The following is a 237,728-nucleotide window of genomic DNA, read 5'->3' on the forward strand; positions in this document are numbered from 1 at the left end:
AGATTTCTTATTATCTCTGAAACGCACAAGTAAATGACACATCAGGCTTTTATTTAATTTTGATGTGAAACAAAAAAAATTATGTGGTTCAGTGAAATGAGTGCTTCCTTGCAATAAATTTATGGCATTTTTAATAGCAATTTCTGTTCCCAATAGCCCATTATGGCAGTAAGTAAACATTTCGGGTAAGCGTTTAGGTAGGTTTAATTTTACAGACTTTTAATAACAGGTTTAACAAGGTTTCAGTGGATGTTTTTTCTTTCATGTCTTTCCTGGTACTTCTGTTTTTATTGCCATCCTTGTTTCGTCATTGGTCAAGGTTCTGATTGTGAGCTTTCAGGTTTGAATGCGTTTCTGAATGTTTCATGTTATTGTTAAGGCAAGCTCAAGGCTTGAATGGGTGCAACAAGTAAAAAGTCATTGGTGAATAGAGCCAGTCAGTCTTTTAGTTACTATTAGTAGCTATTTTATTGATGACATCTCAACACTGTTTCTCTAAATAGATCTTATCTCGACTCTCTGACACTTGATCATAATCAATATATGTTATCCTGTTTTTACCATTGGAACTGACCAAGAATCGACTCAAAGACCTGGTATTGCTTTGATACATAGGTGCCGTTCACATGGCCGCTGTAGTGCTGATTGACCACTGATGGCTGTAAATCACTGAACTCATTACATGCTGAAGATCCTGTGATTGTGATACATATGTTATATGGTTCTTACTTGAAAATAGGCACTGCCATATGGATGGCGTATATTGCCATTTTTAGGCGTTGAGAAAGGTGGATGAAATGTGTTCCATGTATTCTGGGTTTCTCAGATCTGGGCTTCAGACCAGAGCAGCCCAGGCATCTTTGCTCAGTAATGAAAAGCTATTTTTGATGAGATTAACAACCTAAGGCGATCCAGTGTCCACAGCAGAAAAGAAAACAAACAAATTCAAATTTGATTTGATTTAAGCTTATGCTTATAAAATTGGGACACAGATATAGAGTGTGGCTTGCTAAATTTAGAGAAATAATATATCAGTTATGAGCCATGTGAATTTCATCTAGGGCTGAATTTGTAACACGCTAGAATAGTATGTAACTGGTGATTTAGTTATAAATTAATGTGTCAGTTAAATCAGTGGTTTGACATATGTAAAACAGATCTAATCTCTTGTGAGATCAGCACCCAGATCCTGTCTGCATGTTGAATATCAAACTAACGCAAGTATCTGGTTTTCTTCTCTTCAGAGCATTTTACAAAAAAATTGCAAAATGTGGAGAAATACATGCACAAAAACTGAATGGATTGTTGATTGCATCAAGTATATCACCTGTTGATGGAAACAGGAGATATCTAGAGTCAGATATTACCATAAAGAAGTTGGAAGTGCAATCTGAAAAAGGAGGGAAAAGATAATTTTCCAGTTGATTTGTATAAAAGGTTTATATATAAAACTTGAAGTTTTATGTTTTCAAAAAGATGCTGTCTTTCTACTGGAATATGCAACATTTGTTTCTTAGACAAATTCTGTAACACATTACACACATACATTATGTATGCATTTGTCTTTGGTCTATATACTGTTAATCATCTGATCTACCATTTCTCTTATGCCAGTGATGACTTGGACATCACATACACTGCCATACAATATATAACTGTAAAAGTCTTAAAGGCTTATGCTTTGCAGCAGGGGAAAACACAAAATATTTTACTGTCTTACCATCTTGATTTTAATCCTGTCATTAAATATACTTGAAGGAGTAGTAAGACAATTTATTTAACTTGCACAATCTTTTGTATGAGATAAGTCAAGCAGGAACAAGATGTGACTTAAAAGTCTCTGCTTGCGAAAAAAGAGGCGGGAAAAAGCCTTCATCTTTTTGAGATAGTACTTCCCTGCCATGAATTGCATTCTAAATCCTCATCACATCTTCCTGGTGGCCCATCTCCATCCTCATTACTCATAGCTCCAAAGGCTCCAAGCTTGATTAATTCCCCCGGCTGACAAATAATCTGTGTGCTTTAAACACTCACACTCCGGCTTTCTGATTGTTCCCTGTGTACTCCGTCAGTAAAGCTACATTTGAATCGATGTACTTAGGATCCGACCAATCACAACAAAGCTGTTCAAAACTGAGAGCTTATACTTGGCCTGAATGGCATTCAGGGCAGTTTCCCTCTGCAAAAATATTAAGATTTTTAAACATGTGTCTAAGAGGTGGCCTTAGTCTTCATCCATCTAGGATCAACACCATACCACAGTGATATTAAAGAGCCTGGGACTGACATAAATATGGCACAGTCTTCAACAGCAGACAATACTGAGCTTGTGGTCTCACCACACTGTTCAGTTGAGATTGTTGGAATATCACTGGGCAGTTTTGGTAATGATTGACTCCAGCTGCTTTTATGCAAATTTTATTTAGAAGTACTAAAATGAAACTGGTTTCACCTACTTTTAAGTCCAAATTGTGATATGAGCATTCTAATTACAATACAGGTCTAACTCTAGCCTTCACTCTACATAATAAGGTAAATTCAGACGGAGCAAACAAGAGTAAAGTACAGTCAAACGTATTGTTTTAACTATTAGAAAGTTTGTTCTAATGCCAAACAAGGTTGCTGCTATCTCTTTTTGTCACTTGTGATTAAATGAAACTCCTACAAGCATCTTCTTATGTTTTTAGAGTGATATGTATCCCACAGGGTTAATTATTTGACCAGTACTTCAGATTATTAGACTCCCTTGCCATTTGGGATGTCTTTTTCACTATTGATTCCACAAGATGGCAGTAAATTTCCTTGGTTTATAGTCAGTCTTTTGGAAGAATCAAAGTGAATCCTTTTTTACAGCAAGAATTTCTGACAAAGCTGTGACAAAACATTTGTATAGTTATTAGGCACTCAAGGACAATTCCATGTTTTTCTGGCATTTGACCTCTTGACATTGTGTTGTGACAAAGCCCATTTTCCTACATGTTCAGGTTATGTCTCTTACTTCACTAGTTAAAAATATAGAGTTATTATTAGTTATTTTCTGTTTTACCAAGGGAAACTGTAAAATAAAAATATAAATAAGTACTGTGTGTGTGTGTGTGTGTGTGTGTGTGTGTGTGTGTGTGTGTGTGTGTGTGTGTGTGGAGATTTAAACTGTAATTTTCTTCCCTGAATTTCCCATCCACTGAATAGATTCATTTTACTGGATATGAAAATCACTATATGATGATATGCCCAGGCTATCTTGGTGGGATAAATGAAAAGGGTTCTCAGGAGACTGTAGCTGAGCAATAATCATGCCCACCCTCTGACATGCAATATTAAAAAAGTATTACTGCGCTTAATGAATTTATATTACTTATTGGTCAATTTTATTAGCACTTGCATAGGTTTTATCTAACTGTATTACAATACCGATGATAAATACATGTATGGAAGGGATTGGGATTGCATCTTTCAGGGAGCTTTTGGTCTTTGAAACATACATTAATATGCAGTGACACTCCTTGACAAATGGCCCTCAAAATGTTGCTTGTATGGGAAAGCATCAAACTACTGCAGCATCGTGTATCATCACCTCCTTAACTATTTCTTTCTGAACTAACTCAAAACTTCAAATTCAAAATTAAATGAACCATTGTCCCCTAACCCTAGGAGTCTGCAGTATGCATTCATGCAAGGCTGCTTGCCTCTATGCATGGCTCCTCCTAATTTTAAAGCACCGTCTACCTTCTGTTCTTGATGTTGTATGACATCTGCACAGCATTTATGACCATGAGATTAGACCCACATTGGCAGTTAACGTAATGCATAATACACCCAATGTTGATATTCTATCAGTATAAACAGCTTGTGACCAAAGCATAGACAAAAGAAAAAGAAAGTGAACAAAGAAGAACAAACTTTTTCTTTTCATGCACTATAAAATTATATAATCCAGATAATTTCTTTTGGATATATGCCAGTTAGCTTGTTGCTAAGCTTTCTTTTTTTTTTTTTGGTTGTATATTAAACTCTTGAACTGCTGACCAGACAAATCAAAACATAGAAGTGTCTGAAAAATTGTTGTGGACACTTATATTAGTTTCCAGCATTCTATTCACCATAAAAATAACTCACCAAAAATAATACAGTAATTAGTTGCTTCCTCATTGTCCACATCTCTTAGGATTCCAGAATCAAAGACTTTTTGAATACAGAGTAAAAAAAAGTGACTCAGATATTGGCTGCATGGAAAAAAAGTTATAAATGTCATTACATTTGGGTCATTAAATGTGAATACACACTATGAGGTCTGCAGTTTTCTGTGTTGACTAATGAGTAAACCATCTCCAGTGGCAAAACCAGCGTACACACGAAGGATATATACACTGATACTAACCAGGACCAGGATATTACTAAAATCCACCCAAGAAGCAGTTACAGCAGAATTTTGTTCAAGAGAAAAGACAGTCTTGTAATCCTGCTAGAATTTTATTATGTTGTGCCAATCACCATATAATAAAGTGGAAAATAGGTTCCTTAACCTCCTAAGACCTGAACTCTTTCATGGCATGCATTTGTAATTTCTCTTTGCTATTTGGGCTGATTGGGACCTGATTGATGTAAAAACAAAGAATTATCTTTTTACCTGATTTTACCCTACAAGAGCCTCATATCCACGTATGAGGACATTCGTTTTAAATTTTGTTAGAACAATGGCAGTATAATGTCCTCCTTAGTGGATATCAGGCCCTTGTAGAGCAACATTTAGTATTGTGGTCTAGACAACCCAAAATGTGATGTCCACATATGTGAATGCCAGGTCCTAGGAGGTTAACAACATAAATTCAATAGAACATTTTCTCTTTATTATTTATATTGCTGGATTATACCAATATGCCTTAATACAGTCCAGTTCGAAACTTTAAGACCACTTGAAAAACGGCAAAAAAATCATATTTTGCATGGTTGGATCTTAACAGGGTTCCAAGTAGAGCTTCAACATGCACAAAGTAGAAATGGGAGGGAGACAAAACACTTTTTTGAGCATGCAATTTATTGAAAACAACCCTTAAAGTGAAACGGGCTGTTTTACAGCTGATCAAAAGTTTAGGACCACATGCTTTTATAAGGCCAAATCTGTTCAAAAATTTAGATTAAGTTCATTTTCTGTCAGGTAGTAACACTGTCATGATGGCCAAGTCAAAAAACCTTCCCTTCTTGAATGTGGTTGTTGAACTGCATAAGCAGGGTCTCTTGCAACGTGCCAATGTGCTGTGTTGGGATGCAGTAAGTCAGTCATTTGGAATTTCTTAAATGATCCTGAGGGTTATGGAACAAAAAGTCAAGTGGAAGACCCAAAAAAAATTCACCAGCACTGAGCTAGTGGATTTAATTGGCTGTCCGTCAAGACACTGGATGATCTTCGACCCAAATTAAGGCTGTTACTGGTGCCGACTGCTGCACCATCAGACGGCAACTGAGACTGAAGGGCTTCAAAAAGAAATGTCTTCAAAGGCCTTGTCTCCTTGAACGCCACAGAACTGACTGTTTGGACTTTGCAAGAGAACACCAAACATCGGACACTGAAAGGTGGAAGAAGGTTTCCAATGTTTCCAATGTTACTGGCATGACAATCAGATCCCACCTAAGATATTTCTACGCGCAACAGTGGAGGGGTGCCATAATGCTCTGGGGTGCATTTTCCTTCAGTGGAACAATGGAGCTTCAGGAGGTGCAGGGGTGTCAAATGGCCACTGGCTGTGTCCAGATGTTGCAGAGAGCATCCCTCGTGACTGAGGGCTCTCGTCTGTGTGGTAATGACTGGGTGTTTCAACAGGACAATGCTACAGTACACATTGGCCAAGTCAAGGGACTTCTTCCAGGAGAATAACATCACTCTTTTGGACCATCCTGCGTGTTCCCCTGATCTAAATCCAACGGAGAACCTTTTGAGTTCATGTTTGGGACTTTGATTTCTGTTTTGGGGGGTTTACAGGGTTTTTTGGAGACTTGGTCCTAAACTTTTGATCAGCTTTAAAACAGTCTGTTTCAGTTTAAGTGTTGTTGCCAATATATGGCATGCTCAAAAAAATGTTTTGTCTCACTCGAATTTCTTCCTGTTACATGTTGAAGCTATATTTGGAAACTTGTTAAGATCCAACAATGCAAAATGATTTTTGCCATCTTTCAAGTGGTCTTAAACTTTTGATTGGGACTGTAGTTTAGGTGATCAATAAATCACAGAGAACAGAAGCTATAAGCTTAAAACTATAGAATGCACCCATTTTAATAGCTTATTATTTAGAAAGGACTTTATTGGCAACAGGAAAATAATTTAATTGTGGATACTGATTGTGCTCGTACTATCTTTTCCTAAGCCTGTGCACAGACAGACATTGGCAGCCAAATTGCTTTTTCGCTTGAAAAATGTCCTTTGAATGGATTTGAAGATTTGCAAGGTTTTCCAAAACCAAAATAAAGAAACAACAGCAGAGTATATATGTTTGTTGTTTGTTTTTGTTTTTTATTATTTATTTATTTTTTACCATAGTTACAACTTATGTAGCAATTTAAGCTATGATCAAATTGTTGAGACTGTTGCTGGTAATGCCTGGTGTCGTTGACTCCCTATCTCAGCAAATCCTAGTCCATCAACCAACAGAACATGCTTCAGCGAGACCATGATACTTAACCATCCACTTAACAAGATGGCACAGCAGCAGCAATTTAGGGAAAAAAAGGGCCATGAGTGCCTATCAGTCTTTGAACTGCTTCTTAACTGCACTGCAGCAGAGACCCACTAAATACAGAAGATGGTAGATAAGCCATCTGAAGATGTGAGGTCATAAGCTGACCATGTAAAAACTTTAAAAGTATAGCTGAGTTGTTGAAGTTGTGGGTATAGCAGTGGCCATTGTATTTATTTTTCAATTTTGAATTACTTACAGAGTTATTTTAACTGTCCCATCATATATATTCTTCCATTTTAATATGGACAATAAAGTGTGAGAAAACTATGAAATATAAAATCCAGAACTGTATGCTTAGCCTTTTAGTCATTACTAAATGTTTCTTTCTTTTTTTTAAAAAAATAATGGATTTTAATAAAAAAAGAAAATGAATGGGCAAGGGTGCACTACCCCCACCCTTTCCAACTATATGCTTGAAAGACTACGTTTGAAATGTCCAAGTAAAGGTCATCACTTAGTAATGAAGGTGATTGCAAATAGATTTTTTCTTTTTTTTTCCCCAAATCAATTTCTTCCCCTATCACCCAGGGAACCATCAACCCTCCCATTACGGTCCATCTTCTGTTTCATGTTGTAATTTATGTTTTTTTACCATCTTCCATAGCTTGACAATGACTGTATGGCAGATCCTCAGATCTTTTTATGTCGGTCATTTCAAATGTAGGTTATATTGAAGAAGATGGACCCGACATAGGCACCCTCTCAAGACGTGTCATTCTCATCCTTTTCCATCATCCTTTTCTCATCTGCCAAAATCCAAAACCGCTGAACCTGCCAAGAAAAAAACTGTTTCAACAGTGCTATCACATCTTCCCCTTGCTCATCTGTCCCTGTTGCAGGTCACAAGGACTGGACCATTCTAACACTTTCTAATCAAGTGGTCACCCTTTATCATCTCCACCTGACAGCTTTAAGTAGCCATAAATAAGCGTGGGCCAAGCTCCTCATTTGTCATGTGAAGCTCTGCTTGCTGTATATCTCTCCCTTTAGTGACCATAGCTCTTCTTTACAGCTCCTTCCTTAAGTAGGCAATGCTGAGGAATGATGGCAAGAAATAATTCCATGATCATAATAGGCCTTTGCTCCTCAATGATGATGAAAGAAACCCCCTCATAAAGGTGCATTTTTAAGCTTTCATTTTATTAAACAACAGAGCCTCCATTAATTTTGGAGAATTTATTTTGTGGTAGGCTACAGTGGGAAATTTACATCCTGCAGGCATAATTATATTTAATATCACCTTCTACCTTACTGGAGAAATTTCTTCAGTAAAAATTCAATCTTTATATTCTCTGGTTTCAATTTCTCAGGTGAAGTAAAACCTGCTGTAGTATTAACATCACACAAAACACTTTTTACATCATTTTTGTTTCTTAACCATAATATATAACACACTACGTGATAATAGAGAAAATAAAGTTAATTAATTTGATGTTTCAACATCCATGCGTCAAAGTTTGTACTATAATGAATTATTACTGTCTGTAGAGCATAATTTGGGTATTCTATAAAAATATCACTTAGCACTTGAGGTTTTTTTAAGCTCCAGCACAACAATTTTTAACTTATAAATTCAGCAGACTAAATTTCACTAGAGTTTTACAGCCAATTTGATTGCTAGTCAAACACACTTGATGCCAGTGACGTCTTTGACTCTTATGGTAAATGGCCTGTAAATGGCCTGTATTTATATAGCGCTTTACTAGTCCCTAAGGACCCCAAAGCGCTTTACATATCCAGTCACCCACCCATTCACACACACATTCACACACGTTATGTCTTTTTTGGCATTATGGTTCAAATACTGAATATTAGGTTTGTGAAAATTCTCCAAAAGTAATGACCTCTAATGTGGGGCTGTTTTTCTTTTATGCCTCAGTTATTCTTTTGAGGGAAGGGGGGGGGGAAAGGGGAAACGTATCTTTACTGCAGATCATGATTGTACCATGGGCAAAAAAATTTCATTCATTCAAAAACTTCATTATTCAGATTTATTCAAATCCAGTTCACTTATTACTTGGGTAATGATTGTTATTAATTGTTGTTAAAATGTAACAATACAATTTTAATTAACTTTCTAAAGCTTTCAGATGTGTCCTCTTTTCTATTTAACTTTTCTTAAATACAGTTATAACCACATAAATAGCCTTAATTTGTAAAGGCAAACTTTCTGTGGTGTAATGATTAGACTGTTTGCTTCCATTGGAAGGTTGCTAGTTTCCAACACAAACTCGGTCTCAGGGAAGGTAGAAATACTAGAAGTTAAAATTTTAGTCTTAAGTCAATAAGAATATTGTAATTGTGTGAACATAGGGTTAGGGTTTGGAAACAACTGTACAACAACTGTCAAAAGTTGACAACATTCAAAAAAGGTATTAATTATATTTTGAACTTTCTTAACTTTTATTCTTCTTTAAATTTTAATGCTAGATCACCAGGAAGCCCAAGTTAATGGTGCCCTGAAGTAAATGCCATTTATCCATCCTGAGTCACAAAAAACATGAAACACAGTATAAGGGTCTTTTCCAAAAAGAGGGTTTTGTAAAAGAGCTCTTTAAATCAAAATCCTAGGTAATTATTTTGCTACCCAAGGTCCATCTTTAATATGACTGATTTTATAATCAGTCTTATACATCTGTCAGAATAGATAAACTGATCTTTCAACTAGGGCTGGGCGATATGACCCAAAATTCATATCTCAATATTTTTTAGCTGGATGGCGATATAAGATATATATCTCGATATTTATTTATTAATTTTTTTAAAAAGCCAGAAGGTAAGAACAAAAAGAGAGTTCTTAGTCAAAGCTGTGTCCCCGATGTCACACGGGCATTTTTATTAACATACAGCATAGATGTACATGAAAAAAAAACTACTCAAAAATAAATTATGAGCATTTATTAAATAATAATGCTCCATAAATAAAAGAAAACTGTTGTTTTTGTGCATAACAAAGAGCTCACAATTGTGCAGTCAAAATGTAAACGAAAAGACGCTGAGCATAATAACAAGGGCAGATTTCACAGCTGCTCTGTTCCCAAGTTCGTGACTGACAGCCTGGAGTTTGAAATCCGCTTCATAACCGTGTCTCTTAACAGGTGCCATTTATGGTCCTTATACACACACAATAATATTACGTTGAAGCACAGTATGTATCATTCCGCGAGGCTCCTCGGTAGTCGTAATGCTCCGACAATCCATCAAGCCGTTGCAGCTCCGTAGCTTAGCAAAGTCGTACTAAAACATTTTTTGACAGATTGCTGAGCGCCGTGTTCCACATAAAATCTGTTTGCGGTCATCAAGCACAACCAGATTCATACATAAGGCGCGCTGTCGATTTTTGAGAAAATGAAAGGATTTCAGGCCGTGCATGGCGTTAGCGTGGTTAGCTCGTTAACACGTTGACGCCGTCCAGCCCCACGCACGGGGCGATGCGCAGTAACTCGTTAACGGAGATTTGCCGTGTCCATCTTGTTGCTGCCTGCAGGTGAAGCAATGGGGGAGGAGGGGGAGCTGTGTTCAGTGAAGGAGAGGCGCGGCCGAGTAACGTTGCGTAAAGACAAAAGCGGATGAAAGAGAGGCAAACTTGTGGCTCCACAACTATAATTATAACGTAACATAGACTATATCGATCTAAAAGATATTGTCACATCTTATATCTCGTATAAAAATATATCGATATTTTTTAAAAAACTCGATATATCGCCCAGCCCTACTTTCAACATTATAGATTTGTTCTCAAATTAAATGAAGTGGGGAAACCCCCCAAAACAAACACCCAAAACAAAATGGTTTGACTCTAAAAATTGTTGCAAATCACCAAAAGTAATTATTCCATAGTTTAGTCAATAATAATACAATATTACAAAATATTGACATATTAAATGTAAACAGACCATGTTGCTGATCAGTGTGTTTGTGTAATGCCAGTGCTGTGTATGATAGTATGTGACTGTATGAGGATTATTGTTTTCCAGAGGCCAAGTTGAAGTGGCTGAAATAAGGATTATGGAGGAAAATGGTAATCATCCAAGACTACAAGACTAGACTGCACCTTGTGTTCTTTTTATGAAGTGGATGGGCCTTAGCCCCATGAAACACCTCTTTAGCATGTACTGCTAATCCGTATTGTAAATTAAAAAGGCAAAAGATGAATCTAAACTTACTTTTACTCTGGCTGTTTCAAAAATCCACAGTACCTTTTACTGAAATAGTTATTTGAAGCTGAATGGCAATACAAAATAAATCTGTTGTTAAATTAAACACGTTATGCATAAACCTATACCTTGGTCGTAACTGGATTTTAATGGAGGTGTCATATTTATGCATCTACACACAATGTGTCTGGAAATGTTTTGTAGAAAATACTTGGCTTTTATATTTCTAGATGCTACAGATAACTCAAAACAACAATATATCTCCAAGCTGTGTTCCCTTGGGGATTAATTTTTTTATTTTTTCATCTAACCAGTGTGAGATATCTTTTTAACCCAATCAACAGCAGAGGAATATTGAAGTAAATGAGACTTGATAAGTTCAGTAGTGTACTGTGATCTTCGATATCTTGGTAAAAGGGGATTCTAATATGACTGAAAGTTTTCCAGGAATCCATGAGAAAGTATTTCACACCTAATATGAAAAATTTCAGGACAACAAACAAAATAAAAAAATAAATATGCACGGGCTTAACAAAACACACATAATACATTACTTATGGTTATAGTTTGTCATTTCAAAACATCATCAGATAAGTTTTAACCAGTCCATAGTCTAGTTATAATAACATTCATTATGGTTTCCTAACCTTAACTTAGTGTTGAAACCGCAATTTAATCAACAATATTTACCTAAATTGAAGTTGTTGTTGTTGTGGTTTTTTTTTTTTTTTTTTGTTTTGTTTTTTGCAGGTAAACTTTAGCTAAAAAGAACTTGTAAAGAAATTGTTTATCTAATGCCCTTTTCATGCATATTCCCTGGCAACCTTTGGTCACTAGGAAAGAACGTGTGTTCCCAATTTATTGAAGAGTGGTTGCTTGCAGTTGCTGGTTAAAATAGTCACAAAGTAGATGCCGCACCAAAAACCTCCTTGTGAATGCTTTGGTCACTATTAGATTACACACTTGCCATACAGTTAACCATTCACAAAGTGGAGGGGAACACAAACTTTTCCATAGTGACCACAGGTTACCAGGGGTTTTCTCTATTCCCACTTGACCAGAGCTTTAGCAAATGTCATAGCAACTGCTGCCTCCGAAAACCACTCACCAACAGAACAGGGAATGTACATTTGAATGAAATCCATCTGGAAACCAGTGATTGCCAATTGGTCTCTAGGCCAATGTGACTGGGCCTAATGCTGCACCTAATAAGCAAAAAGCCTATTATTGGGAAGTAGCTTCTCATAGAAATCTGCTTTGTTTTCAGATTGAAATTGAAATTTTGACTATAACAATGTAATTCATTTGTAATGTGTGATACCAAAGATTCCAAAAGTTCTCATTTCAAATCTGTGTTTTATGGAAGTCACCATGAGCACCACGTCTAGCTTTTAAACATCCACAAAATGCAAAGGTGTGGTGCACAGTCTAATGTTTAACTGTGAATGTGTTTGTTAGTGGTTTGTGACAGGGCCAAAAGGATGAGTGCGACTCAGTTGTTCATAGTAAAGTTCACAAGTAAGTTCCCTCACTGGAGTTTTTGAGTGGAGGTTAAATGAATTGTGATGGCACTCTACTGACCGGCAGACAAATGCCCCCATCTGTAGGTCAGGTGAAGACATCCTTCAGAATAAATCGACAGAAATTACATGCTGCTGTCAGTCAGTGAGAGCACTTCAGAAACACCAGGGGAATGTGTTTTGTGGCCTCCCTGTCACTTGGAGTGGATGCTTCCTCTACAGCCCATTTACCCCTCATCTTGGTGTGATGAGTTTGAATGCAGACCTAGTTTCAGCAACATCAGTTTCTTAGGTTACTTGTGTTGAAGCTTAATGCTGATTCATATTTGTGCTGTCAAACATAATGTAGTTTATACTCGAAGTGACAGTCATGAAAAACATGTACCACGGATGGAAATTATTGGTCTGTTTTGTGTATATTTAAAGGGGTTTCAGATTACGTACAAAATAATTATACCCATCTTAGGCTGTGACAGGTGGAACTTGTCTGATATAAACCTCATCATCACAACCCATCATCATGTTAGATCTAAAGAAGTCTTAAACTTCAGAGAAAAGGTCTCCAAATTATTTGAAAAAATAGAATAGATTTTAAATTATTTGACTGGATTCAACAGCATATTCAGCTCAAGAACTTCCAAAAGCAAGATCTGTAAGATAAGTGACTGCAAATAGAATGCAAATCACATTATTACACATTTAATTTGCATGGTATGCCAGGAGTAAACCTCTCCAGTAAGAACATTACAGCAGAACTATACATAAAATAGCCAATAAACACTTAACAAAAGATCAAGCCTTTCAGAAAATGTATGGTAAATGGTAACCATATTTGGTGCAAACCGAGGACAGCTTTTAGGACATGCACTCCGTACTAACGATGAAGTACTATGGTGAAAATATTATGGTTTACAAAGAAAAGCGTCTGGACTTCTTTAAGTTGCTTGAAGACGTTTCACCTCTCTTCCGAGAAGCTTCTTTAGTTCTAAGGTATGAGAGGTGAAACGTCTTCAAGCAACTTAAAGAAGTCCAGACGCTTTTCTTTTCAAGCTCCTTTGACTACAATGACCTGGATGACTGAGAACCTTCACAGGCATTATGGTTTACGTTTTCTTTGCTGCTTCAAGGTCTGGACAGCTTGCAGACATTTATTCAAGTATAAATTCTACATCATATCAAAGAGTGTTTAACGATAGTGTGGCCATCTGTTTGAAAGTGTAGGTTTAAGTGAAAGTGGACTTTTCAGGATCATATTGATCCTGTGCACACTAGCAAGTCAACCAAGAGTTTCACATGAAATATCTTTACTACCAGTGTATGCTGTCATGACAGTTATATTCCATCTTAATAACATACCATAAAATTGATTTAACATGATTAAAAGGGCAATTGTGATAATCGTCTTAGATAACTCATTAATACTCTGAGACAATAATGTCCGTAAACCAATTCATTGTTTATAGTTATTGTTGTTTGAGGGTTGTAGTTAATTAACTGTCCTCACCTAAAGCATCCCCTGTGGCTTCACTGACAATTAGTGAAACCCCTCTAAGTAAGCACAAAAAATATAGAGTGAAAGATCAATAATGATGATGGTATGTGATTCCTCCTGCCTTTTCTGTCCAAACAATTTCTAACAAAATCTGTTCTTCAGCCAGATGTAAATTCTGTTTTAGTCAGAAAAGTAAGGCATCTTTCTGTGTGATTTCCCTTCATCTTTGTCTTTTTGTCTGTGTGAAATGTTTAAATACAGATATCTGTATATATGTGTATAAATATTACATTTGTATAAGTAGAGATAAGTGGCATTATGTAAGTCTGTGTGTCCACTTTTGTTAAAGATTCAGAAGCTCAAAAACCCTGATGTGACCAAAAATCTATAATAAAGAAAGACCACAATGAAGTAAGCCTGAATTTAACGACAGATGCACTGGAAAGGACAAAAGATTAGAAAAGTGGTATCCCCTGCCTACCAGTTTTAAGACCAGGGCCCAACTTTGCTTTTCTAAAAAGAGTTTCTTAATCTGTTCTGACAATGCAATTTACACACTTGACAGCGTAATCCTGACTTCAGTTGTCAACATTGCAAATCTGGTTGTTCCAGAGCAATTTCATTAATAAGCTGACTTAGCCCTTTTGATGTTATCCAGCTTGTCTGATTCTTCTCATAACCATATAAACTATTGTTCATCTCAACCAGTTTCTGGCAGCATCTGTGCCTGTTTTAATTAAACACATGGGTCACTTCAGTTGTTGGTCTGCCAAGCGGGAGAACTTAAGGCCAAAAGGGATAAAAGTAAACTTCTTGTGATTAATGTGGCCTTTTGTAACCTGAGGCAGTGGCATATAGTGGTGTATATTCCCTTGTGTAGTGCTAAATCCATGAATGTGTGAGTTTATCAATGTAAATGAGTGTACTGAAAAATCTTTCTTGTTACAGTATGTTACTGTGTCCCTCATGGTGTCCAGTGCTGGATCTACCAAGGAGATGCTCTGCCCCCACTGCTGTTCTGCATAGGCCTCACTCGGAATATAGAGTATATAGTCACTTATTAAAGACTGTTTTTAGTATTTGTAGCAAAAGCATTGTTTGCATTGCTAGCAGTAAGTCATACTCCTTGGTGGGAGTTGGACTTCCTTCACTGATTCTGTTCATAACTTTTATGGACAGAATTTGCAGGCATAGGTAACTGCTGGGTTTTTGATTTGCTTGTCACAGCATTATGTCTCTGCTTTTTGCAGATGATAGGGTTCTTTTTCTTCAATAGGCTAAGACTTCCAGCTCGCACTGGGCTGATTTGAAGACTACTGTAAATTGATGGGAATGAGAATTAGCACTGCCAGTGGTTCACAGATAGAAAAGGGTCTCGTGCCTACTACAAATCAGTGAAGAGTGGCTGTCTCAAATGAGTTCAAGTATTTCAGTGTCTTGTGCATGAGTGATGGGAGAGTGCCACAACAGACCGATCAACGAATTGATGCGGATTCTCACTGTCTGTTGTTGTAAAGAGAGGGCTGAGCGTGAAAGGGAAGCTGTCAATTTGTTGGTTGATCCATGTCCTTACTGTGACCTGAGGCTATGGCTAGTAATTGAAAGAATAAACTTGTGGATACAAGTAGCGGATGGAGTTTTCTTAGTAGCTTGTTTGTGCTCAGCGTCATTGATAGAGTGAGGAACTCAGAGATTTTGGGGGGGGGGGTTGTTGAGGTAGTTTAGGTGTTTTGGACACGTCCTACTGTAAGGAACCCAGGACAGTTTGGAGATATTATATCTCTAGGATGGATGCCTGGTTCTGCCGGAGGTTTCTTTCTGTTAAAAGGAAAGTTTTTCCTTCCCACTGTCGCCAAAGTACTTGCTCATAGGGGGTCATATGATCGTTGGGGTTTTTTTCTCAGTTTGTACTATTGTAGGGTGTACCTTACAATATATAGTGCCTATATAGGCAGCAGTTGTTGTGATATGGCGCAGTATAAATAAAATTGAATTGAATTGAAAGTTCTGATTGTCACACCTGAAGTATTAGGTTAAAGACTATAGTCTTAAAACTTACATACTGGAGAGGCAACATTGCGTATCACACTGTTTTACTCTTTGAATTGAACACTAATTTTTTATTGATTTTGCACAGATTGATGCATTTTCTCACTTCTTAAGGTAGTTTGAAAAAGTCATCAGGTAAAGATTCAGGTATACATATAATGGTGTGTAAGCAACAGTAAAAACACTGCTTGTTATAATGAGCTTGGTTGGCTTATACTACATTAAAAAAATGTCTGAGTATTAAAAGTGTGTTCCATCACAACTGGAAAAAGTCTGTAAAAAGGGAGAATATGTATGTTTTAATACATGCCTGCTGTGAAACCTCACAGCTACTGTTACATGGTAAGAGTGAGGTGTAAATCTTGTAAAATCAAGTTTACTCATGTGGGAAGAACATTCAGGAGATTCCTCACAGGCTGACACATGTAAAGCCTCAGGCCATTTTGAAAGCCATTTTGACAACAGAGTCGATTTATATAGAAAGCCATTCATGTGTATAGGACATTCATGTCCATTCTTCACTCAGTGTTGGCAAGACATTACATATTTGGCAGGTGTGCAAAACTTTCTCCTAAATGTGTAAAACAAAAGTCCTGTCTTTGTTGTCTCAAGATGCACATTGACATAGTTACTTGTAAGGCCTTGTGTATCTTTGAAAAATAGCCTCTGCATAACTCTTCAAGGTGACTCCTTTTGAGCCAACCAAAAGAAAATATCTCAGTTGTCACTTCAGTTGTGTCTTGTTAAAATAAATAAGAAAAGCAATATGCTATTAACTTTTGCTAAAAGAACACAAAGAGATATATTTGAGCTGGTGCATCAGGAAGCCTTTTCAAGCTAGATGCTGAATGAAAAGAAACTGCTCCAGAAATCCCTGGTAGCAGCTGACAAGCTGACACGCAGACTTGTGTCACTGCAGCTGCATATGAGTTTGCTTAAGTCAACATTGCTGTTATCTTCAAAGCAAAGAAGCACACCGATGGCCAAAAACCTGTTATTTACTTTCTGGTTTCCTTCTATGGACATGAGATAAATTAAAACATTCTTTATTGCTATGACCACGTCTGTTAGTTGGAAAACAGAATATTTGCACATTTGGCTTCTTCATTCATGAAAAACATTTAAAATATAGCTCAGACATTGCTCTCTGTTCATGGAATCCTCCTGTAAGGTGAGGATTTTGTCCGTCCACCTAGTGATTGGAAAAAGTTATGTTGTTACTCTCCTGTTTGTGGTTTATGTTCATTACTACCAAACCACTGACTTTCTGACTAGATATCACTGCTCGTTTTTGTAAGGTAAATGTAAAAGAAATGGTTATTTATAAATTGTACTGCAAGGAAAGTGACACATATAGACAGATACTGGGGGGACAAAGGGACCTGTCAAAGCATAGTAATGTAAAGAATGAGGAGCACAGAGTACTTTTCATGATGCAGTCTGTGATTTATTGCTGTGAAATCTTTTAGGGCCTTGTAATGCAAAAATACCTGAGAGAAAGTAACCATCTGTCTAACATCTGTAACCCTACAGGCAAGATAATACGGCCAGAAATGAAGGGAAGCCTTTTAAGCTCTTGTCATAGGGGACCTAGAGATGTCATTGCAAGAGGCAACAGTTATCTTTTTTATGCTTTAATCATATTAACCGCTGTGATCTTGCGTACCTGAGGCTGTTTTGGTTTGTTAGTACTGATTCATGAAAGCGTTATGTAATGGTTTCTCATGGGTTCATACTGTAGCTTATTTGTTTTTGTTTCCAATCACTTAAAAGCAACAGTATGCAACAATAACATTTGTATTAATGTGGGATCTACTGTGCATCATTGATGGCCTGAAATATTTATTACAGGGAAGTTTTGTGCTCAGCATTTATTTAGTGCTGTACAAAAATAGCAGCGTCTTCACCGCTTAGATGGGATCATTGGGAGGACTTGTGAGAACCAAATGTTTTGTGCTCCCTAACTATTGTTTTACTATTTCTAGTTTCACATCATATTAACATTTGTTATAGAATTATTTATTTCTCAATAGTGATTTTCTTTGCATAGGTTTTATTAATCATATGTTTATGATCCTTGCATAAAATTAGCTTTTGCTTCAGAGGATTTTGTTTTATATTCTTTAATAGGGGGGGGGGATTTGCTCTTTTCAGTTTTGATGTATATTCCACCAATATCCATATCAAATCCAATCACTTCTTGCATATTTTATGTATTATGCATGACATTCTTTCATTCATTAGGAGAAATGTAATATAATAAGGTATATATTATTTTTTTCCTGTTTGTTTCCATTGAAATGTGATATTGAATTTCAAATCTATTGAAGGAGGTCCTCAAATGTGTTTTTCTAAATGGGTAAATTTATGGGGACCCAGAGCAGATGGTTTATAGCTAAACAGAAATGTCACAGCATGAATATACAGCCATTTTATTGGGGCTGCTGAAATTATATCAAGGGAGGGGAGAGCTGCATTGTTCACTCAGACCAGAGGAGTGAACGTCCAGTGAGCCAGTTTTTCATTCTGTCCTGTGGCACTGTGCACCAGCAGGTTCATAATAGCCCTGCTTAATGAGGGCTATGATATACCTCTGCCACTTTATTGGCAGAAGTTGGATTCTTTCCCTGTGCAGAAACCCGTTATTCACTATAAAAGAAGCCTGACTCCAAACAAGCCTAATGCACTGCATCTGTGAGGCCAAAGGACCTGACCACATGTATGAAAATAGAAACACAAAATTTAATTTACTCTGTCCTGTTTGTATTGTGCCTAATGGGGAAAAAAATAAATAAATTAAAAAAAATCAGTACTTTTGCTATGAGATGATGGGTTAGGTGCTGAGTGAGTCACTTGGCTCAGGGGAAGCACAAAGGGTGAATTTTGGAATAAAAACACACCACCTTGGACAAATACTAATGTGTTTAGAGTAATTCTCACTGCTAAAGCCCCATTTAATTTTCAGCTGAACATACATAGAATAAATTCTTGTGTATAAAAGACCCCCTATGTGCATTAGAGAGACACTTCATAGTCACAGCAAGTCATTCTGGAAACTGTTTGACTTGGAGCCTGTTCACCTAGACCAGGGGTGCTCAATACGTCGATCGCGATCGACCAGTCGATCGCAAAGGTAGTATTGGTAGATCGCATGGCATTTAAAAAATAGATGCCAGCCTATCATCCATCCCGTCACTTGATTGATACAGGGAAGCCAGTCAGATGACAGCAGATTTTTTCTGACGCTTAGGTCGCTGCGCATGCGCAAACAGCGGCGCGAAGTGTAGTAAAACTGACAAGCTAGTCAGTGAGTTAACTCCAATTTTTAGCTCTCGGTTTTTTCTCTTAAACCTGGCCGTCAGCAGCTACTGTCCGGACTATGCATCCCTGGCTGATTCAATTCAGTGCAAGTCATCAGAGTAAACTCAGGTAATGACAAAAAATTTACATAGTTAATTGTGTTATGAAATATTGGATATTGCGGTTATGCATGTATATACATTGTAGATATAAAGAATCCTCAATATATTTATAAATAAGTATATGTTTTGGATTTTTGTAGTGGGTAGATCATTTTGACTTGGTCATTTTATAAGTAGCTCACATGCGGAAAAAGTGTGAGCACCCCTGACCTAGACCCTGGGGGCTGTTTTCTAGGAATTGCATAAAATGTAACTGGTGAATGAATTCCTATTATCTCAGTTGGTTGCTATTTATGCAAGAAGATAAATTTAAATAAATTAATTAAATGCTAAATAATTGTGAGGCATTAACTTTAGGACTGCATTTCAAAAAATGCAATAACCATTTTCCTCTCAATTTTTAACATGAGTGCAATGACATCATGTGACTGAAAAGTGATTTTTCATCCCAGCAAGACTAGAAGCAGAAACCAAAAAACTTCTGATACCCCAAATCTTGTCTAATGCCTATATATTTTGAATATATTTCATGCTGATGTGCGCTTAGAGATTATTACGAAGATTATTATATTAATTGATGCCACAAAATATGAGTAGTTGATGTGTAACATTTTGATCTCCCTTAGCTAGGTTTAGCCAGGTACATGTCTAATTTCTTCTGATGTTGCTGTAGATGTCTTTGCTCCTGTATGCTACTGAGTGCCTTAGGTGCCATATGTGTCTTCATTTGCTGCTGTGCTGTCTTAAGCCTCAGGTAGGTATCCTCTTGCGTGGCATTGTGGGTAGTGTTTGATTTGGCAACATGTGGTAAGACATTTCATCTTCTCATCTTTCCTGGGGTTCAGGGCCAAGACAGGCTTTGCAAACACACACTAATCCACCTCCAGATACACAATGCAGTCCAAGGCTTCCTGATCCCTCATATATCCTTTTGAACAACAATAAATACCAGTTTTTTTCCTCTGAGATTAGACAAAGATTTGTGGAAAAGACTGTAAACCACGTTGTTTCTTTTTCAAGTTCTTTATCTTTTAAAGTAGTTTAGTGCTTATATTTTTATTGTGTAGGTAAAAGTAAGACAGAATTACAAAAGGTTAGTTTCATATGTTGAACCAGTGAATTTAATAATGGCTCGTCCTTCCTTTAGTTGTTTGTTGTAACTAATCAAATAATCATTATTCTAATGAAGTCTGACTATAATGTTTAGATTCCATTATCCGTGTTTTTACTGAAACTGTTACACAAGCCCAAACTGAGTTGGAATAGAAATAGTATAAAATCTGTAACAGGAATCACATTATGTCTGTTATATATATGATATATGTATTATATAATTCCCATCTTGTTCTTCAAGCTCGTCTACACAGCAAATTCAAAAGTGTTAAATTTTTTGGTGTTAATAGTCTCCTTGCAAAAGTAGAGTTAATTTTACTCTAAGTAGAGTCACATTCTTTTAATGTAACTCTGAGGTGTAAAATGATAGTAGTTAAAATCGAGTGTTAAAAATGAGTGTTTCTCTGTCAAATCTGGAGGTGTTACAATAGAAACATTAACTCTTGACCTCTTAACTCTGAACTCCTACAGGGGCTATGACACCAACAGAGTAAATTCACAGACTCCGCCCCCAGCACGGCTCCAATCGAAGCTGAAGTGAAGCCGTTTCAGAACATTTTGCTCTACATATTTGAGTTGTTTGCCATGCTTGGTAAGTCATTTTTTCAAAGATTGTTTCAATTATTATTATGAGCTTTTACTTCTGTGGCTCTTTGGAGTTGAGACAAAGCTGTGTGGAAGGCATTAGCCATGTTGCTCGCTGATAGCATAATATTCTGTTTTAGCTAGCTGAAAGGTATTGTTTGCGGGCAAATACCACAGCCTTGAAAAAAAGCTTGCATGTGAATTTTCAGTCAAACTTTTGGTCAAATACACCTAAAACAATGTCTAGAATGTAAATGTTGGTATAATGGTGCTACTTGAAGCCTGAAAACGATCGCCCATAAAAAAAACGAGCAAACAGCAGTAGCTGACGTCCTGACTGGATTCTACGTTAGCATAGATCCCTCCAGAGTTTTGTGCACACGGTTTAGGTAAAAATGAAAAAGGTTGAGGTTTTACATTTAGTTCAGTATTACCTGTTGCCTGTGTCCTTGGCTTTTGGGAAAATACTTTACACAAGTAATGGCTCAAAGAGGATTCCTTTTTTTTTTTTTTTTTTTTTTTTTTTTTTTTTTACTGTGCTGCAATTGTTTACTGGATTATTTGTGCCATTAATTAATGTCAACAAATTTTTATTCAATCTCCGCACAGGATATGCTTGTGAAGATGGAATATGGGGGAGAGCAGAAGTGCGTTGAAGTTCCACAAAGGGATGAATGAAGGACATGCATATTGTATTGAAGAAATAAGTGATGAGAACGCTGTTATTTGCATTTACCATGTCAGACCTTTTGATAAACAAAATTCTAATGAAATTGAGAACATGTACACTGTTACATCTTTCAGAAAATGTTTTGAAATTGTGGTGCACAGTTCAGAATAAATGTTTTTCAAAAACCATTGCGTCTTTTTAGTAAATGTTTATTTCCAAAAGAAATTTCTAGAAGTTCAGAACAGTAAAATTCCCGCTTTTTAGAATGAATTAGAAGATAACTCTTACGTAGTTAAACTAAAATACTCTTTGAGAGTTAATATATAAACTCTTAACACCAAGTGTTAAATTATCAACTCCAGACAGATTTGGTGTTTAACACTAAATCAGAGTTAACGTACCAACTCTCCAAAAATAGTTAAATTAACACTCTCTGGTGTGGACCCATATAGACACTTTAATAGTGTTGAAATCAAATCCGACAGTGTTAATTTGGACATGCTGGATTTGCTGTGTACCAGGCCTGGGACCTTGAGAGTCCTGCGCAGTATCTTTGCTGTTCCTAGGATTGCGTCTTCAGTTCTCTGGTGTTGTTCCTGGAATCTGCTGGACCCACTTGCCTAGCTTGGGGGTCATCGCACCAAGTGCTCTGATTACCACTGGGACCACTGTTACCTTCACCCTCCACATCTTCTCGAGCTCTTTTCTGAGCCCTTGGTACTTCTTGTGTTCCTTCTTCCTGATGTTGCTGTCATTCAGTATCACTACGTCTATCGCTATGGCCGTCTTCCTCTGTTTGTCCACCACTTAGCTTGGTCATTCTCGACCACCCTAGGGGGCGTCTCCCATGGACTTCCAGGCCATACTCAGCACAGATGTTCCTGTATTCTATGCGGCCACTTGTTTATGGCCTTCAATGTATGCACTGCCTGCTAGCATCTTCCACCCTGCTGTTATGTGCTGGATTGCCTCAGGGGCATCTTTACACAGCCTCCACCTGGGGTCTTGCCTCGTGTGGTAGACCCCAGGCTCTTTGGATCTTATGCTCAGAGCTTGTTCCTGTGCTGCCATGATTAGTGCCTCTGTGCTGTCTTTCAGTCCAACCACTGCTAAGACTTCTGTATGTATTACAACTTCCTAAAGTCACAACAGTTGGACTTTGTTTCTGACAGAAACATGGCTCCACCCTGGTGAGTCTATAGCTTTCTCGGGACAGGTTCCTCCTAATTTCTCATTCTTCAGCCTCCCTCGGTCCTCTGGTAGGGGGGGGGAGGCTTAGCCACCGTGTTCAACGCTCAATTTCATTGCCATCAAACATTACAGCACGACTCATTTTCTAGTTTTGAACTCCAGCTGTTTGAGTTACACCTAAACTCTGCTGCGCCTTTGCTGTGTGCCCTCATATATCGTCCTCCCAAGTTTAATAAGGATTTTATCAGAGTTTTCAGGTTTTGTGGCTGGAATTGTTCTTAAATTCGACAATTTTTTAATCCTTGGTGATTTTAACATCCATGTCTGCTGTGACTCTAAACTTTTGGTCAAGGACTTTTAAAATATTATTGACTCTTTTAACTTGACCCAGTGGGTTACTGGTCCCACGCATGAAAAAGGTCACACACTGGACTTGGTGCTCTCCCATGGGCTGGATGTGTGCATCACGGAAATATCCGAGTTGCGCATCTCCGATCATCTTCCTGCGCAGCGTTAGAGTTGTTCACTCTAACGCTGTGCTGCTCGGTAGATAAGCCTTACGTCCCAGCGTGCAAAAAGCGAGCGCTTAATGTTCTAACAGTGCCTGCTTTTTCTGCTGCCTTTATGGATTCTAGAATAATAAACTCCAAATGTAAAAGTGTTGAGGACCTTTTGGACATTCTTCATTCTACCTGCACTGATATTTTGGACTCTATTGCGCTGCTCAGGACTGTGCGCGCTAAGCATTTATCAGAGCCATGGCTGAATGAACATACGCGCTCCCTCAGACGTGAGGGAAAGGAGATGGAAAAAGGACAGATTGCATGTTTACCTACAGATTTTAAGGACTTGTCTTTCTGCTTACCAAGAAGCTGTAAAAACTGCAAAGACAAAATTTGTCTCAAACTTAGTGTCAGTAAACAGTCACAGGCCTCAGGTACTTTTTAATGTCCTTAATCGCTTTCTTAGTTGACGTGATAACGCTGGAGACATTTCTTCACCAAGTATGTGCGATGATTTTTTTTTAGCATTTTTTAATGACAAGATTCTATCAATTAGGGCTCTTGTCTCGTCGTCTGCTGGGATACAGCACGCAGTTTCTCACACTCTTCATTTTGCAGTTTATGGCGCTGTTGTAAATGGTGAAAATACTAGTAGTGTTATGAGGGATATATATCCCTCATAGGAATCGGATATACACGCATATAGGATCATTATCAAACATATAAATTCTAAGTCAAGTTACTAATAAACCAAGAATATTTATATTATATTAATATTAATATATTTTTGAATTGAAGGTCCCATTTACATGATGCCACATTGCAAATATAATGATTTGGTTGCAATTATCAGCATCCAATTGCAGCAGTCACATCTGTTTCTTATGGTTTGCTTTCTTTCCTGTGTAATTTCAGTATACAGTGTTACCACACAGTATTCTTTGGCAGATTGTGTCATGCTGAGAAGCATCAGACAGTTGTCACTTCCTCCCTCCTGCTGGTAAAGCATATGGAGAAGGTTTACTATTTTCAAATGCTTGTAACAGATGCACTAAAAATAGATGGATACACATACTGTAAGTTTCTTTATTAGTACACAGAATACTAGTTTGATTTCAAAGAAAATGAAATCTTAATTTATTTTCTAAAAAATACAACCCCCCTCCTTTTATAACTATCCTAAAAAACTGGAATTGTTTAATATCCTCCAGTTTCAGAGACAAAGGTTTGAACTAAGTTGCTCTTGGCAGAATGACTGTGTGATTTGTGTAGCACAGTTTCTCTTGTTTTCTTTGTTCCTTTGTAATTGTGTTTGGCATTTCTTTCCGGAAGGCACAATGATGCTTAACATGTGAAAATTATTTCCATTTATTGAAAGTGAAGATTCCCTTGTCATTTTTCTGCAAGCGTATTGCAAACCCATTGGCTTTCAGGCCTGTCCTGCTTATCCCAGCTGTCATATGGCAAGAGGCAGGGTACACCCTTAACAGGTTGCCCATCAGTTGCTGGGCTAACATAGAGAGACAGGCAGTTATTCATACTCATATTCACACCTACGTCCACTCTATACTACAAAATAGCACTAGGCAAATGCCTATAATACTATTATACCCAATCACTTATAAGCCAGATTTTTTTTTTTTTTTTTTTTTTTGCAAGTACTTGAGGTTAAGCCTTTTGTCAGCAGAACAAAGGTTAGTCATTGCATTCTTTCTGTTGACGCAGCACCATGATTGCTACAGTTTCACACTGACTACAGGTGCCAAAATATATTGAGAAATAATCTTCAGGATAAACTCATTTTGCTTTAATATAGATATGTCAGCATAGCAGTGATGGGACAGGTGGCAAACTGTTTCACTGGATCGCAGCCACACAACTTACATGCAAGCTGTTGCATGCTGACATGAGTAACTGTGGCATACACCAGCACTCCAACAGGATTTTTCTTTTGTTTTTTGTGGTTGGCCATAATTTTCTTTTTGATCCTTTTTGGCTCATTTATTTCCCTTTTTTATTTCAATTATTATCAGATGAAAATAGCACTTCTGCTAATAACTAGTTTGGACCACAGAATCCCACTGTTAAGAGAATTACTAAACATAAAGATAGTGGCTAGCTATCAAGCTAGCAAGCCCATTATCATCAATGGAGCTCCAGTGGAGAGGGTGCAGTCCTTCAAGTATCTTGGTGTCCACATCTCCTCAGACCTGACATGGGCTGCCCACATTCAGGTCCAGACCAAAAAGGCTAGGCAGCGCCTGTATCACCTACGACAACTGAGGAAGTTCAGGGTCTCTCCAAAGATCCTCAGGATTTTCTATACAGGCGCTGTGGAGAGCATCCTCACACAGAACATGACATCGTGGTTCGGGAACAGCTGTGTGAAGGACCAAAAAGCTCTCCAGAGTAGGGATGGGTATTGATAAGATTTTAACGATTCCGATTCCATTTTCGATTCTGTTTAACGATTCGATTCCTTATCGATTCTCTTATCGATTCTTTTTTTTTTAAAAAGGAGAACACTAAAGTCGATTAGCTTAGAACTGTGTTTTATATCTTCTCTTTGAACAAGATAGAAATTTAGGAGTAACATGGCCTTACAAACCCAACAGTGAGATCTTAAGAGATTCACAGCCTACGGCTCTTCAATGGGGTGTCACAGGGTCCCCAGGAAAAAAAATGTATATGTAAAATAATAAAATAAATATTCTCCTGTAGCAATAACAAAGTTTAACATAAATTATTCTGTAGCAATTACACAAGAATATCCAGTAATGTCCCTGCCTACAATTAAACACATTCACTTACCAAAGTGAAATCGGGGGCATCTGCTGTGGCAAATGGGTGCAAGCCTTTGACCACAAACTTAGACACTGCGCGGTGACATTCGTCTATCCTGGCCTGAAAGGAGACGCTACCGGTAGACTGCAGCGAGAACTGCCAGCATCTGAGCCAGCCAGACTCTGTCTCTCTCATCATGGTTATCTAAATGCAACGCACAGTAATAGCAGGTTTTGTAATAAGGTAAATCGCGCTAACATAATGTGCAATGCTAATTGATTAGTTACCTGCAGTATTAACGGGAGAGGACGTGGAAACGCTACCGCTGCTGCTGGGTTGAGCTTCGCTAGTCCGGAGCGGATCAAAAACACGACATTCGTTGAACGCAATCGCGTGTTTTTTGAGCAAATGCTTTTGCATGTTCGTAGTGTTTCCTCCCTTTGATGAAATCTCTACTTTGCAAGTATTGCACGTTGCCCTGTTGTCATCCTTTCTCATAAAGTGTAACCAAACTTTTGAGCGTTTGTGCCGCTCAGGCGCCGTGTTTCCTACTGGGTAAAAGACGCTACTCAACGTGATGACGTCATTCGGGGCGACTGGAATCGATAAGGGAATCGTTTATAAAAGTGGCAAACGATTCCAAGGAATTGAAACAGTGGGAACCGGTTCTCAACAAGAACCGGTTTTCGATACCCATCCCTACTCCAGAGAGTGATCCGTACAGCAGAACGCTGCTGCAGGATTGCTCTCCCCCCGCTTCAGGACACCTACACCAGGAGATGCCGGACTAGAGCAGCGCAGATACTGAAGGACCCGTCCCATCCAGGCAACAAACTGTTCCAACTTCTGCAATCTGGTAGAAGGTTCCGCATCTTCCGGGCAAGGACAGAGAGACTCAAGAGGAGCTTCTATCCCCAAGCCATCCGTGCCCTAAACACACACACCCGCCCTCTCACATCATCTATAATTGACTGAGACAGGACTCTCTTCCAGACACTCTAAACCAAGGCACAATGTACATTTCAATTCCTTTAATTTTAAATATGTTTATATTGTCTATCCTGTAAAATAGTCAGATGTCTATTTATATTAATGTACAGAATTCACCTGCTTGCTGCTACTACTGCACATTCACCCAGTGTATAGTGTGTGTGTGTGTGTGTGTGTGTGTGTGTGTGTGCGCGTGCGCCTGCGTGTGTGCGTGCACGTGTGTATGTATATAATGTTCCTCCTCTACACCCCCCCCCAATTTTTGCACATGTTGAGGAGCGTGTCAGGCTACATTTCACTGTGTGTTATACTTGTATAACTATGCATGTGACAAATAAAGAACCTTGAACCTATTAAACCTCACTCTGTCATGAAACACGGGCAGAAAAGATCCAAGTGAAGGCTCATGGGAAGACTGAAGTAAGCCCAAGGCAAGTAAGTATTATAGCTTGTGTAGATCCAGAATAAATAAATATAAAATTTCAGGGAAACACACCTGGCACAAATGAAGCTGGGACACAGTGTGACTCAATAAGGCACTAAGCCAAACTGGAGGCTTTATATAATAAGATTCAAAGGACTACCAAAATCAAACAGGAAGTGTTTAACAGAGAATGACTAATGGAAACAGACACTTGGCAAGATACAAACAGATTCTGCAAAGGATAGAATAAAGACAAAGGATCAAAACATAAATAACTATACAGAAAACCAGATTACAAGGTAGCAAGAACAAAAAAATCAAGACAAGAGGTACCTGAAGGTTATATCCAAAAACTGGAACTGGTAACTAAAACTCAAAATACAAAAAAATATACAAGAAGAAGAAAGGGTAATCAATGAATAAACTAGGAACCAAACAGAAAATACTAGACCATCATAAATTTAACCGTTCAAAACTCAAAACTCTGGATCTAGGATCATGACATCATAATCCCGCAAGGTTTAATTTCCAGGCTGTCCAAAAAATTAGACGCAGCCAAAGTTTAATACAAGTCTAGATATTGTGTACCAGTTAATGGATTGGGCTGTCGGTGACATAAAGTGAGAGGAAAGGTTTGATAAAAAGAATATGATGATGAAGAAACTAGCTTTTCCACACTGATGGGTAACAATATTTAAACCACCTGCCTAATACTGAGATGGTGTCCCTCTTCCCGCCAAAGCTTTGCTCTATTGGGGGAAGGTGAGATGCACTGTTTTCCACTTGGAGTCCAATGAAATTAGAAAGTGTTGTTGCAACAAAGGTGTTGTCTTTGCTCTGCACTAATGTTTACTTGGGTGGTGCATGTCGCCTAAACATGAATCCTAGAACCTAAGGATTCCCACTAGGACACTGGCATTGTAACACAGGTATAAATATTATACACATCACCTGTCAGTGGTTTTAATTTGGTGGCTGATAAGTTTATCTTTCACATACACTGAGATTCTTTGGTGAAGGTAAGTCCTTTACGTGGTTGTGGCAGGACCACAGCCTTCATCCACTGATCCAAATGGTTGGAGGCTGCTCATTAATATAGATGGGGTTTTTATAGGAATGGCTGTTATGTTAAATTATTTAGCGGGTTCAGGGAGACATATGGGCTAGCCCCTTCAGTAGCACAGCCAACTGAACACGTAAATACCTACTGTGGGGCAGGTGAATAAGAGGAACGAGCAAAGAATCTGGTGTATATGAGAAGAGGAATGGCATAGAGCCTTGACAGTCCTAAATCAAAAGCTGTAATAGTGTCACCGGGATAGCAGCAACCACATAAACAAACACGCACACAAGTGTTGTTACAGTTGCAAATTGAAGAAGACTTATTTATGTAAATGCACATGTGATGCTTGCATATTATTGCATGATTCAGTGTGTGTCTGTTGCCAAATAAAATTGTATGTACACCATCATTTCTGCATTGTTTTTTTTTTAACTTTAGCATTGGTAATATTTTGTCCATTCAAAAATAAAGTAAAGTGGGAAACAAGATATCGTTAAAAGTTGTGCGCTATGATTTCAAAACAAGGTTTCAGGTTTGTTAATGTAGGAGATACAATAGTTGAGCAATAATGCAAACATGCTACAGTGCGTCAGAGTGCCAGCTGTTGACAATGTTAATTATAAATAAGAAAGTAAAAAAAAAAAAAAAAAAAAGAGACTCAGATAAAGTATTTAACAGTTAGCTTCATTAAGGAAATGCCCAAACTTAACAGTGTAAATGTCCTTCCTCTTTTATGTTGCTTTATTTTAACTAATGGCTTAAAGTGGTTAGGGGAAACTGAAACAGTATTACGATGAGACTTACAAAGAATGTGGGGCAGGTGTAAAGGAGGATGACAGTGAAGTTTATTTCACCTATTAGCAAGCCTGGAACTTTGGAGAAATGTATCATAGGGTTTATTTTTGTGATATTTCGGATAGTAAATGATTATTAAAACCTCTTATACATTTTCCACTTATACATTTTCCATGTATTTTTAGTTCCACTCTTGATATATTTTCAACTGTGACAGACAGAGGAGATTTTTAATGGCTGCATAAACTTGCACACGTTTTTCTCTGCAGTTTTAAAGGGGAAGCCAAGTGTGTTGCTGATTGCATATTTATCTTTTCTCAACTGGGTTCCATTATGCTGTCATGCAGTTTATGATTATTTGAGGTCCAAGAAAATGCTGCTATGATGCATAATGAGTTTCTTCCCAGGTGGTTTAAATGTTTGCAGTAGATATGAGCTTGTTTGAATTTCAATGATCAGATATCAGAGTAGAGACTTCCTCAACCTGATTGTTTGATGGAGCATGACCATAAACTCAACTTCTCAGGAATAAACACAGTAAAGTTGCTCTACACAAATAATGTATTCTAAAATCCTACGTGTCATCTTAAGATGTACAAGCCCTTTAAACATTCATAAAGCCACACACCAATGCTCATGTTCAAACTTTTCAACCAGTTCTTCATGACAGGGGGCTTTTAGGATATGCATGAACCGTACAACGAATTTCCTGAAGCTGAATCCCTAATCTATGTGAATGTTATTGAGGTGTTACTGCTGTTGAGCAAAAACATTCATGTTGGGCTACAGTAACTGTCTTATCAACACACATTGCATAATTGTTGAGCTTCTCCACTTTATGTTACACGGTGGTTAGAAGTATAGCATGGTATTTTTAAATTGGAGGTTGCTGATCTAGCTGTTTATTGTCACACACATATATGTCCCTCGGGATGAATAAAGTATTCTGATTCTGATATGTGCCTGCTGGTGCATGTGAGAATTTAACAGTGATTGCCTGTTATTCTTATCCTCAGCAGATAAATTTGTTATTGCATAAAGTAATTATTACTGATACTGATCTAACTTATTTGCACAAGAATTAGGCACTGGAAAAATATATTTGGTTGTTTGATGGAATTTTTCAGTAATGAATCATGAGTTAATAAGAAATGTGCCAGGAACAGATCACAATTTTAATTTGTGCCTTGAATAGAATTCTGCTGGAAATCTGTCTGGAACTGGAGCCTTTTCATTGGGTGTGCTTTTCAGGGCTTTCTGGAGTTCCCTTGACGTCAGCAGTAAATCCAGGGCCACTGGTTGACATTCTTATATTTTTGGAAGGGTTATGTTATCAAGAAACGGATCAATTTTGTCTTTTATATGGGTTTATCTGTGGTGAATATTAAGTGTTGTAAAAGTCCCTGAAAGTGGTGTTTTTTTTCTTTAAGGATCATATTTTGTATTTTGTATGTCTTTAACAGCACATATAGTAGTTTTTTCTTTATTAATTTTAACTGGTTAGCTACAAATCAATCTGATTTGTTATCATGTTCAAAATTTTGCACGCAAAGTCTTTGTACTAAGAATTACATTTAATTCTAGTTGTGCTTGATGTATTTTGCTCAGCATTTTCTGTTCCTCAGAGGACGCATAGGGTTCTCCTAAGGATGTAATGGATTTCCTCTAATTTCTGAATAGGTTTGTTGTTATGTGATGAAAATGAAATTATTTTACCTCCCATCACAGTTTTACCTTTCCTCCCAGATTCTGATGTTCCAGGCAGGTCATTACAGTCTAAATATAAAACCCATTATTTTTTTAACAAATATTTAATAAAAATCTTCATCTTTAAGCTATGATGTATTAAATTTCCAGTTTTTACTTAGGAAATGACCTTCTTATTTATTAGAATTAAAGACACAGGAGCATGATCGCTAACAGCTATAGGTTGTATCTCAGTGTATGAAATGTCACTCAGCAGGGAGCTGCTGACAAGGAAATAATCCAGACAGAGTAAGAGTGATGGACATGTGAGAAGTAAGTATGTTTCCTGCATTTGGGGTGAAGAGATCGCCATGTGTTGCAAAATCTGCCAATTGTGCTGAGTTCCAGCTGCACTGAGCCTGTCCATTTCTTCATTTAGTCCAAAGTTGAGGTCGCCCCCAAGAACAAGTGAGCAATCTAGGTGTTCCTACAGTGCGGTAAAAAAAAAAGCGTATAAGAATGAGGTGTCAACAACATTTGGGCCATATACACTCACAACTTTGTTACGTATATATAGTTTAATTATTAGAAATCTACCCTCTAACATTTTTATATATTAAAATTGCTACTCCCAGAGTTATAGCAGGCTGAGAACACATTAAGAAACTCAGGTGTTTTAAGTTCATCTATAACTGTGGGGGCCCTTTGAGACTCTTGTAGTAAGACGTCTGCCTGTAGATTTTTAAGCTGGTTAAAAGTCTTTAACCTCTTCTCTCTGGAGCCAGCTCCACTCACATTCCTTGGGATAAACTTTAGTGTGTCCATAGTTGTGTCTGTCAAGCGTAGAAAGTGTGGTGAGATATGCCATAAAAGTGCAATACATAGACCCGAGTGGTGCTTGGTGTCTGATTATATGTGTGCACATTAACTTAAATGAGCAAATGGATGTGCTGACAGTGAGAGTATCACATCTGTGAATGATCATGCTGTGCAGGTGAAATAATCATTATGTAAAGATTGAAAGGAAAACTCATTGAGAACAAAAGAGTAACCCATAATCTTAGAGAAAAGTTGCCTGTGACGACCCACTGCGCAAAGTCATGGCAGAGTGACGCTCTTTAGGAGTCATTTTTGGACGTACAGTTTTGGTCTACTGATGGGTTGTTTTGTAACACCTACTGAACTTCTACAGTTGACGTCCATAGGACCTCCGTGTAAGGGCTATTTATAGTCCAAATGTAGTTGTTGTGGATGTCTTTTCAATGTCAAACTTTTTAGACATTGTTTTTATAACGCTTCTAGTCGCATCTTTCTAGAGGGTGGAGGAATGCTGAGTGATCAGCGGACCTTTCCAAATGGTGCAAGCTCTTGAGCTAAAACAAAAGTGAGCAGCCGCGTGATGGATTTCGGAGCAGCAGTGTCCTCAGCTTCTCACAGTCAGTTTGCAAAATGTGTGCATCGACAAAGACTGTTGAGCAGATAGTCCAGTTCATGCATACTGACTTACACAAACTTGTACTTTCCATCCAAACTTCTCTCAGAGCAGGCTAACGATCACAACCACATTCACTTCCTCCTACAAAGACACCAACCTCACTAAAATAAAATTGAACTATATATAATTGAAATGTTCTTTTAAACTTGTTATACACATTGTACTCTTTTCTAAATACTTTAACCATTTTACATTTTAACATTGATTTCAACTTTTTTAATATTTCAAACAATTTAATAAATGACAGTTTTAACCTGGTTACAAACAAATAAGTTAATTAAAATAAATAAACTAGGAAAATCTAAAATAAAATTAAAAAAACAACGTGCTGAATAAATCATTAGGTTAACACATAATAAAAAGTGTTTGTTTATAAATAATCTGTATTCATATGTATCATGTTGATAATAACAATGCTAATATTGTTAAATTAAAAAAGGCATTTATTAATCTAGTGAATTCCCTGCAGCTGTAATGGACGTCCACAAAATTACTATTGAAGGTTTGAAAGTGAGGTAATTTGCCAGGAAGATCAAACAATTCAAGAGCTTGATAGTTATCATTCATAGTCATTTGGAAGCAGAACTCTATCACAGGTCCCTAAGGAAAAAATAGTATTCTCCAACTGGTGATGTGTGGTCGCTGTAGCTTGCTGGCAGTCGCTGTGAAATTGATTGCTAAAGCCGCAGTGACACATGCCTATAGACTGATCAGTGATAGGCTGGTTGGCCGTGGCATCTGTTGTGACGCTTACACCTTTAATGAAGACTCACAAGTGGTAGCTTTATTTTGATACCAAGATGGTTAATACAGAATTTTTAATTGGAGTGAAATACTAAATTTATTTTTGGAATGCAATTTCCACGCAGGAATCTCAAAAAGAACCCTGGGGGTTTAGATGCCGAGGTAGCTATGTCACTAGTTTCTTCTAGATATTGTGTTAATTATGAATTGGTGCTAATGGTAGAATAATATTTCTTCAGGAGGCTGCCATTTGCAGTTTTAAATAAAAATGATCAGCTAAAGTCAATCATTGTCAACCTAAGGTCTTTTAAATTTTGTTAAAACTTACACTGCTTTCATATTGTTCAGGCAACAATCACTCAGAAGAAATTAGAATCAAACAAATTCATAATTTCATAGTAATTACTACTACTTTCTCTGAGTCAGGTCACGGGAGGTCCAAATTAAATTGCTGCCACAGGCTTTCAGTAATGGGGCACACATGTGTATAGGCTGTCATCATGATTTATTGTACTACACAAGAAATTTCTCCCCTTCCAGTCTTCTGTCTTATTTTTTTCCTTTTTAAAGAGCTTTGCTAAATAATTGTGTATGTGGCATAAACATTTCAGTGATTTGATAAAAGAAATATAATGAAAGAAATAAAAATAACACCATTTTTTTCTTAACATTCAATGCAGAGTTGCAACATTATTTTTATGGATCAAAATATGTTATATATTATTCATGTCATGAAAGAATGCAGGCTTGATCCCCTTTGTCATTTAAAACTTGCTGCCTTCCATCTTCATCATTTACACTAAACCCTTGTGCAGTGATGGGAAGTAAAAAAGTACAAATACTTGTACTTTTACTCCCTGCATTTTTACACTAATATCTATTCCTTTGTTTGTTTTGTTTGTTTTTAAGTGCAGGTGTTCCAATTTGTGGTCATGGTACTCCACCCTCAGTGAGCATATAGGGAGTAAAGACTTTTAGGTGGCATTTAATTTCAAATGCAAGGTTTCTTATAGCTCAACAACTATCATCAAACATTCAGAGTGTTTGTCTGCAGCTTTCCCACACATTGTCTGCTAGCTAAACATTCAGCTGCTGTATTTCCCAGGGAGAGAAATGAGTGAGAGTTAACTTTACTCAGAGATAGAGAAAGATTAAAAAAAAAAAAAAAAAAAAAGACAGTTCAGGAGAGGAAGAAGAGAGGTTTCATTTAAAGGTAAGGACTGCTTAGTAGTATTTGATGAACTGAGATTTAAAGTTTACATGTAAGTTCTCATTTTTTTTTAATTGAATATTGGATCTTTTTCTACGTTCATGTTCCACACAATTAATTCAAGTACATTTAATAGAATCAGAATTTAGACTGACTGAAATAAGGTTTTATCCCCATGTACTAATGTAGTTTTATTGCACTAATATAGGACAATGTTCACTTAGCTTCTTCCAAAAATAGCTGGTCAAGACATCCTCAAAAGAGGTCCTTACTTTGAGCACATTTCAGAGACTGTATCTTTTCATTTACCACAGTATTTCTTTAACATAAGTACATCTACTTAAGTACAGAATATTTGTACTTTTGCCACCTCTGTCCTTGTGTAATGCCTGCATTAGCTCACAGAAACTGCATCAGTCACACAGAGTCCAACACATAGGCAACACCACATATAGCTATTTGGACACCCTGAAAATATTTGAGCAAAAATAAGCTACTATCAACTTTCTGACCACAAATGTAAACAAATAACAATAAAAAAAAAAGTTGATGTCATTCCTCCAGCACTGCACCACAGGGTCTACACTTACTGCATCTTATACATTTGTGTCTCCAGCACATTTAGAAAGAAACAAGCACCTCAGCAATATTTAACGCTTTTCTCTTGGGTACAAAATGAAATACCCACTCACTGGTTAGAGCAGCCAAGTGGAAATATTAACGTGATATTTCAAATGAGAAACACCTTTTTATTTTCAGCATGTATTCCCCCAGTGGTCTCATGAGCAGTAGCCTATTCATTAATTTGAATACTGGAAATGTTAAAGCAGTTATAATATTGTTAATGGGGAAATATTCAAATGACTTGGCTTTTCTTAATTATTTGGATGAAATAAGCATTAGAAATGGGGGAGAAAAAAAAAACCCCAATTACAAATCTCTGCATCCTCTGTGAGTAGCATAAATGGTTGATAGCTAGGGATAACAGAGGTATAGAAATTATGCAGCAGTGCCGGATAATTTGAAAGCCATCATCTTACTTACAACAAACAAACGGGTAACACTTAAAATTAACTTAAAATTATATCTTTAAAATACTTTCTTCTTGCCTACGGTATACACTACTCTACAGAAGTCTCAAAACACTGCTTACTTCTTTATGTTTTGCTTCCAAGGACTCAGACTTTCTGTTAATGTTTAAAGTAGTCTTGAACAATAGTTCCCCAGCCTGTAGTTATTTGAACATTTTTCACAAGCTTTCAGTCTTGGCCTTTCTCAGTTCAGTTCAGTTCTCAGGGAGTTTTTCCTTCCCACTGTCGCCAAAGTGCTTGCACATAGGGGGTTATATGATTGTTGGGTTTTTTTCTGTATGTATTATTGTAGTCAGACTTTGATCGCTTGGAGAAAGGTTCCGTCAATTAACAGTTTGTGCAACTGCCTTGTGATTAGAAAGTGATTATCCACAGGTTGTTAGTGTTGGATTTACAACCTCTGTCCTATTTTTTACTATATTGTGACTGAACCATAAGTAGGCATTCATTTAATCTACAAGACAACAGAATACTCATAAAAATAATTTTAAATGTTGCTTTCTTTGCTAAGGAAATGCTCACTAAGAAGACACACCAACAACGTGTTAACAAAACAATCTTTTTATTAGAAATATCTTGTATAAAAATGAACATGCTCTACACAGCTTTTTTTTATTTTTATAGATAGTTCATAAATATCCAGGCACTGTAACTGTTTTTTTCTCTTTTTTTTAAATAATTTGGTACATAAAGCAGACATGATCAATCAATTTTAATAACATACATTAACTTGCCATTTAATTTCAGTCAGCAATTACATATTCTATTTTGTAACACAGACAGTGTTTTAGAAAAATAAAAGTAGGTGGGGAGGGGGGTCGTGGCAAAAAAGCAGTAAAATGATCATATTCACAAACACAAACAATCCCACAAACAATACTTTATCAAATGAGAAAACAACATTTGCGCAACACCTTAGACTCGTTGAAGCTGAGAGCTGAGAGAATCATTGATCAAAAAGCAAAATATTTGTAAGTTATAATCCTCTGCAGTAGTCTGGACTTTATGCCTTTCTCTCCAATTTTACCACACGACTTTCTTATGGGTTTTGACATGCAACATACAATTTTTGCATTACTGAGGATAACATTTAATGAGACAAAAAATCCAGAAAATACTGTTATTAGTAATATTTTAGAGAATGGAAACAGTAATGGTGTTTACACATTTTAAATTGTACACTGAATTCATCCGTAATAATGTTTAAACTGAACAACTGAAAGGTAATACTGGCAACACAAACATGATGAAAGAACCATGGAACATTTAGCAGAAGTAGTTTAATGGATATGAGGCACAGAATGAAGGCAGTGGCCCTTATTTATCAAGCAAGTATTCATACCTTTGATTTTTTTTTTTTTTTATGTTCAGTACTGTGAAAACCAATTAATTAGTAGGCATGGAGCAGTGATGTATCACTGTAGAGATTTAAAGCGGTACTTAGAAACTCTTGATCACTAGGGGGCAGAAATACTTCAAAGTAAACCTGAGAAACTACCGGCTGGTTAACATTTAAACAAACAATTCTTTTTGCACATCCTTTATACACAAACAAAGAAGTGTATCCTGCTGGTGTCATGTTTATGGCCTTTTGTCTATATTTGGGTTTCCAGCAATTTCTGTGGAAAGAAAAATAGGTGGGTCTTGTTAAACACAAAGTCAAATTGTTTGCTGGAAGCAAGAAATAATTAAGATAGCTGCCAAGTGGAAGGTGAACTTGCTACTACTTAGTACAGCATGGCTGTATCTTTTATTGATATATATAAAAATCAGACAATGGATTGAATGTTAATTTAAATTGTTACAGTATATGTTGAAACAATATATCATATTGCTAATTATGTTTGAACTTTTTGACCAGTTGTCTGAACTAAGTCAATACCTTTTCAAAATTGGTATTAACGCCGGCTAGCTACTTGAGCCTTGTTTTAAATCAAAAAAATTATTTTAAAAATATATTTTATCATTTCCACTTCAGGCATAAAATCCAAGACCCAGAAGAGGAATGCATTTTTTTTTTCCATAAAAATCTTTTGCAAGCACACAGATTAGTCTTGTAGTGCATTTCTTCTGTCCCATTTATCATATGTTGTCAGGCTTTAATAACAATATGTCTGGCATGACAACAGCTTGTTGTTGTCTTTTTTTTCTTTAAAAATCTACTATATCACAATACCCTGCATTAAGGTACAGAGTATACAGTCTTTATTACAAGTCTTACAATCTTATTGAATTTTAATCAAAACTCTTTTAGGCTAAATTTGTCAATTACTTTCAACGCTACAAGTGAAATTTTGACAGTCTTTCAAAAGGCTTCAATAGGTGCATGATAAATAAGAGCCCCTCAATCTCAGATGTTTACAGTCAAGTGTCCAAGTCCTGACTGACATTTATGGAATGTGATGTCAACCATAGAGCTATTGCATGGCAATTTGTGTTTGGTTTGTTTGACTTATTTTCGTTCAGCAGAGGGATACCCCAAAAATGACATCTCCACTGTGAATGACAACGATGACAAATGTTGCATTCCATAGACGTTGACAACACAGCACAGTACACGTGATGCTCCCATAAGCATGCTCTGGGACTGTACACTAGGATTGCCAAAACGGTGGTGTCCTCATTATTATGAAACAGTAAAAAAAAAAACTACTGGGGAGACCCACTGCCTTATTTTCATGTGTTTCAGATATATTTAGTTCATGTAGGAATACTGAGTGTACTGTCGTAAGGCATGTACAGTCTGAAGAGTACTGCAGCTTTCAACTCCAAATACACCTGTAACCAAAAATAACTACTACATTTTTTTTACACCACTTCATTTCGTCAGCTGCATTTGATAAAAACAGAATGCTTTCCCCTGTTTTTACTGAAATGAGACAAACAATTCAGTATCAGAGAGAACTGAACTTGTGCTCTATACACTTCAGAAAAAATAAATAAAAATCTGTAGGCTCCAGGTGGTTCATTCAGCCTGCATCTGGAAACGTCACTGATCAATGCTCAGGGTGGGAAGAGGAAAATTAACTGCCCAAGCTCCCTTACATCTCTTCTCTCCCTCCTACAAGCTACTAATTTATCATAAAATTTGCATCCAAGCCTTTACATGATTCCATAAAAAAAATATGACATCCTTTGGAGTGACAAATTCCCATCTTTCCACCCCAATCCTCTGATGTAGCAGCTTGAAAGTTCTCCAGTGTATCCCCAATATGCCCCCACAATCAGGTGATTTCTCCTCAGGCAGGCCTTTTCTCCTCTTCCACGGCTCATCTCGGTCTTAGATGGCATGGTTACTGTAGCTTATGTATGTCTGCTTTGAGGCCAACACTGTAGTAATAGGGAAGAAGAAAAAAGGGTTAAAAATGCAATGGGTGAGATTCAAATAGGCAATCATAGTGTTGGAATTCTGATTTTTGTAAAGTTCTCCTTATAAACGACTCAAGTAAACAAGCACAAGTGAAACTAATTTTAATAGCTTGATGCTAATGTTAAATTATCTTAATGTCTCGCATGCTCACGTCTAAGATACAAAATAAACTGTTAGTGATGTGTAAAATGCACAAATTCAACAACATCTGTAATCACAGCCCATCTAATAAAAGCTGCAACCAACATAAATATATATCATAAAAGTATGATAAAAGAGGAACAGCTTGTTTTTATCTAAAGAGCTGTCCGTTTCTTCTTTTTTGGATGGTAATAAATGTTCCCTTGTTTATGGAGGATGTGCTGGTTTCTAAAGAAGAGGTTCTGTTCATTTTCTTATGGCGTATATAACGTTTGGGCTCATTTATCCAAATGATTAGTTACTGTTAATCTTTTGATTTCTTTTTTTATTAAAATAATAATAGTTTGAAAATATTTAGTAAAATTACTTTTATATTAAAAAGTAATATCTGTTAAATGTAAAAGGAATCCTCATCTAAAATCCTTTAAACCTCCAAATGACATTATTAGATCTAGTCTAAAAATCCAAAAAATATATAATGTACATATGACGTGAAATGGAATTATCCTCACATTTTACAGGTATATTATTTATGTTTGGTAACAGTATTCATTTAATGTATTAATTTGTATTATCATTTCTTTTCACCACAAATACTGATCTTGGTTTAGGCAGGAAAACTGCTTTGTTAGAATTTGGGTTAAAATACTACAGCAGCTCTTTTTTTTTTTTCTTCAATGCTTTGTTGTTAGTTTGGCATGGGTGCCTTGAGGAGTCACGAAAACATCTGTGGTGCCAGTATAAAACCATCTTCCAACGCTGACAGTAAATAAAAATGTAACAATTCCTGCCTGTGTATACATACAGATGCATCATATTTACATGTTTTCCTCTTGTTTTCCCTTGAGATAAGTCTGTCTGGTAATATTGCAGACATTTTAAAAACATAGTATCATAAGATTTGACAGCAATGCAAAATTATTCAGAGTCACTTGAGTTTTGCACTCATATGTACCTGGTTCTACAGCATAGTAAAATCAGGAAAACTCTCTATTTTTTTAGATTATACTATTAAATTGCAATTCCAAAATACAAACTACTAAACTACCAAGCAGTTCACAGCAGTAGCATAAAATACGGGAGTAACCATTCAAATGCAAGTATTTTAGTGCATGCAACGACCTGTGGTTTCTATGTGCATCAAGCAAAGCATGCAGCAGTCAATGTATTACCATTCTTAACTGTGGTGTTTTACATGTAAAATACAATTAAGGCGATATGTGATCTGTCCCGGCCGTATAGCTTTTGCTATCAACGTTTGGTAATGGTTCTAATTATTCTTTTCATTGTTTGTGGAAATTTGTGAGCTGTGAATGAAGTACATAAGTCAGATGACCAGAGGGCAGACCACAGCAATCATAACAAACCCAAACCACTGGTCAAATGTGACTGTCATACATACAGTACCTATGAGTATGTGTGCAGTCATGCTTGTCTGTGCAAATGTGAGTGTATGTGTAATTTTTAAAAGTAAAACTGTCCTCAGCGAGCATGCTCTGTGGTGGTAATCACACTACCAATCTGCCAATCTGCCTACAGCAGCCTTGGCTGATTGAATATGTCAGAAGGGATGAATCCAATCAGAAGACGGCTGAAAGCCAGAGTAGGGGCAAAAGTGCTGCAGAGGAGAGATGTGCAATGGTAAACGCTTCTGGTATATTTGTCAGGGCCATACTGGGTGGGTGAATGGGGGCGGTATTCTTGCCATTTCATCCAAAGCATATCTTCCAAGAAAAGCATTGATAAATGAACCTTATTTGAATATTTATATGCTGCGAGGCCAAGATAAAGAATAGATGGTCCAGAAAGAATTGGAGCTGGCAGACCCATCTGTCTTTTCCTGTTCACTCTTATTGTTGTTGTTGTCCCATTACCACAAATTCCTTCTTTTGTCAACAGGGAAACAAATTACAGGGGACACATGGCTATCGCTTGTCTCCTCTCCGGCAGAGGGTTGTCATCTTCTCACATTAACAGGCTTTACCATGCTGATTGGCCATTTTACAGCACCACACACCAATCTTGTTTATCCAAGTTAATATCCCTTGGTCCAGGGTGGATTTGTGACTGTGTGATTAATGCTTTATGTCATTCAGGGTGCTGAATTTTAGCAGGGATGCTTTTTTGCATTGTGTAGGCAGGCACAGGTGTTGTGGTGAACATTAGCAGAAATTAACAGGAAAAAGTGCTCACGGATGACAGAAGAGCAAAGTTATTTTCTAATCAGGTTACCTGAGAGTCTAAAGTCCCTCACAAGGCTCCCCTCCCTCAACACAATCTGACACATAAGCACAAAGAGCAGTTGTTAGATTCACAGTTTAAACCAGAGGTTAAGTCTCAGCACCTATAAATGGGTTCTGTAATTGGATAAGATACTGTAACAATTCCCTTTCAAGATAGGAAGAAAACATACACATAAGTGTAAGTTGTCTTTTTTTTTAGTCCGGATATATATCATGGTATATTGTTCAGCTTGTCAGAGTAAAAAATCAGTACCTTAAGTAATCACAACATGTGGGGGTGCTTGACTGGATTTATTCCTGCCCCCACACAGGCACTGCCTGTTCATACCATTTGTCTTGGTGATTGAAATATCCTCATCTCCAACACTGAGTTATCCTTGCTTTTATCCCTTTCAGAATAGTATGGGCCCCCTGCAATAGCAAAATTTAACTATTTTGCTATTGCATACAGTAAAATTAAAAAATAATCCTTCAAATAGAGAAAATTAACTTCCAGTCTTTTTTGAAGGGAACACTTAACTACTACGTCACTTATGTGCAAGTGAGAAGCTAATGTGACACAACCCCTATCACTTCTAATTATTCCCATCGTTCTTTTTGTCATCTGTTAAAGAAAAATGTAATCTTCACTTAAAAGGAGTTCATTATTTTCTGCATACAGAGTGCATTAACAGATGCTGGTTGACCTGTCTTTCCTTTGTTGCATGGATGGATGTCATTGTGTGATACCAACCTTGTGTTTCAAGACTTTCACAAAGTTCAGATTTGGCCTCTCCGTTGGGCCTCAGGCCACCTTTAGGGTTGAACTTGTTGGACATGGTGGCTGCAGTGACCACAGCCTTTAGACTGCGTTTGCGCTTGGGTACGTTCTGCTCTGGATGGAAAAGAACCACGTAGACTTTGGGCATGTAGAGCATACCCAGAGAGACCGATGCACTGAGGCTTATGGAGATGGTTAGGGTTGTAGTCTGGATGTACATCTGTATTATAAAAGAGATAATAGAGACAAAATAATAATATTTTTTGGAAGCACTGTGTCATGGAAAGAAATGCGATAGTCTCAAATTAAACTGCGTACATAACAAGACCGAGTGTTGCTCAGAGCCTTCCCAGTTCAAGCTACAGAATGAAGTCACTCTCCTTTAGCTAAAAGGAAGTTTAGTGGACGATATTTCTATGTTTCACATCTTATATAGCAAATTGTGATGGAACACAGGAACATTTATGTAAACTGGTGACTCCTGACTTCTACCGTCATTTCAGGGTTTGTTTATTTTATGATATGCATATAAAAAAAAAGCCCCCCTGATGCATAGATGTTTTTACCCTGAGGTTTTAGACAACATCATTGTGTGTTTTCTGAAGCCAGTGACAGCTGCTACTCACAGCTGGGTAGCAGATACATAGCTATAGGCAACAACTGGGGAGTGGAAAGAAACAGCCTACAGCATAATAAAAAGGCCTATATCATAAATTTTTCATTTATGATAATCACCCTAGAACTCATACACAGTACATCTCTAATTTGTTACTGTAGAGAATGCGACGAGTCAGGGCAGATGTTAGTAGGTAGACAACATTTGGCATCGATTAATTTTTATGACATGCTTTAAATTTCTGTTTAAGGTGCAAAACCAGTGCAAAATATGAAAATACAGTGTCCTGGATTTAAATGTTAGTTTCATGAATTTAACAAAGAAACTGTGATCCAACTTCATCTTTTTCCCAATATCATTGCGTGAAAACCTTAATTGAATAAAGGGGAAGTAGAGAACAGCTTACTTTGCCTCTCTAAAGTTGATGAACACAAGGCAGTAAGTGTACAGTGAAACACAGCTGAGAAACATCCTTCAAAGAGATTTGCCCAAGGTTTTGTTTGACATTACATTTGCAGACATCACAAATGACTGAGCTGTTTGACATGGGAATAGCCAAAAGGGCTCTTGTCAACAGTTATAGATGATGTTTCCCAACATACAGTTGTGACATTCTCCAATCAGCCATAACATTAAAACCTCTGGCCTTATATCCACTAGATCCCTCTCATGCTGCCAAAATAACTGAACAATTGAGGCATAGTCCACAAGACCCCTGAAAATGTCCCGTGGTATCTGGCACTAAGACATTAGTAGCAGTCTTTAAGCTCTGTAAGTTTGTGATGTGGGGCCTGAATGAATCACACTTTTTTTTTATTGTAGGGGTTTTGGTGTTATTCTTTTTTTTTAGTTATTCTTATGTTATTTGTTCTGTACTTGTATTAGATTATATTAATATATTGTGTAAATGTTATTAATATCAATTTAATAATGTAGTAAACCAAGAAAAGAGGTGGCTCAGAGATTTTAGGGTGTTTTCCTATGGGCTACAGCCACCCCTGTGTAGTGGGCGCATTGCTTAATGTCGCTCTCTTTGTATGGTTTCTTTAGGAAAAGAAAATTACTCTGAAAATCTGGACTGCCCTTGCAATTTATTTCATCTCCATAAACCTCAAAACATATGGTTGCTAAAAAAAATGGTTTTCACACCTTGAAAACCCTTGAGAGACCCAGTTGTCCAGTCATCAGAGTTGTGTCAAAGGGCTTTACACTCATCCAGTTCTTCTGCTCACAACCTTTCTCTTACAGAATTTTAACTAGTCCAATGGCCATCAGTACAACTAGATGTCAGTGTTGTAGCACAAGACAAAAATAACATTGGAAGTTACAAGGTGGTTTGTGTAGCATCAATGAGTGTTTTGTTTGGATTCTATAGGTATTATATTGTAGAGTGTTCAGTTAGTTCAAGTGGAAAGGCAATGCCATGTCATGTTGATGTAAAAAAAAAAATGTAGAGAAGCTCTGTTGAAATTAAGCTGCCTAAAGCCGTGTCAGAAAAAAAGATGTCAGTGGAAGATGGAGGTGACAGAGCTTTGTGCTCCATCATTACTGCAAACAGCACACGAGCATTCCCTGGTGATAGAGGGGGATTGTTGTAATCTCCTGAGAAGATTACACATGGCCTAGGGTGAGTTTGGAACCCTAGCCCTCTAGAGTACAGAGTGGAGTTACTCTGTGAGGGCAGCCAAGACCCTTGTCCACTTCTATCAGCCTTTATGACATAAATTTTCCCTGACGTGCCGAAATGGTTACCAATCTTCACCATTGGCACAGTGAAAGAACAGGACCAGACATAGAAAGTATTATGAACTTTCATCGAAGTCAGATTGCTCCTTTTTGTTTTTATGCATTCCTTGTCCAGAGGTAACCCTACCTATTTGTGACCCATGTGAACACAATCACTGGATCACACTCCCACAAAGTTGCCAAGCCTTGGTAAAGTGTTCAGGCTTTTTGGTTTAGTTATATATTTATTTTTCTAGACTTTTGTGAAATCAACTAAAATGATTTTTAACAAAAAACTCTCCAGACTCCAAATACACAGACAATACCCACTGCTACTACTTCAGATAGGCCATCCATCTGCTGTGGTGACTCCTTGTGAATAAGGGAGCAGCCTAAAGAAGCTTTTACCTTCTTGAAAAATGCTCTTAATCAGTAGACTTCCAGAATTCTGGCTGAGAAACTGTGTCATTTGAAACATGCAGCTCTATGGCCTTTTCATCCCAAACCATATTCTAACTTAGGTTGTTTCCCACCAGCCTTTGTGTTTAAGACTTTAGGCTTTGACTGTGAATATATCAAATTTAATGTTTTAATATGTCTGGTCTAATACTTATTCTTTTATGACAGGCCCATCCAGCGACAGCTTTGAGGGCTCCATTGTCTGCCGGTAGTAGCAGCTATACCAGGACAAAGCTGGATGGCAAGCCTCTTCTCTCATGAATAGGGAAAATACATACTGACACATAATGAAAGGAACAGACTTGTTTCATGGCAGACATTTTGACGTTATTTTGAATCTCAGTAGGGAAAGCATAGGTGTGATAAAGATGGCTTAGTTCAGTGTAAAGAGCCAGCATAAGCACTTTCAGTGGAATTATACCACCTAAGTCCAATGCAGCGATCATTAACGGATCTAAACTGTGACAAGTTAAGATTTCAGCTGCAAAAAATTGTTAAATCTCTTCCTTAGAGATAACTGTGCTGTTACTAAGGCACTTTTTGTTGCTCTCTCCTTGTGTTCATTTAAAAATAATGAAATTAAGAGCAGCATTATTCAACAAATCTTCCTATTACATAATATAAAAAATTGTAGGGTGAAGCTACAGCTGATAATGTATTTATGCAAAGTGAGAATCAGTTATAAATTTATATATAATGGGTGTAATTAGAATAATATTTGCTGAATAAATAAAACATAGTTCATCTGTTGATCACTGTTAAAGTGAATGGCTGGCAAATACAACAATGTATGTGAAGGGCCTTTTTCATCAGTCGTCATAGTTTGTGATGCTTTTTTTGTTTTGTTTTTTTACTGTTAGACTGTCCAAAGATTTAGCTTGCAGTGTAAATCATATATGACCTTCAGTCGTTCAACATGCCTTTGATTTGTATATGTGCCAGTTCAATTTAATTAAAACCCCTAATACAGAGAATAATTTCTCCTATCGTTTCATCCACCTGCTTTTCACTGTTGGACATACAAATGAAGGCCAGAAGTGATTTTCACCTTCGCTGCCTCATCAGTGGCTGTGTTTACGTTCATGAATTACCATAGCAAATGGCAGCAAGCATGTTCACAAAAAAACTGCTATCCATTGTAAGACAACCTTATATTTCTTTTTTTCAAACTAAGGAGCTTTGTTTCCAAAAAACTCCAGATGTTACTATCAGAATATTGGTAGCCAATGTTCATGCAAATTTATCCCCACCTTTTTATGATATTAACAACCCAAAGGCTGCTATTATGGCTATAGTACTCCAATATTGAAGCTTCTGTTGCAGTTGGTGGTTTGACTTTTTCACTCTCTGCTTTTTAGATGTACATCTGCGCTGTGCAACCTCAAAATTAGCACTTGTAAGAGCTAATTTGCAATTCACTTTCAACTGACAAGCAACATCAACAGCCACAGTAATTTTATGCTACTTCTCAAACATGCGTTCTCTATTTCTGTGTGCATGAATGTGCAGTGATTGATTCAGCTTCACTGGGTGCAAATACTGAGTAGTCAAACACACATAGAAAGACAATTAAAGAAAACATATCCAAGCAAACTTGAGGTGAATGAATTATTCTCACAAGCCCACTTTAAAAGTCTTGTAATCCCACAGTGGAGCACAAAGCCCATCAGCTCATGATGAATAGCTCCACATATACAGACACAAGGAGCTGATGCTTTACAACAAACAGTTTGAGTGGCCATTTTCTTCATAATAAAAAGCACAGGAAATATAAAAGAACTACAAATGGAAAACTGACATGTGAACATGCACAAGTGAATTCACTAGACTATTGTAGCCTTAAATAGAGAACTGCTGTTGAAAGCATACAGACTACACTGGCATCATACCATTCTAAACCAGTTACACAACTGGGACTAATTCAATTTGTGACCTTACTCTTCTAGCAAATTTTAAATTTGATATTTACCTTTTCCGCTGATTGTGAGGTCCCAAAGAAGATGGGGATAAAGGCAAGCCACACAATGCAGGTGGTGTACATTGTGAAGCCGATAGGCTTGGCCTCGTTGAATGTCTCTGGAACCCCTCTAGTCTTGATGGCGTAAACTGTGCAGGTGACCATCAGAAGCATGCTATAACCCAGCAGACAGATGAGAGACAGGTCTGATATATCACATTTCAAGACGCCACGGGCCATGTCGGGATTTGCTGTGCGCTGGTCTACATAGTCTATGATGGCTTGTGATGGGTCAACACCAAACCAGATGCACACTCCAAGGAGCTGCACTGATATCAGACTAAATGTGATAACTAACTGCGAGGCTGGGGAGATAAATCGAGGGGCACTGACCGACATCTTGCCCTGCTCAAAAATCCTGTAGATCCTATTTGTCTTGGTAAGCAGTGCTGCATAGCTTATACTCATACCCAGACCAAGGAAAATCCTTCGCAGTGAGCATACGAACACATCAGGAGCAGAGATCATAAGGAATGTTGTAGCATAGCACAGAAAGATACCTGTCAGCAACACATAGCTAAGCTCTCGACCAGATGCCTTAACAATTGGTGTATCATTGTAACGCACAAAGGTTACAACCACTAACAGAGTGGCCATAATCCCAAAGACTGCAATGAGGACTGGTATCACGGCCCATGGTGAGCTCCACTCTAGCTTGATAATGGGAATGGGAACGCAGCCAGTGTGGTTGTCATTGGGACGCAAATCAAAGCGGCACATCTTGCAGGTGTAATTGTCTGCCTGATACTGATAACCATCACAATTCTCGCAGTGCCAACAACAAGGAATTCCCTTCACTGTCTTCTTGCGCTGCCCAGGACGACAGGGTTGACTGCATATAGAGGAAGGGACTTCTTGTGTTTCACCAGGCCACTGCATGTCATTAGTCTAGATGGAAAGGTAAAAGAAAAAAAGAGCTTTAGTAACTCTGTCTACACAAAACATTTTTTCACATTTGTGTGTGTTTTTTAATCTATTTCCTATCGATATACTTGGCTTTTTCAAATGTAGTAGACGCAGAATATGCATAAGTATTGTGTATTTTATTGACATAATTTACTATATCTTCCTATATTTTAATCATATAATTGTAAATATTTTCAGTTATTCATTATAGTACAATTGAAAGTACATTAAAAAGGTTATTATTGAAAGAATATCGACAATATTTATTAATAAAATAATTAAGATATTAAGACACTTACTACATGATATGAGTTACATTGAGACTATTATTTATAGTTATTAGCATGGTTTCATTGGATCGAAGTTAAGTTTTATTAACTTAAATGGGTGTGGAAATGGACAGGAAAGTTTAATTCAAACACCCAAATAGTTAAATGATTGTTCTGACATTTCAAAAATTATGGTATTTCTTATTCTTCTTAGAGCTCTCAGCTACTGATGTTGGTGAGCTGGTGTTGTGTGTACTGCCATAACTCAGCTTCTTGATGTCTATGATAATCCAAAATCCTATCTACAGTATGCATGTAAACAAAATAAGAACACACAGAGGGAGACTTAAGAATCATTAATAGCAAAACATGATGGAAACATGTTTTTCCTCAGAGGATTTGGCATTTAAAATATAGTAGTTTTGATGCTTAAATATTCAGACACTGCAGATTCTGTGCACTATGTATACATTAAAAAGGAAATTGGTATTAGTGTGTAAAGAATGACAGCAAATGTCAAAAAAAAGGTTGATGCAAATAGTTGTGTAAAAATGTTGTTTCCTCCATTACACACCTACTGCTATCGCCATGATTTTGAGTGTAAATGTGGTCACGCTGCATAATACTGTCTTTTGACCCAAAGCATCTCTGTTTCTATAAATTCTTGAGATTTGAGTCACTATTGTGTTGAATGATTCCCTATAAAGCTGCATATAAGCAAGATGTATTTAGCATAGTTTTGGATATTAGGGATAAGTTATGAGGAAGTGCATAAATTAAGCTTTACTACATATGGGTTTTCTGTTGCTGTAAATGTCACATGTAATGACCACAAGTTTAGAGACTGGTTTAGCATTGTTGGGATGGGTTTAATCCAAATGACACTATAAATTTTACAGTTAGTTTAGTTTTTAGTTATTTATGTTAAGGCCCCAGTCACATAGGCCTAGAAACCAGTCACTACAGAAACTTTCCATCAGTAGGTATTCGCTGTTGATGGGAAGTGATTGCTGGCTATTGCCAGATGAAATTTTTCACATAGAGGACACCAAAAAAACCTTGTGATTGCTTCTGGAAGTCGCCTATAGTTTGCATGGAAGAGATTCACTAACTACTGAAGAGACCCAGATCACTGAATAGTAGTGAAAATTAAAAAGTATGATGCAATAAAAAAAAAAGGGAGACTTTGAAAAAAACAAAACAAAAAAAAAACAGTGCCTTTTTCCTTTCCTTCAAAATAAAATTCACAACTTTTACTCTGAAGGTGCCGAAAGCAACACATTTCAAAAGGTGCAACTTTTACTTTGAAAGCTAATGGGTTCTGGTTTGAATTAAAGCACCAGTATTCCATCCATTTTGTGGTCGGTTCATGTGAAACTGCTATATGGTGACACATTTAAGGTGCAGGTATCCACCGCAGTATTCTTCTGAAAGATAGATGTTGCCATTCAGGCAATACCGCCACATCAGCGCTGATACAGGGAAACCAGAAGCAAAGATTTGGAAAAACAGAGTGGAGATTTTTTTTTTTTTTTTTAAACTTTCCACAAAGACACATGATTTCAAACTGTTGCAGCAAGATCTTCCAATGTATAACCTCTATAATCTTTAAGGTTATGTGCTAATATATTATTAAAATGACGGTAAAAAAAAGAAAGAAAAAGACGTGATTGCACACTTATGTTTTCAACCCAGCTGCTGTGGCACCGGTCCAACGCACCAGGTTACAAAAATAGAGAAATGAACGATTGTTCAAAGCTAAAAATTATGTCACATCTGTTGGTGTGCACTGCCATTGTGGTGTCGCTTGGACTGGCAGTGTGACTTGGTATACGGTTAGCATAAAAGTGTCTTATACACCACAGTTTCAGTACAGTTTAGCAAGTAGTGGGTGGGTGTTTGTGGACAAATTAACATCTTCCATGAACACTACAGGTGACCAAGGCAATTTTCTATCAACCAAACCAATCATATGGAGGTTTTTAGCATATCACATATAACTTTGAAGTCAACTGCCAGCAAGCACTTGCAAACAGTGTTCACAATGTGGAATTTTTTTTCAGTTTCTCAGTCTGTCCAGTAGTTGAAACAAGTGATTATAGTTTCAAAGCCAGGTGTTTTTTTTTTTTAACTTCAACTTTAAAAATTTAATTTTAATGTTAACTCATACTTTGTGGAACTTTTTAAAAGTTCAATTATTAATGAACATTAGAAGAAAGCATACGATATTTCAGACATACCTAACAGTTTAAAAATACATACGTCTAGGTGGAGTTGATCTGTCCAGTGACCAATGATTTTGTATTCTGTGGTGTTTTTTGTTATCTGGTATTGGTAGATTTCATAACGACCAGGAGCATCTCCATTCTCATTGAAGACCACAGGGGTGCCAGCAATTCCTAAAGAACATAAAGGCAAAAAAAGCAGTGTAGTTATTTTGTTTTAAAGAGGATACTGTTAAAGCTGAAATCCAGTGTTGAACATTGCCATAAAAATTCAAGGTTTGATTTTCAAATTAAATGAGGTTGCAAGGGGAACTTCAACTTTGTGCTGCTATAGTGTTAATGACTGCAGCAAAATAGATGTTGACAGGCATGTTCTCCAGGTCCTCTGAGAAGGGCCAGGGCTGCTGTCTGTTCATGTTCCCGTATCATTTCACACTCTTTCATTCTGCTTATTGCCCCATTGAGTGTTATCCACTAGGTCCCCACTCAGAGTGCTAACGAATGACAGCACTGATTTTGATTACCACTTTGAGGTCTCTCTCGTGTCCCTGCTTTTCTTTCCGAGCCAACCTACAATCCCCTCTTGCGCTTCAACTTGTTATAAAATTGTGTTTTAAGGAGTTGAAGATTTACAGAATTAGTGATGAGAGCCCGCCACCTCACTTATAAAAGAACCAATAATGGTATCTCAGTTTGGCTGTTTGGTATACCATATTTGTTTTTTCTCATTTAATGAAATCTGACACTAGTCAGAAATTCTTTAACATATAACATAAAAATCATGCAGACGCTTGACAGTGTTTTCCAGCACTAGCGGGAGTTTATCATGTTCCACAAGTATTGACTGTACTGTCCTCTGTGATAACCAAAAAGGGAATTGTTTGTTTGAGTGTTTTGTTCTTTTTTTAATAGGTCACACTATTGATTGTTGATTGTTGTTTGAACCTGTTAGCCAGATTTGGAAACCTGTGAGTCAAGCCATTAGACCAGATGTATTCTCTCCACCAGTGCAGATTTGTGTTTGTCAGAGGTCTCATCAAAATCCATAGAACGTAATTGCATTAGTGTCATCCTGGTGTATCAACCAGAGAGCATGTCTGAGACAACAGCAGGCAGTAATTGCAATTATGAAGATTTTCTTGCTCACCTCAGCAATAGAAGAAATTTGAGTAGGATGTGTATTTCCACTAATTTGATTGCCTTAATCAATTAGTTTCACATCTTGGGAGAGCTACATTTTGAGGAAACTGAAGACTGAGTCTAAGTGTTTCTTACTAACATGGAAATCAAATGGATAATACATTAATGCATGGGCATGATTAACAAGTACTCACATTGCAGGTCATTTGAAACGTGGGCAGTATCCAATATTCTTTTGTTGCGTCACTATGACGTTTGCATTTTTGGCATTAAATGCTTGGCGTCGTTGATTTTAATCTCGTTGGTTGGATCTTAGACTTCTTAACTGATAGATCTCAGTGTGTGAGAGTAAACGGCTGTTTTTCCAAACAGCTGAACTCTTCCACTGGCTCACCACAAGGTTGTTGTCTCTCTCCTCTTTTGTATATTTTGTACACTAATGACTGTCGCAGCACACAGGCCAATAGGCATTTCATCAAATACGCAGATGACACAGTCATTGTAAGCCTCCTTCATGGTGAAGAGGATTCCCATGGGCCTGTTGTGGAGGAGTTTGTTTCATGGTGTGATCAGTCCTTCTTAATGATTAACACCTTGAAAACCAAGGACATGGTTATAGATTTCAGGAAGTCATCCCCTCATCCTGCGCTTACAGTGGTAAATGGTGCAGCCATTGAAATGGTGGATAGTTACAAGTACTTGGGGGTTGTTCTTGATAAGACCCTGTCCTTTGAGTCACATCTTGCTGCTACAGTGAAAAAGGCCCAACAAAGACTGTACTTTTTAAGGAGGTTGAGAGGTTTTAATGTTTCATCTGAAATGATGACTCTCTTTTATAAAAGTTTTATTGAATCTGTTTTAACTTTCTGTATCATTGCTTGGTACGGTAGTATGTCCATGGATAATAAGACCAGACTTAACAATCTGGTTAAAGTGGCGGGCAAGATTTTAGGGAGGTCTCAGGTCCTGCTTGTGGACTTTTATAACAGGCAGGTGCTGAGGAAGGCAACTTCTGTCCTGTTGTGTTCAGATCATCCTCTCTTTAACGATTTTCAACTGCTTTCATCAGGTCGTCGTTATAAAATGACTGCAGTGAAGACAAAGCGACACAAATTGTCATTTGTACCTAGTGCTATTATCTTAATTAACAACACTAAATTGTAAGTGTTGTTGCCATTGCACATTGCACTTTTTTCGATGGAATATCTAGGTTGTTTTATCAGGCTTATATTATATTATAGTATTTTTTTAATGAGTGTACGTGATGTGTTGGTTGTATGTTTGTTGTTTGTTTTGACATACTGCGAATCAATTTCCCATCAGGGACAATAAAGTTACCATTGACCATTGACCATTGATGCCATCTTAGTGAACTTTATTTCTTGCTTCATCTTTTTTTAAATCACATTACAAAAAATCTAAGGACAGTACTGCTTTCCAGTTGCATGGCTTTCTGTACTGCAAGAACTGACGCTACAGTTCCCAGACCACCTTTCGATGGTTATTATCGAATCAATTTGCCAGATTAAGGGCCCCAAGGTGTTGCTGATTATCTTTTCAGTATTTACTCTTCGGACTTTCGGACTGCCTCGAAGAGATTCTGGCAAACCGTCAGACGTCTCAGGAGGGGAAAGCGGTGCTCTACCTGCACTGTGTATAGTGCTGGCGGAGCGCTGCTGACGTCGACTGAGAAAATTGTCAGGCGGTGGAAGGAATACTTCGAGGACCTCCTTAATCCCACTGACACGTCTTCCGAGGAGGAAGCAGAGTCTGGGGATGAGGGGAATGACCCGCCAATTTCCGGGGGCGAGGTCACTGAGGCAGTTAAACAACTCCTTGGTGGCAGAGCCCCTGGTGTTGATGAGGTCCGCCCCGAGTTCCTGAAGGCTCTGGACGTTGTAGGGCTGTCCTGGTTGACACGCCTCTGCAATGTTGCGTGGAGATCAGGGGCAGTACCTGTGGACTGGCAGACCGGGGTGGTGGTCCCCATCTTTAAGAAAGGGGACCGGAGGGTGTGTTCCCACTACAGGGGGATCACACTCCTCAGCCTCCCTGGGAAAGTCTATGCCAGGGTGCTGGAAAGGAGAGTTCGTCCGTTAGTCGAACCTCGGATACAGGAGGAACAATGTGGTTTCCGTCCTGGTCGCGGAACACTGGACCAGCTCTTTATCCTCTCCAGGATACTTGAGGGTGCATGGGAGTTTGCCCAACCAGTCTACATGTGTTTTGTGGACTTGGAGAAGGCATTTGACCGTGTCCCTCGGGGTGTCCTGTGGGAGGTGTTGCGGGAATATGGGGTGTCTGGCCCATTGCTACGGGCCATTCGATCCCTATACAACCGTTGCAAGAGCTTGGTTCGCATTGCCGGCAATAAGTCGGACTCGTTCCCGGTGGGTGATGGGCTCCGCCAGGGCTGCCCTTTGTCACCGGTTCTGTTCATAATTTTTATGGACAGGATTTCTAGGCGCAGCCAAGTGGCGGAGGGCTTTCGCTTTGGTGGCCTCAGAATCTCATCTCTGATTTTTGCAGATGATGTGGTTCTGTTGGCTTCATCGGGTGAGGGCCTCCAGCTCGCACTGGAACGGTTCGCAGCCGAGTGTGAAGCAGCGGGAATGAGGATCAGCACCTCCAAATCTGAGGCCATGGTTCTCAGCCGGAAAAGGGTGGAGTGCCCACTCCGGGTCGGGGATGAGTTCCTGCCCCAAGTGGAGGAGTTCAAGTATCTCGGGGTCTTGTTCGCGAGTGATGGGAGAAGGGAGCCGGAGATCGACAGACGGATTGGGGCTGCAGCTGCAGTAATGCGGACGCTGCACCGGTCCGTCGTGGTGAAGAGGGAGCTGAGTGTAAAAGCGAAGCTCTCAATTTACCGGTCGATCTACGTCCCTACCCTCACCTATGGCCACGAGCTGTGGGTAGTGACCGAAAGAACGAGATCGCGGATACAAGCGGCAGAAATGAGCTTCCTCCGAAGGGTGGCTGGCCTCTCCCTTAGAGATAGGGTGAGAAGTTCGGCCATCCGGGAGGGGCTCAGAGTAGAGCAGCTGCTGCTCCACATCGAAAGGAGCCAGCTGAGGTGGTTCGGGCATCTGACAAGGATGCCCCCTGGGCGCCTCCTGGGTGAGGTGTTCCAGGCATGTCCCACCGGGAGGAGGCCCGGGGCAGACCCAGGACACGCTGGAGAGATTATATCTCTCGGCTGGCCTGGGAACGCCTTGGTATTCCCCCGGATAAGCTGGAGGAGGTGGCTGGGGAGAGGGAGGTCTGGGCCTCTTTGCTTAGGCTGCTGCCCCCGCGACCCGGCCCCGGACAAAGCGGATGAGGATGGATGGATGGATGGTATTTACTCTTCAGCTTTTATTGTCTTTTATGACACTGGGCTCAAGAATAATGTAGTCTTTCAAATAGTATCAGACCATCACAGTTTGGTGTTTTGCTTAAGATCTGTTATTATGGTATATACACACACTGCAAGCTTAAATTTGTTATACTTGAACATTTTTAAGAATACGATCCAGATCAACACTACATATGATTTGCTCCACATCTACAGTATGTTTTGTGAAATTTGTCATGCTAGTGTTGGTGTATTCTGGCTAATAAACAAACAGAAAAATGAGCAGTCTAAGCATACATCAGTGAAGTTTAAAATTCCCTCCATACCACGCATGAACGTCAGTCCTGGATTGAGAGTAATATATTACTGTTTGTGATATTTTCTGGAATATATAAAGATATAAAATTTCCCAAGTTTTCGTATTTTAACTTGATATGTCGCTCTGAAGATATGAGACATGCTTTATCTGACAAGTGATAAAAAAATCCTCCCAAAAACTCATAAACTTCTGCATAACCCTATTTGCACCGACTAAACCTCCTAACAAATAGCATTTTGGTCAGGAATATCGACAGAGAGTCACTTCTCTTAATCTTTTGCTTTTAACATTCTGTTGTTCCTGGTTGCAATATTGTAACCAGAAGGTAGCTGTTCGGCCCTAGTGTATATGAAAATTTGACCTTTTCACCTTTGTGTTATTTGTTTATTTATTTGATTTTGTTACTCCACTGTTGACTTCCAGACCCTTGATACCATTGTCTCTGTTTAACACCGACATGTAAATAATACCCTCCACTGACTGTTGTGCCCTCCCATCCTCTTATGTGTCAGTGTAAATGCAATGCCTGTTGACTGCTTTTGGGTTATCTTTTCTTCCCAGACCCACTCTCTGGGCTGTTAATAGACACACCACCACAGGAGACCGTAAGAAACAGAACTTGGAGTAATTCCTTTGACAATTTGAAACATACTGTATAAATAGCTATGTTGAAACCCCAGACTAAAAGACAAATATTTAATTATGACATGTTTAATATTACTTACCTACTATCAGATTTATGGTCTGCGAGGTTTACTTTATAACGCTAAACGGAAAAATAGTATTAAACAGAATTAAGTTTGGACTTTTTCTTAAATCTAACCAATATCAATTTATTTCACTTTATAATAGATAATAATCATGGATCAAAAAGTATCAATTTCATGTACAATATTTGTAAAGTTTTGGGTATCCTTTAGTCAGCGTGTATGTCTATAGAAAATTCCCATAATACACAGGGATCATATGGATGCTGACATTGTTCAGAGCTTTTAGGCTCCGATTCTGTGAACTGAAAGACTTAAAAGCAAAGCGAGCTAGGCAGGATTCCGGTAATGTGAAGCATTGATTTTCTAGCCATCGCTGTTGAAAATCCGATGGCTTCAGTGCTGACAAACCTTCCAGTAACATAAAACCATGAATAAAATAATGCATAAAGATTTGAAGAACACTAATTTTGTACTGCACATCTATACATATAGCATTGCTGATTAAAGTTTTATGGTGCTATGAGGATTGATCTTTTAGAACTAACCAAAGATGACTCCTGGATACAAATCTAAACAATGTCTTTACCTATTCCATTTGTTTAATTTTGCACAAATATGGATTGACCTCCTTGCACAGTTATAAGCACACTCACAAACACTTTTGACATAGACAAATTTCCTGAGTTCTGCAGTGTTTCCTTTCAGTATCCATCAGGGGTGAAAACTGGAAGCTGCAAACACAAGAGTCAAGTTAAACTTTACTATCCTTGACAAGAACGAATGAGTTCATGTTTGCTTAAGTCAAACAGACACAAAATTTAGGCCCTGACTAATCACTGGGCAGTTGGATGCCTGTCTGGTATATCATATAATTTTGTCATCTGTTTTACAGATGGAGCAGATTGTTGGTCTTTAATAACTGCTGTTTGCTACTGTATTTACAGTAGGAGGCTAAGGGGGTGTTTTGTGTTTAAAATCCTTACTTTGTACTTGGTTGAGTCAAGAAAAGGTTGTTAAAAGCAAATAATGGTTGTCTGTAGGAAATGAAAAAACAAACCAAGGACTTACATTTTTAATTCCTTTCTTTGGGGAATTTGGAGGCCAGGTTAACACCTTGAACTCTTTTTCATTTTTCTGAAACAATTCCTGAACAATTTTGCAGTATGGCAAATTCCATTACAAACAGACAACTACCATCAGAGAACACCTATGTAGTTATTAGGTAAAAATCACATAATGCATGGAAGGGAATCTGGCAAATCAGGAGACAGGTACAGCGAAAGGTCATGCACTTGAAATTAAGGCTGGAATGCTGTACCATTTAGAGCACAAAAACAATTGAGCAGCTACGACAAAAATACACTTGCCGGCCACTTTATTAAGTACGCCCACCCAACTGCTTGTCAATGCGAATATCTAATAACCCAATTGCATAGCAGCAACTCATTGCATTTAGACATGCTCAAAATGAACTGCTGAAGTTAAAACTCATCATAAGAATGGGAAAGAACGATTATTTTGACTGGAGCTTGGACTCACAGCCTGGGTATTTCAGGAAATGCTCATCTACTGTGATCTTTCTGCACAACAAATTCTACAATAAAGATTATGGTCTGAAAATCATCTAGTAAAGAGAATTGTTCTGCTGTCGACAGATGTGAACAGAATGAGAAGAAGAGAATGCCTTTAAACTTAGATTCTTCTTTACTTTGATTTGCATCATCAGTTTACAGTGGTACATTATTTTTAGTTTACTATACATGGCATCCTTTATCTATTTTCCATTATCTAGGAATTCTCTGTGCGAAATACCTCACTGATATCTGCTTTGATAGGATAGGAAGACAAAATGAACTTAAATAACTACTTGTTACAATCAATGTAGGTGGAAGAGCATCTCTGAGAACACAACACATCAAAGCTTGAAGGATTAAAGCCGCAGAAGACCACACTAGATGTTACTTGTGTCAGCTGTGAACAGGAAACAGAGCTCAGCAACAGGAGATTGGAAAAATGTTGCGTTGACTGATGAGTTTCAGTTTTTGCTGCAACATTTGAATGGTAGGGTGTAAACAATGTGAAAGCATGGATCCATCATACTTTGTATCAACTGTATGTTTTGGTTGTTCTGGTAGAATGTTGTGTGTTATATTTTCGTAATACATTTTAGTACTAAAATAGTAGTAGTAAAGATTAAAGAAAGCCCTGAGTAGTGTTTCTGACAATGTTTATGACCACAGTGTACCTATCTTCTGACTGGCTTTTCCAGCGAGATAATGTGCATGTCACAAAGCTCAAATAATCTTAAACGGGTTTCTTGAACATGACAGTGAAGTCTCTAGTTTCCAAATCGCCTTTGGGGTGAGGTGGAATGGTAAATTCATGTCATAAATGTGAAAAATATTGTGTCAAAATAGAACAAAATCTCACACTATTTTGACTCTATGCCATGAACAATTAAAGCAGTTCTGAAGGTAAAAGAAGTCAAATTCTCTAGTAAGTGATTTTGCTGATGTGACACAGGTGCTCTTGACAATTGGTGAGAAAATAAATAATGGGTTGAGGTAAAAATGATTTGGTATATGTGGTCGGCAACAATATTTATATAATCCACATGCCTCATGCCACATGCCAGGACCCAGAGTTTACCAGAAGGAGATTATCCAGAATATCACACTGCCACAGTCAGCTTACCTTTTTTGCAGTGCATCCTACAGCTATCTCTTGCCCAAGGTTTTCATTAAAAGTTTATGGTGTGCAATAGTCCCAGCCTTTCCAGCCTTTATCATTTATTGAATCTTGGGTGCTCATGACCCTGTAGCCAGTTGGACTTATTTTTAAAGGTAGTTGCCAAACTTGGTACTTCCAAGATAAGGAAAACCTAAGAATATCTTTATCTAGCTTTTAGAATCAGGTCCTTGTCAGTGCTGTTCAGATATTTATGCTTGCTCATTTTTTTCTTCTTCCAACACATTAACTTAAAAAATGCGTATTTATTCCCCACCCCTTGAGAGGAATTATTTATAAGACGCGGCAGTGTTGTTTACTTCATTTGTAAGTGATTGAAATGTGTAACTGAACTGTGTAATTCCTACAGCCACTAGAGGTCTATGTGAATTGAATGTAAGCATTTTATGTGTGAAAGCATCCCGCTTATAAACACTAAGAGTAGGATTCATCGAAGCTACTGGCCAAGCTCCAGACAGATACGTTAGCAACTGATGTCTGGATTCCAAAGAAGTGGAGCAGATGTCTTTTGCTTCATCGACAACTTTCTTAATTGTGTAATTTACTGTATATTATTCTTGTCACATACTTAGCTGTAGAATGATTATCCCTGACCAAAAGATCCCACTCTATAATTGTCATAGAAATAAATGTGTCCATTACTATATAATTATCTGTGAGGGTGGAGCAGGTGGAGACTGTGTCAGACCACTCATGTTGCATTCTGCTTGATTGCATGGCCCTCTTCTCTTGTCATATAATTAACTCAAGCTGTTATAACTACTTACACTGACCTAAGGTAGACCTCAAATTTTCATATATTGTTTATTCAATCTTTGCAAACTACAAGATTATCTTCATGCCCATGCTGTGTATATATGTACCTTTTTTTAATACGGTAAGGTCGGATCTACTTCATAGTGTCATTATACAGGCTTTTGTGAAATTATGCAAATAACAGTGGCAGTTTTAATCACATGCTGAAACCAGATGAAATCCATTTTTTTGTCTTGGGTCAGCTAGTGGTAAACAGTATTTCTCTACGTTTAAGTATTACAGTTTTATAAAGAGACAGAGAGAAGCTGAACTTCTGAGTTTGAGAAAAAGCTACTTTATTAGCTGCTCCCTTCCTGACGAAAGGATTTGTTTTCCTGGCTAGAACTGCTTCAGCAACCTTTCACTTGTTAAATGAATATGTTAACCACTACACTATGGAGGCAGCAGGTTGAGAAGTAAGAACAACTCGACGAAATATGTATTGACATTTGCTTACTAAAGTCTGAAAAATTCCAGTTTTTGTGACCTTTATAAAGTTTTATAAGCACAACAGGATTTCCCTCAAATCATACACCGTCACAGTTCAGGGATAGTCATGAAGCTACGTTAAATGTAATCAACTCATATCTCTTTCTGTCTCAGAGACAACTGCATCCTGTTTTTGCCAGTGACACTTTACATTGGACAACTACTGGAAAACTACCGATGCCTATTTCTGTTGTGCCTTATGTTAACGTGCTTCCCACTCTCATTTACATATAATTTTAAGCAGCAAGTGTACTTAAAGCAGCAGATCTCCTGTGTGGGCAATTCAATGCTTACATGATAAGGCAGGAAATCTCACAAAGCGCAGTTCCTGCACATCATCAACCATGATAAAACATGCTGTTCTGCTGGTGATTGTCAATCCTCCTACGGATCTCAGCCTCAGTACTTCCTGGAAATAATTTACTTTCAGACGCCTGATAATTTGAGACCACTGCATAGTATATAACTAAAGGCTCTGCACAAATATGCTAGTGAACCCAAAAATGCACCAAAAAGTTGTGTACTACTCACATCTATAAGGTATTCTGGTCCTGTTTTGATGGTTGACTGATATATTGACACATCCCTATGATAAATATTGTTTATAAGGAAAGACATTTCATTTTATTTGATACTTTAGCTGAAAATACTTCCCAGACTTTCATGTCCATCTTGTTTTCACACGGCAAAATGGGTTAGGGTTATGTGCTTTATCAGAATTAGGAATACATACCTGTAAAGTTGACACTGCGGATATATTTGAGAAGCAGTGTGCCATTGATAGTGTCCATCTTGGAGCAAAGGCCAACTTTTCCAGGACAGAGGTCTTTGTGCATATTATGTAGAGCGTGAGCCATTGCGTACACTGCATCTATAACAAACTGAACCTTCCCCTCCTGTTCATATGATGAATCTTTTCCGATCCGCTCATGGTCTGAAAGAAAACAATAACAAGATAAAAAAAATAAAAAATAAGAATTTGTTAAATCCAAACCTAAAACTAACTCCATAAATGAATTTTTTTTTTAAACAAAAAACAAAAAAACAAGTTGATTATGCTCACTGCTTACTTTAATTTATATGTTTTACTTAGGTTTCCATGCTGTGTTTTACTGGCTGAGTTGCTGCAATCTTGAAAGACAGTCATGACTAGAATCTTTGATATGAAAAACCATCATATTTAGAACAAAAGAGCTGCTTGGTAATCAGTGGAAAAAATAAAATAAGAATGATTGCTAATGTTTAAATCAAGCAAATTATAACCTTTCAAGAAGCCGGAATGCTCAATTGTGAAAGAGTCTTTTTTCCATTAGATGGATTTTGAAAGAGATTGGCACTGAATTGTGCGTGTTAACCCTTAATTGTATAACATCTCTTATAAACATCAATCACAGAATCTCTTTCCACAGAATCCAAAATGCTCTCTTGTGAAGCCTTTCTCTTTACGGCCTGTTGATCACTGATTAGACCAACTCAGGAATATTCGACAAGACTCGTATAACCTCATTTGCCTTTTGCACTGCTTTAGATAGACTTTGCATCATGCAAAGATGTTAATTGAAATGAGTTTTTATCTTTTAAACTAAGGAAAAGTTTATGTTGCTTGATAAGGCAAGGTATGTTGCAGTTGTTTATCCATATGTTTTCTTAGTGTTTATCCCCACAACATTATATGTTACCTATTGCACATTAATCATGCGTTCAGAGTGGTTGAGTGACAGGGAAGGAAAGGTAGAGATGGTAAGAGAGTTCTAATCATTCTTTAGTTTTAATGCAATTAGTTATGACAGGTGTATATCAATCTTAACTAAGGTTGTCTTCTCTGTAAGTAAGATTTCAGTTAGCAGCTTAATCCTTTTTATCATCCAGTGTACTACAAAGTAGGTCAAGCATAAAAAAATAGCAGTTAGACACTGTTGCTGTTTTAAGTGAAGTGTGCAACAATCAGAATGTACAGGGGTTTAATTGCAAGGTTTAGAGTTTGAACCTTTAAAGGTATCGTGAGAGAAAAAAGTGAGTTTACAGCACATTAGCTTGTTTATCATTAAAGTTTTAGGCAAATATCATGGAAGAAGCCTGTTGATAACTGTTATATTGCCTTGAGGTATGTGTCTTTGTTATGGGGTAACAGGGGAGCCAAATGTCTTACATTCACCTGCAAATCTAAAACTAACCCTCTAAACTTCTGTCTGTTAGTCTCACATTTTGTTCCAATAGATTTTAGTGCTGCTCCGAAGAAGAGAGTTGATAGACATACCTCGTGTGCACTAATTTAACCAGCCGTTTATTTGAAACACATTTGAGCACATCTTTTCTCTTTGTGATGGTTGGTAATTTTCTGCTGCCTACAATTGAAGGAGGATTACTGTCTGAATTTTAACACTACCTGAAATTAATTGTGTGCAGTGTAATTGTCCTCACCTGCACAGAATGTGACAAATATCTTTTAGGAGATGCTCAGCTTTTAAAAGAACATGAATTAGAGCGTATTGCAAAACAATCTCAGAAAATATGACAGGAAAGAAAAGTGACTGTTGAAAGTACGTATAACGTGACACTTTATTTTTCTTTGTGGTGACAGCTTGTTCAAATCACACTGAAACCTGACAACCTTTAGTTGAGGTTCATTTTCATTAGCTCAGTAGATGGTTTGTGTCACCCCGTCTCTTTATGTTTTGAAAGGTTAATGCATTTTTACAACAATTAGATCGTCTGGTTTTGAATTCTGCTCAGCATGAGAAGAAAATGTTTTTCAATCTCTTCTCGAAAAAGACTTCAAAGTATAATTCCCACTAATGGCTAATGACAACAACACAATGTGGAAAATTAGCAAAAAAGTAATAATCAATTAGAGTTGCAAATGTGTGTGCTGCGCATTTGCAAGCTGTTTCACAATAACAGAAGAGTTGTTTTTGCTCTGACATTTGATAATAATTACATCAAAAATCGAATTTAAATTATCCGCTCGCAATCATTAAGGGAGAGGACTTTGTATACTTTGTGACATTTCTTTCAATTGTGGTTAAAGCACATCCAAGGAGGAGTGTCAAAGAAGTCACAGTTCTCTTATTTTAAGATATTAATAATTATTATGCCTTATATTTTAAGAACCAATTAAGTAATCTAAAGATTATGATTATGGATCCAAGTAGCCATATTGTAGGAACACTATAGTAATTGTTTCTAATACTAGGTGCTTGTGCAAAAAAAAAAAAGTTTTTAAATTCCCAGACTCTAAAAGTTGTACCCATAGGTAATGCTGTAATAAGTAAGTTCCAAAACCTTTCTAACTTGTAATCAACAGTCTTTATGATTTGCTCCACTGTCTCCTAACTGCAGTACTTGCTAAAATATTTTCTCTTTGAAGGAGGTAAATGTTAATAGTTCAGTCTTGGTCGACCCTGACCATTGCTACTTGCAGCTATGTTTTACATGTTGATTCTGTGCTTTCATACTTTGTTCATACATTTCTAGAGGAGATTTGCAAATAATGAAAAAGGGATTGGAAAATGTATCTCTTCAAATGTGTGGGCATGGTATGTGTGCCTTATGTGATTTATGCAGTTTGAGTGGTGTTTTTTTGTGTGCACTCAGTGCAAAATATACACATAGTAATGTGTGATATGACAGTGATAATTAACCTCCTGTAGAGGACTGACTATAATATTTCTATAATATGTTACAGTTTTTTGTGATTTTTTTTTTTTTTTTTTGGGGGGGGGGGGGGAATCACATTAAAAATAGAGATTAATGGAGAATGTAGAGTTTTAAACAAAACAAAGACTTCTAAGTATTTTTTTACTGAAGTGAGAGGTAAAGCCATATGCTTAGTTTGTGGAGAGCAGATGGTTGTGTTTAAGGATTTGATTCAACATTATGAGACTGAACACACAGAGAAAAACAAGAACTTTATTGATGCAGAGCAGGAACGGACATCTAAACCTTTTCCTGCAAAGCTGCAGAAGCAACAAGGACAACACGTTTTACACATCCAGGGATGGAGTGCTCAAGACCAACTATGTGATTTCCAACAAAATTACACAAAATACTGAGCTATTGTTAATGGGGAGCTGATCAGACAATGTTTAGCAAACTGTGAAAAGTGTGCTGAGGAAAAAAAACAAGCATTTATGAATGTGCCCCTCCAGGTGAAAAATAGCTAGATGTAAAGACACTGAAGGGAATCTGGAACTTCAGCTGAAAAACTAAGTGGACAGTTTAAACTTTTCCTTCCTGGCTCTGTGATAATGTGTGCAATAAAAGAAAATTCTGCATGCAAGTTCAAGAAAGTAGTTGCATGCTTGGATAAGCTAAGGCTGAAAATGGTAGGTGTTACTACAAATGGTTTTTAAAGCAGAAATGACTAAAATGAGAAGTTTAATTGATATGTTTGTACTGTATTATACACCAGGTTTTCTGCTAGTGCTAAAATTTAACCATGTGATTGATGTAACTAAAATAGCTAACTTCGTCAGTGTAATAGCACTGTGTCACAGACAGTTTGTTCCATGTAATTATGAAACAGCTTGCATGGAGACATAGGCTACCATACAGCTGTCAGGTAATAAAATGCTAAAAAACCAAAAACAAATATATGCAACCTGAGAGCAGGAATTTAAGAGCTTTGTGAGAAGAAAGCCATTGACATTTCTCAGCTCTCAGATTGAAGGTAAATCACTGATTTGTTACTGATGTGCACTCATGAAGCAGTTAAATACCAAACTGATAGGCAAGGGCTGCACATCAAACGTATAGCTTAGGCAAGGTTTTCATGAGAAAGTTGCTGTTTCTGTCAAGCCTGTTGGGCAGCAACATTCTTACTTGCATATCAACAGTGAAAGAAGCCATACCATTGACTGATCACCACGGCTGGTACTGTTTTACGTTAGGAGCCCTTCTTGATGAGATTTCATGGGGATTTGAAGACTTCAAAACAGTTCAGAGTGAAATGCACATGATTTCCTCTCCCTTCACTTGCAGTGTGGATAATGCATCCAGTAATGTTCTGCAAGATCTCATCGACCTGTAGTCAGAGTCACTGCTGGCAGAGCATTTTGAGCCAGGATCGCTGTTGGATTTTCATTCTTCTTTCATAGAGGAAAACTTTCCTTATGTAAGGACAAATGCACAGAATATGTTTTTTTGTTTTCTCTTTGGAAATAAACAAACATTCTGAGGAATGAAACAAATACAAATGCAGATACAGAGTCTCTAACAGTGACAATCATCTGTCCGCTGTCCTTCACTGAACCTGAGTTTAAACAGACTCTCACTGAACAGGGAAAAAAAGAACTGAAGTAATTAACCTACAAACAAAACAGCAACAGCACTTTGTATAAAGTTAAGTCTTGCAATGATTTTTGTAAATGTTGATTTTTACTATGCCTATTTTACATTTTCATTGCCTTACCAATAGTTTATAAAGAGATAAAGTTAACATTGAGCAAATTTGAGGTCAGTTTATTGGTGCTGCCAAAACAGTCAGTTTCTCATGTGGCAACTTTGGAAAATCAATTGCCCATTCCTGATTTAAATGGTTAATATAATGTATATTATATAATGTCTGTTGGGGAAATTGCTTCCAAGTTCACTATCAGATCAATGAGTGGCTCACTGACATCTTTCTTTGTAATTTGGAAAGCGCAAATACTCACACATTAATTATTATCACAAAAAAACTAAGTAATGTTATTGTTATCCATATTGCTATTGGTTAAAACTGTTTGAACTGTCTGGGTAAAAATATATGGGGAACTCATGTCTCATTAGTTCCATCTATATAGAAATCCTTAACAAGGTAGCATATTTGATCTTACTTTAACAGATACCATTCCTTCACAAATATTATGATGTTTACTTTTAAGGTTTAGGCAGCTTTTCTGACTAAAAAATTGAGGGGAAAACAGTAACTGCATGTTGAGTTGTGCAGCAGTAAGGTCACCAGTGCAAAACAAGCATTAATGCGAGTGAAGATGAAACCTTGCAACTGTATCCTTTAATCAGTGCTTGAGGAGTTTCTATAAAGGCAAACCCTGAAATTCTGAAAGAATATTACTCAAGAAAGCTCCAGATCATCCTGTATGCTCTTGCTCACAATGTTCTTTTGATTAAAGGTAAATTTTCTTTGTTTGTCCTCTTTCATTCCAGGTGAAGGCTAAAGCAAAAATCTGATTTTATGATCTGCTTTCTTTCATTATCATGCTAGTCATTAGCTGGGATATCTGCCCAACTAATGTACTTATTGTGCTTTCTTGTAAGGATACAGTGCTGCCCGCTATATATTGTAAATATAAACCTTTACAATTCAAGCAGCTTTAGTGCTACATTACTGTCTATATAGGATACATTTGTTTTTACTCTTTTAGCTACATTAGAGTACAAGTTATTAATTATGTCGCTTTTGTTTACATCTGGTTTAAAATGTATCTAAAATGTTCACACTGGCTGTTTGTATTCTCCATCATTTTGTTTCTTGCAGATTTCTGCCCACAACACACAAAACAGCTGAAAAATGAAAGAATGAGAATGTATACAAATTTTGATGGCTTAATATAAACCATATGCTCCCACTCTAAAGTTTGACACAACACAGAACGCTTGGATTTCTTGCTTTTTTTCTTATATAGTTACTAACTATATAGGTGTTGGGTGACTGAGGCATGTATTCCCTTGGAACTTATGGTCACTGTATAGGCTGCTGAGATCATTCGGTACTATTACGTTGTGTAAATGCAGTGTTTCACAGACTAAGAGTATTTGTAGTGGCAGTGAGGCATAGGCACACAAACATACTTGAACATGTGTGCAAAACAAGACACACACACTCTTTTAAATGATCTAGCTCCAACTCCAATGCCACCATATTGGACTGCAGCTGGCGACAGTAGTTATTGTTCTGCTCTGTAGCCTTGATGAGGTACAGCATAGCAGCACCATATTTCCATCAGGGGAGCACAAAAAAACTGAGATGTAACTCATACCTGGATGAACTAAAAACTAAAACATTGCTACCATGACAGTTTGAGGGTTTTCAGATTTGTTAATGTACCAAAGACAGACAGTAAACCTAAATATTAGTTGGTTTTCAGTCATTTTTGTTTTTTCATGTCGCAGATACCCAGTTTTTAGTATCTTGGATATAACAAAAAAGTATCATAACAGTAGCTATCACATTTCTTTTCTAATCTAGTGTATTGCCACCCTCCTTATCTTAAAATATAGACTATATCTCGAAAAATGGCAATGTCCATGAAGGATTACAAACCTCTGCCAATTTCCTGTTGTAATTAAAAAGCATTGTCGTAATCACCAAATCACTGCCGCAGCTGCAATCAATGGATATTGTAGTTCTCCCTCCCTATCATTCTTTTAAACAATAATTCAATATAACAGATTTGTATAAAAATGTGGATAAATTAAATGATTTATAAAATGGGATATCCCCTTTGGTTGTTTCCGAGCTAGTCAATATTTTCTCGACAGAGAGAAAAAAATTAATTTTGTTCCTGTACTTGATCTTTAATCCAAAGCTTGACATTTGCCTATGATCCCAAGACAATCAAAGAGCTGTCACACACTGTTTAGTTGTATTGTGTGTTCTTGATGTTTTCATCGAGCAATGGAATTCAGACAATTGAGCAGGCAGGCAGGCAGGCAGACATGTATTTGTGGCTGCTAGCCTTGATGACTCATGTCTGCAGGGATACAAAGCAATAGAATGACTCAAGCCAGTTTGCCTCACTCCAACTGTGACCCTCAACATGTGCTGAAATGACGTCAAGAAGAAGCAGTGCACCTGCAGAAGCTGTTATCTTTGCCAAAAGCCCACTAAGAAAACATTAATTAGTGGAAATGCTGAATAAAATGTCTTAACTGTTTAAACACACACACACACACACACACACACACACACACACACATAAAGTGTATATATTCACATACACTCTATTTCAGGTCTTGTGCAACTGCTACAGTTGTTCCTTTAGCTCCTAGGACTTGGAAGTGCATTAGGATTGCCACATCTATCACAACTGCGGTTTTCTGCTCCTTGACAACTGCTGCTAGATATCAGGTAGAGACATCCATGCACTGTGAGGAGTTTTCATGCCTTCACATCAGTGGCCTCCATCTCCTCTTGTAGCCAGTTTATTCTTCCACTGGGGTATCTGATTACTGGTAGAGTGTATGTATTGATGGCTTGGATCTTATTCGTACCAAAGACTTTCGGGAAGTATTTGGCTGTGACTGACCTTTGTACATCTTTATCATAGTTCCCACTGGCCTGTGGGATACTCAAATATGTTTAGATGTCCTGTCTATCTGCTCTTCTGCATTCTAGTAGCTTCGTCCCTTCAGTCCAGATCACCTCCACTTTCTTTGCAACCATTCAGCCACACATATCCTGTCCAAATGACATCCTGATGTCCTTGCTGTAGATCCTTGTGAGCTGAGTCAATATCTCACTTCTGGAATGCAGCTTGATGTCATCCATGTGCAGGATGTGGCTGATGGTGACTCCACTCCTAATTCTATATCAGTATCCACTCTTAGCGATGACCTGACTTACGGGGTTAACGTCTATGCAGAACAGCAATGGGGGCAGTGCATCACCTTGGTATATTCAACTCTTGATGGTAACTTGTACCTTGGAGTTGTACAAGACAACAACTGTGTTTTATTTCACAGTTCCTGTTGAATGGATTGAAGCACTCTAATATACATGTGTGGGACATTGAATCATAGGCTTTCTTGTAGCAAATCCAGGCAGTGCTCTGGTTAGTTTGTCTGGTTGGACCTGGAGGGAGGTTGCTGTGGTCTGCTTGAACATCTGCTTTATTCCAGATGTTCAACCAATATTGCTCAGTTTCAGCTCTGCCCTTGTATTAGTGTTCCCTTGTAGTTGAGAGTGCTTTTTGGAGGACAGGTCATTTATTCTGTTGACCTCAGCTTCTCTGGCATATCTCTTCAGCCTTGTGCCCAAAGCTGTGAGCCTTGCTTTGGCAGTTTCTTGAGTCTGAGTTTTGGACATCTTGTACCTCTTTTTCATCCTGGACCAATCTCTGGGCTTCCCTGACTTTAGCTTCCAGCGTTCTGATTTAGCACCTTTCTACTCAATTTGAGCTTTTCACTCTTCAAGTCTTCTTCACACTGATGGATGCATCAGGTTCAACTTAGGTTTCAGTATCTTGCCCAGGGACTTAGCAAATAGACAAGTAAAGAAACAGTGCTGTGTCATGGCTTTGTAACAGTATTTGTGGCAGATTTGAGGACTAGAGTGTCTGTTCACCCTAAAGAAATTATGATTCATATTTCCCTGCTCATTACTGGTAAGTATAATTGTATCATACTGTGCAGTGTCTCTCTGCTATGACTGACTTGTCTCCTTTCACAAGTCTATGCTTTTTCACAGCCATTTCTTGTTCATCCTGCTCTGCAAAACAGGATCATGTTTTACGGTTCACTAGCATGAAATACTGTTAAGTACAGTGAAGTGTGAATAGCTCAGAAGGCAAAGTTGAATTCTGCAAATTCAGCATTTCACATGTGAACCTTTCAGATTTCCTATGGGGTCTAATTAGTTTCTGTAACTGGGAGTATTATGGTGCTTTTTATGGTTGTGTGCAAAACAACCCCCCCCCCCCCCCCTCAAAACCCCCCCCCCAAAAAAACTGTCCAAAGTTTTAGTAAGATTTTTTTTTTTTTTTAAACTGGTGATTATAAAAATACGGGACCCTATGAAAGAGGATAAATGTGACCTAAAACGTATTCAAGTTTTGTGGAGAGTGTAAAAAAAAACAAAACTAAAATGCAGCAAAATGTGTGTGCTGCTTTTCCTCTTTCTGCGATATTGTTTTGAAGATTTTCAAGAATTGTGGCTGGTTAAATTTTCTATTGTCTGCCAACATCATTTTAAACTGCATTCTGTCAGCACAGATTGTTTTTCTATCTGCTGTAATTTATATTTGGTGGTATGGCTCTGTTCTGGGACCTCCAAGTATCAGTGACACCAAACATGGAACTGATAATGGCAGAAACAGTGGGGAAACTGGAGGACAGTATAGTCTCAGTTTATCGGCTGTTTACAGGTAGCTTTCTATAAGGCTTTGTTGTTGAATGTAACAGTAAAATGACCTGTGGCTCGGAGGTGACAATGTGGATCTGAAGCTGCAAAATAAACCTTGTCCTTTGTGGCAACAGATACAAGAACACTGGGAATGAGGACAGCAGTAGAATGTGAATCATACCTACACTCTCCGTTGTTTCCCCTGCACACTAACTCAAATATCCTTTAATGCTTTGGTTGTGGAAGATGACCTACTACTACCCTGCTGTTATGGTACATAAATCACTTGTCAGTAACTTGCATTGTGTGATTAAATGCTTTGATATCATACAAATGGGATAATTACATGCTCAACTAATCATATTGATGGTTGGTTGGTTATTTTTTCACAGATCTTTTTTGAGTGATATCACATAGCTCCAATTTATAAAAAGCAGTCACAGGAACAACAGGGTTTTAAGGGTTAAATTATTTCCTTTTGTTTGTTGTAAGATGTTTCTTGATAACTCACACATGTTGATATGTTACAGTTGAGTGTTCCAGTGACTAAGAAACTCTTGAAGTGGGAACAGGAAATGATTGTTCTTGCAAAAGTAACAATGGGTAGTAGTGACAGTACTTACAAAAGAATCTGAGTGAAATTACTGCAACTCTTGCCCGTAAAATTTGCTGTACCTTGGAGGCTACTCAGAGGAAGAAAGGGGCAGCAGCAATTTAGCTCAAGAGCAGCCACCATGACAACAGATAAATACAGAAATCTCATGAAAGTGTGGATTGTTTGAAGCATCTCTCTGTTTTACCAAGAACACAGTGTTGTTAAGAGACTATAAATAAGTCACCGTGGTACTGTTTAACTTGCATGTTCAAGCTCATGTTCTGTTTTACTAATTTAATGTGTTCCTTTGTTATTTGGTGGCATTTTGAGGTTGCTGCGTTCTACATCACCTGGAATTAAGACAAAAGCCGTCATCGCCTGGTGGGAGGGAAAATCCTGAAATTATATTGTTGAACTTTACTGTTACCACACACTTTAGAAATAGGTAGTTATGCATTATACTGCTAATGAAATACAATGATGAAATAACGAAATACAAAAATGCAGCTGTAACAAAGTTACATACTTTACAAAAACGCATAAACTGTCTTTATCTTTCCAAATGAAAGAATTGTGTTTAGCTTGCAAAACGCAAGATGACAGTCACTTTTTTCTGCAGAAAGCAGTCACAGAATGCATAATTGTGACCACGCAGGCATCTCGTCCAGAACAATTTACTGTATATGACATGTTTAGCATACTTCTAAATGAGGTGACCAATGTTTTAGACATTAATCTGAATTGTTATTGTTAAACTGATGCAATGAAAATAGGATAAGACGTGTCTACGTAATACATGAGTCTAATTCTGAATCTTGGTGCCATAACAGACACTTTTCAGTTCGTCATTTATAAAGAACCATCATTAATGTCCTGAAATTTGGTGGCTCTGAATTTGATTTTTCTCATGCACATTAGAGTATTGAGATTACCCAGCTTTCTGCTTTTTCCTGGTAATGGCACCTGACATGAATACAACCATTAAACTGACATTAGCATGAGACTGTTTCTATGTCAGATCTTGAGTCATTGATTCCACTGAGAATCTGATTGTGCTAGAATGAATTTTCCTCCTTCTTTTTTTAGCATCCAGTTTTATATCAAATTACCTTCTCATTTTCCCTCACTCATACAAGTTTTTGGTTGCACTGCACTGATTAGTTGCTAGAAGTTAAGGCAGTGTTTTTGCTGATTTTTTTTTTTTACCTTGTTGTAGTCAAAGTCCTATATATCCTATGTTCTATACCATTCTATAACCTATAACCAATTCTACTGAATAAATTCTGATTCTTCATAACTTGTTTCTAAGGAAACAAGTCACATTTAATTAGGTAGTGACCATGCCTAGGACATATTTGATCAGTCCACTACCTCAAATACAGACACCAGCTTTCCCCTGGCCACGGTCAACTTGTCAAACCAAAGACCTGTCTGAATATAGTAAGGTATGTCGAGCACAATCAATGGTCTTAGAATTGTCTCCTGGAATGTGAGAGGGGTGGGGAATGCAACCAAAGTTAACAAAGTTATGGCGCATTTACAGCAGCTTAAAGGAGATGTGTTTTTTCTTCAAGAGACACATCTCTGCAACAGAGAAGTGAGGCGACTCAAGAGAAACTGGATCGGCAATATATATCATTCCAAATTTAACGCCAAGGCCAGAGGGACAGCCATACTTATTCGTAATAATATTCTGTTTGAGCAACATAAAGTTATTGCTGATCCAGATGGCCGTTTCACATTTGTGTCAGGAAACTTGCAGGGCTCACTTGTGATACTGGCTAGCGTGTACGGGCCAAACTGGGATGACGACTCTTTTATAGCTAAACTTTTCTCTTCACTTCCAAATCTGGAAAACTATCATCTTATTATTGGAGGTGATTTTAACTTGGTTCAGGACACTCTGCTGGATAGATCGTCAACTAAGGCCTGTTCCCTGAATAAATCTGCTAAAACCCTAGAATTTTTCAAAACTCAGCTGGGGATTGTGGATCCATGGCGACATGCGAATCCCACTACTAAGGCATTTTCCTTTTTCTCTCATCCCCACCGTACATATACACGTATAGACTTTTTCCTTGTTGATATTAGGTTTCTCTGTAAAATTACCCATTGTCAGTATCATGCTATCGCCATTTCAGATCATTCACCAGTTTCTTTTGATGTGGTATTAGCGACCCCGTCTCGACCCATTAAACATTGGAGATTTAACTCTAGCCTGTTGATAAGGGATGACTACACACATTTTTTGAGATCACAGTTCTCACTTTTCCTTGAGTTGAACGATTCTACTGAAGTGTCAAGAGGTGTATTATGGGAAACGTCGAAAGCCTACATGAGAGGCCAGCTTATAGGATTTGTGTCAAATTTAAAGAAGAAAGAGTTAACTTACACGTCCAGTTTATTGAATAAGATCAAAGATCTAGATGGCAGATATGCATCAAACCCAGATCCTAACCTTTATACAGAACGTGTGAAAGTTCAAGCCAGTCTCAATTTAACCACCACCGCAACAGCTATGGTTCAATTAATTAAGACTAAGCAACGCTTTTTTGAATCTGGCGACAAGGCAGGGAAACTTCTGGCTTATCAAGCCCGTGCCGAAGCAACCTCTAAGCTAATCCCAAAGGTCAAGTCTGCTGCTGGTGACATAATATCGGACCCAGAGGGAATTAATGAAGTATTTGTAAGTTTCTATTCCAATCTGTACACCTCAAGTTCTCCCCCTCTATCAGAAGAAACTCTCCAAAATATACATTTTCCAAGAATAGATAGAGATCTGACGAAAGGATTAGGGGGACCTATCACTGTAGTAGAGGTACAAGACGCCATTAAATCCTTAAACACAGGTAAATCGCCGGGCCCTGACGGTTACTCTGCAGAATACTATAAAGTCAATTCTGATCTTATGGCACCGTTGTTGAAAGATATGTATAATGAAGCCTTTTCAAAATGTCAATTACCCAAGACTTTGTCCGAAGCTACTATTTGTTTAATTTTGAAAAAGGATAAGGATCCTTTGTTGTGCAGTAGTTACAGACCAATTTCTCTTTTAAATATTGATTTTAAAATACTATCTAAAATCCTCGCACTTAGGCTACAACGTGCTCTGTCACAAATTATCGCCTTTGACCAGACGGGGTTTATGGCCGGCAGGCACTCATATGACAATTCAAGACGCCTCTTGAATATTATCCATACATCGTGCAACTCAATTCCAGAGGTTGTGGTATCTCTTGACGCGGAGAAAGCTTTCGACCGCGTCGAGTGGAGCTTCCTCTATAAGGTGATGGATAGGTTTGGCTTGGGGGCTGACTTTATTCTCTGGGTTAAGCTACTATATTCCTCGCCATCCGCCTGTATTCGTACTAACAACAACTTGTCTTTGCCTTTTCCACTTGAGAGGGGCACTAGGCAAGGGTGCCCTCTCTCACCCCTCCTATTCGCCATTGCTATCGAGCCTCTTGCAATATGGCTGCGTTCAGAGGATAGATTTAAAGGCATTACAAGGTTCGGTGTGACTCACAAACTCTCCCTTTATGCAGATGACTTGCTCCTGTACATTTCTGACCCTCTAAACTCATTCCCGGTGCTTTTTGACATACTGGACCAATATGGTACACTGTCAGGATATAAGGTCAATTATCAAAAAAGTGAGTTGCAACCCCTTAATTCCCTGGCCAGAGCTCTTCCCCACTCAATAGTGCCTTTCAAGTGGACAGAAACCGGATTTAGATATTTGGGGTTTTTTATTTCCTCTTCTATACATAAAATGATGAGGGAGAATTTTCTATCCCTACTAGAAAATGTTGGGAAAGATTGTGACCGTTGGACTTCTCTACCATTGTCAGTGGCAGGGAGACTTAACCTGATAAGGATGAGTGTCCTCCCAAAATTCTTGTATCTTTTTCAACATGTCCCGATTTTTCTTACCAAGGCATTTTTTGACAAGTTAGAAAAGATTCTGTTACATTTCATATGGGGAGGGAAACAAGCTAGAATTTGCAAGTCTATTCTTCAGTCCTCTAAAAGTGATGGTGGTCTTGGTTTGCCCAATTTTAGATACTACTATTGGGCAGCTAACATACAAAAACTTTTACAATGGGTTCATAACGACCCCCCTGTAACAGCCTGGGTACAAATGGAAACTGCATCTAGCTGTTACTCATTATCATCAATACTCAGCTCACCACTCCCTTTTTCTCCAACCCTTGTTGGGGATAATCTAATAGCTAAGGAAACAGTAACTATTTGGCGACAGTTCAGAAAATACTTCGGGCTACTTGGACCGTCTTTGCTAACACCTTTATCAAAAAATTTTAATTTTGCACCTTCAAACACTGATGCGGCCTTTAGTAGTTGGAAAGATAACGGACTTAGGACTGTTAAGGACTTGTATAGTCAGGACACCTTTCTATCTTTTGCTGACCTATCGTCCAAATACGACTTGCCTAACTCCAACTTTTTTCGCTATCTTCAGGCTAGAAATTTTGTAAAAACGCAGTTTCCTCACTTTCCCAATCGGCCTCCAGAAACAAATCTGGATATCATCCTGCAGACGAACCCTCATCAAAACAGACTGATATCAGCCTTGTATAAAATACTAGATGCTTTGGTCCCCAAATCCATTTCTCATATTAAGTTGAGATGGGAGGAGGAGCTTCAGACAACCCTGCCAGAACAGCAGTGGGATCGTGCTTTGAAATTGATTCACTCGTCTTCAATTTGTGCTCGTCATGCTTTGATTCAGTGTAAGGTGGTCTATAAAGTACACTATACAAACGCAAAATTATCTAAAATCTATCCAACCATCAGTGATGCCTGTAGCAGATGTGGACTATCGCCTGCCAACCATGTCCACATGTTTTGGTCATGTTCGAAACTAAGTGCATTTTGGAGGAATATATTCGACACACTTAGCCAAGCATATGGCCAGACTGTCCTTCCTAACCCACTCTCTGCAATTTTTGGCATTCCTCCTGACTTGAACTTATCTGGTCCCCTCAAACAGGCCCTAGCCTTTACCACTTTACTGGCCCGGAGGCTTATTCTGTTGAAGTGGAAGCTTCCCCACCCCCCAACTCATGACCATTGGGTGAGAGATGTACTCTTTAACTTAAAGCTGGAAAAACTTAGATTCTCTCTAAAAGGTTCTATTAGGGAATTTAATAAAATCTGGAAATCATTTCTCTTGCTGGTCGACACTATTACTTTACTTCCTGAGTCTGCAGTGAACTGAGCGAAGCTACATTATAATGTTTTTGGGTTTTTTTTGTTTTTTTTATACCTTATCTATTTGTTTTTCCTTTTGTTTTGCTTGGTCCTTTCTCTGTTATTTGTTTTTTCTGTTTTTGTTTTGTTTGTTTTTGTTTGTCTGTTTGGTTACGGGGAGGGGGGAGGAGTTGTGGTTGTTGTTGTTTTTTGGGGGGTTATGCCTGTTATGTATATGGGTCCTGAGGTGTTGGTTTTTTTTTTTTTTGTTTGTTTTTTGTTTTTTGTTTTTGGTTTTTTTTTCTCTTTTTCTTTTCTAAATTTATTTTTTGGGTTTTTGTGTGTGTGTGTGTGTGTGTGTGTGTGGGTGTGTGTGTGTGTGTGTGTGTGGGCAGAAACTGGTTTTCTGCAGTGTTTTGTCTATTGTAGACCTGGTAGGGGGAGAATTTGGGTTGGGGGGTTAGAGGGTATAATGGACATACCACTGTTCTGAAATCAAGATGGACTTAACTGTTGCTAACTTTGTATGTCATTGTTGAAATTAATAAAACAAAGTTGAAATAACTAATTTAGGTTACAGACAAATGATTAAATGTGAACAGCTCTAACACGGGTTCTTTTCCTGACACAGGTAGGATGGCCAGTCCCCCTGTCTCTTCACCTTTAACGAGTCACTTAAATAACAACCCAAAAAGCCTAATAAAGAATCACAATCAAAAAAAAAAAAAAAAAAAAAAAAAAAAAAAGAAGTGTATTATGCTTACAGTTATTTTGTATGATGTATTGATCTATCAAAAGGGGACAGTGTTGTTCCAAGCAGGTACATCTTAAGAAGATTTGTAGGTTAAATGACAATAACATTTTTTGGTTTTGCAATTTCTTGGAGGTCATTTAGAGTGTTGCTGTAAATAAGAAACACGACAATTTTTTTCTGTAATGAGAGAAAGAAAATGATCTTGTAAGAGACACTGAAACCATGATAATTTCACGCCGTCACACAGCTGGCCAATCACTGTGTAAAGGGGAGTTAATGTAATATTGCCTGTTTTAAAAGGAAATGACAAGACACAACCCTCATTTTCTATCCCCAGCTGCAATTATCACTCACAGAGTGTCTTTAGTCATCAAGGCTCAATAGATGGGCATTGAACATATCTCAGTTGTATAGAACAGTCAGCCTTTTTAGTAATGGCTTTTTGTGTTTGATTATGTAAGATCCTTTAATATATATATAGGCAGCTATTTCAGAAACTGATTGCCTACAAGTATTAAAGGTGCCAGATTTAAACTACTTCTTTTCTGTGGCAAACAGGCCTGGATAACCTACTGATTTTAATGACCTGAAAGCTTGTTTCTAATGGGACAACTGGATTTAGTATTGATTATATTTTCAGCACATCTGGTGGTATAGCTTTGTGATTGCCATTGTCACTCACTGCAGATTGAACTAGCCAGCCACATTAATTTCTGTTGGAAAATTAGAGATTCCCATTCACTTATCCACACCCATTACGTTTAGCCTAAATTAGAAGAGTCTGATTGCATTCTCCCTGATGACAAATAAATTTAGCAGTGCATGCTACTTACGCACACGCACGCGCGCGCACACACACACACACACACACACACAATGTATTCACAGCAGAACCAGTCAATAAACTTGGCCATTGATCAAGAGCTGTACATTGACAGAGTGCCCTCTCTGTCAATAAATGTTGACTCACTTGTACATTTTTTGATACCAGATCCTTTCTTCATAGCATGACGACTGAGCTTGCATTGGAAGTTATTCTCCCAAAACTCTGCAAACCAGATATTTCTTCTGTTATTCTCTAGCGTTCGGCTGATGAAGTAGCGATCAAAACCTGAAATCAAATCCAACAGCAACAGCACAAATTCAGTTAATGGTAATCCAAAATTTTTCAAAAGTGAACATTAAGAGTTAACCTTTTACTGAGGTGACAAAGGCAATTATCAACACTGTAAAGCCCTGATTTTAAAAATTGTTTTTGTCAAATCTGGTATCTTCAAGGTAGAATGGAGATTACTAAAGGAGGCAAACATACACCAACAATATGCAGTAAAGTGCAAGTATTAATACAGAATTTGCTTCAAACTAAGATTTTCTTCAAAGAAAATTTAATATTTTGAGCATTGAGGTAGAGTTTGGCAGTGCAGATACCTTTGATGGACTGTCGTTTGGGTAGAATGGTGACAGCACCCTCTGCCATCTCTTCTTGGTGCAGTATTGGTGAAATTTTGGATCCCCAGCTGTCTGAACCTACCCAGATGAAATGGCCTGTCTGATTGGCCTTCTTAGCTGCTTGAAGGAGACGCCTTTGAAACAAACAAAAAAATAATGTTTACTTGTTCCATAGAAATAATGCTGTTCTCTGATATATTTCCTACACATATGTTCATACTGTGTTTAATCAGGCTGTTTCATGACTAGAGTATTCTAAGACAAAGTTTTATACTCAGGCAGTTTAGCAAAATTGAAAAGCCATCATAGAATCACTATTCCTTCCCAGTGCAGTGGAATTCTTCTTGGCTGTGGCAGAATGATACCCCTGCCACATTTGTCCAGGCTTGTTGCCAATGGATGTAAGTTTGGGGAGTCATAAAAAACTGCCAATAAGCTCTGCTGCAGCAGCAGAGTTGCATCGAGAAAGCATAGTGACATAAAATTTAAGCACAGCCACCTGGCATGTGAAAAGCTACCAACTCTTACAACAGCCCTTATATAGCACAAAAAGTGTCCACCAGCTTACTCAGATTTTCACAGTGCATGTTGTTTTCGCATGAATTCGAGTTGAAGTAAAACTAGGGTATAATGTTAGCATTTTTTTACCTTTGTAAAAAAAAATGACTTGGCAAGCAGTGACTCATCCAGCTAACTTTGTTTCTTTACTTTAGTTTTATGACTGCGAGGTTTTATATTTGACTGGTAATGATTTTTTCTGAGTCTGGTCTCCCAACATTTAGTGAAATGAGCATGTCTTAAAATGCAATTATGCCCACCATGTAGAAAAAAAGAGAAATCGTTTTTTTTTTTCACTGTCAGGAGATTACAGTAATGGTGATATGAATACACAGACTGAGAAGTATAATATAAAATAATGCAGTATGAAGTAAAGAGGCACTGATTCGCGATCATGAATGAGCACCTACACTTCCTATTTATTTTCACAGTCCAGGTTCAGTTCCAAACTCAATTTAAATGGTATTTACAAGGTCTAAAATCTGAATTATGTTGAAGTAAAAATCTTTATATAGCTAGTTTGCCAACAAATCTGATATTTTGGTTGTTTTTTCTTTGTTACTTGCATTTCTTGCTTTTTGATCACTTGGTCACATTTTACATTAAACACTGCCGTTTAATTTAGTGCTGATGTAAACATATTTATTATAGAAGCACTGCAATTTTATTTACCTGTGGTAAAGTCAAACATAAATTTCAGGTGTTGAAAATGACAAAATGATGCACAAACTAACCAATTAATAAAATTCAATGTTACATTTTTACATCCCATCCATCCATTTGCTTCCGCTTATCCTTTTCAGGGTCGCGGGGGGCGCTGGAGCCTATCCCAGCTGTCATAGGGCGAAAGGCGGGGTACACCCTGGACAGGTCGCCAGTCTGTCGCAGGGCTAACACAGTGACAATTAATTTTATTAGTTTTATATGTATGTATTTACTACATAGGTCATGTTATTTCCACACAGAGTAATCTCTATATTGTGCAAGCATACCTACCTATCTAGACTGTGAAAGGCTACCCAGCAAATATTATTTCTTATACTTCTATGACCTTGAAATAGCAGTGTAATATAATTATTGTATCATATTAAAGGGCTTCATCAAAACCGCACAGTCTCCTATACCTTCTTTGTAGGCAATTTTGGGTTCCTATTAGTCTTCTGAAGGCTCACACTGCCTGAGTTCAAGGATAGAGAAGGCATGCCGTACTGTGATCCCTCTGGCTTTCTGTAATTACTATATATCCAGACTATTACCCGTTATCAGGACCGGATTAAGTCAATGAGCACTGGGACGTCTGCCCCGGTCATTATCAAGAGACTGCCCCAAATCACTGCCCTTTTCCACTGTGAATACACTGGCCTACTGAATGGTTGCAGGGAAACATTTCCCCTTACAAGGCCACAAGTTTTTTTTTCTTTCTTAATTCAGCCTACAGCAATTTATTTAATTTAATTCATCTTGATAGTAGATAATACATTGTAATTGATACATTTGTTTCCCTGCAAATAAAAGCGGGGACACTTTTAACATTACTGTTGTATACTGTAATAGTTGGGGACAGCAGAACAGATGCCAAATTGGATTAAAGTGCTTTACCAGGATAGAAGGGATATGGGTGAATGGACGAAATATTCAAAATTATTTTGAAAATATTATCATAAAATGAAGCAAAGTAGTCAATCCCTCCCTGACACACTAAGTATATAAGTACTTGTGATACAGAATCACCATTCATTGCTGCATTAACAAACCTGACTGGTTTTGTTGGGTATGCTGTATGTTGTTATACCCTTTATATAGAAACTCTGGGCTTGCAAAGTAACCTGTACCTGAAAGGGATAAATAAACGTAGCTGGATAAAAAACATTTTGCTGTGAAAGGTTTATATCTTTTTTAGTAAACATATATAATATTTAGATGTACAGACTTATTCTTGATAAAAAACTTTGGTGATTCAATACATTTTTACAGTTTACAATTTTACAATTTTCTCCTTCTATGTTTTTTTTCAGTCAAAACAATTCTCTGAAAAAAAGTGCTCCAAGTTACTTTACCGAGCCATTTGTTCAAATACGATTTAATTAAAAATGAATTTCACTTTATCTAACAAATTTTACATGTTACGGCTTGCTCTATAATTACATCTCCAACATGGTTTTTGATGTTGGTGTTAGTACCCACCGTGTGCAGCTTTTTTGTGTATCTCAAACAGCGCTGTGTGAGCTCAGTACATCATGTATGAGTTGGAGCTAATAAATGTTGAACACCAATTACTTTAAATTAAACTATTACAACACAATAAAGAGTGAGGATTGACTGAGTTTATACATAGATTGGCAGAGAGTTGAAAATGAGGAAACAGCAGAGGCTACTCTAAGCAATTATCGGCTACTGCATTAGCATTTTACAGCCGCCAGATACAATTACAGCCCTTTGCATGTTACATTTGTAATATCTTGTTTATATTTAATCACGAGCTTACACAGCATTTTGCTGCTGAGTGGAACAGTTAAGTTGATGTGGTCTGAATGGAGGCAATGCAGTAGTAATGTTTCTGGCCAGGTGCATGCTAGCTACGGCAGATCAATAGTCAATTGACTATACACTCAGCTGAATGGGCTGTAACTGGTCATGGCTGATCAGCTAAAAAACATCTGATTCCGGTAACTAGCAAGTTATTTCATGTATTTCTATTTTAAAATCAGCCATCAGCCATTATATTTTACCAAAATTCTCGAATAAATGTAGATACTCATGATTAGATTTTGTTTTAACTATTTCATTTGTCTCTTGTAGCTATGACAGCATTGGTATAAGACCAAGGGTACTGAGGGACCTCTGATGTTGCACTCAACACCTCTCTGATCCTGTCCTCTATTTCACTTCCTGTGCATTTGAAAATCAGTAATGCATGTCATTAACTTTGCCTTCTTTTTGTGCTTTGCCCTGTTTGCTGATTCTCTATGCTGTTTATTTTTTTCTCTTAGCTATTCCCTCATTCTGACCAGACACAGAGGAAGTTTGTGCTCCCTCACCCACAGTCTGTGAGATTTTTCCTGCTAAAAGTGTGTGGGGGTGGGGGGTTTCCATTCCTCACTATCGCCAAATGTTTTCTAATAGGCTCTCAGTCTGGTGAGCTATACAAAAAAAAATAGAATTTTGTTGAACTGAGCATATTCAAGTATAACCAGATTTCAGATTTGTAACTCATAAATATCAGCATCTGAGTAGGACATTATATTTAGAAAGGTAATATAATCAATAAATCTATAACACACATTCTAATACAGTCTGCAGTATTTAACACAGTGGTTCCCAAACTTTTTATGCTGGGCCGCCTTTGTTTCACCAGAAAAATCCCCCCCAGCACAAACCCTCCAACCACACACACCCATATTTTGTTTTCAAACTCCATTGCGGTTTATTTCACAACCCAAACATTTAGTAAACAATTAAACAAAAGTAAACTGCAATAAATTACAGGTAGCAATATAATAAACTACTAACTCTTTTACACTACGTCCACACCTACACAGGTATTTTTGAAAGTGCAGCTGTTTTTATGCGTTTGGGCCTTTTGTCCACACGTAAACGACATTTCGAATCAATTTCGAATCAAATTGAGATTTTTTAAAAGTCAGGTTTTGCGTTTACGTGTGGACGAGGAATACAGAGTTTGTCACGCAACGTCAAAGGTATGTGCCTTTTTTCATGTCACGCTGTGCGCCACGTTATTGTTTACATGAGATGAATTGCAGAATGGCAGAGACAAAATACTGTTACTGTTAACCTTACTATCTTCCGTTTTTACACGCTTACATATACACACACAGTTAATGTCCCTCTATTTTAAAAGGCAGTGTAATTATTTTACGTGTAGCTGGTTTTTTTTTGTTTTTTTTCCTGTGTAATAATATTCAACATTGCTATCAATACATTTTTCAAAAAATGCCTCTGTGCAAAATGGGTTCAAAAACATAAACAACTGTGGGATGCTGTTTGTCCGTGATATGAAGCGGGGAACAAATTACAGCAGGATCAGCCTGATATCATTTGTATCCCACTGTAACTTTACTGTATAAAGAGTAGGGGTGCAACAATACTCGTATCGATATTGAACCGTTCGATACAGTGCTTTCGGTTCGGTATGCATATGCATCGAACAATACAAAATGTTTTATTTATTTTATCAACTTGTCTTCTGAGGATGCTGTCTGTGTTGAGCGCTCAGTGGATCTGCGTTCGACTACTCCGCCTAGGCTGCACTGTTGAGCGCAGATCCACTGAGCGCAGTGCAAGCTAGCAAGACAGAAGCTAAGCTCGTTGCAACATGGCAACTGCCTCAACGCTACCCGAAATTGAACCTCCCCCACCCTCTTTCAGATCTGGCGATTGGAACTATCTTGGTTTTCATGTGACGTATGACCCTGATGGTAAGCGCGTCATGGACAAAAGTAAAACAGTATGTCAGATGTGCCACGCAATGCTCAATTGGTGGGAACTAGTGCGTTAGCGCAGTTAGCTTGTTAACGTGTTGACGCCGTCCAGCCCCAAGCACGGGGCGATCCGTGGTAACTCGTTAACGGAGATTTGCCGCATTATGGCGTTAATGTCATTTTAACGAGATTAATGCTGACAGCACTAGTGGGAACACAACGAATATGACTGCACATTTACGCCGACGACATCGTAGTGCAAAGACACGTGGAAGCAGACAAAAACAACAAGCACTCATGCTACAAACTTTACCCGAGTCATTTAGACAGCCGTTAGCACGTGATTCTCCTTATGGGGACATGATATGTTTAATATGCTGCTGAGAATATAGCCCAGAAGAAGCGTATAGTATAGCTTTTATTTTGGAAAGAGCCATTTCTCTGTTATAAACTCTTTTCCAAAGATGAGTGATTTCTCGATCAGATAGATTTATTTATTTATTTTTATTATTTTGTTGTTTCAGCAACATTGAATTTAAAAACTGTACTTTTGAATTAAAATATAAATATTTATAATTTTAATAAATGACAAATTAAAAAGACATGAACATTTTTTGTGTCGAAAAAATATCGAACCGTAACACCAAAGTATCAAACCGAACCGTGAATTTTGTGTATCGTTGCACCCCTAATAAAGAGCTAACATCTCCAAAATGTCAGGAGTAGTTAGTAATTACAAGAAGTGTTTGTGAACTAAAAATCAAGAATGTGGGATTCTGTAGGTCCGTGATTTGGAGAGCCCAGTGCGTGCTCCCAACGGGCCCCATACTTTGGGAACCTCCGATTTAATAATAATAATAATAATAATAATAAGAATAATAATAATGATATATACTTTATTGATCCCCGTGGGGAAATTACTTGTTTTTCTCTGCATTTCACCCATTCACTCAGTGAAGCAGTGGGCAGCCACTAAGCAGGCGCCCGGGGAGCAGTGTGTAGGGACGGTACCTTGCTCAGGGGTACCTCAGGGTAGCCATTCAGTGGATTCAAACCCCCGACCTTCCAATCATGGGGCGGCCACTGTACCTACTGAGCTACCTGCTAATTAGCCCGCTGATTTAACACATGCCTGCTCGTCGTGCAGCTTTGAATTTCTTGAAGAACTATATCTTTTTTAAATTTATTTCCCATGACATAAAAATAGGTATGTGGTGTTAAGCAAGTGTTAAAAACAGTAGTTGAGATAAGTCTGGATAAACATTATGTTACTTGACAGTACTCAGGATTCTGCTGTACTCACCTGATGTCATCCTCATTGGCAAAGATAATGACTACTCGAGCATTGGGGTTCTCACTCAGCCTCCGGATAATCTTGTCAAACTCTCCAGATCTTGGTTCACGTGGTATTTTCACTGACTGGGAAATGCACAAACCACCTGATTGGGGGGGGGGGGGGGAACAAACAAACAAAACAAAAACAATGTTTCCAAATGTTTCATTAGGAGAACATGTTTACGATGCAATTTAACTCAAATTATGCCTTTGTCTTCTTTTAACCCATATCTTTTTTTCAATCTTCTGGACTTTTTTTTATGATAAATGCACTATTAAATGTGCACTGGTGCAATATTTCACGGAATGAGGGATGCAAGGCATTAAAAAAAAGGTTTTCCTTGGACAAAAAGAAGGCATTTTGGAGACGGGACTAACCATCAATTCCGGTTATGATTCTGACAGTGAGACCAGGGGGCAGTAGCATTCGCTACTACATACATTTTCTAACTGGGAACTGTTTCCTTTTGTTCTTGCATTTTTTTTCTATTACATGGATTGTTTCAATTAAAAAAAAAATCTGGTACTTGTCCCAGGATTGTACCACGTTTGAAAGGGAAGTAGAAAAAAAGAAACAGAAATGAAATACGTTACTTCAATTTCCAATTCAGTTAGTCAGATAATTGTTTCGGGGTAATATACAAGATTGTCCTGTGATATTGATTAGTTATCTATTTAGATAATGACCAGCAGCAAAAGCAACTAGCAAATTCCGGCTGTTATATTTTAGGCATAGTGAAGCGGAAAACTGAAACGCTGTTTCAAAATTGGATGCAGTATTGAAATTTGCATCGCTGACTCTTTGAAGCTAATAATTTGAAAAATCCCATTAGCTTATTGAAGTTTTGGCCAATTTGGCCTTTATTTCATCCTAGAAAACAACAGTTTTAATAAAAAAGTTTTAACCACTGAATACATTTCAAGGGTAGAAATTTTGCAGTAAATTTCAAACTCTTTTTACTCCTCATTTATTTACTTTTATTTAAAAAATGTGGACTGTCTTGGTTCTACGGAAAACAAGATGACTGTAATGACACAGTACATGATGCTCTAACGGTTGAATGACAGTGCAGCTGCTTAGTGCTGTGCAGGTGGAAGGATTATTCTTTTACCACTTGGACACATACAAATAGTTTAATGAAATTTCCCCTTGTGGGACTAATAAAGGTATCTCATCTTATCTTATTTTAACATTCAACTGGTGACAATTTGTTCCTGTCTAATTTGGTGATTTTCATGTGTTCAATGCACAAAGATTTTTTTCTATCCTTGGCTCAACTCTCTCATGCTGGTGTACACCCTGTCATCAATTTTTTTTAATGTAATTTTTTGAGAGGTTACCAGAGTGACAGATAACCACTTATTGTCACACCAACATTTTTTTTAGAATCACTAATCAACCTAATAAAGAGGCCTTTCTCAGATTCAGACCTTCTTGCTATGAGACGTTCAGTCTCACAGCAGATTTAAACCATGTAACTAGACTATCACATTAGTTTGGTTTGTTAGTTAGTAACAGCTTTCCCTTTCCTAGTTTATTCCATGGTAAATGGACTATAATATAATGTTTTTTTACTCCGACAGCACTTGAAACGCTTTCTGCACTACAAGCTGCAATCACAGACACATGCACACATGCAAACCCAAATGGATGAATAAAGCGCTACTTGTGTTTCTTTAGCTTGCCCGAAGACACTTTAACATAAATTATAGATGTAGAAACTGTAGATCAAACCACTAACCTTCTTAACAGCAAACAACACACTCTAACTTCTGAGCCACCAAAAAAAAAGAAACGCAAAGAAAAGAGATTTATGAGATTAGAATTGTGTATTAACTGAGGACTGTAAAGGGTGAATCCATTTCATCAGCAGCCATGATGAAATTGCAACAATGTGGGAATGGCTGATGGGTTTTGCCAAGGAAATTATCATGAAAGAATATATGTACCAATTTATAGCTACAGCAATTCTCCATGGATCAATTTAAAGAGCATCCACACCTTCTTACATTCTATTGAACACAAATCTAAAGGCAAGAGGGGATGTCCCCTGGTTACCAACAAGCTAAGGCTGTTTAACTCCCAATGCAACATTTCAGGATAACTGTTTTGTCACCCTGCCAAAATGCCACGGAGAATATGCACATGCTAATGAATTTCCCTTTCGGGACCCAGTACAAAGCCCGCCCAATGAGCAATCAATGCAGAAATAATACCCCCCTAGTCCAGTTCATGGCAGTCATACACACACCATAAAACAAAACCTGCCCCTGCTCAGTTACTAATAGGTTGTGAAAGTGGAAATATCAGTAAAAAATAGAGGATGCCACGAAATGAATGACGTTGGGCTACTTGACTCATGGTTACAAAAAGTCACATTTGGTTAAGTCAAACGGGAGATCAGTCATTGGCTTGCACTATTGTTTTATTTTATCCTGGAGAAAATATAACAATGCTGTTCTACTGAAACCTTTTCTTGTTTTTCATGTATAGATTTCTGCTGGTCATGCATGTCATGAGTGCAACACAGCAGTTCCGGCTTACATTTAAATTCCCTTTTCAGTAAATGGATTAGAAGTTCTTTTACTGGAGAAACAGATTCATCCTGTTGTGTGCACTGGTTGATGTCTTGTTGTTAAGTAATGTTTCCTTCTGCACTCAAGCAATAGTTCAATCAAATCTGAACATCTAATTTACTTGTTTTTACATGCCAAAAAAGCACAACTTGAATATCACAATTAACCGAGTCATCATTTAGTAATCTGGAATTTCAAAGCTTCCAAAGCAGATGGCATTATACTCCACATCATCATAACACTCCTAATTTATATTTTAGGCAGGTGAAGTTAAGTTTATTTATTTTACGCTTTGGCTTTTGAGCACGTTGTAAGGTAGGTTTCTCTGTGAAGAGTAATGATTACTCAGGCAAGGTGGCATAGGCATGTTTTCAAAGCCATCTGTTTGCTGTCTGGTGTTGCAAGATTACACAACAAACTACTTTATCAAGCCAATAAAACTTTGTGAGCAGTTAGAGCACACTGCTCACAAAGTGATCTGGAAGACTTTCTTTAAACACGTTTCACATAGTTGTTCAATATTGATTATAGTAGCGAGCAATACTGGCTGTTCTGTTGTTGCCAAAATCTGATGTGAAGTTATGATATTGTAATATTTCTGAAAATGTCTTCTCAGTAAGCCTTGTTAACCAAACTGTCATCAGTCTGTTTAGTCAGTATAACTGCAGTCCTAGAAGTAAATCTTGTAGATAACCACTGGGCAAGGTTAGTGTACTAGCCTGAATAAAAGGGCGAGTTCATTATGTAATAGTGGAGTGACAGATCTGTGTTTAGATGTGTTTAAGGAGAGGATTTGGAGTTTGTAGTAATGTTGACAGGTTGTCAGTCCATTTTGGTCCATTTATAGTTTGTCTTTAAGAGTAGAGGTTTTCACTAAAAGTAGTTAGTGTTCTGAATCTGCAGGAGATTCAGATGGCTCCTGCTATGTGTTTTACTGTCATGGAGGAAATGCATTCTTTATGAGCATGAAGAAACCTGACTGTTGCCGATGATGAGCTCTGTCCTCAGTTTTAACAAAAAGACAGAGAGTCAGAGTTACACTATGCAATTTTAAAAACTGAAATGGCATTGCTGGCTTCAATCAGTACTGAAAGTAGTGAACCATGAACCTCTAATGGTTATTCACAGTCTCTCTTTGTGCTTCCCATCCTGTAGTTTTAATCATGGATCTACAAAGGTTAATGCGTGTAAATCTAGGGTTGTTTTAGTGAACGGTAAGTGGAATCAAATATTTAGAAGTATGTAGGAAAGGTTGTACAGTATGTTATAAGTCATGATATTTACGTATCTTTTTACAAAATAAAAGCTCCTGACGGTTCAGTCTTTGATTAAAGTGAAACAGAGGTTTATCTGCGTAACTCGCTGTCGTTACACTCACATCACATGGGAAATTTTGCAGCAGCTCGGCTCTCAGAGACTCTATCAATCATTAGACTCTATGTCTTTGCCTCACTGGTACTTCAGTCCCCCATTCCCACAACATCTGCTATATCGAAGCAGAGCACTCATCCCTTCCTTTTCTTCTCTTCTCACATCACAGCGGCAGGCTGCAGCATTGTTTAACTTGCACAGAGAATACCAGAAGGACCGGACGTGCACAAAACTGGGTCCTCCACGGGGCCACTGGTGTAACTCTGTTAGCGCTAGGGTACACATGGCAGTTTATTTCACCACTGATTTATCTATGCATTTGATTTTTTTCCTCTTTATTTTTCTTTTTACTACTGTTATATAACATGACTAAAGATATGGTTATTTGACTAATATCTTTAGTCATGGCTCAAATCCTAAGACGGAAGCAGCCACTGAGCAAGATACTTTTTTTTATTTTCCAAAAAGACTATAGACTAATGCAGAGAAATATATTTATATATAAATATATGATTCAGCTATGCCAGGCAGTTCATGAATGGTATTTTTACACAACCTAAGTGGCTTTTAATTGGCCTAATTATAGGTCTTGCTTATTGCAAATTTTATATTAATATTATTAAATTAGACCAGTCTCTACAAGAATCAGATTTTTCAATAAACTACTCGCCTGATTCCATCTTGCTATCAGACAGGATGTAGTTAGAGGGATGCCTTGAAGGACTGGCCCCTTCTTATCTGTACACCACTTTTCAACACTTTCCTTAAACTCAGCAAGCTGACCAACAACATGCAGAGACAGTTATGAAATAACTAAATGCAACTGTAGAGTAATCCTATGAAAACGATGAAATGTACTTCTCCAGGTACATATTGAATTATAGTTACATTTTATTGTTGGCTACATTAAAACTACCTGTACAATAACAATCAGTGAAAGAGCAAAAGAGACTGAACTGCTGGGTTTCAACACCAAACACTGACCTTCAGTGTTGTAACTGTCCTGATGAATCTTTCAAATGTTCAAATACACGCCAGATGCAATGCTCCTACTTCTGATGCAGCTACTGTGAAAACCTTCAAGAGCTGTATGTGTTTCCTAACACTTATCCTATACAATTCTCAACTTCTGAGCCAAATTGAAAAATCACCTCTAAAAATATCCGTTGCTCAGGAGACTGCTGATCTCCTCTTGTGTCTTCCACTGTCAGCTCTGGTCTCTGTTCCCTTAATAGTTCGGAACACTAATATTCCCTCTCATTTGACACCCGTGGGAAAAACGTTGCTCCCATGAACATTAAATATTCCCCACCATCATAGCTGATTGCAGCTCAGCTCATGTGGCTGGTGAAGAGTAGCACAGAAGCGCACAAAATAGCCCCAGGCTGGCAGCGTGACAAAGATGCAGGTACATAAACACTAAGTTTATTGGGATGCCCTAACCAAACAGACATCATTTTCATATGGAGGATAGAAATACACAAGGAAAATAGAGAGAAATATCACCAAACTAATTTTTCCTCTATAGTTTTAACGTTGAGCCGATTTCTATCAATGGATACTTGACAGTTTTTTCAGTGTTAAATGAATACATCAACACCCTGGGTGCTTTGTTGCATGGCAGCAAATTATTTATTAGGCTACATACACAATCAGTTAATAATTACAAAACCAGCTTGAGTTTCTCAGAGCTTTGAAATCCCATCTGCTTTGAACAGCAGTGTTGTTCCATTATTAGTTCTCTGTACAGCCATGGTGCTGACCAGTAGTCTCTAAAGATCAGCAATGCTCTGCCTCCGTAGTGTGATCACGGTGGTTTACGTCAACCAGATAATGGCACATGAGATCAAAGAATTAAGAAACTTAAAAAAAACAAAACCAGCCCATGGTGATACCTGTACACAGAGATAAAAAAAAAAATACCCCATTGATTTAGTAAATTGTAAACAACATGATTTATGCAAATCAGTTCACCAGAAGCCTGCTATAAACTGGCAAAGTGTCCTGCTTTTAAACCGGCGCAGTGAGAGAAAATGGATGGATGGAATTGGTTCTAAGCTAGAAAAAGAAGAGTACAGGTAGAATCGTGACCATTCAGTGGTGTAAAATGTTACTATAAATGAGCTGCAGCGCTTTGTTATTGGTACATTATCTCTTTTTACAGATAATGTTTCTCCTGTCTTATCAGAATGCAGTGAGTGAGTGTGAGGGAGAGAAGCACTGGGAAGAGAAAGAGGGAAACCTCGCACTGAAATCATTAAGGGGACTGACCCTGCTTGAAAAGGCTCACATTCAGTCCCATGTTAGAGCAACCACCATGCTAAAGTGTCCTGGAGCAAGACTCTAAATCTCCCACCCCAAAGTCCCTGAGGTGCTTTTCTGTCACTGATGCTGTGCACTCACCTCAGTGTGCAGGTCTGACGGGATGAAAGGAAATGAATTTCTCTTCAGGGGTTCAATTACAGTATAATATCCCATTATAATTATTATATACTGCAGAGCTGCAGAGATGGCCCAGACTAACAGATTTCTTCCATTTTTGCTATTTTCAGTAGATTGGGTGAATTAAAGACAACTCCTGCCTGTACCAGGTGTAAAACATTACAAAGGAACAACATGTTGACTAAGTGTATACGCGGTACATGACAGAGACTGCACATGAACATGAATGGCTTTTTTATTTGGGGGAAGAAGATGAATGGCCCCTATTCCCTATCTATCAATGCAATTTGTCTTGATTATGGCAAGCATCTGTGCCATTTTTCATATCTAAAGCTTTTATCTGCCCCATTTCATAAAAGCAGTCTTAGTTATTATACCTATATGTGGTTGTACTGTATGTGTGTGCATATACACATTGTTTCTTCTTTTAAAATTCATTTCAGACGCAATGATGTCTTTTTGCTCCGTCTGGATAACTCATCAGGTTATTATCGGGGAGCAGCTTTGGGCTAGATTTTGTGACGAGTCCTGGCTTCACTATTGTGTACTGCTGGGAAAATTAGGCTGAACTGTTTTTTGTGTGAAGCTCGTGCGAATCAAGTTCCCCCTCTCAGATTTCAGTGAACACATGCTCTCTGTCTGACTTTTCTGTCAGAGTAGATAAATATCTATACTGGAGAACAGTAGATATGTACTAAGAGACCATAAAAATAGACAGTCCTGTACTGTAGATATTTTATACAAATATGTCCCAGAGTGCCCTGGGCCAGGACTCTCCAGGAACAGTGCCAGGACACCTGGCCCAGGGCACTGTTCACATAGAGCAAAATGAATACATTAGTCAAACAAACTGAACTTTGGGGGTCAAATGTGCTTGGACGCTGCACACATACCCTAGTGTGAGTACACCCACAGTTTCTTTAAACCAGCTGTAACAACTGGCAAATATGATTAAAAGGTTTACACACAGTACAGAGTTTGCTATGTCTGTGCCATAGGACAGTTTTCCATTACCTAGCTTTTCAAAACACTTTAAAACACTATCTTTTAGTTCAGGTATAACTTGGATAGATGAAACAATGTCGTGTACTCCCTGGCCAAAGTCTTCCAGATAAAACATGTCATTTGAGACATGATGGATATGTCAGCTTGGACTTATGTTAAAATATCAGTCCAAACCCTGAAGCATCATGTTGATTCAATTAAGTAGCAGAAGCCACAGCAATGTGCCAGGTCTTTTTAACATTTTGAGTTCTTGATTTTTCAACAACCCAGTAGCAATAGAGTTGCTAATCTATGCCATGTTACTAAAATGGTACTGTTGGATATTTGGGTATCAAAGAAGCATAAGATGAAACAAAATGATAGAAAGCAATTTCCCAGATTGCTGTGTAGTCTTATAATGGGTTTCAAACATACTCAAGGGGATATGCTCTGATGTTAATTAGAAAGACATCTGCATGGTGGTGTGTGAAATTAGATTGGATTAAAGAAGACTGTGGTGTATCTTCCTGTGTTATGTACTTTCTATAATGATAGTATACCACAAGACACCCCAAATAAAATATGTTGTAATCTAAATGGGATTTATCAAAAAGCTATATTCACATGCCACATATAGATACTGAAACATGTTTTTAAAAAAGCCTATATGAATTTATTCATGTAATGTTGGCCAGTACATTCTACTTTCGCATGACAGATCTGGCAGCATTTGTACTGGACATCAGTTTTGTTTTTTTACAGAAACTATTTGATGTATTTGATGGCTGTAGTTATGTTTGATGTTGCATGCTTTTCCTTTTTGTAACAACGCGAAATCTAACCCTGCCACACATTTATTGTTAGAATTGTAGTCAGCAATGAAATGTGTCCTGCTTTTCTTTTAATGGTTACTTAGGCACGTTATAAAGTATTATATGCTGTTAAAAAAGAAATAAGAAATTGTAACATAAACTAGTTTTTATGTTATAATATCCATTAGAATATTTTTTGGGGGGTGAATTCAATTTGGTGAAACAGCAGAGGGATGTTCGGAAACAACTTTGACCAACTGCATGACAAAAATTAGAATTAAAACGTTTTGCACACCATGTCGAATCAACACATTGCCCCTTTGATTCACTTAATTCATGATATTCCATTTAACTGGTGCTGTACATCATATTGATTATCAAAATTCATACACTAAATAGTCTAAACTAAGATGATTAACCTGGTACAGGTACAGATATATATTTTATTTCCTAAATATCAAAAAGAAGGTATAGAAAGAACCAATTTGCAGGGGCTGTACTCTCAACTAGTGGCTAAATTGACTGCAAGGCTCTAATCTTTGGCCTCTATTACAACGACAACAACAAAAAAGGTCCACTCAAACTTGTATTGATGAATCTGCTAACAATCTGTGAAAGTAGTATTATATAAGGCCACAGCATGGTGGAACTTTTGTTACACTCCGGCCTCTAAGCTGATGGATCAACTGAAAGTATTTGTTGACATGGCTATTTTCTTAAGCCAAATGGCAACCAGTACTGGTCCAACATCTGTCAGCAACTTTGCTCTGATATCAGCACACTGTAAGTCCCGGAGGGAAGTGGACACACTCTATATTTATCTCCACAGTGCAGGGGAAGCTCATGGAGGGCAAGAGGGCAGCAGTGACAGAACATGCTATTTTGTACATATTATTCATCCCACACTGTTTCTTCAAGTTAGTGCATGCTGTAAACATGCAGTGCCTCCACTGCAGTGTACTTTTTAAAGAAAGCACAAGATGTTATAAAGGGTGGGAGGTATAAACATGGACGAAAAACACTTTGACCTTGTTCAATAAAAGCATCATTGAAATAACTTATTAATGCCTTTATTCATTATTTATAAGTAGGTTATTCAGTGTTTAGGGTCAATGTTAGTGGTGTACCCACTGAATCAGAAAGATGTGCAACAAAAGGAAGATGTACTGCTAAGAATATTTATTTTTATTTTCCTCTGCATTCGTTTTACATTATTTATGAAATCATGTAATCACGGCACTTGCAATGTCAAGTCAATTTAGTAACAATTATCAGATATCAAATATTTTGTGGTAGGGCTTTTGATCTATTTGAAATTTAAAATATATTCATAAGAACCCTAGTTTTACGTTTCAGCACATCCATTTTTTTTAGAAATATGTTTTGAAATGTTATTGCTACTGGAACAAGAGAGAGCACTGTTTATTGACTACCATGACATACATTAAAATGATTATTTCAACTCGGTGGTGTAAGCACAAATGATTTGTCTGCGTCAGCAGGAGGTTGAGAAATCCAACACTGTCCTATTTTTCAGCAACTGTGAAGTTCTAAATTGTATCAATCTGAGGGTTTTTTTTTTATTTTTTTATTTTTTTTTCCATATGCAGCTGACAATTTGACCGAAGGTTGCATAAATCCATACGTAGATATTTGGGTAATGTGTTTCTACTCTTTAGAAAAGAACTTTGTCTTATTTTTAATTAAGCAGTTTTGCTGAATAGCATGTCGTCTAGTGAGTTCCCAGATCTTGAATAAAAAGGCTCTGGGGTAACTATGAGTTAGATTTGAGAATGACTGAATGACATTTTCTTTCTGAGTGCAAATGATTTATAAATCAAAGGCAGGCCTCTAAGCACTGTGAAATGAGGTTTTCTGCACTGTGGTAAAATGAGTCACCTGACAAACACGGGACTTTCCTCTTACTAAGGAGAATCTCCATAGCATGTCTCCTAATGTGAATATATCTCTAAGCCAAAGATGAAGAGTTTAAAGTATGCACTGCCTCCTCTTGCAAGGCAAACATTAATGGTGCTCTCTAATCATGAGTGGGTTTGGGTGAAGAGCTACAGAAGGCCTTGAGGGGCATATTCTTATGTTTTCCAAGAATTTCTGAAAATGATCCTGCACCTACACACACTGTTAGACTATGTAATCGGTACACGCTTCAAAATGAAATAGTGGTTGACATTCTGTCTTTTGGCATATAATCGTAGGTTATTTTGATCCTTTGGATGTCATAAATGGTGTGTTTGGTTTGCTTTGCTTTTCAGGAGCAGGTGCAGCACATTTTCATTGGTTAATTTGTCTATAAATTGTGGATTTCTTTTCTACTAAATTACACTATTTCTGATAAGAATTAGATACAGAAGGACTAGAGGCACAGTAATTAGTAAAGTGCTTGATTATTAGACAATACATTGACACTGTTCTGTGTGTCAAATGTGACTGAGTATGTATAGGGTTTGGCTATGAGAAAGCACTGCTTGTTTTTAACAGTTTTCTCCAAGACACAATTACTAATAAACAAGATTTCTAATGAATAAAAAATAGTCCTCTCCTACTTCCTGAAGAGTTAGCCTTATATTCAGTATTACTAAGTATTCACATTAACAGAAAATTTTACATGATAAAGTACTGTGTTACATTTGCAGTTCTATTTTCCCCAAGAAAAGATAAGAGGAATCAACACACGTATCATGATAGTATTAAAAAGCACAGATGTACTGTAGGTTTAGACATGTCTTTGAATTTGTTACTTAAAAGCAAATCAGGTTTCTACCCTTGAGTAAATGCATTATATTTTGTAGCTCTTATAAATAGTGCAAAGTGCTCTTTTGTAAGAGATTTCAGTCTGAGAACATCAGTGAAAAGTGATATAAATAGAGATCTGCTTCTGGTTTGGTACATAAGCCCATTACAAATGGTCAAATATTTTCAGAATTATATTTCAAGTGACAGAAAATGTTACATATCCTTGCTTCTTTCAGAAATGTGCAGAACTATTAAAGTATGTTATGGTTCAAAAGTATACCCTAACACTGCAGCAGGACCCATCTACCTCATCTTTTTTGTAATTAAGCAGCTTTACTTTATATTGGCTGAGCCCAAGACTTGCACCTTCTCCGTGATGCAGTGATAAACTATTCTCAGATAAGTATACCCCATTTTCTAAATTTGCTTTAGCATCAGCATATTGGTCTAAATCTTTATACTTTCACAATGTGGAAAATGTTAAATTTCTCCATGAACAATTGGTATCTCTTTATTAACTCACTCACTCATTTTTAATAAAATCCACAAAATGTGTTCGTTTGCCAATTATGCAAACTTCTAAACTTTTAAATGCATGTCCAGAAAAAAATTTGTGAATTGCACAACTTCACTTTTCAGTGCCAGTAAAGTATTAGATATTGTAACTGAGAAACTTTAACCCGATAAAGAGAACCGACAGATTGTGTTTTGTGGCATCAGTGAAAGTTTGAGATATTCTGCAATGCAGGGTTGGCAATTCTCTGTGACATGATAGAGATAAAGCACATTATGCAAATACAAGATCAGTGGCAAAGTCTTGACAATCGTTCTCTCTCTGCGCACCTGCAGCTAAAACCCTTCATTGATTTTCAGTCTGAGGAATCAAGTTCCAGGTGGTTGAAAGTAACATAAAGCATCCTTTGAAAATGTAGTTGTGACAGCTGTAAAGGCATGAAATCATTTGCAAAGTGGTGCAAAGTGCTAATCAAACAAGGTAATGAACAGTAGAAAATAGGGAAGTGCTAAGTAGACAGAACAGCATAACAATGTAACTAAATTAAAATTGTCAAAAGCATTTGGAAATCCATCAAAATGTTACAGTATGAGTTTAATGAAATTAGATAACTTCATTTCTATATCTGTTCAACATGATTTATGTATGAATCCTGAAATCTAAATGTAGCCTTTGAATGGTTCTGTGGCCTCTAGTCTTGTTGCCTTTGGCCATTTAGTGCTGATAAGGTAGTTTAAATAATTTCAATAGGTGAACAGTGCTGGGGTTTCAAGTATAATACCAAGGACATGGGTGGATGTACAGTTTACGAGAAAAATCCCCTAACGTTTTCTTTTACCCTCGGAAGCCCAATATGGCACTCATCAGAACTTAACAAGGCCTGAAGTGGAAGGAGCAGCTGTCTAAGTCCTCTTAAGGATTTCCTGTGTTTGACATGTTAAACCGGGGGTGCAGGAATATGTTCCTCCCTTGCGTCTTTTCTTCCTTCCGGTCTTCTGACTTCCTTTCTTCCACACATTGTATAATTGGAATAGTACACTTTATAATGCAAAGCTATAAATTTACATAATGCTGTCATCTGTTTTTCTGAATTGATTACCTGTTCTAGTAATTCTTACTATCACAGCAAAACAAAGCTGTATTAATAAGAATCAATTCATTAAACAGACTATAGTATTCTGTCTTTGTCATAGTGATAGCTTAATTATAGCCATAGTATCATAAAATCATAAGGTGAATTTACATAAGTAAGTAATAGCCTGTGTTTATTGAAACATTTTCAACATTATTGAAAAACTCTTCTGACAATATTTTTCTCACGGCTTTTCAGGTTAATGAGTATTCAAATCACTCCTCTTGACATTTCCCTCATGACAAAGGGTGCAGTACGCAACTCTCATTTCTAACATTTGCATAATCCCCCTGTCATCCTGCGCTGTGCTATATTTGCTGCCCTTTTCCTCTGCTTCTACTGTCATTTGCAAGGAAATCTGATTAATTACAATTTTATACTATCCATTCAATTAATTGCAGATTGCAATGTCAGTGTCCAAATTTAGGAAAAGTAAAGCCCCCGCCATGTGGGGGGCAGGGGGAAGAAACGTTGTCATACTGACATTTAAGGTTTCGTCTTGTAGGCTTGCTTCAGATGAAAAACAAAATAATCACCTTTCATTTCAAATACTGGGACCGTCTGATTCCATAATACTCACTAAACTTGATTATATAAAGGATGCAATAAATAGGTATACAATATCCACTGAAAGAAAATGGCACTTCTTTTCACAAGGTGAGAATAAACTGACACAGACTGCACCTTCCATTACTATAGAAGACCTGCGCTCTCTAATAAGGACACTAGAGGAATAGCAGCTTTTCGGACAGAATCACAAACACAACAAAATCTTGTGAAGGACCAAAGACTTGTGCATCAAGGACGGTCTTGCATTTCAATGGTGTCTATAACAAGGCACCGTACTTTTATCCCTCTTTTCTTTTAATCATTTTCCATAATGACACTCCAGCCTTAATCCCAAGAGGCAGTTTGAGACAAAGGATATGCCCAAATGAAAACAGCTTTTGGAAAACAGCTCTGTGTCTGAAATGATGGAAGTTTTCAGTCACAGTCCAGCAACAGCAGATGAAATGGTTGCCTGACATGCTGTCATTTGACAAACTGTCCTGATGATGACACTGTTTATCATGCCCAAACAGGGGCTGACATAGTTATGAGGCTCATGCAAACAGGTCCTGCATGTGACATTTGAATAGTCTAGCGTTAATATTTTATGCCTGAATCTTTCTTCTGCTGTGTCTCCTTACAGTGAAAATAAAGTAGTGAAAAAAACAAAAGCTTTCTTCTTCTTTTATTATATTATTTGTCATTTCAGAATATAATGTATTTCAGCATGACTAAACAAATTCCTGAGTGGCCTTACTTTGCAGAAACTGTGAGTTACTCTTTGTTCAAAATTAAACTTTGAGATTTTAACCAAACGTGGTCTAAAATTTGCTCTTCATAACTTTTAAAGAAGTGGCATGGTTACATGAAGGGAAGTAGCCTGTTTGAAGCTGCTTAGGAACTATTTCCCCTAGTGCAGTTAATCTAGGAAGAGTAATATGTGTTGGTTGGTAAACAACAAATATTTCAACAGCTACTGGGTGGATTAGCACAAATCCACTGTCATCATTGGAGTGAAACCCACTCACGCTGGCAATCTCCATACTTAACATTTATTATTATATTGTGGTTGATACTTGTAGGAATATCTTGACAACTATTTTAGTGAGTGTGCAATGAAATTTTTATTAGATATTTATGTCGTCTGTGTATGAATCCCAATAATTTTGGTCATGATCTCACTTCTCATTTCTTTGGACTGGCATCAATTTAGTCAGGGGCATAATTTCCAGGGGGGTTAGGGGGTAATCAGACCCAACCAATATAACACCCCCCCACCCCCCACCCCCCAAATAAAATTATGAATTATCTTGCATAAATAAGCAGTTGTTTTTCTTTACTCATTTCAGGTATTACCAGATTTATTTACGCCGATTTACAAATTATAAATTATATTATAATTATATTATATCGCCGATGTATTTAGTTGATTACCAGATTGCCTAGCATAAATAGTATTGACAACACTGTATAGTGGTTTATTTATGTAATGGGTTTTAATTTTTATTCTAAGAAGCATGAAATAATCACAGAATGGCTAGCATAGCTGAAGCTTGATAAAGTCAACATATTTCGTGTGCTCAATCAGAAATTGCATTACTGTAACTAACAAAGTTTCACATCAATGTAACACAAAACAAAATAAGGAGTAATTCACAAGTCCCAACATGTTTTTAGCATCTACAATTCTTACCTATGAAAAATAGAAGTCATGGCCTTTAATAATACTATTTCTCATTCAATGCAATTGTAATAGAGGTCTTTAACTTTCTATTGATTACTTTCACAATTATACATGAATCATCCCAAAAAATCTTACAGTGAAATTACCTGGACCCCAGAAAGGATATAGAAATACTCATGATGTTTGAATGATAGAACAGTAAATGTACCTCTCTTTTAGAGGTTGTATTACCAAAGTGAGAGAAGGATTTGCAAATGTGTTATGTGGTTATTAAAAATTGACTTCATGATGCCTTTTTGAAGAAGAAAAAGTGTTGGAAGTAGTAGATGCTGAAAGGAGAGCTGATATGCATGCAATATGGTTTTGACTGCGTAGATGATCTGTATGCACTAGATGCAATAAATGCAAACTACTGGAAAAGCTACTGGAAATGACTTTTTTAACACAGTAAAAACAAACAAACATAGGTCTGTGAAGGTTCTCAGTCATCCAGGTCATTGTAGTCAAAGGAGCTTTGACCATTAGCATTAGCAGCTGTGTATATTCTATAATCTTCACTTTGATTTCAGACTTCTGGGCCATCTGGAAAGGATTGGTCTTCTTGTATATTAGCGTCATTAGGCATGTAGTAAACAATCGCATGCATTTACCTGTATTGCCCTGCATTGGCAGAGTGTTATTCTTTGATTTGTTGCGACAGAAGCAGAACTCTAAAGAGGCTGTTAAAACTGAATATAGGAGACTCCTACTTGATGAAGAAAGTCTAGATATTTCATGTGAAACTGAACAGTCAGTTTGAAGTTCGTTGTGAAATTGAATTTTGTTCGATTCAGTTGTAAATTTTGCCTAGTAATACTAAAACGATGCTGTCATTTGAAGCTGTTTTTAAGGCACCTTTTAGAATTTGGCCTTTATTTTGTTAGTGGCATAGTGACAGGAAATGAGGGAGGTAGACCAGCAGGATAACACACAGCAAATGACCCCAGGGAGATATTTGATCAGTGGTTACATCAATAAAGGGATATGCACACATGTGGTATATACCCTAACCGCTCTGCTATTGGAACCACAAGAAGCATTTCAACCCATCTCAACTCAGTTCTCATCTTACTGTACAAAGAAGGCCAAGGTTAGGTGAAATGCATGCCCATTCTTGAGGATCTCTTAGTTGTGCTCACCCGCTTGTAGTTCATGCTTGCTTTCACAGAAACAGTAAAGGTTATTTCCTTTCTGATAAGTCCAGCCAGTCTGATCAAATGCTGTGTGAAATCAGTTTAATTCAGTTTCCTCTTGAAAGTTCAGTGAGCTTGGATCAATGATACCAGATTATTTCACAGTAGGACCTTGTGTTATCAAACATCTAACACAACACTTTAGCACCTGTGCCGCTGCTTCCAGCTCTACCAAATCATCCAACACACACGCGCGCACACACACACACACACAAGTAATCCCAGGACTTACACTCCTTTGAATACCAAACAGCAATGCATTCGTTCACTTCTATTTTGCTTGGAAGCAAACAAAGATACAGTAAAGCTCTGCAGATATATAAATGGCCGGACTACTTTTTGTCGCATTATGGTGGCACTTTTTACAGTTGTCCTCCAGCTAGTCTTAAACAGAATCATAAAACAGCAGGGTACTGCTAGAAAAATTATAAATATCCATTTATGAGGCTGAAACTTGCTCGGGACTCAGTAGAGATATAACTGTCTGAACCACACCACAGAAACATCTGGAGCGTGTTGACAAGAGGACCTTAACATCATACAGCTTGAGGGTCAACACAACTGCCTGATTCTCATCAACATCATAATTAGCAATATTCTCAATGAAAAAGTAGTACTGGGCATAAGTTTCAATTCTACTCAGATTTTATGTATGAAACCTGATGGTTTTGTTGTTTTAACAGAATAAACAACTAATTCTAGTAATTGAAGTTTTATGAATCCAGTGATTGTGTAAGCCTAATAAAAAAATATTTTCATTTTTATTCAATAGGACTACACTTTATTTTTAACCTCCTTCAGCATGGAAAATGTTAGAGAAAAAAGCTGATTTTCTCCACACAAAACAGCACAGCAAAGGGCCACGGTGACATTAGGCAGGGGAGACTGTTGCTCAGTATGGCCTTTGGCTGTTTAATGAGACAGAACATTTGGCCAGTTGTGATCTGGCTGTTTTATTATGTGAGCAGACAACTGCAGAACCCATTTAGCAACCAAATACCTGTGGATTTGATTTTTGACAGAGCTGTCTGCTTCTCCTCTGTCTGTCTCGCTCACATAATCACTCAAAGACCTGAACTGGACCAAAGGATTGGATTCAACAATTCTTTAAAAGCCGACATGTAAAAGTTTTGCTCCAGTCCAATTTAAAGCATATAGATGGGCTGACTTGACAGGACTTTTCATACATATACATATATATATATATATACATATGTGTGTGTGTGTGTGTGTGTGTGTGTGTGAGTATAATACATGCATATATATGTGTATATGTGACGTCAAAGTACACAAGACTAGGAATCAAAGAATTCACATTTATATAAGAATAAACGCTTCTTTTTTTAAACACAAGTGGTACTGTAGATCTACATCAGTGCATATACATGGATATATAGAACAATGATAGTTGAACGCAACTTGAATATAACCAACTTGGAACAGGTTAGTTAATCTTTAGGCCTAAAAAAAATGTTGATATAATAGCATTTTACCAGTTCAGGTAATGTCTGTTCACAAATTATCAGTTGTTATCAGTTATTACAGTTGTTTAAAACAATCATTGCTCTAGACTATTGTCTGTTCCACTGTGATAGCCTGTCTTCTATCATTGTAGTGTATTTGATAAATGAGCCAGTTGTCTCAGTGTTTGAACTGTTTTTACGACAAAGAGTGATTGAGAGCAATTCTACCGATGAAAGTTAAAAGATATAGATTGAAATCTGAAGCAGCAGAATGACAGTTCTGATAGGCTGTTAGCTGATAAACCTGTCTGTTCCCTCTGAGAAACAGAATGCTTGCCCATACCATGTGGTTCAGGTTCCAGCTGAAGTACCAATATTCCTAAAAGACTTGTTAATGTGCTTCGGGAATGATGCAAAACAAGATTACACTTGAGCACTGAAGATGTGGCAACAGTGGAAATGGATTCCTCAAGACAGTGCAAAGTAGCCTCAAGACTGTTTATATTGTTTTTCATATGACAGCTGTTAATAAAAAGTGTTTCAGTTAAACCAAGATGGTGTAAAAAAAAAAAAAAACCCCAAAAAATAAGATTTCAGAAGGCTATCATTTTGATTATGTAGATTAATATAGATCATGGATTACTTAAGATTCTTTCAGTATATTATCAAGTATATGTTAGTATATTCAAAATTTCATTTCACATGACATAAATTACAGGTTTTATTCATTATGTTTCATATCATAAACTCAGAATCCCAAAGATTTATAAAATAGGTTTTTCTAATATAGGAAAAACCTATTTTAAGTTAACACATTGAAGCTAATCATTTACACCAGCTTGTGCTCAACATATTATCATGTGCAAGAACATTTCTCTGAGATTCGTTTTCCATTCATTTAGAGCATGATTCCACTCTTGGCATGACTTCAGAACTCATTGCCTCTTTTTATGTGTAGTCTGGGATTTTAAAAGATGTAATATGTTTTTTTAAGCTGATACAGTGTATGTGCAAGGTCAGTATTAAGTAGTATTAAACACATAATTTAAAGTATGTGGGGAAAAAACATTATTTTCCAAAAAAGAAGAGGAAAAGTTTAAATCTCCCTGTGGGGCTTTGATTCCCCCTTTGTGTGGACTGTTCAAAGAGGTAGCTGAGCCGGACACACAGGGGGCTCTGCTGTCGGTGCCTTTCCAGGAAGACTGATGATAGGCAGCAGCTTGAATCTGGCAGAAACTGAATGGACGCAGTGGCACAGAGAGTACTGGACATGTCTGTAGTGATTACATTCTGCTACAGAAGAAGTTCAGGGGTCAGGCTGACTGTGTACCGGCAGCTTGCTGCACCAAACTGACTGTATTCCCAGCACTGTGCAGTGCTATCTCCTTATGATGCCTCAGGCTAGCTCTGCAGGTTCACTGCCACTCTGTTGAGCCTTCTCAGAATTTGATAATCAAAATTAATTCCCTCAGTGCTCTGACTGCACACCTGTGTAGCTCATATTATTCCATGGAGATAACAGTTGCAAACGCAGATTTCACTGAAATGGTTCAAATTTACAGCATTAGCCATTAGCCATCTCTGCTTAAGATAATCAGCTAGTTAGTGGTAAAGCCAGAACAAGAAAATTGAAGCCAGACTCTTGATCCTGTCTGAGAACTATTTTCAGATCATTTTGACAGCAATTAATTCAGTTTAAGAAATCGAAATAACCAGTTCAAACCTCACCCTGTTTTATGAACATCTCTCAATAGCACGCAACACAAAGAATAATGCAACAGCAACAAAACCAGCTTCTGTGTGAAAATGATCATGTTTAAAGTCAATCTTTAAAGTCAGCAGTTTTTTAAAAAGTTTTAAATATCATACTGTTTACAATTTCAGACTTCAGAGGCTGAATTTCTTTCTCACTCAAACGGAAACACTTTTGGTGGTTGACAAAATGAGATTCAAAAACGAGAACCACTTTAACATAATTTTAAATACCTGGGGATGCTTGTGGAAATGTTTGAAGAAGGACTTACCGTCCTCTCGGGACTTCTGAATAAATGCATCAACCCCGCTTTCTCCATAGTTTCCCTCTGAAGCGACAGTAGAGACATAGTTCCAGTTCATAGCTTTGACAATGTCCACCATCGCCTGTGCCTGGTATGTGTCTGGAGGCACCACACGGGAAAAGAAGTCGTAGCGGGTGTTGTCACTCAGCTCTGGAGCTGTAGAAGCGTAGCTCACCTGAGGGATCTGCGAGAGAGGAAGAGAAGATCAAGAAATGTGATGGTTATGCATGATGAAATATATAAATAATATACTTTGTGCAAATTAATTATATATACAGCAAAAAGCTTCCACACAGTTTTGTGTACAAAAAAACAAACTGCTGAATAATATGACACCTAACAGCTGCTGATATCTCTCATGTACTCATTGTAGATTATTCTCCCTCGGCAGTTCGCACACTGTTGCTTTAAATAGTCCTGATGATCACAGGCTTAGCTACAATACTTTCTGAAAATTATTTTCCACACCAGTCAAGCAACACTAATCTCTTCATGACTTCACAGCAAGATTTATTTTGGTGTTGAAAAACATATAAGCACAAAAGCAAAGGTGTTGTCTCCAGAGCTGAAATAATACCCCATGTTCTTGTCAGTTTCCATAAAGATATTATTGTTTCTTAGTAATGATTACCATATTGTTTCCTAGTATAGTTTACAAGTAGAAAACGAGGTGTGGGTGTAGCTCAGTAGAGGGAAGATAATCAAAAGGAAGTCAAGTTCATTATTGTGATGGAAACAGCTTTGGTTTATCTTGAGATAGTTATTAAAAGAAATGATTATGTTCTTTAATAAATATCCTTTAAAACATCCAGGACACATAATAAGAGCTTATACTGGCAAGTGCAATTTTCAGAGTCTCTACATGCGTCTCTTCCGAAATGTATCTTTGTTCTTAGTTGCACTACACAAGTGTTTTTGCCGCCTCTAGCAGAAAACTCTTCGTCTCAACTTTTGCTTGCTCAAGTTATTTCAGATTTGTGGCTGTCATAGCTTGTGTGATCTTCTTATAGGATCTGTGCTGCACAGTTTGAAAGTTAACTGACCAGATTTTATGGCATTCAGTAATGTGGGTCCATTTCAAATATGGACACTCTTTTAATGTTGCTCCATTTTTCCCTCATTGTGATCGAATCGGCTTGTAGATGCAAAAAGCATCATTACATTTGCTGAAGGCCAAAACAGTGTTTAATTACATTTTCCTACATCCAGTGCCAAAGTAGAGCGCATGTCCTAAGGTCAGCTCTGCCTATTTAAGTAGTCGTAATACAGGAAGTATTTTACATAAAAACCCCACACAAAATGTCAAGATAATAAAATAGTACACAACCAAAAGATCCTAATGTTGACAAATCAATGCGATATTGCATAATTTTATAATTATAATAAGTGAATACATTTCTATTGTAATAAAGATTAACTGCAAAAAACATTCATTTTCAGTGACAAGTTAGGAGGTAAAAATATCTGAATTTGACTGACACCTGAATAAAATGTCATTCTTTCCAAATACTGTTTGAATGCTATGCTGGGGTGCCATGGGACCTCAGCGTAGCTCTGGGGAGTCTAACAAATCATGACACTCTTGAGCATTCCTAATGACATGAAAGGATGCACAGATGGAGGGATAACCTGACACCAACCACTTAAAACCATGTAATATTTAAGAACATAAATTAGTTACTGCTTTAACTTAATGATAAGATAGCTTTTTAAAAAATTGTTTATGTTAAGAAGTAGGACTATAGGTGGATAGTTATGTTCTGATGCGCTTGTGTTCTGACAGTGCTACATGAAAGTAAACGTTACCAGCTGAAAGTCCTGTTTTACCAATATTTGCTCCACAAACTGGAGTAAGACTGCTGTGGGAGTCATACTGTCCCTTCCTCTCTCCCTTACTTCCCACAGCTGAGGCCTTTGATGTGGTCAGCTGCAGCGTTGCACTGATTCTGCTTCCACTGTGCGCCCTGCTTGTAGCTGCAGCCTGTGCTAGGAGTACAGCTGTTCAATCTGTGCCCGTGACCTACAGCTCCTTGCAACTCATTTTACTCCACAATGACTTTACTTTTGTTCGTTTGTTTTTTGTTGGTAAAACTGGAACGAGAGGTGCCTTAAATCTGTACTTAAGACTGTATTCTGTGCAGACCTGGCTTTAGGAAGTGAATTGTGATGCAGCAAGCGAGCCACTCAATACAGCCTTGTTAAGTTGATTTTCTTCAAAGAGGAGAACATGCAGAAAAGGGAAGTCTGTGTTGGTTTATAATGGACTGTCTGTGTGTGTTGCATGTTATCACACTGTGTCTTGTCTTCAGAGCATTTCTATGTCACTTGTCTTGTGTCAAGTTAGTATTGCTTGTAGAAACTGCCCTGCCTCACAAGCTCTGATCACTGAATAAATGTTAGAGACTAACATGCGACTTACATGTGTTTCTGCCCTGTTGTAATATTTGGCTATTGAGTCTGCACCCTGCAGACTGGCAGCACTTTGTTGCTGTAACATAAGCAGGTCAGTGTACTTTTAACCACTAAGTCTGTTCTCTTCTCTTTTTTTCCACCTTTGTTTCTCTCTCCCTCTTGGAAAAATTAATCGTGTGAATCATATTTTTTTTGTCTCTCACTCTTTTGACGTCATGAGACGACAGGCGAGATTCAGCAGGATGAAAGTTAAGTGTTGTACAAAGGTGTTTGGAAGGTGTTAATGATGCCTTGTTTTAGATTATTTTAGTGCTCTAACATACAGCGAAAATGAGCTTTTTAGCCATTCACACCCCAAATTTGCTCCCCGAGTCATGTGTCAGAGTGATAGATGTTATATCTTAATAATTTTCCTAACACAGTATGTCCTTCCAGAATAAAATATGAGGTGATAACACATGTATCATACTGCCTCTGGCATCTGCCTTATAGTATCCTGTCTCTTTTAAGCTCGTTTTCCAGATGTTTCATTTAAAACTCAGATTGCATCTAATCAACCATCTCCTGCTGACATTTATGGCCGTACCTGCTATTTATGCTTATGCTGTTACTGTATTTTCCAACTGATGTTCAGTCTTCTTAGAAGAAGCTGACATAAAAAGCTAATTTTCTAAAGATAAAATGCCAATTTTGAAGCTAATTTGCTGAACTGAGGAAGTCTTATAGCAGAAAACAATAACATATATGGATCTTATGAATAGTATATGAAAATTGGATTTCAAAGAAGGTCTTTTAATTTTGCTGTTCCCATGTATTGCAGTGCTGTTGTGACATGTCCAGACTCATATCTGCCAAATAAGTGTGAGGTGCTGTGAAGCTACGCTGTTGTATTTTTCACCTGAGGGATTTTCACTCCTGTAACAATCACACAATTTCAGCGTTCTGTCAAGATTCAGGAGAGGCAGAGCTTATCGTGTTTGTCTTGCCAAGATTTCTTGCTCACTGGACTACAGCGATGGTCCTGAACAGTGTGCTCCCTCTAATAGAACAGAGTCGCTTCTTAGCATCCGCTGAAGAAATTAAATTCTTCGGCACAGGTGCCGCCTGATGTACCTCCAGTGAATCAAAGATACCGGGAGAAAAAATACAAACGTGATGTGTGGCGCTTTGATGGGGGTTTTGACATAAGAAAGGGGTTTGCTCTGAGCAGATGAATTCAGCATGGATTACTACACTCGTAAACACATTCAGTGATAAAGATCTTAGTAGGTTGTTTAAAAATGACTTGGTTCTAGTAATGCTGTGTACACTTACCATCTGTTCAGGCTGAGATGAAAGCGGCTGAACTTGCTGTCCTCTCAGATGAGCTTTTTGTGATTCAGTCAGTATAGGGAATGCCAGTACATTATTCCCTCCTCTCCAAGTTTATAGAGCTCTTTTAATCAGCACCTACCCTACCCCACCACTATCCATTTAATTTCTAATGGGCTTAGGAAATATGTTTAATTGCTGTGATGTGAGTCTCAAGAAGATATTTGATGCAGATTTAATGTTCAAATCACTTGCTTTAAATAACTGTGCCTTTTTAAAAATTCAATGAGCTCATTTGGCACTGCATCAATGCAGGAGTAATGATGCTCATTAGAACTGTACAGAAATATTATACATCTACAGTGTTTGCTGGGGAAGAAAAATCAAAAGCTTTAGTCGGGCTTTGGAAATGTTTCTGCAAATACTTCCTATGAAAATGTAAAAGGAGTATATTTTTTATCTATGAAAGCAGAAAAAAGGTTTCAGTTCACAGGAAGAGTCCATATTTAGGATTGGTGTTACTGTGTACGAGGTGTTGATGTATTATTAAAATGTATTTTCACTAAGCGAAGAAAACAAGAAGAGAAAAATAAGATAAAAACAATGGTTCCAGATACATTTGCAGGTTTAACTACTAAGTTCAACTAAAAACATCCGTCGTCTAATTAACTTGTCACCAGAATCCTATGAACAGTTTATGTTTACTTAAAAGGTGCAATAGATATTAATTAAATGAACACTTATATTCATGATATAATATGCAAGATTTAATGATGACTTATTTTTCCAAAACTAAATACATTTTTTCACTATAAAACATGACAAAAAAGGTGATAAACCTTATGTAAGCATGCTTGGTTCATTAGCTAATGGACACAAATCCCTTAGAGCTTGTGTCAGAAAGAGCAATAAGTATGTAAAATGCATGTATGTACATGTTTATGTATGCGCTGTGTTGACCTCTTATGAACAAGGGAGTGGCTGAAACTAGCTTCGTAATCAAAACCAAGGCAATTCTTATAAACTAGCAAAACATGTACTGATTAAAATAAGAAAATAAAGGACACTAATTGAGAACAAATATATTTGATGTGTGGGAATTATGACTGGAATTTAGAGTATATATTGATGTAATTCATGTCTACCTAGAAAATTAGTCTAAAATATATTATTATGGCATAAAACTTTTTATGTAATTCTCAGACAAGTCTTCAGCTATCTAGCTAGATAGCTACAGCTGATATAATCTGATTTTCATTTTAGGCCTCGGTCACACAGGCCATGAGACCCTTTGGAAAAACTATGGCCAACCAATCAGTGTATTCCCTAACTAGAGAATGACTGGTTGCTCGGTGAAATTGGTCATAAATTTTTGTACCAAAAACCTCCTTCTGATTGCTTTGGTTGGAGGCAGATTGGTGTGATCACCTGTAATTTACATGGAAGGCGCAGTGACACTTGAAAAAGGGAAATGCAAACCAGAGAGGGAGAACATTTCCCTCTCGAAGTAATGGTCGTGACTTACCGCTGAAACCAACGTATTTCAAAAGGCACAGCTTTTATTTTAAAGTTTCCAGTTTCCATATTCCAGCTATTCCCTAAATTGTGCTGTTGTCTCTAATTTGCAAAACACTTTTGACTCTACCTGCATATAAAGAGTTTTGTAAATGTAGTTACTGTGTTGTTTCACAGATGCTCTTGAGAGCCATAGCACCTTTAGGCATACAGCTGTAGTCTTCAATTAAAAAATAGCTGAACATAAAACTGGATGTCATCCAAGGTGAAGCATCCAGTCAGTAAATCCTGTCATAGTAGATTTCCATTCTTAGCCAATGGTATGTTAAGCAGTAGTGTCATGCTTAGTGACAGATATTGCTGTGCTAATGACATTTATATGCTTTCTAATATTCAGTTACTTTTCTTATCATTAAGACACCTTTCCTGCCAGGGGAAAAAAACGTTATCTATAAAGCTTGGCTTGACCCTGTGAATAACTACTGGACGAATCTGCTGAGTCATAAAGCCCGCTGAGATCTTTCCACCCATTGTTACTGAGATCAATATAGTGAGTATAAAGAGAACAATGCAAGCTCCACATAGATGCTTGTGCCCAGGATCAAAATCAGATCCGATACTACAGGTGCTTAATCACTTCTACTCTTTATAGTTTGCCAAGTATTTTTCTCAACAACATATAAGCGGACTCTGTATTGCCTTTTACTAACTCAATTTTACATAGAATCTTAACAATGAGGGTAATTATCTGAAGAAATTTTGTAACCCTTCACCCTCGGCAACAGTATTTCCCCCAGATTAACTGCTTTGGTTTCAGTAGGAGTGGAGAGAAACTAGAGAAAAATCCCCACTGTCTGTTTTGCTTTATTTTGATATGGATCAGTTTAGTCAGTCTGCAGTTTCGTATCAAAGTGGTCAGAGCAAACATGAATGTTGTTTTTGTGTGTGTTTGTATTTGTCTTGCATGGGTCTGATGTAAATGAGGTAAATGCTGATGTGAAACTATCTGTCTACCCATCCATCATCTTTTTTTAACCAGTTACCCTGGTCTATGTTCTATGTAGTCTAAGCAGACTTGGCCTCCCTCTCCCCCGCCACCCGCTCTTCTGGGATATGCCAAGCCAGCAATCCCCCCAGCATGTCCTGGATCTGCCTCAAGGTCTCATCCCAGTTGAACATGCCTGATATGCCTCACCTAGGAGGCACACAGGAGGCATCTTGGCCAAGTGCCTGAACATTATCAACTGGCTCCTTTCAATGCAGAGGAGCAACAGCACTGCTCTCGGTCCTTCCTGGATGAATGAGTTCCTCACATTGTTAGGCTGAGCTGGATACTAGGACCACATCCTGGACCCAACCCTGGGGCAGAGGCTTGTTGGTGAACACCTGGTAGGCAGGCGTTAGCTCATCAGACCACATAGATCCATCCTCTTGTGGACCCAACACCCACAAGACCCACAAGTCCAGTGCTTTGTGACTTATGCAACAGTCGACACTTTATAATTGCCACAGTGTCTGCTGCACTCTTGGCAAGGTCGCTCTTGTGAGTCTGATTTTGAATTTCAGTGATAGTTTTACTTGGATAAAAGATATAAAAACACTATCTTTTAAAAATAAATTTTAAAAATTGGGTTTTTTGTGTGTTTCTGTCATAAAAAAATGAATACACAGGAAAAAAATGTGTTATGCAATAATAATAAAAAAAGTCCTGCTTAAAAGAAACTTTAATTGGATTTAGAGCAGCTAGAATGTTAAAGAAAAAATGGCACTGGCAAGTCCAATCAGCAGCAAGGTAATTAAAGCCATTGTCAACTAACACCTGCAAGATTAGCTTGCTAGCATCTCAGTATTTGTAATTTTAATATACTCTAAAATCCTTATAGATTCAGACCACTGAAAATCTCAAGATAGACAGAAACTGTCAGACATTTCTATCCAGTAGGGCACTCATTGCTCTCAGGAGATGGAAGCAAAAACAGACATTAAGAGCTGTGTAAGAATACTTTGGCACTGCTCCTAGCTTCAGTTCACAGGAAGAGTCCATTGATAACTCACATTGCTTTATATAAAACGTTCTGATTTTTTGTCTTAAAGTTTGAATGAAGCCGTCTCACCTGCTGCTAACCTTACATTGATTTATACAACACCACCCGTGTTGTTATATACTAGGCTCAAATAGTATAATGTATATTGTTTCCGTATGATAAGGTGCTTTATGTGAATTACATGGGTGAATACTGATAATACTGAGATTGAAGTTATGAGTATTTCATATTCAACATATATATTTTATGACGAAACGTGCTGCCCATGTAAAACCTGTAAGCAATGAGCCAATCTTAGTTTAAATAATGTGGAAACACAAAATAATGTGTCTTGATGCATGCTCAGTCATCCAGGTAAGGAAATCCCAAAAAGTTGATTCTGTTCATCTCGACATAACGTTTTCAGTGGGAGAAGTAACAGCACATTTGCATAATGACTGAAACTAGCACCACTGACAAATAATGGGCTGTGAGCTCAGTTTCATGATTGTTAATAAATACATTGTAATGACGATTGATCAACAACCTGATCAATGACAATTGACAATTTTGTCGATGCTCAGTGAAAAAAATACTTACGAGCCGCTGAAACAAGATTGTCTGAGGCAGTTAGAACAAGACAATGCTATTGACTGGACCTCATACTACAGGTCATATCCAGGGGAAGCTACGCCAAGTCTGTATGGTTCACCAAAGATACATAAACAGCGTGTACCTTAAAGATCAATTGTTTGTATGATCAACTTGGTCATCTATAACATTTCAAAGTTTCTGGCTTTGATGGTAGGCAGCTCTGAACACCACATCCAGAACACTTTTTTTGAGAAGGTGAAAAATGTCATGATGCAGGCAGATGAAACAATGGTCTCATATGATGTTACATGTTACTTGCTGAATAAATGAGCTCCTTAGCCAGTCTTTGATGATGGCTCCAGAACCTTCAGAAGTAACTTGCTTCCCTTCCTTGGTTCAATGATCAGTTACTTTTTTCAGTTACTACCCATAATTTGTGGCTATAGGTGAGGATAGGAATATAGATTTGCCAGTAAATCGCTAACTTTACTTGGGTGCTCAGCCATGAGTTCACCACAACAGAACCGCACAGCACCTGCATCACTGTAGATGCTGCACTAATCCATCTGTCAATCTCCCATTCCACTCTCATGAACACTACTTAAACCCATCAACTTGAGGCAGCAACTCATCTGCGATCTGAAGTGGGCAACTGCCTTTTCTGACTGAAAACCATGCCCTTGGATTTGGAAGCATCAATTCTCATCCCAGCCACTCCACACTTGGCTGCAAAACTCTCGAGTGCAAGGTGGAGGTCATTACTCTTTGAAGCCACCTGGACCACATGAAAATCAAAGGTTTGATCATCAGACCATCAAACTGGACGCCCTCTATCATTTCTCCTAGAAATTATGACCACAAACTTATGAGCAGAATCTGTGACAGCTAATCAATATTTAATCATGCTGAATTTAAGGAAGTTGTTTTAAAGAAAATTACATTTAAATAAAACATCAGACAAGTACGGAAGTAATTCCTGCATATGTTAGTGTAGAATACTTCCACTGCCTTTATAACATCCTGGGCTATCACTAATTTTTCCATGCTGTCGCTGATAGCCAAGAAATGTAGGAACTGGTTCGTAGGTTAATTTTTGAGAATTAGAGTTGCCAGTATTTTATGTTAAGGAGCCAAACCTTACAGCATAAATCTTTCCAATTTTTGCCAGGTTAGTTGTTTCCTGCAGAACCCAAAGGTAATTAAAAATAACACTGGGCTGCTCCACAGTGCAAGGTTGCATAAAGTTGTTATGGGGAAACAGCTTTTGAAAATAGTAGAGTGGAGCAATATGGGGGGCTTCTATATACCTGAATACTTTATGGAGATCAACAAAATTTAGAATTTTTTAATTTTTAGTTTAATAGATTAATTGCAAGACACTTTCTAAGCTCGACTTTATTTTGCACCATAACTAGCAACAGTGTCACTAATTGGTTTGCATTTTAGAACCAAACATTTCTTTCTATTTTAGTGTTCCAGGACCTGATTTACAGGTTTTGCAGTGGTGAAAGCCCTGGATCTGACATGATATACAAACCAGTCTACACAACTCGTTTTGTCATTGTTCGTTTATTCAATTCGAAACTCACATGCACACATGCAAGCACCCACTCACTCGTGCATGTGCGTACACACACACACACGTACAAACACACTTGGGTGTAAAACCCATAGATGCACAAACACACCAAACCCAGTGCAAAACAGTAGCCAGAGGCTATTTCTGCATTGTTACAGTTTGCATAAATCTTTGTATCTCTGAAAAAAAAAATAGAGCAGGCAGGCAATACTAGATAAGAGTGTATTTCCCATTCTTGCAGAGGTGGGCCGTTCCACTCCATTTGCAGCCTTTTGTCAAAATAGGTAGCTAATTTTTCATACTTTGCCTTAGCAAAAACAATACGAAAAATCTTGCAGCCAAATTAAATATTTGATGGGCCTCAGCACTTGTTGTTTACTCCCTGTTTCGAAAGGCACTCTGTGTTCCTACACATGGCTTTTGTTCTATTTGTTAAGCAGTGGCAATCATTAATTTGAGCAGTGGCAACTGTGATTAATTATCTCATTACAAATTGAATTATTACTTGCGTTAAACATGCAAATGAGCTCAACTAAAGGTTGATCATGTTATGAGATTTGAACTAAATGACATTTGTGATTAATGACTCATTGCATAAACAACAATGCACTTGTTTACCACAAAAATTGAAGGAAGTTGTATAAAGTGCAAATAATGCTCAGGTTTTGACTAATCTTCCCCTGGGTTATAATGAATTAGCATGATAACCCCAGCATTAACAACCACATAAAAAAGATGAATGTGTGATCAAAATACCTAACTGATGCTTCATCAAGTATTGCCTAGCTATGAAAAGCCAGAGTATTTTATGAGAGCTCTGGAAGATGTAGAACAGATGTTAAAAATTGTAATATTATGAAACGTCTGGGTGTCTTCACAGTTAGCACAATGGATATCCCTTTTGTATTCAGCAATCCTGAACTGGTGCTTTCCTCTGTCTCCTCTTCTAAGGCAACTAATACATACTGCATTGGTGCAGAAGACATCAGTGAAGTGAAAAAGGGATATTCTTAGCAGTGCCTTGGGATAGAAATGGATTTAATATCTCTGGGAAGGTTCACAATAAGTCTTGCACGTCACATCGTATTCAGTTTATTCACTGATCTCGCTCAATCTCAAAAGTGTCTTAAAGACCATGAGGTCAGTGGTGTACAGGCCTGCAGTGTATTGTGATGCCTGTTGTTTCTGCATTAAAAAAAATATCATTATTGGACAGCTCTACTCAATATTTACTGCAATGCTTCACACCAGTGATGGAGCCACACCAGAAACAGCCAGGGAGAGAGCCAATAACTGTCTGTTTTGTTTGTTTTTGTTTTTTTTGGGGGGGGGGGTCCCTCTGGGCCAGTTCACAACTTCTTTGTATAATTATATGCCCAATTCATTCTTCTGCATCACTGAATCATGACCTAAACGGATTTCAGCCCAAGACACTTCATTAAAGCTTTTGTATTCAGAACTCTTGTTGGCAGCAGCCATAAAAATTATCAGGAGGCACAAATGTGACAGACACCAGTGTTAGCAGTAAAACTGGTGATAACGGACTAAGAAGATGGAGCTAACTAAAAATAATGAGTTCATAATAAATCTAGTTTTCCTGAGAGGAAACCATAACCTGAAGGGAAATATCATGTTTAAAATAAACGTGATTCATTTACAGTATTTCATTTCAATGCGGTTTATTTGACCAATTCTTTTTCCTGATAACCATGAAATGTATGTTTTATTACATTCCTTTATAAGAAAGTAAGACTAAATGAGAAAAAAATAAAATAAAGAACAGTAACTTGAAAAATTAGCTGCCATTTTTTAAGTATTATGATCAATCAGAAAAAGTCACCAAAAAAAAGCTAGTTTGATTGTTCATTGTAATGAATATGTAACTTCTGTATATACTTTTTTCAGTTTTCTAAAGAAAATAAAAAACCTGCACTGTATGTATGTTGTCAGTTCCATGGCTTTGGTTCTAGATGGAAAGAACTCATGATACATAACAGACAAGAAAACCAAGGCTATTATCATTTTTTCCTAGCATTGCTCTGTGCTCTGTGGCACTTTTGGTCTGTCACTTTGGTCTAGATTAAATCTCTGGATTTGCAATGTATTGCTATTCATTTTTGCAGACATTCATAGAGGAACTGCCATAAATTATAGTATTTAATATTTATGTTCAACTATAGAATTTATATTTTTTGCAATGCCATATTAGCATTTCATTAGCATTTACCTTAAAGTATTTTTTGCCAACATGGCTGTAGAAATAAAATATATGCAAATTAGTACCACATTATGTGTAATGCATTCACTTGACAAATAAACTCAGAGAAATCTTTTCATTTAACAAAAATCTGAATTAATGAGATAATTATCAGGGAAACTAAGAGAAAACGTCCCCCTGCTCAGTGTCAATACAACTTTCTTTTGGCTTACTTTTAAAACAGTGAGAGATACAGGCATCTCTGTCTCTTGATGTCTTTTTTTTTTTTTCTTTTTTTTTCTACATGCATCATCATATATCCTGAAACCCTCCTGGTTCCAATGATCAAGGAATATCCTGTAACACCGGGAGACAAACATTACCATCTGTATAAGTTAAAGATGCCGGTATCTCTCAGTGCATCTCCCTAATGTACATTAATTGTGGGGCCATTATTGCTCATGAAATTAGACTTTCAAGTCAACAGAGCATCTTTGGGGATTATAACTTATGTCATTAATTCAGAAAAACAGAGCAACATTTTTGCAATTAAAGAAACTCCTATGCAGTTATCTCATCTCACAATTATCTCAAAACAAATAATTTGAAGACCAAAATTTAACAGCTTTTTGTAGAAACTATGATTTCTGTTTATTATTTAAGATGTAAATTATGTTATGATGGCCTATGTGCATCTCAATCTAAAGCCATTGGGAATTCAATCAAGCATTCCCTGAGGGTGCACTACTGGAAGACACTCCCAAAATTATCTCATCAGCTCCATTTACAGAGGGTACTTCCCAAATCTTTCACCACTGCTCTCATTCCCTTCCCTCTAGTTATTCTGCTTCAAGAATCAAGCTGTGTGAGAAGTAGTGAAACAGAATGGAAAACTGAGCGAGACTAGATGTACTTATCAGCTTTAGCATGAAAGATAAAAAATCAATTAATTATGACTGCTTCTAAGGGTTTTTAATGTGATTATTTATTTATTATTGTTCAGTACTGATATATTAAGGTAATTTTGCTTTATTTTCAGGCTAGTCGGTCTGATTTAGATTATCCAATTTAAGTATAATCACACACTTGTAAATGCATTCTAAAGTTCTTCATAACCATCTTCCTCATCATATTGATAAGGAGTGTCTCCCAGTAGTGCACCCTCAGGGAATGCTCTTAAACAACAAAGTACAACAAGGTATCTGAGCAGGTATTACTCATATGTACATGCAAGCAATATTAAAATTTCATACAAATAGTACAAATACAGTAGATTTGGGACTATTTGCAAATTTAAGCTCCATCTTGACACTTCCCAGCTGGCCAATTACTGAGTTTCACGTTCCTTGCTAATGGTCAGAAAATATGAATACTGAAATGGTCTTTCTCTGCAAGCATATTCTGTTTATTCAGCATGCTTTAGTCAGCCAAATTTATCACCCTTGAAACTGGGTAAACATGTAATAAAATGTGTCAGTGAAGCATTTCCATTGAGGAATAAGGAATCTAGTGGGGATAAAAGGGCTTATTTCAGAAGGAGGACTAGAGATGAATAGAGGTCAGAGAGACCGCTGGTGCCCAGTTGTTTTGCTCTCAAAGTCAAAATAAAAAGCCAAGCAAAATTGAAGCCAGTGTGTAACATAAAGAGTTGTCCCGAGTGAACAAGGTAAACAAGCGGTGTTGATGTGAAGAGCAGAAATTGGAGCTCGCTTCTATCAAACAGCAAGCCAACCTAGCAAAGTTCAAGCATCTCTAAGTAAAACAGTATCAGGCAGGGAAATTAAAAGCCCAGTGGAACACCTGCGAAAATTGAGGGGGAAAAAAGAAGAAGATAGGAGATAGGGCGCTGACTTAATTATTCCCATCAGCGGAAAACCAGCACGGAAGTGACATATTAGATATTTCTGTCATTTCTTGCTTACTAGTAGAGACCATGACAGAGAGTACTAAGGTTGAGTGTGACAGATGAGGTGAAGCAATGCACTCTCTTTCATGTGCTGATATCTGAAAAGGTTGATTACTACATGCCTTATGGTGCCATGTGTAGATCTGAAAGAGAGCAAAGAACACAGTTTTGATCTAATTTCATCCCATTAATATGTAAAAACTTACTAGTTGACAACTTCTTGCTCCTTTAACCTTTAAGTGTGCTTGTTTTGCACTCCGGTAACCCTTAACGTTGGTAATTAAGGAGTTTGTTCAAGAGAAGCTATTTATTCCTGCCTACTGCACTGAATAAGTGTACATTTCTGGACAGTATAGCCCCATTCATAATTTTGGTTTAGCCCCCAAATAATCTTACACTGCTGTTTATTGTAGGGTCTTTACCTGACAATATGAAGTGCTTTGAGGTAACTGAAAAGAGAGAATTTGTATTCATTGAATGTAATCCTATGACAAATTGGTTTTTTTTTAAATCTTTTCTTGAATACATGTATGTTTAAGAAACAGCCCAGAACCAGAGCACAAGGCTTTGTAACAGCGTAATGGCTAATATATATTTATAAAGTTATGAAAATTTTAAATAGCTTTTAATTAATATCAAAACACATGAAATGGGTGTGTAAAGTTGATCCGAGCAGAGGCCAGGAGGCAGAAGGGAAGGTGGGTAATGTTTTCTGCTCCTCTGATTGGTGAATGTTAGCCAAGTTCATTTTAAGGATGATTAAAAGCATCGTCACTTTTGAATAAAAGACTTTTTAGTCAAGTCAGACTTCCTTTTCTTGCTGTGCTACTGGGATGTGATATTTCTAATTAAAATTACTACTGCCAGTGCAATTACAACTACTAGTACAACTAGTTATATTAGTAAGGCTGGCAATTCTGTTATTTATACTGCAATTGCTGTCACTCTGGACATTGCTCCAGGGTAACATCTATTACACTGTAATTACACATCTTTTAAAACAAGCACAGGTTATAATCAAGGCAAGGCAAGGCAAGTTTATTTGTATAGCACAATTCAACAACAAGGTGATTCAAAGTGCTTGATCAAGTACAAGAAGTTTCTTCCTAGGCATTAAGAAAACAAGTCACCAGGTATACTTGGGTTGCCTAACTGAGTAGCCTGTATGTGGGAAACTCTAATAGCAACTGTACATGCATTACTGATAGTACATGCATTACTGATAAACTCTCAAAATCTCAAAGTCAAAGTGTTCAAGGACAGAACAGTTTGTTGTTTTTATTGTGTGTTCATTAGTTCACTTTGTACTTTTGACACTGATATTTATGCTTGCTAAGAGACATTATGTATGGCATGATTACCCAATATTACAGTCCTCTTTGTGTGAAAACAGACAAATGTGCATCTTCTACGTCCTCTATTTACAATGCAAAGAAAACCAAAACCTATCCATACAGTCAATTTCTGTCTCTAACTCACAGGATATTAGTATTAGTAATAGTCAGTGTGCTTCAGTCAGTATAATTTGGTATCATTATCTACTTCTATACCTTTTTACTCTTCTTGGTATAAGGCCACAGTCTTTAAGCACTATTTCGTATGAGATGATGCAAATTTTTTACAGCTCGTGTTTGCAAGCTACCTGGTCCCTTGTGTTTCAATCCCAACAACTAAACCCTAAACTATGACCCTATATTATTGCTTGGGATTTCTTATTAATATTACATTGAGCTGCTTGATACTCTTGGGCACTGCCCTTTATTGCATTTTACTCCATTTTTTAAACTCTAGTAACTTAGAGTTCGATTTTTATAGGAGTTTTGGTGTACTTTTACCTTTGGTAAATCAACCTTTTTGTTTACATATATTCCTATGTGTCTATTATATATGTTCTCTATAAGAAACAAAAATACATTGCAGTCCATGACTCATAGTGAGAGTAAGAACTGAGCTCTGTGGGGTTCTAACAATAATTAATCAACTATGGAAAAGAGTATTAGTAATGCATAATCATTTAACAATACGGAAATGAAACCTTTTCTCTGTGTTTTAGTGTTTCTATTCAAGAGCTGGCTGATCAATACTGAATAAATCAACACTGAATTCAATCTAACTCCCAGCAGTTTTCAACAAAGAAGCCTTGTGTTATAGACCAACAGATGCAGTTACTTCATGCAACCAAAATATTTTTAGTGTATTATGTTCAATTTTGCTTTCAACACTAACAAAACATTTCCTTTACCTCAGATGTGACTCATTGTGTTTGCTGTCAAATTTAGTGTATCAGCAGGCTGAGAGTATCAGGGATTACTGCTGTTTTATGGTGAAATATTTTTGTGCTCTTCAGACACTCCATAGCATGCAAATATCAGCAAATGATATATCTTTATACAGATAAACTATTCACACCTCTGAGGCTTTTCAATTCAGGAGAAATGCCTTAGCTCAGCAAAAGCCAGCTGAGATATGGCTGTAAATAAGAAAGTGATGCAGAAACTGGGAGGATGGATAAGTGCTGATGGGCAAGCACAACTGTCTTCTTACAAGACAGTTCATTAAACACCTTTCACGGCCACCGTGGCGCTGTGCCTGAAATACAAAGTGCAATATGAGCGTATTCAGGTCAAGGGGTCAGTGCTGTAAAAGTTTCAATGCTGAGACAGGAGCAGGGAGTAAATAGTCACGGACAGCGTGTCCTAAAGTCATCAGAGAAACAGTACTGACCACTTTATCTCCACTCCAGAGATCTGGCACTCTTGAAACAAAGCGCAGTAATGAAGACAGATATTAATGGAGTATTAACAATGTGGAGTGGCAACACTAAGTAGATTGTCTGTGGGAGGTAATGCACGACAGTGAGCTATTCCCCCAAGATAAGGTAGCTTTGCCCTATTTTTCAGAGCTGTCAGATTTAAAATGCTATGAGTGTGAACAATGTTGAGTGTAATTAAATTTTGTCTGAAACTGAAACATAAGAGAAAAATAAAAGGGTCATCTGTCTCATGTGCTTCTTAAATTTGTCAGGACACTGTAATTAAACGACCTCTTTCTAATGAGAATCCATGCGGCTATAATTTCTAATGTAGCAAATGTAGCCATAAAGATAAGCAGCCAGCAAGTTTTGATGGACTTTTTGTGGGGCATACCACTGACAGAGAGGCAAATTAATGACCTCCCTGGAGAGTAGGATTGGTGTATGGGGAGGCTTATAAATAGAGCAGTGGTATGATGGAAAGTCTCTGTGATATATCTGTGTGACTGACTGATTCTAGATGACCTAACATGAGTGGAAAAAGAGATTTTAGGCTGAAGCAGGTGTGTATTGTCTCAGACCTGTTTAAGCCAGGCACACATTTAACAACTGCGAGGAGGCTGTAAGTGCAAATGATAACTGATATCTCTAGTTGGGCTCAGTCAGTGTTTACAGTCATGTAGGTTGTAAAAGCTAGTAACTGTAAGGTGTTGTCATAAAAATTCAAAGAGAAAAGTTTAATATTTGCATTGCCAGCAATTGATGTTGTTACTGTTGCCCAGGAGACAGTAAACTGATGGAAGCTGGAAAAGTAAACAAACAAAGCGTATACACAGGAATAGTGAGGGGGGGAAGAAGTATTGCACTATTACACTGGATAACTGAAAATAAATAATGATGTTGAGATGCTCTATGGAGCTGTACAGAAGAATGATGCTTATCACAGCAATTCCATTTTCTGTCCTCCTGTGTACATTTTGGTCATGTTATGGACGAACAGGTGTAATCAAAAAGTTCTGGGAATGGGCCTATAAAAGTGATAAACCTGACCTGATTAAAATTTGGCTGATCTACTTTTCGAGATCTTCTTCTCTTTATCTTTATCTTCATCTTCTCATGGACTTCTGGACCACATTCAGTGTGGCTGCTATATTTAATTCACACTCTAATCCCACTGCCTGGCAGTCGCCCTATGTCTGAAACAAGACATTTTAGCCCCTTCGTCTTCTCTTTAACATAGTTGTATTGTGATTGGCTGTCCCACCTGTCTTCCGTTTGTCTTCAAACAGAAGGCAGGTGGATGGGGCGTCTGTGCTCAAAGCCAGAGCTTTGTGCCTGAGATGATTATATCATAGACACAAGCAAAGTGAATCGGCCCACTCCTAAAGTGCAGTGGACTGATTCAGTTATTAGGCTTGGGCTCATCTCTTAGGGCCACTGGAGACTTGGTTTTTTTTAGTTTTTTTTAAGAATCCCGTGTCACATCTTTAAATGTTTTAACTCAGACATGAAGTATGTGCCTACTTTTAGTTTGCTAAAAAACAACAACAAAAACAACCTTAATTTAAATTGCTGTTAATCTCAAAGTTTTAGAGATGACAAAGAGAGAGTTGATAACATGGGTACATCTGTGTTTATTTTCAAATGTGAAAAGTCTACATAGTCTCTATAAGAGAGCTGTTGAGTGTGAAAAGCACTCATATTTCTTGCCTGGCTTGTCTATTTGCAGTGAGCTCACCAGCCTCATCACACAGATGAATCACACTGCTGGTAGGACGGCACAGATGTATTTGTTTCTGTCTGATCAGTTTTTATTTGAGTATAAACTACATGTTTGAATGTGAAGATTTATAAGCAGTTGAATTCAGATAGCCAGATCTACTCTATTGTGAAGTTCCAAAAATCTTTAATGAAGTGCTTTTCATTAAAAATAAGAACACTCGACACTCCTCTTTAGCACTTGACTTGAATCCCAAAAGTCTAAAACAATCTAGCCAAGCAACCTAAGCCTCGACGGAGGCACAATTCTTGTGATGAATCAATATATTTAAAGATGGAGGACAGCAACAAGGTGAGTGCCAGTTATTAGGAACAAGAAATAAAAGTCTCCTTAAGTACCTCTGTATGCAACACCACTAAAGTGGTCCCTGAAGAAAGTTTATTTCATCAACTATTCTCTGCCTTATTTGACAGCTCGAGAGAGTTTTACTAATTGTCTTAATCATTAATATGTATATGTAGCTCACTAATTCATGGTTTGCATTCATTAGATAGAAACAACATCACCGCGTATAATTTGATTTGTGCTTTATAAAAATGACAGGTGAACAAGTTTTGGCTTCTTGGTTCTGGATCTGTTTTGGTTGCACAAAATGTACTGTCTTTAGTACACTGATGGTAATATAAAAGTATTCAAGTCAAGGTTTTTACTGGTAGAAAGACAAATTTGAATAAGCACCTTTGAAAATGTTCTTTCTTTTTCTCTTGTTTCATTGAATAAATGTTTTTTAATAGATAATTGTTCACGAAAAAACTCCTATTAGCGCTGCTAGTCTGTACTTGTTCAAAGTGCAACGGCGCAATGGAAATTAGTCATGTCAAAGCAAGTGTTGGTGATAGATATGAAATAGGTGTTGCTTATTTCATTTCTAGGTGTCATATGAGTGAAATGGTATTGGCTTTCTGGTTATTTCTGTCATTAGTTGCACCCGAAAAAGGTTTCAGATTGTTCTCTGGCAACAATATTCCTCTTTATCCAACATGCAAAAAACAAAGGAGCACAATAATGATAGTTTTTGTGCTGAGAGTATAATATATGGAATTTAAAAAAAAAAAACTTCTCTAATTAAATCTTTGTTCAATTTGATTAAACAAGGTTCTATTTAATATTTACTTGCCTAATATTGGAATGGATCAAGGTTGGCATAAACCACTTGCAAGTCATTAAACATGACCTTTTCTTCAAACTGAAATCAATCCTCTCAAAGTCACTGCCCTGCCTTATTGACACTTTAAACAAAGTATACCATCCACTACCAAGCAGTTTTCTATGGACCCCAGTTATTTAAGTAATGTTACTGTTGTTTATTGCTGTATTTAACATTTAAAAAAAAGTCAATGTGTGATCAGTGCGACTTCAGGAAATAATGCACACATAATTCACCACCACATATTACTGGGCTGTCTGTCAATAAATAGTAACCCAGGATTGTGTAAGGTAGGCGGGGGTACCCTGAAATACAACACACTAGATGGATTAGAAAACCACAAATCACAATGAAAGGCAGGACATACTTAAATGATGTTGATTAAGGTTGCAGATGATTACATGATGTGGGACCTAGACTTTGTAATCACAGCCAGGAAACATAAAGAACAGAAGGTAGACTCAATCTGGTATGTGTGATTTTGAAAGCAAAGTTATTAACCATGACTGTGTTCATCACAGCTCAGGCAATCATTGTATTTGGATTACATGTGCTTTTGACACCTTTCCATCAGTAAACAGAAAATTTGCAACGAAAATCAGAACCTATAATCCTGCCAGTCTTTTATAACTCACTGATCCTTAATGGAAGAGACCTTCGTGTGAACCTCGGAACGTTTTCCTTTCCTATTCATTTCACATGACTGCACTTCAGCCAGTAATATCCCTTGATATGGTAATTGACCGTTGGTAAACATTATTTATCATGCAGCTCCGCTGGGAAATTGCAATTTGAGAAAATCCTTCTCTTTAAAAATCTGTTTTCATTGTACAGATTTTAGCGGGCGAGAAATCACTGAGCTTCAAATGAAGTTAAAAACCCCTCTGCATTTAGAAAGTATGATGACAGAGACGACGTCTTTCCCTACTATTTCTTTTGGAAGTGTCAACTACTTGCAGCAAAGTTTTTTCTTTCTTTCCTGCCCTGTCTGACTTTAGGGGATCATCGTTTTCGTTTTTTCCTGAGGTGTTAAAGGGAAACTTAAACTAGAGTACTGATACAGGCTTTGTCATGGTTCCTGATTTTGGTCTGTGGATTTTGAGTTTGTTTATACTATTTGGGTTCATGTTAAGCATCCATCCACTTCCACTTATCCTTTTTCAGGGTCGCGGGAGACGCTGGAGCCTATCCCAGCTGTCTTAGGGCGAGAGGCGGGGGACACGCTGGACTGGACAGGTCGCCAGTTTATCGCAGGGCTAACACAAAGACAGAGACAACCAGCTGCACTCACACTCCCCCATTCACACCTATGGGGAATTTAGTGTTTCCAATTAACCTAACCCCACTAACTGCATGTCTTTGGACTGTGGGAGGAAGCCACGCAGACACGGGGGAGAACATGCAAACTCCACACAGAAAGACCCCTGCCTGATGGTGGAATTGAACTTAGGACCTTCTTCCTGTGAGGCAACAGTGCAGGAATTCAAATTTAAGCTTTTCTAATAGCACGTTTGAAGTATTTTATTCTTCTTTTTTTTTTCTTTTATCTTTTTTTTTTTTTAAAACCTGATGAGTTTTCCAATAATTTTCTGGTTTGGGTTTTGTTTTCATCTTTTGCTAGTATATTGGCTTGAACCTTAGACCCCGCCACCCTCCTGTTCTGGAGCAGGTTAGGTTACTTTGGCAGTATACCCCAATTAAGAAGTGAACCACCTTAATAGTTCAGAAAATCCATCATTAACACTGAATGTTCCTGGATAAGCACAAAGCCTGCTTCGCAGTATAGGCCTCTGTTCTCGTTCTCAGCTTCACTAGCAGGAGGTGTTATTTCACAAGAATTAATAAGAACAAATATAGACAGACAGATAATATGATTGCTAAAATCTCTTATGTATATAACTACGATATACAGCATATAACATTCAAATAAATATTGATTAAAAAATCAATTGAACAAAAAAACAGCTGAATTTATTAAATTAACTATGCAAAGTATGAGTCAGAAGCAATCAAAGTTACAAATGGGCATTTGTTTTTTTGGAAATCTAATCTTGGAGTTTATTCACATTTAATTGTGTATGCCAGATCCATTGCTGTTCAAGTACAGTAGTTAGGAGTTTGAAGAAAGTGACTGGTCACATATTAAATCCCCAAAGCAGACATTTAGCAAGGAAATGGGAGGCAGGAAATCTGCAGTGAACCAATACTTACAGAAATCACCATGGTAGATTTCACATACTCACAGGATGTTTACACTGTACATGAAACATCCATTTTTTTCAGTCACTGATACTTCCTCCGTGTGATAGAACAAATTTCCTCCATTTCCACCAGGCAGCTGTCTATACCAGGTGTGTAATGACTTGCACTCAACTCAGTTTCTCAGTCTATTTGTCTTTCACTTACATTTGGCTCTCTATTTGAAATATCAGGAGAGTAAAGTATTGCAGTCAAAATATAGGCAGCTTACTTTTTCTTCCATGGACATCCTTGAAATGTTCTTTCAAAATTGACCAAGGGGATACACAATTTCTTGAAGAAAATAGTTCTTTTGTTGTGGGCTATAGAAACATGTTTCCTTCAGATCACTTCCACATAATGTTCCCTGACCAAGACTCATTGCCCTACAGTTATCCCAATGTCCAGCCAATGTGTGTGTATCTATCTGCCGTTGATTCCCGTCTCTCTTTCTCTCATCTGTTAAATCAAGTCAAATAAAAACATTAAAAGTTTTTAGTATTTGTAGTATCTTAGAAATGGAAGTGTTGTTAATCAATACACGTCCATGATTCCATGTTCCCTTGAGTCATAATGCATAGTAATGTATTCTTGGTATTGATGTGCTCAAAGCATTCCACATATAGCAGATACTGACAGCAGCAAGCTGTCTGTTTCTGTTGTGTCGAGCAGCTAAGTGATGCTGTCCTTGGTTACGCTATTATCTCAGGCACTGAAACCATATGTTCTGCACATGCTCTGTATCATTAACATGTTAAGAACAGACACATCATGACATGATGGATTCTTTTTTTAACAGTAGTTGTATCATGCACCAAGAGTAAAGCTTGAAAAATACAGTGTACCAAAATGACAATGTGACAGTGTGAAAGGGATTACTTGGAGTGTTGAGTCCACAGAGCTTTTTTTTTTTTTTTTTCAGTTCAGTGCTTAGCTGTTTGGTCTACTACTTTGCTGTTCTGGTTATCTTTCTCTCACTGTTGATGTTGGCTGCAGCAGATAGATGTTTTCAGTAAAAAAGTTCAGAACTTGAAATTTGCAGTGCAATTGATACATAACTAGTTGGTGACATACAGAGGTCAAGTAAAGATTTTTTTTTTTTTTAAGCTGTAAATAGGGCGGATAATTGAATGACGTTAGCCGTTAATAACAGCAACAAAATGAAAGAGATACAAGATTTGCTAGTAGGTTCACTGTATTAATTTAGAAGACATTGAAAATGCTTTGTTCATAAGTTGTTCACACCGCTTGGCCAAAATAAAATTAATTCAAGCGTTAAAAAAAATAAATGTGCTTTTTTCATATTTATAGAAAAGTATTTTCTACTTAATGTGAGCTTTACTCAAAAAGACAAAAATAAATATTTTATCCAAGGGAGCAATAAAGTGGCTCCCTCATTCACTTTTCTGGTCTAACCTCCCTGTGACCTTAATTACTCTGACTGTTGTGTCATTGTTTATGGAGCGATGAAGGGGAGAGGCAGAAGGAAAGACAGAGAGAGAGAGCGAGTAAGAGAATTGGGTACTGCAAGTCTGTGGTTAGAGAGATCCCTCTACAGCTACAAAGAGCAATGACATGTTTGATTACATTTATGTTTGATTGAGTTTAGTGCTCCCTTAAGCTAGCTTGGAGAAAATGAGATTTCCCCTCCCAAAATATTACTCTGCATCCTTCTTCCAAGTTATCCATCAAGGTCCTATACAGTTTACCACTTTGCCAGTTTTTACAGATCCCACAGGGCGCTCTCTGCTTTACCTCTTACCTCTCCCACACATTGCACTCATCTAACCAAAATAAGGCACTAAGACATTCTAATGATTGTGTTTCAGTCAATGAAATCATTGGAGCAAGCTCATGCTGCGATACCAGCTTTCCACAGGTTCTCGAGCACTGCAACAAACACAGCTCTTTAATTATTTATATAGCAACATAAATTTTAGTAGTAACAAGACACTGTGCGCACGTACAGATCAGCAGAAATGCATTCTGCCGGCCCGCAGCAATACATTACATTACATTACAGTGTAGTAGCAATGTGATACAGTTTGAATAAGGCACCCTACTCACAACAAATAGCAAGAACCACCTCATACTGGCTATCTATCATTCAAATAAGCAAGGAAAATGGTCTTTTTCAGCTCATGTGGTGTATTTTTTTTTTATTTGCACTTTGTTTGGCTCTTGAACTGTGATGAGCAAAAGAAGAGACAGATATATTGCCTTTGATTGCATCAGACTATGTAAGTGTTCCCAATCTGTCAACTTTATTGTAAACATCCATCAGTGTCTAATGGCATGGATGCCGATTGGATGTTTCTTTATTTTATGTAGTAGTGCACATGCTGGGTAAGTACACTATATTTTACCTTGCTTAAGTGTTAATTGATTCTTCAGTTTTACAAATGTGTTTTTGTTACATCATTGTGTTAAACTGTACTCATCTGATGCTGACTCCAACAAGTAGCCATGAGTGCAAATTAACACCTGTTTTTGCATTCAAACACCAGAAATTGTCACTGGCGTGATAATCAGCACCCATTTGCTTCTGGCTTTGTCTCGCCTTAGCATTGTTCCCCCACATCAGAGGATAATTTATTCAACAGTACTGTTGCTTTTTATCAAACCACGTAATTGCATATATGCATATAGGACTGTGCAAAAGTCTTGAGCCACATCTCGTTTACTTATATATTTTTTTTATGACGACAGGAAATAGGTAGAGAGATTTATGGAGACACATACAAAAATACATGGAAATGCAGTATTTTGTATGACTGTCTTTAATCTTTAATGCAACCTGAACTCTCTTAGGCAAATTTTCTTGCAATTTCTTTAAACAGTCTTCAGGAATAGTTCTCCAGGCTTCCTGAAGTACACTCAAAGCTCCTCTTTAGAGGTTGGCTGCTTGTCTTCTGTTCTCTGTCAACATCATCCCACTCTGCTACAATAATTATACAGTCCTGACTGTGGGGAGGCCAATACAGGCATACATTGTGGGTTTTTCTTTCCAGATATGCTTTTGCTGCACTAGCAGTGAGTTTGGAATCCTTGTCATACTGAACAAAACACAATTGGATGGTATTGCAATGGTGGACAAACATCTTATGGTACTGCATTCATAATTCCATTAGTTTTGACAAGATCCTGAACACCATTGGCTGTAATTCATACAAAACCTCCAATATGTTGCCCTCCTGTGCACACACCGATTATAATTTGAACCAAAGATTTTAAACTGGGATGCATTGCTTTATAAGATCTGTTGCCACTGAGTTTCAGTCCGTAATGTGGCATACCTCAGTCTTTTCTCCCTGTTTCCCCCTCCTTTGTGACAGCCACCCTTCCACTGAGACCATTTCTTCTTTTACTACAGCATCTACTGTTTGACTTCAGCAAACAGTACATCGATCAACTGAAGGCCAGATGCATCTGTCAAGTCCAGTTTCAGGTCTTTGCTGGAATTTTCTTTATTTCTCAAGGATGTGCTTTTCAGACACATCTGGTGTCATCTCCTTGGAAGCAAAATATAAAGGAATGAGAGTTGCCGCAAGACTTTTGCACATTAGTTTTTGCCAATATGTGATTGATCTCTTTACCTAGCAATGATTTATTGTCCCATATGTGTATGGCTGTTATGACGCAATGCTGACATTTTTGGCGTTTCCCAATAATCTGTTATTAAACAAAAGGAAATAAAAAGACAGGCACTAAAGAAAATCTAACATAACCACATTTTCTTTTTGATACTCATTTTGATACAAGTTAAAAAACCTTCTGGCCAAGTAAAATCAGTGGTGAAAAAACAGGAAGAACTCTAATTGAAAAGGCTCAATGGCATGTTGGACTGATATCTAACATGAACTCTCAGTTGGATTGCCCGTCTCGGCTCTGTTCTTTCTAGCCCAGTGCGTCTCTCTCCACCCATAAAGCTGGATGCTGTTGGTTACCTTGACATGAAGGACGTACATAAAAAACACATTAGTCCGGGTTATTGGTGTCTGTTCTCTTTGCTACTGCAGGAAGTGTCATTCTGACATTAAGCCTCAAAAGATTTTCTTCACATGAATCAAATCTAAAAAAAGTCTTACCTTTCGGTAATATAAAAAAGGACAGTAATTGTGCTCGGCAGTTATGGTACAAATTACTGGATAATAAGCAGACCTGACAGTGCCAGTAGTAGCGTCACGATCCTTTGTAAAAAATAACAAAACAAACTGACATCAGTTTTAAGTTGAAAACAAGAGCAGTCATTATGCAGTAAATCACTTTCTTGTTTTTTAGATAAAAACTACAAATTGGGTCTCTCATGGACCCCTCTTTTCATCCCTGGTGATTGGTGAGTTTGTTGTGGTGCAGCTCCCCTACCTCTTTACAGCAACCCATTTTGAATTCTTTTATCATGTTCTCAGCTGAGGCTCCTTGGCTTTTTGCTAGAGATGCTCACAGATTGCCATCATACTGTATACCAACTCCATCTGGACTACTTTGGCAGAGAAATTGATTATCTTATAATCTGTGTGAAAACTGCCATGCAAGTTGGTGTGATTATGCCACAGTGCAGCAACAGCCCTGGGTGACATTAGAGAGGAACGATCAGATGCAGCCCACATGCTACAGTATAATCTTTCCACTGCCACTAACATCTGATGTTTACAGTCAAGTCAAGACTTTTAATTAGCCTGTTTTTCTACAGAAATAACACTGACATTTATTTCCGAAAACCTATATGAGTTTGAGAAAGCAAAGCCCACACAAATTTTATTTCCTCAGAATCAGCTTTAACATTGTAAGTCGTCCTATTAATCATGTCCAATTCCCGTTCTGTTATTTTACACTTCTACAGAGGCGAAGTAGCACACACAAGACAGACTGGGTAAACAAATGACTGTAAATTATGCAATCTATCAATACAAGAGGGACCTGCAAATACCAAGCTGTCAGATCCAAATGAAAGCCATTAGTTTGCAGCGATCAGAGGCTTTGACTACTTCCAACACAGACAACCTGCTGTAGTGCAGTCAGCAGCTATTCTATTAATAACAGCGATGATGGCACCTGCCACAAAGAGACAAAATCAAGGTCATGGAGCTTACAGGTGTTCGCTGTAATCTGTTATTCAGACTGTCTCTCAATTCCACACATATATTAATTCTCATTTATTGCTGAAACACTGGCAAAGTGGCAAAACTAAGTGTACTCAAATGTCCATATGCATACTGACATGGAGGCTGGAAAAAGACATATTTATGGATACCATCATTGAGAAACTCTTTAAACTTTGAAAAGAGCACACAGTTGATCTTTAAGCTATATCGCACAGCTTTTATGGTAAAATACAGAGCAATGAAAATAATTTAGAATGGCCGGTGGTCGATAGTCACTTAAGTTAAAGCCTGCAAAAACATGTAAAGTGCACTGAACATAAATTCAAAGCACATCCTAATTGAAATATCTACTCCTTTTAGCGAACCTCTTCATATGGCTAGCTTTGTTATCTGTAATATCTAAAGCTTACATTGTTAAAACATCAAATATGATGCACATTGCACTACTGGAAATTTTTACCTAAAAATGTAAACCTATAAGTTTGGCAGTGGAAGCCATTGGATTCCACTGTGGATTTTGGGGTGGGGCTTCTGTAGATTGGGTTTGTGCTGGCAAATCCTGCAGTGTGTGTGTGTGTGTGTGTGTGTGTGTGTGTGTGTGTGTGTGTGTGTGTGTGTGTGTGTGTGTGTGTGTGTGTGTGTGTGTGTGTGTACCACGTTTACATATCTTTGTGGGGAGCAAAATTTTGGAATGTTACTATAATTGCGGGACCAACAGTCCTTATGGGGACAAAATTCCTGTCCCCACAAGTTTGAAGGCATGTTTGAGACTCAAATGTGTTTTTAGTGTCAGGGTTATAATTAGGTTATGGTTGGGTCTAGGCATTCATTTTTGATGGTTAGGGTAAGCAGCTAGGGAAAGCATTATGTCAATTGCATGTCCCCACTAAGATATGAAAACATGACTCTGTGTGTGTGTGCGTGTGTGTGTAAGGAAATGTGTATCTGGTCAATTATTTCTTTGTTGTTCTTGGCAATAAATCTTATACCGTTGGACTGGGTACATTTTTAATCTGCAATCACATTAGATTTTATTGGTAAGGCAATAATGTAAAATGTTACGATTCAATGTTGTCAGTGTTTTGTTTTAGGCGTGACTGTTATGTGTTTCCTGTTTTACTTTGAAGGTCTGTCTTATCTCAGTGTGTTCAATTTACGCTTCCTTGTCTCGTCAGTTCTGATTTGCCCCAGCTGTGTTTCCCTCCTGTTGTCCATTCCCTGATTGCTCCCTCTATGTATTTAAGCCCTGTGTTTCAGTTTGTCATGGGTCGTGATCATTGTGGTGTTGGTATCGTAGTTTTGTAAATAGCTGTAAATAGATTTGTAAAGTAGCAATTGAGTATTTTTTCCACCTTGTATATATTGTTCACTGCAGCAGCCAGGTAGGCGTGAGAAGCCATTTTTGTTGATTAAGTTTTCTCCTGTTTTTCATGTAAAAAGTTAGGTAAGAGAATTGTCTTTTGTTTGGTTTTCATTTTTTTGTAGGGAAGCGTAGGGACCGTTAGGGAGTTTTGTTTGTTATTTTTGGCACTGCTCACTGCTGAAGCAAATAAATGGCTGCTTAGCATTTTAAAAGATACTATTGTTTGGGTTCTTGTTTTGGGTGGAGTGTAGTGGGCCAATGTTTTGTTGCGTTCAAGACACGCCTAGACTAGAACGTAACATAAACTTTATGATATTCAGTAATTACATTACATTTACAATAATTAAGTGACTTACCTTACAAAGGTTCTTTAGTTATCTGCATGACTGGCAGATAGAAACAAAATACATGTTTGATGTTTTTTGTTTCTGCACATTTGCCTACAGTCAGTTTAGTACAGTCCACGTGCACGGAAAAGTAAAATAAGAGAGCAAGATGCAATGTTTAAGTAGTGGAATTACAGACAATACTTTTATACTACTTTTTAAGACCATGATGGGTAGTCCCAACTGTCCCCCAATCAGAAACAATTATACTACTAACACAACATCAGCTATTCAAGCTAATCAAGCATCTTTACAGAGAGCATACTAACACAAAACTAGCAAGAGCCAGAGTGATGTTTAACCTGAGTGCCTGCTGACCCCATGCCAGCAGCAAGACCCTGATCTTTAACAAGTAACAAAGGCGATGATGAGCCTCCATTTCTAGAGGTGCTTTTCTTTGAAGTCTCTTTGGGCTTGTTTTTAGATTTACTTTGTGTTGTCAACTGTTCATATTCCTCACTAGGATGGAGATTTGTACAGGTATGGGACTGTAGCCTGAGGTTTATCGTGTTAAATGTTAATTGTGTGACAATCCATTTGAAAACATGAAATGGAATTACATGAGTAGTGTAGTAGTGAATGAGTAGTGCAATGTACTACTTTCTCCAGGGAGCATTTAAGAAAGGCGTGACAAAGTCTCCCTGGGACACTGCTCTTGGAAAATAATGATGGTTCGCAGATTGTGCTGTATTGTTGTGGCTGATTAGGTGTATAAACTATGTATTATACAGAGATGAATTCGATTAATGTTATATTTAGGAAAATCTTTTTTTTGTTTGTGTAGATGTTCTATCTTTGAATTAAGAGGTTATGTGCCAATTGACCAGTACAAACGTTGATATTAGTATAAAGTTATCAAGTATTGATTTACAAATCAGCTATATATTGTATACTGATAATGATGAATGAAGGAGTTCCTGTAAAAACTGTTTGTTTTTCAAAACAACAACGGCAACCTGTTTTACTTGTCAGTGTTTGTTCATTATTTTTTGTCCTAAAATGTGAAATAGAAAAATGTATGATTTTATTTGAACTCATCTAAATAAGAGCACAAGTATTTTAGGAGATTAAGTAGAAGAATCAAGTGCGAAATGTTTATTTTTGTTAATTGAGTGTTAATTTGATAAAAATCTGTATTTCAAAGCAACTTTTAACTCCCCGCATAGTCTATAAAAATCTACCATCACCCAGATATCCTCCTAAGTGTGGATCTTAAATGTCTCCTGGGCTTTGCTGTTCAGTATCCAGTTCACCATTCTGAGCTTCTCGTCTAACTGAGCTCCTATTTTCTTTCCACGTTGTTTGATTTAATTATGTTATCTATATTTGTCTTGTCTGGATTTTTGTGTGTGCGCTGCAGAAGATAGATTCTTTGTTAAACTAGGGCACCTCTCTCATTATATTCTCCCAGGGAAAAAAAAACTGCAAGAGAGTTTTGCACTTTATTATCATTCTTAACAACAAGAAAGTACTCTTCTTTTTTCCTAAATGATTAAAGGGGGTCCTCTCTGGCTCAGCGTATTTAACTGCACCACTTTCAGCTGGTTGTTGTGAAGCCATTACAAGAGGAGGAGAAAAAGTAAAGCTTACATTTAAACGAAAATGGTGCACACTTATAGCACCATGTTGCGTGTTTCACCATTGGTTTTCACATTTTTTTTTATGACTCTCACACTGCAGTCCCCCAATGCATTCCATTTAATAGAACAAACACAACTGACACGAGCTGTAATTACAGCACTTATGATTCCAATTTATTTCTCATTTAATGAGCAAACTGTTGGCATGAAAAAACAAGAAAAATAAAATCCCCTGTGAATGATTCCTCAATGCAAAGGGTTATGTTAAAAACACTGGTAGAGGATGGAAGGAGAATTTTAATTTCAGTGTGAGACTATTGGCTCTTGTTTCATGAAATCATCAAATTCATCCTCAAAGTCAACCACAGTTTGCTCTTTCTATGTGTCAGACCAAGACAAAAATAAAATACTGAACCAAATTCAAAATCATACTTCTGTGGCTCGTTAAAGAAAGAACTACTGTGGTAGGCAATTTTCATTTTTAACTAGTGCTGTCAATAGTCAAAAGAATAACAAATTAATCTCACAATTTTCTGTAATTAATCACGATTAATCGCAATTACTTGATCAATAGCCAGGCTGCAATTACACTTTTTCAACTTTATATTTAAGCTTGTAACAGACATTATGCAATATAAAGTAAATGGAGAATAAACACAAAGAATGTATGCTTAAATTCAAAGACAATTTGAATTGTTTTCTTCAATCTTTTAGCACAGGTTATCTCCTGTGAAATGCAACTTTTTTAAAAACCTGTATACTAATAGGTAAGTATACACTAATATACAGGGTGGACCATTTATATGGATACACTGTAATAACATGGGAATGGTTGGTGATATTAAAGTCCTGTTTGTGGCACATTAGTATATGTGAGGGGGCAAACTCCTCAAGATGGGTGGTGGCCATGGTGGTTATTTAGAAGTCGGCCATCTTGGATACAACTTTTGTTTTTTCAATAGGAAGAGTGCCATGTGACACATCAGACATAATGTCACAAGAAAAACAATGGTGTGCTTGGTTTCAACGTAACTTTATTCTTTCATGAGTTATTTACAAGTTTCTGACCACTCATAAAATGTGTTCAATGTGCTGCCAATTGTGTTGGATTGTCAGTGCAACCCTCTTCTCCCACTCTTCACACACTGATAGCAACACCGCAGCAGAAATGCCAGCACAGGCATCCAGTATCCGTAGTTTCAGGTGCTGCACATCTCGTATCTTCACACCATGGACAATTGCCTTCAGATGACCCCAAAGATAAAAGTCTAAGGGGGTCAGATCGGGAGACCTTGGGGGCCATTCTCATTATAATGTGTGATCTAGTGGATATTTATTGAGAGAATGACGAAGTTACAGAACTCAGCAGAACAGCAGTTTGAGCAGAACTTCAGCTTTCCCAATGGTATAACCCAAACAGGAAACAACCTAATTAACAGTAGAAGATGATAAATAAACTCTTGGTGAATAAAGCATGGTGTCTTCCGTAAGATTTGTGCTGTGTTTATTAATTATGACTGACATGAACACCAGTCTGAGAAACTAAAGCCAGTTTCTTATGAAGCGTCATCCTCGATGTCCTCTGAAGATTTCCTACTTTGCGTTGAGCAATGTTGAGCCAGAGGGCACACAGCGAAAAGTTACTGCAGCGAGGGCCTTATAGTAACTCTATGTGGAACTGATACTTCACACAGCAGCACCCAGGGCTACAGAGACTGGCTGCTGGATCAAAGCAACCCTGTCTCAAACTGCGCTCCAGGACATCCATCCCCTAAGCCACATATCCCAAGCATATCCAAGCTAATGGGACTTCCCAGACAGAATCATGTGAGTTTGAAAATCTCTAAATGATGGGAGAAGCAGGGCCACTGCACTGCCGTCTAAAAGGTTTAGATCTTGGCTCCAGCAGAGATTTAAATTCCAGCAATGGCAGCGTGCTGAGTCAAAGAAATGCCTGAGTAGCAGTTGCTGTTATCTGAACTTTGGTACGGTAATACCCTGTGACTGTGATTTAAAATGTATCTTCTGTATTTTTTTTCCACATTTCTTTCATCATACTGTGTGTATCATGAGGTCTTTTACTGCATATTTTTAGATAGGGATATCTCTGGGGCAGACAAAATGAAGAGCATACATTCATTTCCTTTTGATATGCTATCTCTGAGTCTATCTGAGTGACAGATCCTGTTGTGAGAGGGTAAGTACTGTGGCTAGGGGAAATGACACACAAAATATGCAATATATACTATACATTGCAGCGAATTTTCTATCTATGTAGTGCAACATGTTCTTACCCTTTTCTTTTTTAGTTATTGGGCACTCCTTCCTGAGTACTAAACCAGAATCACTGAATTAAAAAAGAACTGGTACATAAAAAAACAACCATCATCTGCAGATTTAGGAAAGATTTAAGACTACATGTTTAGTTTACGTGTTTACTCTATTAGGAATAGCAGGACGGGCAAAAAGTATTCAGTTAACAGCCATCCAGTGTGCAAAAGTGCCTCATTATGTACAGGTCAGAGGAGAATGGCAAGACCTCTATTAAGGATTCAAGCAAGAGCACAGAGAGGCATTTAATCCCAAACACTGCTTGCAACTTTGGTATTCATGACTCATCAAATATGTTTTTGTTTTTTTTGTTTTTTACCATGTCCCACAGGGACCAAGACTCAGCAAGCCCCAGGCCCAGCCATGTACACACAGACACCATTCACCATGCACACACATTGTCGTATGTGGATAGGCATTGGTTTAGAGTTGTGGAACTTCACCGACACACTATATTCATGTGCTTAATTGCAATCAAACAGCACCAACAAACTAACTGTAAAACTGGCATGCCACTGACAACCATCATATGATGCAATGCAGAACTCTGTGGTTAAATAACAGTGGAGATTCGTGTTGATGAGTTGGACCAAAGAGCAGCATATCACAAAAAGCAATGACAGGGTGGATGTTTGCCGTAAGGCAGTAGGTAGTGAGTATGAAAGTGGAACATGACCTTAAGTTTAGAAGTCCCATACAATAGCAAAATGTTGATAGCATATGAGAAACCTAACAGTGACATGCTATCAGCCACTTTTTGATTTCAAAGTATAGAAACACTGGAGCTAATCTCTTTACAGCAATAGTTCAAAAATTTTAAAGGGGTGCCTTCAGCAGGAAAACCTGCTCTGTCATGAGTAGCCCAGAGGTATTGCTTCTCGGTGCTTATTATAAGGTCAGCTCCTTTGTTGCACAGTGCTGTATACTGCAGTAAAAGGAACTAAGTGATTCTCAAGAGTGTATCTGTTGATAAATCAGTCTGAATTTAGAAAATAATCTGCTTTTATGTGAAAGTGTTGACCTAAAAGAAAATCACACTGAGCAAATGAAGATTTATAAGAATATTAATGCTGCTATTTTGTTTAGAAATTGAAATGCTGCAGATGGATGAAACGTTCAGTTACTTCTAGATGCTAGAGGATTTTATCATGGCTGACGCAGCCACCTCCCAGAAATCCTCAAAAGCCCTGCAATGTTTGTCACAAGGTTTGCTTGTTGTTGTGTGAAAAATGTATTTTAAATGTATTTTTAATACTGCATGATGCAATGGTTTTCAAGTGGTTTATAGTGATGTATGTGTCATTATGTATGTATTCTTTCCAAACTTTTCAGGCTAAACATAACCTCCTTGTCACAAGCAAAATCTCAATTGATCATATAATACTGTGTGTTTGTAGTTGTCAATGCTAGAAAAATGAAAGAAAAAATGAAGAAGTGTTCTTCTTCAATGCATGTTTCAAACCAAAATGCACCGCATTTTAACCCCAGATTTATATTCAGCACACCCAAATAAGAAAAAAATATTCTTGATTAAATTTTTATTCATCTCCATACACAGATTTTGTGTTTGAGGTTACAGAATTTAACCAAGGCTAAATCGTTTTTCAGTTGCATTTCTGTTTGAGTACCTCTGTATGACTATGAGGACTTTCTTCACTAAACTGTGTTTGTTATTTGATTAATTGATTTAGATAAAGAGATTTACTTCCTCCCAGCTGGTAAATAGTGCACCGGGGAGGGGAGGAAAACAAACGATAGCTCTGCTGATATTTCTGCTGAAGGGTAGAGAATATAAATCCCTTCTTTGGAATGCATGACTGCGCATTTATTTCAAATCATAACTCAGCGCTGTTTACATTTGTTGAACATTGCTATACGCTCATCAATAATGCTACAGGAAACATTCATTTATGAAAATGAGCTGATTATCTGTGAACGAGCAAGTCATTATTGTATTTTAGATTTGAACCTTCTGCAAACGCTGCAAATAGATTTTTCTCATTTATTTGCTGACAGTTTTGTATTTGGTGCCTTTGGTATGTTACAGGTGCCTCAAAAGGTGATTTTCTTTTGCACTAAAGCTCCTACCCATCTGCCAATAATCAACATATTACTCAACGAGGAGTAAACAATATTGTCACAGTGTACTGAGTGTTTACCAGTCTCAGTTCAGCTGAAAACTGCCTCTCAAATAGTGGAAAAACAAATGTCTATCATTGTCACTGATTAAGCCCCACAGGGGTGGGAGGTCTGTTCATCAGTGCCATTGTAACTGCAACTTTTTTAGCATTTGTCCAAAACAAAAGCAAAATCACTGAATTAGCAACATAAACAAAACTGTGGAGTGGTGAGATTGCATTCATGTGGGCTACTTTCCTTTTTTTAATATCAAGACTTGGAATTCTCTAATATTCTGCATTTTTCCATTAGCCAGCTATAGATAGTATGTCTGCTGTGTTCTCCTTTCTAAATTTTAAATCTTTGCTGCGGGTATGTAAACAGTGATGAAATCATGTCTTATTCGGTGAAATAGATTTTGTACCATGTTCCGTAGTGTTACACCCTTTGAAATACTAAGATCCCTATCTCGAGAGCCTGTTATGTCTGAAAGACACTTATATTAACTTTCTGATGTGAGAATCTTCAGCTCACTACTTGTTGTATGTGCTGATTTATGAAACTGAGTTTACATGTAGTACCTGCAGAAATGTGGGACAAAAAATATCTTTTGCTTCCACAGCTTAAATGTTGACTTCAAAGTGAAAGGAATAATTATTATAATTTTATCTTACTCTGTTGAACTATTGTCAAAACAGTACAAGAGGGTAAATTATAATTCTTCCAGTAGTTTTGGTTGTGAGTGCAGTGATTATTGCTGATGCTATCAGCATAAAAGGTGTATGTTGGAGCACGCCTGGAGCCTTTCTGTGTGGAGCTGAATGTTCCTGCAGGTGCTCCGATTACCTCCCACGGACCAAAGACATGATTGTTTAATTTAAGTTTAATTGGTGATTAGAAATTGGCTATGGGCACTGTTTGAGTGTGTGAATGTTTATCTGTCTCTTTTTGTTTGCCCTGTGATGAACTGGTCACCTGTCTGGGGTGTACCCTGCCATTTGTCCAAAGTCATCTGAAATAGCCTCCAGCCCCTGCAATCCTAGTAGAATAAGCAGTTAAGGGAATGAATGGGTGGACTTTTTACTTTGTGGCCATGTACATACCTGTAAAATTAATGAAAAACGGAATCGGCTGCATTTTCTGTGCAAAGCTTAACTGTTTGGCACACAAACTTTGAGCACAGCTATGCCCAAATCGCTTTGTTACTGCACCAGAACATACAAAAGAGACATAGACAACAACAAAAAAGCGCAAACAAAAGCATAGCTGACAGCTTTCTTCATCAATGAAGCATGTTGAGCTGGTCTGCTGCTAACAATATTGCCTCTGCATCTGAGTGTAATGAGCCTTGAGTTAAGCAAACATCAGATCACAGCCCATGCAGTGCAACAGAGGTGTGTGTGCTGCCATGCCAACAGATGTCCGGAGCCAAAGCCAGGTACTTTTATAGTGATAATTATAAAGATGAGGATGATGATGAGCAGCTTCAAAACATGATAAATGGCATTGTATCTATTCATATTCATTGAAGAGTATCATTAGTTTTTCAAGTTGGATGAACGACTCCAGGGTTGATGCACAGCTGTTACTTTGTACCTTTGGTCCTTTTATTCAAACACAGCTCTGAACAAGTTTGAAGTTAACAACTTAAAATATTGCATTGGCAAAGGAGGCAGCTATAAAAAAGAGCTGTACATTATTAATCATGAAAAAAAAAACTGCTACAGGGCATTCAGCCCAGATGTTATTTGTAATGAAGACCATCTCCCACAAGCCTATCGCACTAACATGATGTCAGGCATACAGTTGACCTCCTCTACGTGCGTCCATGACCTTTTGAAAACTTCACACTAGCCATATCATTTGTTATGATAGAAGTTTTTAATATAAGGTATTATATAAAATACTACACTCGCTATCTCAGTGGAATCGCTATCTCAATTTGTCCTTTTAAATGTGTGTGCGTAGGAGTTGTGCACTGTAAAACAGAATAAAACATGAGACTTAGAAGAGATTGCAATTTCCTGAGCAAAATTGTGTTGGTGGGTTGCCATTTTCTGTATATGCATATGAACACCTGTGAAAACACTTGTATAACATACTCTCTTGTGGAAGCAGCATCAACCCAGAAATTATATTTTTTAAAGATGAAGATGAAGATATGTCTCAAGTGAGACATTTTACAGATGACAAATAAATTAGTCAGTGTTGCCAGGCGAACAAAACTTAGTAATGCAGAAAATGTTCCTAGCTTCCCTTAAACCAACTTTGGCCTTTCTAAATTAGTTTTTAATTACTTACCAGCTGACATTTTTAAGCCTGCTTTTTATTGTAATTATAATAGGGAAATTCTATGATCTAGTGATCTGAGACATTGACCTAGGGTATAGACTAAAAGTCAGAATGAAATAACAAACTAAAAGTTTGTTATTTTTTCCACTGGATCGCTAATCCAGCAATTTGCAGTCACGAAAAATAACTTGATTATTACATAAAATAATCGAGTCTTTATCAGGTTTTAAAATTAAGTAAATGAAACCTTAGATGAAGTACAAGACATGACATGTCATTCTTTAGTCAACAAAAATTAAGCCGACACGTAGAAGCAGTCTATAACTGTGACCACCTCTGTGAAAGTTTTAGCAGTTTGTTGATCTGGAGAGTTTAGGTATGTGTCAAAAACATCAGCATTAATCTTAAGAAAGCAATTGTTGCTGCCCATCTATCTGAGAAGGGTTTTAAGATAATTTCCAAACATTCTTTCCATCATTCTATAGTGAAAATGTTATTCACAAGTGGAAAACATTCAACAGAGTTGCCAAACAGACAAGCAAATTAATCGAAGGTAAGATCATGTAATTCTTAGAGAATTTTCTATGAATTAATAAATAAGGATAAATAAGAACTGTATCTCGGATTATAGGACCTCATCTAGCATGCTAAATGTTAAAGTTAAGGACAGTAAAAGAAGAAAAGAACTGAAAAAGTACGGTTTGTTTGAATGTTGCCAGGAGAAAGTATCTTCTCTCTAAAAAGAACATGGCAACGCAGTTTAGGTTTAAAATAGACATCTGAACAAACCTCAGGACTTCTGGAACAATGTCTTTTGGATAGGTGAGACCAAACACAAGAGGTTTGGCCATAATGCCCAATGCCATGTTGCATACCAGCAACACCTCACATGGTGGTAGAGCGCTGATGACTTCGGTTGTTTTGCAGACATAGGACATCAGCACCTTGTAGTCATTGAGTTGATCAAGAACTCCTCAGTATATCAAAATAACCATTTAAAACTCATGTTGCAATGGTCCAGTCAAAGCCCAGACAACAACCTGATTTGAATCCTGTTGCACACTACCCTCAGTGAGCTGAAGAACATTCTGAAGAAGAGGCCAAATTCCTCCACAGCATTGTGAGATGCTGATAAAGTCATACAGAAAATGATTTCTTGTGGTTACTTCAAGCATTAAGATAACTCTTTATAAGATAACTCTTTAATGTCATTGCACAGTCATACATAGTACACTAGTACAATGAAATTGGAAAACTGTCCTACGTCGGCACTACATATAACACAACACGACCCGATACGACACATCACAACGCAACACAAACAACTCAACACAGTATAATAACTACCGTATTTCCCGGACTACAAAGCGCACCTGAATATTAGCCGCACAAGCTAAAATCAGGGGAAAATCCTGTTTTGTACATACATTAGCCGCACCTGACTAAAAGCCGCAGGTGTTTCAATGTTGACTTATCATATGTAAGAGAATATGCACAAAGGGAATTGTCAGGAAAGAGATGGCTGTTTGGAGACACACCCCTTTTATTAATATTTTGAAAAACAAGTTATGGGTACATATTTGCACATGTAGTACATAACAGTAACCTACAGCACACCAGAAAAATAGATTCGGACTACCTTTTAGGCTCAGGTGCAGTGACACGGCTGTAACAAGAAGAAAAGTCAGTCATTCACCACCATCTTCCTGCGCTCTAAAACCACCAAAGTCCTCTTCTCCAATGTCGGATACAAACAGGCTCAGGATGGCTTCGTCATCCACTCTCCGCTTCTCTCCTTCGTTGTCACTTTCAAAACCAAAGAAATCCTCATTGTCAGTGTCGGAGTCGAACACCCTCAGAAGGGCCGTGGCGGTGTCCTCCTCTTCATCATGCAGCAGTCCAGCCCTTCAAAATCCGTTGGTGATCGTGGATGTTTTCGCACTTTTCCACGCTGTCAGAATCCACCGGTGGAGTTGGGCATAACTTGCTTTTCGCAAGTTTATCGCCGCTCGTCATCCACGCCTCCCGCTGAATGCGTAGCGCTACTTTGAAGTTTGTTTTTCGCGCTACTTCGTACGGCACTACGTTGCCTGGCGGACGGACATGTGACTAACATACCACTCTTGAACCCCGATCCTTCCGCCAGGCAACGTAGTGCCGTACAACAGCGGAACAAACAAAACAAATCGTCTTACGATATCACAAAAATCATGGAAAATCCATAGAAAAGCCGCACCTGACTAAAAGCCGCAGGGTTCAAAGCTTGTGCAAAAAGTAGCGGCTTATAGCCCGACAATTACGGTAAGTAATAAAAAAGAAGAATAAGTGTATTTGTATTGCACACTGTTATTATTGTAATAATAATAATAATAATAATGGATTGCATTGATATAGCGCTTTTCGGGGCCCTCAAAGCGCTTTACAATTCCACTATTCATTCACTCTCACATTCATACACTGGTGGAGGCAGCTACAGTGGTAGCCACAGCTGCCCTGGGGCTCGAACGGGCAACCTTCCGGTTACAAGACGAACTACCAACTCTTTGAGCCACAATCGCCCCTATTATTGCACATTAATTGTTATTGCACCTTGTTATAAATATAAATATTATTATGGTTACTGTTTTTACCGTTGTTACCTCCAAAAAGTCCAGGTAGGTACAGTGGCGTGTCTAGAAAATTTTTGTTGGGGGGGCCAGGTAGGGGCACAGATTTGGAGAAGGGTGGCAGATTTAATTGGCAGATAATGTTTAAAAAAAAAAAAATTCTACCAACCCTTAACCATAATTCAATAATCCTATAAACCTAATAACCAAATGCACTTTTAACTCTTATTAGAATGAGATTTTAACCACTACGGTGCAAAGTTTTTAGATACTGCGTTGATAAAGTACAAGAGATACAATCAGTGCTTTGTCAGTGCTTACTCAGCATTCAAGGACAGCAATATTTGCATAGTATTTTTACTGACATATAGTGCACATATGTTTTGGGCAAAAACATTTTTGAAAATTAAAATACGAACATTTGTAACAAACAATTGACAAATTAGCCAATGCCAATGCAAAACTTTATCTGCCTGTTAAAAAAAGAAGATAATCTTCTCACAAACTGGTGTTTGATTTTGAAACAGGAAAAAAGTGGGGAAACAAATGAAAAGACTAACATTTGAATAAAACCTGAAAGCAAGTAAATACTTTCTATGCTGCCTTATGGTAAACTTTGGTAATATTGATGTATGAAGAACAACACTGGCTGATGATAAAATACAGTCAGCTGGCATGGTGACACTGCCAGTTAGAGCTGGGCGATATGAGATTTTTTCATATCACGATATGTTTTTTTCATTTCAGGCGATAACGATATCTATCACGATATAAGCCAAATAACTATATTTGTAAGATTTAAATGTGCCGTTGCTCACAAGTAAAATGTGAAATAATCAGCAGCTTGTTTTTATTTAAATATTTATTTCCCATAATAAGTTCAACAGGGTAGATGTACTTAAGGAACATGAGACTTTTTCAGATAAATAAAGGCAAATATTGCAAACTACAAAAGAAAGGCAGCCGCTAAAGCGTTTAAGTTTCAAAATAGAACAAACGAAACAGACTAAATTGTCAATTCCACTTAGAAACAAAGTATTAATTCTAAAAATAAATCTTAGTTTGTTTTACAGAAGAACAGACAAAACTGACTAACTTTTGTCAATATCAAATAAACTGAGAACTAAAAGGAAATTCTCAATCTCTCCTTGTTGTATAGCTGAGCTTTTCAAACAGTTTTAACAGTTACTTTAGTCTGACAAAAGCCGAATGACGAATTAGCGCTTCCAGTCAGAGACTGAGGCTACGTCCACACGTACACGGGTATTTTTGAAAACGGAGATTTTCCGTTTTCGTTTTAAAAAAATAATCCCGTTCACACGTAAAGGCAGAAATGAAGGAAAACGGTGCTATGAACATGCCAAAGCAGCAGGTGGCGCTAGATTCCTAACCGTGCAGAAATATTGGCCAATCAGAAGTCTAGAAGCCTCGGTGGGAAAAAGTAAACAAAGCTGGGGCATAGAAGCAGAACCGAGTCGTATGTGTGGACCGACAGTAACTGTGTGTATATGTAAGCATTTAAACACTGCAGAGAGTAGAATTAACAGTATTGTAGAAATTCATTTCACCGAAACAATAACGTGGCGCACAGTGTGACGCATGCACCAGTTCATTGTATTTCCAGACTTGCTTTCGGCACAATTTACAGTGCACGCTACTCTGTTTTTTGTCAGACTTGAAATAGCCGAAATACCTTCACACTACGGAACTTCTATGGCTCTTCCTTTTGACAATCTCTCCGGCATTGGAACCATCATCTGTTTTCTCTTCGGTCACGCTCGGTTGATTTTTCTAGTCGGTACACTCATTTCCTCCATTACCCGCTGGCTGCTTCCCAAACAAACACACGTGCGGCTTGGCACTTGTGCTGTACGTAACAAGTCACGCGACGTGAAGCTGTGGCTGTGATTGGTTCGGCTCTGCGCTACTTAATTTGGATCGGCCGACCTTTTTTTTTTTTTTTTTTTTTTTTTTAAAGAGGACAAGAGCGGCGAGGTCTATCGCGATAGCTTAATTTCTCTATCGAGTAAAAGTTATATCGCGATAGATATCGTTATCGTTCTATCGCCCAGCTCTACTGCCAGTATTAACCTGCAGGGCTGGACTGGGACAAAAAAATTGGGCATTTTTACTACAGACCGACCCACCAGGTATTAAAGCCATAAAGCCTTTGAATGAAAACAAACCCTGTTGTGACAGTGATGTACAGTCTTGTTGGTATATGTATGATTTCTATACATTTTACGTCAGATAAAAACTTTGGTTGTAAGATTTAGATAATTATTTAATAAAAACTAGGTATTTTAAATGAGAATAAGAAAGAAAAGTATTTCTTTGTGCCCACCTTTCCCTGTTAATGCCCTACCTGGCCCCCTGGCAAAACTTTGCTAGACCCGCCCCTGCACAGTTACCAGCTGTCAGCTACATAAAAAAGGATCCTGGTGTTATTTATCTCTCAGAAACAGTTGATAACTTCAACTCATTCATGTCACCTAAAAGGTAAACCTGTTTCTCCATCACCTGTTCAGCTCTGATGATTCAGTAAGGACATCTCCTGGTTTCATCTTCATGTTTCCCTCTCACCACATATCTAAACAGACATCATGACCAGCAGTGTTGGGTAAGTTACTTTAAAATAGTAACTTAGTTACATTACTAGTTACTTCTCTCAAAAGTAACTCAGTTACTTCAAGTTACTCGTTACTTTCAAAGTAACTAGTTACTAGGGAAAGTAACTTTGGTTTTACTCATAATTCTCTTGTTAATGTATTGCTTCCATAACTTTGCCAGTCTTCTAGCTTGCTTACTTGCCACAAGTGCACTGTGCCACCTACCAATAGAAAGGAAAAGATAATGTGCATATTTCCACTAGAGAAATCCCACGCCTGGACCGTCATTGACTGCTGCCATGATTCTAGCCTACGTCACAGTGTCATGTGCGCCTTTTACATCAACACAAAAACTGCAGTCGTGGTGCTTTGATTGTACTCAGAACTCGGAAATTCTGCCTTCTGAATAGGAAGATGTAGGTAACACCAGACTGCAGATGAGCTGCATACAGGGCTGGACTGGGACAGAAAATTGTCCCGGGCATTTTGACTAGAGACCGGCCCACCATTATAGGAAAAATCATAAAGCCTTTGAATGAAAATAAACACTGTTGTGACAGTGATGTACACTGTTTTGATGGTATATGTATCAATCTATCAATCGTTTGTTGTAAGATTCAGATTATTATTTTTTAAAAGATAGACATTTTAAATGAGAATAAGAAAGAAAAGTATTTCTTTGTGCCCCCCTCTCCCTGTTAATGCCCTACATGGCCCCCTGGCAACACTTTGCTAGACCCGCCCCTGCACAGTTACCAGCTGTCAGCTACGCAGAAAAGGATCCTGGTGTTATTTGTCTCTCAGAAACAGTTCATAACTTCAACTCATTCATGTCACCTAAAAGGTAAACCTGTTTCTCCATCACCTGTTCAGCTCTGATGATTCGGTAAGGACATCTCCTGGTTTCATCTTCATGTTTCCCTCTCACCAGATAACCAAACCATATCATGACCAGCAGCTTTTTTGCAGCTGTGGCTCCAGCAAACATCAGCTGATACTAGAAATTAATATTAAATAAATTCTAACAACAGCTGATCAAGCTTAAAAGTGCTGCTGTTGTTTAGCGCGACATCCGCTGGTTTCCTCTTTCGGCGCAAAGTGAGCGATAAACAAACAAGAGAGCCGATCAGCTGATCACTGATCAGTTTTCATGATTGAAGTAGAAACGGGAGAGGGAGGGGAGAGAATGAAAGAAGAAGAGGCAGCTGTGCAGCAAAGACACAGAATAACTCCAGCTTTGTGTCTTTTCCATTGTAGCTGAATTACGGGACAAACTGTTCCTTTTCACCTCAATAAGAAACGCGTAATATTTTCTCTGAATACCAGACGGGATGGTTGGCAACTCTAATAACTTATGAACAAAATAAAGTGCAACATCATTAACTTCATAGCACCATCCAGCTGTATAGAAACTCCGTCATGCTAGCTAGCACGCAGTACGGAAAAAGTCAGCACAACGAAAATAAACTCCACCTAAACTCGGTTTATATCTGACCCAGAGAGACTGCAGGTCATAACTTCTTACCTGAAGTTCAGTTCACACTTGGACCGGCGGCCGCCTCGGGTCTCTTTTCCTTCTGCCTCCCTTTTCCTTCATCCACCTGCTGGCCTCCACCACTTGCTAATGTTACTGAATCTGTGGAAGCTCCGCGATAGCCACCACACGAAGTAACGAGTAACGAGCCTATCTAAATCCCAGTAACGAGTAACGCGTTCCTGATTTTGGCATAATAACTAGTTACCGTGCTCGTTACCACAATAATAACGTAGTTACTGTAACGCGTTACTTAATAACGCGTTAGTCCCAACACTGATGACCAGCAGCTTTACAGCTGTGGCTCTAGCAAACATCAGCTGATACTAGAAATTAATATTAAATACATTCTAACAACAGCTGATCAAGCTTAAACGTGCTGCTGTTGTTTAGCGCAATATCCGCTGGTTTCCTCTTTCTGGCGCAAAGTGGGCGATAAACAAACAAGAGAGAAAAGCCGATCAGCTGATCATTGATCAGTTTCATGATTGAAGTAGCAACAGGAGAGGGAGGGGGAGAGAATGAGAGAAGAGGCAGCTGTGCAGCATAAAGACAGAATAAATCCAGCTTTGTGTCTTTTTTCCATTCTAGCTAAAGTCCGGGACAAACTGCGTCTCTTCTCAGCTCAATACGAAACGCATAATATTTTCTCTGAATGAGGGACCATCCCATTTTTTTAAGGAGCCGTTGGCAACTCTACTAACCTTATGAATAAAATAAAGTTCACTATCAGTAACATCATAGCACCCACCCAGCTGTATAAAAACTCCGTCAAACTGGCTAGAACGCAGTACGAGTTATTGCAACTGACAGTAAAAAGTCAGCAACATGAAAATAAACTCCACCTAAACTTAGTTTATATCTGACCCAGATAGACTGCAGGTCATAACTTCTTACCTGAAGTTCAGTTCACCTGACACTCGGACTGGCGGCTGCTTCGGGTCTCTCCTCCTGCCTCCCCTTCCCTCATCCAAACAACGGAGTTATTTCTACACATCGACCTGCATCTGGCCAATCCACCACCTCTCATTGTTCATGCCATTACAAAAAAAATAAAAAATAAGTCACTGGGGATATGCCCGGTATGCCCGATGGCCAGTCCAGCTATGTTAACCTGCAACCAAATCTGCAGCTCCATACAGCAATGTTACGACTTAGATTATATCTTATAACTCATAACTCTTATGTTAGCTGCCCTCAGTAGCATACTGTCTGAAATATTCCACAGCTGCAATAATTCTTTAAGTGTTATTTTTTCCTTGGTATTCTAATTTCACCGAAGTTTACTAAACTCAACAAACTTAATATTACTTACCGGGACATTTATTCTGTCCTCATTTTCTTTCACCGAAAAATTGTTTCCTGCAGTGCCGTCTTTTGCGCTTGGCTCTCCTACCTTTGCTAACGTGATGCGCATAGCAGAAGCGATGCTGCATTCACTTACACTCGGATATCTGAGCGTCACCGTGAAAACATAATCGGACATTTGATATTGTTTTGCCTTTGGGGTGGCACCTGGGGTGGCCAGTCTGGTTTGGGGGGTGGCCTGTGCCCCCCCAGGCCACCCCGCTGGACACGCCATTGGGTAGGTAGCCAGTCAGGTCAGCTATTTGCATTGATTAGGGCTTTTGCCCTGATGTAAAAGCTGTCCTTGAGTCTATTTGTTCGGGACCTCAGCAGCCTGAACCTCCTGCTAGACGGCAGCAGCTTAAACACCCAGTGTGTACCGTCCCGTAGGATGCTGCGTGCCCTCCTGAGACAGCGAGTGCTCTACAGGTCCTTCAGGGAGGAAAGAGGATGTCCAATGATTTTTTGGGCCATATTGATGACCCTTTGGAGTGCCTTTCTGTGTGCTGTGGTGCAGCTGGAGAACCACACACCGATGCAATATGTCAGCACACTTTCAATGGAGCAGCGGTAGACATCCGGACATGTTTGGCCAGCCAAACCTATTTTTAATATTAACTGGTTAATTTCAGTATGTCACTAAATTAAAAGATCATGGACAGGAACCATTCTGCTTACGAAGCATCAGCAGGTTATCTTTGTTGTCATGGACATTGTGTTATTCTCCTGCCGACATTTTTCTAAAGCACTGTGCCTCAGTACAGCCTCGCTGAGCTGCCAGCAGGGCAGGAGCCTCGTTGTATTGTTTTAATTTGTCACTTTTCAAAATTTATGAAAGGGAATAGTAAATCACTTCAGTACCCCTTTAATTAGGATTTGACCTCCTCTCTCGTTAGTTCATCCATCACATAACATAATGTCTGCCATAATTGTTATTTAATTCTGATGAAAGTTTTACAACCAGAAAATCAGCAAAGCCAAGTGTAAGCATTATATATCTTATTAATAGTAGCATTTAAGTATTAGATTCTTGGCTGTGCATTGCAGACAGTCTGTTTTATTAGTTTTTTCTGTATTTCATAAAGAAGCGCATCTACTGAATAAAGATTAGCATTTTGGAAACATGCACCCTGAAATGACTCTTTCCTGAATTTAAAACCATATATTCTGTTTACTAAGCATGAGAGAGATTGGAATTTATTATGCTTCCTCCGAGAATAAGCCCGTGCGATTCATCAGACAGGGTATCCCTTCCTTTTGATTATATAAACTATCAACAGTGAGCAATCCACAGTCAGCCTCACTACAGTCGAATTCCTACTCACCTCGTCCCTGATACAGTTTTATCTAAAATAAAACCAAAAATCTTAGCATTAGAACACTTTGTTCTGAAACTCAGAAAACAAATTTGTGAATGCATAACTTCCTTAAATGTGCATCCGCTGATGAACTGAGAAGCACAAGGTTTATTATGAGGTTTTATTCATGAGGCAATAGTAGCATTTGCGTTCTGTCCATAACAGATGCAACATTGAAGACAATGCATATCCTAACAATGATCAAACCCTGTACCAGAATAATGTCATCCATCTGCTTATAGTATGAGTTTAAAACTACTGTATGTCTCCCACTTCCAGTTCCACATCTACTCTACTATATGTTGGCAAATACAACCTCAGATGAACTAAACTACTATATGCTGTAGTATTGTTGACAAGAACATCAGCGCTAATTAGCGGCAGAGGGCTGCTTAGGCCCCAGTGTTTACCTGCAGGTTAGCAGGATCTTTCAGGTTCCTTCACAACAAAGTATCCATATTTCTCCAGCTGTGAAGTTGCAGTGACTGAAGTGACTAAAATCTTCACAAAGAATTAATGAGAAGTACCAACCTCATCTGCCTATAATCTGTAGTATAAATATACCAATGTTCTTAGCGTTGAAATGTCAGGACCAAAGCTTGTCTCTTTGGGAAGCTAAAACTCTTCAAGCCTGCTTTTTTATGTAACTGGTGTCATGGGGTGAGAGGCCATGTACACCCTGCCAATCCATCACAGGCTCAACATAAAGGGATGATCTCACACTTTAACATTCCTATGGCAGCAGTTATGCTAGTTGTTAGGTGTGTGGTGGAAACTCAAGCACACGTACAGGGTGATCGTACAGAAAGGCTGACCATAATGTTTGAACCCAAAACCTTCTTGCTATGAATAAAAAAGACCAACAGTGCTAACCACTGCACATAACCAAAGATTTTTCCTTTGTTTTGCTCAAAAAGACTGAATAAGTATGGCTTATTTGAAAGGGTTGGCAGATTGTAATAATAACATGGCAGCACAGCTCAAGTTTGCAGGACCAACACAATAGTGGTGGGATGATGATTTGACCTTGTTTTGCAATCACACAACCTGGACACCTTGCAGTCATTGAGTCGACCATGAACTCATCTATATACCAACATAATCTGGAGTCAAATGTGAGGCACTCTCTCAGACGGCTAAAGCTTGACCGAAATTTGGCCATGCAACAGGACAATAATCCTAAACATACTAGCAAATCTACAACAGATAGAAAGAATAAAAGAATCACGGTGCTGCGATGGCCTAGTCAAAGTTTAGACCTCAATCCAACAGAAATGCTGTAGCGGGACCTTGAGAGAGCTGTGTATAAATGAATGCCCACAAATTTCAATGAACTGAAGCAACATTATAAAGAAGAGTGGGCCAAAATTCCTTCACATCAATGTGAAAGACCAATCGAGCCATGCAGAAAAAGATTACTTCAAGTAATTGCTACTAAAGGTGGTTCTACAAGCTACTGAATCATGGGGTGCACTTCGTTTTTCACAGTACTACACAGGGCGCTTTGAAAAACAGTACCTAAAATGAAACTGACTGTGAGATTATACACAGGGTTTTGTTAGTAGTGGTTTATTGGCTTGAAAGTCTAGCAAAGTGAGAAATTCTTCTGTCAGATTATGAGGACCACCTCAGTGACTTTTTTGAATATGATTGGTAAATGCAGGAGCTAATACTGATTGCCTGATGGAGAGCATGATTGCAATGTTCTGCCTGAACAAATCCAATGCTCCATTTCACTCAGAAGCAGTTGAATTCTCTGCTCTCTGAGAGACTTTCTCAATGAATCCAAGCTTGTTTTTTGTGGATTATGTAGTGAGCACAATAGAAAGCACCAAACAAAACATTGTTCTGTCTCCTGAGTTCGCAAAGGTGCACACTAGACACAATCTCAACAACAGAGCCAATACCACAGCCCAGTGCTTTAGACTGGAACAAGTGTAGTCATTCTTGGATGCTTATGAATCTTTTCTCACTTAAAGTTCGAGCTCAGCAAACATACTGGACGCCCTCAGTGGTCGGGATTGCAGCAGTATAATTATTCAAGGGAGACTTTCTGAACAACTTTTGAGCTTAGTTGCCAGTTTGCAATTCAAGTGTTACACAGAATGTTAAGTGGTCTCAAGCATGATACCTGAAAGCCACTCTGTGTGACCACATGTTTCTGTCTTGTTCACTCTTTGCATTCTTTCTCAGTCGCAAGTGGGCTAAGTAGAGCTGAGAATGTACACAAAGCACATTAAGGACACATTAACATCACATTATACACAAATCTCTTTGGTCACATTACATTCCTGCATTGAAAAGAGGTTAGAAAAAGTTGTGTAATAAGGCAAGAAAAGTATAATTTTCTAAAAAGAACTAATAGCTTGTTTCTCCATTAGAAATCACAAATATAGTAGTATAGTGTAGACATTTAAATAACCAGCCTGTTTGCATTTTCATTAAACCTAAATTAACCACTGCCGGGACTTCCAGCAACATATGCTTTCAATGTAATCATATCTGTCCAAATAACAAGACCACAGTGACCAGACAAATGCTTCATGTTGTTACATTTCTTTTTATGCCATTATTATATGAACCCTTAAAGTCATATTTACTCATCTTAATATCAAAATTAGTCAAAAAATGTTTTGTTTTCTTATTTTTCAAAGAAACACCACCAGTTATATTGAGAATCTTTAATTGCCCTTTTTGCATAACACTCGTTTTGCTTTATAAGACCACATTGGTTTAATAAAAGCAAATGTAATAAATCTTGACATTGCTGGATACTGTATTTTTAACATTGGGCTATTATTAGGTCATTAACTGATGGTGAAATGTTTCAGCATTGTGGTCGTTTATTCCAACATCCATACACACAACTGCCACACACTCTCTATATTATACTCATACTGTTATGAAACTGAAAGTTAGCAATTGTGTCAATATATCCAAAGGCTAAGTCATGTCATGGCAATGTTTGATATGTTGTCACAATTGTGTGAAGGTACAAACAGACTTAACTATCATGAGTTTTAAATAGGTTTTCAATGATGAATCCAAGGTCTGTCCAATCTGATGTCACAGCACAGTACAGTACAGAAGGAGGCCAATTCTGTTTTATTATTTTTGGTTACACTATGAATAATGCACACATTGAGATGACACAAATTAAAAAAAAATAATAAAAAATTGAACTGAGTTGGTCTTCATCAGGATTGATGTAGCTCTAAGACTGACAGACTGATGATTCATGCTGTTTTTTTAAATGTGAGTGAGTCACACTAAGCACCATGTAACAGGCACAGGTTAAATGGGGCGGTTGAGGCTGCTTTTCCCAGCAGTCTTTATTAAAGGTCCTGGTGTGTGCCCATATGGAAAAGAACTAGTAAAATCATAAACAACTCTCTGTTTTTTCTTTTTTTTTTCCCAGATGGGTAATGGATTAAAGGGGAAGTGCTGTCTTCTATGAGCTTCAGTGTTTAAGGTCCAATTCATGTGTGGCTGTCACTGGAGCTGGATAATGAGCAGTGTCCAGTGCCTGAAGCAGACATTTATGACTGAACAAGGCCTTGATATAATGAAAGGTCACCGGCTTAAAGTAATCCAAGTGTGGACTCTTGGCTTCTTAGCCGGTGTCGCGACAGCCGCTGACAGCGACTTAATTAGTTACAGTGGCATGTAACAATGTAGTATTGAGAAGCAAAACTAGAAACAGCACGAGTGTCACAAGGCATCAGCGGGGTTAGTTTGTGCTCTCACATTTTAGAGATGTGAGATATTAAAAAATTGAGTTGGTGACTATCAGCGTCATCTGGCAGTGATCACATGCCTTCATTGTTTATCCCTCTGAGCTTCCAGGACCACAGAGGTGTTTTAAGTCAGCGTTAAAGCTGGCAGTGATTTCTGATGTCACTTCCTTCAATAAAGATCCCAGTGAGTTGCTGCCCTGCGTTGTTTACCAGAAGCTTTCTGTTTGATAAACTCCAATTCATACAAATGGACAAGCCTGTAATACAATATTCCACAAGGCTTCATCATGTCAACAAAGTCAGCATAAAACTGTCTGTTTTTATGTAATAGAGGAGTTTATTTTCAGGCATGTTTATATCTAGATGGTAATTATTAATAATTCTAATTGTAATTCTTATTTTTAAATCAGAATTCTTATTCAATATGTATGACATTGTTTGTTTCTTCTTTTAACTCCAGCAAAACAGCAACTTTTCTCCTGAAAGTTTGTCAAGGTGTCTTAGAAACAAATACTAGCTGGGGGATGATTTTACGGCATTGTCTTTGAGAAGCACTTTCACACTTTGAATCCTAGGTGTGCTGCTATTTCACATTTTAAAAAGACAAAACAAAGCTTGCCACAGTATGACTGAAACCGTTTGTAAAAACCTGTCGTTTGTCAGTGGACTTAAAGCTCCATGAAAGTGTAATTTCACATTGTTAGTTTTATTATTTAACTGTGTCTTCAGTGGTGTGGTGGTCCCTTATAGTATCCATAGTAGTAACTGTCAGATAATTCTGGTATTTTAGCTTTGTTATGAAGAGCTCATTGAAGGAAGGAAACCAGTATGCCCACACATGTAGAACAAAATGATAATGGAAAATTTAGTAGGTTTTCTGTTTTATACAGCCAGGCACTTAAAAGTATGAAAATGCACAGTCTTTCCGAGCTACAGATAAATTTGTGACGGTTTTTCAGGTTGTCTTTTAGCTCTGTGTGGGCAGTGCTCAGCGTGGACTCGAGGACTTGAGATTTTTTTGTGACATAAATTTCCTTTTCAGCTCATTCACTGCATGCATGAATGTGAATTTTAAGTGATGTTCTGTGCTAACAATTGAAGCTGTGTTGTCAATATAATATTGATGGCATGCAATTTTTTTAGCAAAGCCACAGAACACAAGCTGACAACATCTCATATTAGATGATGCTCCGCTGGAGAAACAGTTATGTAGATTCAAAGAAGCATTAGTAAAGATAAAATGTCAATGAACAGCTTGATCTTTTTTATATTTTAATATCAGCTATCATTGAATACATTAGTAGCTGGCAGTGGAAAGCAATGGACACCCAGGAGTTTCTAGTGCACATTTTTATTTTTATTTTTTAAAAACAATCCATTGATGCATTTTTTAAAATGACGTATTACACTGTATGTATAATGATGCATTAAAAATATGTATACACAAGAGGTCCAATGTGGGCCAAGAAAATATAATCTACACCACTACACTACCAACATCAGCCTGAACCTGGACCCATGCTTTCATGTGTTTACACCAATTCTACCCCATTATCCAAATGTTGCTGCAGATATTGAGCTTCATCAGACAATTTTACAATCTGTTGTGTAATTTTAGTGAGTCGACATGGATTGTAGCCTTCGTCTCCTGTTCTCAGATGATAGGAGTGGCACCCAGTCTGGTCTTCTTTTGCTGCTGCCTATGTGCTTCAAAGGTGTTTAGAAATGCTCTTCTGCATACCGTGGCTGTAGCAAGTTAGTTACTGTTTACATCCTATCAGCTAGAAACACTGGCATTCTCCTCTAACTTTAGAGAGAATTGCCATTTATTGGATTTTTTGTCTTTTTCAGAACTTCAGCATGTTATCTTAACCATGCATACATGCACATTGTGAGTTGCTACCATGTGAATGAATGATTAGATATTCTCATTCTGAACTGGTCATATCTGATTCCATACCTTGTTCTGCCAGGGGTTTCTACCCGTTAAAAAGGAATGTTTCCCTCCGTCTGTGATTAAATGCTAACTGATACGGGGATAACCTAAAGTGCCTTCAGGCCGCTGGTCTTGTGAGTTGGCACTATATAAAATTGAATTGAATATTTGGATTACAGGTGTACCTAATAAAGTGGCTGGTGAGTGTAGACGTAATTTGTTTCATTGGTATTCACAGATCAGCAGATATTGTTGTCCCACTTTCCTTCCATTACAACAAACATAAACTTTATTTCAAGCATCAAATGTTTTTCATACAGTTTTAACTGAAGTCATTACTGATATGCTGCCAGGAAGTATACAGTAACTGCCAATTTTTAATTAAAACTGGTACACCTGGCTGGATTTTGCATGCAAAAGTTCCCATACTCCTGTAGCCACAAACTAATGTTAAATCCTCTTTGGCCAGCTTGCTACCATTCTTTAACACCCTTGGGTTTGCCACTGTTGCTGCCCTAAATTATACTCACAGTGGACCACTATGCCAGGGGGCATATCAGTAACAGTCTAACTTGCAAGCGAAATATATAGGCCTCACATGAAGACAAAGAAACTCTAAAATATGCAGTTCCTTCTCAACCATGATATCACTGGCACCAGCACTCTAATCCATTACCCTAGACGCCTACACTGGAAGGGATCTGTGGATGCCTGATAAACAAAAACAGAAACAAAGCCTGAAGACTCTGCCCACATTTACTCTGTTTTTCTAGCCATTATCACTCAGTGGTTAGGAGGAGGTGAAATACATGACATTATATACACCCTCCTTTTCTTAGAAGAATTCGGGGTTATGTGACCCCGGGAAGCTATTTCACAGGCTGCTTAAGCTCGAGTTTTAAGGACTTGCAGGTGGCTCCATTGAGCATTTTGCCCTTTTCCCCCTGCACCACCGCAGCACATCCATCTCTTCAAAGTCATCCACTTTCTCTCCCCTTTTATTTGACTCGCCTGTTCTCTGACAAATAACTTCTCTAAGACGGCCTCAAGCAACAAACAATTGAGTCTCCCTTTCTCGCCTTTTCTGACACAACTAATTTTCCAACCACTTTATAATTGGTCAAGAGCCATTACAGATAGCTAATAAAAGTGGAAGTTGATAATTACTGTTCTGCCTCGGAGTGTCTGAAAATTAGGGACAGTTGTGGTTTGGAGATGGTAAAATGGAACATAAGATTCCTACTAAGGTTCAGAATAATTAGATGTGGTCTCCCGGAGCTCTAGCTGGCAGCTCTGAATGACCCATTCTTTTGGAATAAATAGGAAAAGGTGTTAACTTGAGTAGAACTGAGTGCATATCATATAGCTACAGTGGCATTTCATATAGCAAATTTAGTTTATTTTTAAGGGGTTATTGTTACATGAATTAACTTATGTAACAATATGAAGTAGCTATAACCAGCTTTGAGGTAAACGCTAGAATCAAGAAAAAATGTGCAGCTGCAACCGACATCCTGTAAAAATAGCTCTTGCCCAGTGCACTGCTCTTGATGACAAGCTGTAGATAATATGGTACTTTCCTGTACGCTGAGCAGATGACAAAGTATGAGCTGTCACCGTATCACAGAAACCATACTATCAAAGTCACACAATGTTGTAAAAAAAAAAAAAAAAAAAAAAAAGCCCATGCGTATGTTTGCCGGGCATTTCAGCCATCAGCTTCACTATTGATGTTGTGACTAGCAGTGTCAGTATAATGTCTCTCATCAGTTTAACTGTGCAGTGGAGAAAGTCCTTCTACATGCAAAACACTTTTGGGGTTCGCGTGCAGGCCAAGCAAGGGGAGGCGTGTTTGATGATATCCTTCATGATCAACTGGGGATAGATTCCCTAGCCTGCTGAGTGTCGCTCAAACCTTCCAGCTTTTAACAAGGTTCTTAGAAATGTTGCAGATGAGATCAAAGTGAGACTCAAAATAGGTGGGCATTTTAAATGCTCCATCTTTGCCTTTTCACACCTGGAAGACATTCGGGTGCAGATCAACCAGCCTATTAAAAGACTGCTGCAACAAGACATTTCAACACACTGGAACAGCACTTACTGCATGCTACAGACCCTTATTGAGGACAGCACCATAAGTACTCATATTGGAGGTTGTTCATAAAAAGTACTCAGATATAAGTACTTGCACTTGGCCTAACAAAACATGGTAGCAGTACCTACTTACTCAAGGGTACACGGAGAGGTTTTGCCTTTCTTCATTCTTGAACACTTGCCCATTTACACCCTGCATTTCATTCACTGTGAAAGAGAGTTGGAGTTGCAGAGTGCAGAAAAGCTCACTTTCTTTACGGTTTAACTTGTAACAGGCATTCTTAATTGTAGGAAGAAATATGTAGTCTAGTCATTTTTCTATAAGCACATTTCAAAACAACATGGGTTGACTAAAGTGCCGCACAGCTAAGCAATAAAGTGTCAAGACTCAGTCAGGTTTAAATGCCAGTCCATGTTGACTAACCACAAAGTTCTGTTCCAACTGTTTTAATGCACATTTTCATGTTATGTATGAAGAAACTCAATTGTAAATCTGAGTGCATCGGAAACCCGGAGAATAAAACATGGCAATAAGGGCGCTGGGTCAGCTCACTGCATTGAGCAGCTGACCCAATCTGCCATGAAGCAAATGCAGAGGCTCGGGTTTGGGGCCATTCGCTAGGTGTCTTTCTCCCAGCTTTCTTGTGTTCTCGTCACTGTGGCATCACAAGAAAACCTAAAAAGCCCCCCAGTGAATGTGAAAAAAACATGATCTGAAGCATGTGGCTTAGAGGCTGCCCTTGAGGCTTACCATCCAATGGCAAGACATAAAAATAACAGCAGACGATAACCTTGCTTAAATTATTACACGAGTCAAACATAATTCTGTTATGTTTCCTACATTGTTTACTTCTGCGACTGCTGCTTCTCTTGTCATGTCATCTCCATTGCAACAGAACCCTAATATGTATTGTAATTTTGGGGACAGAAAGCTATGGTTTACAGTAACTACTACAGCTATATATAGAGTTTATGACTATCCCCTCTACAATGAATAACATAATCTGAACTGTCTCTTGGTTTTTGCATCTTATCTTATTTCAGAAGCAGAACATTCAGTTTTGTTTTTATTCCATTTGGCTTCTTTCAGATTCTTCTCGAAGATTTAAGCCAAATTCCTGTCTCTTTTGTTGCATTCTTTAGCTAAAATCTGCGTTCCTGGTACAACCTGCTTGTTATTAAAAAGGGAAAACGAACTGCTCATGACTGCAAATACACTTGCGATTATATTACATTCAATGTCAGAAACAGGAAACTTGGAGTCCCATATTCCATTAGCTAACAGCAGATTGGCCCTCAAGAGCAGAGAATCATTTAAAAAATTCATAATCAAACTGTGTACCTTATGGTCGATGAACATCAGTAAATAACTGAGGTGGATAATCTTATGTCTATAACTATGCAGAAAATAAAGATCAGTTGATCTTAACTGCATCATGAAGCACTGCTTGCTCCAGTCAGTATACTTTCAAAAATAAAAGAGCACACTCGTATTTATTTCCAGCACTGGTTTTATACATAACGTCTGTCTGATTTCCTGTGTGGCATGATGACTGTCATTTATTATTTCTTTTTAAAACACTGACTCAACATGCAAAGCTTTGGTTATGGTATAGTACACTAAGGCTGGCATGTCATAACATTTCAGCTACCGTGCTTCATTTTTGGTTTGTGTGCTTTTCACACTTATAAATTCCTTGTTTTGAGCACATCTATAATCTATTATCTGCACAATTTACCTTCGCTTTTTCTCCAGATGCTGTATCCTTCTTATATGCCCCCTTTTGGCTATATCTTTTTCTTACACTTGTAATGTACAGTTTTCTCCACACTGCTCAGCGTCCATACACTAACTAATACAACCACTCACTTTTGGTTGTGGGACAGAAAGCATGCCATCAAGTTAAAAGCAGGCAAGGCAGCTGACGGTCCACATTTTACACATTTCATTTTTCATTTCTAACACGGGCCTGACTTTCAGCAGCATTAGTGACATTCTCTGTGTGGCCTAGTAATAACACATTTGAGTCCTTATTTGTTAAAAACCCAAAGCACCTCAGGAAAATCAGTCTGCTCCCACATGCTTATCCTGCCATTTGCAGAAATCTGTCACGTCGACAGGAATCCTTGCTTTACGCTGCACTGTCATGACCTCGACAACATTCTCAACCTCATTCTAATGCAGACATGTGGAGCCTTGGACAGTGCAAAACCTATAATGTAGTGTGAGGACTGACAATAGGCTGCAACTTGGTAGACATTTTTTCTCCTCAATCGACCAGTTTATTTTATTTTTTTCTAAAAGTAGTGATTGTATGAGATTTTTGGGGGGTTACCTGTAATTGCCGCTTGATAATACATTGCACTGTAGCTGTACTGTATCTGCTCTATGATTCACTTTAAAGTAACACCTGGATTTATTCCTATTAATTTTTGTAATTCTAGGCAAAGAAATACAATCTCTCTGGAAAACATAACAGTTGCATTCATTGTGTGAAATGTGTCTTCATTTCAGTAGCCCAATGGCTGCAGAACCTTGTTAACTAACATCCACTTTAAACACTTAACAGCTGATGAGTCCTGGGCCCATCTTGGTGTTTATTTGTGTGTCTTACTTATTCTTGTCATTAGGTTGCCAAACGTGTGAACTGATTGCTGTAATTGACCTGAATGCAGTTTAGCTACAGGCATTTTTTACATGTGGCAAGGCTTCCCCTTTGTCTGCCTGGGCAGTTAACACAATCCTCCCACGTGTTTCTAACTAGAATGAAATTGGCCTGACATCTGTTTTTGTTTTCATTTGAATATGATGATGATTAGTTTGTCTGTTGCACTGGCAAACATTAAAAATTGTAGTATTGTCGACACCGTAGTGTTTATTTAAAACTGATTTTCTTTGAAATTATTCTTTTTAATAGGGGGACTCTATATTTAGCATATTTGTATTTATATTTGTCTTTTTTTGAGTGATAATACTGACAGATGAAAAGTTATGAGTAAAACATATCTGTCCAAGTACTTAACATCTGCTCTTTTGAATGTAACGATGTAAACAGTCCTGTCAGCGCAAAGCAGGCTGACAAATTCACCACACCACTGAATAATTCAAAACACTCAAAGATTCCATTCATCCTGCCAGCTTTTAAACCTTCTGACTTCACTATTGATCTGTGTACTTTAGCTGTACCCCATTGAATGCATACTGAATGACCCCAGGCAAATGAACAAGACTGTTGAGGGCAAAGGAAAAGTTTAATCTTTAATGCAACCTTATTAAAGACTCACTGTAGTCCGATTACAAGTTTCTCAGCTAAAACCTACGTAGGCCATGTGTTGTCATTCGGTATCTCTTAGCAGAATCTAGGGTAAGTTCATCTGTTCTTTTAATGTTATGGGATTGAGTCGCCTCTAAATATCCCTTAATGGCAAAATAAGGAACTTTAGGCGAACACATGTCGACACTGTTTCCACGTAGGATAGAGGACCGCAATGTACAGTAGTGAATGTAGTGGACATCCAAATAATGTCTTCTAATAATAATAATAATAATAATGGATTGCATCTTATATAGCGCTTTTCGGGGCCCTCAAAGCGCTTTACAATTCCACTATTCATTCACTCTCACATTCATACACTGGTGGAGGCAGCTACAGTTGTAGCCACAGCTGCCCTGAGGCAGACTGACAGAAGCGAGGCTGCCATATCGCGCCATCGGCCCCTCTGGCCATCACCAGTAGGCGGTAGGTGAAGTGTCTTAGCAAAGGACACAACGACTGAGACTGTCCGAGCCGGGACTCGAATCGGCGACCTTCCGGTTACAAGACGAACTGCCAACTCTTTGAGCCACGATTCTCCATATAGACAGACGAGTATGTGTTCAAAAACACTTTTTGTACATTTACATGTATTTCAGTTGTTGGACTGTGAACTTAACACATCAGATTCTTACAATTATCTCTGTCTGTGTTTTCAGTATAATAAACTCTGTTATTTATATATGAAGTCAGTTACCTCAGTAGGTTAAATGATGCCCCCCAAATGTAAAGTTGTGCGTTTGAGGCACCAGGGAGGTTTGTGTTTCTTTTTTAACTCTCATTCGTTTTCTTTTAAAATTGTGAACCAACATGGCTTTTCGACCGTAAATAGACTAGACATTAAGAAAAGACTGTCAGCCAATGGCTATTCAACATCGATATAAAATGCCTAATTATGGGGTCGTACCTTTATCTCCCATGGTAGACTGTGAGAAACTGTTTTACTGTACATTAAAGAAGGGAGTCTTTAAGTTGGTTTATGGATCAGATCTTTAATGTCACATCAATGTGAGCACTTGCAGTATGAACCAAATGAAATGGGAACGAATTACATTTCTTTATGGCTTCAAATGCTTTGAGAATTATGACCATTGTGTGTTCATGGTGTCTTGTATGGGCTCGTCTGCCAGCAAATAAGTGTTGAATTGCTCAAAAGTAATGCAAATTATATTCCATTTGCATATATTGCTTAATGAAATTAGAGCCCATCCCACAGTCTTGTTCAATAGAATTTTCTGGCAGCTTTATCTCAACAGCTGAAACAATAATGTAAACAAGTGGGTGATGGCCCACTCTCAGTGGCTCAGCTCGTGTTACCTCAGCCAGAATATATCATAAAAATCCTAATTAAGTCACACCGTGATTTGTTAGCATGAATTAAAACCAAGGTCAACCTACACTTAAATGTTTGACTTGTAGATAAGGAACAAACAGGCACTCCCCTTCAAACTCCAATAGTTGGATTGTAAATATTTCATTACTGCTTTTTTCCAGCTTAACTTGCAGAAAAGAGAAGTGGGGCAGTGAAAAGCATTGATAGCACATGCAGTGTGCAGCAGTTATGAGACAACAGAGTGGTTTGAGTGAGTGTGCCTGCAGTCTCTCCTGCTCAAAATCAAGCTGTGCCTAGCTAATGTCTGTAAGCAGTGCAGCCTGATTGCCTGAGTGTTTCAATCTAGTCGTTCCTGTGTGTACTTTGACATTGATGCCAACAGACAGCTAACTTCTCCATGTGTAAGCAAACCGGGTTTTTTTTCCCCGAGGCAGATCTTTGAAGTTTAGGACCTGCAAATGGAAATAAAAAGAAACATGGGGGTAATACTCGTGATGTGGCTTTTACAAAGACTGATGGCAACATGAAATATTTATAACAAAGCAAATTTGCTGAAAACCATAAAACCCCACAAACTCTGTTTGAAAGTTTCAACTGATTAAGTATTTTAACAAAACTGTTCCAGTTCACAGTTTACTCCTGTTTGATAACTTTGCTTTTCATCGTAATAGTTGCAGTGATATAATACTCAGTAATAGTTATGCTAGTTATGCTTTCAGCACACTGCCGAATACACTAAGAGTACTTAATGGCAGACACAGCACTTAAAGAGACACTAGTGGGCTGCTGAAGGCCTCATTTAACATTGATATTCATTAAAGCTAAAGATAATGGACATCGCCCTAACTCCACTTCCCTTTTTAAAGCTCACATTGAGGCATATAAAACATTTTCCCTTTAGAAACAGTGACACACAGTACACAAAAAGTAGCCAATAAATTTTGTTTTCATTTGTGCTGCTCAATGCCAAAAAAAGTTTTGTTAAAAAATAAGGCATCTGAGCATGACAAATTAATTCCCCTTAGAGAAGGAAATAACTATAGATGGCTTCATTTCACATGCACATCATATAGTTTATTATGCAGCAATAACCAACCAGGTAACCAGAAGCATTTCCAAATAAAATGAGTCTGTTATATATAATACCAACTAAAAATGTTACTTTTAGACTATTCTAGGAACTATTTTTTCCAAGATTTTTCGCTGAAGACACGACATTAATATAATTTTGTCTGACCACAGTTGTCTTTTATGCTTTTAAAAAAATTAACAGTGAGGTAAAACAAAAAAAGCACTCCATTCTAGCTTCAAAATCACTTAAGGTCCGTGTCAGGATCTGACGCCTCCATTAACTCTGACTAGTTGATTAACGGCAGAACAGGAGACGGGCAGTTTACCGAGTCGACAGTTGTGGTTTTCACACAGTGTCACTCTGTGTACAGGTTATTCTGTTTACACATGCTGTTTGAAGATGAGTGACTGGATACATTTGCTTTTCTAGAGCAAAGTCTGCCTTTGCTGTTTAAATATTTTTCTCTTACAGTAAGTGACTCATATTGTAAAAAAAACAACAAAAAACAGATATAAACCATGTGATCCTCCTCATTCAGTCTATGACCTTTTTCCTGATGATTCAACAGTAAGAAAACGCACAGTGATTAAACTTAACGTTTCCTCAGGGTTTATCTGGGGGGGAAAAAATCCAAGCACCACTGAAACTAATTTCTGTTTGTGTAAAAGTAAGTTTCACACTCACATTGGGCATAATTACCTACTTTCTTTAATTTAATATAATTATCTGAAGCTTTCCCCCCTTGGCTGCCTAATTGCTTATCAAGAGGGATATTTTCAGTTATACCATAAGAGGTGTTACTCTCATTTATGAGAAACATGCTGAGGGAAAGGGGTTTTTTTGCTTTCTATATTCTGCTTTCAACAAAAGTCTGAATGTGAACTTAGAAATGTTCTAATACATAAATAAAGGGCAAACACAGGGAATAAATACGGAGTGTGTCTCTCTTTCTTCTAAGGTACTTAACAGATTGTTTGACACACTTTCTATGAACAACATTTGTATTCTACACATGTCAATGCCAGAATTGATAGAGAGTTTAATTTGTAATGCTCATTCACACATATTGATTTCTCTCACACAAATTGCACTATCATCCTATCATCTAATGGCACAACATCACTGAATGACTTTGGAACAAGTCCACCCACCCACTATATTCATCTCCATGTCAATACTCTTCAGGTTTTAAGTAACGGTTACACTCCAGCAGGGGTCAATGGGATATTGTGGATTTACCATCTGTACTCTTGACATTGCAATGTCATTGAGACAACGACTACAGTAAATCCAGGGTCAAACGAAAGACACCAAGTTGTATTATTAAATGTAGTAAATCCTCTTCCGCATTTAGAAAGGCATGTATGACAAAATAAGGAAAGTGACTTTGTTAATGGGATTAAACTGCTGCTCTGTTGACATTTCATTTACTACAAATCAGCACTGTTGTGAGCTTCCAGTGGCTCATAACAGAGGCCATGACTCGTGCCTCAGTTTATGTCTTGAGTTTTATTGAGGAGTTCAGTGGGTTAGAGATCTCTGCCCTGAGATGATATCAAGGTATATGAAGGCACTAAAACCAGCTTGAGTTGTGTAGCTGCAGCATCCTTCACAATGACCCCAGTTGCCTCTGCAGTCAAATCTGTATAACCTGCAAAAGTCACGTGCAAACAGGCAGAAACTCAAAGTGAAATCAATTAAATGTTATGCAGTGACAGAATTATAATATGCAATGATAATTTTAACTACCAAAACTGTTTTGTATTTATGTAATATATAGGTGAACATGTTTGATAATACAAAAAAAGCTTGCTTTTTGCATAATTGCAGTAAGTAACAGAAAAAAACACTGTTAGTTGTTTATCTTCAAATGGCAAATCCCACCAGCTAGTCAGAGGGGGAAATGTGAAAAAGCCATTCTTTCTTTAAAAGAAGTAGTTGAATGTGTTTCAAAAACACTGGAATCGAGAATGCTGTTTACTGGCCTTTTTAAAATAAGAGAGTCAAGGTTGGTTTATCTAAGTGGCAAACATTTAGCGATTTTGAAAGGCACAGACCTATAATGGAATCAGGTCAGGAAAAAATGTAACTATTGAAAGATAAATAAAATGCAAAACAACACTGGAAGCAACTGTTTTATTAAATACTTTATTGCATTTTTCTGAACTGAATATTCAGAGATAAAATGGTAGCACACCCACACACACACAAACAGACACGCTTCGGGACAAAGTTAACTAATTTCAATGTCATCATTTAATTTAAATTATTATGTCATTGTGTTTAAATTTAAATGAATATAAGCGTCAGTCACATAGGTTGAGAGACTGGTTAAAAGCCCCCTGGCAAACTCTGGTTGCTAGGGGAAAATGCGTATTCCCTGATTGGTTGGCGAGTGATTGCTGGAGGTTTCTACTTGTTGCATAGCAATAATGTCTTTCTGTACTGCAGAGAAGGCATCAACTTATCTGCCAATATTCTCTAACTAACCAAAAAACAGTAGTGAAACTTAAAAAAGGAGATATAGCTTCCAAAAAAAAAAAAATGTATCACTTGAGTGAGTAGCTGGCAGATGTTTGCAGACAAGTCAAAATCTTCTGGGCAAACATGGCAATCTCCAAGTGAACTGCAAGGTTTTCAATGCAGCTGCATATACCTTGTTGCAATCAATCATTCAACCCAAATGCCATTTTTGCTGTAGAATAATGACACTTGATTACCTGTCGAAAGGTTTCCATACTTAATTTATTTTGCTATTTGGCAGTACTTTTTAAAAAATGTTTTATCTCATTTTACAGAAAAGCGTATTCTAAGTATTGTAACCACAAACAATGTCTAGTTATAGGAACAATTACCTATCTTAGATTGCAACTCATATCACTTAGGCACAGATAAAGCACTTACATATTTCAGAGTGAGCCATGAGTGCAAAACTGTCATCTATATCTGTAATGTAGTAAAACTAAGATTAGATAAGGTGACCTACAAGATATCTTGCATCATGGGGCAAACTGCATATTTAACTGCAACAAATGGTATAATATAAGACAGAAAAGCAGTGACTAACACAAAGCACCTGAGGATACAAAACAATGCTTTAACATGAAATGGAAAACACTGGTGCCTCAGAACCACATTTCATAAAGAATCTGTGGATGAAAAGCCTCATGAGAGATGACTGTTTTTCCTTCATATTAATATTCTTATTAGTGTTTCTGTCAGAACTGAAGAAACGCAACTATATGGGAAGAGCCTGCTTCCGTCACAGACAGATCATATAAGAACAGATCCAGTCGTACACTGAGCTATAGAATAAATGTTTTCTGGTGAACCGCTTCATAATAAAGCACACGGGTTAGGAAGCTGGCCTCAAGGGACAAAGATGTTTGTCATTGTTATGTAATTTAATAAAGACAGGGTGAGACAATAAGGTGTTATCATATTGAAAATGTGTTTTGCACAGTTATTAACATTGGGCTTGAAAATGCGACATAAGTTGACATAAGTTTAATATTAAAAAAATATATATACATTCTTATTCAAATTTAAAAAGAAATAACAGCAATCTGTTTCAATTTAGTACAAAGCGCACCCTCTGTCAGATAGTCCTGTGAGGTATCAGGACTATCTGGTCGCTACCACATCAGAAAACTTGGTAAATACAACCTGACAGCCACATATAACCAAAATACAGAAGCAGGGTATGAAAAAGTAAATATACCCTACTACTGTGGAACCTCCTTTTTCTCCATGGCAGCTTTTAGCCAAAGACGTACAAGATAAATATGTGAGTAAATGAGGCATGTTGTCACACCAGCTTGACAACAGTGGGTCAATATCCAGGTGCCGGATTGTAATGGAAGGCCATCAAATTTTGATAGCTTAATGACTGAAGGTTAAAGAAACAAGGTGATGATGGTGACAAACAGACAGCTAGTCTGTAAGGATTTATTCTGTTTTTACTGAGTGAGGAAGCTCTTGAGACGATAATTAGCCTGTAAATGAGAATTGATCCTCATGTGCCAGCTGGTAATCCGAATGTGTGTAAATATTTGGAGAGCGTCTATCTTTGGCTATATTTACAGCTACTTTGTACACTAATTTTAGATATCAGCTGATTTCATAAAATGAGAACCACTGTAAAATCATGTAAATAATGCATTTTTTCCTAGACGATAGCGATCCACCTTTGCACTGACAATGTTTGAGGGTATCACAGTATAAGAGAAACATAATCAAATTCATGAGACTAGTGCGACCATCTGGTGTAAGAACATTAGACATGCATGCTAGAGCTTTAGAAACCAAGACCCAAGGAGTAAAACTGTTTTTAAACAGCTTTAAGAAGCTGAACAGATGAGTAGTGTACTGCCAGTATATTTTTCCCAATACTTTCGTTTATCCTTATTCCATTTTTGCCTGTTAGCATAAATAAATATCAGCTGTCACAGTCACTAAAAACATCTAAGTCGTGCTGTTCTGTGTCTGCTCGGTTTGCATCTATCACTATTTTGTCAGCAAAACAACCCCTTAATTGCTTCTCTTGGCATAGATCTGAAAAATGACCTCTCTTTCCCATAACAAATTTTCTGGAGCTAATCAATGCCAACTGATCACACTAGCCTGCTGTGTTGGGAAAAAAAGTCTCTGGATCAAGTAAAATTGTTGTAATAATTTACATTTTTTTTCTACATGTAATATAATGGAGATAATTGTACAAGTTCACAAGATGAGTATTTGTGTGTTAAGCCTAGCATGGCAAAATAAACTTGAGCTCTTGAGAAACAAACAAAGGCATTGGTAGAGCATGCTAATCACACTCAGAAAGGCCACCATGTTGGTTTTGCTTGTAAGGAAAACATGCATAGCTTTCTAATTAACTTTAATTACACACCATGTGAAGCTAAATATGTTCAGTGCACAGCTACTAAGGCAACCAGGCTCATACGCATACTTCCTATTTTCTCATAACAAATATGAGTGACAGCTTGTTTGATGGATTATAGTGAATATACAGGGAGTGCAGAATTATTAGGCAAGTTGTATTTTTGAGGAATAATTTTATTATTGAACAACAACCATGTTCTCAATGAACCCAAAAAACTCATTAATATCAAAGCTGAATGTTTTTGGAAGTAGCTTTTAGTTTGTTTTTAGTTTGAGCTATTTTAGGGGGATATCTGTGTGTGCAGGTGACTATTACTGTGCATAATTATTAGGCAACTTAACAAAAAACAAATATATACCCATTTCAATTATTTATTTTTACCAGTGAAACCAATATAACATCTCCACATTCACAAATATACATTTCTGACATTCAAAAACAAAACAAAAACAAATCAGCGACCAATATAGCCACCTTTCTTTGCAAGGACACCCAAAAGCCTGCCATCCATGGATTCTGTCAGTGTTTTGATCTGTTCACCATCAGCAACCACAGCCTCCCAGACACTGTTCAGAGAGGTGTACTGTTTTCCCTCCTTGTAAATCTCACATTTGATGATGGACCACAGGTTCTCAATGGGGTTCAGATCAGGTGAACAAGGTGGCCATGTCATTAGTTTTTCTTCTTTTATACCCTTTCTTGCCAGCCACGCTGTGGAGTACTTGGACGCGTGTGATGGAGCATTGTCCTGCATGAAAATCATGTTTTTCTTGAAGGATGCAAACTTCTTCCTGTACCACTGCTTGAAGAAGGTGTCTTCCAGAAACTGGCAGTAGGACTGGGAGTTGAGCTTGACTCCATTCTCAACCCATTCCCAGGCCCCACAAGCTCATCTTTGATGATACCAGCCCAAACCAGTACTCCACCTCCACCTTGCTGGCGCCTGAGTCGGACTGGAGCTCTCTGCCCTTTACCAATCCAGCCACGGGCCCATCCATCTGGCCCATCAAGACTCACTCTCATTTCATCAGTCCATAAAACCTTGGAAAAACCAGTCTTGAGATATTTCTTGGCCCAGTCTTGACGTTCCAGCTTGTGTGTCTTGTTCAGTGGTGGTCATCTTTCAGCCTTTCTTACCTTGGCCATGTCTCTGAGTATTGCACACCTTGTGCTTTTGGGCACTCCAGTGATGTTGCAGCTCTGAAATATGGCCAAACTGGTGGCAAGTGGCATCTTGGCAGCTGCACGCTTGACTTTTCTCAGTTCATGGGCAGTTATTTTGCGCCTTGGTTTTTCCACAAGCTTCTTGCGACCCTGTTGACTATTTTAAATGAAATGCTTGATTGTTCGATGATCACGCTTCAATTTTGAGACTGCTGCATCCCTGTGCAAGATATCTCACTATTTTTGACTTTTCTGAGCCTGTCAAGTCCTTCTTTTGACCCATTTTGCCAAAGGAAAGGACGTTGCCTAATAATTATGCACACCTGATATAGGGTGTTGATGCCATTAGACCACACCCCTTCTCATTACAGAGATGCACATCACCTAATATGCTTAATTGGTAGTAGGCTTTCGAGCCTATACAGCTTGGAGTAAGACAACATGCATGAAGAGGATGATGTGGACAAAATACTCATTTGCCTAATAATTCTGCACTCCCTGTATAAACCTTCATATCCATTATTACAACTATTACATGATTAATACGCTGAGAGTGTGGTGGTGTCTCCCAAGGCACCTGGTATTAAATACAGTCATAGAAGGGCACTGTTATAAAAGGGCTCGTGTGGTTCATGCTTAGCCAGCTACATCAATGGTCTCATCACACACGACAACAACATCTTAACATATGGGAAGAGGTTTCTCTAGAGAGAAATATATATTATGTTATATATGTTAATGATTTGTTTATATGACAGCATTTTCTAATTATAATGTTGTTGTAAATACCATAAATGGTCACATCATATTGTTCAAGGTGATACAACATAAAATGTGATTGTCACCAAAAGAAAGTTGGAAAAGAGTAGTGACATTCAGCACAGCACAAAGCTGATATAACCAAAAAGGCTTTCTTAGTTACTGCCTGGTGCCAACATACTACCAAAAGTGTAGTGGTACTGCATTCTGGAATTGGGTAGATTTTGTCAGTAAAGAGTTCTGCTGCTTTCAGATGGCTATGGGATTTAATGTAAGAGCTAAAACCTCTTCATGCAGCTGGGCACGGGTACCGTACTCAACTGGCTAGAGGGCAGTGAGTAATTTAAATGGCAAATTAAATTTTAGGTGTTATTGTGTTATTGCTTTTTATTTAGTTGGCTTTCATTGACAAAGTGACTATATTGGGAGTAGAGTCGCCTTGTGCCAGAAAGACACGTGGTTTTGGGGTGCGTGTTCTCAGGGATTTCACCAAAATAATAGCAACTCATTTCGCACAGCTACATCTGCATGAACCACCAGCCTATTTGCTCATGTCAGTGACTCACCATGAAAAAACACAGGCCATGTTTTTTTTTTTCTTTAATGCAAAATAATGATCGAACACACTATTTTGCAGAAAAAGTACAAATAGAAAAAAAAACATGTCTCAAGATTTTGATTCCTCACCTTGTCATTTGAGTATGACAGTGCTTGACACAAGGCAGAATCACAACTTTCCCTAGTACTGTTTATTTCTCAATTATAGCTTGAATATACTCTTTTCATGGTAAATCCCAACTGCCCCTGAACAGAAAGCGAGTCCTTTTGTGTGACACAGCAGTGACTCACGAGGAGCTCCATGTTGTCTCATGTGTTAGAAGGCTGGATGATGTCCAAGCTGCTTAGCCTGAAGACGGCCAAACTTTTTCTTTCTATCCCTGCTGGAGGGTAGTCTGAGGATATCGCCTGGCATTAGGCTGACAGAACAATTCCTTTAAGAGCTCAGGCAACTTTACAGTGGCTCTATGAAAATTTTATTATATTGACCTTTTCTTCCTCATATGTTTTATATTTATTAGTCCGTGGAAGCTGCTGTGCTGAAATTAATAAATAACTGAGCTCTCTGTTCAGTCATATCTCAGCAGCTGACAATGTCACTTTGCCTCCTCAAAATAAAATAATAAAAAAAAATTGCTCTCCCACAATCAATAAGGAAGCTGTCATGGTGCTATTGATTACTCTTCATTTAAAGCTGCTTGAGTTACTTAAGATTTTCTGTTTTCTCGTTTTTGTAGCTTTAAACCTTTGTTAAAGTCTGAGTAAATTTTAAGCAGCGCTGCCTCACACAGCAGGACAGTGATGGACTGGTGGGCTGATGGTGAGATTATGCAGGTGAGACAGCTCCGAGCCTTTTATCCCACGCTCTTTTCAAGAAAACTATTTGATGGCTGTGCTCTATTTGTGGTGCTCTGTGTGAAGATGTGAGGTTTTGTAAACTTTTATAGAAAAGCCAGAGCAGGGAACAGACACATTAAAAAGCTAGAAATCGGGATTTTGCAACCACTAAGGTATGGTGACAGTTCTAACACGGAGAACATAAGCAAACCCCGCTGGTATTTATATTGCGCTTTTCATTGTCAGTCTTGGCTTCTGGATTTTTTTTCAGCAGTGCTCAGCAGAATAAAATGATACATTTAAAAAAGAAACAGCATTTTTTTCCCTCCTCCTGCTGTTATTTCCTCAGTAGGTCTGCTGGTGCACACTAATTAAAGGAGAGTAATTAATTTGAGTGAAACCTAACATATCACCAAAAAAAAATGCACAAGAACAGACAGCCACACAGTAGCTTTTTTGTCACTGTGCTCTGTGATTACCAGCGGTGGTTCGTGTTTCCTGCAGAGGGATTTTCAAACAGCAGGAGGACGGGGATAAAATACTGCCAGGAATAAAACACAAGGTTCTGGGCAGCCTTCACTCATGAATGTCCTGGGAATTGACCGCTTGGGCTTGGGTGAACAAAGTGAGTTGAGTTGGAACTAATCCCGAACTAAAGGAGCTGCTCCTCTGTTGTTAGAGCATGGTGGATGGTGGACGTCTGCAATCTGGGGTCAAGAAAGACGGCTTCACAGATTTGATTTGCCCAGTTGTAAAAGCCAAGTTGAAGGGTGTGCAAAAAAAGAAAACATGGAAAGCTCACTGGTCTTTGAACACATTCAGAAACATTGCTTCCTGTTTGTTTTTAAGGCAATTCACCTTTCTTTTGGTTTGTGTTGGTTAGAGTTTACGGATGCATCGAATTAGTGCATGAGATTTGCTGGGTGCGGATGTGTGGATTTCAAGGAAAAGGGCCGCGTGAATAAGCGAATATACTGTGTTGTGCACCAAATTACCCTCGGAGGTGCATGAGAGCGAGTTTAGTCAGAATGAGTTCTTGTGTTCAAAGCCTTCTCTTCTTAATCATCACCTAGTTCCAGGATGTTGAGCCTCAGGGAATTTGTCAAGGCACACCTGAGGCTGCCCGCGAAATAAAGCACTGACAAGTCAAAGTGTCACATGTAGCCATACCACTATTATTTTGTGGGATGACTTATTACACCAAGGTTCCCATTAATTTCAGGCATTTAAACCATTCTCATTATAAAACCATCAAGCGCTGAGAGAGTCATCTTGTCCATCAAGTTAGAGACATCCTATGTTTCCCTAATCATTGTGTTATTTGAGCAGTGGGTCAAATGGCTTTGGTAATGTGAAATGGGTAAGTTGTAGTGATAAACCCTCACAGAAAGGTCACCATGCTATAAAGGAAAACTTCATAACAGTCACATCTTGTCCTCCCAAGAAAAAAAATAGCAATTTTATGGAGCATTTACTAACTAAATAGCAAAATATGTCCAGTGGCAATGAAGCAGAATCAGGTGCTTCTCAACGCTATAGGTCAAACTGTCAAAGTAGGAAAGAAGGTGGAGTATACTGATTCAAACAGGCTGATGTTTCACAGTTACTCTCTCCTGGAGATTTATTATTATTAATACATTCAATTTCCTGTTTAACCAATTATACAATGATAACTGAACAGTACACCAGAAGGACGTCCTACAAAAAAGATGGATTAGTTATCAAGCTGTTGAACTTAAGTGAGAGTTTTCAGTGTGTCAAAAAGATGGCTCTCTTTTTACCTGGTGTGATCACCATAGTAACTAAGGCTGATCATGTAACCTGGTGGAGAACAGCTTATTATTAAATGTTTCACTTTAAGAGCTGCTAGAGGCGCCATATTTTTACTGAAGCTTTTATTTAGAATAGAATTTATCATATTCTTTTAGTGCAATATAGATTCTTTGCTGTACTAATATGTTGTGATGATCACATGATTCACATGATTTTCTGCAGCATTACCAATTTGTCTTATTTGTTGCACACTGGGTTTTTTTTGGGTTTTTTTTTTTTTTTTACTGTTTTCATAGATGAATATCACCTGTTCCTAATAATGTCTATGATTGGAGTAGGCAGTGCTCAGCTTGATTTTGGGCAGACAAAGAGTCAAATGACATGTAAAATGTTCTTTTATGTGAGCGCACACAGAGGCAAAAGCAGAAAGCCTGGGTTTATAACCACCACTGTGATACCAATTATCTTTCGATGGGGTCAACGTTTTTTATCAACCCAGCTGACACAAAGAAAGCCTGGCTTTGTTGAACTTGCTTTATACCCTTCAGGTATGGATTGTCACAAATGGTTTGCTATGGTCTCCAGTGTGACTGATGATGATATAGTGGTGTCTCAGCCTTTTTGCACAAATAAAGGCTTTAAATTTGTGTGCGCTCCTTTTCGTCTAAAATATGTGTAAATAATATTTTCACTTACAGCTCGTCTTAACATAACAGATTAATCCATTATTAACATACAATACCGATTTTTTTTTAATGCCATTTTTATTCAGGTCCGACAGTGACATTAATAAATAATATATACATTAATGTCTGGATGAATGGACGGGCCATTAACAAGAGAAAGTAAAAAGCACGTGCAGATTTTTGAGATCCTTTAAAGCTTTCAGCCTATCGTCACTGTGGGCTGATTGGGTAATCCAATAAGAGCCCTGTCTCAACAGTGAAATGCTGAGGAGGAGTAAGGCACTGTGCCTGAGGGGCTCTGCCTCTAATGAGGGAGGAGAGAGGCGGATGCAAGGTCTCTGCTTCACAGACAGCACAACAGGCAGCTGCAGAAGGATGACAAATTACAGGAAAAACCAACATAAAATATTTTAGTAGCAGCTTGAGTTTGCCTGGTACTGATTTTTGTCAAGTATGTCGACTGAACTCTGCTTAAGGAATGGACCACCATCCTTCCAAAAGATATTCTATCGTTTGATGTTTTGCTAATGCTAGTGAAGAGTGCTTTCTAAGAAACTGGTGAAAAGCATTTCCCATCAGTAAACCATTTAGTGACACCTGTGCATTCTATGGATTGGGTCATAGTTATACTGACAAAGGTCACTCCCTTAATGATACTTCCCAATAACTCAACAAATAGCAATGATCCGCCGGTTTAAACTGATTTATGGTGATTCAAACTATTCAAGGAAAATGCCCCACACAATATAAAAATCATCAGATCCCCTCACTAAAAGGGTCAAGGATTCCGGTTATTCCCTTGATTTGTCACCTGTCAGTAGATAACCTTCTTCTTTGAGCTGCTTTCGCAGTATACACAGCTAACGCCTCTGCTCTCTTCCTTCCATCTGTCTCCACTGTTCCAAACTCACATCTCCACCATGGAAAGTACTCCAGACTGACTGTGCTTGCTTGTACCTAATTTAGAGAGCTGCTGTGCAGAAGTTGCCCAAGCTTCCCCCTCTTTGTCTAAAAGCTTATGATTGTCTCAGCAAGTCAGCTTCTATACGTGAAACAAGGTGCATGCTCCTGCACTCTCTGACTGCAGCAACTATATTCCTCAAGCCAGTCAGTGGGGCTGTTTTCCATGATGTATAAGAGATACAATTAAAAGCCTGGGGCTTTAATTACACACAGTCTATCTTGAGTATCATAAGCAACCAACCACTAATTATTTCAAGTGCTGGTGCACTTTGCTCCTGCTTATATGGTAATATAAAGACCCGAAAAATGAAAACACACCAAGAGCTAGACCCAGTGATGAGGGAATGAATAGAGAGAGCTTTCAACCCCAATCCCTGGGCGTAAATTACGTAACAATATAGTAAAATATTCATGGAGCACCATGGGGACGGAATCCTGGCTGCTCTGAAGTGCTGAGCAAACACTACACCCTCAGCCACTCCTCCAGTAAGGAGGATAAGGAAAAACCCATAAGCAACGAGCTGAGAAACAATTGCAGTGATCAAGATTGCAAGCAGCACTGGTTCCAATATGTTGAGTTTGCATTCTTTCATTTGTGTGCCCTGTCAATCAAATTATTAGGAGAACGCAATGAAATAACTTGAGTTACACATAAAGCTGAAAGTAGCTTCTGAAATGATCACTCATACACCAATGTACAATGTACTGGAGGTCAAAGGGACTCATCAGCATCATCATTCAGCTTCAGCCCAACCTCTCAGGTGAACATAAAAGACATAAGCTGAAAGAAGCTACACCGAGTGTTTGTCAGCAGAAATGGTGATGTGGAACCTTCCTTACCACACAAAGGAGCCCCACTTGTGTTTTTATGTGACGTTAATGATGGAGAAAAACAGTCTGAATGTGACGAGCAGTGCTGTGCGAAAGTAATACGTTAGCTTTACTTACCAGTAGTCTATATCCTTAAAGGAAGAAAGAGAGTGGCTTCCGATGGACCTCAATAACTTTTACACCCTGATTTTCAACAGTTTAAAATGCAAATAGTATTTGTTCGAAAAAGCTATGATGAAAGTTTATAGTTGCAGGTTTTTAATAGAACAACCAGCCTATGGCATACATACATGTTGTTACATGTTACATACATACTGTTTCTGCACCTGTTTTTAACTACAATCCCACAAACTGATTTGTCCACATCTGCCTTAATTAATTATTGCCTGCATGTCCCACACAATGCCTTTGAACAACTTTCAGGCAATGAGATTATTTTTTAGGGGTTTTCTTTTCCACTGGCACTACGAGAACATGAAAACCAGTGTTTCTTAAATTGCTGTACTTTGCCTTAAAGCATGGTAGGGGCTCTAAACATTATGGGTTCTTTTTTCTTTTCTTTTTTTAGCCACAGTAATAGTACCTTGGAGCAAGGTACACCTGTATTATTTACGCAGACAAATACACTAAAATTCAGATCAACTGTTTTATTATACTATAACTTGCTATATTTAACTAAACATCAGTTAACAGAGGAATCAAGTAATATACTGCAGGGGAGTATTAAAGAGGATGGTGGATATGATGGAGCGAACCTAAGCAAAATAGGAACATCCTGCTAAAATCATTTAAGTATTAAACACAAACATTGAATCCTAAATAAATAAATAAATTAAAAAAAAATATATATATATATATATATATATATATATATATGTATATATCGAGAAAGAGAGAGAGACACACATGAGTATATATGCAAAACCATTTTGTGATCTGGTGTAGTGTTAATATTTTTTCAAAATATTAAACCCTGTGTTATTTTTTTTCACCTGGGGCCACTTCTGGGCCCCCTACAAATCACATTTCCATGGCTTCCTGTTTCTCTATCAGTATGATTCATAAAAATTTGTTCCGCCTGTCAAGTACAAAATAGAAGATAAGTTGATTAAAGGCTTTTAAGTCTTCCCAGTTCTCAACAATATATATTTGAAATACTATACACAGGAATATATTTAACAAAAAACCTTAAGAAGCTTTGCCACTATTATTGAAACTAACTTTTCTTTTTTTTTTTTGCAGCTCCTATAAAGCATTTGGTGGGGGGATAAGCATCATCAAAGACAGAAACACAACCCAAGGGGAAAACCATATTTACCTGTTGTGTCTGTTATATATATCTATATAGCTATATATAGATATATATATTTCTAATTCAGTCACACTGATCAGTGCCTATTTTCCAGACTGTCTTTCAGTGTGCTTAACTATCTGCCATATTTAAGGTGAATACAAAAATAATAATAATAGTAATAATTGTCCCTATAATTGATCAGAGATGATCCAACATGTAAAAGGATTACAAACAAATCAAATCAATCAATTCGTTACTTATCTGCACTCTGTTTCCTTTTCTATGAAGTAGCAGCCCTATGATCAGCCTGTTTACTTCCCATGTTTTTTTTTTTAAATAAAGCAGGAAATGCAGTGATAGAAGACCTCCTTGTTTTTTTTGCCTGTTAGTCGATGACTATTGAAGGCTGACGCATTCACATGTGTTCCATTACCTAAAAGCTTTCTCTCTTCCCATTTGGTTCTACTGCCATAACAGAGAGCTGCACTAGAGTAGGTCATGGTAATTCAGCGTCAGCACTGTGATATACATAACATGCTTAGCTGATAGCTGCTCCCAATACCTCACATTACATGCACCATGTCAAGGACAGACTGGAGATTCTAGGAATGCACATAAAAGTGGATTTGGCCATTCAGTGCTTGTGTGAGCATTTAAAGATAACTTCCTTGTGTAGGAAAATACAGTAAAATACAATATACAAACTCTGTAATATGTCCACTGCTCTGTTTCCAGCTGCCTTTGTTATAGACGTGTTTGTCTTTTTCAAATATCAAAGTGTATGTCTTATTATCTTTGCAATGATTTTTCTGTAAAAAGGTTGTTTTTATCAGCCATCTCTTGAAATATTGTATAGTGTTTGCTACTTGAAGTGCACTAGCAGCATTCTGTAGTGTTCTCCTCTGCCCCTTAGAGGGATTTGCCAAGTCATTCTCAAGGCCCTGTCAAGGAGGCTGTTCGAGCCCACTGGGCAGATACCTTTAAGGCCATTGTCCGTCAAAAAGGATTGCTGCTTATTCTGGCTTGAGCCTCTAGGGTAAATAATTTGTCCACCCCAGCCCATCCAAGACCTATCAAAAATATGAGTTGCACTACACTCAGAGGAAACTCTTTGCCCAAGAACACTGTGTTTTGGATGGTGCAGCTCTATGCCCTTTAGAGGAGGAAAAAAGGAAAAGGCAAAATAATTTATTCCCACAACAGGATTTGGCATGCAATTTGGAACACACAACATCTCACTGGCAAACTCCTGTCCAAACACAAGCTTGCCAATTAGCTGTGTGAAGATGTCTCACAAGCCTGTGAGTGGACAGGCCCTCCTCTGGCAGTTCGTGCACCCTCCACAAGGAGTCCTGGCAGCCTTGTTTGGTGGGAAATTTGCTATTGGAGAGCTGTAGAGCAGCATGAGGTGCAGCAGTCATTGGAGGCTTTTTGGCCTCCCTGGATACACATCTTAGCTACGTCTTGAAAACTGCGTCTGGTGTCTTTGTGCTTGCCATCTTGCCCTCTGCATGAAGTTTAAAGGTGCATGTGTTGGTGTATTTCAGCTCTTGCTTTTCAGTGTTTGTGCTCTCTGCTAAGAAATGTCTCATAGTTGTTATGTTTTGGCTTGAGCAGGAAAGATGATGACGAGCGCTGTGGTAACATCTCATATCGACTCGTAAAAAATGGAGTCCTGTACAGGCTGAACTGATGTTGACACATGTCGTAGGCTGTTGGGGCTTTGTACTCACCAAGCTGTGTTGACTGCTTTCCTCTGCCTTGCTGTGCAGTAACACAGTTCCTGTGTGAGCTGTGTCACCAACTTCATATTGCTCAGTGGGTACAATAATTACAAGGTTTTGTGACAGATTTTAGCATGGCACCAGAAAAAGAAGAAGTCACTCCAGTACTTTGGAGAATTTGGAGTCTCATTCTTTGACACCAATCAGGCTTCTTTAGGATGGAATATTGTACTATGTACCTTTCTACTCTTTCTGTTGAGACATTCGTTGACCTTAGCGGCTGGCTGGTAGAACTTAAAAGAAGTTAAATCAGTGTCACAGCAGGTGTTACTGACCTGATCTTCTTTTAACAGATAAAGTCTGTGTAAATATCACAAAGGCTATCTAAAGTATTACCTATAATTTGAACAACAGTGGAAGCTCTAACTATCTTCTCTGCTCCTCAATAGTCTCTTAAAGCTTAAAGGATAAAAGGAAGAGGAAAAGTAAGCCCCTCATATAGTATATGTTCAGTCCTCAGACAGTTAAATTCATACAGATTGACTTGCAAATTGTTAGTTAGTGAATTCATGAATAACTAATTAGAGATCCTCACTTGTCTTCATAGACTGAGGGTTTCAATGCATAACCACTGTTTTCTCACTGCTACCAAGTCTAAAACAAAGACACAGTCCTTATGCTCATTAGTTTGGATGTCGCCTGTAGTTTGGTTTGACAGCATTAAGCAGGTATTATATAAACTTTGTCAAATATTGTTTATGTTTTGTTCTCATTCGCACATTTCACATCTGTTAACCCAAAAAAATGCAGAGTCTCATTTTATACTCTATGTCCAATAGTAGTGCAGGGAGCTCACGATGCCATGCATGGCTTCCCTGAATTAATTAGAAGAGGGCTGACTGACGACCATTGGCAAATTAATGTCATCAGTGAGCAGAATTATGGTATAATGATTAGCGCCTAATTTTCTGGACAGTAGGAAAATGTTTGAAACTGATGTCAGTTAGACTTGTGAAGAAAAGACATATAGGAAAGCAGGAGGAACATGGCCTCGGAGAGGTTGTGTTTACTTTTTTATACTATATTTACAGTGTGGTGATGCTGATGTGGTGTAATATTGGTTATACTGTTTTTCATTGAAAGTCTAGTGAATTTAAGTTTGCTGCACAGGATATGTTTTGAGGTGTTCCATGTAAAAAGCACTTTCCAAACATGATTAGAAAAAGGAAAATAGGAAGTATATACTGAAGAGCAAACTGACCTTGAAGAGACGCAGAATGTTGGCTACCATGATTGACACGGAGCTGGCAGATGCACCAATTACTCCCACCACTCTCTCGGGCTTAGTGATGATGGGCGGCCCTCCGCTGAGACATTTGACATCAGTTGAGTCTTTCTCAATCAGTGCCTGAACAAATGTCAGTGACTGTTCCAGAGCGTGGGTGTCCCGTGAGCAGGTGTCCAGTATGCGTGCCCCCAGAGTGATATTAGGCAGCAGCTCATTGTCATTATTGATACGATCCAGGGCAAATAACATGGCCTCCAGCCTATGGATTCCTTTCTCCTTCTTCAGCTCTCCACAAGCTTTGCCGTCATTTCCTCTCGCGTGCACCGGAAACAGCCCGCCTAGGGATATGTCCCCATCAATACGTATTGAGTTTAGGTGTGTATGGCCCGGCATTTTCGGTTTGGCAGCCAAGGAGATCAAGACATAACAAGCCAGCAGCAACACCCAGCAGCAGACACCTTTGTGGCAGCCAATCCATGCTCTCTCAAAGCCTCTTTGCAGAGTCATAATGAAAGGCTAAACCCGCATCCAAATACAAATTCAAGTCCTTTGAAAATGAAAGAGGTGTGCACACATATACCCGCACACACATACAAATGTCCTGAAGGTTTAGCCGCAATATTTTTCAGAGCACGGTTGTCTTCAGAAGTCTCTTCTCATGGTTTCTAGCTCTGCAACAAATTCGCTAATACTAATTATGCAGCTGTGCTCTCTTTATCTCTTACCCTTTCTTCTTTCCTCTTTGTGTTTCACTCACTTTTCCTGCACCTTAGAGTTGTGGATACATGCAGTAACTAAACAGTACAGAGTGTTCTGAGGTGGAGTCCACAGAGAGCAGCTCTCATAAGGCAAGAACAAAGGTGGGAAGCTTGCCTCTCTTCTCTGGTTCTCCAGAATCACTCAGGTGCATTTAGCTTTCCTCTTGGTGTGTCAAACAGGCAGAAAGTTACAAGGCCAGCCAGTGGGCTCCACAGTGGGTGCCTGCAAAGAGAGAGAAGAGGTGTCAGAGGCCCTGAAGAAAAGAGCAGGAAAAGCCACTTTTGGAAATAAAAGGAAATGAAAGATGGAATGGAATCTCAGTCATTAAATTTCAATAAAGATGGCTTTATGCAGGGTTTGGCCTTTTATTAGTGTCAGTCAATGTTAAGGTTTTCTCTTTGTAGAATCTCCTAGAAAAGGCACACTTTATGGTTAGTGTGTGTTAGAGAAGCTGCAATGTCACGCATGCTTTTTTAATTGACATCATATTCAAAGGGGCACATAATGCTAGCTTTGGACAGCCAAAGCTCTAGTCTAGTTTGTCGATTCTTAGATTCAAGCAGAAATAATACCAGAACCCAGCACTATACACAGGAAATCTATTCTGTGTTGCACCCATGCCTCAACTGCTTTCAGAGTACTGCAATGAATTATTTCTATGTGCCTTGAGCATAACTGATTTGCTCCTGGTTGGCAGTGTTCCATAGGCTTTATAACGGCACACTGCTCTCTTCATGTAGATCGTCTCCAGAGCGTTATACCAAAGGTTATGAAACACGCTAGCAAATTAAGAGCACATGATTCTGAAAATCAAAAACCACTTTCTTTGACTTGTGAACTTATTCACTCTTTGCACATCTTATCCCTCATAGCCTTTCCAATCCTTTGTATCAGCTGTACTCTATTTATATATGTGTGTATGTTTGTGTCTGTGTGTGTCCTTGTATATTCTTTCAAAGACAACTGGCTTCCTCCACAGCGCCAGACTAATAGAGCAATGGATCTGGACACAGTGGGAGAAGCCTGCAGTTGTCCCTCTCTCTCAATTGACCATCACACACACACACATATCTGTCAGACTTTCCTTCATGCTGGTTTTGTATGCTAACATACAGCCCCCTGCTGTGTTTCAGCCTGTAACAGAGGACACAAAGGGCAAAAATTCTCTTAGGATCACAAAGTTGCGCTACAATGCACCAGCTGTCAGACCATCACTTCCGATTGGTTATATCTGAAGTTATTTTAATGCAAATGGAAGTGTAGTGTAGTAATAGCTGTTTTTTATTTTAACATTTTTCTCTAATTTTGCAAAAAAAAACTTGGCTAGCTGTCTCAGAAGTGGAGGGGTCAAGAGATTTGCTGTGTATCGTGAATTATAGACAGCCTTGTTTGTGCTCGTCGCATGTTTGTGTTGCTTTCTTTTACTTTAGACTTCATATCAAATTATAAAGATACAGCGCTAACGCTGAACAGTGGCCTGTCTTGTTCTGCCTCTCCCATCCTGCTGGGAACCAAAAGGAGATATTTATATCATTCTGCACAGATTATCCTAAAACATAGCATTCATAATAGATGAAAGCCTACCAGTCACTGCAAAACATCCCATTCTGGGGGAAAGCCTCGAAGAGAGAGGGAAAGGTAGCTACATGGGTTTAAATATGAAAAGAGTTGAAAATAGACAAATGGGTGGAAAAGTAACCTGACGAATAGTTTAAAATGGGGGTAAGGATAATGATGATGGAGTAATGCCTGCTTTTTCACCACTATTAACATGCATTTTTTGCACATTTTTATCACCTTTTTATCAGCCATATCAATATATTAATATCAAGTTTTCTTCCACATTCTTTTATGTCTGTATTTGGGTCTACTATTCACAATTCATACAGTCTGCTTCGGCACACTGTGACAGAACGAGCTGACCATGTTGGACACAGACTTTCAAAATAAAACAGGAAACAGCATGGAACGACATAGACATGATAGCGCAAGCTTGACAACATGAACAAGAAGACAAGAAACATGACAGACTAACACAGAAGAGTGAAACATAGCTAGACTAAACTTAAGGCAACCAAATGATAATCCTATTACTCAACATATTTCAAGGAATAACTTAAGAACTCAAAATATAAACTGGAAACGCTGGGTCAGAGACCCATGATCGTGACAATTTTTAAAAGATTTTAAGCATTGGTGGCCCAAAATTCAACAACTGTATTTATCTTTGTTATATTGTAAAACAAAATTCCATGTACCACCCCGTAAAGTGGGGACAAAAGCTCCAGGCTGGGAACGTCTTATTTTAAATCAGCCCATCCAATTATCATTTTGATTACACACTAAGCAGCCACAATCAAGATAATTACAGTGCACCTCTCCACAAAACAACCAGATAAATGCCTTGAGAGCTGGACAATACTCTGGTAATTGAGTCACATTCTAAGAATAAGCCTTGACATGTGAAGATGAAGTCCTGCCTACCTCTCAAGATCTTTTTAGAAGAGGTGGACAGCAGTACCTTCACTGTCATCACTCTGGAACACGGCATACACAGTGGCAGCTTTACCAGATGTTTAGTCACAAGGCCCAGATGGGCAGAGCAGAAAAACATCAGCTGTCTGCTCAGAGTATGAGTTGGGGGTAAAATGCAGAATCCACATAGCGACTGTCTCCCCTCACTGCTATGAGGAGGAGCTGTGGTTTCCTCTGCACTCAACCAGAGTCCCCTGCTGCTGTAAGCATTACCACACTGACAGCTGACAGGGCTAAGGTTTTACTCCAGTAAAAGTTTCACTTAAATGGAATTACACATTTCTATAGACTAATTTGTAGACAGTATTTACTGAAGTGTGTCTCCAATTCAAAAGACAATGAAGCTTTGTGAAATGTGCAATGTACTGTGCAGAAGTCACCCCTCATTTCTTTATATTTTGCTAGGAAAATGGGAAATGGGTGCAGTGTTTTATTGAAATGTGCAAACATACCTGGAAATACAGGGTTTGTTCAATTCTAACAAGTTTGAAAGTTAGTACTTGGTATGATCACCTTTATTCTTCAGCACAGCCTGAAACCTCTTTGGCAGGCTTGTAATTTCTTCAGGAATAGTTCCCTAAGCTTCTTGAAGGACATTCAAAGCTCTTCTTTGAATGTTGGCTGCCTTTTGTTTCAATCTCTGTCAAGATGATCCCACGCTGTTTCAACAATGTTAAGGTTTGGACTCTGGGGAGGCCAGTCCATGACTGACAGTGTTACACTATTTGCTTTTCTATCCAGGTATGCTCTTACTGCACTGACAATGTGTTCAGGAATATTTTCATCCTGACAAATGAAGCTGTTGCCAGTCCGACACTTTCCACTGGTACTGCTTGACTGAAATCTAACTTTTCTGCACTCATAATTCCATCACTTCTGACATGATGCACAACACCACCAAATGAAATGCAGCCCCAAACCATGACAGAGTCGCCACTGTGTTTTACTCACTGCTGTACTCCTCTATACACACTTACAATGAGCTGAAGAAAAAATGTAATTATTTTTAGTAATTTTAGTGCAATTGATGTTTTATATGGCTTACTTCAATTTAATCTGCCTGTTTCACTTCCTTAAGACTGGACTCTTGTTAGCCAGCGTTCCTCTGAGACCATTTCTGATGATAGATGGGTCAACTGAAGAGCCAAATGCATCTCTCAGCTCATGTGGCAGGTCATTGCTGGATTTTCTTTTTCCTGATTCTTAAGAACATGACTGTCAGATACTGTTCATCTGTTGTAGATAGTTATTTTTTGGCCTACAACTTCTTTCTTTTCTCCTTCCCGTAGCTAGTTACCTCAAACCTTTTAAGAAGACAGTGCCCACCATGCGAAAATATGCCAAGCTTTTATCCAATAGCTCTTTAGGAATCATCTTGTTAGTGCAAAAATACTGTTTTTGCCATTTCAACAAAAGAAATGGAAATAGATTACAGGCTGCCAGTAAGATCAGGATCACTTTAATAATTAAAAGAAAGTCTGGTTCATAGAATCAAAGAATAATGAAATGAGGGGTAACTCAAGACTATTGCACATTATTATAAATAAAGCAATAATTTCAAAACAATTTAAACCCTAACTTCCAAAGTTTTATTGTTTTTAAATTGGCTTTAGGGTTAGTAAAGGTAATGGAAAGGGTTATCATTTTTTGTTTTCAAGTCGTTTCGTTTTCAAGTCATTACAAAATTATAGATTTTGGCTGGCATCAAATGACACTTAGGACTATTTGATGATGTCACATATTTATTTATTTATTTCGTTTTTAGTGGTTGAATTTTACTGACATTTGTTATGCAGCAAATGTCAGGGAACTGAGTTGCTCTTGATTTAAGTAATGAAGAGCTGCAAAAGGATTAAATAGTAAAACGGAGGGACTCGTATACACTGTCTCAGAAATAGTTTGGAAAAGTACAAATGGCCAAACGATCAAAGATTGTCAACAGCAATTCAAAATTTTGAATCAGCCGTTGGCTACTTGCCAGCCACGACAAAGCCAGACTGACAAGCAAACTCCCACTGAGCCAGACTGTTTGAGGAAGTGCAGCCAAATCAGCAAATGCCTTGCTATAAAAAGATCTTTGTTTGTCTAATTTTTAAACCAAGTCTGGCATTAGCCGTAGTTTGAGTTTCACTTCGCACTTTATACAAGAAAAAGACATCACCAGGATTATAACAGCCACACACAGCCGCACCTTCCCACCCCGAAACCACATTCACAGTTAAAATGCAGCTTTCACATCGTGTGAATAACATTTCAGCTATTCATAATAGCTGAAAAACCACTGCCGCTGGTGAACTTGTCACATGTCTTGAGTTTGTGTTGCATGGCCTTTTTATTAAATAATGATCTCCAGTTTTACTATTGTTCAGCTTCTTTGAACATCCTATAAAGCTCAAAAGAAATGCAGCGAGACACAGGCTCAATTTTGCATTCAGTTGTAACTGCGAAGCCTCACAAAAACATGCAACCTGCTAATAGGTCTGTCAAAGCTGTACTGGGCACTGCCTGACAGTGATATCCTAATCCAACGTGGAACTTCTGTTTTGGCCGTTATGCTTCAGCAGAGGAGATACTTAGGCCCAAAAGACCAATATGATCACAGCCGAGAGTAGCGATAAAGTCCTCAGAATGGAGAACGTCACACTCTCTGCATGTCTGTGGGCTGCTTTGCTCAAAGTGTTTTTTTCGAACCCTTTGTTTATACCTATTTACATCATCTCAACTGTGTTTTTTACAGTAATGTTTTTCAACTGTGCATATAAATGTGGCTGCTTGAGAAGGATTGTTTTCACATTTTCGCTGGTGACAAATGTTATCACTTGCTCGCTTATTTTCAGAGGCAACATTTTTACACTAGAAGTGATTAAAGTCCTTCCTCTTTGAACCACAAATTATAAGGAGCTGGTTGGGATGGATGGAAGACATATAAAGCCCAAAGACTTTGAGAATCATGTCTATAAGTTGGCTCTAGAGTTACATCTGTGATTTTTTTAGGCACTATTGTTAAGGTTACATCTACTATATTGAACTACACCACAATCTTATTCTACTCCTACCAAAGGGCTGCTAGTACCAAAGCGCAATTATAATTTCAAATAATGTTGGATATTAGACTGGACTATTTGACTCATACCTTTGGTACGAAACAATTTTTGCAACTTCCTAGGTACATATTCGAAAGCTTTCCTCTTTTACAAAACATAATCTGTTCCACCTTATGTTTCCTTCAAAACATGTAGGAATTTAGCTTCTTGCGACGAAGCGTTTGAAAGCTGTTTTTAGGTTTTTAATCGTCTTTTCAACAGGAGTCCATTAGAGGAGAGAATTTCTTTAGCTCTCTCTCTTCCTCACTCTTTTATGACACTAACATTTTCTACATTAGTTTCTGCTGAAAAACTGTACAAAATAAACATGAGCCTAATGATTATTGACGTCAGCCTCTAATACCTATTGTTTTTTGACAATAAAGGCACTGGCAGAAAAACAGCCTCTGCTTTTGCAGAGCAGAGTAAAAACTGATCTTCTAAAAACAAAATCTCATTAGTTATGGTTTTCATGATGAAACTAGTTTATTTACACCTCAATCTATGATAAGAGGCGCGTGTTAGAAAGGACTTGTTAAATAGTCTCATAAAAAAAAAGAAAATTGATTGTATTGTCTTGTGCTGAGTTTACTTCTTTGTGCCATTTTACTCTTGCACAAAAATACTCAGTATCCCCTTGTTAAAAGCTGCTGTACACAGTAAATAAAGTTGTTCTGTTCTTTTCTTTTCAGAACCTAAAAATACGTGTATCGTGTCCATGTGTTTCGATTTTATAAATTGTGACTCTGAGAAGGAGCCGACACTGACTCAAATTGTGGCCATTGGGCATTATGGGTTTTAATACCTTAATTGTCTTTCTTCTCACGCAGTATCCCCGCTTGACTCCCCACCCCCCCTAACTCTGCTTCACAGTTTGAAAACCTCTGTGCAAGATGATGGGACAGATAGAGCATAACTAGTTTCCTAGTAAGAGTACAGAATAACCTTTGTGGAAAATGTTACACAAATCTCTACAGGTGCATCATAATTTGAATAAGTGTCACATTAATTCAGAGTGAAATTTTCCCTGGAAGATGAGTCATTGAAGGAAGAAGACAAAAACAAGGGTACAAGAGTGCAGGGCCATAGAAAGTGCTTGAAAGAACTAGAAAGCAGAGGGAAGCAAGCACGAAGCTTCATTACATGCATTGTAACTTTATATAGTAGGCTATCTGCATTCATTCCCTCTTTATAACAGACATCAGACACCCACCTCAAAGCTAATTCCCCTTTGCTCCACTACCTCCTTACCCCTCTCCAGGGTACTGTCCATTAGCTCACTCCAACAGAGCTGGAGATTCACCGATTCACGCTCGCTCATTAACACTTTCTCCATGCAATATGCAGATTCCATTAATAAACAGTCTATGTTGCTGTCCTGGGGTAAAAGGGAAGATGTGGAGATCTGTGGAGAACATCTAACAGGAAAAATGCAGAACGGGACACAACAATTCTTTAAAGAGGTCATAGTTGGATAATAATGAGGTTTAAGATTCACAGGTCTATTTCTTTCCTGTTTCTACTGCACTGATCTGGCAAAATAGCCTCTTTGTTATGAAAATGATCCCAAATGTGATTTATTTATTTATACATTTACACATCAGTGCAGACTGCATGTAGACACTCACACACAAAAAGCTCTGGTCTGGTCTGAAAAAAGTGAGTAATATCCTTCTCTCAGCTAGAACCTCTTTGCTGTCTCTGAAAATCAAGACGATCCCTAAAGAGGATCCCCGAATTAAACTGTTTGTCAGTTGTAGCACTGCAGTAGTTAAATACCCTTTATACTTAAATGGGTTACAAGATGCAATTTCTCGTACATGTCATTTTAAGCCATGTCATGTATGTAAAATCTGAATTATTCATGACCAAATTCTTCAAAGCTCAACACACACACACACATGAGCAATTAATCCTGGCGGGATTGTAGTCGTATAGAAATGATAAGACTTTGTCCTTGTGTTTCAGTTATATCTAATTCAAAACAGATTTTTCTTCAAGAGAAGGAAAGATAAGAAATGTGTGTATAAGAGCCAGCTGAGGCTTTGTGTGTGTCCCATTTTGCTTGAACTAATTTTTCATGACACGCTGCAGTTTACAACATCAACAGACAAAAAGCAGCCTTTGAGCTTTCCTGTTGAGGAGCTAAGCGCGGCATTTTGTAAGTGCTTGAGTCAGAATGTCCTTAATGTGCTAAACGAGACAGACAGAAGGACTGGACAGTATGAAGATTTAACTGCAGCTTAACTCGATTTACTCAAAACAAGGGTGCAGACACTCTCAAATAGCAACTCGCAAAGCAATCTATAAAATCACTGTGCCATAATGCATCCCACTTCAAAAGTGATCTTTAACCAAGTGAGAATGAGCACAAGTGATTGAACTTATAGATAAGGAAAGCTGTGACACTTGTGCTGCAGATCAATGCACTATTCATTCAGGGCGAGATGAATAAGAGACAGAAAAAAAGCTAAATTTGAAATATATTGTTCTCAGTAAGGACTCAGTCTAAGCCTTTTTGGTAGTTAGTACATTAACATTCTTTCTCCTGCCCAAAGTGGAAATTAGATGACAGCGAAAAAGCTAAAAACTAAGCTAACCGGCCAATTTCTTTTTGTCTTGATGACAAAATGAAACATTTCTTGTGTCTGCTACATAGTAATCAAATGAAGGAAGACTCTGGCAGCTGCCATGTTAAGCGCTGTCTGAATCCAATAAATCTCTCCCCAAGAGCAGCACCCTAATAGTCAAGTAATAGCTGGCTAACAGAGCTGAGCACATTTCAGAGTGTGCAGACGAGAGAGTTTTGTCACCAAAAGCAAGTGCTCCAAATGTACCTCCTTCTGTGGCAACAATAGGAGGGCAAAGACGTATTTGTGAGGAATCACATATTTCAAATCACACATTGAGCTTCTAAGTATAGCCTGGGTTTATCTGCGCTCCCGGAGACAGAAGCTATGAATACTGCATCCCTCTGCTTGCTGCCACCCTGTCAAAGAGGGTTTCAATGTTGAGGCATGCTCGAATGGTTAAAGTGGAATTTTTATCATGAGAACACCAGTCACTTCTCCTGTGCATTTCTTTACATACAGGCGTGGGATGCAGAGGGGAGCTGACTGTTCCAGGGGGACTCAAAGGCAACATCATAGTTGAAAAAGATAAAGGATAAACAAAAGCATTTTAAGCTCTCCGAAATTTTTACAGCCAAAAGTTATGTATGATCCATCAGGTGAAAGTCACAGTTAAAATGAGGTTTCAGTGTTCAACGGGGGAATCAGGACAGGAGGCTGGTGGCTTACTGCTTTTTTCCTTCAGCTGTTAGAACCTTGTCATTTGTGCCGTATTCTTTAAACCAAGGTTGTCCTTATAATTCCTGGTTTAAAAAGACACAAGCAATCAGCGCTTCACCCATTCAACAAGGAACAGCTCTGCATCCCTGCCATGATTTCACTGTGGAACACCTGGACCCCATTTTCACTGGTGCTGCTGTGGTGGAAATAATCTTGCATCACTTTCTGATATATGATTTATTTGAGGAAATGTAGGATGAGCTCCAAACCTAACTGGCACAATTATGCTTCGTGCCAGATGGGTGTGGTTTCCACACCATTTACGTTTGGCTCTAAAAATGGCACAGGCTGCATGTGACAGGATGGAACATTGGCTTATGTGCTGCAACATATTCCATGTGAAGCAAACAATGGCAGACACTAAAATGTAGTAAATACATTTATTCCACTCCCTGAATATATGCCAACATTTGGAGGCTGCATTGTAAGACTTAAATACCTCATATTTATGATAGCAACCTAATACTTCATGCAACCTCTTTGCTTTAAGAAGTGCTCTCAGTGCTTTGGCCAAATAACCTGAGATTTTAATGATTTTTCTTGCTCAATGGCATTCAGTGTAATATCTGGCACTTGTAGTCTATGTAGCTCTCTAACTCTGTCACTGCACAGTGTGTGGGATGCTAGCAAGGCCAAATAGACTACACCCTGACTGATTTGAATAAGTGTCAGCAGGTCACAGTAGCACAACCGTAAAAACACATTTTCTCCAGTGTGCAGAACAACGTATTGATGCTCTGGTTTGATTTGTCCTCAGTGGAGGAACCTCGGCTGAACTGTCATGAATTTTAATTTCTGGCTTTGTACTGTGGTTTAAAGTTGTACTGTTTCCTTTTCACAAACAACTGGCTTTTATGGCTGTAATTGATTTTTTTAAGTGTTATAGTTTCATCTGAAATGCTTGCTGTGTTTTGTGACCTACATGTATGCAGTTTTGTCCTCGAATATTCTGTTTCCTGTTTGTTTTTGTTTACTTTTATTTTTTATAAAAAAACAAACAAAAAACAAGTAATGTGTTGAAGGTGTAAGTGGGCCATGCCATCATGAAATATGAACTCATTCATAGTAATATGTATTAACCTGCCTATTGGATTTAAATGCTTATAAACTGAGGATGCCAGAAAACCATTCAGGATAATTCCCGCCCACTTTAACACCTGAATACTTCCTTGTTAAACAGCAATTTTCAGTTTTGCATTTACATCATTATTACTATTATAATCATTCTATGAATTATAAAAACGTGGGCTTTAGAGGGACTTCTATGCTGTTTTTGTTATGTTTGGAAAGACCCGGGTTAGCTGTTTCCCTCTCATGCTTATCTTTATGATAAAGCTAATAATTTAAATACAAAGATATAGCAGCTATACCAGCTCTGTCTATCACATCTCAGCAGTAAATAACCTCAAAAAAATTGTAAAAAGCTCCCTTAGCTACAGACAGCAACCCAAGCGCTCTTTCACTAACTTGGTTACCATTTGTGCTAAAGACAAAATTGGTTTCAGAAAGATATTTGGTGTATCACAGTAGCACAAAGCATTCACAAAATATCAGCCCCACATACCAATTACCATGAGCGCTTTCTCTACCTTAACTCTGCTACCTTAACTCCTTGACCGTTTCATTTTGGGCTGGAGAGAAAATTCCCTAGAAAAACTCTGGTATGCACGGCCCTGCCTTTTGTATGCCTACTATCCCACACATCCACCTTCAACTTCGAAGAGTCAGTAAGTGCTGGAACAAGAATACAATCCATGCAACACGGCTGTAATGAAAATAAAGAAGTTGTGTTTATATCACTGCGTATTTCTTCTAATATAATTTCCTTTAGTCAGGCTTCTGCAGACGTGATTCTTAGAGAATGCGCACGATTAGTTGCAGCACACTAACTCCACTGTGTGTTGGACAATCTTTGATGTTGGACTTTTGGCACATCAGGCTACATACTTGTTGGCACTCCTGAAGGGTCCCTATCATTAAAAACCATATACCCTCTTAGGTACACTCTCTTCCTCACGCTGTCATTTTTACTTTTTAGTGGCATTATTACTAAAAAAAAAAAGAAGAAAAGAAGAAGAAGAAGCAAAGCCCAGTTTGTTTAATGCTATTTGCCAACACTGAAATCTCTTCTATTTTGCCATTCATCTCTTCTTAGAGGGATCTATCCAGCTTCAAAGGGTATCCCGTCAGCCTTTGGTCTGATGACACGGATTTAATCCCCAGACTAAAGATTTTATAAAAGTGATTTTTTTTTACCCATCTCCTTGTCAGATGTGCATGCTGGGCAGCTGGAGTGTGGCTGAAAGAGCGTGTTATGACACTGCCAAGAGGAGCGGGATTGAGGATAGAATACAGGAACACAAACAGCGAATCAAAGGGTATTAGGTTGTAAGCTTTGCATCATTGGTAATTGGGTTGGCAGAGCAATTTATTAAAATCTGACACTTTTTCCCCTGTTCCAAGCAGTTTTCTGTGATATTTAACAGATGGTGTCTTGCAAACCAGTAACTAGGTATAGCCAAGCTCAGATACAGGCAAATGAATATTTCAGTAGCTTGAAGAAAGTATTTGTGTATCACCCAACAGAGACACAAACAAACTAACAAAGGACTAAGAGAAATTTTAACATTCTGTAATTGCTTAATCTGTGCTGGTATACCTATGACAATTTTCTCTTCCCTTTTTTAAATCTTAAGTGATTTGTTTGAAAGCAGTATTCAATGCTTCTAAAGGGGTATATATATATCTCAGTTTAAGCATTAAACTCTTGTTCTTGTACTATTTAAATTAGATACATTATTTCGAAATCAGTGCATTACATTTTTTTTTGCAGTTACTGTAGAGAGATTCCCAATTTTCATGAAACAGGACTGGAGATTTGCCTTGACTTGCCTTAGCTGTGAACTCGAAACCTAAAATTTGACCTTACAGCTGCTTTTAAATTCAAGGAGAACTGAAGTCAGTCATAATGCATACATATATCTCTTAGAGCTGGTCTAACACATGGCTTTGTGACAGTTGCCCCAAGCTTTGCTACAGGGCCTGTCCACTGTGATCCTGCTGCCTTTAGAAGCCTCTGACCTGTTCTCCTACTGGGGCTGTTTGAGGACTGAAAAGTACTGGCTCTGACTATTTGGGGGTGGGGACCTTCTTACAGTAAGCTAAGAATTAGTAGTGAGGTACAAGGACTGGATGTGTTAAACTCCAAATGAGATGATGATGGCCTGTCCAGCTGTCCATCAATCACACAAGTTCCAAGTGCTGAATACCAGTATTAATTAGTAGGCAGTGTGTGTTTCTTTTTGTTTTGCCATTTTCTGCCTTTTTTATGCTAATAGAGTGGACAAAGATATGAAATATGGTAAAAGAGAAGGGCAATGAAACGCAGCAAATGGTTTATCCAGCAACAAATCGAACATTAAATCCACACTTAGAGTAAACTAAGCCTTGCAGTTTTGCAGTGAGACTGCTGAATATAACACTAAAATGACTTAAGATGTATGACAACAAATATCTTAAGATAACAATTTTGATAAATTTTTACTGAAACAGAGCTTTTACCTGACATGATGAGTACTTTACAAGTATATGTACATTTTTCTTTGTTAAAAAAACCCCAAACTTTGCTGCACACTTTTTAGTGTAATACTAAGAAGACAAAGAAACACACACACACATATCATAATCTAATCATGGCAGCACAGGAACACAGAAAGAGGAACAAGCTCTGAGCACAAGATCCATAGAAGCTGGGATCTACCAAACCAGGCAAGACCCGAGATGTAAGCTGTGTAAAGAAGCCCCAGCACATAACAGCAAAGTGCAAGATGCTACCAGGTAGGACATACGTGGAACGCCATAACCAAGTGGTCCGGCATAGTATGCAGGAACATCTGTGCTGAATATGGCCTGGAAGTCCCGAGGTCAAAATGGGAGATGCCCCCTAGGCTGGTCCAGAATGATCGTGCTAAGATCCTGTAGGACTTCCAGATACAGACGGACAAACTGGTCATGGCTAACCAACGGAACATGGTAGTGGTGGACAAGCAGATGAAGATGGCTGTAGTGATAGACAAGCGATACGGAATGACAGCAACATCAGGAAGAAGGAACACGAGAAGTTGTGGAGGGTGAAGTGGTCCCAGAGGTAATCGGAGCGCTAGGTGCAGTGTCTCCCAAGCGAGGTGAGTGGCTCCAGCAGATCCCAGCAACAACATCCGAGATCTCTGTCTAGAAGAGCGCAGTCTTTGGAACAGCAAAGATACTGCGCAGGACCCTCAGGTGGAAGAACAGACCGACCGCAGGGGTGAAGAGGAATTTTTTATATCACTGTATACTAAATAGTAAATATATAATAAATAGTGATATAATTCAAATATAATGTATAATTAATGTATTTAAATGTAAAAATAATAATATGATCAACATAAATCTATGTTTTAAAACATGGCTTGGCAAAAATTGCCCACAGGGCAGGTGTTTGCCATTAATTATTAAATGGTAAATTTGAAATGTAAACATTTGCCCATATTTTAAGATTATAATAGCAAATTAAATGTTCAAGCAACAGTGAATCAAGAAATTATTTAACAGGTGCATAAGCAATGCAAATCACTATTTGTTGTTACTACTGTGCATATTTTAACATCTTACAAATAATTGTGGTTTTAGGCCAGTAGCTAAGTGTGCAGATCTCAGGATTTCACTTTTCTTTAAATTAAAAGTACAAGAAAGTCACTAACAAACATTCCAAGATGTTCTTTATGTGCCTGCTCTAGTTTGTCAGAGTCATTTTCCATAACAAAGCCTGAAATGAGATGACTCACTGTACTCCCCCACTGACTGCAATAGAATAGTAAGTATGTCTTCCATGTCAATACACAGTACCACTACAGCACCCTAGGCACGGCCTTGTGCCTCCTCTGTAGCTTTCAGCAGGAAACATATTCTTCCTGTATAGTCTCGACACAGTTAAATCCACATGTCTGAACTTCAAGGTCTTTCTCTCACAAACATCATTTTCCCAAGGATAAAAGAAGCCACCTGAAAATTTGACAGACTTAAATTTTGAAATGCTGTGATTCTTCTTCCCCCCCCAACCCCTCTCTCTCTCTATGCAGCATCTGTATTTACAGGCATCCTCTGTGCATCCTGGGGTTTTACAATTGAATACAAGTAATTAATAATTCACCCTTCCCTGTTCTGTCTTTACTCGTCTTTATCCCTCCCTTCAGTCTCTTTCGCTGAACTATCAGTAGATAGTTGGAGAATATGAACCGCTCTTTGTAGCAAAGCTTAGTACAAACCAAGCTCACTTTGTTTTAAGACCGTGCTTTAAGTGAAGCGTGGGACCTCATAATTGTTCTTTTCATGTGTCTTGTTATTTTTTTTAAACAAAGTAGTTGATCACTGATTGCGAACCAGAGTTGGGCAGGAGAGCAACCCCACATCACTGCCATCTCAGCTTGGAGATCAAAGCAAAATATTTTTTGCGATAGATGTTAACAGTCCCCAAAAAATCACCCTGCTGTGCACAAAAGCGCCAAAACACAGTTTCAACAAAAACCTGTGCAGGTTTCCAGGCCTCGTGTGCACCTCTGCAGTGATCTTACATAGCTGATTTAATTTTTTTTGTTCCAGTAACTGTGGTTAAAAATTAATGCAAGTTTTGAGAGCCGGTCTAGTGCTGGCATTCATCATGTTCTGACAGCTTCCACTGAAGATTAAGCATTCACCCTCAACGCCAGAGGAAAACAGGGAGATGCCCAGATGAGAAACGGTCATTAACTTTAGGCTCCTCGACGGAAATAGGTGTCTGATTGCGCAATTGGGATTTTCTCTGAAGAAACCTTTGAGATAGACTTTGATCCATAAAGTAATCATGCAAAAGATTTGTCTGAGTATCTCTGTGGAATATGGGACAGCTGAATACTGGATGTGAAACAGGAGTGACGATTAGCACGGGAGCACTATTTGTCTCCTTGTGATGCACTGATCTTTTGGCTCTTGATGAGGAAACAAAAGCTGATCACTAAACCCATCAGGTGCTGCCTAAGGGCTAATCTCAGGTGGTTTTAAATAGATTCATTACACAGTTGCTTATTGGTCTAATGTTGCAGTCGACTTATTCAGGAGATAAGCTGTTCGAGAGTGGAATGATGACACTTGAAACAAGTACTTTCATTTTTTCACATTGGAAGAGACGAGTATTCAAATTAATGCAGGATTTAAGAAGCACTTTTTCTGACTTTGCTCTCAAACATTTACCAAATCTTGTCCACGTTTTTTCATTAGGTCTTTTTAAAAGCTGTTTTTCTGAGTATCTCACCGAGGAACAATTAAAGTGTTCCTCTAATTAAATATGAAGAAGACAATAACAATTATGTTTTTATCCCTGTTGGATTATGAAGATGATTTGTATTCATAGTAATCACGTACCCTAAGTCGAGACTGAGGAAAGGGTGGCTTGGCTAAAATATCAAATTAAGTAGTGTACTGAGTTATGGATGTATTGCTTTATAAAGTTAAATAAACAAGTAGGTACTCCAGAAACCTAATCACAGTCTTAAAAGCTGAGCACAAATCTAACTTTACTTCACTTTCAGTCTGATGTGCTACACATTTGGACTTGAAGTCTATCAGCACCCACAGCATGTTTTTATAATGAAAAAAAGATTTCAGTATCACATTTTACTGCACATGTACCTCTATTTTCTCAGTTTGCAGGTTAGATGAGTATGTATGCTTTTTTTTTTTTTTTTTTTTTTTTTAGCTATGCTGCAGCACACTCTCACACTTGCACACAGTGACAGCTGGATTCTGCTCGGTACACTCAGAGTTTTATCTATTGGTCACCGGGCGGCCTCACTGGCACCGTAGCTCTTGCTCCTATTACATTTGAAAGTGAAATCTTGAAAGTAAAACAACTTAACACAGAAAATTCCATGTAGCTTTTTCACAGGGTTGCTGTTGTCATCGGGTATTTTGCAGAATGGCAAGATTTCTAACAAATGCAAACCTTATTGCATCTAAATGTAAAGCAGTCATTGCAATCACTTTTGGTTCTATACTAAGGTGCATTCTAGCATGCAGGTAGGTATGGAGTTCAGTGGGCACTTGGACACAAACAGAGTGAGATTCAAACCTACAGGCAGCTTTGACTTTCCAGCTCACCTAATCTGCATGTCTTTGCGATGTCAGCATACAAAGGTAGCTTCAAAAACTAAAGCCGATGGCTTCATTTTTGATTAAGCTTATAGTTCCAGCTAAATGAGGTGACGCTGAACCAGACACTGAAGCTCCCAGGGGATATTAATGCATGTCATTAAGTGTTTACTTGTCTCCTGTAGTTGTTGGTTTTCTTTGTCTGTTATTCGTTTTCTCTCTCAATGCTTCTTTTCTATCTTCTCATTCTCCTCAACTTCAACAGGCCGGTCCTCCCTGAGCATGGTTCTGCCAGAGGTGTCTTCCTGTTAATAGGAATTCTACCTTCCCGCCTTGACTCAACCTCTTAAGAACCTCGCTCTTAAAGATCATCAGATTCTCTCTTTAATACCGTTGTCGCTTTGCAGTTGTTCCCTTAAATATAAATGCCTTGACATAATTGCTGTTGTGAACTGGTGCAATAAAACAACACCACAACAAGTCCATAGCTCATGAAAGGTAAATATAGGTTTACCCGACAGGATATTGATCACAGGGTGATGATGCACATCTTTGCCCAGGCAAGCTGTTAGAGCAATATACTTTATTTTTTTCTTGATTTCAGCGGTTAGTTCCTCAAATATGCAGTTGATGTACTGATGATAGTAGATAGATACACCAAAGGCAACAGCAAAACCTAGCCCTCCAGTTGCAGAAGGTAATTAAACACAAAACAGCCAAAGCTCATGGTAAATGTTTTAGAATTAGGAAATATATTCAGTGTATTTGTTGGACCTCTGGGGTATAATGTAAGCTTTTACTCTCAGGTTAGAAATATAACTAGAACTGCATTTTACAATTATAAATTTTGCCCACGTGTAACAATTGTTTTCTGAGGACAACACAGAAAGGCTTATTCATACTTTTAATGTTAGCAGACTTTATAACTGCACCGATGCATCATTAAAAAACTTCAGAGGATCCAAAATACAGCAACACATCTTCCCATGAAAGCTAAATTGAGAGAAGGAAAGATTTTGCTCGGGGTCCTGACTCTCTGTCTGATTGGCTGATATAGTACGCTCATTTTACATCACAAAAATCTGCTAAAATTAGTCTCTTAAAGCTTCCCTGTATAGAACTAAAACATATTGGCAAATGAGCATATGCTCTATTATTGGTCCTCATCTCTGTTATAGGCAAAAGGGATTAGTATCCAGTTCAACAGATCAATTTAAATGACACATCAAAACACATTTTTTAAGGCTTAAGTTATAAACTTTTTTTTTTAATTCTTTGATATCACTTATTTTCTTAGTTATATGGCTTTTTATTAATATTATTTGGTAGTTTATATCATTTTTACTTTGTTCTCACACACTTTATTTACCAATGCTGTCTTGTCTTCATTATTATTATTAAGCACGTTGCAATAAAGCCAATACTATTATAATGTAATAATTTGCTTTTGATGAGGAGCAAATCACAACTCGTAGGAGTCTTTTAAATGTAGGCCACAATGTACAGAAAAGCATGTGTGTAATTCAGTAGAGAATTTTAACACACACGAGTTCACATTTTGAATAAATTAGCCCCATTTGTGAATGCTGAAAACCAGTCACAGAGTGTGGAAATGAGTTTGGCTGCACTCTGGCTTTGTCTCTTAATATACGGTACTGTATAAGTTTCATTGCTAATAAAAGTCCTGTCAAGCTCTATGTTTGCCAGGGGGCTGCTTTGCTGTGCCAGTGCATAATTGTACAGGTCTCCCTTGTCAACTCTCCAAAGCTCCCTGGGCTCAACATGAGGCATCACAGCAGGAGAACAAGGGTCACAACCACTCGACATATCATTAATCACACAATCTTGGGGTTTTAGCCTGGGATTATCCATCCCTTGGGGGACTGAGTCAGTTATGGAGTCGCCCATAGGTGCAGTAGCTACAGGGAAATGTCAGTCTAGTGATGCCTGATAGACTCTGCCCTGGTTGAGGCAATCTGCAGAGAGGATGAAAGGGCTGGAACATTGATTTCAGCTGAAGAAGCAGGTGAGAGGAAAGGGGAAGGGAGTGATTCTGAAGGCCTTTAAAATAGCAGCCTAACCCCAGTTGAGGGAAATACACAAAGTATGGCAATTCATGTGTGGGTTCGGGAAAAAAGACCTGCAGTTAAAATGATTTTAGTTCACTTACTTCTACCTCTTTTTTTCTTTCATTAACCTTGCAGTTTGAAGTCAGGGGGAGCAGCTGTAAAGCTGTTTTTAGTGTTGAATAATTTTGGTAGATTTGTAGAAAATGTTTGCTGTTTACAGGATACAGAAAGGATTTGGCTTCTACTGGAATCCTTATTTTCATGTGGGAGTATCAAAATCGAAATCATGCTGTAATAAGGATTACAAAGCTATACATATTTAAAAAGAATTAACTTTCAGACCCAGAGCTACTTTCATAAACACCTTTCTCTGCTTGCATGCAAGAGACCCCCTGCTTCCTCCTCCCACTTGGTAGTTAAAAGGTAAAAATGGACAGGAATTGTTGAGAGTTTAGAGAAAAAATATAAAACAGAATCATAATCTTCATACTTGACAGCGTTTTAATGCTCCAGGTGGATTCGATAAGTGCCTGGGACAAGAAGAACAAGTGACCGGTTTTCTGACCCCATCCCCTAAACAGAGGGGGGGTCAACTGCCCCCGAGGCTGTTGTCTTAACTTGTGTAATTAATGGTGCATTAACGAGATGGCAGGTCTTTGAGCACATCGTGGCTCTTGCATTGCCCCTGCATTATTAATGCCAGCACAAAGAGCCTGTTTAATGAGCCTGAACTCTCTCAGTGGATGTTGATTAGGCATGCGATTGGTGTAAAGGCTCAGGCTTCTGAATCTATGTACATTTTTAGGGGGAAACAAAAACTCAGCAGTTTAACTCTGCAGTTATAATAGATTATAGATATATAAATATACTCTATATATGCAGCATCTTTAGCTAGGTCACAGGATTTCCAATTAACTTTTGTCTCAGTGTAGCTAATGATTGTGTGGGCTTATAATATGCATTTTCATATGATAGTTAAGCTTGGTGTAATCAAGGCTGACTCAATTAGGTTTGTTTCACAACAGGAACATGTTTTATTTTGTCTGTACATATCATACAACTGGTTTTGGTCACAGTGTTTGAGTTAGTTTGGAGGTTTGGGATTCTTATCTTTTATTAAGTGTTCTCTGTGGTTTCACTGCCCTTCTGGTGAGTTTTTGAATATTGTTAGGCTTTAAATTCCCTTCTTTGATTTCATCATCATTTTTCTAGTATTCTGAGTAATACTCGAGTGTTTTGTATCAAGTCCTAGTTTTGGTCTCTTTTGTTCGTTTCAATCTTTGGGCTCTTTGGTCTTTATTTAGCTTCAGTTTCTATTCCGAGTTTGTTATTTTTATGTGTTTAGTTCCCTTAGTGTTTCACTATCTGCCTGCCCCATCCTCAGTCTCCTCTGTTTTTCCATCCTTTTGCTTTTTATCCTTTTGGTATTCCCCTGTCTCTGTCTTCATGTTCAGAGGACTTTTCTGATTTCTTAAATAATGGATCTTTTTTGAATGTGTCAAAAAATGGTTTTGATTATTTTCACCTGTGTCTCATTCACCTTCTGTTCAGTCAGCCTTCTCTGTATAATTGGTCCCATTATTTCTATTTATCCGGTCTGTTGTAACACCTGTTTTCTATACTGCAAGTTCCCTCTGAGGTGAGCTTTTGTACCCTTTGAATCCATTCCTTTATTAGACTTTTATTATCACTTTTAATGAAAGCTTGTCTTTTGTTTTACTCACATCTTCTATATTTGGGTCCATCTAAGAACTGAACCTTAACAAATATAGCTGGAAAGGCAAATATCTCTTTTTAATGGACTCCTAGAAAGTTGAGAACATCTTCCACACATTTATTTGACACTCAGTAAATATTAGTGATTTGTCGGCGTTAATAGAAAAAAACTGTGCGGTCCTTGTGTAATTTCCAAATCTGTAGCAATCCATTTTCCAATGATTAAAATAAGATCGATTTTTTTTCCTCTGCTGTCACTTAGTCTTTATATGATGATGTATTTGTAGTGATACAGCACGGCTGCATAGCTGGTTTATAATATTTTTCTGATGGTGCCAGACGATTGATTTAACTTGGTTGGCTTTGCTTCTGTAAGGTTAGTAAAACATGATTCCAGCAAGGCCAGATAATGTGTGCCATCTCATTATCTCTGAGGCTCTGACAGGAACGGCGTGGGAGGGAGACCCACAGGCATGGTAATCACTGTCATTGACCAGCAATATCAATTTCACAAGGCAAGATGCAGGTCGCTACTAGCTTTTCACAAGAAAGGCTTAAAGGTATACTTGGTAGTGAACAAATTGCATTGTGCTGCTATTTCTTCTGAAACCCAAAATCCATAGACTTCATGCAAATTACTCCTTCGCTTGAAATGATCAGAATTTCTTTCTGGAGAAGATTAGCATATTTTTTGTCACGCAACATAATTTGGCAGCATCTGTGCAACAATGCAAAAGCTTTGAGTGCAGAACAATGAGCAGTTTCTAGGGGGAACGTTCCAGTACAACTCAACAAATGAATTCATAAAGCAACAATTACTTTGACCAGCTGTTATTATCCTTTCAAACAGCAGCAATGTTGCAACAAAGGTAGCAATTAAGAAACATTCTCCTTAAAGACTAGGGTACATTTCTGAATAGCTCTAATTACCACAGAGAATGAACCTGTTCTATCTGTGGCGCTCCCATCGAAGGTACACACTGTCGTAACTGCTGTGAGGGCTAGAAAGGTTTTCACATCACAGTAATAACTTTAATTTCTGTTAATAATCAGCATAATCAGAGCTCTCTCTAGTTTTCATGTAACAAGGTTAGGGAGGAACAAGACCTCTCCCTGTGTCAAGTAATTCTTTGTTACTGACAATGTAATAATTACAATAGTTTTCTTTGGTGAATACAGTCTGAGTTGTGTTAAAAATCTGAATTCAGCAACAAACTCACCCGGTATTGTTCTCTGGGGCTTTATTAATGGCCCACTGATGATGCTGAAAATCTGAACGAGGCGGGCACGGTGGCAAAAGTGACAAAAGAGCTCCAAGCGTCATTGTCCATCTCTTTGAAGTGAGGTTGTTAGCGATTCTCAGCTCTTAATGGGTTCTCTTGTCCTTAAGCATATGGGCCACAGCAATGTTTTTCTCTTTTGTCACTTTTCACTGGACACTTGAATCATACTGTCAGACTCAGTGATTACAGCAGATGGATCAACCAATCTGTGCCAGACACAATGAAAAACCAAAATGCTTCCCCAGTCAACTAGCAGACCTCAAATCTGTCAGTGTGTATGTGCCTGTGTATGCATTTGCTTGTGATATGTATCTCTGCCTTTTGGAAAAATCCATACACGCAGTATATGTAGCAGTGGGTACATATGCCTAATATAATGCTGTGCAACAGCAATACACACACAAATAAGGATTGTTTTTTTACATTTTAATAATAAACAATTCACTCAGACAATGTTAATTTTTGGTGTTTTGTTTCCTTTTTTTACTTCGAACCTAAATTAGAAAATGACTGATAAATAAAGCTCGATGACAGGACAAAGTGTAAACTATCAGTGATAAAAGACACAACCGCATATATACATGATACTAAATTGTAATATTACCACAGATTAAGCAGTATGTTACATCATATTAACATGTTTCAATTTTGAAGCATAAATAGTTTGATTAGAATAAGCGATGGTCCTTGTGCAGCACAATGAGCACAATGAGTACTTTTTAGTTTATCAGCACAGATGTGGTATTTTCAGTAACACTCTAAATGTGCGTGCCAGTGGAAAAACTGCTGTTTTTCAGTGACAGTTTTGCCTTCAGCAGGGAAGTGCAACAATAAAGGCCTGTTGGAGGGATGCATTAACTGGTAATGTTAGTGTTACTTGTCTTGTGTTTATATCTTGCCTCTGGAAACAGAATCCATTAATAGTTAATTTTTATATCTTCCAAAATCTTCCACAGAATAACAACATAATAGACATTCTTATAGTGCCAGATTGCAACTACAGCAAAGAAATTGAAATGTACTAAATTGAGTGTTATCTGAGCACTGATATTCTTAATCATTTATCCAGCTTAGTAGGAGCTGAAGCCTACAACAGGTGACAGAGGGTGAAGTTTCCCAGCTGAGACGACTTGATCTCACATCCACATCTACTACCAATATCATCTATTAACATAAAAAGCATGTACCTGGACTGTGGGGTTTAAACTTGCAAAGGGAACATGTAAAAACCGCTAAACAGGGTCAAACCTGAGAATCTTGAGCTGTGAGTGGACAGTGATAACCGCTGCACTGGCATGATATACAGTATATAGTATCAACTGGTAATATCTATAAACTTGAGGTGATGAAGTAAACTTTCCATTTATGTTATGTTTGAGGGTCAAAAATCACAGTGGATAAGTGGGAAAAGTTTCCTGTGTTGAAAATCAGCTGTCATGTTGCATCTCTGGTGAAAGGAGCCCCTGTTTTGAAGACCTCTAATGCAACGTACAATTTTCAGGCAGCCTTTTACACAGTTGTCCAGACAATTTATCTCAGGATGGGAGTGTTTCAGTGACTTGAAGCAGGTGTGTAATTAGAGAACGAAGTGAGCTAGGACAAGGGGAGCCGGGTACACACACTAACCAGCATGCACATGGTAAAAACACTGGAGATAAAGTTATTTGGAAAGATTCTTTTTTTTTTTGCAAATGGATTTTTATTTTTAATTTCATATCTTTCTTGGGTTCTGTATTGCTATTGAATGAATAAATGTCTTTAGTCATTTTTCTGACTAAAGTATTTTGGATATTTTCAGTGAAAATAATCTTTACTCAAAAATAAAAGATCATTAAATCATACATCAGATCTTAATGAACAAAATATTCAAGCTGAAACCCTTTACTGCCTATTGGTTTTATGCATTCAAAATAACTTATGGGTATTCTCCTGATGAGATGGTTGATGTTGTCCTGGGGGATCTCCCCTAGATTTTGATCAGGGCATCAGTGTGCCACTGGTGAGTCCGTGACACTGTTTGGCAGAATGAGATGCACTGAAACAAAATGTTCCAGAGGTTTTTAATCGGATTCAGGTCCGGGGAACATGAGTGCCAGTAAGTGGCACCAGTGCCTTCATCATCAAGAAGTTGCCTAGACACTTTGGCCATATCAGGCCAAGCATTTTCCTGCACCAGGAAGAATCCAGTGCCCACTGTATCATAAATTTATGCAATAGGTTTGAGGACTTCCAGCACGATACCTTGCAGCGTTCATGTTCCTGTTGGCTTATACGTGGCGCTCTGTGTGACTCTCCAAGGATATGCCTCCCCATTCTATCACTGACTCGCTGCCAAATTGGTTATGCCGAATGATGTTGCAGGCAGCATAAGGTGCACCGCAGCATCTCCAGATTCTCTCATGCCTGTCACATGTACTCAGTGTGAACCTGCTCTCATCTGTGAAGAGAGTGCGGTGCCAGTGACAAAACTCCCAGTTCGAGTGTTCTCTGGCAAATGTCTGGCGATCTGCACAGCACTGGTCTGTGAGCACAGGTCCCACAGAGCGACGTTGGCCTTTGTGCCACCGTCATGAAGTCTGATTCTGATAGTTTGGTCAGAAACACGCACACGAGCAGCCGCTCTGGCAGCGCTTCTCCTGTCGCTCTTCGCACAAAGGAGCAGATAGCAGTTCAGGTGCTGGATTTACACCCTTCTGCAGCTCTCTCCAGGTCTCCTCATGTAAAGGCCAATCTCCTGGCTCCTCTTCAACACTCTTGAGACTGTGCTGGGAGAGACAGCATACCTTCTTACACAAATAGTTGTGCAGTTCTAAAAGAGCTGGACTACTTGTCTGGCCTGAAATGGTGCAGTTGCCCCCTTCTTTTGCTAGGAGCACCCCAAAAATTCCCTTCTGGGGTTGTCTTGTTGCTGTTTCTCCTTTGCGCCTGTAGTCACTTTCATTTGTGCCAAAGCAGATGAAACTGGTTCAGAATCACTTATGTTTCTTAACTGCACAGATTGATATGCCGTAAGTTTAAATGACTATTGTGATGATCAAGTGCTCTCCTCTGGGTTTATAAATCTGTCAAAGTCATAACATCCTATCATTCAGACATGAGTCACTCTCACTTTAATGTTCCTTATGACTTCATTCAGACATTGCCATAGCATGGACAGCGTGAGCCACAGAACTTTATTCCTTAATATGCCTGCATGCTTTCATATTTTTGCTGTGTTGAAAAAGGGCTTAACGTTGGTGGGTCTAAGCTTTACTGTTATTCAAAAATGTTACTTTACTAATTAGCGTTGGATTAATTGCTTTCACTGTAGTCAGATTATCAAAAAAAATTTTCTCAAGACTATAAAGATTTCACATCAATGTACAAGTGCCCCTGTTACATCAAGGAATAACTGGGTCTATGGGTAAATACAATAATGCGGGATACAAATATAGGTAAAGCAATAAAATGTGACATGTATTCTCCCTATCCACAGAGGAATTGTATCTTCTAGTTTCAAAAATTACACACTTAGCGCTCGCGGGGTTTAAAAATGAGGTTCAAATCATGGATCATACATTTAGCATTAGCCCGCTCTCCACAGAGACTTGAAGCACTCGCTGAAACTTCAGCGTTTCATCAGATTCTATCTATCTTAGCATGTTCTGGGAGAAGCCACGCGCTCATGGGGATACTGCGGAGGACAGACGCGCTCTTAAAATACATCAATAAGTACCAGAAGCCTAGCTTGGCATGCTATAACATGGAGAATGTTATTTACACGGATTCCTGGTTATTAGCATACTGACATTTGACAGTAGTAGTGAGAAGAGCAGAGAGCTAATGTGCTCACAGTAACATTTCCCGGTGGACCTGTCAGATGAATTCTCCTATCCCCTTTAGCTTTTCTCATCTCTGAGAGTGCTGCTAAAGTGAGGGTCAGGTCACTTCTCTCCTTATCTGTCTCAGAGACACGGGATGATTGAAATAGGCAAACACAAAAACGATTCTCTGGGTCTTTGTGTTAGGGAGCTACTGTTTTACTGGACAGCTTTCAAAGGATTTGTGACTTCTGTCGAAGGGACAAAAATGTAGTGTTTTGTGCACAAAAACTGTCTCTATAGCAACAAAAAAAACACGATTTGATTAGGTAATTCTCAACAACTCATCTGCTATTTTTTGAGTTTTGCCAAGGAATCAGCAAGACTAGAAGCTTTTGACCCAGAAAATGAAATATCCACATCCCTGTAAGAGCACTGTCACTATCTTTGTGTGACCTCACAGTTCTCAACAGAGGTGACAAATCGTGTGCTCTGGAAGGCCAAGAGGGTGCTGACTTTACTTCCACCGCCACTGCACCATGGCTAGTATTCACACAGCATTGTGTGAGTAGTGAAATCCAGAGAAAAATCATCTTAAATGGAGATCAGCTCCTACTGAATATGAAAGTCCTATTGAGATAACAGTGCAGGCCTTAAGACTTCTTACAATGCAAGCAACTTTCAGGAGTCGTTAAGAGGACTTTTTTTAATCTGTAGATCTTTGTAAAGATAGGAGAAACTGGCTGACCACAGAAAACTGCATCAAACCCTGAGAAGCAAGTTTGAACTTCATCTCATTAGAGATGAGTTTGGATTTCTCACTCAATAAATCAATATCGTTACACCATTAACACTGTTCTAAAGCTTCAATTAATTTCATTACTAGACAATTTATCCATCTTGCAAGTGAATGAAGCTCCATTAATGGGTATAACAGACTTCTCAAGTGTTGCAAAAATCATTGATCGGATATACGTCTGCATCATTAGATGATGAACATATTTATAGTAGCTTGCCATTTACAGGCAATAAAACATTTAATACGGGTAAACTTTTGACCTTCTTTCTTACCTTCTTACATAAGAACTATAATTATATATCTATCAGAACCACAGAGACCATATCATCCTGTGTGCGCTGCAGGTTTGAGATACTTGCAAAAGGGTCTTATGTGCAGTTTCTTTTTGTGAAGAAAATAATCTGGATTGATCATCTTGACAAACTAATAAAGTGACTACACAGCTTCACCTTTGTCTAACTGAATCAGCTTTTTGCAATGGAGCACACTCAATGGCAACTGAGCCTATGAAACATATATACTTCCTCGTTAAACACTTATCAGAATCCGTTAAGTTTGTTGTAAATAACAGGCTGTTGAGCTCTTCACCCAATGTCCAGAGCTCATAAAGGCTACCATTAGTACTGGAATGAACAGATTTGTACTAGCAACAAACTAGAGATACTATTCAACTAAAGAGTGTAGGTTTGTATTTTAAGCATTTATGATGATGTAACATACGGATGGGGTGATCCACGTTAATTCGCTAACAGAGATTTGAAGTGTTAATGTGGTTATGGCTGGTTAACGCTGACAGCACTAATATATATATATATATATATATATATATATAAACTAACTAAAATAAAAGTATAAAAGTTAATGTCCTAAATAATCTCTTAGCAGTGACTATTGGTAGAGTTTTTTATGCCAAGGTCTCTATGAAATTATTCCAATTGTTTGTGAATTCCCTTCCAAATGACTCATTCGTTGCTCCCTCCTCTCTCTTCATCCACTCATCCTTTCAGTACAATCACCAGGTATAATCTGAAAACTCCCTGCCCTTCATGGTACATTATGTGATATGTCTTGGACTCTGTAGTCTAGTTTTTTAGTCTGTTGTTGTTGTTTTTTTAGCTGCAGCAGTGTTCGCGTGGAAAGAAGAAGTGGAAAGAAGTTCTCCTGGGAAATGCTTTAGGAAGTCTGAGGCATTGTTACTTTGCATTTCCACATCACGCTATGCATTCTCATAGCATGCTATGATGTCTCAAAGTGTGTGCTGCGGAGGAGCTCTGTTAGTTTAATATTTGATATTTCCTATGGGGTCCACTGTGTGATGATCAAAGATGGAGACAACCTTGAAATGCCTCCCTCAATTTACACATGGAGCGTATCAGTGAGAGAAAGTAGGCTGAAACTGTGGAGGCAGAAAGAGATTATAGTAAAGACCGCCTGTATTAAAACTGAGAAAAAGGAGAGGCAGAAACTAGGGAAGAGAGTGAGTTGTGTCTAAAGAGTGGGGGGAGGATTCACAACCTCAGACCCCATACTGACAGCTAATTAAAGCTGTTAGGCCCATGATTATCACTTTTTGATTTTCACTATAAGGCTTTCAGCAAAATGTAGTCTTTTTCAATCCGGTTGGTCACGCTGATCATCCTTACTGAAACAAAAACACACTGCCTTTGACACATAAACTTAAGGACCCATGTAGAAGTTCTTCTGCCTTCTGCATGAGTGTTAGTTTGCGCATATTGATGGAATTTGAGCTATGACTTATTCATCCTGGTTCATCTCCTAAAAAACACACAGTAATAGAGTTCTATGACCCGCTAGTGTTTGCTGAAAAGTGCAAATTTCCAAATTAGCTGAAATTTGGCAGGGCTATTTATATAGGATGAGGGCTTTCAAAGCTATGAAAATAATTCAGTTAAATCGACAAAAGTATGTCTGAATGAAACTGGTTTTCCCATTGAAAAAGGTCTACTGATGATTGTTTGAATGAGGGGCACGGTGGCGCAGTGATTTGGACTGTCTCACAGCAATACATGAGTTAAAATCACTCGTCTTTTCTGTGAGGTGTCTGCATGTTCTCCCCCTTCTTCTGAAGTAGATAAAGTAATAAAGTAGGCCTTATTCAGACATGGAAAAATGCACATTACACATCTCTTAGTAAGGCTTGTTGATATGTAATCAAAGTTTTTTTATAAATATATAACATAATTTAAACATAACACCAGCCATTTCAAATAGTTCTCTGGGAGGATATTCATAATGTTGAACTGAGTTTTTGAGATGGAAATTGACAAAAACAGCTCAAACTCTGTTCCCTGTCTGCCCCCTTGCAGAGGCAGTACATTGGTGTGAACTAGTGGGAGTGATTGTAACTAAAAGTAAAGGAATTATTGTGCCGCAGTCCTGAAGTTTTGAGAGAAGGTGATTCCGACGGTATTCAATCATCCAACAAGCAATTCTAAAGAAGTATACTAACTGCTTATAGGAGTTCCCGAGTATATATTAAAGGAACGACGTGCTCACACGGTGTTTGACATCTGGCAGGCAATTGTACAGAACAGCGGGGAGTAAAGAGTAGGATATTCTTACAAGTCCTCACACAGGTTGTATAACTGATGGATTTACAAGTTGAAAAATTACCATTGTGGGAATAAGGCACACACGCCCACCTCTTATAGCAGCTTTTATATGTTTTTGCATCAGTTACCTCACTTCCTATAGAACACTGCTGCCTGTGTTTACAGTGCCCTAAGGACTGACAAGTGATGAATTCCAATTTGTTTTTTTACATATTCACTTTTTAATGCAGTTCACACGAATAAAAATGTAAATATGCAGTACTATGCCAAAGTCTTGAACCTTTTTATTTTATTTTATATCTATATATTAAGCCAAAATTTCTATTTATTTTAAAGTAGTCTCGAGCACTTTTTCAGACTATCTGAAGTTTTTTCTTTGGCTCCTTTTTCACTCATTTGCAGTCCAGTTTACCATTTCCATATGAAGCTTTTGTGTTTGTATTCAAGCATTTTTTGTATCATTCAAGCAAGTTGTTCCAAAATCCAAAAATACCAAATATAACAGGTTGACGGTCATAAATATATATTTTTTGTTTTATTATAGTAGCCACTTATAGGATTTTAAGTTCAGTTTTGTGTGTTCAGTTTAGTATTTATAAATGATAATGATCATTAATGATTATTCGTGATCATAAGGTGTTACCGAGACATTTGTTAACCTAGTCATGCAAACAACGCATGACCTTAATTTATCTACATTTTGCTCCAGTCTCTTTTATGTTAATCAGATTTGTTTGCCAGTACATTTATGCAATTAGTGCATGTCTAATAAGCGGCTCTGCCTTATTATGCTGCTGTGTCTATGCTATGATTTTTCTTAATTAATTATTTATTTTGTAGAGTTTAAAATTTGCATCACCGCTCTCCAACTAAAGTATATAGATTACCTGGTAAGGAACTGAACTGACATTTTACTTCAGTCCTCTGAATGCCAAGTTCTGCAGAAGTGTGTGTGCCATGTGTAGTGAGATGTTTGACCTTCCTTAGAGAAAGAAAGCTTCCAGCTGTTTGCAGAATGAAGTAGGTGGGTCTCTGCTTTACACTCTGCACTCAAGAACATCTCATAAAGGTTTCATGCGGTTGTGGAGTTCACAAGAGCCGTTTCACTTCATCTTGGTGTTTGTGAAGGTACTGCAGAATTTGCTTTGTAGTGTGAATGGTGACATTTTCTTAGGCGACATGAACATTATGAGCAAAGAATGTGTCTAGGACTACTTCTGCTTGCTGTTGTAAAAATGCCTAATCATCTTTGGCTTGTACTATGTCACTAAGCTAAACAGCCAGTCTGACTAAACGGCTGCCCATCATAGATCCAGCGCTGTTTTTAACTTTCTGCATATTATGGTTTCAAATCATTTTTCTTCTTGTAACTCTAAACCCTGTGCAGTAGCTTTTTGTTCCTACTGTTAAATGATCCAGATGTTTCGTTTCATACACGCATTCACATTCAGTGATTGCAAAGCAGTTTTTAAATCGCTGCCATTTGGTTGGAACCAACTTTGAGTAACTCGTGTTTATAGTATGTTGCAATTTCTGTTCAGTTTTTGTTCATAGTGTAACAAACAGGTGCTGTTTAAATTCTGTGTTGTTTGGCGGACAGGTTATGGGCTGTCCTGCCGTTTCTGCAATTTTTTAAACTAAATGTTATGACTCCTTTTAAGTTATTAAGTTTATTCATGTTTAACCCTTCATTTTCCTGATCAGCTGATGCAACCATGCCACAGTGTTAGTTTTATTTAGATCTGTAGATGTAGAGCTGCCCTTTAGACACACTTTATTAGAGTCAAAGTAGCTTGCAAAGAAAAGTGTCTGGACTTCTTTAAATTGCTTGAAGACGTTTCACCTCTCATCCGAGAAGCTTCTTCAGTTCTAAGGTCAAATGGTGGGGAGTCCCAGATTTAAACCTATTGGGAGTATCCCCCCACAGAGGGACAAAAGGACCCCTGATGATCCTCTAATCGCCTGAGCCAAGGTGTGAAACTGGGTGTGGGTCCCAATCAGCCAGGGTTTCGGGTGAGCTCATTGTGAAACCTGGCCCCACTTTATCATGCAAATTCCTGAGATCAGATGGCCCAGGATGTGAGTGGGCGTTAAGGCGTCTGGGGAGGGATCTCAAAACTGGATTATAGATGGCAGACAGTTGGTGTCGTAAACCACCGCCTCTGTTCAGTGACTGAGAGCCTTCACAGACACAATTTATTAGAGTTAAATCAATTGTTTCAGTGTGGATGGAGTGATATTTTGGAAATTTATCTGTTGGAAACTGGCGTATAAGTTGCTGCCCATATAGTTCATCCTAACACATGGTTCCAGTGAACAGGATGCCTCTTAAACCTGAATTAAAGTCAGATTATGTCAATACAGTAATTACTCCAAACTTGCAGGGTGTCATCTCCCAAGCCTTCATATTATTGCTGCACAATCACTGTCTTTATCAATATCTGTTAATTAAGAGATGAATCAAAAGTGTTGGTGGAAATGAGCAGTCAACTCAACAGGAAAACATACTTTGATCAAAATATATTCCACCTGCACAGTTGTGCGTTGGTTAGCACTGTGGTCTCACAGCAAGAAGGTGCTGAATTCAGATTTAAAGGCTGACTGGGACCCTTCTGTGGGGAGTTTGCATGTTCTCCCCCCGTCTATGCGGATTCTCCCTGGGTACTTTAGCCCCCTTTACTCAAATATCCTCCACAGTCATCAGATCTGAATCCAATAGAGTGCCTTTGGGATGTGGTGAAGCAGGAGACTCACTACATGGATGTACAGGCAACAAATCTGCAGGCACCGTGTGATGGTGTTGTGTCAATATGGACTAAAATCTCTGAGGAATGTTTTCAGCACCAGAAACTGAAACAGCTGTTTCAACCACTCACCTTAAGATGGAAACACTTTCTTTTTTTACTTTCACTAATGATTTTCACTGGATCTGCACTTTCACTGTGCAGTTGTATCACCAGATATGAGATATCCCAGGAACATAAATACTTGTGATCTATGGCACAGCTGAAGTGCATTTGCTGCAGACACCAGAGCTCTTCAAACAAACAAGTAACGACTAAAAATGTTGAAAAGTTGCCTGCCGCCACTTTAATTGGACTCATCTGTAAGTCAGGGTAGAGGATTTATTTAGTTTAAAAGTCAAAACATTTCTCATCTGACGTTATTTCACCCTCCCTATTCTGCTGGCGACCAGATGCAGCATAATTAAATGTTAATCTCTCAAACACTTCTAATGCAATATGCTTTAATATAAGCCCTTTAGTTAGGAGAAACGATAGTGCTTTCACACAATAAATATCCCTTGCTGAAACTTCTTATTGTATTAAAATGGAAATGCCTTTGAAAAGACAAAAATCCTTAAATCTAACATCAAATAAAAATAACATTTTGGAACAATAAGCGACTATATGCTGTGAATGGGGCTAACAAATGTAGGAGTGACAAATACAGTGTTTTCAAACTTTTTACTTGCTTGTTTCACAGTTCCACAGTGAATAAATGAATGTATCTGCCGACTATAAATGGAGCAAACAGATTATGGCAGAGTAGAGAGAGAGCAAGGCAGGCAATGTCTTTCGACTTTTAACCAGCGTAGCAAATAGCTCTGTCTCCGTGGCACCTCTGAAAAGCTAGACTCAATCCATTAAACTGGCAGTTTGGTGAACTCTGCACAGCCCTTCAGAGCTTCAAAGCAAAAGATATATCCTGATGCTCCCTCATGGCTCAGATCCCATGCCTGAAGTGAAGAGCTGGTGCTTATCCTTAAAGACTTCGAGTAAGTTGAAGACGCTGGATCCTCCAAATACAAATAATACGAGACTCACACTGTGCGCATTCAGGAAATCACTCCACTAATTTAATTAGAGTGTAAAACAATAAAGAGCACAAAGAATCAGTCCACAGAGAAGCTCTGTTATTACATGATAACGGCACAATCCGTCCCTTGGATAGGCATAATCGCTTCATTAGTGTCAGATCTCTCAGTGTTAATTTGCAACTCTGGCTGTTATGAAGACTGTGTGAGGGAGAGGAAGCAGCATTTTTTTTAAAAATTTAAAAAAAAAAAAAATCGACATCTGCCTACAAGTGAACATGACATTATACCCTCAAGAGTGGTTCTGGTTGAGGGTTTAGCTGTCTTGCCATTTTTACTCACTGTAGGTGGCTGGGTAGAGAGAGGTGACAGACTACCATGGACTCAGGGTGCACTCTCACTGCTCCCGGCCAGCCATTCAAGATGACAAGTGTCACTGCGCCATACTGATCTCTTTTCCCCAAAAACAACAGCCTTGACCGCCTACAGGGAATATTGTCCAATTTGGTTATTTTATCAAGTTCTTTATTGTAAAGATGAGTAAAGACACAGAAGAGACTATCACACCTTCTTATCCCTTAAGTACCTCTTTGACCTGTGTTGCAGTATACTCTGGCTTTTTGTACAAAAGAGCTGCATCTGCAGCATCTCTTGCTTTTGTCAGACCGTTGTTTGCGATCCTGGTCATTAAATCTTGTGTAAGTGATTTTCATTCTAAGCCTTTTCCTTGTAACCCCCGGTTTTCTTTCTTGGCACTTACTCAGAGGAAGAGAGGAGGGTCTCTTGTGTTGGCCAAACCTCTGGTGACAAGCCTCATTACATAACCACTGGCAAAAAGTAAAATATGCAGCAATAGGAGAGAGGCAAATATGCTGCAGTGAAAATGGCCTTTGATATGTCAGACATGTGATATAATGTTTCTGTGATTTTGTGTATCATTGGATTCATATTAGATTTTGTAGTTGTGACATTATTTTTTTGATTAATGCTTTGATGTTGTTGTTTTCCTTTTTGTCTTGATCCTTTTTAAAGTCAGTTGAAATGTGTCTTTTAACTACATTCTCATCTATATCACATTGTTTATGGCTATTGAAGGTACAGACAGTTAGTTATACTAATGGCCTAAATAATTAAATGCCCACTTTAGCCTAATATTCTTCCTTTTGTTCAGTTTTCTCTGCACCATAGGCAGCTCAGTGATAGTACTATTGCAGCTAATGTCCTCACTTCAACCCACTGCATCAAGTTCATCCTTTCAGTCCTCCTCTTTTTGTTACGGTTGGAAGGAGGACTCAAGCGCAGGACTCCGGTACTGATGCTTACAAGAAGAGTTTATTTACAAGTCACCAGGTGTATATACAAGAATGTGCAGGGGGGTGTTATATACAGCTGAGTGGGGGAAGAAGGGGTCTCCAGGGAAGTCCAAGGGAAAGCATACGTTCTTCAGAATATCCACTCACACGATCACAGGTTCACACTCCAACACTGCCACACGGGAAACACACGGGGAAAAATCCAAGAGGTTCTGTAGACAGGGAGACAGGGTTAAGGACGATGCACAGAGGAAAACACTCTTCACTAAACTTGCTGTAGCTTTGACTTTACTAACGCGTGGTAGACAACGATCCAGCGACGAACAGCAGTCACCTCCTGGCTTAAATGCTGCTCCCCTTAATGAGACACCTGGGTCTCATCTCCCGAGGGCGTGGGCCAAGGGCATGAACCCACAGTGAGTTCCGCCCTGGCGAGAGAGAAGAGGAAGAGAAACAGAGAGGGCTGATCAGCGTGCAGCTGATCCGCCTGGCCGTGACAGTACCCCCCCCCCTGACGGGAGCCTCCCGGCGACCCCCAGGCTTGTCAGGGTGAGCCGCATGGAACGCCCGCACCACACCCCGATCCAAGAGGGCCGCCCGCGGGATCCAAGAACGCTCCTCCATCCCGTAGCCCTCCCAATCCACGAGATACTGCAGACCGCGCCCCCGGCGCCGGACATCCATGATCCGCGAAACGGTGAAAGCCGGGTGGCCATCAATGACCCGGGCGGGTGGAGGGGGTCCGGAAGGAGGGCACAGAGGACTAGAGAGACACGGCTTCACTTGCGACACGTGGAAGGAGTTATGGATCCTCATATTCCGGGGCAGGCGAAGGCGGACAGAGACAGGGTTAATCACAGAGTCGACCTCAAAGGGACCGATGAAAGTGGGAGACAGTTTCTTGGACTCAGACCTGAGGGGGATGAATCTGGTAGACAGCCAAACCTTTTGTCCAGGTGTGTAGGTGGGAGCAGGGGTCCGGTGGCGATCCGCCAGGCGCTTATTGCGTTCCACCGTGCGGAGAAGGGAGGCCCGAGTCGCTCTCCAGGCGCGCCGACACCTCCGAAGATGCTGTTGGACAGAGGGAACAAAGTGCTCACCCTCGACGGCTGGGAAGAGTGGCGGTTGATAGCCCAAGGACGCCTCGAAAGGGGACACACCGGTGGCAGAGGAGGTAAGGCTATTATGAGCATACTCAATCCATGACAGTTGCTCGCTCCAAGTTGACTGGTTAGTGGAGACCAGGCACCGGAGAGCAGCTTCGAGCTCCTGGTTGGCACGCTCCGTTTGGCCATTCGTCTGCGGGTGGAAACCAGAGGAGAGACTGACCTGAGCTCCGAGGGCACTGCAGAACTCCTTCCATACACGCGACGTGAACTGCGGTCCTCTGTCTGACACAATGTCCGTGGGGATGCCATGGAGGCGAAACACGTGGTCAGCTAGCAGCCGGGCGGTCTCTAGAGCAGTGGGGAGCTTAGGGAGGGCGACAAAATGAGCAGCTTTGGAGAAGCGGTCCACAATGGTGAGAATCACAGAGTTACCTGACGAGACGGGCAGACCAGTGATGAAGTCAACAGCGATGTGCGACCAAGGGCGGCTCGGAGTCGGCAGAGGGTAAAGGAGGCCAGAGGGTGGTTGATGGACACTCTTGTTTTGAGCGCAGGTCGACCATGCGGAAATATACTCGCGGACGTCTTTGGCAAGGGAAGGCCACCAGGCGAAACGTTGGAGGAAGGTAATAGTGCGGTGGACCCCCGGGTGGCAGGTGAATCTGGCAGTATGAGCCCAATGTAACACTCGTGACCTTACTGAGGGGGGGACGAAGAGCAACCCTGGAGGGCCCGTTCCGGGGTCCGGTTCTGTCCGCTGAGCCTCTCGAATAGCCGACTCGATCTCCCAGGTCAGGGCCCCGACTACACAGGTGGGCGGTAGAATGGGAGAGTCCCGAGTTGCGTCTTCGGAGGCGGCGAATGGGCGTGAGAGGGCGTCTGGCTTGACATTACGGGAACCGGGTCTGTAAGTGATCGTAAACTGGAATCTAGTGAAAAACAGGGCCCACCTGGCTTGCCTGGCGTTGAGGCGTTTTGCCGATCGAATGTACTCCAAGTTCTTGTGATCGGTCCAGACCACAAACGGCTGGGCAGCACCCTCTAACCAATGGCGCCACTCCTCCAGGGCTAGCTTGATGGCTAGTAGCTCTCGATCTCCCACATCATAGTTGCTCTCTGCAGAGGTGAGACGGCATGAAAAGTAGGCACAGGGATGCAGCTTACCTCCTTGCTGCTGGGAAAGCACCGCCCCCACTCCAGCGTCCGAGGCATCCACCTCCACAACGAACTGCCGGTCGAGATCGGGTTGGACGAGAATGGGCGCCGAGGCAAAGCGGTCCTTCAGATGGGCAAACGCACGTTGAGCCAGCCCATCCCAGCAGAAGGGAACCTTGGGAGAAGTAAGACGGGTCAGAGGCAGGACCAGTTTACTATAGTTGCGAACAAAGCGCCGATAAAAGTTCGCGAACCCCAGAAAGCTTTGAAGCTGTTTACGGTTAGAGGGGGTCGGCCAGTCAACAACGGCTTGAACCTTTGCGGGATCAGTCTTGAGGTTACCCCGATCTATGACGTGGCCCAGGAAGGAAACAGTTGAGACATGAAACTCACACTTCTCCCCTTTAACAAAGAGACGATTTTCGAGGAGACGCTGAAGCACTTGCCTGACATGGCGTCGGTGGTCGGCGACAGACTGGGAGAAGATGAGGATGTCATCCAAGTAAATGAAAACGAAATGGTCGATGAAATCTCGGAGCACGTCATTCACGAGAGCCTGAAACACAGCTGGAGCATTGGTGAGACCAAAAGGCATCACAAGATATTCGAAATGGCCCAGGTGAGTATTGAAAGCCGTCTTCCACTCGTCTCCCTCCCTAATCCTCACCAGATGGTAGGCGTTGCGCAGGTCCAACTTTGTGAAGATGGTGGCACCCTGAAGCAGCTCGAACGCGGAACTCAGCAGAGGGAGGGGATACTTGTTTTTAACTGTGATGGCGTTGAGGCCGCGATAGTCAATACAGGGCCGTAAACTTTTATCTTTTTTGGTGACAAAAAAGAAACCAGCAGCAACAGGTGAGGACGAGGGGCGAATGAGACCAGCGGCAAGTGACTCATTGATGTAATTTTCCATGCTTTCCCGCTCCGGTCGAGACAGGCTATACAACCTACTGGTCGGAAGCGGCGCGCCTGGGAGGAGGTCAATCCCACAATCGTACGGCCGGTGAGGGGGAAGAGAGCGTGCCTTATCTTTACAAAACACTTGCGCCAGGTCGTGATAGTCAGACGGTATGGAGGACAGATCAGGCGGTTCTGAAATAGTTTTATTGAGTGGTAGGTTCATGGCGGGGGTGGCGGCTTTTAAACAGGACATGTGACACTCCTCCCCCCACCCCGAAATACTCTTTTTCCTCCAATCAATCACAGGGTTATGTTGACACAGCCAGGGATAGCCCAAGACTAGTGGAGTGAGTGGGGCCTTAAAGACGTACAACTGTATGGTTTCAACATGATTGCCGGAAAGAGACAGGGAAATCGGTTCTGTGACATGAGTAATGTCTGGAAGACGCTGGCCACTAAGGGCTGTGACTTGGAGTGAATGAGACAGAGGCTCCGTGCTAAAACCTAACTTCAGTGCCAGCGAGGCATCAATAAAATTCTGTTCTGCCCCGGAATCAATCAGAGCGTCGAGAGAATGAGTCCTGAGACGAACCGTTAGCTTAGCCGCAATCATGAGACGAGGAGGAGACTGAGAACATGAGACCTCGCCCACCCGTACACTCCTCACTACCGGCGGGCGCTGTCTTTTAGCCGCGCCTGGCAATCCATGGCAATATGGCCCTTGCGGCTACAATAATAGCACTCACCGGCCCTCCAGCGACGATACCGCTCCTCGGGCGACAGACTGGAGCGGCCCAGTTGCATGGGCTGTTCACTTTCTTCCGTGCTGTCCAACGAGTGACTGCCGCTAGGCGCGCCCCCACCTGACGTCTCCATGCGCCCCGGGGGCCTCTGGGAAATGTAGTTTCCGATTCCCCGACGCGCCCGTAGGTGCTCATCCAACTTCACACACAGCGTAATCACATCAGACAAGGTCTTAGGAACATCTCTCATCATCAGTTCTCTCTTTAACTCATCACAAACATTATTCAGGAGAGTACTTATCAATGCCGACTGCCCCCAGCCAGTCTCTTCGGCCAAGGTCCAGAATTCGACCGAAAAATCCGCCATACTCCGCCTCCCCTGCTTCAAATTTAACAGTCTGTGGGCAGCCGCCTCCGCTCCGGTGCCTCTTTCAAAAACACTCTTAAATTTGGTGAGGAAGTCCTCATAAGAAATGTCCGGGGCTGTTCTCAAAACAGCTTGCGCCCAGTTTAATGCGTGCCCGCGTAATAGTTGAACCATAAAGGCGATTTTGGCCCCATCTGTCTCATATGTTCTTCGTAACTGACGGAATTGTAGTGTGATCTGAGTCAAAAATCCACCACATTTATCGAACTCACCCGAGAAAGGCTCCGGCGCTGGTAACGATCGCTCCGGTGGTTCTGTGGGGGCCGGCGTGGGGGAAACAGGCGGAGCGGCTGCAGAGGGACTGGGAGCCGATAGCTGAGGAGAAACAGACGGAGGGGGTGAGGGTGGGCTTACCGACGGTAGACGTTGAGCGAGGGCTTGAGTGAGTGCAGCCAGTTGTTGATTTATGTGCCGAAGCATGTGTTCGTGGCGTTCCAGAATTGCCTCCGGGGTGAGGACGGGTTGCTGGGTGGGGTTTGAGTCCGCTGAGTCCATGATGGCTGGATCGTTATTGTTACGGTTGGAAGGAGGACTCAAGCGCAGGACTCCGGTACTGATGCTTACAAGAAGAGTTTATTTACAAGTCACCAGGTGTATATACAAGAATGTGCAGGGGGGTGTTATATACAGCTGAGTGGGGGAAGAAGGGGTCTCCAGTGAAGTCCAAGGGAAAGCATACGTTCTTCAGAATATCCACTCACACGATCACAGGTTCACACTCCAACACTGCCACACGGGAAACACACGGGGAAAAATCCAAGAGGTTCTGTAGACAGGGAGACAGGGTTAAGGACGATGCACAGAGGAAAACACTCTTCACTAAACTTGCTGTAGCTTTGACTTTACTAACGCGTGGTAGACAACGATCCAGCGACGAACAGCAGTCACCTCCTGGCTTAAATGCTGCTCCCCTTAATGAGACACCTGGGTCTCATCTCCCGAGGGCGTGGGCCAAGGGCATGAACCCACAGTGAGTTCCGCCCCGGCGAGAGAGAAGAGGAAGAGAAACAGAGAGGGCTGATCAGCGTGCAGCTGATCCGCCTGGCCGTGACAGTTTTTCTTTTTCTTCTTCCTGCCCTTCTTTCTTTGGAATATTTTGATCTTTGTAAATCTAATTTGGATTTTATTTTAGGTCAACTTAAACTGAAATTTTAACAGTAATAGTAATATTTTTGAAGCAGAGACTTACCAAAACATTGCACTGCTGCAAGATCAGTGCTTACTTTAGAGATGACTAATGACATTTTCACTACTAAAAGCTGTTGTGAAATTTAAAGACTACACTCTATATGAAGCCAGTCCCCAAGAGTGATATGAATACAGTGCTTGAGTTGGTCCCCTCTGTCATTGTTTCTACTAACTGCTAATTAATCTCTTCTTTCCCTGAAAAAATGTAAAGCATAACCAGTTTGACAAAATCACATTTGACTGCATACGAGCATAAAAACAGCTTTTGTGCATCCAGTGATAATCCCTTAAATGTCTGAGTAATGCGAGTCAGCATCAGTTGAACCAAGCAGCAACTTGCAGAGTTAGAAAACTAAACCAGTGTGGAAATATCAAAACCTACAGTTCCTTGAATTTCTTCAAAAAGCCAACCCCAAGTGGCTTACATACCTTTGTTAAAAGGTCCAGCTGCAGATATACCATGTTTACAGCCAAGCAGAAAACATAGTTTTGGTTTAAAGATTGCGCAAACCACCGGGTGACATGATGGTGGCTTGGTCCATTTTTTATACACAGTCCACTTTAGCTCTGGCAGAAGACTACAAGTTTGTGCCTGCAGAAATCTGGGAGTGTGAATAAACTAAATTAAGCAAAACTCTGGGAAATAGCTGCATGCATGCAATACAAAAGCTGCTTTTATGTTACTAAACTAGCTACCAGCCATGTAAGTAAGCATACACATTCTTTGCAGGCACACTTATGTATTGCGTGCCAGATTTTTGCTTGCTTAAATATTGCAGGTAGTGAATAACTGAATCATGTTTTCCCATCCCCTTTAAGCCAGAAATGCAGAACAGACTCTCTGACGCTCTGAGGCATAAGGGTTTATCAGTTTTGTTACTGTACCAAAGTTAGGTGATAGATTCAGTACTTGTTATCTTGTCAGCCTGTGGATATAACTGCTGATTCCTGATTCATGCAGCCAGCAGACTTTAGAGAAATCCTCTGCTGGAGTTACACACTTTTTTTGTGCTGTTATTTGTACCTTTTTGCAGTTTGCTTAAATATTGAGTTCAATAAAAGAGTAATCGGATATATTAAATCTCTCGAGTAGCATTGATGATATGATGATATAGATGAAAAAAAATGCACAAAATACAACAACGAAGTTTGACCGCTGGTGCAGTTACAGCATTCAGACAACAGTCTTAGCTTTAGGCTATGATATGCACAATTAGCACCCTTTTGATTTGGTGGCAAGATCAAAATATTGGCTCCTTGTTTGTTAATTAGGACAGTTGCCTCAGAGGAACAGAGCTATTAAATCAAGATAATTATCAGACAGTGCCCCATGACGAAGAGGAATGACAAAGGAACTTGTGGCCAGTAACCTTGGCAATGGATGAAGCAGCCAGTTGTGGTCAACAGGCAGGTTTTTTTCCTTTAATGATGTCATACCTGTGTATTCGTCTTTAAATTCAGCATCCTGTCTGCAGAAGTGTAGCTCAAAAATGTATCTTGTGTGTAATTTAATAAGGTCAGGCGAAAGTAATGAGCCCTTCTTTCTTTTTGAAAAGCCATTGCTTTCCCCCAGAGAACCATTTTTAGCTGCAGATGAGTTAAAAAAAAAAAAAAAAAAAAAAACACTTTATAGTGCAGGTGTGATAATGGCATATGACTAATTCAAATACTCTACACGGATGCCTGAAATGAACAGAAGAGCGGTGCTGACTGGCTGATTCATAAGATTAATGTGACAAGGACAAAAAAGAGAAACGAGAAACAGATAAGAAAAACATAACAACGAGAATTTTCTTTCAGAGGGCTCATGACCTTTAAATTGAATATTCCACATGACAACATCGTGATATTTTGAACTTTTCAGTTCCATTATAACTCTAATTTACTGTCAGTGTTGGCAAGATACGCACATGGTCCTCCTGGGGTGCGTTCTAGTGCTGTTATCTTTAAAAGAATATTAAGTGTTGTTACTGTTGCAGATGAGGTAAAAAAAAATGTAATGACCCAAATCTGGGGAAGACCTTTGATTGTAAAGAACAAAGGAAGGAAAAGGAGCAGAGAAGAGAGAAGCAGTGCAATCCTTCTCTGTTTTCAGCCAGGAACTCACAGAGGAAGTGTCAATCTGTCAGAGGCTGGATATAATCTTCTACATTGTGACGCATGGGGAGATCATGGTGCCCTGTCACCGGTAGTCCTTGTCATTGATTAAGGCTTTTCATCCTCCATTGGGCTAAGCTCTGGGCCGCGCGCACTTTGTCTTGTGACATGCGTAATTTCCTCCTCACAGTCTCCCCATCTTGATAGTGAGCTAATAGAAACTCTGTCCAGATCCACTTCTAATGAAGACAGATCCTCAGATGGCCAAGCAGTCTCATTTATATTACTAGTCTTTCAACTTGTTTTAAGTAGATTAGACATGTTCTATGCGACAACCAAAGAGAGAAGGGTGGGGGTGGGCGGTGGGGGGTGTAGGAAAAATAATTCATAAAGGGATTTCACAAGGCTTCATAATTTAAGCAACAACATAGCTTGGCTAAGAGTTTGCTTGATCGCTTTACAATTACGAGGGCTGTCATAAGAGATTGTAAATGTAATCAGAGAGTTGTAGATGTTCTTGGAGAAGTTCAGTTTAGTGTGGCTCAGTTGAGAGAATTGTAGAGGTGAAAAGTTACAATTATCATCATGACTGACGCCACATTAGCCTCACATTAAAATATCTAGCACATCTTTTTTGAGGGTAGAATGAGGAAGTGGGCAGCATATTCTTCTTCAACTTTGAATAAATTATTATTCTTATTTTTAAATAGGTGTCGATTAGTTTTCCTGGTGTCCTGCAAACACTTTCAGAACTGTTTTGGGTTTTTTTTTTTTTTTTAAATAAGATGAGAAAATACTGAGATCAGTCATCTAATAACATTTCCTACGGACTGTATATTTTTGTGTAGGTGGTAGATAGAAAAACATATAACAGCACAAATATAGATAAAATCCTACACAAGTTATCTAAAGCTTGGCATGTTGTGCTTTAAGGTTGTATTTTTCCATTACTGCAGCAACTGACCTCAACCAGACTTACATTAGCCTCTAATGATCCTGTGCATCCCACTCGAGGCTCGGGGGAACGGGCAGCTCTCTGTCACAGACACTCTGGTTTAATGAGTTTGTTAACCAGTACTGCAAATAATAATTAAGTACAGCAGGTTTTTAGATAAATCTTTGTCTAACAAGTATCTTCACTGTAAAACAAACAAATTATACTAGATGACTAATCTGGTAGTTGTTAGTAATGTTGCAGTTTGTTTGTGATTTGTACTCAGCTTTGCAAATTTTTTGGTCATTCCATTGAATTGTATCCAGACATCTGGATGTTTAGACATTGTGCTGAGCCTATCACCTTGTCGCTGTTCCATTATGGGTGCTGTGATACCATAAGATCAAACGTTCTTGTTTAAAAATATCTAATAAAAATGTAAGTTTGTCTAAAATAATCTAAGTCTGTTTCCACAGACAACTGTATTTGTGTTGGCAGAATCTATTTTCGAAACAAATCTGATGGTGTGCTCAAAGTCCTCAAAAATTTGGACTCAAACAGTCCTGTAAAAATCATTATCAGATTGGTCTGACAATGTCAACGCTATCAGCCTCAGAGAAATCTGATGAAACAGATGTGATTTCTTCAGACTCTTAACCTGTGGATTAAAAGCTGTCACAAGATTACTCTGAAGTGTACTGCAAGAAAATTAAGAGTAAGACAGAAGTAAAACATACCCATTTACACCTTAAACATCAAAATGTGGAATCTGAGAAAATTAAGAGGAAATATATTTTTGGTTGAAGTGCCCTGAAAACCTGGACATCCAAAATATGACAAGGGACCCTTCTAAGGTGTTACAAGCCAGTAAGACCAGAATCCAAAATTTATAGATATATGCCCAGTTGTCGTATTTGTGTTTTTTCATATAAAACTTTTTGATCTGAAAAGAAATCTATAGAGGTGTTAAGTGCAGACTACCAGCATGGATTGGAATTAAAAAGAGATACTAAAGTAACCCAAAAGTTATACATACATGTAGTTTTGTATATGCTTTGGAGAAAAGTTGGTACTAATAAGGAGATTTACGGTTACTAAAATGTATTACTCATTAACTTGTATGTTGAGGTTTGCAAGCTAATATTTTTGGTTCTCCATGTTGTCACATTGGATGGCCCAAGTAGCTCTAAAGTTGCAATTTATTTTGTACCTTGTAGGCAAATACACTGGTCTAAATTCCAATAAACATCTAAGCTATTCCATTACATGCAGCACCACCAATCTGTCGGTGGAGATTATTCCAGAATTCAACCCTGTGGTCATTTATGAAGGGTGCAACTTTAGAGGAAATGTGTTGTGCATTGGACTGGTGGATGCTAAACCCTGCAAACACATTAACATCAAAGAAAACTAAACTCACCAATATATATGCATTAAACATTAGCCACTGATCTTTAGTTATCATTGCTGCTACAGAGAGAAGGCCACCAAACAAGGTGGTGAAATTACCCAGGAAAACATGCTGAACTCCATGGGGAAAAAAATCCATAAAATGGAAAATAATGAAATGACTTTCTGGTGAAGTTTCAGCAGTAACCCCCTTCCTCCTCATAATTAAAACAATGCAGCAGGATAGCAGAAATCAGTGGCATATAATGTATACCAGAGCAATGAATGTATAAGGTGTAATAGATTGTGAAAGGAGCAGTCTGATGACAGAGATGGAGCATTTCATTAGAAAGGTCTGAATCAAGTCTGCACAGGTGGGTTTAGTGCGACGCTTTGATGGAAGACTGGAAGTTAAGAGTGCCTACACAGTACACCTGGAAGATGGCCTTTGGTTCACACAATTAGAGTTCCTTAGAGTCAGCACTATTTTGCATATTATTTAAATTTGGGGGGGGAAATAGCCAGACTTGTTCCTAGTGTTCAAAATTCTAATATAATCCATTGTTGTCTACTATTGTTCTTAGTATGCAGAGATATACAAAATACCAGTACAGCCATTCATTTAAATATCTAATTCAGTTCAGGTATGAGGAACTGACTGTGGACTCAAGTGGAGACACCAAGGAAAAGGCAGCTGAAGATCTGCAAGTGAAAACAGCACAAAACGGATTCATATAGGAACAGAAGTCATGTCACTTTGGCTAAAAGCATTTCTCTTCTGTACTGTGCAGGAACTTGGTTACTATTGATATGCAAGTAAAAGCCTAACTGACAATTATGAGAGCTGACCTTAGTGCATTATTGGTTCAGATTATATAAAATATGTTATAATGACTCCCCTACCTTCTTATACATGGGTTTTAGAAACTGAACATTTTAATTCAAAGAGAAGACTGGTTTCATGTGTGTTTGGGGTTTTTTTTTTTTTGGTTACCAAAAAGCCATGAAACTGCAAAAACAATTTCTTGTTTCAATTTCTTTAATAAGTAATTTCTTTTCGAAATAGTTCTTGATGCTTTGTGAAGAAAAGGTTCTATATAAATTCTATCTAAGCGTGCTTTTACTCTACTGGCAGCATGTTATGCAGACGACTGTAGATACTCATACTCCTTCATACATATTGACATTATTTTGAACCAAACACTTAAAATTCAATAAGACCTGTAGCCACTTTGTTGTTGTGTAATTTGGCACACCTCAGCCACCCGTCCACTCAAACCATTTCCGATGAGGCTTCGGCGAACAATAGCTGGATCAACTGAAGGGCCAGATGCATCTCCCAGGTCCTGTGTGAGGTCTTTACTTTGTTAGGCCTGACACTTTTGCTTTTGTCACCTACTTCTTTGGTTTCTCTAAAAATTTTAATGGCATGCCATTCCAAGATATGCCAAGGTTTTGGCTAACAGCTCTTTAGGAATCATCTTGTTGGTGCAAAAATCTTATTTTATGCCTGTCAAACTGTGTTATGTTTGGCATTTTTCATAGATCCAATGAACGAAATGAGAGCAAATTATATGTTTTTCCCAAAGGCTACTAAGAATAAAGTGTCTAAAGATACTGTTTAAATGGGTACTTTGCCAAGTTGTCTGTTATGTGTAGACACAACACTGATAACATCCCTGAGATGGGTAAAATTTTTATGCTTTAATGAAAGATCAGCATCAGTGGTTCAACAGATAAAAAGAAACATTCTTCTGAAAATGGTCAGGTACAAAGACTGGACTGAAAATTATGGACAAAGCAGCCAATGCTGAAAGAAATACTTTGAAAGACCTTCAAAACTAATGCTCAAGACTGCTTTAAAAATTACAAGTCTGTGTCTTTAGATGCAAATTATAAAGGAATAAAAAAGAAGAATTATAAAGAAAAAAGGGTGGCTCAAGACTTTTGCACAGTACCGTATGTCCTCCAAAACAAAACTAGAGCAACTTGTACAGAATTTGCCTTTTATGTGCCTTTTTATGCTTGTTTGTTTTTTCAGAAAGACGATGTATATTTTTATTCTTACAATCGAGTATGTTGGTGGAACCAGTAGTACTTAATCTAGCGGAACACCCAAATATATCAAATGCACTGCATGCCACGCACCGATATTTCTCTACATGGGTAAGACATCCAGAAAAGAAAAGCCTAAGGCATTCTAACAGTACCACTGAATGTGTGCGTGTGTTTCGAGTATTGCTCATATTATGGGGACCTAAATCTGTTTGCACAGTCAGATAATAGGAACAAGAAAGCAAGTAGTGTAGATAATTAAACTTTAATGTGAAGCCATGCCCACTGGGGTAATATTAGGCTAAGGTTACGTTAAGTTATCAGTAGTTAGGGCTAAAGTTAGACTAAGTCTCCATCATACATCAGTGCAATGTCTTAAGAGGTAACAAACACACAGCTGTGTACGTGCATTGTTCGGCTTCATGCTGCTGAGTTGTGAAGCAGCTGGGGTCTGGAATAGTGTTTGTATTGACTGGGGAGAGTCTACAGTGCCCCCATTAAAAAGTTGTGCTGTAAACAAAGACAGGACACGGTGTGTAAGTCAGATGAATTTCAGGTATCTTGAATCATGAAACTGCCCACTGAAAATGCAACACACACCTGTGTACAAATCTGTAGACCTTCTTGTAGTAAGCAAGGAGTTTCCTAAAATAAACAGTAGATGGGCATCTTTTTAAAACATGTAAGCACTGTTATTACAGTGTAAGTAAATATGTCATATTTCCGTTATATTTACATGGGATGTTAGGCAATTAGGCATCTTAATTAAATGCTCGAACCAAGTAAAGTGGCTGCTTTTGACATAGAGAGCAGCTCTACTCCAAGGCCCTCTTGAATCACTGAACTCCTCACCATATCTCTAAGGGAGAGGCCAGCCACCCTTTGGAGAAAGATCATTTCTGCCGCTTGTATCTCCAAGCCGTTTTCTGCAATCACTACCCAGAGCTCGTGACCATAGGTAAGGGTAGGGACGTAGATTGACTGCTAAATCGACAGTTTGCTTTTGTGCTCAGCTCACTCTTCACCACAACTGACCAGTACAGTGTCTGCATCACTGCAACCGCAACCTCAATCCGTCTGTTAATCTCTTGCTCCCCTAACTCATGAACAAGACCCAAGATACTTAAAGGACAAACAGACCAGAACCTCCGCCAGACGTTCCCAGCACACCTTCATTATAGGTTTGGGTGTGCCAGGTCTTTCCAGCATCCTTCCCCATCACCTGATCCAACTCACCACCAGGTGGTGATCAGTTAACAGCTCAGCTTCTCTCTCTCTTACTCAGTTGTCCAGAACGATTGGAAAATCAATCATTGACCCGCAATGTTGGGTGTCTTGGTCCCACGTGCACTTATGGAGATGCTAATGTTTGAACACAGTGTTTGGACGAACTGTGGTTTGTAGAGAAGTCCAATAACAATATACCATTCAGGTTCAGTGCCATTGATCACATGAGCATTGAAGTCTCCCAGTAGCATGATGGAGTCACTGAATGGAGCACACTCAAGCACACCATTGCTATGACCGCACAGACTTATTAGGGCAGCTAGTTAACAAAGGCACCAGCTGCACATGCTTCCTCCAAATGGACTAGGAAGTAGAGCAAAAGGAACAACTGGGCCTACCTGATGTTGAAGCTATCCGCAAGGGAATACACTCCTGGCCTGAATCTCCAACCATCGTCTGTAGAAGACATGAATGAAATTACTTACTTATTCCTTTCTTCTTTTTATTTTCAGGAGATAAAATCAGGAGGTCCAGTTCTTTGTGTGTGTTTTAAAAATTTATTTACCCAACACATAGATATTATACATGAAAGCTGGGACTAGTTGACATTGTATCCCTTGTGTTGCTTCTGCTTTAGTAATCAGGACTTGGTGTAGATACAGACATCTCATTACCAGTGAACTGAAGTGTCATATTCAGGAAGGGCAGGGGCAATGACAAGGATTCTCTGACTAATGGCTTCTAAAAGATCAAAACACCATTAACTTGACCTGCAGCACACATAGTAGCCCAACAGACCCATTATGAAGCAAAACACAACAAGTGAAACAACTAAAGCCTCTAATGGCAGCCTCCCTTTACAGTTTAATGTTGTTAAACACAGCTCCGTGGATGTTGTTGGAGAGTGCAATATGATTGCTGCGCTGAACTGTTGACAAAGAGTGCGGGAGACGTTGAATAAAACATCATCCAACATGTTTGTTTTTTTGATTGCTTGCATGTTTTACTTGAGCTCATTTGCACCAGCCAATCAACTGTGAGCTGAGGTAGCTTGCATGCACTTCTGCAAAGTCAATATGTTAATGCATTTTGCTCAGAAGCAATACTACTGTGCTGCCTCATACTTATCCTAAGCTTCCTGTCTTGCTTCGTTTATATTAGATTGTGGAGATTTGACTTAGGCAAAACAAGCAGAGTGGGGGATTGCAAATAAATCATTTCCACTGTCTGCTATCATTATACCTATGTTGGTCTTTGAAGGAGCGTAGGGTATAGGATGAGCGCTTCCTATGAGGCATTTTCAGGCTAATTAGAAAATTTGATCTAAATGGTGGATCTATAAGCATTCCCTGTAGAACAGAACAGGAGCAAAAGGAATTAGTGCTTGGTTTGAAATCTTTTTGCAAGATTCGCTATGACTTAACAACTTGTCACGTCATGAAAACTGGCCAAAATCAGAACTATTTTTAAAAATCTTTTTTGACATTAAATGAATTTAGAATTTTCTCAGTCGCTGCAAAAGGCTCATCCATCCCACCCCGCTAGGCACATAATTGAATATCTCCTTGTGGTTCTTTCTTTGGAGCCAGTCACTGTGGCACACGAATTGTAATCAAGGCCAGGAATAGTTCACATAGAGATGGGTGGCTGTTGACTGCAGGATTTAGGAACTCATCTGAGCCTTCCCACTGCTGCTGGCAAGAGATTTCTAGCTGGCGCTGGTGTGCAGAACAAGGACTAATCTGTAGTGGTCTGTTGCAGCTAAAAGGAACTGGCCCTGAAGTCATGTATTATGGAAAGAGTGGGGATCATTTTTCCCACTCATTTCTTCAATCATCTGCTGTAGACTTATTGTATCTAGAACATTTATACTGAATACATTTATGTTTGGATTTTATTAATTTTATTGTTTGGTTTAAGATCAGTTTGACTGTGCAAAAGAATTTAGTTTTTAAGGCTCATGGGGGAGTTTGTAGACTAAAAGTCTTTAGTCTAAAATATGCTCATACATATTCATGAGTAGTGGGCAGGCTTCGACAGACTAACAAAGAAAGCGGGAAAATTCCTCAACTCACGCATTGTGAATATCAATGAAAAATGCAGAAGCAGCCCTCCTTATTAAACACAAGCCTTGTGTGCCTTTTTAAGAGCATAAGAACAGGACACAGCAGAGGGTTAATGTCGTGAATGCAACAAAGATTATGAAACCATATAAGGAAAAAAGCCTTGTTATAATTGCCCTCGAAGCAGCATCACAACCTCTGGCCCCCATGTCAAAGTTTTACAGATTGTGAACTAGCCTCTTACCTCTATTATGCTTGCATGTTAGAATTAATACAATTAAATAGGGACTGTGGAAAAGGAAGCGGCATGTCCAGTGTTACAAAAACTCCTAACCAAAATACCATTAAAGCTGATATTTCTGCTCTAAGCAAATAAAGTCAAGAAGATTCAAATGACCTGAAGACATCATACCAAACAACAGGTTAAGTGCTGACTAAGGCTACTAAAAGAAAAGATGAAATAATTCCCATGGACTCTGTGATTGAAATTAAAATTGAAAATTGAAAAACAGCGCAGCTTCACCGCACGCAGCTGAACAGGTAACCAATTGAAAGTTTGTTTAGTTCATGCTGACTGCTGGGAGAGCATGAATAAAAACATGGTTTGCCAATGTTACTCACACCAAACAACAAGCTGATTACTGACACTGTCCTTCCAAGAAAAACAACAGTAGCACTCACTCAGCAAAATAACATTTGTTTAGATTCTAGTGACATAGTTTCCTGTTGCTCGTGTCTAAGGCAAGGACGATAATACTGGGTTATTTCTCTAAAGCCACAAAGGCTGCAGAGGAGGAAGTCGGATAGACAGGACAACAAAACGCTGAATTTAAGCACCCTAGATTATGTTTGTTTTCCTTTTTGCACTGACATTTGACATAGGTTTTTATGTAATCTTACCAAAGCTAAAAACAAGCGTTTTATTACCCAGATGGCTAAGGTCCTAAATCTCCTCTCCTGGTACTGATTAAGTCCCTGAAAACTCATCTCTGTTCATCAGAAATACATATTTAGAAGGTTTTTTTATTTCAATCAAAATTATCCCTTGATGCTTTCAAATGGCTTAGATGTAATGCCACGCCTTTCCCTCTTTTAGTATGCACAGATCTATAAATATGCAAATTGGTCACTGCCTGCGAGCTCGAGTATACCTGTTTATCTTCCACTCCGCTCACACGTTAAGGGTACAAACACATAAATACGTTTTCCTTTTAAAACGTGTAGCTTTTACTACTTTTGTGACTGGTGCTCATTCCACGACCCCCAAAAACCCAGCTGACAACGTTTTGGTATTCAAACTACAGCAATAAGCTCCTGTGTAGTTGGACAGATTACAGAAGAGACTTTTGTAAATATCAATGCAAACATCCATGTTTTCTTACTGACGGGGTCTTATAAGTCACAAAACCTTTATAGCTAGGCTTACATAGCCAAACATGATTTTAACTGGGGGTACCACCCAGTTATATTAATGCCCCCTTAAGTATGAATATAAATCTTTTTTTTTGTGATTGGTTTACTAGTGGACAATCCTCTCACTCTCACTATGAAGCTGACGCTTTCTTTCTCATATTTACCCTCCAACAAGCTCGATCGTTGTGGCACTCCAAAGAGTCTCTCACCCCTCGGTCAGAAGAATTCCAAATAAACCATCTTGGATGGCACTTGGTGACAGTAGGTCTGCTGCTTTAAAGATCTGATGTGAGCTGGAATACCATTTTAGCCGGAACCTGCACCTAGTGAAGAAGCAGCTCATCTGCTGCATCGAGTTTACTGGGGCTGCTGAACATAATTATTATCACCATGAACATAACTCTCTCCAACATGGGGGAGCAGGTGTCTAACCACGAGATAGGATACACTCAGAAGAGGTAGGTGATTAGTGCTTCATTGTTTATTTGTCACAAAGTAGAGCTACTTATATTTGCCAAGGAGTGGTTCATTATGTATGTGTGAAATCCTGCCTGTGTGAGGCATGTTACATTTCTACACTGTACCCTGCTTCGTGCACCATATCAGCAAGTCATGGGACTGACTCCAGCCCTTCCACGACTCTGACTGGAACAGCTAAGAAAATGTATGGATGAATAATAACAGCAGCTACACAAATAAAATGATGAAGACGAGACAAGATAGCCTTTAAGGTTAAACAAATGCAGGATCTGCACATCGTTTGTGCGCATCACACTGTCCCAATTATGTGTGTCAGTGCATGTAAACGCGAGACTGCAAATCTTTGTCAGAATGATTTCCATGTGCATGTGAGTTGGTGTCAGTTACTTAAACAGATTTATTTCTTTACAGTGAAGGGCCATTTCCTAAACAGTGAATTGTAAGGACAGGACAAATGATGTCCTGACGACACATCGGAACAGTTGCATGTTATAAGCGCTAACTGTAGATTGTGTGTGTGTGGCTAAAATGAGGAAATAGACATATTTATTTTTCGGTGTCAACAACCTGATTAATTATAGCATCCACCTAAATCTGTAGTCATAACAGCTAAATATGAGATGTTCTAGATGCTTGGTTAATTTAACGCTATCACTTACAGTTTGCCTAACAAGTGAAAGATGCCCAGTTCGATCCCAGGAGGAGACACCTCAGGAAGGGCATCCTGCAGAACACTCTGCCAAATCAAACATGCACAGCTACCTGCTGTAATGACCCCTCTTGAATAAGTGAGCAGCCAAAAGTAGCTTCTTTTTACTTTCAGTTTAGAGCGTGTCCTAATCTTTGTCTGTCCTTTATTTCTGTGATTTGGATTTAGGTGTTTGGAATATGCTGTGAAAAACTCAGCCAAATCTTCCCCCGTGAAATTACACTTTAATCCAACACTAATCAACAAATCTGTCAATTATACATCATAACCGATGCCCAAGGAAGAGCACCATGTCCTACTTGGAAAACATGAGTGTGACGAAACCATTTGCAGCCCTAGTTTCATAGAAGTTGCGTAAAATATAGGCTAAAAAGGAATACAAGGGAGGGAGAAAGAAAAATATGAGAGAGGAGTCCAAAAGTTTCGAGAAGTTAAAATCCCACTTTAAGCAAAAAAAAAACATTTTTGGTTTCAGAACTACAATAATTGGTCTCCACAGAGTCTTGGAAAAGAAGGTGATACCACGCAGAGGAAACACACCTCCGTTCCAACATTCATTAAATTCAAAGTGAGCAGTTATTTTTCAACTAAAAAACAAAACCAGCCATCATTGTTGAGAATTACTTATCAATTTATTAAAAGAGTGTTATTAAAACACATGTATTATACTATTAATTGTTATTCACAGTGTTCCACAAAGACATGAAAGGTACCGCTGTTTGTGTGTTTTTACGCTTTGTTCAGCAATAATGGTGACATAAGGATCACAACACATTTTCAGAATAATTAGTGCTGAATTGATGATCAGTCCAAAGAGTTTGTGAATGTTTTCTTGCAACTTTAATCAACTTAACTGAGTTTTTTTTTTTTTCTTTTTAAAGGCCTTGATGACTCTACGTTTAAGTTGGATCATGAGCAATTCTTCATCTTATGACTCTGAAGGCTAAATCGAAACCCTGTTGTCTGAGTCGTAACAAGTGCGTTGTGATATGGATCCATTATGCTCTTGACTTATTTGAATGAGTTCCTCCTGTCAAGGGGAACAAATTTAAGCATCAGTTTAAACTGCAGTTTGATGCCAGTTTTGCTGAGGCCAGCAAGTGGCATTACAACATTTGATAAGAACAAAGATTAATTCGACGCCTTGTCAAATACGTCTCCATTATGAACAACACGCTTGCTGGAATGGAAAGATTATTTCCTTTATTGTTTGTGTTGTAAATCTTGTAAATTAACCAGAGTGTCAGTGGCTGTCATCTCTGATTAGTGTCAACAGGCTTCTAATGAAGATGTTCCAACTGTAGGCGGGTTATAGCTCTTACGCACACATTCTTTGATAAGACAGTTTACTTATAGCATGGTAGTTTTACACAAGAGCACCTGGACTATAAAATATCATCAAGAAAAGTACGCAAAGCTTGCGACAAAACTATTTTTTACCAGACAAGACACACGTGGAAGAAATGAGACGAAAACCAGAAAGCTTGTTAAAGGATCGTAGAGAAGAAGAAGCAGCAGTTTAGAAAATAGGAATGTGTGAGGAATGGCTCTGCTGTTGTTTTAGAGATCATCAGACTGTGGTCAGCACAGCGAGGCCACACAGACGGCCCCCCGATGAACAGATGGACAGCCAGGAGGAAAAGCAGAGGAGGTGATCCAGAATGTAGACACTCCATGATCAAGAAGCAGTGATAAGGAACAACAGTGAAATGGATATCTAAAAGTCTTCCAACAGGCAGAGAGAAGCGTTGTCTGCCTGCCTCATCTTGTCTGTCGGTCTCTATGCACTGCTGGATGTGAATTTCAGCGCTGACGTATGCTCTTGCTTTCAGCACAGTGTTAAAAAGGAAGAGAAGCCAGTGAGGAAAATGATTTTCTCTGCCCCGTTCCTCTAATGTCATGCTAACTCCTAGCAGCATGAAAAATTAATTACATAAGATGAGGGAAATGACAGTAAACATGTCCTGGATGATTTTCTGGGTATAAAGGCAACATTATCCGATCTGAAACACTTAAAGTACAAGAAAGCCCATTTGGATGTAAAGTTTAAAACTAACAGGTTTTATATAAGCAGTGAGCTTTTTAGTCGAGTTTCTCTGGGATTTCGATCTAAATTAGAGGGGTTTCTGTGTGTTAATGAGTGGAAATACTGGATGTTGTCTCGCACCATTAAACATGCATACTCTGAAAGTGAAGTGTAAAAAATATCGATGTTTTTAGATTTTTTTTTTCTTTGGAAAGCAAGCTTTTTTAAACTGCCAAATGTGTGAAGGAATTGTTCTTTCGCTGGGGTTGGCTTCTGGCACGGCACGTCTTCGGTTGCATTAAAATTTCACATCTGATTGGTAACCCCTAACTTGAACAGTGAATTCTGAACTAATGTAAACCTTTAATCAGTAGGTCTTATTAGGGGTGCTGCACAGCTTCACAGGGTTCAGTTCAGGGTCAGTAAATGTCATCTTTACACATTCTGGGCTCGGGTCTTTGGGAAAATTATGAGACGTGTTTGAAGAAGTGCACTTTATTTAAATCCTATTATCTTTGTTATGATAAAGACAATTTGATATTATTGTCTTTAAAAATAGCAAAGCCAAATGGTAACTGCAACACAGTTGATAATACCGGTCAAACATTCAGAAAGCCAGGATGACTCTTTAATACTTTATGTTCTGATTAAGGCCACAAACACATGAAAACAAAAAGGGGAGGTCAAAAATCTTTGTCCCCACTTGTGGATCTTAGTGGGACTTGTTGGGATTTAAGATTAGCACATTAAAAACTCCTGTTGGGCAAATACTCTGGTGCGTTTGTCGGTAAGACTTGATCTTTCCCAAAAATTCACCATTTCTGTTTTTGTTTATACTATAATAAATCTAAAATTAAATTTTAAAAAAGGGAAAGAGTTGTTGCTGTTAATGGTTCTGATGGGTATTTAAAAGTGGTTGTTTGGGGATTTCAAAAGACCCATATGCCTTTAAAAAAATATAAAAAATACATTAAATGCTTCAGTTTCAATTTTATTGGCTCGGTGGAACATGTCTGCATGTTTCCAGCCGATTCAAGAAGTGCTTAAGGAGCATCTAATTGGTCTTTAAAGACCCACCGTGTGCAAATACCAAGTCATTTTTATTGTTGTCATTTGCTACCACATGCCTTTCACATTTTGTGTGAGTTTTGAAGAGTATCAGCTCAAATTAAATCATTCTCACTAATTGAAATCCAGTGAGGCATTTGAAGTAGATGAGGAGGTTAGGCTCTGGAGAGATTTAGAGTGGAACCTAACAAACCTGCAAAAGCCAGACTGTCATAAAAATTAAAAAGAAAGTGGAAACAGAGCATATCCATTAAAACCTCTGTGTGGAACAAAAAAAAAGGATAAAATAATACCCTTCATATCAGAACAGTGTTTAAGCAGATTTTCTTCTTATTTCTTTATAAATCTAGAGGGAAATTGCACTTCTTATCACTTAAATTTAAGAAAATCTTTAAGAAATCAGTGTATACTTTGTTTTGACATAATGAAACAACCATCATGTATAACCTGCGAGTAGCAGAAACGTGAGCTCTAATCAATGCATTCTCCAACAGAGGTGCATTAGCCTATCAGAGAGGCGTCACCATCACCCGCCAGAGCGTCAAGTCTCACTTGAAAATAATTAAATGCAAAGATGGATTGGCACCTATTCTTCCAGACAACCATGTAAAAGCTGGCATATTCGTCATTAGCAGCATCTTCATATCTATCTTAAATGAATACATTACTTTAGGATTACCGTGTGTGTTCACTGATTACTCCTATAGACTTCCCCGATTTGCTTCTGCAAGGATCTAGCCAAGTGGAGCGGAAAAAAGAGAGGGGTTTGCAGCGGGAGCTCCTATAGATACAGCTGATGAAGGGCTTCATTGTACTGCCAAGCCCCCCCTCCAATCAGCTCCACGATTACCACCAGCTTCGTTCTTCCTCCAAAAGCCTTTCAGCAAATGTGATTCATCTGTTGAGTATGTGACCACGGCCTCCCCAAAACAGGACTAAATCTTGCAATGCACGCATACACACCAGGAGATTTGTAAAGTCACTATTTGATATTGGGTTTAGTCAAAAGGCAATGAAACAAGATACGACTGCCTTAATTGTTGGTGTGTGTTCTTAATATAATGGACTACTGCTTCCAAAGCACACCAAGATGCCAATTAAGTAGCTTAATAGGTTAGACTGTTTGTGCAGCATACTCTCACAGGCAGAAACCACAACACAGCTGCGTAACTCTGGGATGCTTGGCTGTCATACCACTCCTAAAGCTCGCTGACGCCAGTATAAGAGTGTAAAAGAAAAGAATACCGGTTACCTTTAAATCTTCCTGATACAAGTGAGCCCAAAGTGGAGGAGAAGAACTTCTGCGAGCTGCGATGCCGTCCAGGTTTCTTTTTTCTTCCAGCGTCTTTGTTTGGCGGCACCAGCTCCAGTCAGTTCTGGACTCCCTCGCTGTTGAAACGCTGCTTGCCGCACAGATTCAATTCAAAAGAAGAGCATGACAGGTGTGGGAAGTGAACATACCAATGTGGATTGTAAGTCGTGAAGAAAATTAAGCGCCCCGTTTAAATTCAGTGTTACTCCCAGATTGGATGTTTGAACAAATCCCCTGTTTCTCGATCAACTCCGCCGCTCAGACGCTGTCCAGGAGCGAGCGGTGCTGAATGAGACTCCAGCGGTTGCAGAGATTTCCTACTTTTTTTTCCCCTCCTCTTCGTCTACTGATTCTTCTGTTTGACTGCACAAATCTTCCCTCCCACCGCGCACGACTGAAATTATCTCTCCTCTATCTTTTTTTAAGCGCTTCAACAAAACGTTGTCAAGCACTGACACTATTGGCAACGCAAAAAGCGACAGGGGGAAAGAAGTGGTGGGGGAGGGACAGGGACTGAGTGAGTGAGTGAGTGAGTGAAACCGTTGCTTGATCAATTGAACTGAAATCAGCTGCATTTAGAGAAAAACGGATCAATAAGTCAAACCCCCGAGGTGGACACTTAATTTGAGCAGAGAAAAGAGGAGGAGGATTTCAGGTTGAAAAGAGTCCTTGTGCGCTCGATTTAAGCAGCTGACAACTTATGTCAAGAGTTGTGCCGTTTCTCAAATGCACCTGGATGATGCATGAGCAGGTGATTTAAAAAGATCTGTCTCCATCCCTGCTGTCAGTCTCCTGTTGCAAAGATTTAGGCGTAAAACTGTAACTGCGCTCTCGTGTATTTGCATCACACTTTCCTCACTGGAAGCCCCGCTGGCTCTCCC

General features: G+C 38.5%; 1 protein-coding gene and 1 long non-coding RNA gene across 4 annotated transcripts; one reads left to right on the forward strand and one right to left on the reverse strand.

Annotated features, from left to right (window-relative positions):
* The first annotated feature begins 20,936 nt into the window (after nucleotides 1-20,936).
* Nucleotides 20,937-21,927, forward strand: LOC145423164 (uncharacterized). Its single transcript, XR_013904273.1, has 2 exons — nucleotides 20,937-21,076; nucleotides 21,679-21,927. It is a non-coding gene; the product is annotated as an uncharacterized LOC145423164 (long non-coding RNA).
* A 14,333-nt stretch (nucleotides 21,928-36,260) lies between these two features.
* LOC145422887 (metabotropic glutamate receptor 4-like) lies at nucleotides 36,261-237,244 on the reverse strand. 3 transcript variants are annotated; one of them, XM_080294804.1, is made up of 13 exons: nucleotides 236,788-237,244; nucleotides 228,175-228,232; nucleotides 180,265-181,272; nucleotides 103,924-104,140; nucleotides 84,354-84,489; nucleotides 78,033-78,187; nucleotides 77,575-77,715; nucleotides 60,715-60,915; nucleotides 50,484-50,620; nucleotides 46,999-47,934; nucleotides 42,203-42,449; nucleotides 41,459-41,504; nucleotides 36,261-39,045 (listed from the first exon to the last, which is right to left on the reverse strand). In XM_080294804.1, the coding sequence occupies exons 3-12, from the start codon at nucleotides 180,796-180,798 to the stop codon at nucleotides 41,467-41,469; spliced, it is 2,742 nt and encodes a 913-aa protein (XP_080150930.1). In that variant the 5' UTR covers nucleotides 180,799-181,272; nucleotides 228,175-228,232; nucleotides 236,788-237,244; the 3' UTR covers nucleotides 36,261-39,045; nucleotides 41,459-41,466. The 3 variants fall into 3 exon arrangements, with proteins under 3 accessions (XP_080150930.1, XP_080150928.1, XP_080150929.1); XM_080294802.1 differs by lacking the exon at nucleotides 41,459-41,504; XM_080294803.1 differs by lacking the exons at nucleotides 41,459-41,504; nucleotides 228,175-228,232.
* Between the last annotated feature and the right edge of the window lie 484 nt (nucleotides 237,245-237,728).

Source organism: Astatotilapia calliptera, chromosome 20, assembly GCF_964374335.1.
Source record: "Astatotilapia calliptera chromosome 20, fAstCal68.1, whole genome shotgun sequence".
Taxonomy (NCBI): Eukaryota; Metazoa; Chordata; class Actinopteri; order Cichliformes; family Cichlidae; genus Astatotilapia; species Astatotilapia calliptera.

Excerpts from the sequence above, each read along its gene's own strand:
- LOC145422887 (XM_080294803.1), bottom strand. The coding sequence starts at position 180,798 with ATGACTCTGCAAAGAGGCTTTGAGAGAGCATGGATTGGCTGCCACAAA. Across the intron at positions 77,716-78,032 it reads CAAACGACAGTCCATCAAAG|GTTTTGATCGCTACTTCATC; the intron begins GTATCTGCACTG and ends ATTTGATTTCAG. Across the intron at positions 42,450-46,998 it reads CCTCACAATCAGCGGAAAAG|ATGTACATCCAGACTACAAC; the intron begins GTAAATATCAAA and ends TTTATAATACAG.